General features: G+C 42.9%; 2 protein-coding genes across 9 annotated transcripts in view; both read right to left on the bottom strand.

The window, feature by feature from the left end:
• Positions 1 to 12,650: 12,650 nt before the first annotated feature.
• NFATC1 (nuclear factor of activated T cells 1) lies at positions 12,651 to 153,537 on the bottom strand. 4 transcript variants are annotated; one of them, XM_035126467.2, is made up of 10 exons: positions 139,186 to 139,578; positions 128,200 to 129,301; positions 119,307 to 119,466; positions 84,590 to 84,792; positions 77,681 to 77,853; positions 77,174 to 77,314; positions 63,926 to 63,981; positions 62,497 to 62,629; positions 52,397 to 53,077; positions 12,651 to 14,484 (listed from the first exon to the last, which is right to left on the bottom strand). In XM_035126467.2, the coding sequence occupies exons 1-10, from the start codon at positions 139,271 to 139,273 to the stop codon at positions 14,435 to 14,437; spliced, it is 2,787 nt and encodes a 928-aa protein (XP_034982358.1). In that variant the 5' UTR covers positions 139,274 to 139,578; the 3' UTR covers positions 12,651 to 14,434. The 4 variants fall into 4 exon arrangements, with proteins under 4 accessions (XP_034982358.1, XP_034982360.1, XP_034982359.1 ...); XM_035126469.2 differs by having other exon boundaries at positions 52,698 to 53,077; positions 139,186 to 139,577; XM_035126468.2 differs by lacking the exons at positions 12,651 to 14,484; positions 139,186 to 139,578 and adding an exon at positions 152,953 to 153,537 and having other exon boundaries at positions 47,535 to 53,077.
• A 24,968-nt stretch (positions 153,538 to 178,505) lies between these two features.
• ATP9B (ATPase phospholipid transporting 9B (putative)) overlaps positions 178,506 to 231,722 on the bottom strand; it is a 123,163-nt gene continuing 69,946 nt past the window's right edge. For all 5 annotated transcript variants that reach the window (XM_035126215.2, XM_060277934.1, XM_060277931.1 and 2 more), the window contains 18 exons: positions 223,481 to 223,641; positions 217,466 to 217,608; positions 208,389 to 208,501; positions 204,907 to 205,155; positions 196,944 to 197,105; positions 196,613 to 196,705; positions 194,551 to 194,634; positions 193,181 to 193,351; positions 191,828 to 191,926; positions 190,570 to 190,659; positions 187,641 to 187,785; positions 186,150 to 186,214; positions 185,733 to 185,888; positions 185,549 to 185,613; positions 184,856 to 184,964; positions 182,181 to 182,238; positions 181,631 to 181,834; positions 178,506 to 180,430 (listed from right to left, as the gene is read on the bottom strand). In XM_035126215.2, coding sequence (XP_034982106.2) covers positions 180,294 to 180,430; positions 181,631 to 181,834; positions 182,181 to 182,238; positions 184,856 to 184,964; positions 185,549 to 185,613; positions 185,733 to 185,888; positions 186,150 to 186,214; positions 187,641 to 187,785; positions 190,570 to 190,659; positions 191,828 to 191,926; positions 193,181 to 193,351; positions 194,551 to 194,634; positions 196,613 to 196,705; positions 196,944 to 197,105; positions 204,907 to 205,155; positions 208,389 to 208,501; positions 217,466 to 217,608; positions 223,481 to 223,641 — 2,304 coding nt within the window. In that variant the 3' untranslated portion in view covers positions 178,506 to 180,293. The remainder of the gene's footprint in view (positions 180,431 to 181,630; positions 181,835 to 182,180; positions 182,239 to 184,855; positions 184,965 to 185,548; positions 185,614 to 185,732; positions 185,889 to 186,149; positions 186,215 to 187,640; positions 187,786 to 190,569; positions 190,660 to 191,827; positions 191,927 to 193,180; positions 193,352 to 194,550; positions 194,635 to 196,612; positions 196,706 to 196,943; positions 197,106 to 204,906; positions 205,156 to 208,388; positions 208,502 to 217,465; positions 217,609 to 223,480; positions 223,642 to 231,722) is intronic.

The raw sequence follows: 231,722 nt of genomic DNA, 5'->3' as shown, positions 1-231,722 counted from the left end.
CCACCCACATAACTGATCACATGACGTGGTACACACACATACCATTTGAATGGCAATGCCCATCCACTTGGAAGGGGGCAAATATTGGAGATCCCTTGGCCCCTAGGAATTGGCAGACAACATACATTTAAAGCAAACACCCTCCGCCCTCAGGATTCTGCCATTAGTTAAGAATGTTGGGAATTGTAACTCTGTGAGGGGCAATCTATAGCTCCCAGGAATCTTTCTGGTCTGGATGTGCTTTAGATGTATTGCGAGTATGCAGCCTTGCTTGAACACTGCCTGTGTACTTCACTGCAACCGAAGGGATCAAGTTTGTTTAGTGGGTGGAGGTCACACTATCAGGCCTGTTTTCCAGCACCACTTGTCCCTGCTCTCCCCCACCACTCCAGTCTTGCTGCCTGAGGCTGCCATCCCAGACAGTCTAATGGTAGAGCTTTCCTTCCCCCTTCACACTGGTCTTAGCTGATGGAATAGGCCATGTGCCTTCAATCAAACTGTGGCTTTGTTCATCCCATCTATTGGTTTCTTTCTTGCTCAGGCGGCAACGCAATTAGAATACAATGTCAGCTGCTAACCCTTAATGATGCTAACCCACATTGACAAAACTCAAGGGAACTCAAGGAGGACGTTTAGAGCCATGGTGCTGGTACAGATGTGACTGAGAGAAGAAGAGGGAAGTGGTTGTCTTTTTTGGGGGGGAGAGGAAATTACTAGAAAAGCGTCGGTAAACTGCATTCTGTGGGTGGCAGGGTTTCTAAAATAGCTCTCCAAAAGGCAGAAAAGGAAGCAAAGATGAAGTAGAGGAAAAAAAGTGAATGTGAAACTGGTGCAGATGCAAATGAAATGTAATAAATGCATGCCTAGACATAGCTATGCTTATGGTGTATGTTCCCTTTGACCTACTTAGCCGGGACCCTAAAACTGCAGCAGTCAACTTTTTCATGTCCAAACCCTTCTTAATTATAACATGAGACAGTTTTTTAAAATATCAAAATATATATATCAAAAAATCACCACCCTGAAAATTGGGTCTTTGGTCCACAGCACGGCATTTCTGAAGCACGGATCAAATCGCTTATGGATCAAACTACACTGCAGAATGACTAATTGTGGGATGGACTAATCCCCATTTTCCCTCCAAAACTCTATTTCATAGTGGCCCAGAAAACACAACCATCAAGATGTTGTTATCTCATCACGGGCTTTTGCATTGAAACTCTCACCCCTTTGCAAGGCACCAAACAGAATAATTTTTAGCCCACAAAATAAAGAACCTGCAATCCTGCACACACTTATCTAGGAGAAAGCCCCCTCAAACTCAGCGGGGCTTACTTTTAAACAGACATATGCAATATTGTGTTGCAGTCAGTGTAGCATTCCCATTTTTTAAAAAGATGTATTTATTTATAAAACAGTTCTGAGCTGACACTGCGTAAAAAGAGGAGAAAAAACAACAGCCCTCCTCAGAAGATTTTTAGTCAATGAACAGAGGACTGAGTGGAAGAAATTGAAGGCAAGCCATTATATGCTGGGCAGGATATTTTGTTCTTATAGTTGTGATAAAGGTCCAATGCCACCATCATGGTCTGTTGTGATAGGAATGGATGAATAAATCAGTTTGCTGTTTCTCCCTGCTTCTCATTTTTTTCATTCCTCCCAATTTCTGCATCACTATCAACTTGCCACAATCAGTCTCTTTCAACTGAATTAAGTGTGTCAAAACCTGTAATAAAGTCAAATAAGCATTACTCAGCTTCCGGTATTCTTACTGGGTATGTGAGAGAAAAGCTTTCTGTACAAGAAGTGCTATTAAAGTGACACCTTTACACAATCTTTAGACATAAGGGATGTGAAGACAGTGTGGCTGTAGTGGCTGAAGTACTGAGAGATTCCAAAATGGGCTCCTAGTCAGAAGAATCCATTTAACTCTCTCTCAGCTGACCTGATCCTTTGCATTTGAAACTAGTCTAATATCTTGGCTTCAAAGAAATGTAGGAAACTGCCTTGCACAGGGTCACAGCAGTGGTTGCTCGGTGTTGTCTACTCTGACTACCCATGGCTCCTTAGGGTTCAGGATTAGGGCCCTCACTCCACTGTGCTGGTTATCAAAATCTGCCAATGAAGGCAGTTATCCAGTGTCAAGTTTTTGACACTAGATTAGCTGCCTTCATTGGCAGATTCTCCATTCCCACATTAGATTTTCTGCTACAGTCCGTTCTGAGATGCTGCATGGGCAGTTACATTTGATCAAGGTGCAAGAGCTGGCCCTAGCATTAGGCCAGAGTGAGGCAACCACCTCAGGAAGCTGAAATGGAGCGTCACGAAGGGGGATAATCTATTGTGGTTGGATTTTTAGTGGGACAGATACGAGAAGGCACTTGTGCGCTTTTCTGCCTTAGGCGCCAAAATAATTACCCCAGGGTTTTACGCCCAAAGGGGAGGGCACCATTTTCTGCTCTACCTCAGGCAGCAAAATGGTCTTGCTAAAATGCTTGTGTGAATGGTCTTGAAGTTTACAAAGTGGTGGCGATGCTGACATTGTCGCCTGTTGCAACTTCAAAGGAGAGTGTTTCATGCTTTGGGTGGAAGAAGATTATTCAGACTGACAGCAAATGAAAAACTTACCATACTCTTGGTTTCATTAGTCTTCATTATATGACCACGACAGCTTTAATTGCTGCCCTGCATACATAAGTAATAAAAATGTAAAATGTTTAAATGAACTGTGCCTCCCAGAAGCCATTATAAAAGATTAATGACAAGCACTCTTTGCTAATTTAAACGTCTCTAAAAACCACATCCGAGTAGCCCTTGTGGTTATGATGATACTAGAACAATATTTGCAAGACCTCTTGTCTTGAACTATTATGCACTGAGCTTTGATGACTTTGATTATTCCGTCCTTAGTGAGTCTGACTTCAATACATATTTGACTCCCATTTACTCAGGCCTGACAACCCATCTCATTCCTGAGGTCCAAAGTGGCTTCAGGTATTGATAACAGTCTGTCTTGAAGAACTGCTGATGGTGCTCCGAGGCCTCGAAGTGCAGGCATTATTAGCAGCACTCCAAACTTACCTGTTGCAAATTTCACTTCTTGGGCAAAGAGCTAGAGAAGAAAACAGTACTTGGCTTTTCTAACAAGCTTGGAAAATGGTTGAAGCCCTGCAGCCCTGCATCTAGCCCTTTATCCTATCCTTCCAGGAGGAAACGTGCCCTCTCCCCTCCTGCAGTTTCCAGCAACTGATATTCAGAAGCATAGTGCCTCTGACTGTGGAAGCAGAGCATAGCCATCATGGCTAGCAGCCATTGGTAGACTTATCATCCATGAATTGGTCTGATCCTCCTTTAAACCCATTCAAACTGATGGCCACCACTGCTCCTGTGGGAGCAAGTTCCATACTTTAACTATGCACTGCATGAAGAAGTTCCTTGTACTCCTTTACATCTTCCAAATCCTACCGACCTCATAAAAGTAATGCAGTACCAGCTGGTTGGCCTCCATTGCTCTTCTGGCTTCCCATCACCAAGGGTCTCTGGTACTTACTGAGAGGGAGATGGTAACATGCCTGGAGCGAGGTGGCAGCAGGTATGTCAGATTGGCTCCTTACTCCATGCCTCATTTCCCACACTTCTCCCTTTTAGAAAGTGGCAGCAACTCATTGTGTTGGGAAGCTCCACCTGCACCGCCTCATTGGCTGCTACTGAAATAATAGTTGACCAAGTTTAGCAGATGAGCCGAAAACTGTCCTGGCCTCAGTAGATACAGGAGATTATAGCCAATGCTAGTTTTGCTCAGAGTAGACCCGCTGAAGTTTATGGGCATGTCTAACTTGGGTTCATTAATTTCAACAGGTCTACTCTGAGTAGGACTAGCACTGGTTACAACCCCAAGTAGACGTGGGGATCCCTTTCCACGAATCAACTTCTGTTTGTGCAAAGGGCAAGCAAGCTCTCAGGAAGTACAGCATGCAAGCAAAACAGAGACACCGTTAATTGTCATCTAGATAAACAGAGACCGAAGTTACTCCCCAACACATATATTTTTAGCCACTTTTGGTAGCTACCCAATGAAAAGATCGTCTTACCTATTTTGTATCGGTTATTCCATGAATCCAACACAGCAACAGTTCTCCATACCAAAAAACAGATCAGATATAGTTAAGAATGGCTCATGTTTCTGGAAGAAAAGTGAACAGGATCAAGGGAGGGCTAACCTCAAAACCTTGGATTTAGCAATTTGGCAGAATATCCTGTAAGCAAGCAAGGAATGCTTGCCATGACTCCATTTTCTTCATTTCTCCATGTAACAAAGTGAATGAGAACCACTAAAACAGAAAAAAACAATAATTGATATATAATAGAACAATAACACATATATAAAAATTACTAAAACACATATATAAAAATTACTATATAAAAATTACTAAAACCATGCAAATAATTTCAATAAAACAGCTTTAATTTATAGCCTGATATCATTTGACAACTTGCTAAGCTATAGGACAAACAGTGAACTAGTTCAGACATAAAGATCAGCCTTGGTTTAGTGTAACAAAAATGAGTCACAGCAAACATTGGACCTGTGTGCCCCCACATATCCTACTCTAGCAGAGTTGAGAGGAGATCAGAAGCCATTTTTTAGTAAACAGAGTTGACCACGTCTGAACCCTAAACTGGATAATCTTAACTGTGGTTCCTTGAAACAACCAAATTCATAACTCATGCTTAGGAGCTGGTTTCTCCCAAACAAGTCCCTGTTATGATCAACCAGCTTGTTGAGTTCAGACCAAACCACAAGATAAAATAGTCACCAAACTCTTTCTTTTAGCAGCACTGGAGGACAAGGGGGTGGGTAACACACAAGCCTAAGGCCTCTTGTGGCTTTTAATGTTTGATGGATTTCTGTATTTTGGTGTTTTGTTGGAAGCCGCCCAGAGTGGCTGGGGGAACCCGGCCAGATGGGCGGGGTATAAATAATAAATTATTATTATTATTATTATTATTATTATTATTATTATTATTATTATTATTCCTGTGAGGTCTGAACTCTTCCAGTATGTATTACCACCAATGAATCTCATACCTCGATCCCCACTTCACTAGCAGCTTCTATCAGGGACGGAAATTATTCATTCATAAAGGCAAATAGAGACTAAAACAATCTGGGGACAGGAAGTGCCATGGAATATATGCTCCTTGCATACTTTCCCACAGATTTCACAGATGGCAACAAGGACAACTGTGTACAGTACTACAAACAGATAAATTATTGGAACGGCATGCCTCATTATGCGTTGCTGCAGGCTTGTCTCTGCTTACTGTAAACTGCATTAATTTATAAACTGCCCTGAACTGACTTCAGAAGCAGGGTAAAACCGCCCAAACAATTTTATTTAAATCTTAAGTACATTTTTAATATAATGAATGCTTGCAACCCAATCATTATGGGCATTTCAGAGAAGAACGCATGCACAGAATTGCAGCCTTTGGCGAAACAGGAGGTGCCATCTCATTTCATCCCATGACAAGTGATCATGGTGACTATAATATTCCGCACACTAACTCTACAGTAGGGATGGGTAAATTTAGCAGTTTCTGTTTCTCTCCGTTTCTCATTATTCCAATCTTAAATTCAGTTCCCAATGTTTCGACATCAATTTGCGATTTTAAAAAAGTGCTCCTGAAAATTCACCAGCTTTTCACAGTGCATATCTCTCCCAATAAACACCTTTTTGTATGCAATTTTGCCTATTGTACATATTTTTTTTTGCAAAGCAATTTCCCCTAATATTAATGCTTTTTTTGCACCTATTACTTAGCTGGAGAACCGAATTAATAATAATAAAATGATAAATAATAAAAATAATAAACCTTTATTTTCACTACACCACAAGTGCAGTGAAATTAAATGAGCATCCCTCCACCTCATACACTCAGTCTTGTTTGCACTCTGTGTGCTTGTCAGAAGTCAATTGCACCACTATTTTTTTCCCCATTCAGCAGCCCAACAGCCCACGGATAAAAACTGTTCTTTAACCTGTTGGTGCGGCTGACTATACCTCTGTATCTCCTGCTTGAAGGTAGGAGATTAAATAGGTGCTGGACGGGGTGTGAGTCATCCCTGAGAATTTTCCTCGCTCTCCTGAGGCAGCAGTCTCCTGCGATGTCATCTAGTGAACTCAGGGGACAGCCCATGATATCATGTGCTGTATTCACCACCCTCTGTAGGGACGTCCTGTCTGTGGCTGTCAAACCAGCGTACCACACTGTAATACAGTATGAAAGGACATTTTCTATTGTGGACCAGTAGACAGAGATCATCAATTTTTGTTTGACATTGTTCTTATGCAAGACCCTGAGGAAATGGAATATTCAAATTTGCAATATTCAAAGAAGTGAAAATTTTGAAGGGTTGCTTTTTTACTTCACATATTGTTTTGAAAGTGTGAACCAGGTAAATAAGAACTGGCTTGAATTTCTGTCCCATTCCCACTCTGCAGAGTGGCATTGAGCTCAGTGAGATTGCCTCCAGCCAAAAAGGAAGGAAGCCAGGGTCTCCAAGATCTGTATCTGTATTAGTGATCCCGAGAGCAAGAGAATGTTATTACCTTAGGTTATCGAATCCCTCCAAAGGGTCACTTCATAATACTCAATTCCTACAGGGAAGGTAGTTTTCAGCACAATCCTATACCTGTCAGTTAAGAAGAAAATCCCATTGAATTCAGAAAAGTAAGTATAGAAAATTTTGGGATTGGGATTGTAATGTATGAGAGTTGTGCCCTGGGGTTCTTTCCATTGCAAGTGAAAAAATAGCAACCAAGCATCTGTTTATAGGTGTCATACAGAGGTACAGGGAGGTCAGCCAGAAATCTGGTGTTGTCCAGGAATCTCCAACTTCCACCTGGACGCACAAAACTACTGAAAGCCAAGTTTGAGTCAATGTTGCTGCTTTCATTTTGATCCAAATAGTTCAGCCACATTATTGAGATAGAAATCAGGGTTACATGGCAAATAGTGACCCCCCCCTCTGTGCTCCCTGTCACCTTACAGAAGTGATGAACATTTCATTTTGCAGGGTTATGCCGCAATCTGATTCCTGTGTGTAAGTGCGTCAATCGAAAATGGATGGAATGTTTATTATTTCTAAATCTCATGGTGCTGGGTGTGGGGAAGGGAAAGGGAAATGTTGGGGTTTTAGGTCAATTACCAGACCTATAGGTAGCCACGCTGACAGATGAGCCCTTTGTTCGTTTGTACTCTTTAAGTACTACACCCAACACTGGATATTTTTTTGTTCATCAGATGAATATATATCTTAATATGCAACCATTCCTGACCAGAAGCCTGTGTCCTAGGAATATTCCACTCCCCCTAGCATTGTTGATTTGGCTGGACTATGAAATAAAGCAGAATAAATTCTAGACATTGCAGGGATTACTGCAGTGGGAGGTACAGAACAGCTCACACTTGCTTGCCACAGTGATGGAATTTGGGCCAATTGATGGGGGAGATGCTTCCTTCACTCACATTGGCTCATAGAAACTCCACTTCTGAAGTGGAAAGTTTGGTTCCCATGGGTAAAAGCTCTAGTCCCAAATCGGAGAGCACTGCACTCACAGAAACCTTTAGAAAACCGAAGTTATTTCTACAAATTCAAGTCCAAATCCTAGAGTAATGATCAGAGACAGGTGGTATCATTTTTAAATGAAGCAGAGGCTAAATGGTTATACATGGTCTCAGTGCTTTTTTCTGGCGGGACGCAGGGGAACACAGACCCCTAAACATTTTGTGAATCCTTGTACAGTACTTTTGTCCATTTACTGTATTTATTTTCCCTGATTTGAACTATAAAACGGTGATTTTTTTGAGTCAAAATGAGAGTGCCCCTATACATTTTTATTTTTTTTAGAAAAAAAGCACTACATGGACTTATGCTTTGGCTTTGGAAAAGATGGCAATAGTTTTCCCCTTCAGAAAGATTGGAGTAATTTTTTTGACTATATTACTAATAACTGTAGAAGTTTGAAGATACTTGCAGGATTTAAATAAATCCTACGATGTGAACTGGAAGTAAAAAACGGAATTGCATGATTCAGATTGAGCAACAAAGCCGAATGGTGGGAGGGAGGGAAGTCTTATGCTCGGCAGAGCGAATGGTATTGAGAAGGGAGAATATATGTTGGATGTAATTTGTTTTATTTGGAAAATGCAATAAAAATTATTAAAAATAAAATAAAAAATAGGAGTACCAAATGCCCTACAAAAGAGCAAACTTTATAAAGGACTTTTGCATATTCTAAACAATAAATGGCCTCCATATACCTATGCAGTAGTCATAACCTTAGGTATCAATATCCCAGGTTAGGCCTCAAGTTGCATGTGGCGCATTAATTCTTCTACAGTGCCAGCCTATTGTAGTTAAACAATTGAGGTTTCTAACAGTTGGGTGGGAATGGACCCTGTGAATCAGCTATGCTAACCCTTCACTCTGAGGCTGGCTGTTCTGTACTTAGCAGTTCACAGGTGCCTGTTGATATTCTTTTTGAATGGGGATTCTATAGGCTATTTGCAGATGGTGTGCTTTGGCGTCTGGTCTTAAATCAATATCCACAGGAGCTCCTGCTGGCAGACCAGTCTCTCCAAACACTATTGCTTCTCCCTGCTTTCAATAGTCCCCCTTCAACAGCTACTCTACGACTAAGGAAATTATTGTGATTATGACCTGATATCACATATGCTATGAAGAGAAACTGGTTTACTTTGTAGCTTGTATAGTGTTCTAGACAATGTTCTGTACCCCTTGACCATGTAAAATGGTATCTGCCTCATGCAGAATTCTGAAATTCTGGGCTCTACTTTAGGTCTCTTCTGAAATAACTTGACAGCTGCTCCTATATCTGTTGTGGAGTTAACCATCGTCTGGCAAATAGTTGAGTTTTTTCCTCTGCTAAGAAAAAATGGCTGTCCAGAGTGTTGTCACTTCTTGCACAATCTGCCTACAATACAGAATAGAAAAAAAACACCCTGTTTTTGAACACTTACTGCTGGACAAATTCGTCTAATGTTGTGGTTTTTTCTACAGGTAGTGCATAGTGTCTGAAAAGGTGTCTTTTTTCCCATTCTCTTCCAGGCTTCAGATGCAGACGAGGACAGAGAAGCATGGCTCTCTGATAGGTATCCACCATGTAATTTAGCAGCATGCCTTGTCTTCGCACTCTCAAGGAGTCACTGGTTTAAATGCTCTGAGGTATATGCAGTGTGAGTTACACTGGGCTGGCAATTTGCTGGGGGCGGGGGATAATTTCCTACGAATTTACAAATCCCAAGTACAAATCCTGTATTAATCTAGCATGTTGTCCTATATAAGAACGACACACTTGTAATTAAAGGGAAAAATCACTGATTTATACACATGAGCAGTGAATGGGAGAGGTTTGGGCACTGACTTGCATGCATTTTTTTTTGTTTACAAATCTATGCTCCTTAAAGCTCTCTGAATGCACATGTGCATGAGCACACAAAACCAGACCAGAATAAATATCTTACAAAACGCAAGGGAAAGAACAGAGACCTAAACAATGCCTGACTTGTTAAAGAATTGCAAATCTGACCCTCCAGATGTTTCTGAACTACATGACCGTGCTTGATGAGCATGAATGGAATTGTAGTTCAGCAGCATCTGTAAGGCCAAAACTTCCCCACATCTGCAATTCAGCATTCCCATGTAATTCAGATTTTGTTTAGACATTGACTTCGTTTTTAAGATACAAGCCTTTTCTCTTAAAAAAATAAAATCAGTTAAAATAGATACACAGGCAGGTATTAGGTGCTACATATGCGACCCAGGTGGCGCTGTGGGTTAAACCACTGAGCCTAGGGCTTGCTGATCAGAAGGTCAGCGGTTCGAATCCCTGTGACGGGGTGAGCTCCCGTTGCTTGGTCCCAGCTCCTGCCAACCTAGCAGTTTGAAAGCATGTCAAAATGCAAGTAGATAAATAGGAACCGCTACAGCGGGAAGGTAAACGGTGTTTCCATGTGCTGCTCTGGTTTGCCAGAAGCGGCTTTGTCATGCTGGCCACATGACCTGGAAGCTGTATGCTGGCTCCCTTGGCCAATAATGCGAGATGAGCGCACAACCCCAGAGTCGGTCACGACTGGACCTAATGGTCAGGGGTCCCTTTACCTTTACCTTTATGTGAACTATATATGCTAACATTTCTATTAGTTTTCCTGTTTATTTTGCACAATCCTGAGTCACAGCTAGCATATATAACAAACACTGAACTAACTGTAACTATATGACAATTTATATGCCTGTGGTGCTGTGTGGTTCTCCAAGGCCCTTGGCAGAGCTCTTTTCCAATACTTTTAACTGAGATCTTTCAAATGGAGTTTGAAACGGGACCACTGTGCATAGGAAATATCTGTCCTATCTTTGAGCTCCTTCCCTTTCCAAAATGCTTTCTGGAGATGCTGGGGATTGAACCTGGGATGGGCTGCATTCAAACAGCGTATCAAACAAAGTTATCCTGTTCATACAAGGACTTTCATTTTCATAATAGAACTTCCTCTCCATCCTCTGTCTCCCCAAATGTTCTGGAGGTTTGAAAGAACTCCCAGAATGGATCGTGGGCACAGGTGGGAAGAGAAAGGGGGGGGGGCTCTGTTGTGCAAGCAGAAGTCCTTGCCTGAACAAGATGACTTCATTGGATACAACCCAATGTGTGAGTACAGATTAGCATCACCCCTGATGTCATGCATGTAGGCTTGCCCCGATTCCTAATGTAATGCAATGCAATGTAGAAGACATTGTGCATACAACTGTACACACATCTTTCTCACTACAGACATTAAAATATGAAGTATTCGTGCCTTGAACTGGGACTTAATTACCCTGGTAAAAACTGCCCCCATAAATATCAATCCCAAGAAACCATAGATGGAATGCAATATCAGGCATTCCTGTTGGAGGGTGGGAGGCTACCTGGAAGCTAGAGTCAGGCAGGCCTCTAGCACCCTTCTGGTGTCACCTGACCTCCAGAGACAGGATGCTGATGGGCTGTAGTACAGGCATCCTGTATAGCCTACAACTCCCATGATCCCTAGCTAACAGGACCAGTGGTCAGGGATGATGGGAATTGTAGTCCAAAACATCTGGAGGGCCGAAATTTGGTGATGCCTGCTGCAGTATGACTGTAACTGACTTTATGTCCTGCAACTGATCATCACAAAGTTCTTTCTGGCTCTTACCCTGATAATCAATGGTTGTATGGTTGGACTGAGAATTATCTGGAATGAGTAGCACTAGCTGGCACACTGCTACATATACTACTGGGTAGTACAAATTCATGTTGTCAGGAAGCAAACCCACCATGGCTCTGGAACTGATGATCTCCAAGGGATGAGAGTCCTGCATACATTTTGAACTTGAAACAGTATGCTGTATTCTGCCAGAGACAGAATTAATGAGCCCTGGTCTATCTATGCATGCCACAGAATGACATGGTATGAGTGGTGTGTAATAGCTCAGAATGCAGGGCTAGGAATGCCATTTTGGGGTGCTTCTCTCCATGAAAACACACACACGAAAACTAGCATATCCTGGAGATATCAGCCTGCTCTGTGCTCTGCTAGTTTTGTTCTTGGAATACTCTCTCCCTCCTTTCTTCACCTATGGGAGCATCAAAAAATGTGCTTCTTTGTTTGCACTGCTATAACCCATTCCACATTTTTAAGATGTTCCCACCTTGTTCCCACCCCGTTCTGTTGCATGTGCTCATCTACCCTGAACCAACAGCATTTCTGCCAACAAATAAGCAAAAAAACCCCACAAAATGAATGTAAAATTCTTATCAGATACGGGTTTTTCATACCAGGTTTTTATTATTATTCATGGATATATATACAAGAGATGCATAGTTTTTCAGAGCTAGGGTTGAATGTAACAAACTTCCAAGACAGCTCAAAAGAAATGAAACAAACAATGACAAAAAGGGGGTGTGACATACCGGGAACAATACATATGATTATCTTGCTAAAGTTATTGCAGAAATGCAAACATTGTGGTGCTTGTGTGGTCAGCACCTCGCCCAAGATATTTCTGTATCAGAGTCAAAAATCCTTTGGCCCGCCTGAAGGTTCCTCCACTTTCACTCTTCTGACATTTCAGGAAAATTGAAAGAAACGGACGCCTGAGAATTACACTGGAACTCCCTGTCTTTCTTGGCAACTACATGTTTTAAATGTAGAATACATGAAGAAAGAGCAATGGTTGGCAAGGGACGTCCAAAAATATGTTTTAATCTATGGAGTGCTGCTCCAGCACAAGTTTCTGCTGCAACAGATGAAAATTATACAGAAGCACTTCTTGATGAATGGTACAATTATGATATTGGAAGACTGAAAGTTGCCTGAAACGGATGTGCCTGCAATATACAGAATACAGATGCTAACATATGGCATTTTGAAGTGTATCGTTTTATGAAAAATCCCCCTCCCGCAGGAGTCAAAAACAGTTGAACCAATCTAGCTTTCTGTGGAAAGTTGTGCTTTGTTTGATGTATTTTCTAGCTACAGGTTTAGCTGAAAATGTCAAAGTTTATATGTATATATAATATGGCAGTCTAGGAGAAATGCATGCAACTGCTATAAAGCTGAGTACAGGATAAATATCTCTTGCTAAGCAGTTGGGAAGTCACCCAATTAGAAGGACCAGTAACGTTATAATATTTACATGCAGCCATATTATATTCTTATGTTTTCACAGTAATGTGCAAATGTTACAAATATGGCTTTTCATTTTTTTTAAAAAAGTAAGTAAGACATAATTGTACAGAGTAATATTTCTAAATGTTTAGGACTGTTTCACCTTTTTGTGAAACCTGTTGAGTTTGCTCTAACTGTACACTGCACTCATTCACCACCTTAGTAACTGTGGAGTTGTTCACTCGTATTTCCTAAGGCACAATATTAATGTTAAATGCTTTTAAAAATGGAGCCATGCTTTCTTTTTGTCTATGTGACATAATATGCCATTACTAGCTATACGGTAACAACATTATTGGTTGTATGAAATGCCATGTCAAAGACTACATTACATGCTTAAGTTTCATATGTACTCTATAAACTTGAAGCTGCTCTGAAAACATACTATACAGCATTGCATATTAAAAGGTTTGGGTTTTTTGGTAATATTTGTTGTACACAAAGCAGAGAGTTATAAGGCTTCAGTGGAATAATTATCTTATAATTGAACAAATATTTTACATTCTTTGAAAATGGTATTTACATTTGCTTTTAACTCATCTTTTGTCATTTGGTAATTAACACATGTTTCATATGCATCCTTCTGGACTGTCTAAAGTGCTTGCTTATCAGCTTGAGGAAAGAAAATGCATTTGTCTTAAACATAACAAACCCACAACACAGTAATGGCAAGAGTGTTTGCATGGGATCAGAACTGCATTCTCAGAAGCAGAATCAGAATCAGAAATTATTGCTGAATTCAAAGCATTCACAAGGCATATATATATATATATATATATATATATATATATATATATATATAAGCATAAATGCTAGTTTGTATGTATAAGCATATGCATAAAACAGTTGAGGAATATTTTGTGCTGTTCAATTTTCTTGTGCTATGTCTAGAAATTGATTTAAGTCAAAGTATTAACATGCAGTCCTATGATACATGAGCAACGACCTGCAATAGGCTGAAAAGTATAGAAATGAGATGACAATGGGTTTGTTTGTTTTTTAAAAAAATGCATCAGGAATAAGGCAACAAGATGTAAAATACAGTTCAAAAGTGAAGAAATCCAGTAATTCAGACACGTATTTTACTTTCCATGGCTTGTAGCTAACTAAATCATACTCAGGGTAGACCCACTAGAATCTTGCCTATCATCTGAATGGATCTACTCTGAGTATGAATTAGCTGATACAACCCAACAGGGGTTTTTATACCCATACCAACAGACAGTTCCAACACACCCCAAGTTCCAGTATATGTTTGATGGTTACTGTGCCTAGAAATACTTTGGATGGCAGCATATCCAAAACAGCCAATGCAATGTCCTGATGTCAGAATCTAACAAAATAAGGCACTTCCAGGAGAGCCCAAAGGAAAAGAAAGCCAGTTTTCAGCCAGTCACCAGTTGTGCCACATTTCCTATTTCAACTTGCGAAACGCACCATTTCAGAGTTTGTGTCCTCCATTTCCCTTGAGATGATTTTCTTGACAGAAGGTGCTTCCTTGGTTGAAGCCAGCCAATTAGTCTTATGTATAGATATACAGAGAAGAGGTGATTGTTCCAAACATTCCAGAAAGGGAAAGAGCAGAGCGGTACCGGGGAGGATCTTCCCTTGATCTGAAGCCGATGTCTCAGCAGAGCTTAAAGCAGGGTATCTAGACGGCCAGCTATGAATGGACATTGGTGCTGGAGAGGTCGTTCCTTATTATTTCATTTACTGCAAGGGAGAAGGAAACAGAAGGAGAGGAGGATTATTGCTCTATACACACTTCTGCCAAAAGTAACACTTAAAGGCACTTGAATTAGTGTTGCCTGTTTCTCTTGGGTCACGGATGCTAAGCATAAAATGCCAGTAAGTAGCCAATCAAACCAGGACGGGACCACAAGAGCAAAAGGATCGCATAATCCTAAAGGAAACTCATGCAAGGCTCCCAGGCTCCCATTAGAAAGGAGTGCCTGGGGCCTTGTCGCATTGCATCACTCATATTCCAACCCTGCAATTTAGTTACATATATATATTTTAAAAAAAACCCAGTTGGGTTGGCTTTGAAGGGGAAAGGGACAAAGAAGAGGAAGTCTATAGAAGAACTGATCCATGGCATATAAGCTGACCTGAGCTTGCAAGCATAACACGCAAAACAGCAGGGGGCTGACTTGAATGCTAGAAAATGGCTATGACTCAGTTGGATTCTGTGTGCTGAAGTTTCCACAGTGGGAAAGAGAGTTGATGAAAGAAATAAGGGACCTAAATTGGTGTTTTTGCTCTCTCACAGCCGATAGCGGTGAAACAGATAAATCGACATCTTTTCCTCAACAGTGGAAAGCACACAAATGTGGGGTTTTTTTTTTATAAAAAAAAAACACACAGCCCCTTATTCGCCATCAGAAAACTTCTGAGGACAAGGCAGCAAGCCATAGCAGGCATTTAATGAAAGAAGTTGACAGGGTCTATAAACTAAGCATTAACCTGCGGGATGAACAGAGTAGTGCAATGTTTTCGTTACTCGTGATTATCGTTTTTTCATTCCCTTCACCCCCTGCTCGACTTTTGAGCTGTACAGTTTCTCACACTCCGGCTATGTCCATTTATCGCTTGTGATTTTTGGCAGATGGGCAGGAAATGACTGAACCTGGCAGAGCATATCAACAGTGAGCTGCACAACATCCCTTCTATTTCCACCCCTCCTCCCTGTGGTCCCTGCCACTGCTTGATTTACATTAAGATAGACAAAATGTCATCAGGAAGGCTGTCACCACTTTGGAGCTTTCCTAACACCACAGGGAAGGGGAAACACATGCCCACGTCATGGAATTTGCCTGGAAAAGCCCACATTTCCCTTTGCTTGTGGGCTGTTGATCCTTTCTGCTTGGATAATTCCATTTGTTTGTGCAAGAAAAGACCATGCTGATCAAAAACAAAACTTCCTGTAGCTGTGCACAGATTATATTTTTTTAAAAAAAAGTTTTTAAAAGATGAGTTTGGGTTTTTAAAAAGTATTCCATCGCTATGGCACATTTTAGAGAGAGAAAGCAACTTAAATTGGGTTCCAGATTGGCATAAGAGAAACGGGACTATATAGCTTTGTACATCTAAATGCCAGTTTTCCTTAGGAAAATCTGTGTAAGGTATTGGGGCCCTTGAGCACCAGAGGTCAGCTACCTTAAAGGCAGCTCACGGCCTGAAAGGCTTACTGAACTGATCTTTCCTGTGCAGCAGCACCACAAACGTAATGGCCAGAGGAGGTATTGCAGCTTGCCAACCAGGCTGGGTCAGGTGACCTGATCAACCAATGGGGGCCTGATTGGTCTGTATGACTTCTGCTCTAGCTTTGCTTTCTTGGTGTGATCAGCTTGCTGCTTGCCTTGTCTGCTTGTCTGATCAGCTTGCAACACTACCTGGCTTGCCTAATCCAATTACTTATTCATATCAAGAAGGATGCTTTGGTGAACAACCATGGAAAGTAAGGGATGTCGTACGTCGTACTGCATTAATGGAAAGTGCCCTGTGAGAAGTTCCTGACATAAAATCTTCTGAGAAGATGCTACAATCGGGGGGGACGGGGGACACACAGCCGGCCAATCATCAGCAAATATTTGAGCCTCTGCACCTTGGGCATTCTGACAGAACATTTGATTTTGGACTTGCTTTGAAATTCTATTGACACAGCACTTTTAAGCACCATTGTGGGTAGGAAACAGTTTCTTTGAGTCACTGCTCCTCAAGTAACCTCAGAAGTCCCAGGCCATGTGGAAGGGTATGCAGCTTAAATATACCACACACACTGATGTTTTGAGGACCATAGCTTTGTGGAAGAACATTGACTTTGCATGCAGAAGGTCTCAGGTTCAATCCCCAGCGTCTCCAGTGAGAGTTGGGCATAACTGTTGCCTGAAACCCTGGAGAGCTGCTGCCAATCCATGTAGACAACACTGAGCAATATGGACCAAGTTAGCTTTGTATAAGGCAGCTTGCTGTTTCCAGAAACTGGAGCAATGGCAGACTTCTTCCATATGGAGCAGGAATTGCCATGCCCATGAGAAGAAGCCCTTAATTGTATGTACAGCGGTACCTCTACTTACGAATTTAATGTGTTCCGAACACACATTTGTAAGTTGAAAAAATTTGTAAGTCGACGCAACCCTATCTAAAAATTCGTAAGTAAAAAAAATCCTATCTAAACTGCATCCAAGATGGCGGACGGAGCTCCATTTGTAAGTAGAAAAAATCATAAGTAGAGTTATTTGTAAGTAGAGGTACCACTGTATGTACTTGAGGATTCCTTCTCAGAAGCCTGACTTTTGGATCTCAAGGGGCCCTACTGATTGGCTGTCATTGAGAATATGTCATGAATATACTACTGTTACTTTAAATACCCACCAACATCTGTCTGAAAACAAAAAGAAGAAGAGTGGATATGCTTCTGGGTTAGATTCCCTTTATTAGTGCACTTGAAGTTGAAAACAAACCCCGTTAAGCCAGATGGGGAGAAGGGGAGGGAATCCAGTTTGTTTATTTCATTAGGGTCTACAGCTAAATGTTGTATTTGATGTTTGTCGTGGCATACTAATACTTATTTTAAACAAGCAAAACCTGTGATCTTGCAATTGGGCAATGGGCACATCAACAGAGCTGGAGAAAAGCTACCGTATTTCAAATACCCCTGAGCATGAAAAGTTACTCTTTCGTCCAGACAGAAAGCACAATCAGTAAGCAGACAGTTTTGGGTCTATTCCCCAGCAACTGCCTGAAAATGTAGTCAATTTAAAAAACAAAAAACAAAAATTATTGCCCAATTGATGTTTCAGCTGTTTTACAGCAAACACATTTTAGATAGCTTAATGTGTAATCCTTTCTTTTATGAACTATTGTATTTCGGGAATGAAAATGTGGTTCAGTCACTAAGTGATGTCATTCACACACATATATCTGGAAGCAAACAGGATAACTAATGGTTTGTTTTATTTATTTTCATTTTTTCAAGAAAGCAAGAACATTGCGTCCCAATGTCAACAGATGCAGGGACCCGTTCATAATTAAAAAATATTTAACAAACACCTCTTCCCACTTGCGCAGAACCCTTACAGAAGCCTTACATTAGTGGCATTTATATAAACCAATCTGGTAATTACATCTCTTTAAGACTGGGCTTCTCATGTTAACACTCGTTTTGCACGTGAGGTAACTTAGGGACACAAGCAGATAGCTGGCACGCTAAAAATCATACAAGTCAGTTTGTGGTCAAACTGAAATTCAAGACATAAACTTCAGTCTAAGATTATACTGTTCTTGGAGATGAGCAGAATCCTTCCTATACTAACCATTCGCACAGCATTTAAAAAATATGTGAGGTTTTTTTTGTGAGCTTGCCAATTACACCTACAGTTTCCCAACATGCTCTCTGCTTAAAAAAATTGTCAGAGCGAAAGTTTCCATGTCATCCTCACTTTCCCACTAGCACCATGCACCCTCTCTCTTAAAAAAAAGAATCCAAAATAGATTTAAGAAAGGCAGGTTTGTCATGTGACCACGCTACCTGTCAAGGGACCTGAAAAATATTTTTTTCTGTTGTTAAACCCATCAGATGTTGCAGCAACAGGATGTGGCAAGACTGTGGTTTAATAAGGAGGTTTATCTTCTTCTGAATTTAATTTTAAAATGACCTTGCCATGGAAAAGTTTGCTTCAGAGTAAACAAAATAGCTTAACTGATAACAATAGTTTTATTTCTTTCTTTTAGAGGCAACTATATTTCACCACATTAACATACAAAGTTCAAATGCTTTGCCTACAAGGCAAACTCTTCTGAAGTTCCTCTACCCTCCCCCCAATATTAAATTGGACGCTCTTAGAATCACAAAGTAACCTTTGCTATAAAATAATGATCTATAGATGTAATCCTGGTCCTATCAAAACTACTATGAAAACATCTATTAATTTTATGTTAAGCCAAAGCACAGACTATTTTAGCCAGAGATCAAAGCTTTCTTAAGGCTTATGACAATGAAAACAAACAGGAGATAATTGGCAAAAGAGAAAATAATGAAAATAATAAGAATAAGAATAAGAATAAGAATAAGAATTCTGCCCTTCCTCCCAAAGGAGCCGTGGGTGGCAAACACAAAGAGTTAAAACAATAAAATTAAAGCGTCTTTTGTTTTCAGTACAAATCAAAACTCTTTTGACTATAGGCAGATTTAACTCAGATCTTCTCTAAAGTAAAGGTGTGAGTAACAAAGGCTTATTTTGACCCCCACAACATCTCTAGAGTATAATTCCAATTTTATTGATGAAAACCCTGAACCAACCCGGATCCTGTGACCACCCTCTGAGGCCCGTCTTTGTTTGCCTCTTCCATGAAAGGTCAGCAGTACGAGAACGAACCTTTTCCGTGGTGGTTCCCAGCTTGTGGAATTCTCTCCCTGGGGAGGTTCGCCTGGAACTTTCAATACATATCTTTAGGCACCAGGCAAAAACATTCCTCTTCTCCCAGGCCTTTGGCTAATTACACAATCTATGGCATTTATTACACAATTACACAATCTATGGCCAGGTGGCGCTGTGGGTTAAACCACCGAGTCTAGGGCTTGCTGATCAGAAGGTCGGCGGTTCGAATCCCTGCAATGGGGTGAGCTCCCATTGCTAGGTCGCAGCTCCTGCCAACCTAGCAGTTCAAAAGCACATCAAGGTGCAAATAGATAAATAGGGACCGCTCCGGCGGGAAGGTAAATGGCGTTTCCGTGCGCTGCTCTGGTTCGCCAGAAGCAGCTTTGTCATGCTGGCCACATGACCCGGAAGCTGTCTGCGGACAAACGCCGGCTCCCTCGGCCTATAGAGCGAGATGAGCGCTACAATTCCAGAGTCGGACACGACTGGACCTGATGGTCAGGGGCCCCTTTACCTTTTTATGGCATTTAAAACTGCGTGGGGAAGTGTTTTTGTTTTGTTTTGTTACTGTGTTGTGCATTTTTGTGTTGTTATGTTTTAAACTGCCCTGAGATCCTTGGATGAAGGGTGGTATGGAAATTTAATAAATAATGATGGTGATGACTTCTAAGCTCGCTCTCAGAAGAACTTTCATCTGTCCCCACATTGTTCCACAGGCTGTGAGAAAGCTAACAAGTTAAAAGGGGTGCTGCCTTTTGCAGACTCTTCTCTCTCACACAGCACAAGGTCCCTTGGGAGGAGTTCAGAGTCGCATATCCCTTACTCACTGGCTGCAACACTGAGGTGATTTGCATGTTTAAAATAAATTGAACACCTCAGGCGTAGGCAGGGCTTGCATCATGCACCGCCTCAACCACAAGTCCTTTTCAACAGAGGCAGCTCACACCTTCGGCAGCAAGTCTTCAAGTTACAGGATACCCATTGATGTGAATGCAAGCGTGAATCAGCCCAGAGGAGCAGGATGACTTCTCACACATCATTAATGATGTGCTCCCACATTGAGCTGTAGCACAGGAAATAATACCAGCTTATAATAAGGGAACCTGGACAGGACTACTTAAAATAAGTTGGGTTGCATTTTGTTGCATTGACTCTCTTATCTGTCTTGTTTTGCAACATTGTGCCTCTGTTAGAATGCAAAGTCCCTCATATTTGAATGTTACAGCTTGTGTCATTTATTTGTCAGTTTTTCCTTGATAAGACTAGGCATAGTTCCTCAGGAAAAGAAAGGGAAAGAGAAAACCATAGACAGACATTGTAAATGACCCAAGCGACTTGTATTAAATAAAAATATATAGTCCACTGGGCAGAATTCTTTCGCGTTATTGGCATAAATGTTCACCTGCTCCATTGCTGTCATTTTTATTATTTGTTTGAGAGTTGGCCATGTACTCAATATTGTAAAAAGCAGCGGGCATTTTATTCTCTGGGAAGGAATTTACAATTTATTCCGAATTCAATGGAAACCAAGGGCATTCAGCTCTGAGAAGGATCAAACAGTGTCCTACATGTATAGTCAGATGTTGTATTGACATAATTCCATGCATTAAGGACCATTGTTAAGAGATGAAGCCAAATAGTTAGTTTTTCATGAAATACATTCAAGGATGACAAGTTTATCTTCCATCCTAGGATTCACAAAAATTAAGCATTTTACTGTAAGTTAGCTCCACCTGAAATGGAAACCAAGTTTTCAAAAGTCAGGGACAAGTAAGAGCCAACGCTGTGTTTTATGTGTTTCTGGAGCACTGGGTCCCACAAAATTATGAGAAAAATGCATAAATGGTAGCAACTAAGCATGTTCCATTTCTGTACTGCCGTCTCTGCATTAACTCCTGCCTGCCTTGCAGGGCCCTTGTGCTGATACAAGTCCTCGGTGCCCTGGTGGCTACAACAAAATCCCTACATGAATCGCAGCATGGATTTATATAGCCAGGATTTCCGCTCATTACTGATTAAAACACAGCAATCTTCTTTCATGTAAGAAAAGTGTAAATAGGAATATTACATAACCACAAAGGAAGAAGGGTGTTGTTAGAAACTCTGTCATGGATGGAAAGGCAATTCAGAAACTAGCAATATTTCCCTGAGGTAACAAACAAGAGATTCAGCCACAGAATAATAGAAATACAAAACAATTAGCCAACAACAACAAAAGGTTTATAGAGCAGTGGAAAATGTAACCATACATTCCATGAAGGAACCAGATCTTGTGTTACCTCAGGTATTCTGGATGTGTCTAAATCATAAATTATTTTTATCTCTTTCATCACAATAATCCACCGCCACAGGGCATACTATTTATGGAGCAAGAGAATAGGCCGGTTAAAACATGGAGTGACAACAAGTAGCAGGTTTTAACAAAACATGATCCTCCCATATGTGAATAGGGTTTTGGCATGACAGCCATTGGAGGGGAATAATTTTCCTACCTGAAATAGCCTTTCCTTTTCCTTTTGTTTCCTAGCTTGAAAAATCCAAATTGTAAATGCAAAACGGGCTTGGTTGGTAAATGTACTTTGCTGATGATGTTCCAGATGAAGCACAAAGCCTTTCTTTTCCCCCAGTCAGCTTTGAGGGTGCAAATTATTATAGTCACCTGCTGCATTGCCAGTCATAAAACCATAGACTCAGAGTTGGACGGGACCAGGAGGATCATCTCGTCCAACTCCCTGCAGGAATCTTTTCACCTAACATGTGGCTCAAACCCACAACCCTGAGATTTAGAGTCTCATGCTTTATCAACTTAGCTATGGTTTTTATATATATCCTGGCTATTACCAGCCTTGGCCTGCATGCTTGGGTGGAGCTGTGGAGCCATCTCCCTGACACCGTCATTGCTGCAGCGGAGCAGTGAGGTCAGGTTGGCATGAGCCCATGGAAGGAGTTAATCCAGTGCTCCTGCAGGCATGCCCCATGCAGACCTGACCTTGCAGCTACCATGCCCTGTCCAGACTAGGTAGGTTGCAGCAATGTTGGTGTCAAGAGGGTGGCTCTGCCCTACCACACAATCATACCTTGGTTGTCAAATGCGTTGGTCCGCATACATTTTGGCTCCCGGACGCCGAAAACCCGGAAGTAAGAGTTCCAGTACTTTTCCGAGCACAATTCAAAGTGTTGGTGCTGACCTTTAAAGCCCTAAATGGCCTCGGTCCAGTATACGTGAAGGAGAGTCTCCACCCCCATCATTCTGCCCAGACACTGAGATCCAGTGCCGAGGGCCTTTTGCGAGAAGCCAACTTACAGGGAACCAGGCAGAGGGCCTTCTCGGTAGTGGCACCTGCCCTGTGGAACTCCGCCCCCCCCACATGTCAAAGAGAAAAACAACTACCAACTTTTAGAAGACATCTGAAGGCAGCCCTGTTTAGGGAAACTTTTAATGTTTGACGGACTATTGTTTTTTAATATTTTGTTGGAAGACGCCCAGAGTGGCTGGGGAAGCACAGCCAGATGGGCGGGGTATAAATAATAAATTATTATTATTATTATTATTATTATTATTAATGATGATGATGATTATTATTATTACAGTTTTCAAATGTTCTTTGGAAGCAGAACGTCCGATGTGGCTTCCAATTGAGTGGAGGAAGCTCCTGCAACCAATCGGAAGCTGCATCTTGATTTTCAAATGGTTCCACGAGTTGAGCAGACTCCTGCAACGTATTAAGTTTGACAACCAAGGCACCACTATATTACTATAACTATGTGTTCCAAGCTTCTAAAATTTTGTTGTCTTGTTTTATTTTGTGGGAAGCCATTTTGAACAGTGTAGATGAGGTACAGTATACATATTTTGAACGAACAAATGAATGAATACTGTACACCAATAACTAAGGTTGCAAAAATTATACCATGGATATGCTTTGGAAGGTAAACCAGGGAAAATTTCAACAGCGCTTGACATCTGTGTAGAAGGCACTTGACTAGAACTCTTGCCTGCGTTCCCATTCCATATCAGTGTCATTCCTGGATTCAGCCACTCACCCCAGGCAAATCTTATTAAGTTCAATATTTTCTGCCAAGCACAAATGAAAAGCTACGATAATTTGGATTTGTTTTGCTGCAAATGGGGTCAGATTGGTTGCTGCTAGATGTCAGTTTCTCCTGACCACTATGTCATCTATAAATTGTTATGTTGATCTGGCCTATAAATATTTGACAAAATAATGATAACACACAAACACCCACCCACACACAAGCTAAAAGTGATGCTGAAGATCTCACAGTCCTTTCTTAGAGACAGGTATCTTAGTGGGAGTTTAAAGGTACAGAAATAGCTGCCCAGTATAATGCAAGTTGCAACTGTCCACACACCCCTCAATTCACACATACATATACGTATACACTCAAAAGAAGGAGGACTAGGGGAGGGGAAGCCACATTTTAACCAAAATTATGTATTTACATTCCTAATAGCACAAGTGAAGCAAAAGCTAGGCATGCATTCAAGTTTTACACAGAATTTCCATACCACAAAAAAACAAAACAACCCACTGTAACCATATGTCAAATAAAACAGCAAATGCTCAAAACCTGAAGAGAGGTGAGGTGGACTCCATGAATTATTGCTTCTGTTTTCTAGTACTGTCTTAATAAATAGTAATAGTAATGGTAATAATAATAATAATAATAATAATAATAATAATAATAATAATAATATTTCATTAGGATTTTGTCGACATTTGATACCCTAAGTCATTGATGGCCAACGGACAGTTTGCAGACCCAACATGCCCTAGTAGTTCCATAGCAGTAGAAAAGGGAAAAAAGAATGTTCTGATTAGCTTTCAGTACATGTGCTTCATAACTCTAAAGCCCTTCATGCATGGGTGAGGAACTTTCATCCCTCCAGAAAAGGCTGGCCATATCATGAGGCACATGGAGCCATGTGACTCAGGCAGCAAATGGCAGGAAGACCTTGCCCTTGCCCATCTACAGCCCACAACCAGCCAGCCACTGGGGTCCTTCCTCAGAATGAGACACTGCAGGTGTGGTGGATTAGAGTGTGGTTGTGCCATCATCTTGCAGTGCTTTAAGATGCCACATTAAAATACAGCTTAAAATACTCTTAAAACATAAACTGCGTTTCAAAGCTATATTTTCAAGCACCGCAAAGCGGTGCGCAAGTGCTCCCTGTGAAAATAGGCCACACTGGTATAGACATGGCCTAAGTCATCTCTGTTTTCTTGGTTCCTTTAAAAAAAAATATTATCTTTAGTCCTGTTTTTCATAATAGAAGCAAATAACAATAAACCCAATAAAAACATCTCAAACAGTTTTCTTGGTCCTAATTGAATGATGATGAAGGCTACCCCAGCATACCTACTGGTCCTGATATAGGACTGTCATGAGAGCACAACTTAAAACAGGTTTTTTTTTTTTTTAGGATTGCAGGATTTTAAATAATTGACATTTTATGGTAAAAAAACAAAACCAGATGGAATTAAGTGTGGCTCAAATTATGGTCAAGGACACATCATCTCACTGCAAACATCTGGCAACAATTATAGTTCACACCAAATCTTGTCACATGACACTTAAAGACATATCACTTGTCAGCAGACATTTTGTACCCCCCCAAAAAACATACAGTATCTAATGATTTTACTAGGAAGGAATGACATTTTCTCCAGGCCTATGACTGCAGCATGCAGTCTAATCTTATGGAAGTTGAATGGCAACTTCCACCATTAAGGCTGCAATCCTAAACACACTTCCTATGATACAATCAATCATAACATCCTTCTGGATCGTCTAGAGGAGCTGGGGGCTGGGAGCACTGTTATACAGTGGTTCCACTCCTTCCTCCTGGGCCGTGTCCAGAAAGTGGTGGTGGGGGACGAGTGTTCAGACCCCTGGGCCCTCACTTGTGAGGTGCCTCAGGTTCCGTCCTCTTCCCCATGCTTTTTAACATCTACATGAAGCCTCTGGGAGAGTTCATCAGGGGGTTTGGGCTGGGTGTCCATCAATATGCGGATGATACCCAGCTCTACCTCTCTTTCAAATCGGAACCAGTGAAGGCAGTAAAGATCCTGTGTGAGTGCCTGGAGGTGGTTGGAGGATGGATGGCAGCTAATGGATTGAGGTTGAATCCTGACAAGACAGAAGTACTGTTCTTGGGGGACAGGGAGCAGACTGGTGTGGAGGACTCCCTGGTCCTGAATGGGGTAACTGTGCCCCTGAAGGACCAGGTGTGCAGCCTGGGAGTCATTTTGGACTCACAGCTGTCCATGGAGGCGCAGGTCAATTGTGTATTCTGGGCAGCTGTCTACCAACTCCATCTTACCAGATGAGACCCTACCTGCCCGCGGACTGTCTTGCCAGAGTGGTGCATGCTCTAGTTATCTCCCGCTTGGACTACTGCAATGCACTCTACATGGGGCTACCTTTGAAGGTGACCCGGAAACTACAACTAATCCAGAATGTGGCAGCTAGACTGGTGACTGGGAGCGGCCACCGAGACCATATAACACAGGTCCTGAAAGACCTACATTGGCTCCCAGTACGTTTCCTAGCATGATTCAAAGTGTTGGTGCTGACCTTTAAAGCCCTAAACGGCCTTGGCCCAGTATACCTGAAGGAGCGTCTCCACCCTCACTATTCTGCCCGGACACTGAGGTACAGCACCGAGGGCCTTCTGGCGGTTCCCTCACTGTGAGAAGCAAAGCTACAGGGAACCAGGAAGAGGGCCTTCTCGGTACTGGCACCCGCCCTGTGGAACGCCCTCCCATCAGATGTCAAAGAGATAAACAAGTACCTGACATATAGAAGACATCTGAAGGCAGTCCTGTTTAGGGAGGTTTTTAAGGTGTGATTTTTAATTTTTGTTGGAAGCTCTCTTTATTATTATTTTTACTATGAAGCGAACCCCACTGAACACACTAGGACTTACTTCTGAGTAAGCATAAATAGGAATGCACTATTAAGTGTGCAGTGCAAGAATTCCTAAATGTTGTATAAATGTTTTCCTGATCCATGCTTTCTTCAGGTAAGTTACCATCCTACTTGTGTTTGGAAATGGCATTCCACTTTCCTCCTCTGAAAATCTGCTTTGGGAGGGGGCAGTTTTCAGGAGAGAAATAATGGGTGGATGGATGTGCAAGCTTTATTCCACCTGCCAGTTTCTCCTTGCAACTTGGCTTCACGCACTTCAAGAGAGTTCTATACATGCATTTGCTATCCCAGGAGAAGTGGCACCCTCAGAATATGTTGCTTTTGCCTCAAACCTTCTCTATCCTACTCCCCAAATCCCTAATTTCTCCACATATACACTCTTGCTTGTAAAGAAGTTTCCACTGAAACCACTTGAGAGTTTCAGCCACGAGAACAGGAAGCTTACAGTGGTACCTCGGGTTAAGAACTTAATTCGTTCCAGAGGTCCGTTCTTAAACTGAAACTGTTCTTAACCTGAGGTACCACTTTAGCTAATGGGGCCTCCCGCTGCCGCCGCGCCACAATTTCTGTTCTCATCCTGAAGCAAAGTTCTTAACCCGAGGTACTATTTCTGAGTGAGCGGAGTCTGTAACATAAACCGTCTGTAACCTGAAGCGTCTGTAACCTGAAGCGTCTGTAACCTGAAGTGCCTGTAACCCGAGGTACCACTGTATTCCACTGCATCAACGACTTACATCAAGGGACTTACACCTTGGTCAGACCATATCTGGCACCACAATTTAAGGAGGATACTGACAAGATGGAGCATGGAAGGCAACCAATATGATTAAGGGTCTGGAAACCAAGCCTTATGAGCAGTGTTCGAAACTCCCATTGCTCTAGGCACATTTTGTGACAGGAAATTTCATTAGTGCGAGCAGTAATGTGCCTAAGATTTCAGATTAAAATTGCAGAGTGGAAGGAAAAGAGGAGCTTTTTTTGCCTCCCCACTTCCAGCTACTCTCCGAAGACTAGAGAAGAGACCCTCTTAAGAATATTAGAGGGGTGGACAGGGGAAGGACTAGACCATGTGAAAAACGAACATATTTTAGCTGCAGTTCATTCATTTTCAGCTCTGTATTTTTGTTATTAAAAAGTGTGCCTCAACATTCTGCCCATAACCTAGGTTTGAGGTGTTATTTAGCTCCTGGCATTCATATCTCAGTTTCTAACACTGCTTAGGAGGAACAGCTGAGAGAACTGGGTATGATTATCTGGTAAAGAGGAGACTGAGAGGAGATATCACAGCCATCTTCAAATATTGAATGGGCTGTCACATGGAGAGTGGAACAAGCTTGTCTTATCATGCTCCAGAGTCTACGACACAAACAAATGACTTCAAGAAATGATATTCTAACATCAGGAATAACTGTCCAACAGTAAGAGCTGTTCAACAGTGAAGCAGACCTTCCTTGGAGGTCTTTAATTAGAGATTGGGTAGCCACCTGTCATGCATGATCTAGTTGAGATTCCTAGTTGACCCTCAGGGGTCCTTCAAACTCTACAATTCTATGATTTTATTAAAAAATAAGTGTAAGGTGGCATAGGAGTATAGGATGCTTCAATGTGAAAATGGCATAAGTAATTCTCTCTTCTTGCTTGCTTCTGGATAATCAATATGCCAGCAGGCACTCTCATCCTGATATAAACTGTTGTGATAGCAGAATTTAAATCACAAACATTTCTTAGAATTGCACAATGTTTAAATAATTCAAACATGTTGTGGTTGAAATAAAACCAGATGGCTTTATATGGGTATGAACTCCCCTAGACGCCTCATAATGAATAGTTCACAAAATATCAGCCTTTAAAATGTATTAAACTTTGATTTATTTTTTGTTAATGGCTGTTACTATGATCTTCTTATGGCCTCTACACTTACTCAAACAACCCTTTTAACCTGGTACTTAAGGCTATAGATTTCAGATTATTCCAGTATTATTACAGTTACTGCTGCTCATACTTGTAATTACATAAAATCAATTAGAGAGCATACATGTCTGGTCCATTGATTTGATTTGATAGTAATTAATGCTGCAGCAATGTGTAATTATAAGAAACCTAATGACCTCTCTCTACCGAATGAAACTATCATTACATCTAATATTCTTTGATGAATTGCTCATTATGTACAATGTTGAGAAATATTATGTAATGACTAATACTTTTTAAAATCAGTAGCAAAATTTAGTCTCATTTGTGTTCACAACCAGCTGGTGCTTAGAATTATCCTGCCTCATTGATGACCCAGGTACTGTTAAATACAAATATCCCAATTAAACATTTGCTTGTAATCTGGAGAGACAGACCCATGCATTTTTTTAAATAACAAAAGCAGAAACAGTGATGTGGGTGTGTATTCTGATATCTCACACAGCTAGCCATGATAACTACTATCTCCCACCAAGAAATAAACTAACCAGTTAGCTGAATGATCTGAATTGGTCTGGGACTCACAACTTTCCGCCCCACAGAAAGCCACATACAGTGCACTGTAAATAATGATGGTGACAGACGTTCATTGCTACTTGGCTGAGGAAAGATTAATGTGTGGTGGGAAAAGGAGAAATGTGTGCATGAAGTGTACAGAAAAGCTGAGCTCTGCTGTACAACCCCTCGCTATAGGTCAAGGGAAGGCACCCCCACCCTCTGAATTTTGCGAACACATACCTGTTTTCTTGGGAGAAACCATCTTCTGCTCAAACTGTGGAGAGTTTATAGATTAGCTTCCCAGCCTGAGAGCCACATGTGAATACCCAAGTCCAGGCTCTCAAAGTGATCTGGTGAAGAAGATTATGCAGGATGCCTTGAAAGTGAGAGCTGTAGAGCATCCATTTTTCACTAGAACTACTTAAAGAGTTTGCATGTACTACTTGCTTCTCCTCTCAGAAGAGATGCTACTCCCAGGACTAGCAGTTAGGTGAATCTAGGGCAGGGACAGTCAATGTGGAACCCGCCAGATGTTCTGAGACTACGGCTTCCTTCAGGCCCAGACTTCATGGCCAATGGTCTGGGGTGATGGGAGTTGTAGTCCAACAACATCTACAGGGCATCACGTTAACTACCACTGATCTAGGGGTAGTGGTTAATATGATCCAACCAATAGGCCCCAATCAGATTATTCCTTTCTCCTCTTCCTTGGCAGGTGAGCGAACCCAATTGTCAGAATATTCACTGTGGGAAACAAGGAAGAATATTCTTTCTTTTTTTACAGCCCACTGGAATGACTCAGAACATTCTGCATTGTACTTTCAAAGCAATCAATAGCAATCTGCCTGTACGATCATTTTCTGTTTTCTCTTAAATTTCCTGAGAAAACACCTCACCATATCGGTATTTGGAAAGTTACGATGTGTCATCCTGGCTTGGGTTGTGATTCTGCAGTACATAAGAAAAAAGATTCCCTGAAATTTAGCTGTGCTCTTTGTTCAATTGCTAGGCAGTTTAAATAATAAAAGAACTGTAATAATCTTGAGCATTCAGCAACACATTTTGCACACAAAACCTGTAGCAGACAAAACAGGCTGCCTGTATTAAAGCCGCAATGCTGATTTCCTTTGGTATCTGAAAGCAAAACCACTTGCAACCTGCATATTCAGGAGTCAAGGGGTTGCCTCCAACTAAGTTTTACTCAGAACAGAGACAGTGAAATTAATGGGCCTAGATTGAAAACAATCTTCATTGTTTTCAATGGGTCTTCTCTGCAGAGGAGTAGCATTGGCTACACAGCATATGGTCTACTTTATTGTTACACACTGGAGGCCTTATTCTGCATAGCACTTTGTGTCTCGGATCTCTAAGTGAGCAATATAAATGGGGATATTCTTCAGTCCTTATGCAACTCTAAACCGATACCAAATTTTTACTGATTGCTTGAGCATGCACAGATATATTTGCCCCATTAAATATGGCTAAAAGCTCTCCTGTGCCTTCTGTATGTTGTACTGTTTATTCTGCAATAAGCTTGCCCTGCACTGGCTTTCTGAAGCATAGGGCATTAGTAAGCTGACCATAGTAGTTACAGTTGTACCTTGGTTGATGAACACCTTAGCAGTTGAACATTTTGGCTCCCGAATGCCGCAAACCCAGAAGTGAAGAAAGCAATTAAAGGCAGAAGTACTTGAAAATGATAGGGGCCCTAGACAAGTTGTCCCTTTTATGTTTCATGGCTATTAATTCTATATATCTTTTAACTTATTTTATTGTTATTAACTTTAAACTAAATCGTGTCTGCCCTTGTCCTTGTCCTTGTTATGTCTATGAGCTTAAAGCTGAAATAAAGTAATTGGTACCATTGATTTCATGGCTAACCTGGCACTGCCTAAAAACAGTTAACATGATTTGTTTAAAAACTCTGATTAAACATTGTGCATCCTGAGTTTCTTCTTTGGACAGGTAGAAGTAGGAGCCTCTCCCACTTCACCACACCTTTTCTAAAGCAGCATTGCACAAATGATTATCTTGGGTAGCTTCCCTCTACACACATTTCTGAAATACTTTCATTCCAACCTGTTTTGGAAGGAAGTTTTAAGAAGAATGGAAACCTGGCATTTAACTCAACTGGGAAGAAGTGGTTTCCACTTCAGTGAGAGAGGGAAAATGCTTATAAAAAGAACACAGAATGTTACGGCAAAGCATGGAGATGGAAGATAAGAAAAGTTGAGAGAGAAAGAAACTCAGGCAATTACCTGTTTTTGAGTGGACGCTGAGTCCCTTTCACTTGCCTTTCTCTTATCCAACTGTGTAAATATTTTTAACAGCCAGGTGCCAGATGGATATTTTAAATCATTCTTTAAAAAATTGGGACTGCCCTGATTTTTTCCTTAAACCTAATGGGTGGGAGTTTTGCCGGCCGAAATCTGGACAAATCGTAGTTCTGGATTGCGGAAGAGAAGATACCAACTTTCTCCCACAAGACTTTAACCTCCCGTTTGCCACAGAACTTAATCTATGCAGGGACCTCTCCTTCTGCCAAAAGGAAATAACTTTCCTACACAGGGCATCTGGGAATACCAGAAAACAATCTTAAATCCATAAAGTAATTGTAGTGTAGTTTTACTGAGTTGCTCAGTTCGGTTCGGGGTTTTATTACAATGTCAACAAATGTTTAATTTGTTTTAAAGTTTAGGTTCTTTAAATCTGAGTGATATATGGTAGTTTACAGCTTGCTGGCAACTGCTACTGTGGGGAAAAAAAAGAAAGTGCATATAAAGGCAGTTCTACATTTTGACATTATAAAGCAGGGAGCAGAGCCAAAAGCAGCAACTAGCAGTTGCTTTCCCAGTGCTGGCCAGCTTTAGGGACTGCTCGCTTATTGACATCAGTCGCTGTGGGATGCATTTCTCTGCTCTTAACCAATCTCATCTGGAGAGCATAATTAAAAAAGAAAAGTCTTAATATGTAATTTCTCTCCCCCAAACATTTACAGATGTTAACTAGGGAGTCAGTCCACGAAACAGCACTGCTCTGTCACACAGTATCCATTAATTTCGGGAGACTGGGGGCAAGCTTAGACAAGCAATGTGGGCTGTCTGTGTGTGTGTGTGTGTGTGTGTGTGTGTGTGTGAGAGAGAGAGAGAGAGAGAGAGAGAGAATTGTGCTCTTCACTGCTGGTGGCTGTGGGCTGACTCCCTCTTTATCAGCTCTGAGGTGGCTCCTAGGACCTTATTTTGAAATAAGCAACTATTTAGTATATGAGAGGGGAGGGGAATCTGAAATTGATATACTATATGTATGTATAATGTCTGTGGTTTTTTTTAAAAGAAAACCTTGGCTACTTTAAAAAACGTACAGCCAATTGCTTTATTTTCCTGTATGTTTTATGTGCTTCAGCCCTCCTAAACATTGCTGGAGAAAACAGATAAGGCGGCATCCTATTCTCCTGACTTCAAACAAAGAAATATCAGAATGCCGTTTTGAGTTTCACTGAGTTTGCTCTCTATTTTCTGTCGGCCTCCTTGGCCAAATGCTTCTCCCCCTTCCCCCCTTCTCCCCCTCCCCCCCTTCCAGGTGCTGCTAAAAGCATTTACAGAAACGCAGTGAACAAACCTTGGAGGCAATGTGCTTTTATGCGTACATTGGGCATGAGAAAGCGATAGCATTAAACGGAGTGGCTTTATAGAAGGCCCTGTCCCCGGGGAAATTTAAGAAAAAAAAGGGGGGGCTTTCCCCAGCTGGCTGAAAAGTGTGTACGCAGACATCTCTGCTTGTGCTGGCTGCACACGTGTCAGTCCCACTTCTGCAATGTTAACTGAAGTGGAACTTTTTTCTCAGCGCCAAGTACTTCATGATTTACACAGCCGTATCAAATATCTCTGGAGTACCCTGCAAGAAGGTGATGGCTAAAACCTCAGTTCTGACATTTGCAGCCCAGACACAGTTGTCTGATTGAGGGCCTCTCTCTCTCTCTCTTCTCTCTCTCTCTCTCTCTCTCTCTCTCTCTCTCTCTCTCTCTCTCTCTCTCTCTCTCTCTCTCTCTCTCTCTCTCTCTGGCTTTCGTTGGAGCCAGAGCCTTGAGAAAACCAGAGGAATTTCTCGATTTTTCTGAGGGCCGTGAGCACTAAGTGTTTTCCGGTACCCGCTTCCTGCCGTATCTAAAACAACAGCAGCTGCAAGGGCCTGATAGAGAAGCATCCCAGGGCACAAATTTTCATGAATCGGGTGGGAAAGAAGAAGGGGGGGGGTGAAAGAAGACATTTATTCTGGAAGCTGATAACAGAGGCATACATACGGCATCAGATTTGTGCTTGCCGAAGATAGCCCTCTAGGCCGAGGGCAGTGAAGTTAGAAGCAAACCCAGCCCTCTGCTGTGACCATGGGAATAATAAGTTTCCATGCTGGTTAGGATAACAGAAAGAGCCACTGAGCACTGGTCCTATTGTACTGAGTATCAAACTTTGATTAGCTAATGTCTCCAAAGGACAGATAAGGAAGGAGAAGTGACTCAGACGCTAAGGCTTTCATGTCCTTTCTTTACCATGACTCTGGGAGAAAAATATTACAGAACTCAGAAAGATTTCAAATAAATAGCACATAGTTTCATGGAAAAACTGGAAGATTTTTAAACAATATTATTGTTGACATTTTCTAGGCCACTGATTTCCAGATTGTGGGGAAGAGCCCACCAGAGGTTGCTGGCAAGAACCCAGAGGCTGAGTTGTCAGGCTGATGAGGAGCTTGCTCTGCTGCAGACAGTGATGCAAAGCGACTCAAATTGCAATGTGTTTGTACCAAATACATGGCACAGCTGCATTTGGAATAAGGTGGTACCTCTAGTTACGAACTTACTTCGTTCCGGAGGTCCATTCTTAACCTGAAGCTGTTCTTAACTAGAGCTGTGCTTTTGCTAATGGGGCCTCTTCCTGCCGCTGCGCCGCCGGCACACGATTTCCATTCTCATCCTGGGGCAAAGTTCTCAACTCGAGGTAACTCTTCCAGGTTAGCGGAGCTTGTAACCTGAGGCGTTCGTAACCTGAGGCGTTTGTAACTTGAGGTACCACTGTACTACATACAGTACAGTGGTCTCCACCTTTTAAAAAGGATGTTGAAGAGCTGGAACAATTCGGAACAGACAATGCGCAACTAATTTATAGAATTAGCTGCCAGAAGAGGTGGCAATAGCCAGGAGCCTAATGGCTTTAATAGAAGACTAGAGCCAAATTCAGAGAGGATATGTCTATCAATGTCAGCTAGTGTTCTCCAGGTTCAGGTAATATACGCACCATACATTTAAAACACTTTTGTGGCATCTTAACATTCAGGGCTTCCACCGAAGAATCATGGGAACTATAGCTGGTTCAGAGTGCTTAGAGTGGTTGGAAACCCCTCTGGGCTCCCAGTCCCATGATGCCCCATCAGGGCTCTTAGTTCCTTAGGGAGGGGATCAAAACTGAGAGAAGAGGATCTACTGTGGGTTTCTTGTCTAAGGGCTCCTCAAACCAGCCCTGGAAGTCTGATAGGAACAGTACAGTCATACCTCGGTTTAAGTACGCCTTGGTTTGAGTATTTTCAGTTTAAGTACTCCGCGGACCTGTCTAGAATGGATTAATCCACTTTCCATTACTTTCAATGCAAAAGTTTGCTTCAGGTTAAGTATGGACTTCCGGAACCAATTACACTCATACCTCGGGTTAAGTACGCTTCAGTTTAAGTACAGTACTCCGCAGACCGTCTGGAATAGATTAATCCACTTTCCATTACTTTCAATGGGAAAGTTTGCTTCAGGTTAAGTATGCTTCAGGTTAAGTACAGACTTCCGGAACCAATTGTGTTTGTAAACCGAGGTACCACTGTAACTGGCTGATTCTCTGTTTTCTTTTAGGGGGTCTCACTTTATCCCTGACAACGATGTGCCTAAACAAAATGAACTCTCACCAATAGGATCCATACCAAGCAACCTATCCAAAGACCTAGTGGGGAAAATGACATGGGACAGAATTGGACTTCGAGAAGCAAAAAGCACACTGATTAGAACATTAAAATAGGCTTCTATGGGCAAGTCATGTATATTTGCAGTGCTGCATCACAGCCTATCATCACAGCCTATCATCGCTCGTTGTCTGATACTCACTAACAAGTTCTAAAAGAAGGCTCCAGGTAACAGCAAAGGAAGCTGGCAGTCACACTTCACTTGTTGGAGCAGGAAACAGGATGGTAAGTTTCCGCTTTCATTTCTGCCCAAAGGTTTGGCCTCAACTGGATTTATGTATATTGCAAAAAGGGGGAAAGGGAAGAAAAGAAAAGATCTGCACAGTGTTGGATGCAATCCTGAGACTATGTTGCATTTCTGTAGCTCTAATATACCGAAGCAGGAAATGGAATGAAAACCCGCTCTAGCGAAACCCTGTTTTGCATTTCCACTTAAAAGTTCATCACATTCATTCAGTTTCTGGGTTTGAGCCATACTTTGCAGAAATGGCACACAAAGGAGGACATTTCCCAATCCTTAATTATTTCTCACATAATAGAACTATAGATCTCAGAACGACAAAAGTTTAGAATATTTTTTAATGCTTCTTTATCTTATAGGCTCATTTATCTCACATATAGCACTAAAGTGAATGGTTATGACTTATGTCAGGCAGCTTTCTTTTAAAATATATATATAAATGTTTTAAATGCAGCACTGTGGTAATTCTGGTCTGGAGGTACTTCGTAGTCTGAAAACTCCTTGCTGCAGGTGTTTCCCCCAATTAAAGTTAAATATAGCTTTAAAAACTTGTGCGGGTGGTTATGTTCTCTGCTTTCAGTTTCTTTTGTATTAGCCCGGGTTCCACGCACACCCCCATTATGAAAAAAATGAGCGTTAGAGGCATACACCAGATAGCAATCTACAAATTGCAGCAAAATATTCATTGCTGCAATATTTTGACACATATTCATTAATTAGGCTTTTCTTTAAGCATCTTCTCCAACAGTCCCTTCCAGCAACCCATTAAGCAAGCCACAATTCTCATGTGAGCCACTTCTTGGATCTAGCCCAGGAATTTGGAAGCAGTTTATTAGTACTTCTTAAATCATTTCCATTAACTAGTCTTAAAACTCATGTTGGCATTTAATATGGGCTTTCCTATAAAGAACAGGACACCGAGGTCTTCCTCCGAGGGTCTTCTGGCGGTTCCCTTACTGTGAGAAGTGAAGTTACAGGGAGCCAATCAGAGAGCATTATCAGAAGGGCCCCTTCCATGTGGAACGCCCTTCCATCAGATGTCAAGGAGATAAAGAATAGCACAACTTTTAGAAGACATCTGAAGGCAGCCCTGCATCGGGAAGTTATTAATGTTTGACGCTGTTTTTTTTTTAATGCGCTTTAAGCTGCACAGAGTGGCTGGGGAAACCCAGCCAGATGGGCAGGGTAGAAATATTATCATTATCATTACCATTACCCTCTAATTATAATAAAATGTTCTGGGTCAATTCAGGCTTAGACATATATACCCATCATGACTAACTTGCGTCCCCTACACACTACTACGGGAGCAATCCTAAGTATAGTATGTGTAGTTTATACCGGCCTAAAATAAGCTGGTGTAAAGTATGCCAGATCCAAACTCGGTTCGGGAGCAGGGCTACTGCCAGGCTACGCCTGGTGCAGGGAAAACAAGCCTTTCAGATAGAGTTTGATATATACCACTCTAAGTTCCGACAGCTTGCCAGGTTATATGACCATGATTGCAGCCTCAGGGAAGGAATAGCCAAGGAGAAAGGAGTGTGATAAAATATCAGTCAAGGCCCAGGGTCAGCAGAGCCTAGTTTTACAGTGTAGTTAGGCAAATGTCCTGTATTTCTTGTAATGTGAGGCAAATGTCCTGCATCTGGTTGGCCATTGCGAGAACAGGATGCAGGACTACATGGGCCATTGACCTGGTGCAGTAGGAGGTTCTTGCTTTCTCAGGAGCTGAACCGCCCTCATTTTATTCTCAGAACAACCCTGTGATATAGTGGGTGAATACATGAACCAGAGTCTCTCTGGCCCCAGTTTTTTTAAGCTCTAACCACTATATTACACGGTATCTCAATCTTTGCAAATGCTATTTTTCTTTCCCTTCATTTGTAAGAAAAATAGTCAAGATCAACATGAATTCAAATTTTACAACCATAAAGAAACTTGTGAACATTTGGGGAAACTGGAGAAGCAGAAGCAGAAACGTACTGCACTCCGAGTCACTGACTGCGGCTCCTTATATCCATTTCTCATAATAAGCTGACAATCTGTTCTGTGGTTGAGCTTTGAAACCAGTCTTACGTTTAAATAAAAGTGGTAACAACTCCACACGCCACTATATCCCTACAGACTTATCCACTTTGTGAAAGATGACTATCTGGTCTTTTTGACTTTGCATTGAGATTCAGTTGCAATACCTACTGGTATTATTATTCTTATAACCCTGAGCCATCTGATGCTATTCCCAAACCTCACTTCTATTATGAAAACACTTGTAAGCTTTCCTGAATTACATATAATGCTTGGAAAATCCTTTGCAATCCATTCCCTGTGATCTCTGCATTTCTGGAGAGTGCAGACCTGAACCTCAATTCATGTAAACTGGCAGTGGAGGTGGGGAGCTGTTGTACAAGCAATAACAGCTCTTCTGGCTTTTTGGATGAGGTGAGGATACAGCCTAAACATACCTGTTTTCAGACAAACTTTGCAGCCGCCACACAAAGCCCTACTTTCTAGCAGTCACTGCACCAATCTGGAGTTGGAGAAATTTGAGGAAACTCCAAAAGGCAGGGCTTTCAGGACATACCACCAATGACCTCTTAAGCATATAATAAGAGCCTTGCTGGGTCAGAACAAAGGCCTATCTAGTACAATGGCCAGCTAAATGCTTATGGGAATCCCACAAGCAGGACAGGAGAGCAATAGTAACTCTCCCATCTGTCAACCTCAGCAAGTGGTATTCAAAGGCATGCTGCCTCTAGCACTGGAGGTATAACACAGCCATCATGACCACTAGTCATGGAAAACCTTATCCTCCATGAATTTGCCTAACCAACTTTTAGAGCCATGCCAGTTGGTGGCCATCACTACATCTTGTCCGTGATGGACCTTGGAGTCTCAAATGTTTATTTTTATTTATTTATTTATTTTGACAAAGAAGTAATAATAATAATAATAATAATAATAATAATAATAATAATAATAATAAATAATAAAATGTGCACCCCACCACCGAGACCATTCCATTGTAACTATCCAACCTCCCAAAATTTCAACACCTCTTGCGATAGTTTGACCCCTTTCCATTTCAACAGTACAAATTCTACAAACACCCTCCATATCTCCTCAAAATAATTTCTCCTGCATATTCCTTGTCTTACCTTAATGGCATGTTAATTTATCATTAATAGCTACATCCCACACCTCTTTATACCATTCTTCCATTTTATATTCTGCTTGCCCCTTCCATTTCACAGCTATATTAATTCGTGCAGCTGTCAATAAATTTGTGAGCAACTCCTTCATAGCCTGTGGACGTTCCACCCCATTGTAAACTGATAATAATGCTACCTCTGGACTTTTCGTCAGCTTTGACGATTTCTGTTGTGTCCTTGAACATCCTTTGGAGTCTCAGATTTTAGTGGTGCCCCTCTACCTTTCGTACTCCATTCTGAATCATAGTTGCAGCCAGGCACACGAACTCTAGGGGGCCAAATGCAGCTTGGCACCTTCAATATTTGCATTAATGGGGCTGGCCCCTCTCAATCTTCAGGCGACCTCATGCATGCCACAGGTCCAGTGACCAGTTCCTCCAGAACGCTCCGCCTCCTGCATCATGCAACATATGCCAGCCCCCAGCCCCCATCTTGGGGGCAACCCAGCACCTCTGGTTGCAGTGTCCCAGCAATGCCTCTGAGGCTCCAGACCCAGTGCATCTGAACCAGCCATGGTCCCCTAAATCCACCTCTGAACTTGTGGCAGCAAATAACATGGCTCAACTCTGCATTGTGCAAGTACTTCCTTTTTTCTATCCAGAATCTCCCAGTATTCAGCTTCATCTGATGACTTAGGGCAAGCAGGTCCAAAGTCCATGGGGGGGGGCTAATCTGGCCCCCGACCGGTTTTATCTGGCCCCTGTGGCAGTTTATGTATTGGGGTCAAATCCTTTTAAAAAGCTCAACAACTTCAATCCTATAAAAAGCTCAACAAGTTTGGTCGGCCCTCATGCATGTTCACTTCATCAAATCTGGCCCTCTTGGAGAAAAGTTTGGGCACCCCTGACTTAGGGCTTCAGTGTTATGAAAGAGGAGGGGGAACCGTCTCTCTAGATACATCCTGCATACCTGCATACATCTCTGTTGTGCCTCCCCTTACTCACATTCTCCTCTCTCCCCCACTCAATGACCCTGCCCCCAAATATTGCATCCTTTGCTGGTAGGGGAGTTGCATGAGCCCTTTGACCACTTTGGTTGCCCTTTCCTGAATCTTTTCTAGCTCTACAAGCTCCTTTTCTAAGGGATGGTAACTGGAACTGTACATAGTACTCCCAGGGTGGGTGCACCATAGATTTGTATAACAGCATCATGATAATGGCAGTCTTATTTAGCAAACATAACAATGGAGATGGGAGCAGAGCTGTACAGTACTGAAGTGCATGCTGAATCTCCTTCCCATCCCAGACCTCTCCTGAGGATCTTGCAGTACTGAGAGAATCTGCTGAGTGCTTCAGGAACGCACTATCATGGGAGGGATCATAGTTCAGTGGTAGTAGAGCACATGATTTGCAAGCTGACGGCTCCAAATTCAACCCCTGAAATCTCAAGTTTTAAAAAGATCAAATAAAACAGCCTCTTCCTGGGACCCTAGAAAACTGCTTAAAATCAGAGGATGCAATATGGGATAGAGGTAGGGGTGGGTGAATCTGCCAATTTCACTTCCTCTCAGTATCTCATTTTTCCAGTCTTAAATTCAGTTCTTCACATTTTCACGTGAGTTTGAGGTTTTGCCCTTTTTTGTTTTTTAAGATCCTCATGAAAAATCCCATTTGCAAGCTATTTCTCCATATATATATTAACATACTGCTAGGTAGAGGAACTGAATGACAAAATTCAGAGAAGTTCAAATTTCAAATGATGGCTGCATTTTGGTCCTTCTAATGTTTTGAAAAGTGCAAATCAGGGAGGCTTGCTTTTAAATGAAAACTGAATCAAAATTCTCCCCTGTCCTAGTATAAGCTCCCAGCAGGTAATGTTTATTTTGAAGTGCCGGAAAATCCTAAGAATGCCATGCAAATCAAGAGGATTGTTGCACTGTAGTGAGCACTAATAGTCTCCAGGACACATTTTGTTGTTAACAGTTCTTTTTATATCATTATTAATAATCAACCTTCATAGAGTATATTGAACACACTAAATTGATTCATACGCATTATCATTTGAAATGTGATACAAGCTCCCTTCAGGTCAAGTGAACACATTTCAAATTAATAGAGTGTTGGCTACAATAGTTTTTTCAAGATTACAAAGATTGATAGTCTGAAACAGTTCTTAATACATAGTCCAGACACTGTAAGGTGAGAACGATGTCAAGCATGCAGTGTAGTCTAAGATTAGGTTATGGAACAGCACAAAGATTAAACTCATATTAATTAACAACGGTAGAGAAATTTAATGTGGCATTGTGTTTTCCATTAAAAAAGAAAAAGGGGAACAGATGAATAGATAGGAAAAGGGCTTAGTTACTGTGCTGAATGTTCCTGAGCATTCTGAAACTGTATTTCGGAGCTATTACCTGGAGTACTGCTTTAGAAATGTTTCATTGCCTTGTCTCACCTTTCTTAGAAATGCTACCCAATAAATATTTGCAGAATACAGTATTCAGAAAGATCATGGAATGTGTTTTACAGGTACATACTAGCATTACCACACAGCATCTTTCAAGTAATTGAGAAGAAATGTTCTCAGCAGTATTTATACTAGGAATATAAAAAAGGTGCTAGTCAAATTAACATTGATTGGCAAAAATACCTGTATGTTAAGACGGTAAAGCAGCAACGCTGTGCAGCAGTTGTAGGTAGACCTCTGGCTAGTTGGATGCATTTGTTCTGGGACCTCAAGGTCTACCATCAACCAGAGCCAAAAATGCATATAATGGGGTAAAGTGTGCAAAAGAAACGCACACATAGTAAAAATAACAAACAAACATCCTGTATTTTAGGGGAAACTGCTTTGCAAAAATGTGTACATTAGGCAAAACAGATTACAAAAATGTGAACATCAAGAGAAATTTGAACTAAAACGCCGGTGAATTTTCATGAGGCCTCTTCAAAAATAATAATTGCAAACTGAAATGTGGAGAGGTGAATTTAGGAACTTAATTGTTGGATTCACCCATCTCTACCAGTCACAAATGTTAGGGTTGGTGTCAGATTATACCATCCCCTACTCACACTACTCTTGGTATATTTGAGCTGTTTTCGGCTTCAGCAAATCCTGCACTTTCCTATATAAATATGGCTCCTGCACATTGCAGACCATGCTATCTGTGCAACAAAGACGATTATAAGTTACTTTTCAGCAAAGCATTCCATTTCTGCCACCTCTGTTTCCGGTTTCTTGCTTTGCCCTTCCAGATTCCTTGTCCTTCTCAACTTCAATCTATTTGTCAGCTTTTATCTGCCTTCTCAGTTGTCTCCTCCTTCCTGGGTTCCTCCAACCACCTGGGTGTCTCCCACATCCCCTGCAGCTGTTCACAGCTCCACAGACCACCTTCCTGGACTCAGCCACTGCCAGTACATCTCTTTACAGTTTTGCCTACCGTGTTTCTCATATTATAAGTCATGTCTTATATTAATTTTTTCTTCAAAAAAACACGACATGGCTTATTTTTGAGGGATGTCTTATTTTTTAATAAAGTGCACGCGGGCGCTGTTTGCCGGGCTTGTCAAGCCCAGCAAGGAGCGCCCGCCGATCTTCGGTGACAGGCGGGGATGGGGGGAGAGCGGAGAACGATCTCCGCTTCTCCCCCACCCCCGCCTGTCACACAGCACAGGGCCGAAGATCGGCGGGCGCTGTTTGCCGGGCTTGTCAAGCCCAGCAAACAGCGCCCGCCGATCTTTGGTGACAGGCGGGGGTGGGGGGAGAGCGGAGCACGATCTCCGCTTCCCCCCCACCCCCCCTGTCACACAGGACAGGTCCGAAGATCGGCGGGCGCTGTTTGCCGGGCTTGTCAAGCCCAGCAAGGAGCGCCCGCCGATCTTTGGTGACAGGCGGGGGTGGGGGGAGAGCGGAGAACGATCTCCGCTTCCCCCCCACCCCCGCCTGTCACACAGGACAGGTCCGAAGATCGGCGGGCGCTGTTTGCCGGGCTTGTCAAGCCCAGCAAACAGCGCCCGCCGATCTTCGGTGACAGGCGGGGGTGGGCGGAGAGCGGAGAACGATCTCCGCTTCCCCCCCACCCCGCCTGCCACACAGCACAGGTCGGCGGGCGCTGTTTGCCGGGCTTGTCAAGCCCAGCTAGGAGCGCCCGCCGATCTTCGGTGACAGGCGGGGGTGGGCGGAGAGCGGAGAACGATCTCCGCTTCTCCCCCACCCCCGCCTGTCACACAGGACAGGTCCGAAGATCGGCAGGCGCTGTTTGCCGGGCTTGTCAAGCCCAGCAAGGAGCGCCCGCCGATCTTTGGTGACAGGTGGGGGTGGGGGGAGAGCGGAGAACGATCTCCGCTTCCCCCCCCACCCCCGCCTGTCACACAGGACAGGTCCGAAGGTCGGCGGGCGCTGTTTGCCGGGCTTGTCAAGCCCAGCAAGGAGCGCCCGCCGATCTTTGGTGACAGGCGGGGGTGGGGGGAGAGCGGAGAACGATCTCCGCTTCCCCCCCACCCCCGCCTGTCACACAGGACAGGTCCGAAGATCGGCAGGCGCTGTTTGCCGGGCTTGTCAAGCCCAGCAAACAGCGCCCGCCGATCTTCGGTGACAGGCGGGGGTGGGCGGAGAGCGGAGAACGATCTCCGCTTCCCCCCCACCCCCGCCTGTCACACAGCACAGGTCGGCGGGCGCTGTTTGCCGGGCTTGTCAAGCCCAGCTAGGAGCGCCCGCCGATCTTTGGTGACAGGCGGGGGTGGGGGGAGAGCGGAGAACGATCTCCGCTTCCCCCCCACCCCCGCCTGTCACACAGGACAGGTCCGAAGATCGGCGGGCGCTGTTTGCCGGGCTTGTCAAGCCCAGCAAGGAGCGCCCGCCGATCTTTGGTGACAGGCGGGGGTGGGGGGAGAGCGGAGAACGATCTCCGCTTCCCCCCCCACCCCCGCCTGTCACACAGGACAGGTCCGAAGATCGGCGGGCGCTGTTTGCCGGGCTTGTCAAGCCCAGCAAGGAGCGCCCGCCGATCTTTGGTGACAGGCGGGGGTGGGGGGAGAGCGGAGCACGATCTCCGCTTCCCCCCCACCCCCGCCTGTCACACAGGACAGGTCCGAAGATCGGCGGGCGCTGTTTGCCGGGCTTGTCAAGCCCAGCAAGGAGCGCCCGCCGATCTTTGGTGACAGGCGGGGGTGGGGGGAGAGCGGAGAACGATCTCCGCTTCTCGCCCACCCCCGCCTGTCACACAGCACAGGGCCGAAGATCGGCGGGCGCTGTTTGCCGGGCTTGTCAAGCCCAGCTAGGAGCGCCCGCCGATCTTCGGTGACAGGCGGGGGTGGGCGGAGAGCAGAGAACGATCTCCGCTTCCCCCCCCACCCCCGCCTGTCACACAGCACAGGTCGGCGGGTGCTGTTTGCCGGGCTTGTCAAGCCCAGCAAGGAGCGCCCGCCGATCTTTGGTGACAGGCGGGGGTGGGCGGAGAGCGGAGAACGATCTCCGCTTCTCCCCCACCCCCGCCTGTCACACAGCACAGGTCGGCGGGCGCTGTTTGCCGGGCTTGTCAAGCCCAGCAAGGAGCGCCCGCCGATCTTTGGTGACAGGCGGGGGTGGGGGGAGAGCGGAGAACGATCTCCGCTTCTCGCCCACCCCCGCCTGTCACACAGCACAGGGCCGAAGATCGGCGGGCGCTGTTTGCCGGGCTTGTCAAGCCCAGCTAGGAGCGCCCGCCGATCTTCGGTGACAGGCGGGGGTGGGCGGAGAGCAGAGAACGATCTCCGCTTCCCCCCCCACCCCCACCTGTCACACAGGACAGGTCCGAAGATCGGCGGGCGCTGTTTGCCGGGCTTGTCAAGCCCAGCAAACAGTGCCCGCCGATCTTTGGTGACAGGCGGGGGTGGGGGGAGAGCGGAGAACGATCTCCGCTTCTCCCCCACCCCCGCCTGTCACACAGCACAGGTCGGCGGGTGCTGTTTGCCGGGCTTGTCAAGCCCAGCAAGGAGCGCCCGCCGATCTTTGGTGACAGGCGGGGGTGGGCGGAGAGCGGAGAACGATCTCCGCTTCTCCCCCACCCCCGCCTGTCACACAGCACAGGTCGGCGGGCGCTGTTTGCCGGGCTTGTCAAGCCCAGCAAGGAGCGCCCGCCGATCTTTGGTGACAGGCGGGGGTGGGGGGAGAGCGGAGAACGATCTCCGCTTCTCGCCCACCCCCGCCTGTCACACAGCACAGGGCCGAAGATCGGCGGGCGCTGTTTGCCGGGCTTGTCAAGCCCAGCTAGGAGCGCCCGCCGATCTTCGGTGACAGGCGGGGGTGGGCGGAGAGCAGAGAACGATCTCCGCTTCCCCCCCCACCCCCACCTGTCACACAGGACAGGTCCGAAGATCGGCGGGCGCTGTTTGCCGGGCTTGTCAAGCCCAGCAAACAGTGCCCGCCGATCTTTGGTGACAGGCGGGGGTGGGGGGAGAGCGGAGAACGATCTCCGCTTCCCCCCCACCCCCGCCTGTCACACAGGACAGGTCCGAAGATCGGCGGGCGCTGTTTGCCGGGCTTGTCAAGCCCAGCAAACAGCGCCCGCCGATCTTTGGTGACAGGCGGGGGTGGGGGGAGAGCGGAGAACGATCTCCGCTTCCCCCCCCACCCCCGCCTGTCACACAGGACAGGTCCGAAGATCGGCGGGCGCTGTTTGCCGGGCTTGTCAAGCCCAGCAAGGAGCGCCCGCCGATCTTTGGTGACAGGCGGGGGTGGGGGGAGAGCGGAGAACGATCTCCGCTTCCCCCCACCCCTGCCTGTCACACAGCACAGGTCCGAAGATCGGCGGGCGCTGTTTGCCGGGCTTGTCAAGCCCAGCAAGGAGCGCCCTCCGATCTTCGGCTCTGTCCCCCGATGCGCGACGGCTCGGGGAAGCAGGCAGGGAGCTCCTGCTGGGTCCCGCGCCTTCGCCTCTCGCTCGGTCGGGGCTACACGACATGGCTTATTTTCGGGGTATGTCTTATTTTTCACCAACCCTTAGAAATCCTGTCATGGCTTATTTTTTGGGGATGCCTTAAAATATGAGAAACACGGTATTACCTAGCGATTGTTTGCATTGCGCCCTAATCCAAAACAGATTACACACACACTCCAACATTTCTCTGTTGGAAATAGGGGCTTCCTATTCCATAGTAATACTAATAATTTTATTATTTATACTCCACCCATTTGACTGGGTTCCCCCAACCACTCTGGGCAGCTTTCAACACGTATTAAGACATAATAAAACATGAAATAACTTCCCTATACAGGGCTGCCTTCAGGTGTCATCTAAAGGTTGAACAGTTACTTATCTCCTTGGCTCAGGGGGTCGCATAACTCCATTCCCTGCAATGAAAATAGTGGTGTCCTACCATACCCTCCCGGGGACCCAGGTGGCGCTGTGGTTAAACCACTGAGCCTAGGGCTTGCCGATCAGAAGGTCGGCGGTTCGAATCCCTGTGACGGGGTGAGCTCCCGTTGCTTGGTCCCAGCTCCTGCCAACCTAGCAGTTCAAAAGCACGTCAAAATGCAAGTAGATAAATAGGAACCGCTACAGCGGGAAGGTAAACGGCGTTTCCATGTGCTGCTCTGGTTTGCCATAAGCGGCCTAGTCATGCTGGCCACATGACCTGGAAGCTATACGCCGGCTCCCTCGGCCAATAATGTGAGTTGAGCGCGCAACCCCAGAGTCGGTCACGACTGGACCTAATGGTCAGGGGTCCCTTTACCTTTTTATTCCACAGTAATACTAATAATTTTATTATTTATACTCCACCCATTTGACTGGGTTCCCCCAACCACTCTGGGCAGCTTTCAACACGTATTAAGACATAATAAAACATGAAATAACTTCCCTATACAGGGCTGCCTTCAGGTGTCATCTAAAGGTTGAACAGTTACTTATCTCCTTGGCTCAGGGGGTCGCATAACTCCATTCCCTCCAATGAAAATAGTGGTGTCCTACCATACCCTCCCACAGTTTGCTGATGAAAATTGGGACATCCTAAGGGAAAGATTCCGGGATCAAATCAGAAACCAGGGTGGCTTCTGTCAATCTGGGTCTGTCCCGGGAAAATAGGGACACTTGGAGGGTCTGAGGTTACCAGCCTTGATCCAGAAGAAACTAACCCCCTAGCCCACAGGTTTCAGAATGGCTAAAGACATCAACGCACCAGCTACTTCATGGCACTGTAAAAGTGTTCTTGAACCTAAGAACCCATCTTTCCTTCCACTCAGGCCTTTTGGCTAAGATCAAGTGTAGTATCTTCATAAAACAGTATGCCACCAGGACTACTTTCCCTCACTACATTAGCAAAACTTATGCAATAGTCAGGAATGGCCAAAATCCTGATGAAAGAGACAACTGGCCCCACCTTGGCTCTAGGCCTAATTTTGAAAGAGAGAAAAATTCTCCAGAAGCATTTTTTTTTTTTGCAAAGACAGGCCAGGTCATTAGAGTAACAAGAGTTTAAGCAGCTCCCACAGTGGCTGTGGATTGATCTGCCAACACTGCACAGCTCTCGGGTGACGCTCCCCAGAAATATTTCAAGCTAATATCATATTCCAGTGATGAATGCGAGCATCTGAACAATGCTTTCTCGGGACAGAAGGCTCTGCTTCTGCACAATGTAAATTTTCTTTGGCACCAGCCCAGGCTTATAAGCAAACAAACGTTACTATAACTTATGCACAGCAGGGCCTTATCCACTGAGCAAAATTGCAGTTATTTTTTTAAAAATCCTTTCTATTTGGAATGTTGTTGTGGAAGGAAACAAGTGGCTTGAAATGTGGAAGTGACTGTCGTTGGTCTTTCCATTTGTTTGCACAAGACAAATTTGGGCTAAAAGGCAGAGCTGGCACTGAATGTCATGAGGTTGAGCACAGTCACTTAATTAAAATGTTTAGTGCAAAAGGAACAGGATTCTACAGGGCTGTAAGTCGCAGCGCACTTGTTCCTATCTTTCTCTACTAACATATTACCATGTGTGGTGTGCTGAAGTTAGCCCTTATCCCGTAAGAACACCTGCCCCAGCATCCTCCTGTTTGTCCATCATCAAAAGTCTTTGCATTGTGGAACTTTGCAGGTCGTAGTTTGAAAACCATTGCCTTAGAGCTGATGTCAAAGAGAGCCTTTTCTAACTTAGCATGCTCACCTTTTATTTCTAAGCCTTCTTCTCGGGTGCTTCCTGTATCTATCGACACCATCATTATCCAGTCTACTGAGCAGGTACAAATCCTTGACATTATCTTAGATGCTCCTTTGCTCCCCGTATTGAATGCTATCAATTTATGTAACTTCTTTCTGTATAACATTGTGGAAAAACTCCTCCTCCTCCCCCCCCCTCCAGTTAAAACTCTGGTTCATCTCTCTGGATGAGACAGAGATGGGCAAATTATATTCTGACCAGCTAAACCAAATGAATATACAAAACATGTTATATAACACATGACCATAAAATTTTATGCAAAATAAAAAAATTCCTTCAGTAACACCTTAAAGACCAACTAAGTTTATATTTTGGTATGAGCTTTCGTGTGCATGCACACTTCTTTCGTGTGCATGCACACTTCTTGGTATCTGAAGAAGTGTGCATGCACACGAAAGCTCATACCAAAATAAAAACTTAGTTGGTCTTTAAGGTGCTACTGAAGGAATTTTTTTTATTTTGCTTCGACTCAGACCAACACGGCTACCTACCTGTACATAAATTTTTATGAAAATGGGAATACCATTGATATAGCACCATACCCCACCCCAAGGGAGACCCAGGAGACCTGAGAGATTCGAAGTAACTTCACCACCTTGGGGACACCTCAAGGTGTAGGGGAGAGAGGGACAGAGATATAGAGAACCTTCACAAAGCTGGTAGCTGGACCAAAAAGGAAATCTTAATATTGTGACCTGACCCATTGTGGTTTCATTTAATGGTCCACCACTCAAATGTAGACATTTAGGTACATTAAAGGTTTGACCCTGATGAATTATTTGAGTTCTATATTTTCCTCTCCTACCCATCACGTCTAACCTTCATCTCCAATGTTAGCGACCCAGCATGTTTCAACACAGTAGTATGTACGCTTTCAATCATCATTATAAATGAGGAGGGGTCCTCAACCCAGGCACTCAGCCAGATTTACTAAAACTTTCCACAAGGAAAGCCTTTTGTTTTCCCCTCCAGAGCTGCTAGACTAGGCCAAGAGAGGGAGGGGAAGAGAGGAGAGAGGGAGCTTGAAATCCACTCTGGTGTGTTGACAGTATTACTGGGCTTTGCAGAGTACCTGCATGTTGTTCTAATGACATCTGGACTACTGGAAATCAGTGAGCACACTCAGAAGTTTTTAAAAGGCATAATTGTGGCAGCAGCAGACTAAACCTAAGGCCTCGAGAGCCAATCACTTTAATCACAAAGCTGAGGTGCATGAAAAAGGATACATTTCAACGCAAGAATAATTCTGTCTGGTATAGTTCCTGTTCAAATAAACTATATGACCAAATCATGTGCATTTCAAATTTATATATAAATTTGAAATACGTATAACACCCCCGCCCTTCCCGAACATATGGTGTAGAGGCAACAGAATTTAATATATGCTGCATAGGAGAAATATGGACACGTCAGACATCTAACAGTTCGACAGAGTAAGCAATTCATGGGAAGGACATTAGCAATAGCTCATATTACCTCCATAAGTTACAGCTTTTACTGCAAAAGTTATTTTTAAGAGACACCTTTAAAATGGCTGGTTAGGCTGCAGCTTTCAATAACACTTTGCCTGTGGTTTTTACCTTTTTTTACATACTTACGCGAGAGTTTAATACTCCCAATTTATCTTTTTTTTTTTTTTAAAAAAAGAAAGCCATTGAAATGTATGCATTCATGGGCAAAGTGCTATAAAACTCACAGCTGTACAGAGACAACTACAAGGGGCAGAAGCTGAATGGCACTGGGGCAGGGGAGCTGATGAGGTGCTTTTGATGCCTGCTGTCAGCCATATATCAAAAATCCAGGCACCTCTTTGTTTATCATCTCCCTCTCTCTTTCTCTACACCCACCCAGACAGACAGAGACTACCTATTGGGCGGGGAATCTGTGGCTCTCCATTTGATGTTGGATGACAACTCCCATTATCCCTGCCTGTTGTCCTTAAGGTTGGGGCTGTTGGGAGCTGGAATTGAACCACAAAGGAGGCCCATAGGTTTCCCATCCCTCTTACAGATAAGACCATCCAGCCAAGCCTTCAATTATAAAGAAAGAGGAGGAAAGAAATACGCAGTGCAATGAAAAAAAAGAGCAACAAGCATTTTAGTTCCCAGATTCCATTTCCCAAAATTGTTTCAGGTAACTCTGACTTCAGAGACAAATATGACACTCAGTTTGTACTGAGGTGCTGTGGGCGGGAAAGTTAATGCCTTTTGTCCTTGATGGGCTGTGGTAACAGGGCCTTCTCAACAGTGACCATGCAATTATGGAATTTATTTCCTATTAACATCAGGCAGACCCTACCTCTTTGAAGCAGGCCTTGGAGACACATTTCGTCTCTATAACTTTCAATGCAGGGTCATAAATAGTGGTTGCTTATTGGATGGTGGCCAAACATTATTATTGTCTCTTTGCTGGTTTTCACATCATTATTGTTGTCAGTTGCATATTTTAAATGAGCTTTATGAGTTGGATTTATATTGTAAACATGTTGTAAGCTGCTTTGTGGAGGACATCTCAGGAAGCCAATCATAAATCCCTTAGATAATTAAATTAATGTTCCTCGGGTAAAGGAGTATTGTGGGGAGATGATCAACAGTGCTTAAACCAATGATTTTCAGCACACATTCTTAGAAGCAACTTCCATTGGCTTCACAGATCTTACTTAAAGTATGTGCATTTTAGGTAACCTTTTTAATGGTTTTGTTTAACGTTTTGGGAAATTGTTTCCCATTAAGAATCAGAGATATCATTCAAATGATCATACCTTGGCTTAGTTACTCCAAGATGTGTATGAATCTTTCACATAAACATGCAACCTCTTTAGTTCTTACTCTGCTGTGTGAAATGTTTAAACCAGGAAGTCTTGACTAAACCAGAGATGCCCATTTTGGCATGAGTTGGTTACCAGCTCCCAAACAAGGCAAGATATTACACCAACCTCAAACCGCTTTTTTTTTTAATACACTGGCTTGATCTAAAGTATAACCATGGTTTCTAGGGGTTGTGTCCAGTGAAGTAACTGCATGAGGAGAAAAATCTCTGCTCACATGACATAACTTCCCCTCCTTCATCCGTGTGCTGAAGCAGATTCGGGGTGTATGTAGGGGGCACACAGTGGGGAGGAGAAGGAGTAGTTCTGTTGTGCAAGACTGTTGGATTCAACTCCTGGTTAATGCGAATCTATGGCTTATTCAAGGTTTCCTGATTTAATTGCAGCTCACACAGAAGAATCTGAGTTATTTATTTATTTTCTGAATTCATAGGCTGTCTTTTAGGCAAACCTATGAGTTGTTCATCCAAAGTTTAGATGGAAATAAGCCAACATTAGTTAAAAGTTAAAAAGTTTAGAACATAAATGCCTCTGGTTTGAAAGACTATTGTAACTTGGCTGCTGGTTTTTTCCTTCAAAACATTATTCGTTATCAGTGCATTCAATGAAACACTGACTAATAATATCTCTTAGCATAGAAAAGTTGGACCATCAGTTACTTTCCAGGAGTTTCTTCCTGTTGGTGCTGACTGTCACTCACAAAGATAACATTTCTTGATAACCCCCATTAATTTCTTTGATGTTTTTAATGGTAGGAAATAACTTCACAATTGAATGGCATTTGCTGTAGGAAATGACCTTCCTTTGATACTGAAAATGACCAATTTGACTTTGCAAATTAGGAACAGTTAGAGAGTTCGCACATACTTTGCAAGGCACAAATTTTTTGAAAGGTGACATTCTGCTACGGTAGTGGCCAAAGACCTGCCAGCTTCAAGTGCAAGTGTGGTTGTAAGTCAACCACAGGGAATGCTCTGCCTGATTGAGAAATGTCCTACAAACTTTGAGCCGTTTTAGAAATATCTTACAGAAGACAGGTGGTGTGGATTCTATATGGATGTGCATGATTTTCACATATCTGAAAGTGTCTCACTTTGGTGCAATTTGATAATTTGATTAAACACCATCTAAAAAAAAGAGAGCCAACCTTCTGGTGGAAGATTCCAGAAAGTGCCATTTTCCTGCTTTTTTGAAGGAAGAAATGCATTAAAAAGTGTAAGGTAATCCTCATATACCTTGATATAAAATCATGCAAACCCAAGGGTTTTCTTAGGATTTTTCCTTTTGATTAAATTAATTGCATGATTAAAATGTGCATTGTCCGCATGAGTGCCATATAAATTCCAGTGGTGGAGAAGTTTGGTATTAGTCATAGAATATTTTTGATTGAGTCAATTACCTTTGGATTCCCACCCCCCTCAGATCTGTAACATATCTGAACAGGTTGTTACACAACCAGATAACATAATATTGCTCAAGCTTAAAAATTCAGACTTTTAATAAAGAATTCAGGAGGAGAATTAATAAAGTACTTCATTAAAAAAATAAAATAAATTGTCATTGCTTTGCCCCACAAGACAATCAGATTCATAGTTTAAGTGGAACAATTACTTTAAAAACGGGATCTGTTCAAAGGTCTTTCTATACCATGGTGGATTTATATAATGTTTTGTGTCACTGAAGTGGGCCTCATTTATTAAATAAGGTGCAAGTTCATATGAACTACCAGGGCTGTAAACACCACATTGGCATTCAGTGAGTTAATAAAATTCCAGATTTTGCCCTTTGTTGCTATGAAGGAATAAATCTCTTGGAGTTTGACAAACTCATTGTAGCATTTTAACACTGCAGTGGTGCGTGCAGTGTGTGTATTAGCCAGCTACACATTTACAACAGAAAGTAAGGAAACTGGAGATGTGACTGGTGAAGCCGCCTTAACTTCAGATGTCGAAGAGTGAAAGTCATGATTTGATTTATAATTTCGACTTTCTTAGCTGAAACGGAGCAGTTTTATCAATTAATTCCAGATAGCAGACCTGCGCATTTCAACCTGCAGGATATGACAGGCAGTGGATCAATTCCAAATCAGCTCCTCTCAGTGCCATTCTGCAAGCCACTGGCATAGATATAAGCCAAGACCATATGGTTAAGATTATTGCAATGTAGCTGTTGGACATGCAGATACTTTGGCAATGACTAACAGCATTTAAACGTTTAGATTATGCGCTTTCATTATTGCTGATGACACTAAAGAAATCTTTCCCGTCCAGTTGTCACTCGAGCAAAATTCGGCAACACTCCACAAAGCTGTTAACGGGCAGCTTCCCCCATCAGAACGCTTCAGGAGGTTAAAAGAACTCAATGGCACATCAAAAATGGCTGAACATAAACCTCTACATCTGCAGGAGACTTACCATCGTCCAGGTATAACTGGTCCAATTCCTCGCGTTCTCGCTTGATCGTTACAGGAATAGGGGCCAAATTATGATTACTGTCCTCATGCAACTCGGGCAACGGCAGTGGCTGATTTGCTGGAGATTCATTTCTTTGAACATTCGGCAGTTGCTGCTGACCCATTACGGATGAGCGAGTTGGACTGCAGGACTGCAAATAGGTTGGCTCTTGGGTTACAGATGGAACTGGAGAGGAGGGACTGTTGGGATAGAGTGTTTGTTGGTAACCAAGGGAACAGCTACTGCTCAGATGTTGACTCACCTGCGGCTGCAGCATGATGTGAGATGACTGATCTGGAGAGCTTGGATGCACAACTATAGACCTTGGCACTTCCTGTATGGTGGGGACACCTCCAACCGTCTGCTGAAGTCCTAGGTGGCTGTGGCCTGGGTTGGTGATGCACTTGTAAGCAGGAGAGGAAAGATCATGCAGCTTGGGACTTGAGCTGGGAGACGATGACATCACAGCATTTCTCTGCTGACAGGAAGTGAAGCCAGTCACAAGGCACGAGCCAGGATCAGGAGGCATCATGATCTGCTGGCTGTAGTATGGCTTGGAGAGAGGGCTTAATCCTTGGTTCCTTGGTCCACAGGTTTGAGCAGGCTCATAGTCGTCAGTGGGTTCTGTTTTTATAACTGGAACTGTTGAAAGAAAAAAGAAAGTGCTTTAAATAAACACGGAGTTGCACATTGGTATGATCAAGTTGGCTTGTGGCTAGGATACCCTTTGCAAAAACAAACAACGTCTTGAATAAGACTCTGTGTGTCCTTTGCCTGGTTCTCCCACCCCATAAAAAATATGAATGAGTCATCCGCACAAGAAAGTCACAGCTGGTTCTAATATTGAAAAAGACTATTTTCTTTGGACTCTCCTCCAGCTCTAATGTGCTATAAAAATCTATTTGCAAATAGCTGCGCTGCAGTAGAAGCTCTGGACCCAAGGGCTCTATGGATTTGTAGTAATCAAAGGAAATTTTTTAACTTGGATGTACTACCACATGTCTACTGCTACTGATGGCCCATTTGATAGATGTCTGCACAATGGGTAAATTCAAGCACGGGGATTCGGAAAAGGGGCTTCCAGAGTTCACCAAAACAAAACTTCAGGAAGAACGGCATGCTTATGAAAAATGATGCATTTAATCATAAAGTTTTTTTCTTGAACAAGCTAGAATCTGGCTTTCTTTTTTTAAAGCAAATACCGTGGAACAGGATCTACATATCATTTTTATAGCCCACTGAAGAGCACACCAATATATATATATGGTATGCAAGTAGCATCCAGATCACGGCTTACTTGATTCAGAAAGATAGAAACAATCCTTTAAAGCCCTTATCTACATTCTACTATGCAAAAACAGGCTACCTTCTACTTGCTCAGTGAGGCAACAGCTCCTCCCACCACCACACCTGTAGGGTTGCCAGACTCAATAGAGGACAGGACTTCTGTGCCTTTAATTGCCCTGCTCTCTTTTGAGTCTGGAAACCTTAAAGCGAAACCAGCAGACCCTTTGCTTGGAAATTAAACAAAAGGTCTGCTGGTTTCTCTTTAAGGTTTCCAGACTCAAAGGAGAGCAGGGCAATTAAAGGCACAGAAGTCCTGTCCTCTATTGAGTCTGGCAACCCTACACACCTGGTGGCTGTACTTGCTAATCAAGTAGAAGTCATAGTTTCTAAAAATGCTGGGGAGAGAAGGTTGAAGGGCTTATTAAATGAATGCATACAAAAATGTTCATTTTAGGAAAACTTTGCACCAAAATGCAGATAATTTTGTGATGACATATTTTTTTTAAAGGAAGCAAACAGATGCAGAAATGTGGTGATCAGGAAACTGAGCAAAACCAAAAGTATCAGATTCATCCACCTTTAGACATAGCACCAGCCAAAATTACATTAGAACCTAATTTCTGCAGCAATGCCAGCTATAAATCAGTGACGTCTCCCTCCATATGATGACATCACAGCAGTTGGATAAACACAATGAGCCCCTGTGTGGACACAAATGTGGTAAGGGTCATTTAAGTTATATAAACTGAAATGAAGGCTCTGAATAAGAGATTACGGTAACACATCAAACTTTCACAAAAACCTTGCCGAGGGAAGACAAGTATGGTTGGTTGTGTGTGTGTGTGTGTTTTAATGAATTTGCAAAGGTCAGTTTGCTGCAATATACAGTATTAGAATCCAGAGTTTCTAACATTTATCTATTTTGGTTTGTAGCTATTATAATAAGTAAGAAATATGGCACATACTACAAAATACAAGGCATACAGCTGCCATTCTTCTAATTAATTGGGTGACTGTTGTTAAACAACAACCAAAGGTTCTGTGCTGTATTAAAGTCTAGTTAGATTGTTGTAATCAGAGCTGTTTTAGGCAACATAATCAGTTGTGCATGCTGCAGTAAACCAGTTGGTTGAGACGTAAGATGTCACAGCAGATTTTCTGGTCTTCCTATAAAGAGCCACGCAAATGCATAACGAGACTTTATTGGCTCTGACGTATGTACTTCCATGGCTCACATCTACACAAAGTGTTATCCTGTTGGGTTATTCTACTAAAAACCCAATATTAAGTATAATTATATTTCCAAGTAATTCAAATTACTCCGTGATGTTCTCTTCTACAGTATTTCCAAATAATTCAGTTATCCAGTGCTTTACAATTGCCGTTAAAATGTTTGGCTGTTCAACAAACACCAAAAGAGACAGGACACTGTCAAACCATGGGCATTCAAGTTCTTCCAGAGGAAAACCCTGGGGCCTCCGATTTGCTTATGTGGAACTAATGATGCTAGAACATGCGTTTTTTATCATAATACATTAAGCACGCAATTCTGAAAGAGGTAAACTGAGTCCAAATTTGTCTTTACTTCTAAAGATGATTTTGGACACAAGAAACACATTACAGCCCCCTCCCCCACAGCAACGAAAACACAATGTGTTGCTTTGACCACTTCTTCATGGTTCACCAAACGCAAGTTTTATTGGTTTGAGAACACTAGGATGGGATGGAGCCAAGGCTGAATGAAGCACAGAGAAGCAACTGCCCATTATACTTTAGGGAACCCAATATTAGTTTCCATTGGGTGAGTGTTATAAAGAAAAGAGTGGAAGTGGAAGGGATGAATCTGATTAAGATCCAGAAAACAAGGATATTCCAGTTAGCAAGCTTTTTTGCTGGGAGGGGGCTCATATGCCTTTAACAGCTGCATGATAAATCGGACTTCAGCAGGTGAAGCTATTCCCATTACTACATCTCTACGCCAGAAAATTCTTTGTCTGCTGAATCCATGCTTGCCATACAGCTGTTGAGACTAACTAGTTCTGATTATATGCTTAGGGCGAACTGCATGCTGTCCTGTGATCCAACATGCAATTTACTGCCTGATCCAAAAGAAGCAAAAGATCACCACGAATGCATGTGTGGATGTGTGCATATGCTGAAAAACAGTAAAAAAAAATACAATGAAATTCAAAATGAATGTGAATGCCAGAAGAGGCTACAAATGCTAAACCAATAAATACTGTTATTAAAGAGGATTCCAATGCACCCACAGAGTATCTGCGAAGTGATATGATAAGTGCAATCTCTGGAATGCTGTCAAGCAAATCCCATAAATCCTCCATTGTTAGAGACAGTAGCATAAATCCGTTAGGGAGATTTGGTTCATGTAGTTAAAATCTTGAGTCAAAAGGAAATGTCAGACTACCCTCCGGTTTCAACTATGCAGTTTTACGCATGAAGCCATGCACTGTGGAACATTCAGGGTTCTTCAGCAGGCTGTCAAGATCAGTGCTAAAACCACTGGATGACACATGTACTCTCCATCTGCAGCAAAATCCCAGTTACAAATGTAGGGAGCTATCCAATGAAGTTATACTTAAGAGTAGATGCACTGAAATCAATGAACGTAAATTAGTCATGACTAAAGCAAGTCCAGTTATTTCAGTGGGCCTACTGTGGGATTCAGCTGGACACAACCCCAACTGCTTTACTCTTGTTTTTAACTGTCTTTAATCAGTGTTACAAGCCAATAATCCACTAACATTTCCACCACCGCAGATTAACTACATAATTGAAAATATATAATAAAACTGACAGGATTGCCAACAATATATCCCAATTTAAGAGCCACCCTGTTCTCACCACTGCAGTTTTTAGGCTAACTTGTCAACAAGCTTCTGTTGCTTTTAGGGGAAAAAAACTAATGGCGTGATCTGATTTAATCAACAACCACTGTATAGTGACTAGTGCTATGTCAGAATTTTGAAATGTTTGATTCTTAGTGTGAAAGTTGCAATGGAGGGCAGGGGTCAAGCTTTTCATGCATTCATAGCAATTGTTTCCCAGATTTGCTGCTGCTTTGGTGCTTTTTATATATATATATATATATAAAAGGTTGAAAGTGTTCGATTTCAGCCAATCCGGGAATCATGGTGTGACTGTGACAACTACATGGTATCACGTAACAAATAAGTTGGGCTTTGTGATGCTGCCAATGCAGTTGGAGTTTGGTATTTGGGCTGTTCTGGATAGGACTACACTTTCCCCTAAGGACTGTGTTTGCTGATTTTGGCTTCCTGGTCCAGCTCTGCTCCTGGGTGTCCAGGTGGCATCTACAGCCAGGGGTGCTTGTATGCCAGCTGCAAACTGGGAAAAGAAAATATTGCTGCTTATAGCTAATAAGTTATAACATGCTTTATATGGGGCTGCCTCTGAAACACCTTTGGAAGCCTGTAGCTAGTCCAGAACGTGTCGGATAGATTATTAACTCAGACCTACCTCTTTGATCATATTACATCTGTGTTCAAAGTCTCGCATGGACTTCCATCTGGTTTCTAGACATAATATGGAATGTTGGTGCCTGCATGGTCGAGGTGCAGGGTATTTGAAAGATAGCCTTCCCTCATATGAACCTGTCCACGCTGCAGTTGTCACTTGAGGTCCTGCTTTGTGACCCATGTTTTCCAGTGTAAGGTAGGAGGGAAGGGGGCTATGGATAGAGCCTTATCAGTCATGGTTCCCAAATTCCAGAACTCTCTTCTCAGGTTGGGCACTTTGTTCCACTACATAATATGCTGGGGAAATTGAAATTCTCCCCCACAACTCAGAAGAGTTCTCTGAGTCCTCTCATTTTTAATATCATATTTCTATCCATTTATCCTTTGGCATAGAAACTGATCTGTCTCGTCGACATAAATGGTTGGCAGATTGCATTGTTGGCAGATGATGGCATATATCATGTTAGAGGTTGTGCAGGTGAAAAAGCCCATAATTGTGTGGTTCACGTTGCTTAGTCCCATGATAAGAGAACTGACATTGCTGTTTGTAACAAGGGTTTGTTCTATGGCTTATATGATTCAAGATGCACATTAGGTTAAAGTTTTACATTTAAAAGGCAGAGTAATAGAAATGCTCCAATACTTTGGCCACCTCATGAGAAGAGAAGAATCCTTGGAAAAGACCCTGATGTTGGGAAAGATGGAGGGCACTAGGAGAAGGGGACCACAGAGGACGAGATGGTTGGACAATGTTCTCGAAGCTACGAACATGAGTTTGACCAAACTGCGGGAGGCAGTGCAAGACAGGAGTGCCTGGCGTGCTATGGTCCATGGGGTCACGAAGAGTCGAACACGACTAAACAACTAAACAACAACAATAGAAATGCTTACAAGAGGATCCAGGAACAGGATCTGGAATCTCTAACAGGCTTCTTAACTTTCCAATTGCAAATACATTATTATTTTCATAACATCTTTCTCCCATTTGTAATTTATGCAATATACATTCTTCAAACTGCGTATATGATTTCTCTACATCTCCACTTGTACAGTGGACTCTAGAATATATGCCAGGATTTGCATAGAGTTAAGAGTCTAGCTACAAAGCTGTAATGTTTCTATTGTCCATAACTGTGAATTGTTTAACTACGTTTTATTTTATGTTTTTGCATATGTTTGAAGCTCCCAGGAGTAGCTGGGGCAACCCAGTCAGATGGGTGGGGTATAAATAATACAATTGTTGTTGTTGTTGTTGTTGTTGTTGATATTGATGAAATACCTGTGACATATGGCTATATTTTAGTCACCTTTGATATCAAGAAATATTTATGACGTTTGTAAGACTCGGGCCCTTTCCCCCCTTTGACATCCGACAGCTCTGCTAACCCAGCAAGGTTAAAGAGTTTGCTTAACGGAGCATGAAAGTTTAAAGCAGAAACATCTCAGGAGAGCAGCAATAAAAACACAGATCTGTGTCACAATAAAGGAAGCTGTAATATATTGCATCTTGGTTTTACTACTTTCACCTAGTAAAAATAGCTTAATATTTCAGTTTAGAAAGTGAGCTAACAGTGGGCGGAGGATGCAAAAAAAGAAAAAAGCAGCGCGGCTCTTAAATACCGCTAGAAAACTATCACTGTAAATAGGATAATTATAGACACTGAACAGGCAATGGAGTACAACGCTAGCAGAAGTGGTCACTAACCACTATTTTCAGACAAAATCTCAGAATCGCCACCACTTTCATTCTGCGGTATATCAGTAATCAGAAAGGTGACTCTAAAAAGGAAAACGTCAGGCTCAGCATCGTAAACAGGGTGCAATGTCAGTGATGCACAGGCACACATGCTAAAAGCATCTGATACTTTGACCACAATTTCACAAAGGATGGTGATCTAGGTAGGAAAGAACTGGAAATATCTATAATATAGTTTTCTGAGCTGCATACAGCCCACTAAGGTTCAAATAATTTCTCTTTTAAGGCTGCTTATTACATTATATTTCAAAAGCATGGGAACTAGATTGTTAGTACTGCAAAACACTTGAGGTGCTTTTGAATTGCACCCAGTGGGAATTGGGCCAGTGCAGGCCCAGACCATGTCATGATACGGACAGCTGTGTGATTGCATGCATACACCAGCTATTCTGAATTGTGTAGTGGTTAAGAGGGTGAAGGTTTCTGGCAGAAATCTCAACTCAGCCATGAACTCACATGGTTGCCTTTGACGAGTCACCATCTGCTAGTTCTGCCCCGATCCCGTCCCTATAGCTACCCTATAGCACAGCAATAGGGAGTACTGAGCCCTTAGTAAATGATACGAAGCAGCACTCTTCCATTTAAAATGGCTTTTTGGCGCCGTGCAAACAGAGTGGGCCTGACACCTATTCTCAGCATTGTGGACAGATGGGGTCACATTTAGAAAAGTTAGGATGCCGCAACCTGAGAATTGGCCCAGCCATGGCTGTTTATTTTGAATAGCATTTTATGATTCTCTTCACGAGTCTGTGATGGTTGAGACTGTTTGCATATGAGGAAAAAAGGCTTGCAAGATCCAACTTTAAGTAGGCCCATCACAACTTGGCAGCTTCCTGCTCAGTTGAAAGATGGAGACCTGACCACTCTGTCCAGCCTCTCAGACATTTTTGGTGATTTTTCAGGTCCAATAATGCTAACTTTATTTATTCAATAAAGTATTTTCATAGACTTTCTGAATTTTTAGTTCATTGTCCTTGCTTCCTGTCACAAAAGGTTTGAAGCCATAAAACCACCGCTGAGAGGGCATTGATAGGAAATTAGAGAGTGCTGTGACACTGAGATTAGAATATCAAATGGATTGAGCCAGGCCCTCAGTATTTAATAAAAATGGACACTGCCAGAAGGGATTACAAGCAACTGAAAAAGAAAGAAGCATTGTTATCCGGAAAAATATATTTGGCAGTCTTTTAACTGACACTCATACTGTTGGCATGGGTTTTAAAGCAGAGTGAATGGTTTCACTTGGCCTTAAATTTAAGTTTTAAAACAGATGTTGGTTACTGAAAGTACTATAAAAAATTAGGAACCAATTCAGTTTCACATTGGTGGGTTTTAAGAGAGTATGATCTAAAATTACTCACTGCTATTAGTAGTAAAGCTCCTGTCAATATGATGGGTGGCAAACGCCAAGCATCATGGGGGGTAGCGCCGTTCGCTTTGCTTTTCCAGCACATGGTGCTAGAGCTCACTTGCCTTCACTCAGTTCTGCCCAGAAGGACTGGGCTCCATTGGGTCAACAGCAGAGTGTGGCAAAGAATAAGGAATGCCCACCCATCCCCACTATACAGTCCTAGGGCTTAAAGAATGATGGGAAGATACAGGCTTCTGCCATGTTTAGACCACACAGCCCTTCGTCAAAAACCCTGTTGCCATGGTGAAGCAAGCAAGAAGACTCAGAGAATCAGGCCTGTTGTACCCTTAGTCTGCACTCTGCCAACATCATAGATCTTTGTGCTATGGAGCACAAAGGAATGGCCTGCATGATATGGGCAGATGCTGAAGAAAAAACTATCCTTCTTTCTCTCTCCTCCCCATTGTGTCAGGATCAGGCCTTGGGTTCCCTTGACAAGACAGAGTTTGGGCAGGTGGGAAACAGCCCTTTGTTGTAAAATGGCTCTCACAGGCTTCGTTTATCCCACTCAGAACAATGCTTGCTAGATAAGTTGCTTTTCCTATTTTGCTGTTGGAAAAACGAGGTTGAGAAATAGGAACTTGCATAATATCACCCACGATCTGAAGGCTGAAGTAAGTGGGACATGAACTCTTTATCTTGCAGATCCATGGTCCATTGTATATATTGCAAGTCACATTACCTCAGCAGGATTAAAACGGATCACTAGAAATCTGCTGCCTAAATCAACCACATTTAATACACTTTCCATTTTCACCATAATGACCGGCTACCTTCACAGACAAATACGCATATCGAATAATATTTGGGTGCCGTTCAACCATCACAAAGGCACCCCACAGTTAGCAGGGCACTGCTGTATATGATTATGGTTGCTATTTTCACATTCTCTTTTCCTTGAGTATATTTTGGCTCCAGCCCTCAAGCCACTTCCTCTGGAGCAGCCCCAATGACTTCTGTGGGAATGTCTTTCTCTCAGGAATTGTATGTGTGTATGTGTATGTAGGTTTAAGGATTATAGCCTTTTGATTCTGAATTATGGATTTACCATATTTACAATAGTATACCTCTTACACCAGGGAAAGGTACAGGACTCTGTTCCTTTCAATGTGGTGTTAATAACCAGGACTCCGTTTGATGTAGAATGAGGTGAAATTAAGATGGCAGGTAGTTTTGTTTGAAGAATTTTGGGTTTTGCTACAGATGTTTCAGCACAAAACGTCTTCTCCCCTCATGAAACCAATAGTATTTATTTGTTCAGTAAGCAAAATAATTTCCCTGCAAAAACATGACACATGCACACACACAATGGGTAGCCTGTCTCCTCTTTAAAACAGCCTGCTTTGTTTTCACCAATGAAGTCTAAAAGAAAATGTTTAAAATAATGTTTTGTTTTGAAAAGATGAGTGAATCAGTTGATGAAACAATGGCTTATAAATAAGGTCCATGAAGCTACTCGCATAATTTTGTTACATTCAGGGGTGCCAATAACAAACATAGGTGTTTTTGTTCTTTGCCAAGGCTGACTTCTCTATTTCCACTTAGGCCTGATGAGCAGGGAAAATGACTGTGGAGGTACAATGTCAATATAATCTATTTCCTTCTTAGCTCCAGGTTGTATGAGTAGCATCTATTCCAGTGTTTTCCAAATTTGGGTCTCCAGCAGTTTTTAGATGACAATTCCTATCATCCCTGACTACTGGTCCTGCTAGCTAGGGTTGATGGAAGTTGTAGTTCAAAAAGAGCTGAAGACCCAAATTTGGGAAACACTGATCTATTGTCTACATTTGGTGATACTCAAGTAGTTCACAGTGGTAGTGGATTGTGAGAAGCAGGACAGACATCACAATGAGCTAGAGGAACTTTTGTTGTGCTTCTGGTATTATTTTGCACCAAACTTAAGTCCTACAGAGAGGTCTAGTGAAGCAAAAAAATGATTTTTTTTTGGCACAAGACACCCCCCTGCCTGCCCCAAACTATTCCATACATTGACATATCATCAGTTTAAGATTTAAAAGAGTTATTATAATCTTTTTTTGTCTTGCATATTTTTTTTTCAAATAATACAATACTCATTCTTTGCAGTTTGAAGCTAGAAATATGTTGTTACCATTAGCAGGAAGGTAGGTGAAAAGCTGGTACTGGCTTCTCTTTCTCTTTCCATTGCAGACATAGAAATTAACTTGGACGGGACTTGTAATTCTCTGATTGCGGAACGGTGGAATCTCAATCACCAATGAAGTCTAAAAGAAAATGTTTAAAATAAAGATTTGTTTTGAAAAGATGAAACAATGGCTTATACAGAAGGTCCATGAAGCTATTCACATTCTTGCTAAACTTTAGGGATATGCCTCCGCTTTGCAAGAGCATTTCCTACACATTTGAATTTTCTTACTGTGTCCTGTGCCATGGGTAATCTGAGCACCTCAATGAGAGGGTTTTTGGTTCATTTTTGCAGTCATGCATTTCAGTACCAAATGCACCTGATGCCAACATGTGTGTATTTATATATTGCTGTATATACTTAAGAACATAAGAAGTGCCTGCTGGATCGGGCTGATGGCCTTTCTAGCCTAGCATCCTGTTCTCACAGTGGCCAACCTTACGCAACACCACTGTCTCCTGCGGTTTCCAGCACATGGTATTCAGAAGCATACAGCCTCCAACTGTGGAAGTAGAACATACCCATCTTAGCTAGTTGCCTTTGGCAGCCTTATCCTCCATGAATTTGTCTCGTTCTCTTTCAAAGCCATCCATGTTGGTGGCTCTAACCACTATTGGTGGGAGTGAATTCTACAACTATCTGTCGTTTAAGTACTATGTTTCACCTGTCCTGAATCTTCCCACATTAGGCTTTGTTGGATGACCAGAAAAACTTTTCTCTATCAATTTTCTCCATGCTCTCCATAATTACAGTGGTACCTCAGTTTAAGTACACAATTGGTTCCGGAAGTCTGTACTTAAGCTGAAGCGAACTTTCCCATTGAAAGTAATGGAAAGTGGATTAATCCGTTCCAGATGGGTCTGTGGAGTACTCAACCTGAAGCGTACTTAACCCGAAGTATGAGTGTAATTGGTTCTGGAAGTCCGTACTTAACCTGAAGCGTACGTAACCTGAAGCAAACTTTCCCATTGAAAGTGTAATGGAAAGTGGATTAATCCATTCCAGACGGGTCCGCGGAGTACTTAAACTGAAAGTACTCAAACTGAAGCGTACTCAAACTGAAGTATGACTGTATATACATACTGATCGTGTCGACTCCTACACGTCATGAAATTAAGATAAGTGCAGATTTCAAACTGATTGCTGCGTTCTGGTTTGAATATTGTTTCGGAAAGTGTAAATTTGTTAGATTTGGCTTTAAATGCATATTGACTCAAATTTCTCCTCTATCCATAACAATCACTCAGAATGTCTCTCCCACATCCTTACACAAACATACAGTTTATGCTAGCTGAGTGATGAATATGCACACACACATGCACACACAACTGTATATATATAGCATTATGATGTTTCTCAAAGGGGAGATACTTACTGGCTTACACAACTCTTTGTCAGTTTTGGCTTCCATTTCCCACACATGATGACCATCTAAAAAACAAGAACAAGAGAAGACGTCTAATTCTACACCATTATCTCTTCACAGGTGTCAGAAATGAGATAGCCTTCCTTTAATGTCACACAGAGAGGATTTGAAGTTGAAACTGGCTCTTTGCTTCTTTCGCCGTTTTTGATTCTCCAGTGCAATCAGCCTTCCAAGATGATTCTAGCAAACATTTCGCAGGATGTACAGGAAGGACAAATTGCAGCAATAAAAGTGCTAGCACATTTGCAAAGCTAAACATGATCTGGTATGGTTTCAAATTGAGTGGGGGACCACGTGTTGAGATTCCCGCATTGCAGGGGATGACCCTTGGGGTATCTTCCACCTCTATGATTCTGATGGCCCATGGTGGCTGGAGTCAATGGGAGTTGAAATCCAACAACATCTGGAGTGCCTTCGGTTTCCCCATCCCAAGGCTACAGTGTTGGACTTGGCTTCAAATTCTTATCCAGCCATAAAGCTTTCTAGGTAACTTTGGGCCAGTCACGATGATCCCTCTCTCTCTAGTTAACCTATGTCCCAGAACTGTTGTGGGCATTAGAAAGAAAAGGAGAAATTGGGCAGGAGAAGTCTATTAAGGGCAAAGGGCACAGACTAGATCCCACTCATTGTTTTAGCAGAGCTACATGGAAAAGTATAGGATGAAAATGCTGTACCTAGAACAGTTTGAGCTGGTTAAGAGTTTGTAGTCCTTTCAGCTTTGTAAATGAATTACCAGAGCTTCAATCTATTCTGAAAGATTAATTACTTGAATGGGGATTCTGTTTTACAGTTCCTGCCAACTCATCAAATCTTTCAATTATTTTTTACTGTGCCATTGCTGTATATTCCTTTTTCTTTTTCTTTCCTTTTAGGCTGATTACAAATGTGTGTCTGTTCATGAAAGTTTTTTAGGTGTTACGTTAAAGGAAGGGGTTGTATCGAGTCCTTTGACTATCTGAGAAACAGCAAGAGTTAGTGTTGCTCCAGTACAAAATTCTCCTGAGAATGTCCAGACTTTAGCTGCTGCAGAAAAGTTGAGGGGAACAGATGACTCAATAAGAGTTAGTGGCATTTCATTTAACAAAAACATAAGGAGGAGAAACTGTTATGAAGCAGACACCAAAAAGCAGAGAATTAAAAAAGCAAAGAATTAAAGAGAGAGAAAAAAAAGCAGGCAATTCCTCATGTTACGTCTGGTGAACCAAGAGGGAAATCTCTACACCCACGGACTGGGATCAACTCCAGGAGAGAAACCTTAGACCACTACGTCAACGTCTTACAGTAAACATGTTTTGTAGGTTTATCTGGATCAGCTAATTTTGTTTTGTTTTTTTAAGGGGGGGGAGTTGGGAATGGATGGAATAATTTTTAGGGGTCTCAAAATGCTAAAAGACTTGCTTATACTGGAGAAAAAGGTCTTATGTCAGTACAACATTTGCCAAGTATCCTACCCAAGTATGCTAGATGCCGTCTCCAGTCAGAATGTGCCGGAGGAGTGAGGAGTGATACACCACAAAAGTTTCCATTGTAAGGCTGCCACATCTGCATCAGCCTGGCTGACTCACAGCCGAAGGCAACTCCCTGCCTGGCTGAAGTCCAACAAAAGTACACCAGAGCAATTTATACCTTTCCAAAATGCAAATAATTCAAATTACAGACATAACATAAAGCTGAAACAGACACATTTCAGGCATTCCCTTTAAAGTTTAACTCACTCAAGTGATTCTCTCAGAATGGGCTGTGTTGTTGTTGTTGTTGTTGTTGTTGTTGATAGTGTGTGTAAAAGAAAGGGAGACAGAAACCTAGAAAACCACTCTCACCTATCCCCAGAAATCTTTTTTTGGAACACACAATGTTTCTTCAGTGAGGTGTTATTATTTTCTGTACTGGAGCAATTAATTTAATATCTGACCCTGGCATTAAATTTGTTTTGATTTCTTTCTTTCTTTTACAGTTTAACTTTTCCCCCCAAAGGCTTAAACAGCGTTTTCAAAACTGAATTTTAAAAGAAGCACATAGACAACTGAAATAGTTCATAGCTTGCCTCTGAATGCAAAATTCTTGAATTGTTTGCAAACAGAAGAATTCTAAGATTATATCCATCATGGGTTTGTTGCTGACACTGTGAAGCCTATCATTAGTCCCCCCCCTCTTTTTTTTTTAAGAGAAACAGACTCACTAAACAGCAGTCGAGCTTTCCTGTTTATACAGCTGAAAGGGGAGTGGGAGGGAAGTCCCAGAAGAAGCAAAGGCCACTGATATAATTTGAGGCTTCCACCTTCACGTTAATGGGCTTTCAATAAAAGGCACTAAAGGAAACAATGCGGACGAGGTGTGCGTTCACACATTCACTTCTTTGTCAAAGTCCCCACGTTTTAGTGTGTATGCTTTCTTTTCAGCCCACGTGTGAAAGGGTTAACACGACTTGTGTTTCTAAAAAAACATGTCTGTGGCTGGTTTTGTGTTGGCGCAATACCAAAAATAACCACAATTAACTCTTTCGAATGTGCACTTGTGCATGTTCTAAAGGACAGCACGCCGTTATGAAGTAACATGATTATTATTTTTTGCGCATGAGACTAGGTGGCCATATCCAAACAATGAGAACTGTTTAAAATTTAAAAACACTGCCGCCAACCCTTGCAATGTTTCCTTGCGGCATAACAGATAGGGAAGTTTCCACAGGAGGAGTGAGGTAAATTAGTACTCTTTCATGGGGGCAAGAGCTTCAGTCAGAAACTCTGGCATTTGGAGATTGATAACAGTGGTGGCCAATCCTGCACACCTACCACATTACTATATAGGCTGGTTTTGAATTCCTAAAAATATAAGCAGGGTTCTGAAACGGAATGGCTGAGCGCTGAATGGGCCTTTGTAACTCACTCTGTATCAACTGCTCTCTACGGAGTTAAAAAGGAAACTCTGCAGAAGTCAAAAAGTAAAAATATTCCAAAACCATTAGGGAATTCCCTGCAGCATGAGTCACAGAAACGGCTTCCCCACCACACCCATCTAGAAGATTTCCACATAAAAAAGGCATTGTGGGCTTGTTCTAACACAGCAGCAGCAAGAGCAAAAATATATTTTGTATATCTCACCACTTCAGTTATTTCTGTTGAGATATTGTTGCTAATTGTACTTAGCATTTTTCTCCTTATTTATTAGAGTCTGTGGGGAAAGAGGTTTCAGAGGAAACAGGCTAAATCCTTAATGAATGAGTGCCATGGATTATGCTTCCATTAAGATGAAATAATATATTTAATATGAATGCAATGGGTTGTGCTTCAGTTAACGTGAATATAATTAGTGTGCGTAGTCTTACCAAAACCCTTATCCCATTCTTAGTACAATCACATTAACTATGGTTTGTTGGAAACATGAAACATCAAGCATGGATCATTAAACTATCTTGTTTCAACAAACCATAGTTAAGGTTAAAGATTAAGGTTTCAATGTAATGTGATTACCGGAAATTAGAAGCCAAGGCAGCAACACTGAAAGAGGAGAGGAGATTGCATCCACCTGAAGCCTACTCATTCCCATCAAGACAGACCATTGACTAGTTGCTATATGAACACAGCACTTTTAGGTCCTAATTTCAAGACTACACTGCCTGCCTTTATTTTTCAAAGATTTTGATAACATAATTGCCTGCAATATGGCTGAGTAGTGATGAATTTATAGTACCATAGCTTCCAAATTACAGTATTAATTAATCTGTATGTGACCAGGGTCTTTCCAAGATAGTGCCGAAAAGTGTGGAAACCCCTCCTTTAGGAGATCTGTCAAGCTCCTACCCTTCCAGTGTACAGGTAGGAACTTAAACACATTTATTTAAGCAAGATTTTGCTTAAATTTGTTTAAGCAAGATGTTGCCTCTTCAAGTACTTAACATGTTTTACCTTGCTGCTGTTGTGCATCTTGATTTGATTCAATATTTGTGTGCAGTTTTTCCAACAACAAAGTGGAGCTTAAAGCTTTATTTTCTTTCCACTATTAGGAATGGCTATTTATGTTTTTTTTGTGGGAGTTTTTAAGAAGCTTTGTGGATATTTGCTACAGAAAGCAAAGTAAAAATATCAAATTAAATAATTCATTTTGCTTAATTATATTTCTCTTATTAAATTTTGGAGTTCGTATTCTGCTGCTGTTTATCTAATACTTTAACCACATGTTCGAATTTCAAACTGAGATTATTGGTAAACACCCTAATGATCAAGGGTCTGTATACCAAGTCTTATGAGGAACTGTTGAGGGGTTGACTAGATGGCCCTTGGGATTCAAGATGACTTTAACAGATTGGACAACTGGGTCCAAACTAACAAAATGAATTTCAGTAGGGATAACAGAGGAAGGCAATCAAGATGATCAAGAGTCTGGAACCCAAGGCTTATGAGGAACGGTTGAGGGAATTCACTATGTTTATCCCAGAAAAGAGGAGGTTGAGAGGAGCTATGATAGCTATCTTCAAATACCGAAAGTGCTGTCACATGGAAGATGGAGCAAGCTTGTTTTCTCCTGCTCTGGAGGGTAGGACTCAAACCAATGGATTCCAGTTATAAGAAAGGAGACTCCAATTAAACATGAGAAAGAACTTTCTGACGGCAACAGCTGTTCAGCAGTGGAACGGATTTCCTCAGAAGGTGGTGAACTCTCCTTTCAATGAGGTTTTTAAGCATACGTTGGGTGGCCCTCTGTCATGGATGCTTTAATTGAGAATCCTGTATTGCAGGGGGTTGAACAAGATGACCCTCAAAGTCCCTTCTAACTCTACAATTCTATAGTTCACTGAAAAAGTAAGTGCAAGGTGGTACCTACAGTTTACATAGGAGTATAGGATGTTCCAAAATGGATCGGGCATAAGTAATCTCTCTTCTTGCCTGCTTCTAGGAGCCACAGGTGAGAGCTGAGTGCAGGGTAGGGAACAAAGGTGAACAAACTACCCCAGAAGGAGCATGATGTGTCCCCCACCAGCAATACTGCCCCTCCCCAACACCCCATACTTCCTATTGGACTACAGCTCCCATTATCCCTAACCATTGGCTATGTCAGCTGGGGTTGATGTGAGCTGGAGTCCAATACAGTTTGCAGGGCACCATGTTTCCTACCCCTGCCAGAGCAAAATTGGGCTAAGGTGGCTCTGAACATCTGCCAGGAATCTGGGTATTTTTTTAAAAAGGGTTTTGGGGATTCTCCCAGTTTCACCCCATTATTGTTCCACCATTTGTTTGGGGTTCAACTCTGGTGGTCTTCCAGTAGAACTCTGGGGTTTGAAATGCCAGTAATGGATTGTGTGGGGGGGCGCATGCACCCTATTTAGTAATGGCCGCTTACCCGTTTCCATGGTGAGCAGCAGTTGTGGCCCACCATGGAGCCTCACCGTGTTGTTTTGTGACCATTGGCTTACCTCCCCGGCCGCCACAGAGCATTGTGGGCATCGCCAAACCCTCTGTTCAAATTCAGCCAATCCACAGTGGCCTGGGAGGAGATCCAGGTTCAGCACAACCAACCTCACATTGAGGTTGTGAAGCTAAACCGTCATGACTTCCCCCAAATAATTCAAGGAGCTGCAGTTTGTAAAGGGTGCTGAGAGTTGTTAGGAGACCCATACTCCCCTCCTAGAGCGACAATTTCCAGAATTCCCGGTGAAGAAGGACGGATTGTTAAATGATGATGATGATAATCTTATTATTTGCATGCCACCCATCTGACTGGGTTGCCCCAGCCACTCTGGGTGGCTCCCAACAAACCACTCTTGGAATGTGGGAGAAGAGGATTTGCGGTTCTGTGAACAACTTTCAGCACCCTTAACAAACTACACTCCCCAGTATTCGCTGGGGAAAGTCATGTCTATTTAAAGTGCTTCAAATGTGTGGTGTAAACTGTGGCTCTAATCCTAAACATACTTGGGAGTAAGCACCACTAAATCCAGTGCGGTTTATTTCTGAGTAACCGTGCATAAGGTTATGCTGCAAGGCTGTGATTCTAAGTGTGCTTATTTGGAACAAACCGTTTGAAACTGTACACAAGTATCTAAGGGGCATATTGACCTTAACAGCCCTCATAGAAATACTGTATGGCAAGACTCAGTAACAGTGATACCGTCTTATGTGGATGGCATGCATCCCATACTATCTTTGCCTTTTCCTGTGCTGCAGCCTTAGGAAAATCTGAAATGTATTTCCTACCAGCGACGTCATAACTACTGTGTGCTCGTGTCAGGATTCTGCACTGCAATGATTCCACCATCTGATTAAACTCCCTGCTAAAGATATCTGTTTCTGGTAAGCGGCCAGGGACCCCTTTATAAAACCAGCACCACTCCCGGAAATAGGGACAAGTGACCTTTCCACTAACTCTTGTGCTCCAAACTGTACAATTCTCAGGTTTCTAGCCCCTCTACTGGTGGCAGAGGCTTTCCAAGTGCCTTGCAAATGAGCAGACACAGAATTGGATGCAGCAAGCAAGTGAAATGGGTGTGGTGGACTCTGAGAGATAGGCAGCCGCAGAGAACAACATTATGCAGAAGGCATGTGACCAAGGGATATTCTGCCACTTAAGTTTATTACATGAACTGCAGCTTGACTACCAATCTGAAACTTGACCCTTTTCTGGCCAGTTGCCCCTCAAACTGCGACTGCTGCTGGCAATGGAAAGACCAATGGAAAGATCTCGGAGAATGTAAGATCTTTTACCAAATGGAGTTCAGCCAAAAGTCTGCTCACTAGTCTCCACGTCTCATCTCATTGGAACAGACACCAAATCTTGAGCCTTCAAATGCTGCAGTGCAAAACGAAATGTCTACAGAAGCAGAGCTCACATCCAAAAGTCCTTAAAGTATCTGAGGGACGTGTCTGTTTCAGGATCAATCCCTGCCCCACTTCTAATAATCTTTTTTCCTGAAGATTCTCCTGCTCCCCCCCCCCAGGACAATTCTTTTAAAATTTAAGCAATATAATTCAGCTAAACTACAGTGGTATATGAATAGTCTAAACTGCCCAAACTCAGTGATGACTTCATATTCCGTACATTAAAAGATGCATTAAATATAATTCTCAATACAGATTTTCTCCCTGGCAGCATTCTTATCCCAAAAAAACACAATTAAGAAAAAAATAACAAAATTAACTCATACCCCATCAAAAACTCATATGGAAGAGCAAGGAAGAAAAGTAATTGAAATTGGTGCTTCTTCCAAATAAAACATGATTTAACAAAATGTCTGTTTGCGAGAAACTTGTGATTCGATCATGAGGGCAAATTAATATAATTGTGCATGTGATTATAGATGTCACTTGATTAGGGCAATGTGTTCTGCTGCTGTGGTGAGCCATCCTTTACCCATCATATTGCCTGCAACAAAAGGTGAGCCAAGCAATGCCAAGCTTATCACATGTTTGATGTTGTGCACACTGATTGTGTGAGATCATTTTGAAGATACCCTTAACAAACATGGAAGTGCTTAAACTGGGATGTTATAAAGCCAGGGATCTCCAGGCTTTTTGGGGTCCATGGGAATATCTGCAAATTGTATTGAAACTGTCCTGGGCACTACACACCCCGCAACCAATGGTACTCTCCAACCAATTATATTGGCTACAATGGAATGCTTCTTGGAAGTCTAAGCAGGAAGGAGATTTATTGGGTGCCAGGGAAGAACTCTGCAGGTGCATGTATGCTCATGGACACCACACAGGTGAGCCCTATATAGGCCTTGACCATCATAGGAAACTTGATTCCCAAAAGGCATCCCTCAGCATCCCTGAGATGGCTTTTGAAACAATGTCTGCCATTTTTCTCAACTATGATTTCGTAAATTGGATTGACAGGGTCACCTATGACCAAACTACAGTTTATACATTTGACAAAGCATCTTACCAAATTATTTTAGAACCAAGTGCTGAATTATGAATTCTGCCTTTTATTTAAACACATGTCACATACTTCAGGAAGAATGTAGTCAACATTCCTTTGAGCTTGTGCCGCACACACACCTTGGCCAGTACAGTTAATGTTAACTCTGAAGACATTGAAGATTTCTCCCGAAAAATGAATCTTATTACTGCTTCTCAAACTCTCTTTGTTGAATGCTAACCCAAATTTTAAAAGCAAGATAAATCGAAAGACGGCTTCAAACCACAACCCTTTCTGTGCAAAGAGGAGTTTGCAGCAGCCAAAGGAAGTACTGGACTCACTGCTACAAGGAAATCTTGAATTTAAGAAGAACCTGTAAAATATAGCTGGCATCTTCTTCTTTTTTAATAACTCTGTGACTGAGCGTCTTGGATACACATTTAATATTGACTTTCACTTCTGGAAAATATAGCTGGATGTGGAAGCAATAATTTATTGACCAAAAAACCCCTGAAGTAAGGGCTTCCTTCAACACTTTATTTTTTTTAAAAAAAACAGCCTTATAAAATGCCTGAGGAAATTACAGTACGCTTCTGAAGACAGCATGCTATGGCTCTTGAAAGGAGAGCAATCCCAACCCCAGCTCTCACTACTGCATAAAAAAATAACTCTCCTTTCAGAAGAGGTCTTTGCACAATGTTTCTCCCCCAACACGCTTTTTAGAGAAGTATGTTAAGCAGCTAATAATATCCTTCCACCTAGCTTTTCCTTTCAGCGTTAAGAAACACAGACACAGAGCACTGTAGGTAAGGCTAACGTCTCACACATCTTCTCATACTTCTTTTTTGAAAAGCAGTGGTGAGGGAATTAAGTTGAGAGCACAGCTCTGTTTCTGGCTTGAACTTCAAGAACGGACTTGATGATTCTTCAGGGCTTCCCTTTCATATGAGTCATTGTTAAGATAGGCCAGCCATGCCTCTTCTCCCACCTTTCCCATGCAAGGACAATGCTATTTCTCCAGATCCTAGCAAGTGAAAGCTAGCCCTTATAGGGAGGCAGAGTTCACAGCATTCAGTGAATTAATATATTGGAATGCTTTGCATAAGCAAATGCTATTATATTTATAGATCACATTAATTAACATAGACCTTATTACAGCCTTTGAGTTTGCCCTTAAGGATGGATCACAATTTTGGTAACTCGGTGCAGAATGTCAAAATAATATACAGATATATAAATATATAGATACATTCTATGATATAGTGTTATGAGTTTGGGAGAGGTAGGTTGTATGCCCGAGCCCGCTTCTCATTCCTGAATCCAGCACAGATTCAGTTCCTGGAATAGCCCTGCTAGCTTGCCAGTGAGATAATGGCCCTCTAAATATGAGCCATTAAGGTAACAAAGGAAGCGGTTCTGTGTCAGATAGCAAATGGGCCTGTCCTCTCCCCCCACTTGCTGGTAGTTAGAAAGACAAAGGCCAGTGTTGGGAGTGTGAGTTTGAGTTATGTGATCAAGAAGCTGGCTGCAGGCTGAGCAGCTGAGAGACAGAGCCATTGCCTGATTATTGCTGGAATCGAAGGCTGTGGCTATGGGAGACGCAAGACCCTCTTGGCGTCTGAATGCTCTGAGGCCCTCCATTGTAGGCTCAAGTTGTGTATGTGTGTAAATAAACCATATATCATAAAGACACCACAATCTCTGCTGTCCTTCGTTCCGAGGAAACCTGGAACCCCCTGGCACCACACGTGGCTTGTAGATTGGGGTGGCATGCAACAATATAATATTACATTGCCATTAGCCATGCCATCAGCTACACTGGTAAAAGAAGAAATTGATCACTACACATAGAGTTGTCAACCATTTACAATGTTAAAAGGCATGCATTGAATTCTAATACTTCCTTTAGACTGCAATCCTATACACACTTACCAGAGAGTAAGTTCTGCTGAAACCCAATCTTGTGTAGACATGCATACAATTGCAATACTAGTAACATTATAGCCAGCTACTACATTGCCTGACAGCAAGTTCTTATGCTCCTGGTCAGAATGGGAAGCCCCAGTTCCCCCATACGTGGACTTCAGATCACATGTTTTTTATTGCAGTGTATTCTCTTAAAACTGCCTGGATTCTTTTCTCCTGGTCTGCTTCCAATGTGTGTGTTTTTTTGTCAACAGTTTACTGTTTTGTGAATCCAGCTCTATTTTTCCACAATGAAATTCAACATTAAAGTGTATCCAACACACCTAGTCACAGGTTTTCAGAAAGGAGGCCAGTTCCATTTTAAAGCTTTAATCTTGAATTCAAAATGTCCTAATAATTCAGTACTTACTTTGACTGCCACCAACTTCTGATTGCACACAAAGTGTAGTTTTGTACTGTTTTTCAATTTATCTCACTATTTTATTACGGGAGATCTCTTTCACAGCATTCAGCGGAGAGAGAGTTTCAAGAGCAATAATGCAGTTCTTCGTAGGACAAATCTTCCAAAAGATGTCAATGTCTTAAAAGTTAACACTAACTACAGTATTCTGGCCAAGTTAAATATATGTATTGCACAAGCTCAAAGACATGTCGAGTACATTCTCCCAGAAGCAAGATGGCAAAGAAATCACAGAATCCAGAATTTAATGGCCAGTTCTAAAATAGGTCACACCTAAAGCTCTCCCTTCCTGCTCTTCCCCATGCAACCCACTCCGCTGGATTCGTAGTTTGAAGGCACCCACTTTATGTATTTTATTCACTTCTCCCAGCTTTAATCGCATGGAGTCTACGAGAGGGCATTTGACTGACCCGGTCAGTTTGCATCTCGGTAACTGTACTGCAGTTGGACCCGACAGTTGCCAGAGACTGCCTTACTCAGCAAAAGCGCATTGTGCTGCTAGGGACAGTCAGAAGATTGCAGAGCGAAACGGCAATCTCTTTGGAACTCGGTGAATGTCGAGGGTTAAACCCGCCATGACCATCAAAGCCTCCGTTTGAACGGCTGGGAGAAGTTAAGTGCTCGAGAATTTCAGGAGACAGCTCAAAGTTCAGGGGGTTTCAGCAAGCAGCTGTGGAATGTCTCGTTTGTGCCAGCACCACGGAAACCTTTTCTAAAACAAGAAGGCATTTAAAAAGGAAGGCTCCTCCTCCTTTGCTCTCGCCTTCCCTGACCCTGCCTTCAGCGCTCAGCTCCCTATCTATTCTCCCTATCACTTGTGATCTTAGGTTTACTCTGAATTATATTTACTTAACTCCCCAGTCCCACCAGTGGTTTGAAATAAAATGGCAGATCCAGAAAGATGTTCCCTCATCCCCTCAGCCACTTGCAGCTTAATACAGAGTCGACTCTACAGTACCTCGGAAGAGGAAGTTCAGGTTATAAAAGGACAGACAACAAAAGTGGGCTTCTTCAATGGTAATATGTTTTATTTCGTTCCTGGTCTTTGTACGGCTGTCAGACATGTTTAGATCATAAGTTGGTCTTCCTAGATGCGCACCTACTTAAATTTACAAAGCTTCACGTGCCCCTTACATTTACTACAACAATGAGAATTTAATTCCCCGGTGCGCCACAAGAAATGTTTTTCAATGCTTGCTTCCTCTCAGTAGTGCGCCTTGCCAACTAATTATTAAAATAATGAAGAGGGGGGGGGGAATGAAATGAGAAAAATAAATGATCAGCAAGCAGCAAGCAAGAAACCCCAAATCCTCGTTTTAAAAAATGGGAATTGAAAGAAATCATCTGTGAAAGAAACTATAACACTCCCTCTGACTAGGACATAATAAAATCAGTCACACACCACCAGAAGCTCCTTTACAGATTGTAGAGCTCTGTCCAGCAATTGTTATAAACATTATGTGCAATTACATCATTTGCACTGGCGCCCATCATTGAGAAAGGTTTCATCAGTAGAAGGTTATTATTGTTTTAACAATATAGGCTAAGGGCCAAAGTAGATGGGAGATCAGTAAGTGGCAACTGAATTTCTTCTTCATACATCACTAGCTTCTGCAGGTAACCATAGTGCAAACCCCACTTCCTACCTGCACTGGTAAGAAGAGTATTACAGGATCTAATCAGAATAGCCACGGGCTTATTTCTCTATACACCCTGCAATACCATATATGCCATTACATGAAACAATGATCTGTTTATATAGGACAAGCAGGTGAATCTCTACACAAGAGAATAAATGGATACCAACCTGACGCCAAAAATTGCAACTTTCTCCCACCCCCCACAATCCCACCCACCTCCCACAGAAGCACCAAATGTCTATTTAATTACATTTAAGTTTTAATTCATTTCAGTTTTTAAATGAAGTGCTCACTCCTGCATTATTTGCTTATAGGGGGAAAAATTACATTTTTCAAATGATGCAGAGACAAGCATTAAGCTTGAGCTAGCTTTCGCTAAAGTTCCGGAAGTAGCTTCTACATTGTGTGAAAGCTGAAATTTAATACACGGAAATTAACAGTAAGGGAAATGTTGGGAGAAATGGAATAAACTGCTGTGTGGATGCAGTTGCGGTCTTTAAAGTCTTAGAGGACGCAGTTGTTGTTTTTTCTTTCCAACAGACTCACACAACTAACACTTTGGAATTCACACAGCTGGGCAGATGCTGGCGAATCTGTCTCTTCCTTCCCCATCAGTTCCCTTTAAAAAAAAGCCTCTCCTCATTAATAGGGTGGTCCATAATGGAAGAGAAGGATTTCCAAATCATGAGGCACCTTCCATGAGCCAGTTGAAGGGGACGAGGTGGCCCATCCCTTTCTGCCAGTGCCCCTTTGGAGTCAAGTGTTCATTTAGATACAAACACAGAGTGCTTTCCCTGATATGTACACTATGGAAGCAGAGAAGATGGGTCTGCAAATACATGCTCTGTGTAGGTACACATCCTGTTGGGGGAGATTGGCAAAGGTTTCCTGATGTGTGCGTATTAGTGGCAAACACATGTTTGCTTCTTTCACTAGGTTTTTTTAATGCATTTAAGAAAGGATAGCATTTTTAGGCTTTCCCACTAATGTCAGTGGGGCTTACTTCCAAACATGTTCAGGTTCAGGCTATTAGTGTCGCTTATGGAAGCCTCTAAAACAGCAGTAAGAAACCTGTGACCCTAGAGGTGTTTGACTAAGAACTCCTATTATCCCTGAGCTCTGGCTGCTTGGCTGCAGCTGATACCGTAGGAGCCAGGCATCAGGCCACGTCCAGAGGATTGCAGGTTCTATATTTCTAAAACTGTCTGCATAAAAAAAAAGGATAGGGGCCCATGTAACTTTTACTTGTCATGACATACAACCAGCAACACACAAACACAGATCTGTACTCATTTGTAGGACCAGTGTTTTAAATACCTGGAGCTTTCTCCACAAATATGACTTTGGAGTCTTGAAGAAAGTTGTGTCCGTTCAGTATCATTTTCTTTCCACCCATCACATGATAGCTATCAGCACTTTGCTTCTCTACCAAAGGCAGCTCCTGAGCAGATCTTTGAGCTGATGAGATTGAGAAATAAGCACCGTTATTATAAGTACAAATTAAATACTGTGAACGCACAAACACATACACAGAGGTCTGAAAGATTTCGTCCCGATATTCAAACCACGATCCCTTCTAGCAAGCCTACCCAAATCAAGAAATGCCAATTTCTGCTGGAAATGATTTTGATTTTGGTTTCAGTGATGCAATGGCTGAAATATGCTTTGTCCTGGCTGAATTTTAAGGATGGAACAGACAAAGCAGAACACATTGATGCTAAGCGTGCACATGAACACACACACACACACACAGAGAGAGAGAGAGAGAGAGAGAGAGAGAGAGAGAGAGAGAGAGAGAGAGAGAGAGAGAGAGATTATACTCACAGCATTCAATTGGGTTGGATGCCACTTGGAGAGAAAGGGTTCTCCCATTAGGTTGGGGGATATGAACACGGAAGACCAGTCGAACCCGTGTATTCTTCCTTCCAATGTCTGTTTCTCCTTTCCTCAGCTCTATATCTGAATTTCTAAGTTTCAGTATCCCAGCACAGTCAATGCTGTCCAAATACAAACAAATAAAAATCGAACTTTTAAACCAGCCTTCATAAGCTTCCAGAACAGCATTTTATTTTATTTTCAAGGGGCGGGAGGGGAATTAGAATCTCACTGAGGAAAAGGTACCACATAGCTCCCATTCACAGAATTAAATCCCCCGGGGAGTCCTTCCCCAACAGCTCAATCCATCCTTGAATCAATCTAGAAATCAGTTATCCAAGCTTTCAAGAGTGCCGCCTCTGGAAAGGAGCTAACATGAGTTGCCCATTGGGCCCACTCTTATTTTAGCACTGCTTGCTAATTCGCCACATGGCAGCATGAGGCCTACAGAGTTGCTGGGCAACTGCTACCTGATATCCCTTCCCTTTTATGGGACATTTGGATATAACAGCAAGGATCACGGGGCTCCCTTCCCACTTCCATTCACCTCCTGGAAGTAACTCAGTGGAAATCTGGGGCTTTTGGCTCCAGCTCCTGGGACTAACAAAAACCCCATGATCGATGTTAACAGGGTTAGACCCACGTCATTAATCTTTCTGGCATTTCTCTGACAAACAGGAATATACTGTCCCTAGCACTGCAGTTAAGAATCCTGAGGTGTTTTTGAAACTTCATTCCACGAATATTTATTACTGAATGGTTCTCTTAATGCTGTAACTCCTTGCTCTGACACCAGTGGAGGGCCGTTATGCTGAAAATTATTTAAGGGTAGGGGAATGTTGAGCAATTGGGTAAGAAAAGAAAAACAGCTTCAGGATTTATGGATAAAGTTTAAACCAGGTGCCATTTTGAAAAAGAAATGTTACATCCTCTCCAACATTTCTCCAATGAAAATAGGGGTGTCCTATTCTATCCCTATCAACATTTCTCAGGTGAAAATAGGAAACTCCTATTGATTATAAAGATGTTTAAATCAGCAGCTGATACAGTGTTTCCCTTTTCATGGAAAGGCTCCCAAACCACTAAACTGATATGTACCAGCAAGCGAGTCCAAAAGCTGTCCATTAGGTAGGAGCCCCAGACTCTGAGCTCTCATTTTGAAAAATGAAGCCTCTAGCCCTCCTAGGTAGAAAGTTACGCAGCAAAATGTGCTGTTCCCTTCTAAGGCCCCATCTGCACGACAGCTTTAAAGCAGTATCATACCACCACTATAAACAGCCATGGCTTCTCCCAAAGAATGGCAAATGCAAAATGTGGAAACTTTGCAAAGAGGTTTGGGCATGACTTCTGCTGCGTTCAGGCACCCCTTAAGAATTCACTATATACTTAACTTAAAGTACAGTGGCATACATGCCTACTTAGAAGTAAGTCTCTTTGTATTTAATGGAGCTTTCTCCTAGGTAAGTGGGTACGGGATGGTAGCCTAGGCTCTGGTTTAGGATCACTGGGGATAACAGGGTTATTGAGCCTTTAGCAGCTGTATGGCAGGCAGCAATTCAACAGGTTAAGCCTTTTCTAGTATGGAGATACAATTATGGGAAAAGCTTCACCATGACAGCACTCTAACTCTGTGTTATGCCATGCCCCCCAGGTTGTGCTATGCCACGCCCCCATGGCAGCCATGTTGTGACTGGCACCCATCACACTCTCTCAGACATGAGTTTTAAAAGGTTGGCGACCCCTGCATTAGTTAAACTGAGTTCCTTGCCTCAGGTGGTGGTCACAGCAGTTGATTAGCCCCTCCCCCACTTGCCACAGCCCTCCACTTGCTTGCCACAGCCACCGTCACCCTCCTGCCCCTTGAGGGGCTCTCTAGAGTGCCTGACTGCCCCATCCCTGGCTCCGGGGAAGCACTAGCTCCCAACTGGATATAATTTCAAAATCCATGGGATCTAAGAACAGAAGGCGTAATTCCAAGGCTGTCCTCGGAATTTTCCTAGAAGGACAATGGCAAGAATGAAAAAAGGAGAGCAGGAATATAAGAATGGGGAACCAACAACACTTGCATCACATGGTACTAATGGACCCCTTGCTAGGTAAAAGTACTACATTTTTGAAGAGCCAGCTAACAGCAATCATGCTTTGAAGAAAACCTTAAAGAAATGAAATCTTGGGGGTGGGGGAGGTGATGAAAAATCTCCAACATCATTTACTCCAGAGTATTGTCTTTATCAAAACATACTAAGGCAGGCATGTCAAACATGCGGCCCTCCAGATGTTTTGGCCTACAACTCCCATGATCCCTAGCTAGCAGGACCAGTGGTTGGGGAAGATGGGAATTGTAGTCCAAAACATCTGGAGGGCCGCATGTTTGACATGCCTGTACTAAGGGAAACAAATGGGACTTAATGCTTAATGGATCCCTGAGTTTGCTTTACACTGAATATGTCAGTATTTTTCTTCTTCATTGTAAACATGGTTTGCAGAATCAGGACTTAAATGCAAAGCACAATAATGGGAACAGCTTTTCTTCACCCTGGTCCCATTGTTAAGCCCACATTAAGTGTGAGGTTCTCAGCTCACAGACATAAGCAAGCCTTAGAAATGTAAAGAACAAAACAAAAAAACCAACCACAAAAAACCTTGAGAGGAATGTTTGATTAAAATTTATTATAATAATGTTACGAAAATTTATAGACTCTGGCTCAGAGATCCACTCAACCAGTCTTTATTATAATGGAGGACATAAAAAAGTTTGTAAAATTAGAGCAACTTCACCTCTTTTATTATCTTTCAATCTCTGGGGCTTTGGGCTGATTCAGACAGAATATGACTACATTCCCAGTAGTGATGTATGGAAGTGAGAGCTGGACCATAAAGAAGGCTGATCGCCGAAGAATTGATGCTTTTGAATTATGGTGCTGGAGGAGACTCTTGAGAGTTCCATGGACTGCAAAAAGATCAAACCTATCAATTCTGAAGGAAATCAGCCCTGAGTGCTCACTGGAAGGACAGATCGTGAAGCTGAGGCTCCAATACTTTGGCCATCTCATGAGAAGAGAAGACTCCTTGGAAAAGACCCTGATGTTGGGAAAGATTGAGGGCACAAGGAGAAGGGGACGACAGAGGACGAGATGGTTGGACAGTGTTCTTGAAGCTACGAACATGAGTTTGACCAAACTGCGGGAGGCAGTGGAAGACAGGAATGCCTGGCGTGCTATGGTCCATGGGGTCACGAAGAGTCGGACACGACTAAACGACTAAACAACAACAACAAATGACTAGATGGCATGAAAATTAGTCTTCTAGATGCTCCACGTTGCACATATCCACCTCCCCTTTACAACAACTCCTTTCCTGGTTTGGGGGTGTTTGTCTTCCAATCCAAGATAGACAACCATAGTTTGAACTTGGCTTCCAGCCCTGGTTTTGAGGGTTTGGATGAAGCAACAAACTACGGTTTGCCTCAGACTAGGAAAGAAGGAGGGAAGTATCTGGCTGCAGAAGATGAAGAAGGCCCCTGAAGGCTTGCTCTTATTATGCAAACCAATGGTTTGGCTTTTTATCTCAACCAGCCCTTACCATTGCTGCTGCTGCTGCTACTACTACTACTACTACTACATGGCACACAAAAATTCAACAGGTAAAACTTCCTCCCTTTTGTTTAGTTTCAGCACCAAGAAAAGGAGCACATAAACTGCCATTATGTTTGTCATTATGACGCGAGTTATGGGGAAGACTAATACGCTACGTGCTTGCCAAAGACAAGAAAGGAGTAAATTTACTTCAGCAAACTGGGAAGAGGGCTGGCCATATGCTCCATTTGTATAAATTGATTGCATGCCACCGACTTCAGTGGAAGAAAGCCAGTTTCCACATACATTTTCAACTAGAATTTGGCACACAACACTCCTGCTATAAAATATCAAGAACGGTCGGAGCTGTCTCTGTCTTGGTTTTCGGTGGTGGTGGGGGAATTCTATGAGATGAGCTGCTTTGGTGGCAGGCAAGTATGTCCAATTAGACATAGGGCCAGACATCATAAACCCCAATGTTGTTCCTGTGTTGCAAGCAAACCCGAGACGTTACACAGCTCAAGACCATGCAAGGAAGCTGGCATTGGCCCTCTTTTGCTGGATGCAGCACAGTATTGAAAAAACCCTTATTAAGCCCCAAAATGACTAGGACAGGACCTAACACACGTACCATTCTAAAGTCCATTAGAACAATCCTATATCCCTGATATACTGTAATAAACTTTTACTGTACGCTTGCAAAAGGCAAACAGCAGGGGAAACGCCAGCTGATTCTTCTCAGCTATTGAGTATCCCACATAGGATTGAGGTTTTTCCTGCCGTATATATCCATGAAATCCTCTTTTTAAATGTAATATTGGGGAGGGGCAGGTTAATAAAGGCAAACCCCGGCAAATTAAACTCTCCAATCATGGAGCTTCACAGTTAAAGCCTCTCTTTCCAGGTCTCGGTGGAAGAAATCTAATTTCTGAGAAAGATCTTACAATAAATATATGTGTAGCATTGCCTCATTGATCTAAATGGCTTGGCAGACACCAAAAACATTTGATTAGTCTCGGCATTCAAGTAAACAGCTGTGGTATTTACACATAATTAAACTGACACAGGGCAAGATTACATAGATTGATATAGCGAGACCTAAGCGTTTCAGGTTAACTGAGATCTGGGTAATCAAATCATCATTGTAATTATAGGGTCTGATATATTGCAGGAGCACAGCGAGGGAAAAGAGAGAGAAAGAGAGCGAGTTATTTATCTCCATGTTCACTTTGTTGGATTGCTCAAAAACAAGAGAGATCCCATATTAACTTGTGTGTAACTCTCCAAAGGAAAGGCTTGGCTTTGCACATACAAGTCGGCCTTTTGCTTCAAACTGTCAAAGTGCTATCCTATGTATATTAACAAAGAACGATGTCCCATTCTATCCAATATGCCCAGGTAAGCACGTACGGGATTGTAAGGTAAAGGTAAAGGGACCCCTGACCATTAGGTCCAGTCGTGACCGACTCTGGGGTTGCGCGCTCATCTCGCATTATTGGCCGAGGGAGCCGGCGTATAGCTTCCAGGTCATGTGGCCCGCATGACAAAGCCGCTTCTGGCAAACCAGAGCAGCACATGGAAACGCCGTTTACCTTCCCGCTGTAGCGGTTCCTATTTATCTACTTGCATTTTGACGTGCTTTCGAACTGCTAGGTTGTACAGGATTGTAGCCACAGTGAATTAGGGCTCAATCTTATACACAAGAACCTGGCATAAATTAAGCTAGTGTTAATTAACCTGGGATGACATGATACCAGATACAAACCCTACTTTGGTCAGCTACTGCTGCTACTCTAAGCCTGACAGTGTGGGGGGGACAAAACAATAGTTCTTCACAACAAAAAATGCAGTACAATGTGTTGTTGTTATCTACTAAGGTCATCATCCCTGACCACTGACCATGCTGGCTACAGCTTGCAAGGAGTGGTAGACCCCAATATCTGGAAGGCACTACATTGGCTATCCCTGGTTCAAATGCTTCAGGTTGAAATCATACATGCCATGAAGTTGTGTGTCTGTTTTCTGCAACGTTTTCAAACTACCAAAAACAGCTGCAAAGGCTACAATCTTCAATGAAGGACTGGCAGGAGGCACAATTATTTGCCCTCCTATCATTTTCCCCGCTCAAAATCATTTCCTCTGCTAACTACCTTTCTTTCCTGTGGAGGCAAAGTGTGCATAAAAATGCAAGCATTCATGAAAACAACATGCAAGAGTATCTTGTGGTAGGTAAAATTGTTAGCAACATGCGTATATTAGGCAACACTACATAAGAATAATTTGGGCAGATGTACACTACAGGGCTGACATATTTAAATAAGGACTTTAAAAAACCCTTCTAATTAATCCAGAAATATGACAAACTGAATTTAAGACTGGAAAAAATGAGAAAATGAAATTGACAAGTTTGTCCATCCCTATTGGACATGGGGAACTGGCTATACTGTATATATTTTTCATATTCAGCCATTTTTCTTTCCACACAAACTGTTGGTATGGTTGGTTACTTACATCTTCCCCTAAGCAATACATTTTGTACCTGTTTTTGGTTGGAGAACCACAGTGCAAAATTCAGAGAAGTGTGAATTTTGATATATAGCTGCATTTCAGTTTGCAGATTGTTTCAAGAACTGTGAATGAGCTCATCCAAGTTGAAACTCCTATGTACGTACAACCCTTCTTTGCTCTAGTTTTCAGCCTCCTGCGGCTGCCTTTGGTTTGAAAATTAAAATTAAGAAGTCGAAAGAAACTTACCCAACCTTTTGCCTCATTTAGCTGCAACCTCAGAAAGGACCTGGACTAATTTTTTTCCTAAATACCTACATACACAAACACACTCCTATTTTCTTCTTCGTAGGAAAGATTCAAATAGGTCCTTTATTGCAGAATAGCCTGCAGGAATAAGGTGGTGGTGTGTTAGGAACTTAAAAGCGGGAGCCGAGGCTGGAAATATTTGAGGCACTGTAAGTGATATTCAGATTTTAAATGGCAAAGAAGCACATTGTCGCTTTCTATCTAGAGTTTCAACCGATCAGTTGTCCTAAATAAATATGTGTAAATTTTAACTGAGGCATTAAAATGCTGCTGAGCAAAATAGGCACACAAAAGCTAGGGAAATTTTCCAAATGATAAAGATATTGTACAGGATTCTATACCAGGGGCGGGTAAGTTACATACAGTTGGCACTCAGTTTTTAAAAAGGGGGAGGGGGGGAAAGGAGAAGACAAAAAGCGGAGAAGGGAAATGCAAAGCACCAAAAGTGTTGGGAGGATGTGTGCCTTACATTGCTCTCATGTTGTTTTCAGGAAGAAGCGGAATTTCCAAAACTTTGGTGTTGGAAAGTATGGTTTCGTGGCTGGTTGTGGAGACGGTCTTCCCGGTGATCCGGTGAACCTGGTAGAAGGCATGGGGTCTCAGCAGGCGGTCGTCTGCAGTCCCGATGAACAGCTGTAGCGTGAGCGGTTCACTTTCTAAGTAACCGTGTAGCTGGCAGGAGAACAGAAAGAACTCTGCATAAGCACCGTACACATAAACTGCAAGGAATCTATTAAATTTTTATATGCAAGGGAGTCTTAATTTAAGGAGAAAACTTGTGACAGGTGCTAAGTGTTAAGCTCTCCTCCCCCCTCCCCCCACACCTACACATACTCCTTTTTTTGTGGTAACATAATATAGGGATAATAAAAAGGTACACTCCGGGAATGTATCATTATTGTAGATGACTTAAGGCACTGCAGTCAGACGTTGAGCAGCACAGATGCATACATTTCATGGGACCATTTTCGACAGAAAACAGGTTAGCAACGCCGAGAGTCTCTGTCGCTCTGGAAAAGCAAATAGGTAGCAGGAGGGTGAAAACCAGGAGGATTAAGTTTCATCACTTTTGCTGTCAATATTGTGTGTTGACGTAGAGAAGGCACCCTCAAAGGAGGCAGCATAATATGCCTAGGTACTCGCACAGAAATGGGGGCAAGGGAGAGAGAGAGAGAGAATCCAAATAGCTGGAGAGGTCATGTGGGCATCACAGTTTAAGGAGTCTGAGCAACGAGGTTCTTTCTAGCCCCTGGTACTGAGGCCTCCTTCACGATAAGTGAGCATATTTGTAGAATGGTTTTTTATAGTGTGCCTAGGCTGAAGCCTAAGATGCATATTCTATAAGCACACAGCATATACAGAGTGATGTCAAGAGTAGCAGTTTTAGCTCATCTCCTGCTGCTCTGGCACACCTGATTCATCAGAGAAAGAGAGGGGAGGAGGGGTTCAGACTGTAGTAGTTTGTGTAGTGGTGACATACAAGATGCTGAAATATAACAAATCAAATCAGCGGATTGGAAGAGGCAGGGAAGGGGGGGGGAACCTCAAGTTAAGTAGTTCAATCTGCGCTAGTGTCTGGCTACCTCTTGGCAAGCTGCACACCAGGCAGAGCTTCTGATGTGCACACCACTAAAACTCTGCCAAAGGGAGCCCTTCTGCCGCACGCAAGGCCCATTATATCTGGCACAATTGGCCTTCCTTCTGTGTACGTTTGTGAAATGCCTTAGCTAGCAAAAAACAAAAGGAGAGGGGGGTCACAAAATGTGCTGTTAAAGCTAAATGAAAGATAAGGAGTGATAGTTTTTTGTCTCAATCTGATAAACTCCTTTAAACAGTGGGAATACAGCTTGGTATGTGGGGTAGAAGTAATGTCTGGGAGTGCCTTGCTGGGAAGCACTGAGACTGCTCCAGAGGAAAGTGTCTCAGAAGCCCCTCTGCTGGCACAGAGTCCACCAGACTGTCCTTGCTAGCCAAGACAAAATAGCTGGTGCACAAAGGATAGTGCTGAAAAGCAAGCTATTACTACAATTCTGTGTTTGAAGCATGCAAAGAAGACTAGCAGCACAGACCAGGGTGCATCGTATTATTTTCTCCTTTTCTGGACTTTGCATGTATGTTCTTTAGAAAGAGCTAGGTGGACCTTCTGAAACCTGTGTGAGACCCAGCCTCAGTGTTTTCAAGAAATGTTTTGTCACTGATGGCATATTGCTGCATGGAGATTGCAGATATTGAGAAAGGATCACCAAATAAAAGCCTCCCGACTGCTTTGCCGGCTTTTTTCGTGCTGAAAGTCATGAGACTGATAGGAAGGGGTGGGGGGGACATTTGGTCATTGGCTCCTTTTTTTATGAAATGCTACATCAGGCGCCTTCAGCCCTACCTCAGAAGTACAGTGGTACCTCTACTTATGAATAACTCTACTTACGAATGTTTCTACTTACGAATGGAGCTGCGTCCGCCATCTTGGATGCGGTTTGGATAGGATGTTTTCTACTTACGAGTTTTTAGATAGGGTTGCTTCTACTTACGAATTTTTTCTCTCAATGCATTCCTATGGGACTCGACTTACAATTTTTTTCGACTTACAAATGTGCGTTCGGAACGCATTAAATTCGTAAGTAGAGGTACCACTGTAATGTGAACCAAATGTGTTTAGTACACCTGATGGATATGGAAGGAGACTGAAAAGCTGCTCACTGGTTCAGCTCTCCCCTGTGACCAAAACATGGCATGGCAATGTCTGTTACTGTTAGTTAAAAGGTTCACAGGAAAAGTTACCACTGTTGGCTAAAAGAAAAAAATATGGAAAGGGAAGGAAGGGAAGGGAAGAGTTATACTAGTGTATAATGAAGAATTTTTGCTCATCTAGGCAGGGTTGGGATTCATTAGAACAGCAGCACCTATTTTGTCAACTACAGCAGGAATTTTCAGGAAGCAGGTGCAGCCCAAGATATTTTGCAGCCTGAGGCAAAGGACAAGATGGCACCCCATCCATTCCACCTGCAGAAGCCAACCAGCCTGTCAACTGACATTTACTCCAACACTAGCAGCAGTGCTCTCCTCTACCCCTAAGGGCAGCAGGGTAGTTTAGAGCAGTGTTTCCCAAACTTGGGTCTCCAGCTGCTTTTGGACTACAGTTCCCACCATGCCTGACCACTGGTCTTGCTAGCTGGGGATGATGGGAGTTGTAGTCCAAAAACAGCCAGGGACCCAAGTTTGGGAAACACTGGTTTAGAGGATGCAGGGTAGGGGGTGCATGTTCTGTCCTTAACATCTGCCACCGTAGCCAACAGCATCTGCCTCCTGATGTGGCCACCTCATTTTGCTAATGGTAGGACTGGCCCTGTTGGGAGGTCATCAGAAATCTAAGATGGTACATACAATATGGCTCATCGAGGGTGTGTAGCTTGAGCTGGTGTCTTGTTTACAGCTTATTTGCATTACTGCAGCCAAACAAGGAAGCTACAAGTAGACTGTTTTGTCTGTGCCAGATTTTTCTGTCAGCGTCACCCTGCTAATGGATGGGACTTGGTAGCTTCGTTCCTCTTGAAATGATTTGCATATCAACGCTTAAGTGGGCAGTTACCTTATCTGGAAGCAGGCATTAACTTATTATGGGAAAGACTGAAGTGAAAGCATTATTGGTTTAATTAACTTCTGCAAACCTTGTGGAACATGGCGTCCAGCCAAGCATTACACTTATAGGATAAAAGGAGTCCTGAGATTTCATCAAAGTCTCGCTCTAGACAGGTGTCTTGGTCTATATATGCTAACTCAACTCAAAAGCTAGTAGCAGCACCTAACACCTTGCTTCTGATTTGCTGCCTGGAGGAGTTGTAATCAGCGGTTCTAGGATGCAAAGTTACATTTTCTGATAAAGATTTATAGCCCTGATCCACATGTAGGTTAAAAAAAAAAAATCTTTACACTCTGAGGCACAACTTGGAGGTCTCGCCATCACCTTGCTTCACTTCACTTTGCAGTTTGTGGTGGAATCCAGAGTAATTATTGAGACAACACCATTACGTCACAATTACATCACCTGCTATTGATAGTTGGCCTACTTACATCACAAAAAGCAGCAGGGCACTGAAAACCCACTTTGCCCTATGACAGCGATCAATTCCAAACTGATATGTGTCTCCCACCATGACCAAAGACAAGCAGGCAGATACTGCCCCTGATTTTCACACCTATGGCACCAATAACTTGATCAGAATTTCATGTAAGGCAAGTGGGGCAACTGTATGGTTCTGCCACAGCAGTCAGTGCCTAACATATTTTCACCAGCACAATGGAATGACAGTATGTAGGAATGGAGTCTTTTCCAGGGTCCTTAGGGCACCATGACTGATAATGCAAGAGGCTTTGGTCCTTCTCTAGTCCTACATGGGACTTCTCCCGCCAATAACAATTCAGTGTTGCCAATGGCTGCAGATGTCCGGCACAATGCTGGCTTCCACCACAGAAGCAAAGGCATTATGCACCAGTGATGAAGTCCTGTGGAATAGTCCAGTAGCTATTCCTGGATTCCTGCTGCCTTTGCACTGCAGTGCAGAATACTGAGCAGTTAAACTGTTAAGTTCTCGCCTAAGAAAACTGCAGCAATTTACGGACGCATTTTTCTCAGACGTTTGTTGCCACGCTCCCTCTCATTCTTGCTTGTTTTGAATTTGAAAACAGATATTGCAATTCCTCAGGGTGATTATTCAAGCCAGATGTTTGCTGACAAATGTATCGTGTACTTAGTCATCCACTTATGTCAGGTCCAGACAAGAGAAAAATAAGCAAGTTGAATAAAACTGCGCGCACACACATCAACATTTTGCATCTCTTTGTGATGGGCAGTTCTTACTGCAAACACAAACCATATATCCCCTTCTAACACGCACTGTGCAGGGGACAGCCTGGGTCAAAACTTAGGGTCTAGCCCCCAATACAAAAACTCAGATGTTGCTGTCCCAAAGCTGTTATTTCCTTTTCAATTCCATCAATTGAATTGCATTATTTGCTGTTTACATTATGTCACCCAACCCTCACTATGCCATCCACGGCAATAAAACATGATGCAAGGATTAACATTTTGAAAGGACATATTCAGCGCTTGCCTAATTTTAGATCATGCACCTATTTCCATTAGCTATGCAACAGATGTAGCCGTACCAGCTTTTTAAAAAGTAGACAGAATGGAGTCAACTTTTGCTCCGGAAGGGCCATCTACACAAAACAGTTTGTGTCTTGCTAAATATTTGAAGTTGTATTTTACAGAGTTGCTGTAGGTCAAAGTTTGGACCAAGGAAATGGAGCTGCTTCTCTCTGCTCCCTGTCAGCTGGACACAGGCAGGTAAAGAAACAGATATGCATGTTAACTGTAAAAACAGGAAGGGGGAAATTAGCATTCCAAATTATTAGGAAAAAATGTGCATACACACACACATGCACATGTGCATATTTTCCACGCATGCTCTGGAATACTGTTCCTGGCTGGCAGCATGGGGACCATGTGTCACAGACCCTATTTTTATCCTTTTCTTTCTGTAACTTGGTCCCAAGGCTAAAGTGCCACCGTCAGCCCCTCTGCAACTGAACACTACTGACACAGAACATTCTTGACAACTTCAGGACAAGAATTAAAGGATGCATTTTTGTGGATGCAGTTTTTAAAATATATATGTCTAACAATATATGGCTCTGTCAAATCTGTGCTGATAAACATTACTGCAAACAAAAATCAGTATTTGGCTTTTCTTCCCTTGTCATAGGTGGAATATCAGTACAACCTATGCTCAACCATAGACGATATTTAGCATTGCACTGTATGTCTAAGTACCACAGAATTTCAATGGGGCTTACATGCAGGTAAGTGTGCATCAGGTTGCAAATAAAGCTTTCCAAATGTAAAGACACCCATAGATGATTTATCTCCATTAGAAAGAGAGATGAAAAAAACCCACCTTTCCTGGAGGATCTTAAGAAATTTCTCTCACTGTACTGTGAAGCCACAGGCCAAACTCTGCAACTCAAATGAATATGCCTAATCCCCAAAATATCTTAAATCCCAGTGAAAGGAAGAATTAGATACAGGCCTGGTTAGCCATTCATTTTATTATGCAATCCAATAATTGACAATGAAAAGCAGAGATGATGATATTTTGTTGATAAGCGAAGCCCATCCATAGGTCAAATTGGTAATACCCTGAGCCTCAGTCCTTCAGTGTACACTGTTTGGACAATTGCTGGGCACTCCTACTATTTGTGAGTTCTTCAGTGCAACTCTCTGCAGTTGTCTCAGCAAACCTGTGCTTTTTAATCATTCTACCTTCTAAATGTTCCATTTACTTGTTCACCTCTGACCTCATTTCTACTCAAAGAGGGACAAGCCTAGCAAGGCTTTGGATATGGCAGTTACACCATCTTCAAGTGCCCCCCGCCAAAAAAAAAAAATATAATTGCAAGTTTACTCAATTCAGTCACGTCCTGCCTGGGAAAGAGGAATGCAAAATCATTTCTCAGTTGAGAGTAAACCTGACTACTCCACATGTTAGGCTGGGGATTTGGGGCAGAACCCCATCCAAATAAAAATAAGATAAACCTCTCTCCATACATCTTCTTACGCCTCAAATGAAGTTGGGCAGTGAGCTGAAGCCCAGAGGAACAGGTACTGCACAACCTCCCTCCCTTGAAATTAACAGGAACCCCACAAGACAATGTGAGCCTGAACAACTCCTGTGGGTCACATGCAAGAGACATTTCCACTGGTCACTGTGTGGAAGAACAATTGTGGAAAAGTCAAAGGAACTTCTGGGAAGTGAAGAACATTTCCCGGATTGCTACCCCTTATAAAGGGAAGAAGAATTTATTGGTGGCTGGTGTCCATGAGGACCAGCAGAGCAGAAGGTAAGGGGAGCCAGTGACAGGCAGAGACAAAGGAGGAGGAAGCTAACAGGCAGGTCCACCCCCTGCTTGGATTGCAAGTAAGAAGGTGGGCAGACAGGTGCTGGCTGGGAGCGAAATAAAGTTGGTTAGGAGGTGCCCTATACACTCTATGACACACAGTGCAATGGAAAGAGAAATATGGTGGATTTTGGACAAACCTAGTTAAAAAGAACACACACACCCTCCAACAAAAACTATCTCTCTGCTCTCCTAATAGCACAGGCCTGAACAACAAAACTTCAGGCACCAATCCTGAAATAAAATATAATTGGGGTAGATTTTTTTTATGGCAGGAACTGAGGCAACAGAATGGGGATTATTAGATTCTCTCACCACTGAACTATCCAGAAAGTGAGTGCTTCCGCCAACAACCCCCCCCCCCAAAAAGACTCGTGTTAAATTATACTGTTTCACATGGCTTGTTTGTCAATTTAAATAAAAATGAAAGATGATCTGCATTAAAAAATATATGAGCAAGGAGGCTCATATCTTGTATCCACTTCCTTATGCAATGCTATAAAGCAAATGTGCATTGTCTCCCAAACAGTCTAGCTTTGTGTTAGTCCGCAACTATAATCTGGATTATTTAATACAGTTTCTTAATATAGTTCTCTCTGTGATGTGAGAAAGGGTAAGGCAGTCTACATCCATGTATGTGTATGTGTGCCTGCTCACACACTTACAACATGTCTATCTGTATATATCATATATATCCATGTAGGAAAGGGTTGTCTGTTCCTAGCTGGAAGTTTGTACGAGAATATTATTCATTTTGATGTGACTATGCTGTAAGGAATTATTAAATTTATAGTAACAGAGATGTTTTGCACTTAGTGACTAGCTTACCAGGCACTTGGGCACCTGTCCAGAACAGAATGCTATTTACAGCTGCTGTCTTGCATCATGCTCTCTGTCTTTAGGTCTATGCCTTAGCAGAAACATATCTGTTGTTCCAAAACGTCTCCCCTCCCCCCAAGACAGAATCATGAAGCCAACCCATCACAAACACACACAATTAGATCCATTGAAGTGGCACTAAATTGTTTCTTAAGTCATCTGTGGAAGCATTTTTCTTGAACAAGACTAAATAAATTTCAGACTGTAGAAACCTCCTTTCTGCAACATGGCATTTTGGCACTATTTTAGGATATCGATTCTCTCTTTTTTTCCCTCTTCAGACAGTCCCTTAAGAGGAAAGAGATATTGTAGAGTTGGAATGTGATGCAGTCCACACTCACTCCTACCTGAAGAAGCTTGGTGTACCGGGAGAAGTTTGACAGCTTAATCCAGGCACCCCCAAACTGCGGCCCTCCAGATGTTTTGGCCTACAACTCCCATGATCCCTAGCTAACAGGACCAGTGGTCAGGGATGACGGGAACTGTAGTCCAAAACATCTGGAGGGCCAAAGTTTGGGGATGCCTGGCTTAATCCATTAATTGACAGATTGACCCAGTTTGACAGAAGCGCTTGAGCTGAAGCCCTTCTGTCAAACTGGCTTCTGGATCATGGCCAAAAGAGTCCGTAGTTGAGTCAAGATGTTCTGGTGGAGGGGAACTCCAAGTTGAACATTACAGAAAACTCTATATGCTGTACTTTCTTTATCACGTGTGCAGAGTACTAGTGAGAAGGAATAGAAAAAAAGGGACTTTAAATGGTTAGTGGATAGTTCGGCAGACTGCATTTCCTACCACAAATAATACTTTAGATACTTGTTTGTACCAGAAGATCTGCTTTAGTTTTTTAACAAGCAGGAGCCCTGTGACACCTTAAAGGCTAACTATTTTAGCAGCCTTCTCCATCAGCCTCAACCAGTGTGTTGGCATGTTGGGGGAAATGGGAGTTGTATTCCAAAACATCTAGAGGATTCCATGTTGAGGAACTCTGTATTGTGGGCTGAGCCTTCATGGACTAGAGTCCACTTAATCATGTGTATCTAACGATCACTGTATACTCTTCCAAGAAAACTTACATCACAATACATTTATTAGCCTTAAAAGTGTCACAAGAATCCTTTTGCTGCAACATAATGTCACGAGCATCCCTCTGGAAATACTAGTTTTTAATTTGGCTTGGATCCAACCACACAAGAGGGCATTATGTTGAGATCTCTCCCTTTGGCAATGTTACATTTATGAGAGGGGTCCCCTCTGTCACTAAAGGATGGAAACAAGCCAACCCAGCTGATACACTGGCAACTTCATATGTAGGGTTGCCATATGTCCTCTCTTTCGCAGGACACGTCCTCTTTCTCATGGGTATGTAAAATGAGAGTCATCACAGCAAGCCATAGCTAAAAGCAGAAGTCGGCAAATGTGTCCTCTTTTTTGCTCTTCAAAATATGGCAACCCCATAATCATCAGGCAAGGGGGGAAAGCTGAACTAGAAGGAAGTGGCCATGTGGGCAGGAAATCAACAGCCCCTTTGAAAGGATGTTTTTTCCCCAAGGGGGTGAAGGCAGTAGGGCTGAGCAGACAGGCTATGGTCTCTCTCTGCAGACCCACTACTTCAGGAATGAGGAACCTTTTCCAGCTCACAGATTCACACCGGCCAACCTTTTGGGGGCCAGATGGGTTAGGAACAGACGGGAAGGGAAAAGCTAAAAAACCCCACCCTATTCTATTAATTTCAATTGCATTGTCCCATTGCACCTTATTAGATTCACTAATTATTGCTTCCCATCCTTTTCTCCCCATTTCAGTATTTATTTCCACTCCATTGCACCTTCTTAAGTTTGTTCCATTATTACTAGATTATACACAATGACGAAGCAGATTCTGCCTCTTAGATGATAGCAAGCCGCACCAAATCCTTACTATGCTGTCCAAAGTGGTCAACATAGTTTACCTGTGGGTGGTTTTTGGAGGGGGGGGGGAGTTCTAAAAAAGCTCATCCAAATCTCCCTACACACGACTACTGCCAGCAGACAAAGCTGTGAAGCAGCCTGTGCAGGCGATCAGAACAGACAGTAAGTACACCTGGGAATTCTTTCCTGATCCTAGTTAAGAATTTGAACTTGGAAGTCGTGACCAGTCCCAGACACTGGAAACTTTTACCGGGGGGGGGGGGGGCGCTTCCAGTTGCTGTTCCAGCCACCATAGCCAATGATCAGAGTAATGGGAGTCTAATAGCCTCTGAAGGGGTGCTGGTTCCCCATCCCTGACAAAACCTTCTTACAGTTGAGAAGTAAAAATAGAGCACCTTTTACAATATGAATGCAAAAAGCGCTCAGAAACGGAGTAAGCAATCAACATATTTAACAAAGGTATTGGGGAAAGGAAGGGAAGAGAAATATAAGCGGGCGGGGCGCGGGGGGGGGGAAATAACAGACACAGCCAACACGATGTCAACATATAGTTTCATTTCTCCCCATTTAGATATTGCAGAAACATCTGGACTCCAGTCAGAACTCTCATTTTGAGTTGGAAAAGCTTTGTACTAGAGACAAGAGGAGAATTACATGCGTGCTTTTTATGATCCCAGATGAAGAAGGTGACGAGAAGGACCGATGAGTAATTTACGGGAGTTTTGTAGAACTCGGCTGAAGCAGCAGATGCTGGCTTCCTGGGTGTGAACTCAACTACTGCACTAACATTACCACACATAGAAATAATGAAAGCATATTTCATCAAAACTGGAACGCTGCCTTTGTGCAAGTATAAATATGTCTCGGAATTTAATGCTCAACAAATGCTAAAATAAAGGCAGCAGCACCAGCTGGTTAAAGAATGCATTCTAGGCCCAGATCCTACAAAATGACAAAAAGTGCCCCAACACCTCCCCCCACCAACACCCCACACTGCAAGCTTTGCAGTGTCTGGAAAGAATGTGTATTTTTTATTATACACAAGAAGTTATAAGGACATACGGTACAGTTCACAGCCGTTAAAATCAAAGGGAGCTTTGCCATTGGCTTCAATTTGATGTGGATTAAGGCCACCATTCTGAAGCTTCTCTGGGCTGCTTGTGGTTCCACTAATATGTGCCATTACCCTTTCTGCATAAATGTGCTGTGAGACCCATGAAGTTCAAGGTTTCGTTATCCAGATGGCAGTTCATCTTTGGGAACTAGTTGTGGGTGTTACTAATTCATACAATATACCTATGTACATGTAGACAGATTTGGGGGGGGGATCATCCTGTGTCTGATTCTTGGGCAGGGGTGGGGGAGGGAGAAAGGCAAGCAGCAGCTTTGATTATCTATCTATCTATCATCTATCTATCTATCTATCATCATCTCCACGGCCATAATGAGATAGCGTTCAGTCAACTTCTGCTATTTTTAATACAGAAATTTAATTGTGTGCATACTCTAAAATATTCAAACATCTTCCTGCCAAGAGGAAGCTTGGTTTATTTAACAGTAGACTGTCGTTTGAAGAGATAGAGTAAGGAGCTCCATTTAAAAGCTTTGTTTCTGTAAATATTTGGAGAAGGGTAAGAACGAGGAAATATTGAATCATAACCATAACATTTTGCAATGGATGCCTGAAAATGAATGGGGAGAAAAATCAGACAAATCAAATGGTGATTTGGAAAGAACTAAGGAATGTTGAAGTTGATGTATTTCAACAACACTTAAATATAAAATTGTAATTCTAAGGATTAAGGTTAGAGGTTTGTGCGAACTGCATAGTGATGGGGTGAGAGAGCGCTTTCATGCTCATGCCCTGCTTGTGGGCATTTGATTTGCTACAGTGAATAGAATGCTGGACTACCTGGCCCCGGGGCCTGATCCAACAGCACTATTTTGTTTTTTACCCACCTTCCACAGAAATCAACAGCATAACGCCCGGTGTTTTCAATGGCTGGATTGCTATCTCTACACACATACACAGTGCCTTTCTGTGTGGCAAAGAACTAGAAAAAAGCATGCAATGCCACTAAATATGTACTCAGTAGAAATGCTGACCTATCATTTAGATACAATAATACCTCTGCGAACATCCACCTTGTCTAGCGTCCATTCCAGCGAACATCCACAGCAAACCCAGAAGTACCAGAATGGGTTACTTCCAGGTTTGCCACTCGCGCATGCAGCAGAAGCGCTAAATTGTGCTTCACACATGTGCAGAAGCACAAACTGCTCCACACGTGTGCACAGACGCAGCGCTTTGCCCTGCGTCCTTTTCAGCTAGCAACCAGGGCTCCGGAACAGATCCCAGCCACAAAACAAAATACAACTGTATCTTGTACTCCAAAACTCCAAGCAAGGAATTCGTAGAAATGTTTCGGGGAGAGTGCATACCATTAACCCCAAAGATTAGAAAGATAAGATTATGAAATAAATTCCCTAAAGTGTGTAAATTGCTTTCATATCAAGTCGTACAAAGATTTTGTAGAAGAAAATAAATAAGCAAACAAACATAGATGCAATTCACTTTCTCCTGAAATTAATGGCAAAATTCTCACTAGACGCAATAGTCAGATTGCTAACTGATAGCAGATAGCAATCCAGCCATTGCTACCAATGGATGGTGGATATATATGTAATTATATCATTCTGAGGTGAAATGATCTCTCAGATCTGAGTCCGGTACTCTAACCTCTACACTGGCATGCACATCACTGCATACCGTGGTGAACACTGTGTCAGGCAAATGGAGACATGTTTTTATTTCAATATGCAATAGATATATAGAAGGGATCTGTCAGGGGGAAGAATAGGTTCCCAGTGCTTAGCTTGTCATGTTTACAGAGACACATCCCACTTTCACCTTTTACAACATTCACTGTGTCAATCACTGGTGTACACTCAGCAAACCCATATAAGGTTTGAAATCATAGCTGCATACTCTGAAATGCATGTTTATTCTATAACTGCAGTCACAATTTTGCAGAATTGTTCACAAAGCATGCTGAAAATACAGTAATTGACTCTTTGAGTTCTCATCCATAATGTCTACTCCAGCCAGAGGAGTGTGCAAAACAAACTGAAGACCAGGAGGCAATGAAGTTTTGTTTGCAAGGCAGCCCTAGAAATGTTTAAATTGCCATTTGACAGCAGGGCATTTTGCTCTGAAAAGCCAAACAAGCATTTTCAATTAAAAGCATGCAGCAAAACTGGTATCAGGGACAGTCATATTAGCAATAGTTCTTCTTCTTTTACAGACTGGTCAAGCAACATTCAACAAAGCCACGGTAGAAATTGTGTTTCAAAGTACGGAAAGACATTGGGATTATTTCCACAGTAATAGGAATAGCCAAATGCCACCGTTGCTACAGCCTCTGTTTAGTGAACTTTGAGACCAATACTAAACTCGTGAGCAGGGCCAGCCCAAGACATTTCAGCACCTGAGTTGAACCACAAAATGGCAAAGAAGAAGTAGTGAGTGAAGATCTACATCAGGAACAAGGTAAGAATAAAGATCCAAATTGGGAACAAGGGTGGGAGGAGATCAGCAGTACCTCCTATTCACCAGGAGGCTGCTGTGGAGTTGACACTGGAAGGAGTGTGCTGCAGCTGTCACTGTTACTGCGGCAGCAATGGCGGCAGCAGATGAGGCATTCCTTGTAGGCCAGATCTGCTGCCCTTGTGGGTCCTGATGCCCGAGGCAGTCGCCTCGCCTTGTCTCATAGGTGGGCCAGCTGTACTCTTGAGCTTTGCTGCTTGAGGGAGTTGAGGGCTATGGCTGAGACACTGGTTCACTGACCTCCACCAACCTGTGTTGGCAGGGCAGAGTGGCTGTAGACTCTGGCTTTCTGGAAGACCTTGCCGCAGCCATGGGAAGTGGACCAGGTAGAAAGCTACTGCTGGGAATGTTCCTGCTAATGACAACCAGAGTAGGGCCCAGAAATAGGGAGTTATGGAGGTGGAGGAGAGCCAAGCATTGATTCGCTGGATGCTAAGCCTCACCATTCTTCTAGAGGCAATGTAGTGACAATAAAGGGAGAGTGGACCTTTCCAAGCTGGCATGGCCTGAAATGTGGCAACAGATCTGCTACCCTACCCTACCCGCCCCTCTCCGCCCTGCCCTGCCCTGGCAGTCTAGGATTGCCCTTCCTGTTTATCCTGCAGAACTCCTATAACTTCCCTGAAAATGCAAATATGCAGACTAACTGTACTACTCCTAAACTAATAAACAGAAAAAGAGTAAAAGCAACCAACATCTCTTCCGACTTTGTATCAGTTAATTCAAGTGGTCTTCATGAGACACCAACCCCCTCTCCTGCAATTATTCATAGCACTACTAATTTAGTTTTTGCAGTGTCCACAGTTTCCATGAAAACATGAGGGAGGGAAAAGGTGAAAGGAAGGATAATCATACATAGGATTTGTGTTAGATAAAATGCAGTATGTGCTTTATTCCCCTTCATGGATCAATGCCTTGTCGTGGCGAAGGGGCTTGAATAACTCGGAGAAGCTATGAGCTATGCCATGCAGGGCCACCCAAGATGGACAGGTCATAGTGGAGAGTTTTGACTAAACGTGATCCACCTGGAGAAGGAACTGGCAAGCCACTCCAGTATCCCTGCCAAGAAAACTCCATGGACAAAGACAACAGGCATATAAAAGTTATGACGCTGGAAGATGAGCCCCTCAGGTCGGAAGGCGTCCAACATGCTACTGAGGAAGAGCGGAGGACAAGTACAAGTAGATTCAGAGCTGATGAAGCGGCTGGGCCAAAGCTGAAAGGACGCTCAGTTGCGGATATGCCTGGAAGCGAAAGGAAAGTCCGATGCTGTAAAGAAAAATATTGCATAGGAACCTGGAATGTAAGAACCATGGATGGAGGTAAGCTGGATGTGGTCAAAAATGAGATGACAAGAATAAATATCGACATCCTGGGCATCAGTGAACTAAAATGGAAGGGAATGGGCGAATTCAGTTCGGGTGACTATCATATCTACTACTGTGGGCAAGAATCCTGTAGAAGAAATGGAGTGGCCCTCATAGTCAACAAAAGAGTGGCAAAAGCTGTAATGGGATGCAATCTCAAAAATGACAGAATGATCTCGATACGAATCCAAGGCAGACCTTTTAACATCACAGTAATCCAAGTTTATGCACCAACTACCGGAGCTGAAGAAAGTGAAATTGACCAATTCTATGAAGACCTACAACACCTTCTAGAAATGACACCAAAGAAGGATGTTCTTCTCATTACAGGGGATTGGAATGCTAAAGTAGGGAATCAAGAGATAAAAGGAATAACTGGCAAGTTTGGCCTTGGAGTTCAAAATGAAGCAGGGCAAAGGCTAATAGAGTTCTGTCAAGAGAACAAGCTGGTCATCACAAACACTCTCTTCCAACAACACAAGAGACGACTCTACACATGGATATCACCAAATGGGCAGCATCGAAATCAGATTGATTATATTCTCTGCAGCCAAAGATGGAGAAGCTCTATACAGTCAGCAAAAACAAGACCTGGAGCTGACTGTAACTCAGATCATCAGCTTCTTATAGCAAAATTCCAGCTTAAACTGAAGAAAGTAGGAAAAACCACTGGGCCAGTAAGATACAATCTGAATCAAATCCCTTATGAATACACAGTGGAAGTGAGGAACAGGTTTAAGGATTTAGATTTGGTGGACAGAGTGCCTGAAGAACTATGGATGGAGGCTCGTAACATTATACAGGAGGCAGCAACGAAAACCATCCCAAGGAAAAGGAAATGCAAGAAAGCAAAATGGCTGTCCAACGAGGCCTTACAAATAGCGGAGGAGAGGAGGCAAGCAAAATGCAAGGGAGATAGGGAAAGATACAGGAAACTGAATGCAGATTTCCAAAAAGCAGCAAGGAGAGACAAGAGGGTCTTCTTAAATGAGCAATGCAAAGAAATAGAGGAAAACAATAGAATGGGGAAAACCAGAGATCTGTTCAAGAAAATTGGAGATATGAAAGGAACATTTCGTACAAAGATTACCATAATCAAGGACAAAAGTGGTAAGGACCTAACAGAAGCAGAAGACATCAAGAAGAGGTGGCAAGAATACACAGAGGAATTATACCAGAAAGATATGGAGGTCTCGTACACCCCAGGTAGTGTGGTTGCTGACCTTGAGCCAGACATCTTGGAGAGTGAAGTCAAATGGGCCTTAGAAAGCACTGCTAATAACAAGGCCAGTGGAAGTGATGATATTCCAGCTGAACTATTTAAAATTTTAAAAGATGATGCTGTTAAGGTGCTACACCCAATATGCCAGCAAGTTTGGAAAACTCAGCAATGGCCAGAGGATTGGAGAAGATCAGTCTACATCCCAATTCCAAAGAAGGGCAGTGCCAAAGAATGCTCCAACTACCGCACAATTGCGCTCATTTCACACGCTAGCAAGGTTATGCTCAAAATTCTACAAGGCAGGCTTAGGCAGTATGTGGACCGAGAACTCCCAGAAGTGCAAGCTGGATTTCGAAAGGGCAGAGGAACCAGAGACCAAATAGCAAACATGCGCTGGATTATGGAGAAAGCTAGAGAGTTCCAGAAAAACGTCTACTTCTGCTTCATTGACTATGCAAAAGCCTTTGACTGTGTCGACCACAGCAAACTATGGCAAGTTCTTAAAGAAATGGGAGTGCCTGATCACCTCATCTGTCTCCTGAGAAATCTCTATGTGGGACAAGAAGCTACAGTTAGAACTGGATATGGAACAACGGATTGGTTCAAAATTGGGAAAGGAGTACGACAAGGTTGTATATTGTCTCCCTGCTTATTTAACTTATATGCAGAATTCATCATGCGAAAGGCTGGACTAGATGAATCCCAAGCCGGAATTAAGATTGCCGGAAGAAATATCAACAACCTCAGATATGCAGATGACACAACCTTGATGGCAGAAAGCGAGGAGGAATTAAAGAACCTTTTAATGAGGGTGAAAGAGGAGAGCGCAAAATATGGTCTGAAGCTCAACATCAAAAAAACCAAGATCATGGCCACCGGTCCCATCACCTCCTGGCAAATAGAAGGGGAAGAAATGGAGGCAGTGAGAGATTTTACTTTCTTGGGCTCCTTGATCACTGCAGATGGTGACAGCAGTCACGAAATTAAAAGACGCCTGCTTCTTGGGAGAAAAGCAATGACAAACCTAGACAGCATCTTAAAAAGCAGAGACATCACCTTGCCGACAAAGGTCCGTATAGTTAAAGCTATGGTTTTCCCAGTAGTGATGTATGGAAGTGAGAGCTGGACCATAAAGAAGGCTGATCGCCGAAGAATTGATGCTTTTGAATTATGGTGCTGGAGGAGACTCTTGAGAGTCCCATGGACTGCTAGAAGATCAAACCTATCCATTCTTAAGGAAATCAGCCCTGAGTGCTCCCTGGAAGGACAGATCGTGAAGCTGAGGCTCCAGTACTTTGGCCACCTCATGAGAAGAGAAGAATCCTTGGAAAAGACCCTGATGTTGGGAAAGATTGAGGGCACTAGGAGAAGGGGACGACAGAGGACAAGATGGTTGGACAGTGTTCTCGAAGCTACGAACATGAGTTTGACCAAACTGCGGGAGGCAGTGCAAGACAGGAGTGCCTGGCGTGCTATGGTCCATGGGGTCACGAAGAGTCGGACACGACTAAACGACTAAACAACAACAACATGTGCTTTATTGTTCAGACGGTAGTATCCACATTTCTCCTCAACTCCTCCATGGTCTCCCAATCTCTCCTGTGCAATGGATGAGAAGGAAGAAAATGCCATGGATCGCAAGAGCAATGCCATTGTTTTTGTATGTGTGGTCAACATCAGGCATTGCTTCTTCAGTCTGCGAACAAATAAGGCAATTCACCCAATTCTACACCTTTCTCTGATGATGAATCTGCCTGCCCTGTTGGTGTTCTGTGGCCACTGCGGCCTCCTCCATCATGCCCCATTCCAAGCTTTTATATGGCCTGTCACTGCCACCCCCTGTCCAATCGGGTTCAAGCATTTAAGCCAATTAGGGACATGAACACCTGTGGTTCTAGACAACCTTTGCTTCTAGCCTTTATTTCTTGTAAGCTAGAACAGGTATTATTTATGTTCAAACATCTGTCGGTAGCCTCTCTTTTTGCTGTATTGAAGCCAATGGAAGACAATGAACATTTCGATGAATATAGGAGGCTGCCTTCCACTGAGTCAAACCACAGAGCTATCTTATATCAGGTTGGTATTGTTTACCTGGAGTAAGCCAGGGAAGGACTCCTAGCTAAAAGCCACACCCAGTGACTGCAGACAATACAAAGCTCGATGGACCAGTGGTATGGCTCAGTTAAAGGAGATGCCACCAATTTAACCTGGGACTTTCTTGTTGAGCTATGACCCTTCTCACAAAAATGAGAGTTGATCTATTTTAGTGGTTAAGAACATGATCTACAGCAGGCATCCCCAAACTGCTGCCCTCCAGATGTTTTGGCCTACAACTCCCATGCTAACAGGACCAGTGGTCAGAGATGATGGGAATTGTAGTCCAAAACATCTGGAGGGCCGAAGTTTGGGGATGCCTGATCTACAGTCTGGAAATTACCCATTCCCCCCCCAGTCATGAACACAATGGCCTACTCCCATATTGTCTCTCAGTTCTCCATCTCCCTGGAATAGGTGGGTAATGCTACCCTGCCCACCTGATATGGCTGCTAAAAGGGCAGTTAACAGGGTGTCAATGTGCCAGGCTCCCATGTACAGGCTGCCCAAAAGCATTTGGCCATGTTGGCATTTGATTTTATATGGCAGACATAATGGTTCTAAAGGTCCCTAGCCCATGAGTATGCAGCTTCTGCGCATTACTCAAAAAAGCCATCTGGCCACATTGTACTGGCAGAGTCCAGAGCATGCAGCCAGAGCCTTATAAAGATTAGAGCTGTCGTGCAGGATGCCAGCAGAATTAAGCACGGTATTGTATAAATTGGCCCTGTAGTCGAGCCCTTAGGAAAAAAACACTATGTCAAGAACTATGATGCCGTTCAAAAAGACATAGGCCCGTCTTTAACAAGGCTGGTTACAAATAGCACAGTAAAGCTCGTCGTCACCCCTTTTATCACACCGTTTCCTGAGAATTTGGCACTGAACATGCAGAAGTTTCAGGGAATGTATTGGAACTCGTGCCTTGCCAAAAAGAACCCGAAAGCCAACCCTGCTTTTGACTCTGAATAGGGATCAATTTCAAATGTTTATCTAAGAATGATGCCGCCTACAGTATTCTAGCTGGCATGGAAATAAAAATAAAAAAGACAAGTCTTGCTGTGGCACCGGAAAATGCACTGATTAAGAGCTTTTAAAACAGAATTACCCACAAGCTTGTAGGTAGCTTACGCTGCACTGTATCGTTTTATCACATGACACTGATCACTATCAGACTACGAATAGTCTGTTAAAGAGCCTGAAAACTCTTCCTGCCTTAAACACTTTGCTGGCAGGGCGGGAGTTAAGTGAAAGTATGTGAGAAGTTTGATTTGCGTTTATTTGCATGGTGGATGTTGCAATGAATTATCTCTCTACTTATCACCAAGATCTCACTCTCTGCTTCAAGAGAAGATAAATGATGAGCTCGTAGTCTAAGCGAAAAGCAAGGGAACGTAGTTTCAGCCTAGTGGCGACCCCACACTGCATTCTCACCTTTTTGGGTGGGAACTATGAGTCACTAAAGTGGAAACATGCACTGTTATTATGCATAGTGTATTAATAGCTATATCGTTATGCCTTCATAACTTTCTAGCCTCGTAACCAATGGAAAAATGTATATTATAAAGAATGACAGCAGGTGAGCTGCTCTGGCTTAAAAACAAATGAAAGAATAGAATTCATTCTTCAATACATAATGGCCCCAACCCATGGAAAATTGGTAGCGATTATGTTTAGTAGACAGGTTGACTACTCCGTAAAAAAAACAAAAACAGGATGGAAATGCCAAGAACAAGAGAAAAATGTTATTCAGAAGTGATCTGAGACAGGAATCCTGATCACAATTATTTCACATTAAATACATTTGATGTAACTGAGAGGTGGTTTGGAATAGGTTAACATGTGATGGAAGTGAAGTCCAACGTCAGCTGCAAATCCTATTAATTTCAGCAGTACTTGAGCACAACTACCCCCCCCCCCGAGAAAACAATTAATATTTGTGTGTATGGTCTGCAAAAAAAATTAAAAAATTGCAGAGCTCAAAGACTGAGTTTAAAGTCACTGGCATTATTATAGAAAATAAAATAAGGGACCACAATTGCCATCATCGCTGACATGCTGGCTTCCCCAACCCGATGCTCTGCTAATCCAACAAATTAATCAATCCTACGCATGGTCACTTGGAAGTAAGGCTAACTTACTTAGAATTACAGCCCAAATTAATAGCATGAGTAGTCCTGACAAAACCCTAGAACTCTGCAAATTGAAAATGGGAACTGGTCGACATCTTATGGCACTGCTACAACATTTAAAGACCAGTCAACATGTGAGTGGGCCCAATAATATGGGTTCTCCTTACCACCAAAGTGTTGCCTCAGCTGTTGGTAAGAAGAAGTGCTGCTCAAGGCACAGATGGAAATTGGTCCATAACCAACCACTGTGATCAGAGACAGAATTAAGAGGTATCTCACAATGATGAGCAGATGGCTAAGAGGTAACGCAAGGGCAACGGCAACAAATTTCTGTTTAGTGGCCCCTTAAGGCTCCTGGCTTTCCAGGCTGAGCAGAGACATTATAGGCTATGCTCGTAAAATGCTAATAAATCATCATTCCACACACAAAGTCCGAAAAAGTGTCCCCTGCTTCTGAAATGCTGCAGCATGAAATTTTGCAAGAGAGAAAATGGTTCTTCTGCGTCCCGTTCTCTACCACATTCCCGCCTGATGGTCTGAGAGGGAAATCTGGTCATATGCACATAACAAGTGATCAAAAAAGACAAATGCAGATTTATCCAGGGACTCACAGGGATAAAAATGCCTCTCAGGCAGTCCAGCTATGCTGGGAAGTTTCCACTGAAACATATAAAATATAGAAGTGATGCTGGCTATGCTTTGTCTCTCATCTATCAGCGACAAAAATCAGCCAGAAGCTTCCTCATGCTGCATATGATGTATTTGGTGGTATTTTGCATTGAAACCTCTCAAGTTTAACCTCCAATCAGAAAGGACACCATGAGAAGATAAGGAAGAAGAAGCTAGAAACAGAACATTTTGCCAATTTTTAAGCCAGTCAGTTGAGAAAACAGAGGGAAACAGTGCAAATTTTTGCATCCACTTAATCCTTCCTCCTGTCTTCTGTATGTCAAGTGCTGACCTGTCTCATACCAGTTGTCTCTACAAGCATGATAAATGGATTTTTGGAAGCTCACTATTTCCTAAAGGGGGAAAAACACCACCTTCAAGTGCTGGTCCTTATCAATCAAAAGAGCACAATCAATGTACAAACACAGGAACAACACAGGAAACTGCTTTATACCAAGCCAGATCATTGGTCAATCTGGCTTAGTAATGTCTACACACTGGCTTGCTATGGCTCTTCAGGGTTTCAGGCAGGGCTCTCTCCCAGGCCTACCTGGGGAAACTGGGGGCTGAACCTAGAACCTTCTGCAAGGTTCAGAAGTACAAAAAATGGGGGACTCTTGGAGGGAAAGGACCCCCCACAAATCAGCCCAATGAGAACTGAGCATGGGATACTGACTGACTCCTGGAGAAGCAGAGGAGAAAAATGTGGAGAAAAATGTGGAGACTCCCTTCTTAAGGTTTTAGAACTGTTATGATTAAAATAAAACACAAGAATACGCACACAGCATTCTCAAAGTCCATGGGCTTTTTAACAGACAGCATCCTCCAGAACAACAGCTGAGCTGGCAACCATCTAGGAACAGTGGATAGCATGTTGTACAGAAGTCATCAACTATGTGCTTCTGTTCACGGATAGTTCTTTGACCCAGTGGAAGCTCCCGTGAACAGAAAGCAGGGGAGACAACTTTCACTGATACTCCTCTTCCTTCCATCAAGACCCTCCCAGAACATGAGGGGCAGTAGAACAGGGCTTTTACCTGCAGGGGTTGCAAGAGAAAGGGACATTTGCAGACGTCACTTCCCTCCTCCCATTCACCAAAGCCCTTGCTAGATGAAAGAGCCTTTTATTAACAGAAGGGACACCATTACAGTGGTACCTCGCGTTACAAACACTTCGGGTTACAGACTCCGCTAACCCGGAAGTAATACCTCGGAATAAGAACTTTACCTCAGGATGAGAACAGAAATCGCGCAGCGGCAGCAGGAGGCCCCATTAGCTAAAGTGGTACCTCAGGTTAAAAATGGTTTCGGGTTAAGAACAGACCTCCGGAATGAATTAAGTTTGTACCACTGTACATACAATGAGGGATGTTGGAGAATTCCGTGAGAAATGGTAATTGCCACAATTTGCATGTTTCCACGAGGCCAGGAACGGAAATCACACAAGTGAAAATGCGCAGTATTTTACCGTGGTTGTTGTTATTGTTGTTTAGTCAAAGACTTTATGTAAATAATTAATTTGTTTTTTACATCTCCCTTCTGTTGAAATTTATTACATTCATTTTGGCTGTAGCAAATGGCAAGGCAAAAGTAGGTTTTCGTGGAAGACAAACTGCAGCGGAACAGAAACAGCTCTGGTTGGAATGAGCACAGGATGGGATGGAAATCCTTGCCTCCTTATATCCCTAAAGTTTGGCTACATTTCTTTGCAACTTTGATTCATGAGTCAGGTTTCCCCCCCAGTAAGACCACATCCTATACAGTCGTACCTCGGGTTACGACCACCTCGGTTTGCGAACAGTTCGGGTTACGAACTGCGCAAACCCGGAAGTGCAAAATGGCATGCGCAAAATGGCGGCGCCCATCGCGTTCGGTTTGCGAACTATTCGGGTTACGAACTGCGATCCGGAACGGATCGCGTTCGTAACCCGAGGTATTACTGTATGTTATTTCTTTGAAGAACCCAATGTCAGTTGCATTTCAGGTGGGCAGTATGCTGTACATCTCTGTTTAACTCTGATCAGCGGTCTAACTTTCTAATGTAGTATATGTATGAGACGTTCCACAAGGATGAAGTTCCAGGAACAGCCCTTAATATCTCTAAATACTATGTTTGGGGGGGGGGAGCGGGAGCACAGAGAATCCATAGCCTCCTACCTATTCCCATGGCACACTCTGCCCAAACTGCCCCACCCTAATTATGCCATCCAGATTTCACTGATACATATAATTAACTATGTGTAATAACATACGCTTTCAATTTATTTCAGTCATTCCAGCCCTCCCCCCACCAGCCCAACCCTAACTAGTAATACCATCCGTTCCTGTATCATTATAAAATGGTTTGAAAACATGCCCAAAACCTCCTACCCAATCCTAACTTTGGCTGTCATAGAGACAAATTCTCCACCTTTCTGGAGAGGACAACTCTTTTTTACTAGGCCTGCTCCGATAGATAGATAGATAGATAGATAGATAGATAGATAGATAGATAGATAGATACTGTATTGTCATTGTACATAGTAGCCTAAAATGAAATTGAATGCCATCCCATAAAAAACAAAACAAAAACACAATTATAGCCACACACACAAATACATACACACCCACCACAACTCCCCAAGATCATATTATTTGGTTACAGCATTTAAGATGGTTATACCAACTGTTTTTTAATCTATTCATTGTTGGTTTAATCTATGCATTTTATCGCAGCACTTCACACAGAAATTAAGCCGGTGAACCTTTCCCATCGGTTAGTTCATCTGCATTCGAGGAAAAGTTCCACCTGCTAAATTTCTGCAAGACTTACTTTTAAACGCACAGGTGTAGGGCCACCAAAAATGCTGGCAAGCCTAAACCTATCCTAACTACACACAATCACCCTACTAATTCCACTTTCCCTTCAGAGCAGCCATTCTGGGCCCCTAGCAACTAAAGTTGCCCTGAGGAGAGGAAAATAACACCAACATGTTATCATGCAGCGATATTTTAGAAAAAGTGAGTCACTTTTGTAAAGAGAATGCAGTAGAACAGTAGCTATGGGTGATGCTTCAAAAACAGAGCTAGGTGGGAATTAAGGTGACGATATGCACCACAAAGTTGACCTTTTTTATTTTTTAAAAAAATCAATTTTATGAGAGTTTTCAGCATAAAATACAATAAAAACCAAACTAATCTAAAGAAGAGAAATAAAAGAGAAGCAAGGAAAAGCAAGAGAAGAAAAAGAAAAAGAGGAGGACGTGAAAAAAATAAAATAAGCACAAGGACCTCTGTTATAATTATATATTAACGCTTGTTCCACACACAGAAGAGTGAGCCCTCCGAGCTCTCACCTGCTTCCCCCTCTTCTTCCAGCCTCCCACCCTGGAAGATCCTCTCTACTCTGCCTCTCACTCAGGGCCCTTGATCTTCCATCCATCACCTTCCTGTGTGTATCTTCATTAATCCAATACAGAAAACTTCCAAAAACATAGCATAAATCTATATAGAATTAACAGAGAGCAAGCAAAAATGAAAGACAAAAAAGAGGGTTTTCCGATTCTCTGTCTGCCTATTGTAAAGTAAAAGGTAAAGGGACCCCTGACCATTAGGTCCAGTCGTGACCGACTCTGGGGTTGCGCGCTCATCTCGCATTACTGGCCGAGGGAGCCGACATATAGCTTCCAGGTCATGTGGCCAGCATGACAAAGCCGCTTCTGGCAAACCAGAGCAGCACATGGAAACGCCGTTTACCTTCCCGCTATAGTGGTTCCTATTTATCTACTTGCATTTTGACATGCTTTGGAACTGCTAGGTTGGCAGGAGATGGGACCGAGCAACGGGAGCTCACCCCGTCGCAGGGATTCAAACCGCCGACCTTCTGATCAGCAAGCCCTAGGCTCAGTGGTTTAACCCACAGCGCCACCTGGGTCCCTGTCTGCCTATTGTATTTATAACAATTATTTAAAGTACTCAAGGTATCCACTCCCAGATGACTTTTAGCTGTATTAATGTCCAGTCGCCTCCACTCAACCTACTAGGTGTTATATTTTCAATCTTCACTTCCCAGTTGTATTTTCAAGGCTGCAGTAGCAGTTGCACACTTCAAATGTGTGTTTGGGGAACACTTTTCTGCCATGTCTAGACAGCAGGGCTGCTCCAATGGAAGCTGTCAGGCCTTTCAGCTCTTTACTCTGCTCAATTCATATTACACGGTAAACAAAAGGACAGAAGAAATGACAGGTGATGAGTAAAAATATTTCAAGCGGCATGGAGGGGTTGGGAATAAAAAATTAAAAGCCCTCTCCACTCACAGCCTCTGAATCAGCAAATTCTGCCTAAACTTGAGAGTCTGAGTGTCGATGCCTCCAGAGCACATACAACATTTGCCGCAGCAATTAATTTAGCCATTTCCAAAGATGGATTTGGGATTCAGCTACATTAGTAAAAAAAAAACAACCAGCATTTTAAATGTGTTATAAACATGCAACACCGGAAGGCGCTGTAGAGCACAAAACTTTTCTATGTGATTTTACATAGTTTTTTCTTCTTCTTTTGTTATAATGATTTAATTTATTACTTATTTTTAGCAGGGGTTTTTCCTGTGTGTAGATCTGCCCTAGAGAAAATGATGTCAGTATGTTGATGTGGTTTATGCCAAACTCCACATTTATCTGCCGTCCTTTCTGACTGGCTCTGTGCCTGTACCATAATTTCATGACCGGTAGGCTTCTGTAATGTTCAGCCCTCTCAAGTATGTCCTGGTGTAGAATGTTTGAGGACCCCTATCCTAAATCATTATTCCAAAAACAGAAGATAGGCCCCCTTTTTTTGTTGTTACAGCGTACACACCCCAACAAGCCACCTGGTTCCATGTAACATGTACCAGCAATGAAATGATCAAAAGCAGCAGTGCACCCTATTTCAGTGCATCCTATTTTCACTCTGAGGTGTAGTCTTCTTTTTGTGATCCAATTGACTATCTAAAATATATAGCATTTTACTTATAAGGCATTTGGAGAGACCAACACAACACACCAATCTTTCAAATCTCAGCAGGTTTCATGATAGTAATCCTTAGCATTTCTATTTTCTGAAGAATGCATTTTGGGGAAGCGTAGATGGCTACCTTTGGCAGCTCTGGTTATATAGTAATCCTGTGGAGCTGGCTGTATGTGAGCTAAGGAACCTTCCCCGCCCTAGATAATTCACTAATGATGCACAGCCCTGCTCCCATTTTATTAGATTTATGGCAGCAATAATATGCATAAAACATCTGCCAGGCTATTCTCCTTTTCAATTCTGATTATCTGTCTGCTACTTTGTGGTTAGCTTTAACTATGCAGAGGCAAGATGTGTGAAAGCTATTCAGCTTAGATTTATTATTTAAAAGTACCGTCTGTCTAAAAGCAGAGCTATAAAATTTAGGCTCCCTGTCTGGACCGTAGTACAGCTCGGCGGCTGCATGCTATTAACTGCAACCTGGCTAACAGGTGCTTGCCAATTTCTGTATATTCTCAGTGTGAGACGGGATTACAATTCCCTCTGGTTGGAAGGGTAACATTTTCTTTCAAGGGCCAGTTACCAAAAGAAAAAGAAAAAAGGAAGGCATAAAAAGGAAGCCTGCCATATCAGGGTGAATTGAATCACAGCATACCAGTAAGTCTCTATATTTAAAACTTTCGTCTTATCTCTCCTCTTGTCAAACTGCACTTCACACAATACTTCCCTAGTCACTTGGGTTTCCATGTCTAAAAACAGGTTTCACCTCACTTCAGCAAAAACCAGTGATTGGCAGCAGGTGAGCAGGACAGTTGCTTTGAACGTCACAGGATGGTCCAGTGGGACCTCACTTTCAATTATCCCCCGAAGTTATTTGTTGGGCTATGGGGGGTTTACGGAAGAGGTCCTGTCTCCAATTGTAAAGGTAAAGGTAAAGGGACCCCTGACCATTAGGTCCAGTCATGACTGACTCTGGGGTTGCGGCGCTCATCTCGCATTATTGGCTGAGGGAGCGGGCGTACAGCTTCCAGGTCATGTGGTCAACATGACAAAGCTGCTTCTGGAAAACCAGAGTAGCACACGGAAATGCCGTTTACCTTCCCGCCAGAGCGGTACCTATTTATCTACTTGCACTTTGACGTGCTTTCGAACTGCTAGGTGGGCAGGAGCTGGGACCGAGCAATGGGAGCTCACCCCGTCGCAGGGATTCGAACCACCGACCTTCTGATCAGCAAGCCCTAGGCTCTATGGTTTAACCCACAGTGCCACTCGCGTCCCACGTCCCCAATTGTACTTTCAGCCAAACCACTAACTCCAGCTTTTCTGTTGATGTTGAAGGCAGTGTTCGAAATTAGCCAGACACATTTTGCACCTGACCATTGGTCACTTGCGACCAAGTGAAGATGCCTGGGGGCCAGGATGGTGCATGCCTAGGGATCATTGGGTCTTGCCTGTTCTCACACACTAGCAACATATCCTGTAGAATACTATCAGTTATATTTTATCTGCACAATCAAAACGAATTTCAGGAACCAAAGTGCTTTTTCTGAGCAGGAGCAGTAGACAACATTATAGTTAATTGCTGTCACTTGTCTTCACTTACCTCACCCCCCTGCCCTGCTCACAGTTGTGAAGAATATGTATATAAATTCTCCAGTGCTGTCCTTGGATAAAGTGACTTTTATTCTTTCAGTTCTCAAAGTTCTTAAGCTAGCTCAAAGTTCTCATCTGAACTAGCCAGATGTTTGCATGACGAAGCTCCCAGAAATCCCCCCTAAATAACTCACAACTCACACATTATTTTAGGTTTGGGTTTTTGGCATTGTTTTGGCCACAACTTTATTTAAAATACAATTTTATTCTGAGTGTTGGCTTAGGCTTTGGTTAATCCATCTGTCCTCTCTAAGGGACAGGACCATTTCCATCTGCCCCGCTTGGGGCAGGACCAATTCCATCTGACCCATTTGGGACAGGACCATTCCATCTGAACCCCTTTGGGTCAGGACCAGCTCCGACTTACCTATGGGTAGGTAAGTCAAGTAAACACCCCAAGGGAGTGGAGGTACTGTTCAACAGACACTCTCCCCTCGACCCCGGAATGTTCCCCAAGGCTCGGCTCTGTAATGGCCCATCATCCCCACCTGGCGGGTATGTGACTAGCGTCCCTGAGCCCCAGGATTCCTTTAATGGAATACTCCTATGAGGAGCAAAATAGGGGGGTAGGCAATTTAAAGCCAGGCCCCTCCTATAACCAATTTATTAACCAAAGCCTAACGGCTTGTGACAATTTGCTACGCAGTAGGCAAAAACCAAATGGCAACAGCCAATCAGCCAAGTGGCAAAATTCCTACCCGGCCCCTGAATACAGGCGACCCCTGGAAAGGCAAAGCAATGTCAGGCTAAGGCCTCAAGAAAGCAGTGGGCGGGCGGGAGATTCAAAGGTTATTCGAGAGTGGGCTAGAAACGAAAGTAACTGGGCTTAAGTAAGGTCAGCCTGTCAATCAAATACAGCTACACGCCCCTATGACTCAGCCTGAACTACAGCCCACCCCCTCCCAGATTTCTTTAAGCTCTTCTGCAATCCCCATTACCCTCTATGGAGGGTAATGGGCTTTAACTGAGAATCAATCACAGTTAGTCCATCATTTGAAAATTAAGACTTTAGAGCGGTCTTGCCCCAAAATGGCAACTAGGCATTTCGTTTTGGCAACTGTAACCTTGGTTTAAGGAGCCATTTGGTAGCTTATATATCTGAGTTTCTAACGCTGGTTGAAGGAGCATCTAAACCACATATTTCCACCACCCCCTTTCATCTACTATTGTTTTAAACTCTTTCACTATGTGCAACAAGACTCCAGTTAGATTAACATTTGCAATCCATTGGGTGGTTTTTTTTTAAATGTTTTTTAACTCAATGGCTCACAAAAAATGATTAAAAACATAATGAAAAGTTACTAGAATTTAAAACCTCAAAAAACCTGTCATTTTAACAAGCAACAGCTTCATTCATCTAACGAATAGCAAATGTCTGACATGCACTGGATGCAATAGGAGTTGTTTCTGAGTAAAGCGGCATGGAATCACGTTTCCCCTAAGAAGCATCTTCAGCAGAGAGTCCAAATTCCAAAAGTGCTTATGACACAACTAAATAGGATGGACTGTCACACTTCTTTAGAACTTGCTGGGTTCCTTCTAAAGAGACGGGCTGTTCTCTTATTTGTGTGGCAGAGGAGTGACGCCATCACAGGGGAGTTCTATCAAATCCCTTTGCACCCTGGGAAACGCATGAGGGGTCTAGGAGTTCAAACTGAATAGCCACAACAACTCATGTTCCAGTCATGCTTCCACTACTGCATGTTCACCAGCAATGTGAAAGGGTCCTACACATAGACAAAGGCACTTGAGCTCACAACTCCATGCAAGGGGAGGATTCTGATTTTACACACATTGCTTCACCTTCAAAAACTGAATGCATATCCATTAGGGGCAAGTCTGGTATAAACAGCAACCAGAAGACAGCGAACACAGTGGAACAATGTGTGAAGGGGTTTGAGTTAACCACATAGTAAACTCACTGTAAGAAGCCCTCCTACAGCCACATATTTTATTCCTCTCCTCCTCTTCCCCCTCCCACAATTAATAGGTTTTGAACTCAAAAACTGGGTGAAACTCTGGCATTGTCAGTTTTATGGAATGTTCTCTTACACCATATATGCTTTTATCAGTGTTTGTAAATGCTTTAAACCTTCTTCAGTATATAGACTTCCAAAATATGTTATCTCTCCTTTTCTCATTGCAAAAACAAACCACACTCGGGAGTTAAAATTAAGATATCTTATCTTTATTATTAAGCATCTTGTGGTGATGCTCAGGCATCCCAGAGCACTACAGGCACAACCAAGAAATTGAATGGGCATAACTGAAAGTGAGCGCACCAGGACATGTCTAAACATCTGCTTCCCCCACTATCAGCAAATTAGTATAAAAAGCAACAACAAACCCCTTAGAAAGTAGCAAAGGGAAGTATGGGATTCCTTTCCCACAACCTGTGGCATAGCAGCCACATTCAGACAACCACAATCTAGGCTCCAGAAACTAAAATATGAACCAGTCTTTTGGTCACATAAACAGCCCCACCACTCCTCCCTTCACACACAACTGAGCAAACAACTTGGGAAGACTTCCACCAAACCATGGTTTCCCATTTTGTCCTAACTGGGAAACTGTGGTTAATGTCTTTGGAACAAACCTGGATATGAAACAAAATAAAAAAAAATTCCTTCCAGCAGCACCTTAAAGACCAACTAAGTTTTTTATTTTGGTATGAGCTTTCGTGTGCATGCACACTTCTTCAGATATGAACAAAGCCATGGGGCTTTTCTATGTTTTGCTGGACAGGCCGACCAACAAAGGACTGAGAAACGCTGAGAGATAAAAGGTGAAGTGGCAGGCAAGTCCAAAACTTTACAGTTTAATGCTGTATTGTGTTTTTAATATTCGATTGGGAGCTGCCCAGAATGGCTGGGGAAACCCAGCCAGATGGGCGGGGTATAAATAATGAATTATTATTGATGATGATGATGATGATGATGATTCTATATCCACTTGCTGCCGAATGGAGGGGTTTGTGAGCTCTAACCCTCGATTACCCTTTACTTCCTCTTCTGTTTCCTGTGTACGAGGCCTCTAGTGCTGAACTACCCCATAATACTTGAGAGTGAAAATATGCTGCATGTGCTCAGTATCAGAGAAATCAAATCAGTTGCCTAGGGCCACACAGGATGTTAGTGGGAGGGCAGGATTTGAAATCCAGATTCTTCAATTCCCAGAACAGAAGATTCTTTTTCTCCCTTTGCAAAGTACTGAATATAGAAGAGTCATTATGATTAGCAACACAGTTTTCTGAGACGGGGCATGAAACCCTTTGCCAAGTATTACCTCACGGCGGCCAATTAACCAGCACCTTTGATTAGCCAGTGTTCTCAGAACATTTTTAGCTCTTTCTAGGTGTGTCAAGCTCATCTCACCCTCCAAGCATTTAGAAATCCTCGGCATAACTCAGGGCTGCCATGGTAGCTAAACAAGTATACAGCAAATGTGTAGGAGTGTGGGAAGTTAGATTAAGTGCTCAGGTGAGTTTATGCATATTCATTCTGAGGAGGGCAAAAATAATAAGTCACAAAACAGTTGAGTGCGTGAGGCTGAGGTCCCTCCCTGAAAACAGGTGACATCTCCCTTATCACTAAATTATCTCACTTGGTTGAATAGCGGTAGGGGGGAAGAGAGATGGCTAAAGAAGGAATTGAACGAGGAAAATGAGGAATGAAGCTCAGCAGAACTAGATTTAACGTTCATCCAGCCAATGGCGTATCTATGTTGTAAGAGACCACCCAGCTTGTCCAACTGCAATGATAACATACACATGCGAGTGCTGGTTTGCATTGGCAATTGTAGCGAGATGAGGAAGGAGTAGAGAGCCTAATAATATACAGCTCAGAATATGTTGAACCAACACAGAAACTAAATGTGGCAAATAAAATTGTGCATCAGATAGAGACTGCTGCAGGGCATGGCTCCTGTACATTTAATAGTTGTGCTAATGAGGAAATTAAAAGCAGGCAGATAGAATACTCTTCCAGTTTTCCTTACACACTGTCTTCAAAAGAATACAGAGAAACCACCACAGACCCAGTGTGAGGGCTCATGCCTCAAGTGGCGTTGACCCAGCCTGACTTCCATGGCGGGACATCACAGTCCCTTCTCCTCAAAGCCCAGGCGAAGATGGGCTCACGCCATCGCTAACATTGTGCCCAGAGCCTCTTTGCCCTGTCTGCCTCCTCAGCGAGCCCTATGGCCGATACAGCAAGGTCCTTCCAGGAATAGAGTCATCGGAGGACATCCGTGGGAACCAGCAATTCTCAGCAAAAGAAGAAGAGGGAAGGAAATGCCAACTGAATAACTCTGGCACCATGTTGTCTCTGATCCTGATACCAGACTTGAATGGAACTTTTATTATAATATTTTATATGCTGCTTTGAGTGCCTCTTGGGGCTTTAAAGCGGGATGTAAATTAAATTAAGATATAATTTAATTTACATCCCGCTTTTAATGCCCCAAGAGGCACTCAAAGCAGCATATAAAATATTATAATAAAAGTTCCATTCAAGTCTGGTATCAGGATCAGAGACAACATGGTGCACACTGGTGTCTAGCTGTCTGCTGAGGTTCCAGCCATGTTTTGCCATCTGTCCTCCTGATTTCCAGCTCTTTGGCTTTCTATAGACTGACCCCTTCCCTCAGGAGAAGAGGTGCAGTTTAGATGTTGGGCTGGCAGGAGTCAGGATGCCTGAATGTTGGCATCCCTTCAAATAGATAGATAGATAGATAGACAGATAGACAGATAGATAGATAGATAAGATAATGGAGACTGTGGGGAGGGGAAAAGGATGGTAGGAACAGAGCCGTCTTTCCTATTGCGCTTAGTGGTGTGTTGCGCCATGGTGATGGCCTCTCAGGGGCGCCCCAGTGAGTGGGGAAGCTGCGCAGCTTTGCCGGCGGCCTCCCCTTTCCCTGCACGCCTGCCAGCTGCGCCCCGTCAACCATATGGCTGGCGTGCATGCAGCTTCTCTCCCAAGCCTCCGCAGGAGGAGAGCGATTCCCACAGAGGCTTGGGAAAAGGTTGACAATTCTGAGAAACGGGGGGGGGGGTGTACCGCTGCAGGGATCTTTGCACCACGGCACCAGATATACTTAAGACGGCTCTGGCTAGGAATAAAACAAAAATACTTAGGGAACCCCCTGCTCCACCCAGAATCCTGTTTTTTTTCTCCCATGGATAAGGAGAACAAAGAAAAAACAAGCTCCACTTATTCCAGGGACTGAAAACTAGATTCATATTCATTACACCCATGGATCTAAGGTTTACTTTCCTCTTTTCCTTTCCTTTCAACTTTTTTTTTTACTACTTCCCTTTTCCTTTTCTTCAACCCTGCCTATGCAGAGACACACAGCAGACTTCGTTTTATTTCCACACACTGTAGAAAGAGATTGGAGGGGAGTGCCGGGACACATTTAGCCCAATTAAATGTTGGCACTGTGTTCCATTTTCCCCCCCCCATCACCCGGGTGGAAATTTTAAAGGTCAAACTGGCCACTGTGAATTGATGCCTCCCATCTACATTTCCTTGCACTGAGCTGCTAGCAGGGTACATACAAACAAATGTATCACTACAAATTTTAATCTTAAACATCACTTGTTGTTTTTGCTTTAAATACACAAATAATGAGATAGGAGTGATGAAATTTCCACAGTGAAATGTGCTAAAGAAGCTAAACGGTGGCAGTAAAATCTTTAGCTATCTCTCTGGAATTCAAGACTTAAAATTATTCCCAGCTGAAAACCACCCCAAACTTGCATTATTGGTGTGTGTTTTTTCCAAAGAGTGAGCAGAGAGCAAATTTCAAGAAAGATTCTCCCCCCCACCCCAAAAAGCTTTTAAATAAATGCAGGCCACATGAGAGAAATTTTAGGCCCCATCAAAGCAAGTACTTCATGAGCTTCCATAAACACCCAAGCATTAGCCAACCCTATTTCTTACACAGGTATACACTGACTCTCTTGTCTATTCTGCTTTCCATGCAGAAGGTCTCAGGTTCAATCCTAGAATATCCAGGTAGGTTTCAGAAAAGACTCCTGTCTGAAATGCTGCAGACTCTCTCCTAGTAAGCATCAACAATACTAAGACATCCCAAATGAATGAATTTATTATTACGGTCACAGACCAGTTCCAGCCATCCCAAACAGGAGGCTCTCATGGTATACAAATGGTATCTTAGACTTCAGTAAGATTTCTTATGTAAGCAAGGAAATCATGATGTTGCCCCTTTATTACAGACAGAACCATAATTCAGCTACACAAGATTTGACGGTACGCTGTTCAACCTGTAGCTTTCAGGGGACAAATGGGTGTGAGAGGAGGAAAAGAGTAGACAAAGAGTGCTTGCCTGCCAATTTTGAATTATTCACACTGGAAACAAGCTTATTTCCATATGAAACAAAATGCAACATACTCTGAAAACATTTACGAAGTAAAAGCCATTCCACCCAACAGACTTTGTAAATACAGCAAAAGAAAACTCCTTCCTGCTTTTCCCTCAAGAAGCCTTGTTACAATCTTGTGCATGCATCAATTTCAATATTGGAGATGTAACAGCATCAACAAGCCAGAAACATCCTGCATCACACAGGGACTTTGAGCAATTATCTTTGGACATAGGAGTGTGGAGTCAATACTGTGAAATACGTTATTGCATATTCTGAAAATGTGCAGTATTAAGGAGACTGGGAAGTAAACTTGATCTGGGTATTCATAGTGCAGTTGTTATCACTCGTCTATCACTGTATCTTCTTATGCACATCTCCTGAGTACAAATTCAACAGTGATATATGGCTGTTGCTGAAAATGTTCATTCATGCTGCTGTAATGCACAAGGATGACCATGCCAACCAGCTTGTCCCTGCACCAGTTGGGCACCTTATTTCGGGCTACCAGAGCTCATGGACAAACACAGTCTGATCGTAGGAGTTAGGCTCATCTAAGGCCCCTGAAAGCAATTGTTTTAAATACACCTAACACTGCATAGAATTGCTGCCTGAGTGGTCTGTCAAGTGCTACATAACTGTCAGCAAACAGAAGCATTTTGATAGTAACCACATTATTGTGGTTCTGTATGAAGCACACTGTAGGGCACACATTCAGTCTTTGGAGGCCTGTTGTTGTTGAACCAAAGAAGGCTTATACCCAGTGCAAAAGAGTATTTAACATGTAATGTTTGTTTTTGTTTGTTTGTTTGTTTGTTTGTTTGTTTGATATACCGCCCTTCATCATAAGATCTCAGAGCGGTACACAGAATAAAACAAACAAATAATTGGAACAAAACAGCAAAACAATAACCTCCCCTCTTCCTACAGACACATTTAAAAGGCTGTAGAATATTAATCAGCCCAAGGCCTGGTTGAAGAAGAACATTCTCACCTAGTGCCTAAAACTATATAATGAAGGCACCAGGCGAATCTCCCTGGGGAGAGCATTCCGCAAGCGGGGAGCCACTACAGAGAAGGTCCATTCTCGTGTTGCCACGCTCCAAACCTCATGTGTAGGGGGCACACGAAGAAAGGCTTCATAAGATGGACACAGAATCCAGGACGGTTTATATGGGGACAGTTTATATGGTTCAATGGAGGCCAAGGCTTAACTTATGGAAGTAGCATACCAACCAAGGTCATCAAAGCTTGTTTGAATTTGCAAGAGATACGCACAGGGGTCCTTGCCCAAACAAACAAGCCATCTTAGCTAGCATGGGAAAGGCTATTACCTGCACCACTGGGTGTCCCCCCGCAGACGCCTTGACAGCCCCTCGACTCCCTTCGGTCTCGTAATGGGCTCGGTGGTGGGACTTTGGCTGCACTTCAATCCGAAGTTCATAAGGTCCTGAGTGAGACGGCAGCTGCCAATCCAGAGCAGGCAAGGATGGGCTGTAATGGAAAGCAACCGCAATTAAATATTAACATCCAGTCCACTATCATAAACCGCAAGAATCTTGCACTATTACTTTAGAGGCCACGTTTAGCAGTTCATCCTTCACCATCTTACACTTAAAGTTTCATCAATGGAGATAATGGTATGACATAAGTAATTTAATAGGTAATGGTTATTTTATGAAGATTTATGGATGGCACAGATTTGATAGGCCAGATGCAATCAGATGCTTAAACAAAAATGGAAAACATTTTTAAGCTTGGTTTTTTAAAAAAAATACTTAATGTATCAACCCATTAATCAAAATGGACAAATGCAGACGTAAGATGTGTGCATTGGGCGGGGGGGGGGGGGTCTATTCTGAGTTAGACTCTGGGTGAGGTTGGGTATCAGAACTTCAGTTTCTCCAATTTGCATTCAACCTACTTTGTTTTTGATCATGTTTCAGCAGCAACCAAAATTATTTAGTTGGCTTCAGCCACAGATTGGCTCAGCAATTTTCCCTCTGCACTAAGGGTGTATCTTTGCTTTCTTCAGCATAGGCAAACCATATGGCGACTGACTTCAGCCAGCAATGAGTCCATGCCTTTCTGTACTGCCATTGTGGAGAGTTCACCTCTAAGGCAGGCAGGGCAGATGCCAGAACAGGATCTCTCAGGTGATGTTGCACCTGTCTTTCAGAGAGTCCCCCTCCCCTCTCTCAACAACATCTAGAGGGCCACACATCTCTGCATCTACTCAAGGTGAAAAATGAGCCCTAAGTTGTCGCATAAGCGCAACCATTTACAGTTTATGTAGGTAATATAGGCCAGTGGTAGCCAATCTTTTTGACAAGGATGCTACAAGTCAAGTCCAAGATATCAGAGTGACCCTCTCTTCTATATGCATGTTGCCTCACATGGCTGTTGAGTTGGGGGTCTAGGCAATGTCACCTTTCAGGAGGGGCAGGTACAAATACATACCTGACAATTTATCGGTTGAAATTATTTCTATCCTGCCTTGCAGATTGAGTTTCCAAAACAGAAACAGATAAGATCCAGCAATAGCCTAAATATGGCATTCAAAAGTAACAATGAAAGTTAAAAGGTCCGAATTGCCATTAAAAGCATGCATGAATCTAAAACCCACCAGGTAGGACACTGAGAAAATGAACTGGGGAAGAAGCAGTCCACAATCAAGGTGACACAACTGATAGCTCAGCCAGTAGAGGAGGAGACTCTTGATCTCAAGGTTGTGGGTTTGAGCCCCATGTTGGGCAAAAAAAAAAAGATTCCTGCATTGGACTAGGTGACCCTCGTGGTCCCTACCAACTCTGTGATTTTATGAAAAGGCCCTGTGTTTCATGCCTACCCGCTCCTCTCAGAAGGTGAGGATACTTTGAGCAGGGCCTCTGAGGAAGATCTGCACAAGGAAGTTTCGTGTAAGAGTCAACAGTCCTTCAAGTCCTTCCAGTCCCAAGCCACTTACAAAGTCTTAAGATCAAAGCCAACTTAACTATGATATTGCCAGGCCCACGGCTCCTCCTACTTCCATCCAGGTATGCCATAAAGTCCTGCCCTCTGTGCCACAGACTACTGAAACTCAAATCTGAGTGAATGACTTATCCCCCATTATAGACTGAATGGTTAGTGTGAATAGGACCCAGGGTAAAATCTTGTACCAAAATACAGTATTATCTACAACTATAGGAGCCAGACACCTTTCCATCATTTTAAGTCAAAGCTGCTATGATTACAGTGTTACCATGCCACACTGTCTTGAGAAGCCTGAGGTGACTGGCGTAAAGTTTTCACTCGAGCACAATTGGCCAGTTCATGAGGCTCAACCTGCTCTGTGTACATCTATGTATGCTAGCATTTAAACATTCCTGGATAATTATCTGGAGCTCCCGCTTGACTGCAAGAATAATTTATATAATATAGAGCAGCTGCATAACTCATGTTGCTGATCACTTCATGTTATGAAACAGATGCTTCCATCTTTAAGCCAGTTCATATATGATGGATTTCTCTCTCTCTTTCCCCCAAATATCTATCCGATTGTGACATTTTCAAGGTGTTTCGTTCTTAAAAGCTCTAATCCATCAATCGTCCCAAAGTTTGGATCCTCTAACTTTTAAAGGGAGGTGGGGGGGGAAGCAAGGTGAAGCTGGCTGAATTAAAAAAACACACAAACAAAACTTTATTTTCTCTGCTTAAGATCTTAGAAGAGCACCTGAAACATTGACTGAATGCAGTTGCTGTTTCTGTTATAAGGCAGCCATGTAGTTAGGCATGCCATGATTAAAATCCCACTACAAGGGCCGAGCAACAAAAGTAATAATAATAAATTGAGAATTAAATGCAGTTTTCCTGACAGAGGAAGTGGCATGATGCTTTAAACAGTTTCATGGGTTGTGGCTTGGCAATGCAATTTCCTATTCTAGGTTATCTGTATTGTGCACTTAATTTCCTGCAGCACAACTTGCTTAAAAGGAAGAGATATCAAACATATATTTAGATTGTAGAAGTTCTTTCATGGGGGAGGGGACCAGGAGAGCCCAACTTCATCACACACAGGATAATATCCTGAAGAAAACATGGTCAGATGCTCAGTGAAGACAAGAGCTGTACACCGTACTATTCCATAAGCATTAGCTGTTTTGTGTAGATCTAAAATTAATGTAACATATGAACGAGACAAATGTGTTTCAAAACCCATGTGCCAGGGTTGGCTGACTGTTGACTTATCTTATACCCTCAGTGACAAATCTGGGTTTCCTGCCATGTTCATGTGCGGATTGGCCCCTAATCAGCAAAATCCCAAAGTCTTCTTTGGAGCTAGCCTGGCAAACTCAAACACTGTTATTCTAGTATGAAAATTCAGTACTCTTTCAGGACTAGCTTGGCTGTGTGAAACTGATTGCAGCCACACAAATGCTTGGAGCGAGGCAGAGTGGGTGGAGCCAGTGCAGCAAATAAAGTTGTCACAATTTTTCCTGTTCTTTCTTCTTGCCTTTCACAGCCACCCGCCACACCCAAATTGAGCGAGTAAAATTAATCCTATCGTGTCATGAAAAGCCTTCACTGCTTAATTTGTATGCATCGAAGGGGAGCAATCAAGGATAGAGGACTCAGATCAGTTAACAGAACTGGCAATGGTTCAGAACAGCAGTTGATCGGTTTAACAAGAATAACACAGAGACTGTCAAACTGCACAGGTGATGCCTAGTGACATCTTATATGTAGTGATCACATGAAATATCATTATCTAGCCAGATCCTTTTCTTTAAAATACCTTTCTCTCCTTTTGCAGAAAGGGACTGAAATAGTTCACAGTGGAAGGAAACTGGAAATTAAGTTTCCAACAAATCCCTGTTTTCCAGCAAAAAAATTTAAAAGTTAGGAGAAAGAGTGATCTTACTTAGGGTCCCTAACGCTGAATTTTACATATGGTATTTCAATAATCCACAGTGGTGCTGAAGGTGGTTTTTAAAAAAAAAAAAAAAAAAACCACACCCTATTTCTAGGAGTATTCCAAAATCAAATTTATGAAATGTCTTATGATATAAACAATATCAGGAGCTATGATGGGGGGGGAGGGCTGATTTTTTGGGTTTTCATTTCGTCAATTGGCAGTACAGTCCACATGCTAACATTTATTGTGAAAAGGTGCAGGTTGCATTACAAATATGTTGTATACAGGCCACACTATCATATTACTTCGCTGCAATCATTTTAAAGCAAGCCTACTCCACTTTTTCTTATTATGTGAACTGGGGCGTGCACAAACAATATATTAACTTTCTCCCTCCTAAACAGCAAACAGACAAAATATGTGAGCCAAGAGGAACAATAACATAATAGCAGCAAAATAATAAACTTTAACTACGGTAGGTAGCCTACACATAACACGTGGAAATATGAAAGCTACTAATGATCCCACAGATGCTGTGTCAAGCAATAAAGTGCCCACAGCTGTGGTTATTTCAGGCGCACGGGTGATGTTCTCCCTGCCAAAGCCTTCTTGGCAGATGGGGCATATATTGTACCCCATGGAATCAGACAGCTCTGTTGATCAGTGATATTTAGATGCCACCTTTCAGGGCAAAGCCCTACTCAAGTGGCTATCGCAAACAATTAAAGGAGAAAATGCAATACACTGCATTTAAAAATATTAAATATTTTAATAATGTTTAACATGATGCAAAAAAATCCAACTCACAGCATGTTTTTAGTTAAAATCTGGTTGAAATAGGCATGCCTTTAAAGTCCATTTACTAACTGCTACTGATGTGGTCGCGTGTATCTCCCTTGGGAAGCGGTTCCATAAATAGTCACCACCGAAAAGGCCCTGTCCCTAGTTCCTGTGGGGATTCCCTTGGGCTTAACCTAGCGCAGCAGCTAGATTGCTGGCTGTCAATGCCATAAAATACCTCTGCTGAAAGAGCTGCAATATGCTACTAAGTGCACGTCAAGGTCCTGCTTTCAGCATTCAAAGCCCTCCTATAAACTTGGGGCTAGGATACCTAAGGGGCCACCTTGCCCTCTATATCCCTGCCTGGCAACTGCACTCCTCAGATGGGGCAATGCTGAGAGTACCATATGGCCCCAAAGTGCACTTAACCTGTGGGGTGGAAACCAGGCTTTTAGTGTTGTAGCTCCAGCTCTCTGGGATCAATTACCAGCCGAAATCAGACAGGCTTCTAGTTAGGTATCCACTGAAGACATTTTTGTTTAGAGAGGCTTTCCCCAAGGTGCAACCTGTTCACTAATGGTTTCCAGCAACTGGTACGCTGCCTCTGACAGTGGATGAAGTACATAGCTATCCCAGTGAGTAGCCTTTGATAACCTTAAGGTAAAGGGACCCCTGACCATTAGGCCAAGTTGTGACCAACTCTGGGGTTGTGGTGCTCATCTCGCGTTATTGGCCGAGTGAGCTGGCGTACAGCTTCCAGGTCATGTGACCAGCATGACTAAGCCGCTTCTGGCGAACCAGAACAGTGCACAGAAATGCCGTTTACCTTCCCGCCGGAGCGGTACCTATTTATCTACTTGCACTTTGACGTGCGTTTGAACTGCTAGGTTGGCAGGAGCTGGGACCAAGCAACGGGAGCTCACCCCATCGCGGGGATTCTGATTGACAAGTTCTAGGCTCTGTGGTTTAACCCACAGCGCCACCCGCGTTCCTTAGCCACCATGAATTGGTATAATCCTCTTTTAAAGCCAATGCTTTATGTAAACCACTTTGAGATGCTTATTAACATCTTTTGTACTTACAAAAGCAAGAGCTGTAACCTATCAGAAGACTTTTGCAAAATTCACAGTGGGGTGGTTCCTTTTGGCATGGTACATGCTGGTACATACTGATGCTCGATACCGATACATTTGATTATCTAATCTTGTGGTACAATACCAAGAGGGAAGTATGTATTAATACCTGGCTGATGTTGCACACAACCTGGCTGAATGGGCAAACGTCTCCCAAATACGTACAACATAATTCTCTGCACAGCACTAAGCATTTTGTGAAGGGAGGCTTTGATCTTTAGGAATTCCATCTCCCTAGCCATGTACTCAGCTGAACCGTCAACCAGCTTTGAGTGCATTGGTGGCCTCATAAAAATTCTGCTGGTGCGCCAAACACCCCACTGTCCATCTCCTTGTCTGAGCTAACTGAGGTGGTTTCAGGGGTTCTGTTGAAGTCTCCAAAGACCATTAGCCTTGGGCATCTTCAACATTCATGCCAAAGTGGTCTGCCTTATCAGGAATGGCTAAGGATTTCATGGCCTTGGTGGTATTCAAAGACCTGCATATATCTGGGCAGGGCAGCCTCCTGATCGAGTTTTCAGTAGTGGACTAAGTTAAAATTATCTGTGTGTAGGAAAGCCATATTTGATTCCATTGTCAATACGGATCATTCATTACCTGGATTTACCTACAGCTGTCTGCAACCTCTACAAGAACAGATGCTGAGTGTAATAGGACTGCCCCCCCCCAATATGGATGAACCTGGATGGTTTTCTTAGGTCACCAGGAGTTTTTCCCGCAGGTTTAGCCAGCAGTCTTATTGAGGCTCTGATCTCCACAGGGAATGAGGGACAGACCCAAGCTATCAATACGATCACTCCCAAGTGTTATCAGCACATAGAGCTCTATCAGCATAGCGATCCTTTCTCACAAGCAAGATTGTGCCAGGATTGCAGCTATACCTAGATGCTGGATCTTTAACTAGAAACCATACGACGTTCAAAACCAGAGTATGCCATTTCTATTACAACACATTGCTAGACAATTCCCTGTCAAAGACACTTAAACAAAAGCTAAGGAGGATTGTTGAAATATTTCAACTTCCCTTCTTTCTGCCTCACTAAGCTGTAATCATTTGCCTCAAGAGCATTTTCCATCATAGATGGAGAAGTTTAGATAAGTTATTCCATTTTGCTGGAAGCAACGCGATTCACGTGGCTATTAATCTGCTTGTATCATTACTTCCCTTATGAACTGCTGGTTCTGCTGTAAACATTTTCTACATGCTAAATCTTGGCATGCAAGATTAAAGGCTACCTGGTTGCAAACAGAACAGAACCTTAAAATGCACACAAATACATCCACACACAAGGCTCTCAATGAGGGCTTTGTGCAGGAGCAGCACCCAGATGTTTGGGATTAATCCAGAATCAGAATCTCGGTGCCAAGCATGCAATGAGGATCCATCGATTATTATGAGTTTAAAGAACTAAATGCCAGTGATCTCCACAGTTCTTGGACAGGCTGGCATGGCAAGTATTCTCCCCAGTGAAATCTAAGGTTGTAATATTGAAACCACTTTCCTGCAAAAGGTTGGCCTCTCACCATCCCACTCCAAACCCCAAAGTGTTTGCAAAAAGGGGTTGAAGAATTAGCATCTCGGGAACGTTTCCTTGTGAATGCTAATACAGGAGGCTCCTGGAGACGCCATTCAGAGTTTGCATGAAACTCAAACACCATTGTGAAACTAACCAGCCATACACACAGTGGGTGACTCTAAGTAATTCCTTGTCTCACAATTTCAAATCCCCAACTATAACATGGAAATAAAAATGATCTCACCCGGTTATTGTGGATACAAAATGTAAAATTATAATCACACCAATTCTTACACCCAAATAAGAACTTCCTTTTAGGATAGAGGGGCCTTGTTGACATAGAGGCAGGTGTGGTCTTCCATATGATCATAGATATGTGAAAAAAACAGGAATTTTCCAATCACCCTTTTGTTTTAGGATTCCTCCCCCCCCTTTATTACAGAGGTAATATAATAGTTTTGCCAAATAAACCATGCAACAGGGTGGATCTTGGAATCTGTATTATTTGCTGGAACCTAACCCAGACTTTGAAACAGAGCAGATGTATCATAGGGTGGGAATCCCAGTTCAATTGTGACCAATTATTGCTGGGGAGGTGGGGGTTTTTTGGAGGGTGTGTTTGCTTAAAATAACAATTTCAATTGTGTGCTCCCATGATTGTATTGACATCTGCGTTCTGTTGTCCAGGATTATTTCATATATAATACATATAATGAAAAGTATTTATGGGTTAAAGGAAGCTTGGTCAGGGCATTTGATTGGTAAAATAACTTAAACCACAATTTTACAGTAGCTTCCAGCTGTCCTGGAGCACGAGTTAATGAGATCACATGGAAACAGACTTAAAACCAGGAAACTTTTTTTTTTTTTACACAAAAACAAAACAGTGGAAAAATGCTGGATTTTACTTTCATTAACACACTAGGGAATGCTGTGTTCATTTTAACTGCAGGTGATAAAACGTTTATTTCCTTTTTAGAAAACAAATCTCTGTAAGCTACTGTACGATAAAGATTATGGTGGTCTAATCGCCACTTGATTCCCCCCCCCCCCCGGATGTTAAACACACACGTGCAGGGCCCTAACCTACCCGCATTTTTTTCTCAGCTAATGCAAACTTTTGGGGAAATAGCATGAGATACCAACTATTCTGAAGCTATATATGAATACTAGGAGAAACATTTTAGAAGAGATTCCTTTATTGCAAGGGGTTGGACTAGATGGCCCTTGCAGTTCCTTCCAAGCCTACAATTCTATGATTCTAAGTCATGTAAAATAAGGAGGAAATGAACAGGAAAGAAGGAACTCTGATGAGCTAGAAGGGTGGATACAGAAAGCATCATGGGCCACATAAAATGAGATCAGGGGTTGCATGAAGCTCCTGCAAACTGCCAACCTGTGCCCTTAGGAATAGGGCATTAAATATATAAACAGGCCATTAAAAACTAGGCCATGCCAGTCAAAATCCATGCAGTAGTGTGCAAAGTTAGGGCGTGTCATTTTAAACTTTTTTCCACTGTGTTTTTTTTTAAAAAATGTTATCCTGTAACATCTATTTTGTTATATTACTCTTATACAAATTTATACTGTTTTCAAGGTTGGAAAAACAAAAGAGATACAACAATAACCCAGAAGCAGCAGTATAGCAATTCCAGATGCTGCCATGTTATTGGTCAATGTGAAATTAACCAGGGAGCACCACAAAAGAAAACTGAAGCACAATGTTGTAGGCCTGATTCTAACAGGCACCACGAGGAATCTTGCCTTTGACTCTTTAGATGAAATAGCAAAAAAGGGTGGGGGAGGAAGTGGGGAGTTAGCAGGGACAGGGACAGGGCATTAGGAAAAGTAATATGTATATCTTTTTACCCCCCCCCCCAAAAAAAAACCCAGAAACTTGTACCTCATGTAGGATGATGGGGACAATGGCTTAGATTTGGCCCATGGATAGGGATGTTGTGGCACTGAAAGGTACTGATCACAGAAGCTTCCTTTCCTGATGTGCTGAAACCCCGGAAACTCTTCTGGCGACAAGTCGGCTGTTGGCGATATGGTCCCATGATCTTCCCCGCTCGGTTCGGTCTTGAGCGCCATGGACTGGGTGTGATCGATTGCCGTTCTCCTGGACTTGGTAGGAATCCCATCGTTCATGTCTATTGTGCTGTCAGTGGTGAGGGCATTGATGGCTGCGACGATGGCCGAACTGGTGTACTGGTTAGTGTTTCCTAGCCACGTCTCATCGGTCACGCTGACTCTTGGAGAAGTCTGGGGAGAGGGTGTTGGAGAGGGGTGTGGCGAGTAGGACGTCTGCCTGCCATTCAGGCTGTATTTTCTTTTGTTGCAGGGAGAAGATGGCCGGGAGTTGCGAGTGCCGAGCCAGTTTTCCTCGGTGATGCTCGTTCTGGGAGACGCAGATGGGGAGTGTCGGGGCGAATTAAGTAACGTGCAGGTCACCATGCTCCGTTGATACGCTTCCTCGGCGTCGGTGGTCTTGGGCGACACACACGGCGATTGCCAAGGAGATGTCTGAGGCGAAGTATAGGGATAAGAGTAATTGGATTCATAAGACGATGCTTCTGAATTGCAACTTCTGGAAGACAGGCTGCTTGCTGGACTCAGGCACGATGGGTCTCGATAGGCCTCTATGTTCGGCAGGTTCAACGTCGCAGTCGTAGGAGATCTCTTTGCGTTTGGGACGGGCTCCTCGATTTCTGGATCGTGGAAGAACTGGTTGTTGTTATGATGCAGCCCCAAGTAAGAGGTTATTTCGATTCTAGGGCTTTCTAGCGCTGGCACGCCATTAGGTCTGACGTTGGGAGACAGATAATATCCAGCGGTGCCACTTTCAGCATGCCCTCCATATCCCGAAGGATGATTAGTTGATGGGACAATCGAAATGACTGGATTGGATGTCTGAAGGCCATGACATGGAGCTGACAATGAAGGATGTGCCACGCTTAGAGGCAAGCTGGAATTTATATTTGAAGATGCATAGTTATAATGTTCTGTAAAAACAAAACAAAAGATAAAAAACAAAAAAGAATGGCATGAGATGTTGTACACGCAAACGAAATTCATTAGCAAACTAAATCCCAAATGTGATCCAGTGGATAGGATGAGAGCTTCATCAGGGTTCAGACACCACTTTAGCTATTTCTATTCAGCAGGCTTTTGCTCTGAAGTGGGAATTACATTGATAAACTAGAGCAGGGTTTTCCAGCAGGGCCAGTGATCAGAGATGATGGGAACTGTAGTCCAAAAACAGCTGGGAACCCGAGTTTGGGAAACCCTGACCTAGAGGAAGGGGACCAGGGGCTCTTCAGATGTTGTTGGACTCCAACTCCCATCAGCCCCAGCCAGCCTTTCCAATGGTTAGGGATGGTGGGTGTTGTAGTCCCGCAACATCTGGAGGGTCACAGGTTCCCCACCCCTGCTTTCTAGAAATGATTCCACAGAATCGGAGCATTTGATTGCACACTGAAGGCATCTTTGGATGCTACCAAGAAACAAAATGCAAGCTTTCTCTCTCTCTCTCTCTCTCTCTCTCTCTCTCTCTGTGTGTGTGTGTGTGTGTGTGTGTATTTCTGGTGCAACCGACATTGCCGTGACTCACAAAGCTCCCCAGCAGAAAGAAGCAAGGGTTTGATGCATATCTTGAACTCCCACATCTAATTCACAGAGGAGTTTGAGCTGCTGCTCTGAACGTTACAATGGATCACACAGAGAGAATGGCAGTCGCTCGTTTATCTTTTCTCAGTGCTTCCAATACAGATTCAAAGCTGTCCTAAAACTTCATCGCCATTATGTGGAATGCATGGAGCCTTAGCAGCCAATCTTTTTTTGGAAAGAGTGGTGTAAAATATGAAGCAGTGACTCTGAGGTGCCCAAATAGGTGCCTCTGTCTGTGTTCTGGTGTGGCTTTGCTTCTAATCTACTGAGCTTGAGAGCAGAGAACAGGGCAGCACAGGAGAGGAAGGTCTGACTCTATGACATACCTGAGCCCCATGGGTCCCTGTGCTTCTGTCCAGACATGCCTGCTACCTGTGTGAATTGGGGCGCCTGTAGATTGGCCACACATGTTATTTGCATAATGTGCATTATGCTTTATGCAATGTTCCCTACAATGACTTTCTTTCAGTGTAGCTTCTGTCAGAGAACGGTGCATTTGAAAACGCTGTGTTTCCATGCTTAATAACGTTGCTATGAGGAAATGAAGATTCCAGCCTTCCTAATAACTTCTCTCAATATTATTTCCAGGCTCAGCATCGGCACGCATAGGTCCCAGAACTCTGTTAGAGCCCACAAATGTCATTTAACCCTAGTCAACCTTTTTTTAAAAAAAACTTCTTTTTTTAACAGCACTGGGCAGTTGAGTCTCAAACCCACCATTTTAATTTCCTCCAAAGACCCTTACATAGTCCTGCACCCGGGCATTGTGGGAAATTTGAATGGTGGCTTTCTGCTGCTAAGCAACACCGCAGCTGCCTGCTGTTGCCAGGTAAGCCTGCCAAAGTTCACCCACAGAGAAGGGGAGCCACCCGAAGGACCTTTACAGAGAGCTCCCCTCAAACTTGCACCCTGTTCCTGATGATCTCTTCCTAAATTGCACTTCAAAGCAAAGTTTGTGAGGGGCAAAGGTCTTTGCGGGAGTTTTTAACACTGACTCCAACAAGCAAAAAGTGAATGAACAAAATGCCTGAAGATAAATAAAAAAGATACACAAAACTAAGATGGAGATAAATGTTGTGTGGAAAACCATTTTTAAAATCTTATTTCCAACTACAACTCATACAGATTGAAATGTATATGCAATTTGTCTCAGACTGTTGGTATTCATCACAAATGTTTTGAGATAAAGTGAGGGAGAGCGTATTTATGCACAGTAAACACATGAAACTTTACTAGACACACAGACGCATGTTGCGCAAAAGAAAAGAGAACTTCCTCTTCCACACAAACAAGCACAGCTGATCAGCCAGAGCACAAGCAACTGCCCCCCCCCACTCCGCTCTTCTTACTTCGAAAACTCAACTTGGAGCAAAACAGCTCCATTCACTCTCCAACATCAGATCAGTACAAGTTAGTCCTTTTCTCAAAGCCAACACCAAAAACAAACCCAATTATGCTTGCGTGTGTGTGTGTGTGTGTGTGTGTGTGTGTGTGTGTGTGTGTGCTGTTAACCATGAAGAAGCAGCTGCAGTTTACAAAAGCACATAGAAATGGAGGTTGTTTGAAAATATTTAGAAAATTGTCTTTCATCTGGGCTTCCTGCAGCCACCAAATTTCACCAGACAGGCCCTGCTAGCAACTCAGTCGGAGTGGAACTACATTATACACTTAACCCGGTTCAAGTTGCGAGTTTCCTTGCAGCTTTTCCACATCCCTGGCTGCTGGTGGTGGTGGTGAAGAAATTAACACTATGACATGGGCAAGCATCCATAAACATTACAGGATGAAGCAGGGATGACTCGACATGGAGCAGCCCTGTGCCATAGACCCACCCTTTGATCACGTGCAATTTTCTACTCTACTTTTTGAGAGGTGTATTAATCTGTTGAAGAGCTCCTTGACATCACTATGAGCAGCAGCAGAGTCCTTTGAGGCTAATGGATTTCCCCTGGCCACTCCTTAGCTGGCTACTTTTTTGACCCTCGCATGTTTGCATTACTGACATTCTGCTGAAGTAACATTTTCTACCTATTCCTCTGCAACCATGAGGACTAAAAATGTATGTGTGCGTGTGTGTGTTTATTATTTAACTTGACTCAGTGGTACAAGAGTCCCCTTGCACTCATAGGAACTAGCAGCTCTGACCCCACTACAAAATAAAACCATGCGTTTACCATTCAGGTTATTCTGTGTTTCTGTATTGAAGCTACCTGCAGTTTTAACATGTCTTTTTCAGCTTCAGGTGCTTTTAAAGAATCCTGTACTCCTGATTGATTGAAACAAACAAGTCAAGGCTTCTTCACTTCCTTCACATACAATGTTTGTTTCCTTCCTTCCCAGGAGACAAATGCCCCAAGCGCTGAGTCTTCCCTACTTACAAACCCGAGATCCGGAAAAGCTGTTAATGATCATGGCTGTATTCCCAACACAACTCAATCCTCTCTAGCATTGCATGCACAGCAGAGACTCTGAGCTCCTGGCGGCTTCTCTTGTTCTCTCCCCCACTTTTTTGTTTCTTACTAATATACTCATCTCCCTCATCTCCCTAGTATTCAGATTTGATAAATGATTCAAAGTGAGACATTGACACAGGACACAAAACACCCAGCTGCTCCATAAGCAGAGTCAGAGAGATATATGTTAGGCTGATTTACATCAGGTCGCGCATCATTAATATATTCAACACCCATACAAATCCTTTCACCAGATGCCTTAGGAAACCTGGATATTGACCAAAAGATGTTCATTGACATCTTTTGAGGGGTGGAGCAGCACAAATAAAACGGGGCTGCATTGCTCTCATCCTGCAATTCAATAGCAGTTCAGATCAATGGTGTTTGCATTATATTCGTACAAAAATATACACTGTCTCAGGGGTTGGGGAACCTCACACCCAGGGGCCAAATGTGGCCCTCCAAGCCTATCCATCCTGCCCTCCAGACTCTCCCCACACAGCTCTGCACCTTCCTCATTAGTTTTTGCCTGGCTGGAATGTGTGTGGATCTGTAGAGAAACTACTGCATAAAGGAAAAATATACATTCGCTGCTCTGGCCCACTTCTGGTCTGCGCCCCCTGGAAGGTTGCGCAGAAAGGAATGCGGCCCTCTGCCTCGAAAATGTTCCTCACCCCTTGCACTGTGTGTAAAAGTACTTGGGGCTGCATAAAAGGGCAGCTACTGAACTGAACACAATCCACTGGAAATGCTGTAAGACAGCCATTTCGAGGATAAAACAGGTTCTTAACACTGGGTGGTAGTGGTCTAGGGGAAGACATGACCCTGTTCGTACACTTTTATATCCTGCTAGATCAGATCAGGTGAAAACCTTACTTGCCCTTCCCTGGCCACATCCCCATCCCCATGGGATCCCATTGCTATCCAAGATATTGTTCGTTGGCTTGCCTGCCCTTCACCATAAGGTCCCAGGGCAGGCAACATATGTACCCAAAACACAACATACAAATTAGTTGGAAACAGGTTTATTTCTTTTAGCGCAGGATCTCCCATAGCATTTAATCTTCCAGAGTGAGGGGGATTCTCGTGCTGAAATAACAACAAGATTTATTGGTGTGGCTGTTCAGATCTGCCTGTACTAAGAAGAGCTGAGGAGGTGGAAGTGGTGCTTGAACTTAAAGGCCACACCCGGCCTCCTTCAGGAACAATACTGAGAGGGGAAGAGGAAGACCCTCAAAACAGTCTCCAGGTAAGGCATGCACTTCTCCTGTGCCATTTTTTGTTCTGTGTTCCCTAACTAGATCCTCAGACAATGTATGCATCTGTGCCTGTCCTCATCATACCCACAGGAGACACAGGAAGGACTGGTACTTCCTGTGGAACTTAGTCATATAAATATCTTGCTCTGTGCCTCTGGGCTGATTTACACCGGTGAATATCTCTAGCCAGCAGTGTATGTGGGTATGCAACTGCCTGAGGAAATGTTTAGTATGAACTGGTCTGTGCATGTTCAGAGCTGGGAGCAGGGCTGGATTTGGTGTGATGAGGCCCTAAGCTACTGAAGGTAATGGCGCCCTTTATATGTCCAGTTGTCCTTTGTCAACAACAAATTGTCGCTGTTTTTTGTATTGAATGTATGCTATATGGCAGGCATCCCCAAACTTCGGCCCTCCAGATGTTTTGGACTACAATTCCCATCATCCCCAACCACTGGTCCTGTTAGCTAGGGATCATGGGAGTTGTAGGCCAAAACAAATGGAGGGCCGCAGTTTGGGGATGCCTGCTATATGATAATTTATGGACCTAAAGCCATTTGCACATAACAAATAGGAGCCTACACAACACAAAACATTGTTGCTGTATGGTTTTATTTTATTTGTTTTTATCTTATATTTTGGAAAGGTACATCCAGTGGTTTTTTCCTTTATTTTTGTGGGGGGCCTCCAAGAGAGTGGAGCCCTAAGCTATAGCTTGTTTAGCTTATACAGTACATAAATCTGGCACTGGCTGGGAGTCATCTCAGGGATTGCAGCTAGACTTTTTCCAGGTGCCACAGATATGACACACTTCCAAGGAAAGTGATAGTATTGGGTCATGTTGCACACTGATATAAAGTTGTTCACAACTGGATTGTAGCCTAGCATGGATCAAACCAACAGCATCACCATCCTGTCTGTGAGAGAAGACTGACTCATATATAGCAGAAAATGTAAGTGTTGCAGGCCAGATCTGAAAAAATGGAAGAATGCTCACAATTCACAAGATCAGTGTTTCTCAACCGGTGTTCCGCGGCACAGTAGTGTGCCGCGAGACACCGGCTTGTGTGCCGCGACGTGCGGCGAGGAAAAGGGCGCTTTGCATTGCTGACGGACTTCCAGTGAGGCAAGATGGTGCGCGACACGGCAGCGCGAAGCTCCTGAGAGCGACCAGCGTGCCCGTGCCGCCAGCCTAGCCTCCGGACCGCCGGAACCGCCGCTGCCGGTACGCGGGCACCAAGTGAGCCTGGCGGATCGACCGGGGAGCCACTGGAGGCCCCCCCCCCGCAACCCCACCAGAGCGACACCGAAAGCGCCCGGCTGGAGGATCGGCGGACCCCTGGGCTCCGCGGCAGCCGCGTGGGCGTCGGAATCGCCCGGCGGATCAAGCAGGGAGCCGCTAAAGCCCCCCCAGTGAGCCCGCCTGCAGCCGGGAAGAGCTCCGAAGCCCGGGACCTCCCACCACGCGACGGCCCTGCCTCGTCGCCGCAGCCGTCGCCACCCCAGCTGCCCCAGGAGAAGAGGAAAAGGAGGGAGCCCCCCAGGTGAGGGGAAAAGGGAAAGATAGGGAGGAGAGGGCCCCTCGCCACCCCCCAACCCAGGTGAGAGCACCTGGTGGGTCCGCCTGGCTACTGTGCAGCAGTTCTTCAGTGGCATGCTTTACGTCTCCCCTCCAAACTAAACTAAATATAGGGTGGCACAGAGTTGGTGTGCCGCGGGTTTTTTTTTTCATAGAACAAGTGTGCCGTGGCCCAAAAAAGGTTGAGAAACACTGCACAAGATGCTCCAAGAGTAACTCATTAGGGAATGTTTAAGATCTCAAGCAAACCTGCATAAGGGAAAAATATGGATAGGAATAGCTATCCAAATAGGACAAGCACCTACCCTCCAATGTATGAGGTACAGGGGTCCTGTTCAAACATAGAATTTCTCTGGTTTCTTGGACTGGAAAGATGTGAGGTGCCTAAATTGTGCCACCACACATTTAAGGGCTCTACTATATATATTTGTCAGTCTCCTCTCAAGAGATGGTGGGGACACCAATGGTTTGACCCATACTAAGCTCCATTCAAAGTTCTGTTTTGATCAGGGTCCTGCCCTGTTTAGCACCTGTTTCCCCAGGTAGGTGCCTCCACCATCTGAAATAGGACAAGTGGCAACCAGAGACAGCCATTTTCAGTGATGGCTCCTCGACTTTCAGAGGTCTTTCCTGGCAGCCACTTTTACTATCATTCAAGGAACAATCTTATACACAAGAAACTGGCATAGATAGAGCAAGCTGATGAAATTAAGCCGGCATAAAGTTGCACCAGATCCAAACTCTGTTCATCAGCAGAATTACTCCTGGCTGAGCCAGCCTAAGCCTAGCAGGGGGGGAACAAGCCTTTAAAATAGTGTTTGAGTTGCACCATCCCTTTTATGGGCTGAACTTATGGTGAGCTGCCAGGTCATGTTACCCAACTGAAAGGGCTTAAGATTCACCCTAAGTCCCCCCCACTCTCTGGTTCCACCACACCCCTTTTTAAGGGCTTATGCCAGTTTAAAATCCACCAGTCCCAACTCAGCTGGCTGGGTGCAGGTTGAGTTAGGCTGGGGGAGATGCACCACCACATCTCTGGCTGAGCCAAGAATGAAGGAGTTAAGCTGATGTACTCAGGACATGCCAGGAACCTCCCAGCTTAGCCGGAGATCCACTGGATCCTAAACCAGGGGTGAAAGAAGGCCAACAGACACTACGTACGATGCATGCATGATGCCGCTGCGTAGGACGCATGTGCAGCGTCGCTATGTACAGCGCATGTGTATGATACCGTGCATGTGTTGTACGTAGCGGTTGCAGCTGTAGCGGCGACGGAGGGATCCCACTGCCATCCATACGGTGCTTGAGTGGCGCCAGCAGCAACCCGCTATGTACAGCACATGTGCGGCGTCGCTACATACAGCGCATGCATGTGACCCCGTGCATGTGTTGTACATAGCATTTTGCCGCCGGAGCTGCTTGAACGCCGTACAGACAGTGGCAGGATCCTCTGCTTGCGGCTGCAGCCGCAAACGGAGGATCCTCCACATGTGGCTGCGGCAGTGCGATGGCTGCTCACGCTGCCACGACCGGGGGCGGCGGGGCGAGCACTCCGCGGGGTGCCTTCTTGTCACCCTCCCAAAATGGCACCCGGGGCGCCCCACCCCCCGCCTCACCCCGTGACACCACTGTCCTAAACCACTCGTCCTGGTGGATAATGCTATAGGATTGCACTCTTATTCTATTTTCATATGATTAACATGATTTGGTGATGATAGTACTTTTGGGGGAGTTTTGGCGTGTGGGGGCATGTGATAGTTATCTGAATTGTAAAAGGCAGTTCTCAGACCACCTCATAACTCATTAGTACTTTTTTCCTGGGGAAATACATGCTTATGCTGTAACTGGCTGAACTGTAAGGCGTCACACTGCCAGTGGAACCCAGATACTTACTCCTATGTATCCACAGAATTCCACAGAAAAGTGATGGCTAATTTCTCAGGATGGGGGATGGGGAGGCTGCTGCTGCTTACATTCAAGCTGTTTGCGAGGACTGAATCCTCACGCAGTCATCACCAGTCCCTCCTCCTTCAAGCAGCATATGGCAAACAACCCCCCCACCCCCACAGAACTTCTCGAGCTGAGCAATCAGGAAAGAGGCTGGCCCCAGAGGCTTCCTGCAACTGCTGGGCTTGAGTAGTATTGCTGGGAACCTTTCATCAAGGACTGTCTTCAAGGGCCCTTCTGTTCCCAGACTGATGCAAGGACCAACTCAAGTTTCCCCAAGCTGAGATCTTTAATAAAAAAATTCCTTCAGTAGCACCTTAAAGACCAACTAAGTTTATATTTTGGTATGAGCTTTCGTGTGCATGCACACTTCTTCAGATACACTAGAAACAGAAGTGTCAGACCCTATATATATACAGAGGGTGGTGGGGGTGGGTGGGAATGGGAGATGGGCTGATGGGAGTGGTAAACCTGTAGATGGGTGTTAATGGCTGCTGATGGCTGCAATTAGTCCTGGGCTGAGGTGCTAAAGAAAGCTTGATCATGCATAATGAGATAAGAATCCGATATCTCTATTCATCCCAGGTGCTTCCATGGTTTTAAGCTTGGTAATGATTTCCAATTCAGCAATTTCCCTTTCCAGTCTGTTCCTGAGACAGACTGTTTCTTTCCAGTTTCTTTCCTGTTTCTTTCCAGTCTGTTTCTTTCCAGTCTGTTCCTGAGATCTTTAAGATCCTCCCATGTCTTCTAGCCAAAGGTTCCTATTGAGCATGCTCAGAGTACACAAATGACTATGCAGAGAAGTATATATATTTGGTTTTGACTATAAGAAGGTGGCATACAAATAATTGACAAGGACTATGATGGTGATTTGTTTAATTGCTATGCCCAGCTCCACCCTGTGTGACACTAGGGTTTGATGTGGGCACCATTGCCATTCTAAGAGAACATTCTAAGAGTTCATGGTGAGTTCTAGCACCTCTTTTTCTAGGAAAATAGCACTGGTGTAACCAAAGTGTAAAATCTGCTCTACAGCCCATCCCAAAGCACAGGCTGCCCTAGCTCAGGGCCTTACGTGGCATTTCCCTCCCACTCCCCTTACTCTTTCTTCAGCCTCTTTGACCCTCCAGCCTGTCAAGCCCTTTGACTCTCCAGCACAGAAGGCAGCTCGCTGCCACGTGCCTTGATCACTTTTATCCCACTGACCTCACAGCAGCCACACAGGTGGCAAATGCTTCTGAATCCCAGTTGCTGGAAACCACAGAAGGGGAGCACGCTCTTTTTCTCACCAGCAACTATTTGGGAACAGGACGTTGGCCTAGATGGGCCATTGGCCAGATTCAGCAGGCTCTCCTAGATGCTCCATCCAAGAGAGGGCCTTTCCGCAAAAAGACACTTGCTTTGCCTTTACTCCTTCTAGCCACACACATCTGCAAAGGCTTCTCAACACGCATCAGTGAAACCTGAATTCTACTTTTCACTTTTCCATTCTTACTTCTTCTTTTTAAGGTTACACGGGTGAGAAAAGGAGGTCACATTACCCTGAGACAGCACCACCACCACCACCTATTTCGCAACAGGCAACCTCCTAGAACCTTAGAGTTGGAAGGGACCCCAAGGGTCATCAAGTCCAACCCCCTGCGATGCCGGAATCTCAACTAATCCAAGTTTGCATGCTCTGCTTAAAAACTTCCAAGGGAAGGAGTCAAGAGTGCCCACCACCTCCCATTTCCAGCGGGGAAACTCTGCTCGCTTGATCCGAGCTGACCCGTCCCGTCCCTTAGGGGAAAGGAGAGAGACGCTTCCATCGCAGCCACGGGAGGCGCCTCCAGATGGCTCCCTCCCTCGGCTCCGCCTCTGGTGAAGACCGTTCTTCCTCCGTCCCAGAAGAACCGCTATATTTAACGCGCTGCAAATAAACTAACCTCTCCTCTCCCCCCCCCCTTAGATCCCAGGAGCCCGGACGCCGTTGCCTCGCCACCCACCTTTGCTGCCGGCGCCCTCATCGCTCTGGTTAAACTCGAAGAGGAAATCGAAATCGAACTCGGGCTCTTCCTCCTCCAGGCTGGTCATGGCTTGGGGGGGAGACGCAGCAGCGGCAGCAGCAGCAACCTCTTCTTTCTCCGACGGCGCGGGGGGAAAGTTGCCGCAGCCCCGGACACCTGTTGCCGCGCCAGCGAGCGAGGAGCCTCCGCCGCCGCCTCTGGACAGGCCTGGGGGTCGCGCTGACCTCCGCGCCGGGCAAAGCTACCCGGGAACTGCCTGCTTGCTTGCTGGCTGGCTGCAGGTCCCGGGGCGGCGCGGCCCCTCCTGGGCGGCTGTAACGCGAGCCTGGGGCGCGCGTTCGCTTATCGCCCGATCTCTGCTTGTCTGCGGGATCCTCCCCCTGCCTTTGTTGATCTACACCCGGAAACATCAACAAGCCACTTGCTCTGCCCGCCTCGCGCTCTCGCTCGCTGGCTGGTTCCTCTTTTTTTAAAATAAACCCTCTCTGCTCGGGTTACAGGCCCGGGGAGGGGGGTGCAGCCAGGAGAGGGACGCTGGCCTCTCGTCTCCTCTGCCGCGGCCACCTGTCCGAGTTAGGCTCCTGGGTGGGGAGGGGGAGGGGGGTCTACCTCCTTCTCCCTTTCAAGTTGGCTGCAGTTTTATTTGCTTCCATTTCTCTCTGCACCACCACCACCCTTTCATGTACAGGTGCCTTGGTGAGTCTTTCTCTTCCACAACCCCAATGGTCTTGGTGATGTGGTCTGAAAGTTGCCTTACATCTTAGCAATCGGGCATTTTCCCGCAGATGCATATCCAAAGGCATAACTCCTTTGCGGAGGCGTCGAAATTTTATGAAATGACTATTCCCTTCCAAAAAGAAGAGTACATTCTTTGATCTGGACCCTGTGATCATCATCTTAAGCCCTTCTTCGATGCCTCATCCATGAGACGTCTGGAGGGCGACAACTTGAAAATCGGCCTTTTCTGTGGTGTGGAATGCTCTCTCCAGGGAGGCTCAATTGGCACCTTAGTTACATATTTTTCCTCTATGACCAAACCTTTGGCTAATTAACAATCCATGGCTTTTTAAATGTGATTATCATCATCATCATCATCATCATACCCCACCCATCTGGCTGGGTTTCCCCAGCCACTCTGTGTGGCTTACAGCACATAAAAATGGTAAAACATTAGTCTTTTAAAATTTCACAATACAGGGTTGCCTTCAGATGTCTTCTAAAAGTTGTTTTCAGTATTTCTATGACATCTGATGGGAGGGCAAGGGCGTACCCACCACGGGGCAAGTTAGGGCAGCTGCCCTACTCTAGAAGCAGGGCTGGTGGGCAGAGGCGGAGCACAGCCCGGCGGAGCGCGAGTTCGCCATTCCCGCCGCGCCGCGCCGCACCCTCCCTCCAGCTCCCCGGCGCACCCTCAGGCAAGGCCAAGCGTGGCGGGGAACCAGGGAGCGCGGCGCGGTGGGCGGGAACGCCGAACTCGCGCTGGGCTGGGCTCCGCCTCCGCCCACCAGCCCTGCTTCTAGGGAGGGGCACAGCCCGGCGGAGCGCGAGTTCGCCGTTCCCGCCCGCCGCGCTGCGCCCTCCCTCCAGCTCCCCGGCGCGCCCTCAGGCAAGGCCAAGCGCGGCGGGGAACCAGAGAGCGCGGTGCAGCGGGCGGGAACGCTGAACTCGCGCTCCGCTGGGCTGGGCTCCGCCTCCGCCCACCAGCCCTGCTTCTATGGAGGGGCACAGCCCAGCGGAGCGCGAGTTCGCTGTTCCCACCCACTTTGTGGCCCCTCCCCTTCCGTGCCTTGGCCCCTCCCCTTGCCCCCCCCCTAGTTTTGATCCTGGGTACGCCCATGTGGGAGGGTGTTCCACAGGGCAGGAGCCACTACCAAGAAGGCCCTCTGCCTGGTTCCCTGCAACCTTACTTCTTGCAGTTTCTTTCTGTTTTATTAAATTTATTAAATGGCCTCGGCCCAGTATACCTGAAGGAGTGTCTCCACCCCCATCATTCTGCCCGGACACTGAGGTCCAGCTCTGAGGGCCTTCTGGCGGTTCCCTCACTGTGAGAAGCAAAGCTACAGGGAACCAGGCAGAGGACCTTGTCGGTAGTGGCACCCGCCCTGTGGAACGCCGTCCCATCAGATGTCAAAGAGATAAATAACTACCTGACATTTAGAAGACTCTGAAGGCAGCCTGTTCAGGGAAGTTTTTAATGTGTGACATTTTAATGTATTTTAAAACTGTTGGAAGCCGCCCAGAGTGGCTGGGGCAACCCAGCCAGATGGGCAGAGTACAATTATTATTATTATTATTATTATTATTATTATTATTATTATTATTATTATGTGTGTGTGTGTGTGTTCTTGTTTGTCTTCTCATCTTGTATTTTTATGTATTTTAATGTTGTGAACTGCCCTGTGATCTTCGGGTGAATGGTGGTATAAAAATTAAACCAATAAATACTACTATTGGGTCATTAACATGTTGTACAATATACCCACAATAAAACACCAGTCTAGAGGGGCCCTACAACAGTGGACATTTTTACTGCTTGATCATTCCTGGGCTTCTGGAGAAAGGGCAAGATATGCACTGAAAAAAAACAAATAATAAAATACCCAGAGGATATTAGCCCACAACAGCCAATCGTGGAGGAGATACTGAAGCCCTTCTCCCTGCCCTCTTTTCTATAGACCCTGTGTTTTGTTCTTCACGTTCATCAAAGGGCAAACATGATGGCAACCTAAAGTAGATCCATGAAGCTTTGGCCCATCTCAGAGACAGCAGGTGAGAGAGTACAAATAACCCAAGCCCGAAAAGCCCACACCTACAACCCAGATCACAACTTGTTCAAAAGAGAGCGGAAGTTCTTGCGGAACAAAACATGCAGGAATGGTGTGAACCAAACCCACACACCAAGTTATTCCAAAGAAAAGAGGGTTATCAATCATAGCCCCAAGAAGCCAGCCAACAACCTGAGGCATGTTGGTGCCAAAAGTTGCCAACTCTTGAAACTCACGTCTGGTATTTGGTGCCCAGAGCCAGGGCAGGTGGTGGGGGTGGCAGCGCTGGAGCTAGGAGCAGCATGCAGCCCTCTTAGGCAAGCCAGGGGGTGGAATAAAAGCTGTTTTAGATAACCAGGTACAATTAAAATAACAAATGAGGAGTGGGGGGGGGAATCCCCCTCGGTTTTATGGCAACGGGGGTGAAAGTAAAACAAAACAAAAAAACCAGCCATATCTTTTCTTTTTTCTTTTCTTTTTTCTCTTTTCTTTTCTTTTGTCCTCATTGCTTAGCAATGCACTTGCTGCCTAGGGGGGGGAAATCCAAATGGCTCCCTCAAGGTTTGGAGGTAAAAGTAAATTGGCCAGGAGTCGGGACACATCTTACAGGGGACACCCTGCCGCAGCCATGTGTTAACATTTTGTTTCTAGCAATGGTAGTCCTGGGGGGCAGGGGGCAATGAAGCTGTCGGGCATTTACTTCACACCATAAAGGCAAACCCACAGGTACTTTGTTAGGGGCACCATTTCACATTGCACGTCTTTGTGAAGGTGGCAGTGCTTGTCAACTGAATGGGCTGCACACCGATCCATTCAACCTACAGCCTACAGTCTCAGCCAGGCCATAGGAATTGGCTCGGAGTGTTGCTTCCGCTGTAGCCAGAAACAGTGGACACACTCGTGCCTCCAAAAGCATGCAAGAATCAGACGTACTTGTGTGTGTGTGTGTGTGTGTGTGTGTGTGTGTGTGTGTGAACATTCTGCCAATTTCCCTAACGCTAGTCACGAGAATGCCTGTGTCTGTTGCAAAGTTAAACAAGGGTGCAACCCTTTCAACAGTGCTGGCCTAAAATGTTTTGCCCATGGAAGCACCAAAAAGTGCCTCCTTCCAGCACGCTACAGCCCGACGTTTCAAGAAGCCTCATTCAGACATCTGTTCCTGCCTTCTCATCATATATCCCTCTGGATTTCACCACCTGAAACAGCCTGCATGGGACAGACAGCCTTGTCTTCCAGCATTACATCTCATCTGGGTTTCTTTAGAAGTTACGTATGTACAACGCACATGTTAGAACTAAATTGTGGGAGGGGAACAAGGTTGTGTTTTGAAAGACGGTTTACATCTGGGAGACAACTGGTCCATATTAAATGCTCCTAAGAGACACATTTGTGAGTCCAACCTGTGTCTGAAGGCAACTGCAGGTGTCTCAAAACTTTCAAAAATGTGATAAGAATATATGAATGTCAGAAGAACCAGCTGGTCCATCTAGTCCCGCATCCTGTTCTCACAGTCATCAGCCAGATGCCTGCGGGAAACCTGAAAGTAGGACAAGAGCACTCTCTCCTACTGGGTTTCCCAGGAACTGGTATTCAGAAGCATACTGAACTATGGAGGCAGGACACAGACTCCATCATGACTAGTCGCCATTGATAGACTCACCCTCCATGAGATGCACGTTACAACTCCAAGAGAAAACTTGTGAACTTTAAATCTGCTTCAGGAATTTTGGATGGACTAATGTCTGCTTTTGGGGAGCATGGTGTATTGTCATTTTCTGAGGATGCCTACCTGCCACTTAGATATGGGTATAGAGAGAATCCAAGAATTCTGGCATATCTACCTGCAGCCTATAAGCAGGCACCTGGGCTTTTGTCCTGTGTTCCTCTCATGTGATGAATTTTTATCATGGTGATCTCTTGCGGAAGCATTCTTGGGAATTAAAATTTAAATGCAAATGAAATACGTAAGGGCTGTTCCTTAACACCAATTGTTGTTGTTGTTGCTGTTGGCACCTGCAAACGCATTTTTCTCTCTTCCTCAACCACTGTTATTTACTCTGAACTATATTTTGCTAGGTCACCAGACCTGGATGATTAAGTGCTCAAAGATACATTTTGCTTTCTTTCGGTGTGGACACATTGGCTTCCAGGTCAATCGCATGACCCGTTTTTATGCACTGAAGTCAGCCCAAGCTGGCCTTTGCAGTAATTTTGTCATGCTTAACCAGCTGCACAAATGCCATCCATCATCAAGCACCCACAAATGTGAGGGAAAACAACTTTTCTATGAACAGTAAATCCGAGTGGTACTGTTGAACCAAGGAATTCCATCTGGAGCAAGCAGGACAGGATTGCATTTTTGATAACTTACTTTGAACAGCTTTCCTTGGAGAATAACATTTCTGTTCGAAAATTGGGAAGCAGCTGATAAAATAATGATTTGCGCCCACGGATTTTTCCTTCTCTTCAATCTGAGATGTTTACGAGGCAAGTTCAACATAACAAATTTACTAGAAAATAAATAAACTATGGCTGACTCGACTTCCTGTTTAGAAAAAGTGCTGTGAATGGGTCCTTAGAAGGGTTTGTAGTTCCAAGGAAGTAGGGTTGTTCCAGTTGATGATTTCTGAATGTTACTTACCCCCCCCCCAAAAAAAATGCACACACTTTTTGGTGGAAAGACTTGCATCTCTCACATTGCTTTTCTTCACCTCTTCTGCCTAACCTCCTACAAAGAAAAAAAAGCAATAGCAAACTAACTAGGCTTAATGTCATAAACAACACATCCTTTTGGAAGGCAAAAGGAATGGGGGGGTTCAGCTAAAAAAGTCTGATACAGTCACCAGGGGACCTGGCAAGTGATAAGGTTTGTATTTCATTCCACTGGCAGACAACAGTCTAATCGACAAAGGTTTCCAGTTTCCCAGAGCACACTGATTAGGATGCACTTGTATCTTCTTGGCTGACTGACACATGATGAAGCCTTGAGGATGAATGGCAGCTGCTTGTCTGAGTGGGCTGGCAATTGTGAGAATAGCTGATCCAGAGCTTGCAAGCACCCCACTTTTGATTCCAACCAACAAGACCCTCTGGGAAAGGAAGGGGAATTGCCTGCAGATACGTTGCGTTCATATGCTATGAAATAACAGCAAGTTGTGTTGCAACCAAGGTCAGCTGAACCTGGGTTTCAAATCTTCACCTGCTGGGTCTTATTTTAAGCTCACCCAGTACATTTTTTTTTAGTCCTTACATTGTGTAACGGTGTATTTGGGGTGGGGTTGGGTTTTGGGGGGGGGTTGCACTGCCTGACCTTGCAGTAGTCAAGTTTTAGGAATGGGCTGCTAGGTTGCGATCCACAAGGCGGTTCAACTCAAGTCTTTGGCTTCCATTACACTAGTGCAGCTTAGATCTGAGAGCTTGAGTTCAAGGGATTTGTGGATCAGGCTAAACATACATTTCCCTTCAAGCTGTTTCTGGCACCCCATTTGCTAAGGATCACCAATCTTCTGGGAGGGGAGAGTGAATAGCATTAGCAGTCATCATTATTACCACATATTACTACCACCCAGTGGTGCCAATTGTTACATAAATCACACGAGAAAAAAGAATTTTAATAACAACAGACATCCATACAATGTACTAATTAAAATGTATGTTCCCAAACACTGGGACTTCACATTATAAAATGTGCTGTCATTAATTAAAGCCCAGAATAATGCCCAGAACAATAAACAAAAGACTAGGGCAGACATGAAGATCATATGTTCCAACCAATATTCCTATTGCTCACCAGACCTGTACCCCTTCCAGTCTATAATTTTAGCTCCTAGCACCCACAGACAGTACTCACACTCACTCTGAAATAATTCTGGAATAATCCAGTACAGGGATTCCCAAACGTAAGTCTCCAGCTGCTGCTGGACTACAATGCCAATCATCTCTAGATAGCAGGACCAGTGGTCAGGGTTGATGGGAATTGTAGTCTAAAAACAGCTTGAGACCCAGGTTTGGTAAACCCTGATCCAGTAATTTAGTGGGAGTGCCGCACAGTAAGTGTCTTTAGGACCACAGCCCAAAGTAGTTGCTTCCCCCACCCCTTTAACAAGAAGCTGTTATTTGCATTGCTTGGCTTGTAATTAAATCTTTAAAAATGAGGTTTTTTATAAACAAGGCTTTAATTGCCTGCTTGAAAAATACAGTGTTTCCCTTTAGCCAAGATAGTTTTAAAGTCTGCAACATGCAAATGACCTCACCGTCCCAGAAGCCAGCACTACGGAGCTCCCAGATCTTCAAGGCTATATTTCAAAGGAATAGTTTTTAAAAGCAGTTATGGAAATGGTATTCCTCTATAGACTCTGGGAATCCCATTTTCCAGGATGATGGCTGAAAAGTCCATCAAAGAGTGCCAGGAAAAAAAACATTTTTTTCCATAAGATCCAGTATGCTTCTCCCTTCTCCCTACTTTCCATAACAAAGTACTATATTGCCTTACACATTTTCTATTACGGTTTACACTGCTCTGGCAAACATCTGCTCCTGGTCCGTCCGTTCCCCCTGGCAGTTTGCAGAATCTGATACTGAACTGGTGGCAGTCACTGCTGGCTCCTTTACACTGTTGCTTCAAACATTCTTAGCAAATAAGTTACCCAGGCATCTTGACAAGGAACTAGCTAGGCACTCTGATGTTGGGCAAGGGTGTGTTTGTGAGTGAGTGAGACCTGGCTTTGAATGAAAGAGGTTGTTGTTGTTGATTTAAGAGGCACATCTGCACCGCCGATTGGCAAGACAAACTACGTTGTGAAATGTACCAGCTTTCCCTGCCTTTCGATTTCTTCTTGGATCCCAGCTGTTTGTTAAAAGTTTGCTAGGCTGAATCACCAGGGCATTTTTTTTAAAGGACTTGGCATCAGTTTTTAAACTACCATCCGGAAGATCAGAATCATCATGGCAATTTTTTAATAGGAATTTGAGGGGGCAGGAGAGGAACCGAAATAAATGAAGGGTGGGAGAATAAGCGCCTTTGTCTCACAGTTTCTCCCCTTTTCTCATTCTGTTTTTAGTCAATTTGATTTCTAGTCTTCGTTTTAAATATTTAAAAGTGAAGGAACGCAACAGCACCACTACTGGCACAGGAACTCCCATTCCATTTAACTGAAGAAGCCTCACCCCCAAATACTGCACCCATATCTGAAAGTTAAGGTCAAAATACAGTAAGAATTTATGTTCACAGTGTATGTGTGCGCACATGCGTGTGCGTTTCCATTGAACAAGATTCATCTATGGAAACAAGTGAGTACAGAAACAGACAATGAAATATTGGAAGCAATTTTCGGAAAACTGTTGTGCAATGCAGCTCTTAGAACCCAAAGATGCCTACGAACACTAAATGAATATCAGGAACAAAGCGGTAATAATGGCCGTCTACCCAGGGAACTTGAGAAACTGTCTTATACTGAGTCATTGGTTGCTGCAGCTTGTATCGTCAACCCTGACCCTCCAAGTTTTCAGCCAGAGGCCTTTCCCAGCCTTCCTGGTGTTATGAACAGGCAGGACAATAGGCAGGAGGCTTCCCAGTGGTGGGACCCACCGGCTGCTACAATCCTCTTGAGCACCTTACCCCCAAAAGGGGATATTAGTCACTAGGCAATAATGATTCAACACATCTGGGTCCAAGGAAGTATTTTTAAGGAGGGGATGCGCCACAGACTCCTTCAAGGCAAGTGGTACTTCCCCTTTCTCCAGTGAAGCATTCCCTGCACCCGCCAGATTTTGCAAACCATCATGGAGTCTTTTAAAGAAAAATCAAAATCAAAAATAATTTATAAGAGAGAAACGGCTGCCTCAGTGGGTTAAGCAAGTCTTGGGACAATTTTGCCTTAATGCCCTCCACAATTCACGCACCTGCAAAGCAGGCATAACTATGAGGTTGCTGCAATTTCATTCTGCACTCATCTCTACCTGCATAGGAGACATACCAGTACGGTATGTCCAAAGTTGAGACGTAGGTTAATGAGAAAGGGGGAAAGCTTTTGCTTCTTTTGAAAGTTGGTGATAATATTTAGCATCTCTCAAACAGAAGTGTGACATGCATAGGTGACTTAGCAACATATGCTTGCCGGATCATATTTGGTTCAGGCTGTTTGCAGGATGAATCGAAGAGATCTGCTGAGCACTAAAAACACTGAGCCAACAACAACCAAGTGAGCATGCAAATATACCCACGCAAGCTAGAGAGTCTCATTGTGAGGAAACAAATGAAACTGTTGCAGCATTAAAATGCAGAGAAGGTTTTGGACACTGTAGCCAACGACTTCATCAAGAACCAAAGTGATTTTAAAAGTCCTCTTAGGTTCATTATTAGATTAGAGTTTTGTCGTGTTAAAAAGAGACAAAGGGCTAGTAGAGAGCAATGTGTTGCTGGAATTGGCGCACAGAGTAAAGCAATCTGGGGAACTCTAGAAAAAAAAAAAAACGGGAAGCTGCAGCCCAGTGTTGTTTGCTGCTAGTAGTGCATCCCAGTCCCCTGTAGCATCATTTTACAAAGTTTGTGCAGCAAATATTGCTTGAAATACTTCAGTGGGTCTTGAAATACCTAAGGTCAATGGATCAAACTTATTGCATACCCAAGAACTAGGGGGTCACATAGTTGTGCTTCCAGCAAGGAGCTTTTGCTTTTAACAGCTACATCACAGGCAGGAATTATGTGCTCAACATGTGATGAAAATAGACTCGTTTGTATAATATTTGAATGTTTGTCTTTCTATCTTCTGTTCAGCCATTTTGACTGCACTAGAAGCTATTGTCTTTCTTCTTTCCTGGCAGCCTTTAAACCTCTGTTAGCCAACATGCAAATATATGTGCCAGTTGTCATGTTTTCCTTGATTTAATGGCTTCATATGCGTACAAGCCTGAGGGAGAAGCCTGCACAACTAATTATTGGCCAAGCTGAGCACCAGCAAACTATCAGACCATCCCCAAGCTTTGCAGTTCTAGGCAGACAGTGACAATTGGGAAGGTTTATTGAGCTCATTTTAATGGTTCAAAACTGTACAGGCCTTCCAAAGGAGAATGCAGACAATCATATACCAAACAGTGATGTACAACAGAGGGTATGCAGCTATAAAGGGAGCTACTCAGCCATCTCAAGCAAACATCTGTAACTTAGATCTTCCGTGAAAATCACGATGAATGTCAGTTAACATGATTGTGTTTTCAGCCTTCCTCAGCCTGGTAGCCTTTAGGTCTTGTTGGACTCCAACTTCCATCAGCCCCAGTCATCAATGCCCAATGGTCAGGGTTGATGGGAGCTGGAGTCCAAAACATCTGGAAGGTACCATGTTGTAGAAGGCTGGTGTAAATGAGCCCACAGACTTAAGTCTTGGCATCATTTTTTTAGGAACACTACACATATCAAAGCAAAGGTTATTTCAAGCCAGAAGCCTTATTTGAAAAAAGAAAGCTTGAAATATTACAAAGATATTCAGAGCTGTGCTAAGTCTCATGCAAGAAGCTGTGAAGTTCATTTCACTTGCCTAAACAGATAGAGGGCTTCACTCCTATATTCACAGGAGCAGGTCCCATTGAAGTAGAGGTGGCATTATAAAAAATAAGTTACAGCTCAAAGGAAGATCTCATTTTTTAAAAGGAACAGTGATAGCTCTTTCTATACAATATAGTACTGTGCAGAATCATTAGCTATCTATGTCAGTGTTTCCCAACCAGTGTGCCTCCAGATGTTTTGGGTCTACAACTCCCATCATCCCTAGCTAGCAAGACCAGTGGTCAGGAATGATGGGAGTTGTAGTCCCAAAACATCTGGAGGCACACTGGTTGGGAAACACTGATCTATGTAATACATAGGAGCCAACTCCTGGAGGCTGAGGGCCCTTTGCCTCCGGGCCCACCAAAGTTAATGGTCATTGCCTTTCAAATAGTGTGCAAGTGTGCTGTGTCTTGTAATTGATTATGTGGAGCAGGAGTTACCTGCCCTCCCGGCCAATATTTTGTTCAAGTTGGCACCCCCATGCAATATATGACCATATGATATAATACTCCAATAACTTTAAATACATAGTTTACATATTAGTATATCAAGTGATAATTGGTTTTTTTGAATGTTCATGGTATGAAAGAATTGTCTTGATCTATTATTTAAGGCAATTTAGAGGTGACATTTGCTTCTTCCTGCCTTTTAAAATAGTTGGCTACTGCACAGTAAAAGGTAAAGGGACCCCTGACCATTAGGTCCAGTTGCGAACGACTCTGGTTGCAGCGCTCATCTCACTTTATTGGCCAAGGGAGCCGGCGTACAGCTTCCAGGTCATGTGGCCAGCATGACTATGCTGCTTCTGGCGAACCAGAGCAGCACACGGAAATGCTGTTTACCTTCCCGCCAGAGTGGTACCTATTTATCTACTTGCACTTGACGTGCTTTCAAACTGCTAGGTTGGCAGATGCTGGGACCGAGCTATGGGAGCCCACCCTGTCACAGGGATTTGAACCACCAACCTTCCGATCAACAAGCCCTAGGATCTGTGGTTTAGACCACAGCACCACCCTATTGCAATAGTACACTTAAGGGGGCAATCCTATGAGATGAGCAGCTTCAGATGCAGTGGATCTCTGGTTCAGACAGCCAGGCTCAGATGATATTCCCTGGCTCTGCAGAATATATGACTCAATTAACTTGTTCATGCCAGCTCAGTCCAGGCTCAGCCAGCTGAGCTGAGGCCAGTATAAGTCCCCAAAGAGGGGCTGGGGTAGTGGTGGGAGTGAGATTTAGGAGGGAACCTAAGACTGTTCAGCTCAGTCACATGACCTGCCAACCCAGGAGCAACTCAGCTGCTGAATGAGGTTGGAGCTGGTGTAACTTTACGCCGGTTGAACTTACACTGTCTTGCTTCGTGTCCGTTTCTTGTGCATTGGATTGCTCCTTTAATTGTCATTCAACAGACTATTTGGAAACTGAAGCACTTTAAACTAATTTCCCCCTAATCCTAATCATGAAATGAGCCTCATTGGACCTTGATCCTAAACGTATTCTCTCAGATGTAAGTCCCAGTGAGATCAGTTGGGATGACTTTTGAGTAAGCATGCTCTGACTTGCAGCTTTCCATTGAGCTGATTTCCCTTCGGAGCATCAGGAATCACTTGCAAGTAAGAGTACAATCGTAGACACCCCTGTGCAAAAGTGCATTCCACATTAATTTGAAGTAAGTCCTATGATGGTCACTAAGGTAGCAAATGTTCAGGTCTAGGATGTAGCTCCTTACCTGTTGCCTTTAACAGAGATGTTATAAAAAGTGGAGTGCAAGTGAAGGGTGCAATCTTTTGCATACTTATTGCCCTATTGACCACGACCATGAATTCTGAGTGAATATGCATAGGGTTGTGTTTAAATCCAATTGCTCTAGTAGTTTAACTGGTTTGTAGGTGGGGTTACTGAAAATCGCTGCCATTTGGCATCAGGTAAGGCGCCTTCACTGTTTTCAGTGCTTGGAAAAAAATGTTTCTGTTTGGACAACCCTACCCATACATGTGGAAAGTTTACATGTGTATTGATCTGTTTTATCACTTACTGCTGAATTTAATTATTTTGATGTTTTAAATGGTGGTTTAAACTGGTTTTGTCGTTTTATTCTTTTACTGCTTTGAGCAAGCAATATAAAAATTATATGAAATAAATAGAACACTGTTACGTTCTTCTGGGAAGTGTTGCAGTTCAGTGGTCGACCACATGCTTTCCGTGCAGAAAGTCTCATGTTCAATATACCTGGCATCTCCAGGTAGGGCTGGCAAAAAGCCTTTCCTGACAACCTGAGAGAGTCTTTGCCAGTCCATGTAGTAGGTAGACAGTGCTAAGCTAGATGGACCAAACATTCTGAATTGCTATAAGGCAACTTCCCACGAAACCAGTTGTTTTGGAATCTTAAGGAAGCCCATGGAACTACTCTAGAACAGTGAGTTACCTTTGCTTTTCTGCAATGCAGTTTATCCAAAGGCCATTTTATTAAAGTTTCTTGAATCTCCACAACAAGACAACAACGAGGGGAGAAAGATGGAGGTAGCCGAACCAAGGAAACAAACAGACCATTTTTGAAAGAAGTTCGGGAAGGGGAGGAGACTAGCGTCTTTTCTTAAGGTTTGAAAGTATTCCTAGACTTTAGAAATCGAGAACGGTAAAACGGTTTTAATTAGAGCAGGGTGTGTGCTCTGTCAGACCTCGGCTTCCTCCTACCCCAGCCGGCGCTATTAAATGCTAGCATTTAGTGGTTAGAAGTAATTTGAAGGGCTGGATTGGTTCTGCACACTGTTAACTCTGTAAAACATCGGCGCGCACAATGCACAGAGGCAGCCGCATACTCTGAGAACTCCACTGTGTCCTGGGATTCCTTTGGTTTCAGAAGGAGGCTGCTCCACCCCTCCGATCCCTTTCCACCGGCTCCCATAACATAAGCATTGCTCTGTTGCACATCCCGCGTAAGCAAGGCGCCTGCCCACACGCATCAGCCGGCAGATAGTCAGCCAGCCCACCCCAAGGGACTCCGGCGATGCCCCTTAGAATAAAAATTAAAAGAGTGGGGGGGCAGCCTCTCCCTCTCCGCCTTGAGCTCAAGGATCTCGCAGCGCCCAAGGCCAAGTTCAGAGAGGGAGAGGAGACACCTATTGGCAAGAAGTCGCAGCAGGCAAAACGAAAAAGGAGGAGGAGAAAAAACAACAACTGAAGGCTGCTTTGGGGAAACACCAGGGGGACACCGCTTCCCTCCTCCCAAGCGCAGCCGCCAGCCAGGCCCTCCTGCCGGTACACACAGAGAGAGACACGCGCACGCGCGCGCACACAGCCCGGCGCCTGCCCGGGTTTCCCTTGGCGCGGCTCTCCACAGAAGCAACAGCAGCAAAAATGTCAGAAAAGGCAAAAAAGAATCTGCATGGGGAGGAGAGAAAGCGGCTCGGGGAGAGCGAGCCACGAGCGGTACTTTACCTTCTTCTGCCGATTTCATGCTGCTGCGATGGGACGGACGCGCACCGAAAGTTTCCCTTTCACCACTGGGCTGGATCTCGAGGCGCCAAGAGGATTTCGTTCAGAGGATCGCCGCTTGGCATCCGCTCAGCACAAAAAGAGAGAAAGTGAGGTGGAGGCAGAGGGAAGAAGGTAGATCCTCTCGCGCGCGCGTGTCTTCACGCCCACGTAGCACAGCGCGCGTCTCCAAAGGTATTAAATGGAGACTCCAAGCTGGTGTTTCCCTCTTGCCACGGAATTTGGAAAGTCAAAGGCGCGCACTGGGCGGGGGGAGGAGTTGTTGTTTTTTTAACAGAATAAAGCTGGATCCTAAGCAGATGACATTGAAATTAGCGTCGAGTGGGACGTGGGGAGAGAAGGGAAGGGAAGGAGGGGTGGTAAGGGCAGGCGCAAGGGATCCTGCCCCAAAGAGGAGCGAGAGAGAGCGCTTAGGAAGTTACTCACACGCGCTCTCCCTCCCTTCTCCTGGTGTCTTATTCAGGGCCGGGGTTTATTTTGATCAGGAAAGTTTGCAGAGTCTCTAAGTCTCTCTCTGACGCACGGCTGCTCGGTGACTGCTGCCTTTTTAAAGCTGGAAAACACCCCCCTCCCTCCTTCCCCCTCCCAGCCCCTCTCTCCGCCCAGAGCCCCGTGATGTCACGGGTCCTGAGAGCTCCTCTCAGCTGCCTGGCGAAGGAGTCAACCAGCCAGGCCAGCAGAGAAGAGCGCTGCAAGCTGGAAGAAAAGTCCTAGAGGAGGACCCCACTCTCGCTCCGCTCCACCTCCACCGGATTCTGCTGAGCAGGCAGATCTTCACCACCGTCGAGGCTGCGACCCACAGCACCCACCTAACCGATTCTATCTATCCCCGAAGTTGGGTGCGCGGGGGACCTGGTGTCTAAGAAATGTGAGCCGCAGATCAATAAAGGTGGGAGGAAGAGGGGCTGGAGAGAGCAGCGGAGAGGGACTACGCATGTTGAAATCATTAGGCTGAGAAAAGGGGGGGGGGGATCTCAGGCTTCCCCCGCTGTGGAAATTTGGAAAAGAGCATCAACTGGCAAGCATCAGGAAGGAAAATCCCATTCTGCTAAATTACTAACAGACTCCGTAGAGTTAGTTTCGATAACTGAGATTTATTGAGATGGGTCTTATTCTGTAAATATTTCAGCGGCGCTGTTTTGAAATGGCAAAATCAGCCCGGGAGGAGTGAAGTGGCTCGTTTACAGCTCTTCCCTCTTTAAAGCAACACACACACACACACACACACACACACACACAAAATGCACAGTGGCACTTGAAAGTAAAGGCTGCGATAACTTTTTATGAAGGGCCCAAATAGTATGCTGGGCTTTGGTATCGTTCAAGCCTTCTGTTAATTTAATCCTTTCCCGCCGAGCGTTTTGCATTATATCACTCACTGCTGCTCTTGATTTGCCAAAATTTAAATTTTGGGTATAATTCCTCGCTGGAGTTCACAAAAAGAAGATCTGGGAGGTTACAATCTCGGGCGCATGAATAAAAACAACATCCACCACCCTGTAAATCTACTTCACAACACTCCATTTGTCTGGGGGGAAAGGAAGCTATGCCGACTCAGTGAATAAGGAGAAGCCGGTTATTTGTGTTCGGGAACTGCTGAAAACGTGCTACATTTGGCACGGACCTCAGACAGAGCTTAGCGTAATTTCTGGGGCGGTTTCCTCCCCAAACGAGCTCGAGACTCCTAAGTGCTTCACAACGTCAGTGAAATTCTAGTGTAGCGAGAAAGATCTCCGAAAGAAGGGGCGCCGCACGGCCCTCCCCGCGCTCTCGGCTTTTGCGCTCCTGCAGGAGTTCTTTGCAGAGTTGAGTTCGGAAGGAGAGCGAAGGCGAGCACGTGCGCGCGGAAACAGGCTTGCTCGGCCTGTGGATATGTTGGGGTGGAAGAGGCTCGTCGCGATGCGCTTTTTGAGACTTTCTCTGGGAGTGAGAAGCTGACAAACCCTTCACAGAAATCAGTAGGGTTGATCCCGAGTCAATATTGCCACGTTTCTCAGGTTAGGAGCGCTCAGCAAGATTGGTAGAGATTAGACTTTCTCAGGGTCGTGAGTTCGAGACCCACGCCTCGCAAAAGATTCCTGTTTTGCAGGGGGTTGGACTAGATGACCTTGGAGATCCCTTCCAACTCTACGTTTCTATGATTCTACGACCTCTCTTCCTATGCGGAAGCGTTGCAACGGGCCCTTCTCCTCCTGATTTTGCAGTTCCACCCCGAATTCTTGAGTGGGCAACAGGTATAACTCATACCCAAGTTATGTGTGCCCAATATGTGGCTCCATCAGCTGGTCTAATTATCATACCACTGCTACGATTCTGCTACTACACACTGGACAGAATCCGACCCGATACAATAGGGGCATTTCCTAGTTTTTCTGTTCCCCTTTTGCCACTGTTGGGCGGCTTGGCGCTTTCCGGTCTTGAACTGGGAATGGCATCCGGAGATGCACGAAGGGTCGCGCCCGCCCTTTGTTGGGTAGGAGGGAATTGGGGGACAAATGAGCAAGAAAAACCAAGGAGGGATGCTGGTGGGAGGAACATGACACGAAGCCTCCTTTTAGTGAGTCGAAACACTGATCCATCCAGTCAAGGGTCGTTCACATTGATTGGCAGGAGTGGCTCTCCAGAATTTCTGGCAGGGGGTTCTCCCTGGAGCGCAGAGGACCTTTGGCCGCAAGGCATGGACTCTAGCAACGGAGCGCAATGGCCATCCCTTGAGTTTTAGTTTCCACTCGCTTTCGGAGTTTGGGGAGTTCCCCATCATAGTGAAACCACCGGCGCTATTTCTTCAGATATAGAGGAAACAGGAGGGTGCCTAGTGGGCGAAGGATTAGGGTTCAGTTCGCTCAACCTGCATGTATTTTGATCTAGCATTTATTCCGCTCCTCTTGGCCGTTAAAATCGTAGGGGTACATTTCCAGAGCTGGGGTTGAAGGGACAAGGGGGGGAAGGAGAGACAAAAAAAAATGAGATTTGTTGACATTTAGCGCCTGCGGACCCGCAACCACGATGCGCTCTGGTACACAGGCATGCACGCTCACACGTCTCCAAATAGACGTGCGGATGTTCCGAGCGCAGCGGGATGTGCCGGACTTCAATCAAATATACGGAGGCGAAGCAGGAAACGTTCATCTCCTCTTGACACAGACCACTGCAGCGACACGTGCGTCTACAGAAGCGCAGCATTTGCCCCGGTATTCGCTACCACCGCAGAAGCAAGAGTTGCCACCCTGGTCTTTGCACTGCGGACCTGGATATACCCAGTGGAGGACCTACATTTTCGGGGTCCTGAAGCTTGCTGGGGAGCCCTTCGCAACCAGTAATGAGGTCTGGGTAATGTTCCATGACAGATCACCACACCTTTACAACATCTGCGCTACTGACTCTCAGACTTTGGGATTATTGAAATATACACAATAACAACAAAATAATAATCATTTTGAGGATTAGGGGCCCTGTAGTTTAAGCTTCATTCTTTTTATAGTAGATCGCCCCTGGGCATACCACATTCTTATGGCATCGTGTGCAGGCGTGGAAAGACATCCACAGCCTACCGAGGTATTTCCCCCACCCCCAAAAATGAATCGTACTTTTAAAAAAACCCGAGCTGGGAATACATGTGGGGGCAGAGGAGTTAATGAATTGTTTAAGGCTATGGAGGTCTATATTTGGTGGAAGTTTTTTGGGGGGAGCTTGTGGAGTTTATTTCTGTTTTTCTCCCCACAGCTGACCAGAAAAAGCATCCACACATGGTATCAATGTTCCCAGCAGGAGAGCATTCGATCGGAACACCAAGCGATGCGAAGGGGCCATCACGGATCTAATACCCCCGAGCGGTGCTTCCATGTTCACACATCCAGCGGCGCGCGCACACACGCAATCAAGCTGTAGGAAAGTGGCGCACGCGACGGGGGCGTCTTTTATCCCGGTGAAAAGTATGCGCTAAGGGAAAGTTGAGCGCGCGCGCTGTTCATCATCAACACGGTGCCCTACGGAAGCACCGCATGGGTGCTGGACGCCTCCTGCTGCTATAGTCGTCACTTTGAATGGAAACAGGGCTGCATTTTGGGGAGTAGGGGGGGGAACCATCCCTTGCGGGAGGGGCCGTAGTTAAGCTGCACAGCAGCACATGCCTGGCTGACACGCAAAGAGCACGGCTTCCATCCCTGCCGTCTCCAGTTGGGCTGTGAGAGAAGCAACACACACACACACAATCTGAAACCGCGGAGAGCCGCTGCGAGTCCCCAAAAGCTGAGGTGCCCCAAAAGCTGTAATTCGATGGAAGACAGCTCCCTAGGTTTCCTCCATGCCACCACAACACACACACGCACGTGCGCAATAAAGCCGTCTTCCCCACAGCAGCCCTCGCCAACGCCGGCCCAAAGCGACGCAAACCCCACCCCGCCAGCCCCACGCGCGCGCCTCCGTCCCGTCAGAAGCCACCCAAATCCTCTCTCCGCCTCCTTCCCTCTTCCTCGAGCCCCCCCTCCACACACCAGCCCCCGCGCTGGCTCTGAGGCAAGGGCTGGCGCGCGGGTGGGAAATTTGTGTGTGCGCACGCTCGAGCGCGTGAGTGTGGAGGCTCCCCGCTTGAGCTCCGACAGGCTGCTGAGTGAGGATGAAAGCTGCTCCCTCCCTCCCTGCCTCCCTCCCTCCCTGCCTCCTCCTTTCCTGTCTGCTTCCAGCGAGCGCTCGCTCGCTCGCTCTCCCTCCCGCTTCTCCGGCGCTGAAATGACGGAATCCCCAGTCTGTTGCCTCCTGTTTAATGCCGTTGCCTGGACCACCGTGGCTCGGCTCCAAGTCCGAGGGAGTTTTCGAAGGAGGAGGAGGAGGGCGGCGGGAGCAGCAGCGGCGGCAGCGGCAACTGCAGCCAGCTAACCTTGGCCGCCTGGGCTGCGGCGCGCAGCTGGCCCCACCGCCAGATGTTCCCGCTTGCTCGCTGGGCCCAGGCGGCCCCCAGCGCTGGCTCCCCACGCCGCCGTCGCCGCTGTTCCCCGCCACCAAGCTGAGGGAAGCTGTCTCCTCCCGCCTTCTGCTTCTCTCTCTCTCTCTCTCTCTCTCTCTCTCTCTCTCTCTCTCTCTCTCTCTCTCTCTCTCTCTCTCTCTCTCTCTCTCTCTCTCTCTCTCTCTCTCTCTCTCTCTCTCTCTCTCTCTCTCTCTCTCTCTCTCTCTCTCTCTCTCTCTCTCTCTCTCTCTCTCGTCTCCTGAAGTTTGTTTACAAGCGCTACCAGGAGAGGCTGCGAACCTGACTTTATTTTAGGGACTGGTGATGACTAACAAAGCTACAAGGGAGCTTTTAGTACCGAAAAACAAGCCTATTTTTAGTCGGGCCTGTTGTTTCAGTGGCTGGACTGTAGCAATTTCACCCCTACGCTGCTTCGGGATGCCAGCTACGGTAACTTCTGGCGGAGAGGTGCCCTGAAAGAACAACACACAAATAGAGAGAGAGAGAGAGAGAGAGAGAGGCCTGTTCCAAGTTTTCCACCAGAAGGCATGTTAGTAGTCGTTAAGAAATAAATAACCTGCCTGAATCAACTGGAGGAATCCCACACACCATTGTTTTGGATACAATCGGCTTTAATTTAATTTGGCGTTTCCAGGACACAGGCCCCACGGCTGTTTTCCACCTCCCTTCAGGCCAAAGGCAACCCTCAAAAGAGTGTCAGGTGCACTTTCTGTGACCTCTCCGCATTGGGGACAGCCGAGCCCTGATGCTGGAGCGGGAATAATGCTCTGCATTCATCAAGGACCCCTCCTTTACCTTCCTATTTATTTAAAACATTTCTTCGCCACCCTTCGTCCGGATGGATTGAAGGAACCGGGGCCCTGCAAGTCAGCGGGAGAAGGTGTGTGCCTCCTTTAAGCACAGCCCGGAAATATATGGCATATTATATATGTCTCTCCTCACTGCCTTGCTGTGGGGAGAGCTGCGCTAGGTCACACAGTGACCACAGGCAATGCAGGTCAGGAGCTGGCAGCATTATGGCCCACATCTAAGGAAGTGGAGAACTTGGTTCTATGTGCCCAGTGGCTTTCCCCAAAAGCACATCCCCGTGCTTCACAACAACCCTGGGAAATCAGAAGAATTCAAAGGGTTGAAAAGGGGAACTCATCCCACCCGGTGTGTGCAAAAGGCCTGGCATCACCTAAAAGTATAGTGTACAGACTAGGCACCAGGAAGTTCCAGGTTCAAATCTTTCCACAGCACACACTAAGCATGCCAAAAAACCTAGAGTCCTTCAACCCAGTAGTCTCCCAATCTGCAATATGGTAATAACAACAATAATAATAATGTCACCATCATGTCGTAATAATTATACACAAATCACATTATTACTATATCCCTTCCTCTTTTAATGCTAAAAGGAATGCTAAAAGGAATAATGCATATAAAAGGAATAATGCATATAACAGAAATGTATCATTAAACGATGGTTTTACTACACAGGGTTGCTGTGAAGATTAAAGAGATCATGTAAATGAAGCGCTTTGAACTTTATTTCGGGGTGGGGGTGGGAATTGCCTTTTCAAATTCAGGTTGGCTGTGTCCTAGTCACTTATAAGTTTAGTTTTATAGCTTTATGATCATGGCTTCCAAACTGTACACCCAATTTTTTGGGGGGGGGTTGAGTGGGTGTATGTTTAAGTTCCAGGCCATCTAACTAATTAATCTATTTTGGCTTTGGGACTTTCATTAGCATATAAGTGCCAACCCCCCCCTCACTCCACCACCATCAGTTTTCCTACCGATTTAATATTTCTGTATGATTCTTCTTGGTTTCTACAAGCCTACTGATTACCTTTACTTTATGGCCAAGCACAAGAGGCAACCAACCATCCTGAGGGTGGATAAGAGTGAGAAAAGGTTGCTGGATTGAGGTGCTGCATTGTCCAACCTTAGCACAGAATCACTAATCTGGCTGAGAGTATATTCAAGAAACGGATGTCATCTTTCCCTAAGAGCCTTATATTAAATTTAAGGAGGTGGAAAATGGGGGCCTAAACCTCAGGAGCTAATCATTGTTAGGTCAGACAAGTAGTTTTTTAAGAGTGCTGGAACTGTAGCTTTCTGAGGGGTGTACTGATATATGGGATACAAACACAGGCTGTGCACACCAAACATTTATTTTACCCTCCACCAAATATTTTGAGGAACTATAATTTACCCCCCAGAGAGCTACAGTTGCAGCACTCTTAACAAACTACAGTTCCCAGGATTCTTTGGGTGTAATGTGTGTGCTTCAAATGTGCTTTAAATATATGGTGTGTACTAAGCCACACTTGGCAGGACCCAGTGACTTGAAGAGTAGACTAGGGATGTCCCTCTAGTGGCCCTCCAGATGCTGCTAGACTACAACTGCAATAAACTCAATCCAGCATGGCCAGTGGTCAAGGCTGATGGGAGTTGTAGTCCAACAACAGCTGACAGGCCAAAGTTTCTCCATCCCTAAGCTAGAAGTTCCCATGCTGGGTAATGCCAGACAGACTAGAAGTTTCTGCATCCTGCAGCAGAGCAACAAGGGCATTAAAAATTTCAGGACAAAATGCCCCAGGCTAGGCAGCAGTGCCTCTTCTTTCAAGAACTTCCTCTCTGGGTAGCTAAAGAATCTCCCACCTGGAATAGCACTTCCCCATGGTTGCTCAGCCAATGTTCCTATCATTTTCTCAACTAGCCCAAGAGCAGGATCTCAAATCAGCTGGATCCTTCCATTTAAAGTTCCAGTTTTGTAGAGCCACAAATCTGCCAGTAATGCCCCCATAGTTCTCATAATTGCAGAGACAACCTTGATAAACAAGGCCCAGCAACCCGCAAGTGCCAGAAGCAGCGTAAATAACAATAACCCAACATTTATGTTTAATCTTAAAATATTTATGTTTAATCTTAAAATATATCTTTTAGTTGTCTCCCCCCCCCCGTTACTCTCATTACTTTAATGGCCAGGGTTAGTAATCCACAGAAAAATACCTCGGGAAATATTGCCAATCTTTCAGCTAGACTCATTGCTCTGTGAAAGATTTCTCTCTCTTCCAATTTGCTCTTATTTTGAACGATAGCTTAGCATAGATTCCACATGACCTCAGCCTTCTCCCTGCTTGAGAATTAGCTCCTTTGTTTATACCAGTGCATATCACTGCATAGCTCCTTATTCTATCACAGTTACCCCTTCACTATTTTTATCGTTGCTCACTCTTATTCCCTCATCAGTCTATAGGTTTCATTAACTTTCCATTTAAACGTGCTATCGGTTTTCTTTTAATACATAACACTTCCATTGTGTAATCGTGAATTCCAGCACTCTGGCCTATTTCCCAAGTGTATCCAAATCCTTTCACAGTCTGGAGCATTCCTGAAATTTATCAACCATCCCCATCCTATTATAATGTCATTGGCGTGTCTGGGCCAGCAATTCAGTTTATAAGCCTTAAACAGAGCAGGTCCGTCTCAGCAATCAGCCAGGAGGGATCCCCCTCCCAAATTGTCAGCTCCATGTGTGGGGAGGTTAGCCCTCCCCTGCCACCATGAGTCATATCACTGTTTCTTAACTGCTCTGCAGGGCCTGATATCTGGCCTTGAACTACAGCAGAATTACACAACCGTGGGACCCTCCAAGATGAACATTGCCCACCAGCCACGTTCTGCAGCTTGGCAGCCCTGCTGTTTCTGTAGTCCAGTAGTAGTAGTAGTAGTAATGATGATGATATAATTTATTATTTCCATCCGGCTGGGTTTCCCCAGGCACTCTGGGCGGCTCCCAACAGATTAAAAACAGAATAAAACATACATCAAACATTAAAAACTTCCCCAAACAGGGCTGCCTTCAGATGTCTTCTACAAGTTATTTGTTGTTTATTTCCTTGACATCTGGTGGAAGGGCATTCTACAGGGCGGGCACCACCACCGAGAAGGCCCCCTGCCTGGTTCCCTGTAACCTCACATCTCGCAGTGAGGGAACCGCCAGAAGGCCCTTGGAGCTGGACTTCAGTGTCCGGGCAGCATGATGGGGGTAGAGACGCTCCTTCAGGTATACTGGGCCGAGGCCGTTTAGGGCTTTAAAAGTCAGCACCAACACTTTGAATTGTGCTTGGAAACATACTGGGAGCCAATGTAAGTCTTTCAGGGCCGGTGCTATATGGTCTTGGCGGCCGCTCCCAGTCACCAGTCTAGCTGCCACATTCTGGATTAGTTGTAGACAGCAATACTAGGGGGGTTTTATGGTGGGTCACAAACACAGATAGTTAGGAACATAGGAAGCAGGTCAGTCCATTGACCCAACTAGTTTAGTATTGTCTGCCCTGAGGTGCAGTAGTTCTCCGGGATTTCAGAGGAGTCCTTCCCAGCCTTACCTGGAGATGATGCCAGGAATTGAAGCTGGGACCTCATGCAAACAAAGTGCATGCTCTGTGACTCAGCTACATCTCAATTCTAGGTGGCTTTGGCTTGGTGGGTCACACATCCCCCCCCCAAAATCCCTATGGTTCTAGGTTGCTTTGGTTTGGCGCATCATACATAAGTCATGCTTCATGCCAGTCCTCAAAGCAAAGACTTTTTTGCTGGCATTTTAACCACATAGTGACTTTAAACAACAACAACAAAAAAGCACACCATCTTCCCTAACTCCAGACATGCCTTTAAAAACTGGGTATCAGGGTCAAAATCTTGAGAGGCCCAAGTTATCATGTAGAGAAGCAGCACAAGAAAAAATAAAATAAAAGGGAAGGTGCAGAAGGGGCAAAAGTGAACTGGTGGGATGGGGCACTTTGTCCAACATTTTAGATTTCTGAAAGAGAAATCACGATGTATTTCCCTTTAGTTCTTCTATCTTAAACACAGTCTTTCTGCAGCAAGTCTTACAGATTTTGATCACTTTGACTCTCGAGTGATCATGCTTAGGACTGCAGCCTTATTGCTTGCCTGGATGGATGGATGAATTCCTCAGTATTTTGGCATATACTGGAGAAAAATAACACCACACGACTATGGGCTCTCTCTCTCTCTCTCTCTCTCTCTCTCTCTCTCTCTCTCTCTCTCTCTCTCTCTCTCTCTCTCTCTCAGAGATGACTGGACCCAGTCATTTAAGAAGTACAACTGAGCAAGAAGTTTTGAAGCAAGCTGGTGTATCAAGCGAAGTAAATAAATGGGAGAAAAGTGAAAGTGATACCAGGGAGAAGCAAGAAGAAAGCCTTTGAGAGAGGGGGGGGGAGGGAGGGAGGGAGGGAGGCAAGGAGCAAAGAAAGGGATCAGGCAAAGTGAATAACTGTGCCAGAAAAATAGGTAGCTCTGTGAAATTTCATAGATCTCTGACGGCTTTTGAAGAGGAATGCTTGCAGCTGACTGTATGTAGGAGAGGGGTAGCTTCTGATATCTATTCCATCTTATTAGACATGAAATTTGGAAATTTCCAAAGGCTCTGAGCAGTCTGGGAAACTGATCTTGGGGAACGCATTTCAGACTCTGTATGGAACTTAATGTGGACTTCTATTCCATTTAAAGTGATCTCTGTTGCAGTTAGAGAGAAGCAACATTCAAGGTTGCATATCTTAACTCTGGAGAAATTAAGCTATACGAGCTCATCCCCATCTCCTAATTGCTGGAGAAGTTACAGCCGCTACTCTAACTTGGGGTCCCTATGTGTCCCACTTCTAGGATGTTGTGTTTAACCATATCTCTAAAAATCCCTGACAAGCAGTTCCAAAGGCTCATTTTTAAGCTCTGCTCTGCTCTTCCTCTTTACTAATCCCAAACTATGTTGCAAGGACCTTATCCTCCTCTTGTTCTCTGCAGCCAGAATAACTGTAGCTAGTGGTTGGAAAACATCCTCTGACTTCTCGATTGCTAACTGGTACAGCTACGTTTGGCACATAGGCTTTGATGGAAACATTTACAAAGGCCATGCCCAGCCTGATGCATTTACTACTATGTGGTTTCCTTTCCTTAGGTTCACCAACTCCTCATCTGTAGGTTTTAAAGATCTGACCTGCAGTCTTTTAATAAAGAGCAGTATATAAATCATGTTGTTGTTGTTGTTGTTGTTGTTGTTGTTGTTGTTGTTGTTGTTGTTGTTGTTAATTCACATGCTGACCTATGGAAGGACCTGATGAGATAGTCTGTCCCTTCCCAAGTGAATATTTTTGTTGTATGAATATTGCTTTGCCCACATGCTCTGTAAAATGAACCACAAGAGACCCGTGATCATTGATTTGTTATTGTTGATTCTGCAATGCAAAGTTCTGATGGTACAAAATCAATAGTATATATAGATTATCTATCTATCTATCTGAACAGGGATCAGGTGGTCACTGCTGATGGGAGAAATAATGAAGAATGGTGGGTGGTGCTTTACAACAGACAATGTGTATTAATTCACATCCTTCCACATGTGGAAAGTCAGCCTTGCTTTTCCCACCTGCTCTTTCAGCTGAGAGGGGCCCTGGATTTCTGCCCACAAAGCCTTGGTGCCAGACTCTGTGAACTGAGATTCTTAGGGGTGAGTCTCCCAGGAGCGGCATGGTCTGTCAGATTCCTCCTTCATCTCAATGCTGCTGCTTGTAGAAATTAGCAGGGGGGCGGATTAGGGCAAAGCTAGAATTAGTTGACTTTGCCTGCCCTTAGATCTGGCCCTGCCTACTTTCTGCCCTACTAATCGCAATGGGTGGCAGCCACCACTGCCTATGACCACGGGGAGCCAACTAACTTCTTCTTCCTCTTACAAAACCTTTGAGACTTGCTGCTCATGATTGCTAGATATGCAAGGCTTTTTTTGGGGGGGGGGAGAGTTGGTCTCTGCATGCATACAACACCGTATGTTAATACGCAAGGATTCAGAGTTGTTTAGACTGAAACAGGTGTTAGCATTCACTGTGAAATGCATTTAATGTGGCTTTAGTGACTGTGGTTGATCCATGATCTGGGTTGCAACCATAGCATATGAAGGGAGGGAGACTTCATCATTCCCTCACAAGGTGGTCCTGCCAAATGTCCCCCCCCCACCAAAGCCGCTATTAGCTCCAGAAGCTAAATTAATAATGACCAATTATTCTATATGAGTTAGTCTGCAACAATTCAGTACTAACTCAAAAGGCATGGTAGAAGTTCCCAATGCAGCCAACGTGTCTCAAAGAAGAGCATAAGCTAGGGAACGCCAGAATCTGCTCTCTACTAGCTTTTCAACCTATAATGCATTCCTTTTCTGATCACCCCCCTATCATTAGGAGTATTTGTAACTGTGTACCAGATGTCTGGAAAGGGAATCTCTCCCCTCTAATCCCCAACACTAGCGAAGCTATACCAGGGATGGTTTGCTCTGTGTCCCTTCCTCAAGCAGCAAAGAGGACTTCCTTCCTGTCCAGTTTGTAACATTAGGTGAATTGCAACTTGCTTTACTTTAGCCATGCTACTTACTAACGCTGCAGAAAGGAAAAAGCGGGAGAGTGGTGTTTTCGGCCGGTTTGCTTCTAAATTGCAAGAGTGTCGACTGTATTGGGAAAAGGGCACCCCGCACCGCTGCAAGATAAGTTAGATGTTAGGAGCAACAGGGAGACCTGGCAGGGAGTCACCATTTCCTGCCGTGAGAATGGGGGGCAAGGGGGGGGAATCATGGTGGGATATGACAGATATGCTCAATGAAGGACCTTTTCTAGGCACCATGATTCACTGTGCTGCTGAAGTGCAGCAGAGGGAGTGAAAGTGGGGTGGGGTTTCAGGAAGGAGTTCTCTCCTCCCCACCCCACCCCACCCCCAAAATCACATCTGGGAGTTGTGAGCAAAACCAGACTGTTTTGACGCTCTGCTATGAGCAGGCCAAATTAATAATCTGGCAAGACAGCTGCTACTGTTCTTTCGTCTGAGCAACTCAACTCATCACCTCGGGGAGAGACTCTCTTTCTCCAAGGCGCCTGCCTGCCTGCCTGCTTCCTTTGCCTGCCCAGGTCTTCTGCCCCTGCAGGGCTGCTCCTCAGCTTTGGGCTCAGCTCTGTCCCCTTGCCCATAAACCGCCTGCCACTACGGTTTTGACAGTTTGCTGCCCACAGAGATTGTCACCGCTTCATCTCATTTGCACCTCTGCTGCCTGTGACTACAGAGGACCATTGCCAGAGGCCGATCTTTCCAAGGTCCAGGATCAAATACTTCAGAGAGAGAGAGAGAGAGAGAGAGAGAGAGATTTTCATGGGAAGGTGGAGACTAAGGACTATTAGGGACGTGGAAGAAATGTAGAAAGAGCATTTAATGTACATGAACGCTGACATGGGCACACCTGCCACCTGCAAAATACTCAAGGGAAGGTACTTCTGTTTCCTGAATGACGACCTAGTCTCTAAATAAAATTCCTGTGATCTGCAGTTCTATTCCCCCTAAACATGCTTTCCTCTGGCTGTTGTTCAGACCTTGACAAATGGCAACAACTTTCTCTAACAAGGTCTATGACTGGACTGAAGCACTACCCCTTCCCTGGGGAGCAGCAGAAGGCCTTAAAGCAGCTAGACTCATATTTGGAGCTGCGTCTTCTTCCTGGGCAATTTCCACCAGGCTCATGGTCTGCACTGATAACCTGACATGGCGGAGGTGGGCTGCTGATGTGAAGCGGGAAAGTTCTTGAGAGAGGCACAGGCCAGGAGCATTTGGGTTCTGGAGATCCAAACTGAGACTATCTTCATTGATCAAACTCAAGGTCACCTGATCCAGGAGACTCTGGCTCAGTTCATGTCGCTAAGGCCCTGGCTCTGCTTCCACCTCAGATTGCCTACTCCTATCTGAGTCAAGAGTAAGGAGCAGAGTCCAGGTTGCTGTTCACACTCAGGGGTTCTGATGGCTATGTTGCATATGTAAAAACAAATATTTTCTTTTCTTTTTAAGTGAGTTTTTTTTAAAAGTTGGATTCTGAATAAAGTTTGCATGTCAAGCCCCCTGTGCCTGTGCTTTGTGGATCTGCATTATAAGTTCTGCACTCAGAAGCTGAGTTGCCTTGGCAAGCACCCAGTATCAAAAAGCCTTAGTGATAGAAGGATGATCTGAAAATATGAATCCATGACTGTTGGGAAGCTGGCAGAAAGGCTGTTCCACCAGCCATTCCAAAAGTCTTTAAAATTTGGCAGTGTGGTGCTGTGGCCGAAAGGGTCACTGCAGTGAGTAAGGATCAACAAGAGAGTCAGGGGGTATGTGCTGCAATGACACAGATTTTACTTCTCTATCCTTACTTTTATATAACTATGAGTCACCGATCCACTTATTGAACAAGCTCCATTTATATGAGTGGAGCATCCATCCTCATACATGGGAAACACCTTATTTAGGCTGCAATTTGTATGCACACACTTCTCTGAAACCTAGCCCAACTAACCTCCATAGGTCTTATTTCTGAGTAAGATATGGGTAGGATTGCACTGCTAGTTTGGTGCAGGAAAAAAAACACAAACTGGATAGTGTGCACCGTAACTTACAAACCAATATTTAGGCTAGACCAGGCACCCCCAAATTTTTGCCCTCCAAATGTTTTGGACTACAATTCCCATCTTCCCTGACCACTGGTCCTGCTAGCTAGGGATCATGGGAGTTGTAGGCCAAAACATCTGGAGGGCCACAGTTTGGGGATGCCTGGGCTAGACTCATCCACCAATTTTTATTTTATTATTATTATTAGAGTAAAAAGCTAAACTCTCTGCCCAGTTGAACTACTCCAGTGCACATATTTTCCCGAACAACTTGCTCATTTTCTACCTTGTCCACCAGGCTTTGATTATGGAACAACTGCCCTAGTATATCAGCTATCCATTTTGTAGTGCAGACGTATCCTTATCATTAAGGACTACAGAAAAGCGGTCATTGTGCGAAGGGGAAGGCCCATGCATTGCACAGGAACAAGCTTTCTGTTCAGCCAGACCGTTGGCCCATCTTATGCCCAGTATTGTCTAGACTGACTGTCAGCAACTCTCCAGGATTTCAGAAGGGAACTCTTTCCCAATCCCTACCTGGAGATGCCTGGGATTGAACCTGAGACCTTCAGCATGCAATGCAGGTGCTCTGCCACTGAGCTGTGGCTCTTCCTCGCTGCAGATGTATTCTTGTGTTATGGTATATGTGATAACACACTGCACTCTCCTTGGGATCCCTGTCAGTGAAGGTGAAATAATCCTATGTCAGGAACAGATAGCAGGTTTTTATCTCCACTACAATAGTGTCCCTTAGTGCTTTGATTCCCCCCAGTAGTGAACCGTCCTTACACGTGAGAGGGTAAAGTTGGGTACATTTGGGGATTTTGTTGGACTGGCTGAAATCTGCCTGCAGCCACTGATGACTCTTTCACCTGATGCAAAGAGGCACTTATTGCCCTCTCCCCATAACTATGGTGGAATCTACAAACATACAAAAAAAAAGTTCTGAAAACGCTTTTTAAAAAAAGCTTTTTAAAGAATACATTGAATTTTCCATAAGGCTTACTATGGCCATCTAGTGTCACATTGTATATTGCACTTAAAACACACTTAAAAACGTTTTATTTGAAGCTGTATAGCTGAGTCCTATGTCTCAGATTGTAGCCCATTTGCTACAAAGGGCAACAGAAGCTACCAAGCCAGGCTTTGGTGTCTTGGTTAAGCTCACTTTCCCCTTTGTAGGTTTCATGAGAACACTCTGGTGTGGGTCTTCGCTTACAAGAACAAAGCACTGATGAAACTAATTTGGAAAATAAATATGAAAAAGTAACAGAGTTAAGCCGATACAGCTATGATGCTAGGGATCGTTTCTGCTTGACCGAGATAACGTGAGCAAAATCCCACGTTTAACAGAACTTCTAATGTGTTCTCCCAGGCTACTTTTCAGCTTAATGTGCATCAAATGGCAACCTAAGGGAATTGGCTGTATTGGGTGGTATATGTGCGATTTCAAAAAGTATCTTCAAAAAGTATCTTCACTATCTGGTAGGTTTAGCAAACTGCTCGATGTAATTCATTTCTTGGTATACAGCTCCCCCTCCTGGCATACCACTGATAAAACAGGAAAACAGGATAGAAAAATTCTGATAGACGGGAAGATCTACAAGGATACACATAGCAAGCTAGGAGCTGCATCACACATACGTGTATGGGGATAGGGAACATCTTCATAATGGGCATCCTGTTTAGGAATCTCATGCCCCATTCTCCATATGCTTGGTTTCCATAATCCAATTTGCGTCTCGTGCACTTTTGGGCGCCTGTTGAAGACCTTCCTCTTTCAAAAAGCCCTTTAAGCGGAAACATTTGTCCAAGTCCATATCTGTACTGGATTTTCCATGTGAAATTGCTTTCATATATGGAATTGTTCTCAAGCATCTTTTATGTGTGGATTTATTTTTGGCTGCTTTTGGGTTGATGTTTATGATAAAATTTTTTTTGATGTGGTGGATAATTGGAAAATGTGCTTTCTTTTGTTATTATTGGATGGTGGGTGGCTAGGGGGGAAATACAGAACAAGTGTTCAGTACAGTACTAAGTGAAATAGCCTGTGACAAGATTGCATTCTACCACAGATAATAAAGTATTGCAGGAAAACAGTGAGGCGTGGCGCTGATAGAGGAGCAACAGCTCTGTTAGTTTCAAGTATATTTATGGGTTTGCCAATTTATATATATGTTATAATCCCATAGAGGTGACTGTCCTGGGTGCATTGATAATTGAAATCTGATCTGAGCACTGTTCGGACCACAGTAACAGTATTACTTCCGGTCACCCAAATTTAGGAAACTGTTGAAATGATTGAAATAGCAAACTATCAGAGTTGTGAACTGAACAATAGCAAAGAACACAGAGACTGTAATGAGGGCAAAAATCGCAAGACACCTGGAACATGGGGGGGGGGTCCCCTTTTGAATTTTTTAATAACTGGAATATATAATTGATGGTATTATTATTTATGTGTAATTTGGAATGATTGGATTGGATTTGTCATTAATTGGAGGATTTTATGGAAAATGAATAAAAATTATTTACAAAGAAAGAAGAAAGAAAAAGAAGAAAGAAATGGCAAACTCCGAACCGGGACAGAAGGTACCTAGATGAAGAGTATCGCCAAAACCTGACCCTGAATGCATGTTAATCACTCGAAGACTGCAACACCAGGTGATACCTTGCATGTGTGAATGCACCGCCATGGCTTTAACAGAACTGTAATATGTCTCCCCGCATCAGCTCAAAGGCAATGCTGAAACAGGGAACTGTTCCACCCAATGGGTGCCAGTCACAAAATGTTCAGGGGGAAAGGACCGACACGGGTGGAACAGGTCTTTAGGCATTTATTTTATTTTGCCATGCAATTTTCAAAGGAAAACCCCAAACCCCAGTTTGGGGTGTGTGACAGACGACCAGGAGGACTTAGGATCCTTTGGATCACAGCCTCTTCACAATAGGACACACACACACACACACACAGGCATGTCCCCCTTTTGGCAATTCTGCCATCAAAGATCTAATGCAGGGGTCCCCAAACTAAGGCCCGGGGGCCGGATGCGGCCCAATCGCCTTCTAAATCCGGCCCACGGACGGTCCGGGAATCAGCATGTTTTTACATGAGTAGAATGTGTCCTTTTATTTAAAATGCATCTCTGGGTTATTTGTGGGGCCTGCCTGGTGTTTTTTTACATGAGTAGAATGTGTCCTTTTATTTAAAATGCATTTCTGGGTTATTTGTGGAGCATAGGAATTCATTCATTCATATATATTTTTTCAAAATATAGTCTGGCCCCCCACAAGGTCTGAGGGACAGTGAACTGCTGAAAAAGTTTGCTGACCCCTGATCAGGCTTTCAGAGGAGCTAATGGACTCGGGAAAGTAGGTTCCAACACTGGATCTCCTCCTCTGATGTTACCAGGATAAAGCCACTCTATTCTGTGGCCCCTGAGGTGCCCTTCCAGAGACCACCAGATTGCACTCTAAATATGAAAGGGGCAAAGTGCCTCTGGGGTCCAGGCCTTGATGAGGATTGAGCTGCTGCTGCTGCTCTCTGTAGCTCAGTCACTCTCACCCCATGATGCCCCGGTGACTCTGTTTCTTATGGAAATTTCTCTCTGTTCCTCCTTTTTCCAAAAAAACTGCAGCATCCCTGATGCGGATCCTCCTGAGGCTGAGACTTGTCTTGAGTCAAGACGCACACAAGATCAGCAGGCTGCCTTGTCGAGAAGAAAACAGGCAGCCGGATGACTCACAGCCCAGGAAAGGAAAGAGGAAGAGGTGGCTTGCTCTTGAGTCACAGAACCTTTTGCAACATAACTGTCTCCCGCCCCCCCATAAAGATATGCGTGCCACCCAGGGGTGCCTTGTTCTTCCTGCCCGTTGCGACGGTTCTTTTGCTCCCTATAGAAATGTCAAGTCCTGGCTGTCCCCGTTTTTTTGCAGCATCTGCCTGCTGTTTCACAGTTAAGTGTGAAGCGCGGCTGTGCTAATACGGGGAGTTAGAGCTCCATCTAGTGGACATAGAAGAAGTGGCCAGAATCATAGCTGCCAAGTTATCCCTTTTTTACAGGGATTTTCCCTTATGCTGAATAGGCTTCCTCGCGAGAAAAGTGAAAACTTGGCAGCTATGGCCAGAATGCAAAAAAAACAAATAAAAACCAATCCAATGTTATCCGCAAGTTTTCCTCTGAAGGGCAAACAGCTGCTCCAGGAGGCAATTTAGATGAGGGAAATAGCACCACCAGGGCTGATGGTCAAGCCCCTGGTCTATAGCCGCACCCCACCCCCATAGGCCAGCTCTGGCTATCCCTTCCCTATGATAAGGTTATAGGGTTGCCAGACTCAATAGAGGACAGGACTTCTGTGTCTTTCATTGCCCTGCTCTCCTTTGAGTCTGGAAACCTTAAAGAGAAACCAGCAGACCCTTTGTTTAATTTCCAGGCAAATGGTCTGCTGGTTTCTCTTTAAGGTTTCCAGACTCAAAAGAGAGCAGGACAATTAAAGGCACAGAAGTCCTGTCCTCTATTGAGTCTGGCAACCCTATAAGGTTACCAGATTTTTTTCAATGAATCCGGGGGCACTTTTCAACTTCAATGGATTTTGTATGGGGACTGATGTGTAAATCTGGGGACTGTCCCCAGGAAACGGGGACATTTGGGAACCTTATGAGAATATTGGGATGGGTGGGGATGGGTGCGATTTTCAGTCCACATAATTTAACTGGGATAGGTGAAGAGGCTAAATAAAGGACTGGGAGTGTCGAAGCCAACATGTATGAGAAAAGCTGTTTCTCTGCCTGTAGCTGCTGCCTGTAATCAACAAGGAAGCTAATAGTTATTCAGCTGTTGCGTTTTGAACTTTCTCCCCACGTTTGCTAATGTAAAATAGTGAAATGTTGTGAAAAGCTACTTTAAGAGACTGCAAGGAGTGTCTAGGGGGCTAGTTTTTGAAATAACTTTGGTCTCCCATACCAAAAGTTGTCCAGGTATCCTAGCAGAGTCCTGCTCGCTCCCCATCCTATTTTCTGAAGGCCAAAGAAGCAAAGCCTTCCTAAGAAAATGAAAAGGAAGGGGGGAGCAGAGAGAGAAGGGTTTTCACATGGCTGCTTTGTTATAGGTAACGGGTATCTTAGGGACCACCTCCTCCTTCTTATTCACCAGAATCTCTATGATGATCCAGGGGGCAATTTTGCAATACCATCCATTCATAGCATAGTATTGGGCAGGCTACAGCATGGGGCTTAGATGTCCTGAGAAACCCAAGTTCAAATTGCCACTCAGCTATGAAAATAAGTGGTCTAAACCTCCACCCCAACCTCCAAATTATTAAAAATGTGCTTGTTGGAGGCCAGGCCAGTTCAAAATGTACCAGATGAACAGCAGAGGCGGCTGCAGGACACAATTATGAAATCTCTGTGAAAACAGTCCTCTTTGAGGGTCCATGCTTGTACACCTTCTGGAAACACTATGAAAATGGAGGTGGGAACAGATCAGTGGAAACCCTTCATAACTTCCTTGTCTGATTATCAGGCAAATACCCAAATGCTCTTCTACTGATTTTTGAATGTGTGTTTTTTTTCCTGGGTAGGAGAAAGGAGCACCACGTCTGTGAATATACCTAGCACGGTGCCAATCCCTTGCCTTTGCCTCATTATGCTGCTAACAGGCCTGCACACAGAATCACAGAATTTAGAGTTGGAAGGGACCCTGAGGATCATCTAGTCCAACCTGAGACCACCTTGAGACCTCCGGGTATAAATAATAAATTCAATCAATAATAATAATAACCTCCTGCAATGCAGGAATTTGCAGCTATCCCATATGGGGGGGTTGAACCTGCAACCCTGCAACACACACTATCCAACTGAGCTAACCGTCTCTCATATCTAACCAGCTGTTTTCAACATAACACACACACACACCATCCTTCCTTTATTTCTTTCCTCTAAGAACTCTACAGCTTATTGTGCTCATGCGTCTTAATGGCAGAATGAGTTAGCTGCGTGTCAAGAAGAGGGACGCATGTGCTCCTGAGTAGTAGGTCAGTGACCATGGCTTGTATAGTCTGCTAGCAACGAGGTATAGCTTCTTTCCAGGCCTTTATGCCATTTGGAAGTAATTGCTTTTGGACAGATGGCAGGTGAACAGGGGGGCCCTGTGACCGCTTGCCTCTTCTCCGAACTCCTTGACAAAAAGACTCACTTCTAGACAACTGCAGCTCGATTTCTCTCTCTCCTGAAAAACCCCCGCACTTGAATTAACTTCACTGTGAAAGACACCAGACATGCTATTCTCCAAGTCTACGCCCAAGTCCCCTGCATCCAAGATCCTTATAAAGGCTGCCAATGTCTTTCCTGATCATTGCAGGATGGGGTCACCAACCTTGGTGGGTGCTTGTGCACATTTGTACATATTTGCACTGGGGGGGGGGACCCATTGTGGGCACCGCACACACCAGTGGTGGACCTTGGGCTTTAAAATTGGATGGTGCCCTGTCTCTCGCCTTCCATTGTTCACCAGTGTTGTAGCACCCCTTGTGGTCCCTTGGCTTGGCGCCCGGAGTGGGCGAACCGGTCATACTCTCCTAAATCTGGCTCTGCACACAACAAAGCCCAAGCACAGACTGCACTCTCAGCTACATTTGAAAGCCTCTTTCAAGCCAAAATCCCAAGGGGAAGAGGAGGAGGAGGCAGGAACCTTATGAACAAGGAAGCCCTCTATGGGCATGTGGGCACCGTGCCAGCAACCCCTGATTTATTCAATTATTACTTATGACCACAAAGATTTTTTTTGGCAGTTAAGATGAAGGCATCACCTACCTCTCTAGGTGCAGATTGTGGGACTGCGCATTCCCTTCATCCCAGCGCTGCGTAATAGCATAATAGCCATTTTGCACTGGATATTCTCCCAGTGACAACTTCTTCACTAGATGCAGTGTGCAAATAATTCCGCAGTAACACAGTTCTCATGGAAGGACAGGCAATAGAACTGCTTTGCAGGGATCACAATTCTGCGAGAACGCACCCTGTATCCACTCTGTGTAAATTGCACCCCAGGAATACAATTTTGATTCCCTGCCTTGGCAAATAAGTGCTTAGGATTGGATATACTACCACCGTGGTGCCAAAATGTCTTAAGGGTTTGTGTGTCTACTATGAGTCAGCCTTCCCCAACTTGCTGCCTTACATATGTTATGGTCTACAACTCCCATCATCTTCAGCTAGTTCACTTGCTGGTAGTCTAAAACACTTGGAGGGCACCTGGTTGGGGAAGTCTGACCTAGGTGAATTAATCACCGCACTTATCAAGACTGTGGCAGCACAGCAGTGACATTGAGGTTAAATCTGTACCTTTACGGCAGTGTGATGTGGAGCATTGCTATGGAGAACATCACCCATCCATGACCTTCTAAAGGGACTTTAGCTACCATCATGGAACTGGCTACATCAGCAGAACCATAGTCTTAGAACTGAGTGGCAGCCTTTCATGATGAGTTCACAACTAGCAACTAGCAGGACCCCACAGTTGAAATTAAGTATGTGGAGCAATGGAAGTCCAACTTGTGTGCTGGTGGAACTATGCATACCTACAAAATTTGGATATCAAGTCCCCACTCTCAAGCAGTTTAAGTGGAAACAACACATCAAAGGGTAATTTGTAGTCATTAATTTTGATGTATAGGCTTCCCTATCCAAAAGGGCTCAACAGAGGTTGTGAAATTATAAGCTAAGTAAGAGGTGCTGACTGCAAGAAATAAAAACCCTGAACCTCCTCTAAGACATCTTGCCAGCAGCGCTCTGTCCCTGACTGTCCCTTCTGAATTTCCATCACATACTGTACAGTGCATCCTATATCTTGGGCAGCATTACTTAAAATCAATGAATTTATTGCCTGTACAGTTGGTAACTGTACTGACATCTAATTGTCTCCAAAATAATTTACTTTCTAACTAGCTCATTCTGTCTGTTGTCTTGTTTTCTCACCCACCCTTCCTTTCATTTTATCTTAGAGCTGTCTTTCCCAGTCTGATGGATTTCCTCCACCAGTCTCCACTCTTCTGTTCTCTTTCCATCCATCTTTGCTCCTTTAATTATTGCTGAAGTTCCCCACGGGTCCATTTTCCTCCTCAGGTGCCCTCACTCCTTATCCTGCAATCTTTGCATACTACCACAACAGGAGTGCCATTTTTACACCTGCCCCAACTATTCTTTGCTTTGGATTCTCACGTTTCTCCTGTGCCTCTCAATTATGGGATCGTCTTGACAAGGGCTTTAGTTCACTTTCTTTCTATGAGGGTCTTGGCACCCTGATTTGAGTTCCATTCCAGTTCTTAGATACAGTACTGGAAATCTCTTTTTTAAAACACATTTTCTCAACAATCAGATTTCCCTGCAACTGCAAACTCTACCAGCTGTCTTCCAAGATTCATCAGCTCCTATATGTCTCCCAATACAGCTGTGCTGGTAGCGGCTGATGGGAATTGTAGTCAAGAACATCTAGAGTTCACACATACTGCTAAGTCATGGTTTCATAACCTATAGTTTCGCATTATATGTGAATGAGATGGGCTGTTTGAATGAAGGGTTGCCTAGGTAATAAGTTAAATGAAGAACCACCTGAAACCTTTGGAAACTGTGAATCCTCTTCCCCCACACCTGAAAGATCTTGAAAGATCCTTAAATTATAAACCCAGAACCTGCTGCTTGTGTGCCTAGATAAGCAAATGAAGGCTGCTGAATATTAGTCTGAACCCTAATTTGGAATAGAAGTAACAGCAGAAGGGAGAGACATGTGATTGCAAAACGGTTCATGAATGTGTTCTGTTCCAGGCATCTGACTGTGCTGACTCTGCTGCAGAATGCACTCATCAAATCTATGGCTTTCAGCTGATGGAGTGGCAAATAGGCCTTTGACTGTAGTTCCGTATCTGAAAGGGAAGATTTTCACCGGCAATTGGCTGAGCAAAGACCTACTCACACAATAACAGCTGTGAACCCTGCTGAGGGCATCTGTTGGGTTGTTAATACTGCTTGGGAATCATATAGCTCTGACTGTGTTTTGTTTACTGGAGAAATTCCTATGCTTTTCAACAGCGTTAAAAGATATTGTACCTCCTGTTTGTTTACATATAATGCTGGGACTGTGTTGTCTCTGTTCCCTACTGCTGATTTTCTTCCCTGCAGGGGGGCTAGCATATTGAAGGGCTTTTTTATTATTTTCATTTCAACTGAGTTATAATAATAATAATACCAGCCTAAATGTACAAATGTGCTGTTAAAACAAAGAGCGTTGCAGGGAGCTAGGGCCTGATTCTCTCGCTATTCTTACACCAGCATCTGTACGGAGAAACATCAACTACGGGATTTGAGAAAAGCCAAGAGAGGCCTTGCAGGTAGAATCACAAGACAATGTCAGCCTCAGCGTAAGTAATGACAATTTTAGGAAATGGGTGGGGAGCAGAATGCCTCTCAGAAACAAGAATAGGAATTCTGGTAGTAAGCAAGACGGTAGCTAGCCCCCCTAAATTAATCCATTCCATCACACAGTAAAACTCTTTCTCTGCTGAAATGGAAATATTCATTCACTGCCGTGTGACAGGCTCTTATATCTAGATAAGCCCCAGTGATTCAGAAAGTTCCTTCCACCTCTGTAATAGTTGGTTTTGGCGGGGTACAAATAATAAATTATTATTATTATTATATATCATATAAAAAGAAATCACACATTTGATACAGACATCAACAGGTCTGCAATATTTGGTTTAAATGGCTAATGAAGTCTGAAGATCACCTTTTCATGGAAAAACAGCGGTTCTGAATTTGTCCACAGGCTCTCTAGAGATAATTGTGTGATGAATAAACATGAATCAATCCATCAATTGGGTGGTGATAAATCAGTGCTATTTCAACAGGGAAGTCATGTTTCTGATGACCATACCTTGCTGCATTCAAGGATTTTATATGTCATAATAATGGCCTCAGCATCCTGAATTACACTTGCACATGTCATGCAATTTCATATATCGAATGACGTGTGCATGCAACTCAGAGCGCTTACAAGTTGAAATATGCTTAGAGTTAACCTGCAAGAAAAAACCATAGCTCTTCCTTACAAAGTATGACACAAGCATCAAGAAGGGGGAAAGGTGTCAAATTGCTCCATCTTCTCCCCAATCTTGTTGTAGCATGGGCTAGTATGATTGTTTGCTTTTGGGGCAAACAAGTTTTAGATATTTGCACTCCATGTACACTTGCTTCAGAATGTTCTCCTGTTACAAAGGACGAATGAGCCCACACACTTTAACTCTCTGTGCCCTCACATAGGAGTAGGTGCTGGAAAAGGAAAGGTTATGTAACAGGTACTGTGCACTGCACTTCCACCTACAAATCTCGCAGTAGAAGTACCGCAAAAGTGAAATGCTTTTCTTTCCTGTTTGCATTAGGTATAATAAGATGCAAGTAAGTAACAAATATTGGTTAATTGTGTTCTTTTCACACAGTGCTCTCACACTAACCATGTAATAGTCAGTTAATTTTTAATATACATATGTACATATATATATACATGAGATACACAATACACTTATGTATATTTGCGTTCTTGTACACAGATATGCTCAGGTAAAACTACTTGCATTTGTTAAACCAGGTCTGTTTTTCTTTCTTATTAATTTAGCCCACAATAAAAGTTATTTTATATCAAAAGATGACCAAGCACCTTTTGTTCATGTACTGAATTTAAACACGGTGAGGTTTTTGCCTGCTTGGAACATATGGATAAATAATTGCAATGGAAAATGGACACTGGATATAATATTGCTGACTCCTCTGTTCATAAGCTGATGGTCATTTGCAATTGTTTGTTTATAAGTATTCCAAAAGAACTGGACGTATTTTAGCTTTCTGTTTTCATTTACAATAATTAAAAGCTTAGCAGATTTCACATATCATGAGCAGAGCAGTGTGCCAGCACATAACACCCCCCCCCCAGCAACAACCTGATGACATCTAGTGGGCACTGTGATTAACTGATTGTTCCAGAAGTTCACAGAAAGAAAATTAATGAGCAAAGCATAACAGAAACACTACCAAACAAGTTTATTTTACAAACTTTCAATAAGAATATTTGGTAGAAATGAGGTTTTATTGCTTTTATAATGAAAAAAAAAGTTTTTTTTATTTAAAAAAGAAGCAAGGATCAGTTGCTATTAAAACATCTTCAAAACAAATGGAGTTGGATTGTAGCTCAACTAGCTTGGCAACAGTCTGTCTGTGGAGGTGTCCAAGATTAGCATCATTATAAAATAAGAAGGGCATAAGATGATGGTTCTAAGTAACTATAAAAGGAGTTGCGAGAGAGTCTAACAAAACAATGTGATACAAAATACAATTATCAATTGCTTAAAACATACAAATAAACTATTATTTTTAGTAAAGAAGCATGGGTAAATTATATTTATTCTTTCAGCTGGTACTTGACTAAGCTAAATAACCTAGTACATTTCTTAAAAAACGAAACAGCACTGAGGAGAAAAAATATCCTGCATAATAATACAGTACATAAGATTCAGACAAATATCCATCAAGATTACATCCAATTAAATTGTGTTCTTTTCTTTGTTGTAACTAACTCAGAAATATAAAGATTAAGTTTTGGAAGATGATAGATTTTCTGCTATTATTATGTTGTCCATTTTACCCCTTTTACCTGAGTAACCTTAAGAAAACAATTACAATGTGCATGTACTTGCCAGACTCAAGAGTTCCATGTACAGTCTATGCTCAAAGGAAGTTTGTGCAGAGACCCTCATTAATTCAAACAGAAAGTCAATACACATGTACAAAGAGGAACCATGTATGTGGATCAGTTCCATCTACTGAAATTAATGGGGGAAACATTCCAGGAAGAGGAGTTGTGCATAGACACAGAAACTCCTGCACCCAGAACAGACTGTTTGGGAATGATCCATTAAGCATGGTTGCTACATAACCATTTCCCATGGGCCTTGAGCAAAATCCCCACTAAAACGACGAAAGCTGCACAGAACTCATTGTTGGTGGATTTTTTTTCCATTCAAGGTTAATTTCTATATATGTTGTATATGAAGTGTTCAGTAATGCGCTTATGCTTCTGGAGTATAGCTTTACAAATACAAAGCAGCTAGGAGTTTATAAAACATTTACTGAATAGTAAAGTCTAGGTCAATCTGTACAGATCAGTAGGTATAATGTAAATATGTACAGGAATTCATTTCCATCACGTTTTGTGCAATGTGGCCTCCATTTGCAATTGAAAGGCTGCTATCTATGACACGGATTTCTTAATGCAGCTAGCAATGGAGAGTACAAGGGAGGAAAAAAGGACCACAGATCCCAAACAAATACTGTGCTACGCAGACAGTTTACATAATTCATATAGTGCATATATCGGTTACATAGAGCAGCAAATACAGACAATCGCATTTACAGTTTCTAGGCTTGTTACACATGAATATTCCGATGAAAGAATGTGTCTATCAGTAAATTATGAGCTTATAGGAAAAAATGTTTTCCGTTTCATGTGCAGAAAAATAGTGCAGTAGGAATAAATCCTTTACAGTAGCAATTAAATAATTCAGAAGCACTGTTAACTCAGTTTAAAAAAGCTGTGTACAAAAGGAAATATGTTTCTTCTGAACAGTTCTGCTAATAAGCTCACTGTTACACCTTGAAGAGGTTCCCCATCTTTTTTTGTGCCGTTTGCTCCATTTTTCTGGTTAGGTAATGTTTTTCTTCTCTCTGTTACAGACTGAAGTAGAGTGTGAATGCTTGAAGCAATTTCTAGGTATAGTCACATTGGTGGGAAAAAAACACAGGTGTGCAGTCATTTTTACGAGGTAAGTTTGGAGTAACTTGGAGGAGAAAATTTACGTTTTAAGTACTTCAGAATATAAAGTGGAAGACAGCTTACTACAGTGATGGCTGACACTTTCCACAGGAAGGTCACAGTTGTGATAAAGGCAAGATCTATAGACATAAAAAAGGGGAAATAAGTTATAAAAGCGGGAAATTGGGGGAATGTCCAATGTGCAAGATCAATAAATATCACTGAACTCTTGTCAAAGGCTATTTTAAAAGACTGTGAGGTGGTGGGAGCTGATTAATATTAGGCCACAGTTGTACACTGTCATATATGTTTCTTTTAAAATTGCTTTATTAAATCAGTCTCTCCTGAAAATGGACTGAATAACACCAACATGACAGATTTGAAAATGCCAGGCTCTTGCTCAAAGGCAAATGACCAAGCACAAAGGGAAGGTGTTCAAATATGTCACCTTTTAAAAATCCAGCATGATTTAAACAAAATTAAAAGCAAATTTTGAACTTTGAAAGTTGAATTTTATAGATTTCAGGATTGTTGAAAGACACACTTTCACTGATATTTGCACATGTAAATTTAAATACATATTCAATTAAACAATTAAGAACCTGATTAGTCTTTTTCAATATAAATCCATTAAGATTCCAAGTAATTACCATGCAGTGGAATATGAAAAGAACACTTTGCTTTTCAATGCTAGCAAAAAAATGATGCTTGTTACTGTTTGGGCAAAATTGTCCTAGTGCTCTGTGGGGCACTTTATCTTTAAGAAAATAGCAATTATACCTACCTAAGAAAGCTCCAAAAGACACTCTGCCTATACCTGCTCCGATAAGGTAGAAGAAGAAAGGACAGATTTATAGAAAAACAAGGAAATAAGAGAAGATGCAATATATAAAAAAGGAATGTGTTAAGAGAGAGCTGAAAGGTTCGAAAGTAGTTAGTAGTATCTGAAGGCTGCTCTCCTACAGGCCATACCCTTTCAGATTTAAAAATACATTCTGGAGTATATTCTAAAAGTGAATGTTATTTTTAAGAGCTAAGTTAGATAAACAGAAGACAGAGGTCAGTACTGTAACTCCATACCTCCAACAGCATTTTTAATGTGAATGCTCTGGCAAAGAGGAATCCTAACACAATCGCTTGTGATAAAGGTAAGATTTTTATATATAATGAAAGTTGCCCGGTGTTACCTTTGGCGACAGTCCACATATCTGGATCAAATTAATACAGCTGAATTGAATTCAGACAAAAACTACTGTCATACTGCTCACAGCTGTGTAAACATAGCACATCTTAAAACAGAACAATAGATGCTACCCATTATGTAAGTGATAACTACTCACCAAAATATTCATTTAGAAATGCAAGCGAGGCCACGTAACAGCAAAGGCTGAAGATTTCAGCCACCACCATTAACCAATGCCATGTTCGTATGGTAAGTGCAACCATCAAGAGCTCAGTCAGGATTAGTGCAGTGAAAGAAATGGCAACAACATGGACAAATTCAGATTCGAAAAGCAAAAGAGCTCCGTACATCAGAATGCCACCTGAGAAAGATATACAAGAACTTTAATTATGGATTCACTGTAGAGCTCATCTTCTTCATGCACGGTTAGTTGCAGAACTTCCACTCCTCATTCTAGGCATTCAGGGACTGCATGGAGAATATGGCAAAATGCATGGAGTCTTGGCAAAAAAAGATCAATGTTGAACTGCAATTAATAGGTCTGACACTACTTGAATATCTTATTTCAAGATAAACATAAAGCAATTTTAAAAGCCCTGTGGGTGAAACATTAAGTTCTGGAAATTTAATTGTGAAAGCTGAAATGGAACTGTTAGATGACAAAAAAAAAAATTACTCAAGGAAAAAAGCCAAGACAGATCTCTTACCTTGGTAAATACTGATTAAAACCCAGATGAGGAAAGTCTTAAATGACAAAGATCTTCCCTAAAAGAAACAATGAAAAGAAGTTTTTAAGCAACTTTGACAAGGCAAAATATATTCAATTAGCAAAAAACTATGCATTTTTATTATATATTTTGGGACTAAAACGACCTGATTTAAAAAATAGAATATATGGGCTACATTTCAGCAATTACATTTGGTAAGGTAAACTTAAAAGATTTATTTAAACTTTTGCAAAAGGATTCAATTTCTCTATTGAATATATAGTGCTGTGGTTTAATTTTGCAATAATTATAATCACTTCTGAAAAAAACAACCTCAGCTGTAGTTTTGAAAGGGACATTTGTTTTTCATTACTGATATAACACACAATTTCACTTTCTCCCTTAAAATCAACACATGCAACTATAATATGCCAAAGGGTATCCATGGGTCATGACTTCTCACTGCACACAGGTGGAGCATTCTCCCATGTGGCAGGATCTGGGAATCCACCAACCATCTAAATTACCCACAATGCCACTGAATGATTCCCAGAACCAGCTGCGGTCAAGACAGTGGGCGACACCTACTACTTGGGTCCCAGCAGCTGCTCAAGGGTGCTGATGCTGGTCTTAATATGAAGAAACTGCCCAGTGTTCAAGGCAAGATGCATGCTATGTCAACTTATCCTATATAATAATGTCCATGTTGTCCCTGCGTCCAGATGTCCCGTGTGTCCCTGAGGTACTGCGCATGTGCCCCAGGGATACAGGGATTGGACAGCAGAGACTGCCCGCGCGCACTCTCCCCCCCCCTCTGCCTCCTCCAACCGCCGCTCCCGCCGGGGTGGAGGCCGGCGAAGGCCTCCTCACAACCCTCCCTGGCCGTGAGGAGCGGCGGTTGGAGGAGGCGGGGGGGGGGAGAGTGCGCGCGTCCTTCCTGTCGGCGGCTGGGGGAGAGGAAGGAAGGAGGAGAAAGCGCCGCTTTCTCCTCCTCCGTTCCTGTCCCCCTGCCGCCGACAGTAAGGACGGGTCCCAGGGTTCGGAGAAGCGCTGCGCAAGCGCTTCTCCGAACCCCGGGATGTCTGCTTCCTGTCGGCGGCTGGGAGAGAGGAACGGAGGAGGAGAAAGCAGCGCTTTCTCCTCCTCCGTTCCTGTCCCCCTGCCGCCGACAGTAAGGACGGGTCCCAGGGTTCGGAGAAGCGCTGCGCAAGCGCTTCTCCGAACCCCGGGATGTCTGCTTCCTGTCGGCGGCTGGGAGAGAGGAACGGAGGAGGAGAAAGCAGCGCTTTCTCCTCCTCCGTTCCTGTCCCCCTGCCGCCGACAGTAAGGACAGGTCCCAGGGTTCGGAGAAGCGCTGCGCAAGCGCTTCTCCAAACCCCAGGATGTCTCCTTGCTGTCGGCGGCTGGGAGAGAGGAACGGAGGAGGAGAAAGCAGCGCTTTCTCCTCCTCCGTTCCTGTCCCCCTGCCGCCGACAGCAAGGACAGGTCCCAGGGTTCGGAGAAGCGCTGCACAAGCGCTTCTCCAAACCCCAGGATGTCTCCTTGCTGTCGGCGGCTGGGAGAGAGGAACGGAGGAGGAGAAAGCAGCGCTTTCTCCTCCTCCGTTCCTGTCCCCCTGCCGCCGACAGTAAGGACAGGTCCCAGGGTTCGGAGAAGCGCTGCGCAAGCGCTTCTCCAAACCCCAGGATGTCTCCTTGCTGTCGGCGGCTGGGAGAGAGGAACGGAGGAGGAGAAAGCAGCGCTTTCTCCTCCTCCGTTCCTGTCCCCCTGCCGCCGACAGCAAGGACAGGTCCCAGGGTTCGGAGAAGCGCTGCGCAAGCGCTTCTCCGAACCCCGGGATGTCTGCTTCCTGTCGGCGGCTGGGAGAGAGGAACGGAGGAGGAGAAAGCAGCGCTTTCTCCTCCTCCGTTCCTGTCCCCCTGCCGCCGACAGTAAGGACAGGTCCCAGGGTTCGGAGAAGCGCTGCGCAAGCGCTTCTCCAAACCCCAGGATGTCTCCTTGCTGTCGGCGGCTGGGAGAGAGGAACGGAGGAGGAGAAAGCAGCGCTTTCTCCTCCTCCGTTCCTGTCCCCCTGCCGCCGACAGCAAGGACAGGTCCCAGGGTTCGGAGAAGCGCTGCACAAGCGCTTCTCCAAACCCCAGGATGTCTCCTTGCTGTCGGCGGCTGGGAGAGAGGAACGGAGGAGGAGAAAGCAGCGCTTTCTCCTCCTCCGTTCCTGTCCCCCTGCCGCCGACAGTAAGGACAGGTCCCAGGGTTCGGAGAAGCGCTGCGCAAGCGCTTCTCCAAACCCCAGGATGTCTCCTTGCTGTCGGCGGCTGGGAGAGAGGAACGGAGGAGGAGAAAGCAGCGCTTTCTCCTCCTCCGTTTCTGTCCCCCTGCCGCCGACAGTAAGGACAGGTCCCAGGGTTCGGAGAAGCGCTGCGCAAGCGCTTCTCCAAACCCCAGGATGTTCTAGCGCCCGTTATTGAACGGGCTGAAATACACTAGTCACTATAATATTTTGCTCTGGAAGTGGCAACTCTTTTTGTAAACTGCTTTAAGGGTTTTTGGGTTTTTTTTTGCAATCAAATGGTGTACAAATTTTATGAAATAAATGAACAAGGGCCAAGGGGGGGGGGAGAGAAAAAAGGAAAGAAAGAATGTTGCCCACATGGACCCGTTTTGAAAACTCTTACCTTAGTAAGGTCTTTATAAAGTTCTGGATAAAGGAGTGCCGTTTCCGGTTTCACATCCTGATCCAGCACTAAGGAGAAAACTGGGAACATCGTGTATATGGTTGCATACCTCAGGGAGAAATCATTTGAAAAATATTTAAAAATGTATCCTTTACATAAAGTTGCTTTCACTTCCATAATAATATCCTGGTGCCCATGGTAAGCTATGGCATATGTTAGTCTTGCTTTGGACATACTATCTTCACCAATCAAAATAACACAATCTGATTATGTATTTTTTTACCCCGTTTATACTTAAGAGGGAGGTTCGCAGGAACTCATTGAAAATTGAGGAGGCCTCCTGCTGCATGTGGGTTAGCAAGCATGAGATAAACTAAACAAGGGATTTGTGTACTTTTCTACACGTAACTCACTTTTATGTACTAAATTTGACTTGTGTGAAGTAGCCATTAGTGGCACATGCTTCAATTCACTGGTTTCTGTCTAGAATTAGTACTGGTTTTAAGGCCACAAGAAAAGGATTATAGTGGCCATCTATAATGGTAACATATTACATGCCATAATAGTGGTAACATAATGAATGTTATTGTTCATTATACCTAATAGCCATTATCATAATGACAATGGCTGTAAAAAAAACCACCCAAAACACCTCTGAAATAAAGTTTTTGTAGAACTGAATCTCTTACTTACCCTACCATGAGGAAACCTTGGTATAAAGGAACAGATGCAAAATAGAAGACTGAAGAAAACACAGCCTAGAGGAAGAACACAGTATATTATATTGGGATTCCTACAGATAATCTGGGGAAATTATTTAAATGACTAGAACAATGTTGGTAAACAGTTCACCATGAAAGCAAAAAGAATTAAATACCTGCATAGTTGAAATAATAAGGCCTCTGTGCATGACAAATTGACCAAGTGCTGCAGATCTTTTGTAACTATTTCGACCATGTACCATCAGCAGCCGGCCAATGTGTTTAAATTGTGTAATTGAAAAATCAGCAGCCAAAGAAGCTTGTTTCCCCTCCTAAATTGAAAATAAGAATCACACATTAAAAAAAAAAGATCAACACTGTAAACATCACATTGGAAAAAGTACAATCTATTAACAGGTTTAATAATGAGCATCTCCAAATCTGAAAATTCAAGTGATTGTGATTTATACCCAGCATGAACTTTTACTATGAACTGAGTAAGATATACATATACCAAATGTATTTACAATTTTAACCAGTGGATTCCAACACATTATAAAGTATACATTTAAAAAACTCTGTAATAAATATACCTTTCCTTCAATTCCAATTCCACAGTCTGCTGCTTGGATCATATTGACATCATTTCCTCCATCACCTGAAAAAAAGTACAATCACCTGTCACATTATAGACCAGTTCCACAATCTTTAAAATTTGCTTGTTGGATTTAGTTTCACTTGGAATTAATTTAACAAGTTATCTGAATTAGCATTTAGGTTAGAAGGTTATTTCTAACCTCAGTTTTGGTAATGCAAAACAAAAAGCAGACATATTACAGGTCAGTATGTATCTCTCACTTCAATGATTTCTGATCCCTTACATTTAAATTGACCATTCAGAGATATGAAATACTGGAGATCCACTTATTAATTGCACATTTTTATAAAAAAAAATGTAGCAACTGAGCCTTCTTAAACCTATTGATTTAAATGGGCTTAATTATCTGCTGGGCAGTAGCAAGAACCTGCTATATTGCTATTATACAGAAATTCATGTATCAGCTTGAACTATCACTGAGCAAGGAATAAGCAGCAAAAAATCTTTTGATGTGGACGCTCTTCGTCAAGTACTTGAAAATGTAAGTTTATGATCCAAGACTATGATAAACAAAACCTTTTGAGAACCTGAATTAGAATGAATGGGAAGTATCATGAAATTTATTAAGAAAAAATAGTACGGTACTTGTGTATCTGGACTATTTGTGTGGCATAAAGGATTTGAATACTGTCATAGAAAAATAAGCTCAAAGTAAAATCAAAGGATACTGGGTGTCAGGGAACCACCAGGGGTCAGCGAAGAGCCTGGTGGGTCGGAGTGAGACCTCCTGGACGCTGCCAGAGCCCCAGCACCTAGCGCCTGGCAGCTTCCACCGGAAGGTAGGACTGAGGCTCAGGAGGAGTTGAAAACCCTTCGGGATGTTGAGGAGAGGGGAGCTCCAGAAGAAGAGTTGCAAAGGGCGGAACCAAGCACTCAAGAGGAGGCGGCTCCAAGAGCCACAGCGCCGGCCCCTCAACTGACCAGCTCTAGTGGAGAGGGTGCTCAACCAGCACCCTCACCCCAACAGAGGATGGGGGAAAAGAGGAGGGAACAACGGAGGAGGTTCCGGGTGCCCCGGGGGTTATGCTGGCGTAAATCACGAAGGGACATGCTTCCGGATTCTGAATCGGATTAGTACAGTCATGCTTTTGTTGCTCTGTCTTGTACATATGTATATAATAAAACCCTGTAAAACCCAAGCACAGGGCTTGGAGCCGGTTACTCGTGAGGAAGCTACACACATCATTACACATGATAATATACTTTTAATAATGCATTTTAAATATTTTTAGTACCAAGAATTAATGATTAAAGCAGAGCATTTTAATTCTTCACATTTTTTCAATGTTTTTACGAAAATAAATAAATGAAAGTATAACATTCACATATTAAATTATCCAGGACAGTTCCTTAGTCATTATTGTACTTGAGAGGACAGACATATCATTAGTTTGTCAACAGGAATAAAACCAGAGTGGATGCTTACCTATTGCACAAGTACGTTTTCCTGTGTGGTGTTGCAACAATTTTACTATGTGGGCCTTTTGGGTGGGTGAACATCGGCAGCATACTACAGCTGGACACTGACAAGCTAGTTCCACAAATTCATGCTCATAGTATTTCAAGCAGACCTACAAAAAGCAACATATTGGGGGTTTACCACTCAACAGAACTCCAGCAGTATTTTTAGCTTAAACAACATGAGACCAAGCAGTTAGTTGAAAGTTGGATCACTTTTCAGTGCTATTCCCATGCACCAGAAGTACATGTACCATGGGCTATGGGCAAGATAGAAAGAAATGGTAGATAAATGTCTGCTATTGTAAAGTCTAAAAGGCAGTTTGTTTCTTCATCAATGGAAATCACTGTGGTGTGTGAATGAAGATTAAAGAACATACTATTTATCTTGTACCTTTATTTTGATACAACACAAAACAGGATCTATTAGAGCACGGGTGTCAAACACAAGGCCCGGGGGCCTAATCCGGCCCGCCAGACCTCATCATGTGGCCCGCGTAGCTGCCGCCGACACTAACCACTGACAGTAGTTCTGGAGCCTGCGATTGGCCGAGGGTCAAAACCGGGGGCGGGGCTGCAGGCGGAGGCCGGGGCGCTGGAGCCACGCTGACGGCCTTGGCCAGGGAATTTCAATTTCGAATGAGGCTGAGAGAGGCGGTGGCACAGCGGCCAGACGGGGAAGTGAGATGCAGGAGGAGGAAGCCCGCCGAGGAGGTAGGAAAGCCCTACAGGTGCCGCCGGCAAAGTTGGTGCCGGGACGGAGCAGCGCTGGATATTTTTTTGGCGGGCTTTGCTGTTGTCTCCGAGAGCGAGTGAGGCGGCACTGGGGAGCCGCCGCCCGCCGCTTCCCTTCCTCTCCTCGGCTGCATCCGGGAGGTGGGCGAGCGAGCGGGCGAAAGGGACGCGGAGTGAGCCTGAGGGGGAAGTAGGTGAAGCGCAACAGCCCCTCTCTTGATGGAGCCGGGTTTCTCTTCCCTCTTCCCCCGTTTTCTCCTCATAGACACTCGGGAGGGTGCCTGGCTTTTGCTCTGCCCCCCACCCCCGAGCCGCCCTTTGGCTTCTCAGTTCCGGCGGAGCTGCTCCCCGGGGGGCGGTCGGGAGGGAGGCGGCGGCGACGGCACGGGTTCCTGCTCTTCCCGCTCTGCCGCCGCCTCCTCTCAGCCCCTCGTGATGTAGGGCTCCAGATGGAGTCGCCTCGCGGTTTGAGTAGGTGGGAGGAGGCGAAGATGCACGTCCGCTGGGGCTGCTGCCGCTTTCCTCCTCGGGAAATCCGCTGCCCTCCCTCAGCGCGAGGGGAAGGGACTCTGGCACTGAGGAGGGAGGATGCAAAAGCAAAGCAGGGAGTTGGCGCTGCACCGCATGTTCCTGCCCCTCTCCAAAGCATGGGGTGGGTTGCAGCGTGTGGCATCCTGCCTAGCGGGGTTTGGGTGTGCGCAGGGCCGGAGAGGGAAGCCCTCTTTCCATCTGCAGGTTTTTAATCCCAGCAGTGGCTTTCTCCTTCCTGCCGAAGGTTTAGTTGAGCCCCCCCCCCCCCCCGGAAGCCGTCGATCCCCACCTTTTGTTCAAATTTCCCTCGTTTACATCCCCTCCCACACACGCGCCACGACGCAGGAATGTGATCCGCGTGGGGGCGGGAATGAGCTTACATTATTACAAAAAACAGTAATAATTGAATGCAGTGACAATAATTTATGATAATAAAGAGTGGACACATAGTCCTACAGACACAACTGGCCCTTTGAGGGTGACCAAACTGCTGATGCGGCCCCCGATGAATTTGAGTTTGACACCCCTGTATTAGAGCATGTTAATACAGTACATGCTTTGAATGCAAAGGTTCCATTCATGTTATCTCTAGAGAGAGGTGGAAAGGGCTTCTGCATGAAAACTTGAAGTGCTGCTGCCAGGGACTGTCAACAAGACTGAGCAAAAAGACCAATTATTTGCATAAGGCAGCTTCCGATGATCATGTCCATGACAGATATTCCTGACCTCCTCACAACTCATCGTGGGGCAAGCTCATCCTTCCCAACAGGAATAGACACTATTGCAAGAACAAGAGGCTTGCCCACATATTGACTCCTTCTGCAGAACTCAAAGAAGGAGCAAACAGATTTGCTAGGGGACTAGCTGAGGGTGGAACTAATTTGTTGCTTCCAAAAAAGATGCAATCAAGAATACCTACAACTCACTCATGGACAACCCGTATGGAGTACAAGACACTTAACAGAGTGTAATTATTGTTACATATCTGCTTAATGTTTGACTATATAAGCTACATTGTGTGTGAAATGAATGTTTGTTGCGGGTGGGATATATGGAGATTGTTTAAGTGTTTTTAGAAACTGAAAAAATAAGTTTAAAAACTACCCCCCCCCCCAAAAAAAAACACGATAATGCTGATTCTTAAAACTTTCCAGTAAAAATCTCCTAAGTGATTCTTGTGCCAGTGTCTCTGTAAATTGTAACTGGTAGTTTGCAAGCACACTTATATTGCTGAATGGGCAGGGTAGGGCACTGCAACTCTTGGAGAGGCTCCCCCCCCCCCCCGAATTTAAATTGGAGAATTTAACTCACAGAAAGTTATTATCATCTTTGATATTGTGAAATGACAAACAAGTATTTTTGCAGAAGGAAGGTGATAACAAAGTTATACTCAAAGTAGTTCCATTTATTTCAATGAGTCCAAGGCTGGTATCAGATAAAAGATATTCTGGGTAACTGTTCCTCAACTTGGTTTGATCTTACAGTATTAAGTGTCTTTGATGTAAAACAAACTGCAGACCAAAGGTGTTATTCGGGTCCTCTTTTGGCAGTCTGGTGGTAAAAGTACTTAGAATCAATCAATTTTTAAATTACCTTAACAGTACAGTCACTGACAAAAGTCAGGGCCTTACCTCCAGAGAGTCCCCAGATATTACCAATGCACAGTCATGTTTCCTTCTGAATGCATTTAGCTCCAAATGAGCCTCTCCACGACTTGTAACCTTAATAAAAAAGGAAGCATTCAACAGTTTAAGGTGTGACCGTAATATACCGGTATCTATCTATCTATCTATCTATCTATCTATCTATCTATCTATCCATCTATCTATCCATCTATCTAATCTATCTATCTAATCTATCACCCATCTGCTTTTTACTATGGTGGAATTACTCTGATTTTTTCCATCCTTAAATCTCTAGAAGAGATTTAAATATCATTTTATGGAGACAAAGACCAACCCCCCCCCCCCATTCCTGCAACACCTCTTGCCTCCCACTGTAAATAATCAAGATACAGCAATATCTTCAAAGCTGAAGGGAGGCTGAGTAGGTGAAATTTTCTAAAACTCCCCTTCGGAATGATGCAAAGCTGGGGAGTGGGGAGAGGAGCAGAGATTGCACAAATTGTGGCACATTCTCATAATGCTAAATCATTGGTTTAGTGCTATATCAGACCAGTGCAATACTTCATAGAAGATGAAAATCTATTGTAATGAGAAACTGTATTCTACCCCAGGATTTCCAAAGAGATAAGATATAAGGAATGTGGAGCAGAAGGGACATTTTCATGCAAATATAATTCCAAGAGAGGAAGTCCTCATGCACTAAGTGAGGATGGGTAAACTTGCAAGGGGTACTCCAGGAATATGGGCATAGTCTGGGGGAAATGACCATGTGAGTCAAAGCCAGCAGACCAAGATTAGCTCACAGACTGGAGTTCCTCAATCTCTGGCCTTGACTATCAGAAAAAGCTGTCAATATGTTCTCAGTGTAGTTGGAAAGACACTAAGCTGGCTTTACTGCACTTTAGCTATCCTCTGACATGGGGTCAAATTGAAACATAAGACTTTTTCTGTATGGTTCCCATTGACATGGCCTGTGCAGGCGCATAGTACGTGGGCATGTAGGTGCATGAGAACATGAGTATACAGTATGTGCATAATTCAACAGATGTCATGAAACATAAAAACCAAATTATACTGGGACAGCTAAGGGTGTATAGCATACCCACTGGAATTCATTCTTTTACCATACTGTCTGTCTGTCTGTCTGATAAAATGAATGACACGACAAAATGAAAGAACACATATCACGTCTTTAGCAAACACCACAACAGTTGCAGACATTGCTAAGGGTGACAAAAAACAAAGTACTGGTAGCAATACTTACAGGTCTGAAAATATGAATATCTTGTGCTCTGGATACTAGGTGAGAGCTTTTTGCAATACAAGTAGCTGTCTCCAATTTATCTCCTGTTAACATCCATATCTATGAAGTAATTGAGAGTCAGTTTAGTTGACTATTACTTGTCTATTGCGTTCACAAAAAATGCAAATGTATCTCTGTCCTGAGCATTGTATTCAATTGCTGTCTATCAAAGCAAATTCTTATTATATATCATTAAACAAAAAAGTATAGGTCCCCCTCTGCTAAGGATATGGTGCAGGGTGCAGCTGTTGAGCCAGTAGTGGATGGTGCGATGGGGCAGAAGTGCTCACCTGACCTCTTAGCAGCAGATTTGCTGCTTTATACTAAGAGTGGGAGGTACAAGTTTGTGGGGAGGTTAGGGCTGTGCAAATGCACTGAGGGAGTTAATACAGCCCTCCTACCAGCATGTTCACACAGTGCTGAGCTCCCCACCATCTTGTATCTCCCACTCACCTTCCCAGGAAGCAGCAGTGATTCACCAGCCAAGAGATCAGGAGAGGAGCAGCACCACTCCTGCCCTCGCCCCATCTGCTACTGGTTGAAGCTCTGTGTAGGAAGAACGGGTAGTTTAGGTTGATAGGACAAATAATAATAATAATAATAATAATAATAATAATAATTATTATTATTATTATTATTATTTATACCTCGCCCATCTGGCTGTTTCCCCAGCCACTCTGGGCGGCTTCCAACAGAAAAAATAAAATACAATAATCTATTAAACATTAAAAGCTTCCCTAAACAGGGCTGCCTTCAGATGACTTCTAAAAATCTGGTAGTTGTTTTTCTCTTTGACATCTGATGGGAGGGCGTTCCACAGGGCAGGTGCTACTACCGAGAAGGCCCTCTGCCTGGTTCCCTGTAACTTGGCTTCTCTCAACGAGGGAACTGCCAGACGAAGGTCATGTGAGGTAAGTCAGTACTGTTATTCAAACAGATGTGTCTGTGGCTGCATTCATGGAATATTTCACAGAGAAACATTTTATGACCGTTGCAGGTACAGAATATATTTATGTGTACTTTTGTGCACATTCTTCATGGAATAGTTATCTATTGCTGTAATAGTTAAATAAGTCTTCCATGAGAAGTGACAACATGGGTATAAGAGAACAGAGCTGGGCTCCTCCTTTCTCTCTCTTTAGTTCTGCGGCTTGATCTGCAGGAGGTTATCCAGTATCCAAACGCTCCTTGTGTTGCTTCCTTCTCACATGGTAGCAGACTGAATCATTTGCTATTCGTGGAAATAAATCTACCATGCAAAGACAACAAATTTAAAGAAACAAGTTAACTATCTGACAAAACACAAGCTAGTACCTTTATTCCAGCATTTCGAAGCATCTCCAGAGTTGGCCTGACATCAGCCTGTAGTTGATCTTCAACTCCAGTGAGACACAGTAATTCCATTTCTCTTTCTAAACTCTCCACAACAGCGGCCACCTTGAGGGTTCTGTCATGTATACTTAATTTTGCTTGGTTGTATCGATTCTATTTACAAGACAAAAATCTAACTTTATATGCATAAAAGGTTTTTACTTGTTGCCAGCTGGGACACTACCACAAGGATGTAAGAGCAGTCCCGCTGGGTTAGTCCAGCACTTTGTTCTCACATTGGCAAACCTCAGTACAACAACATCCCCCCCCCGCACTTTGATTCACAACAACTGATATACAGAAGCATACTGCTTCAAGACAGTGGAGGCAGAACATAGGCATCACATTTAGCGCCACTGATATTCTTATGCTCAATTAATATCTTAAGGCAGAAATTTTCAACCTTTTTGAGTCCACGGCTCCCTTGACCAACTACATTCTTTTTGTGGCACCCCTGTGGAGCTTAGGAGCCCAGTTATGTCACCCCCTTGCTTGCAGAGCTAGCAGCCACTCACCCTTTTTCAAACACCCTCCCTTATGTAGGGTTCCCTCAGCCTCCTCTCCTCCTTCCTTGGGAGTTCTCTGGGAAGCCGCAGCTGCCACTCCTGGTTTCTAGGCTCCCCCCCCTTGCTCCAAAGAGAGGCGCCACCACACACTGCCCCACAGGGCCCTGGAAAGCACCCCTGGGCAGCCCCAGAGGCACCATTCGCCTAGGGAGCTTGTAGCCAGGGCCGCTGCAACAGTTGTGCAAGCCTCTGGGAGGCAGAGACGAGAGACGGCATTAAAGGAGGCAGGGAAGGAAAGAGGGACAGAGGCCAGTGTTCTCGTGGCACCCCAGACCATCATTCAAGGCACCCTAGGGTGCCACAGAACACTGGTTGAAAACCACTGTCTTAGAGGAACAACATTCCATAGCTCAATGCACAGGAGACAACAAGCCTGAAAACTTAAAGATGAGGCTTCAACTGTTGACAGCCTTCCTTGCTGCCAGGTTTTCTCCTCCACTCAGAGATAAGTTTGAGAAGAGGGCAAGAGCTGTGATGATGGAGGTCTGGGAGAAAGCTTCATGGGGCTCAGTGTATTTTCAAGCTTTCTTGAGAAAAGTCCAAGTTTTCTCAAAGTTTTCTCCTAAAAGCCCGCAAAGACTGAGCCTATGATAAAACAAGCTAGAGTAGATCTCGCTCATCATTAGTCTATATTAGCCAGAGGTTTAACATTCTAAATTATTTTGAAACACTGAAGTATTTTGGATTAAGTGTGTTGTTAAACCCAGAGTAAATCAAAAGCATCAGTATAATACAAGGGTTTTCTACCTCAAAATCCTGATACTGTTCTTCGGTTAATGATTTTTTGGCAACAACCAGAGTGCGTAGTCCTTCTCTTGCCATGTTACCACACTAAAATTGCATATAATAAACAATAAAGCATAGTCATGAATCATGCAGAAATGGCTTTACAAGTGATAGGGGCCAATTCACCCAACTCATATTAATAGGCTTTGATATTGCAAATGAATGATCAATGAGAAAAAACTCTAAGGCTGGAAATGATGCAACATCATTTTGCAAGTTTCTCCCAGCTATTCAAGGAGGGTTATACCAGCTCCAGCCCTTTCTGAAAGGGTGAGTCCAGAAGGTGGTTCTGGAGGGTGGCCTTTTCCACCCCAGAGCTACTGGCTTTTGTGGCGCTTCAAGCTTCCAGCCTCTCACATTTCTAATGCTCACTTCCATCTACTATTCAAGAGAGGCAGTGGAAACCTGAAAGAAGTGGCTGGAGGCAGTTCTGGGAGGGCAAGCAAATAAACTTAATCCAAATAATATAGAAGTATATTGGTTGAGAAGACCACCGATGTGGTTTGCAACCAGTTTTTAACAGGATTACTCTATGCCGTGCTGGGAAACGGGACGGGACGGGGGTGCTGGAGGGATCCGTTGCACCACGGTGCCAGGGCGCCAGATATGCTTAAGACGGCCCTGTTTCTAAACTGGTATGTACCAGGGTGAGGGCCTTTTCAGAGGTGGAATTCCCTCTCCCAGCAATTCTTTGCCCCCCCCCCCCATGTCCTTTAAAGCTGCACCCAAATACCCTTTTTAAACTTATCCAAGCCTTGTATTAATTTTACTGCTGTCCCCTTATATATTTTTTACTTTGATGTTTTAAAAGATTTAACATGTTTTATATGTTTGTTTTAAACATTTTTATTGAAAAATGTGATGACTTACCATAAAAGGTGGGATAGTAGTATAATAAATACATAAACTGATAGTAAAAACAAATAAGTGTCATGGAAGTTCTATGTAAAAACAGCAAATAAAGCTGAAAATAAGGAAGCCTGATTGTGAATATTCAACCAAACATTTATGTGGTCCTCTACATGATTTGTAAGCCATTGGTTTATTTCAACAAGTTTCATTCCTGCCCACCCAAGTTACACATATTTAAAATGATTTTTAGATTAGTTTTACAGGCTGATGTATCTATGTGTAATAGGTGAATTATATTACTATAGCATAAATATAATTGGTAGTAAGTTTACTTTGTTAAATTAAAACACAAGAATTAAAAATAATACAAAACAGCAACATTAATGATTCTTTAAAATGCTTGATGCTGTCTAGTGCAAAATGATTATTGATTTGACCTCATAATGCTAAATAAATTAAGCAAGTATTTTACAATTAATTGTGCATCATTATCGCCAAAAGTAATTTTTATGACACTTTATTAGCTCTTCAGGGAGTTTAATTTATTCATGCCCCTGATTAAATCAAACTGCCTGAAGCAGGTATTGATTTATATTGCCAATACCATTATGAACATGCATTGTGTGATCATCACATTACCATATTGTCTATATGTAAGGTCAAATTAAGACAATTGCTGGTGTCTAGTACAGCAACACAGTGCAATGTATTTAGTTTGTGAAAATAAATTAATTTATAGCTTAATGATACAGTAAAAATGTATGGTAGTTAAAAAGAAAATAAAAGAAAAAAGTTGGGTGCATCTAAAGAAGCTCTTTCAACCTCATTTTATATGTTTATTTGTTCTGGAATGAATTCTGAATACTTAAAAAGGACACCCATCTGTTGTTTAATTTGAGAGTTAACTTTCTTCTTCTTTTTGCATTATACAAAATTTCTAAACCACTGCAACTCTTTAAAACCTATTAGTGATACACTTAATTGCATTTCCCAATCCATTATTTCTTTGGTTCATTATTTCTATCTTAGAAGCAGACAGATGTTATTGGACTGGAAGCCATTACTATTTTGTTTCTGTTCTTTAATTTCACAGTTCTACATTTCCTTATGACAAAGTAAAACAGTTACTTTTTTATCTCATATTGAAACAACTGTTTTTAACATTTCTTACCTCCTCTTCTAGCCAGTCATTATACTGAACAATGGAGGACATTGCAACATCTGCACCTTTCATGTAAAACGTAATTTCACCTGTAGATTCATCCTGCAGGGGAAGAGACTATATATTGGAAAACAGCATAGTCTACTCATACCACAGGCAAAGACCCATAGCCTTTGGTAAGTTATTACCAAAGACATAAAGTATTTGAGGACAAATTTATATTATTCATATAGTTAGCCAACTTTTATATTTGAAAACTTGTACTCATTTTCAAAACAATAAACTTTCATAAATATATGATCTGCAAAACAGATGAAGAAAAAATACTGACAAAACTTACTCTCACTATGATTCCCATTCGTTTGCTTTCAGATGTAAAAGGGAAAATTTGCAGAATATAGTATGTCAGAATCTGTCCACTGGGGGTTTTCAGCTGCATTGAAGTTAAATCCCTGCTCACCAAAGTAAGACCAACACTTTCTGTCCATTGTACCAGAGCTACCTAAAAAGAGAAATAAGTTTTGATTGTCAATTGTATCCAGTGCAAATAAAACTGCACACAATTGTCTATGATTAACTGTAGAATCTAAAAACTTAAAAAACAAGAATTTTTTGTACCATATATAAGCCAAGGTATGAAATACCAGGCCAACAAAATCCCTTAAGGATTACAATATACAGTCGTACCTTGGAAGTCGAACGGAATCTATTCCAGAAGTCTGTTTGGCTTCCAAAACATTCAAAAACCAAATCACAGCTTCTCATTGGTTGCAGGAAGCTCCTGCAGCCAATCAGAAGCTGTGGAAGCCCCATTGGATGTTCAGATTCCAAAAGAACATTCGCAAACCAGAACAATCACTTCTGGCTTTGCAGCGTTCAGAAGCCAAAACGTCCAAGTTCCAGGGTGTTCGGGATCCAAGTTATGACTGTACAGGTATTCATAAATCCATTACAAACAATGATAAGCTCTAGTTACAGGTAGGTAGCTGTGGTGGTCTGCCATAGTCGAAACAAAATAAAAAAATTCCTTCCAGTAGCACCTTAGAGACCAACTAAGTTTGTCATTGGTATGATCTTTCGTGTGCATGCACACTTCTTCAGATAATGAAAAGCTCATAACTGTTTCCCATACAGTTTGGTACCAGTGATGTGTATACCTTTTTATGTTGGAAATTGAAGGAATCTGAAACACTGAGTGTTGCAGCCCAAAGGCCACATGCAGCCCCCAAGGCCTTTTTTGGCGGCCCTTGACAACATTTGACCTCACGTTGCCTTCCCAAAACCAGGTTAATGAGGCTCTGGGTTTTGGTAAGGAGGTGTGAGGGCTCTGCCATGTTCCTGCAGTCTACCCATCTCCTTCCCAAAGCCTAGTTACCTTCAGGACGGAGGTAGGAAGACTCTAGGACCCTGCCAAAGCCTTACGCCTTCTCCCCAAAGACTTGCTTACCCAGCTTTGGGAAGGCAGTGTGAGGGCTGGGGAGCATCAAATTTTAGGCTCACTCCTCCCTCCCCCCCCCTCCCCGACAGGACAGTAATCTATGTTGACGTTCTCTTGTGGTCCACTTGGTATGAAAATTTGAGCTGCCCTGTTCTATAAAGAACCCAAAGAAGAGCTAGCTAAACTGACCTGCCTTCATTAGGCATGCATCAGGAAATAGATGCTACTAGTAAGAAATTAAGAAAGAACTCAGTGCCTAGTAATTAATGAGCAAAGTTTATTTGAGTATAGGGGGGGCAGTCTGAAAGACATGCTGCTGCATGTGTATTATTGTAAGCATCAGTAAATTAAAATATGGTGAAATGATTACTACATGAGAAATAGTCCAAAATAAATACACTTTAAAATGTCATTTTCAGATGCACAACAAAAGCTGTTTTAAGTTCGTCTAACAAGCTCACTATATTAGCTGCAAATGATCCAATACCCCAAAGGTTAATTTTCAATTTTCACAGTGAAAGGTTACTATTACATTCTGACCTGTAAATTGCATCTTTCCGTTAATACCCTATCATCTCATTTGTGTCCCTTTGCAACGAGGACTTGAGTGTTCTATATTTGGTGACTCACATCTGTTTATTATTTAGTTTATGCTTGGCTTCACATGCATGTTGAGTTGGCAGTTTATAGCACAGCTACATTTTAGAGAGTTATACCTGTGCTAACAGATAAGGCCAAGGAGCCAATAGAGAAGAATCACCAGGCTTATGCATTTATTAGAGAATCCCAAAATATCAGTATCTGGTAGTTCAGTCAAATATGTTAGCCTATCAACAGTACTCAAAGAAAACTAGGCTTGGATCCTAATCTTCTTCATTTATGGGAAGAAGTTTCTTTTGACAAAATGAGTCTCATGCTCATGGAAGGGTCCATGAGTGCAATTAGGATGAGAGCCATAGCAACCTGGAATACAGTGTCTCCTGTGCTACCACAAATCATTTGGCCTTGCTCCAAATGGAAATGGAACAGGGAGAAAACTTGCATAAGAAAGGAAAAAGACCACCTCTTAAGGGTGTTGTGCCCTTTTCTCTGACTCAAAAGAGAGTTGGCAACTGAGGCCCTTCATGTCATTCCACAAATGAGTGAAGCCCAAGGTGCTTTGGTTTGGTGGTGCCACCCCCCAGCTGTGGGATGCTCTGCTCCCTGCAGCACAACTGGTACCAATGCTGTTCAGTTATCCACACTGACTGAAACCCCATCTCTTCTTCCAGCTTTTTGGTGGGGATGGGAGCTGAGCTATTAAGGCACCTAGCATTCTCATAGGAAGCAGATTAAGCGATGCAGGTTTTGAGATGGTTTTACTGGTTTACAGGTTTACAGATGGATTTTATATAGTACTGTATGTTTTTATATTGTTGTTATTTTAAGGTGACCAGCCCTGAGATTATGTACAATGAAGGGCAGAATATAAATCTTTCAAATATATAAAACAAAAAGCCTTCCCTGTCCCCAAATTAGGTTGCTGATTAAAAAAAAAGTTTGGAGGAGAAACAGGGAGTGAATTTTAAAAGTGAGTTCAGTTCTGTACTAGAAACTAATTCTTATGCTGAGCTTGTGCACAGATCTGCTATTTCTGATATACAGTGGTACCTCGGTTTATGAACACAATTGGTTCCGGAAGTCTGTTCATAAACTGAAGCGTTCATAAACTGAAGCGAACTTTCCCATTGAAAGTAATGGAAAGTGAATTCATCCGTTCCAGATGGGTCCACGGAGTTCGTAAACCGAAAATTCGTAAACCGAGGTGTTTATAAACCGAGGTTCCACTGTATATATATAGTAGATGTGACAAGCCTTGAGTCTGCCCCACCTCTAATTTAGAAATGTAACAACAGCAATATCATTTTTGTGAACATTTTTTATTAAACTTTGTATTACTTTTTATTTTACTTTAATTCCATTGCTCTTCCCCCACCATGTCTTCACAAAATATTGAAATAAAGTTTAATATTTCAAACGTTGGATGTTTTGGTATATGTGCAGGTAAAGTGTAGCAAATAAGAAGCTAGTTCATTAGAATTAGCCATCATTAAAATTGTGACTAATCCATCTTCACTGACCAAAGAGGGGCAAAGGTCTTCAAAGGCTCCTGTTCATAGTACGTCTCTGAATTATTTGGGCTTGTGACCTTTGAACTTACTGCTCTATTTACTAAGTTCATATCCTTTTATGACTGTTCATTTCATTAGTTTATCACCAGCTTTCTATGATTTAACTGGGCATACATGTATGATAACAGAGCATCAGCAGTTAGGTTTCATCAGTGGAATTCTCAATATGTTCCCTTTCCTTGGTATGCTGTAGAGGGCACAAGGAGTAGACAAATGAAACTTTCCATTCTTTCAGAGAAAATGAAATATTGATCACTTATCATAAGAAACAATGAGCTTGGCATAAGTAGAGCTCATGCTATGAATACAGAATAAGTTACTTATCTGAAACTACAGTAGCTACATGCATTATAATGAAGCTTCCCATTGGACTTAATTCCTTCAAAATTTGTTATCAGACATTTCAATGCCCATTAATACTGTGCATACTTGAAACTGGGTTCTTCCTATTCATTCATTTATTGTGGAATGTTTTCAATATATTCTGTAAAGTTTTAATGTTTTAGCAAAAGAATGATATATGCTTGAACTATTTACATATTTTTCTTGATCGTCGGCTGCGAACATTTTCTGCCGTTTTAAGACTATATGGTGCATGCTGCAAAGAATACTAGTATATGCTGTCACAAATGCGATCAGCTATAAATTATCAGAAAACACTGCATTGTTTAAAAACACTGAATGCATAAAACCAGTCTGTCAAATGATACTATTGCTTATTAACCAAATATGTTTTGATAGGTCAACAAATGAGGTTAAAAAGAAAACATCAATTGAACCATTTCCCTAAATAAAGCTCCAGGGTGCAATATTCACAGCAGTATATTCAATAAAAATGCTTTTAAAATGGTAGTTGTGTGATTGGGAAACATTGCATCATCTGTCAACCTAACTGCAAGAAAGTTCAATAAGCTAAATAATGAACCATTTACATTATTTTCCTTAGGCTCCAGTCATTTGCAAGGATAGCATCAATAGAGCTCTTAAAAAAATTATGATAAAGACCTTCTGGTCTTTTCAGTTGTAGCTTTCTTTTTGTGATACAAAGATTTTTAGGTTATCGGAACATTTTCACAACTTTATTTTTGCTTACGACTAACACTTTTTAAAAAATTCTCAAAAAAATTTTTTTTGCAAGAATTTCAGGAGACATAAAGTAACTGTCATGATCACAAAGTAAAGCTGATATTCACTGAGGATGGTACCTAACTAGATTGTATTCAGAACAGATACACTAAAATGAACAGATGTAAAGCTGGTCATGTATAACTTAAGTCCATTAATTCCAATGGGTCTATTTTGAATTTTACCTAGCCAGATATCACCATAAGATTATTCCCTTCATTTTGTCTATTTTTTACTACGCCAAAATTAAAGGGTGGCTTCCAACAGCACCAGCCCTCTTGCAAATGGACTTCAGCTTTTACAACAGGACTCCCTTCTTCTCCTTTCTCTCATATCCACAAAATCTGTTTTACACGATTGGGGCACCCTCTGGAGCAGATGGGGTCACAGGGGTGGCTGTGGAATGAAGAAGGGGAGTCCACTAGTGTGACATTGGATATGGCCGATAATGGATATATGTTGTGATCATGCATATCAAGGCATGTGAACTGCCTCTTACTAAAATGGTAACTACCAACCGGTAAGCTTGACATTGATACCAGGTATCCTACAAAAGGTATCTACATAATGGCTTTCAAATTTAAAACCAAGATAACATAACATAACATAACATAACATAACATGACATGACATGACATGACATGACATGACATGACATAACATAACGAGACAATTAAAATAAAGGCAGCACTTCAGTGATAAATGAGTAATCCACGAAAATACTAGCTACCAGACCATCTCAGACTTCATGAGGCCAGCAAATGCTATTCTAAAAAAAAAAAAAAAGGCTCGGAAAGCATTTACCAGACTCTTCTAGGCAGAAAGTTCAATGGGGCTGGTACTGCCAATGAGAAGGCCTCAGACCTGGAGGCACCCAAAGTAGAGCACCCTCATTTTCAGGTACCCACTAAAGAGCATTTTCTACCCGTTACCCGCACCCCCAAATTCAAATTTAATAAATTCAGAAGACCATAAACAATTCAATATATACCCTGTTTCTCATATTTTAAGACATACCCATAAAATAAGCCATAGCAGGATTTTAAGCATTGAAGGAATATAAGCCATACCCCGAAAATAAGACATAGTGATAGGCGCAGCAGCAATGCCAGCCGTGGCAGGAGGAGGAGGAAAAAAATAAGACATCCCTTGAAAATAAGCCATAGTGGGTTTTTTTGAGGAAAAAATAAATATAAGACATGTCTTATAATATGAGAAACACGGTATGTAGCTAACAAGCCATTTTAAAAAAGGAAAATCAAATGGTTTTTCTTTGTGAATTCAGAACTAATTATTTAAACATCATTACTGAATTTTATGGGACGTGGGTTAAACCACAGAGCCTAGGGCTTGCCGATCAGAAGGTCGGCGGTTCGAATCCCCACGACGGAGTGAGCTCCTGTTGCTTGGTCCCTGCTCCTGCCAACCTAGCAGTTCGAAAGCACCTCAAAGTGCAAGTACAGCCATACCTCGGTTTAAGTACGCTTCAGTTTGAGTACTTTCAGTTTAAGTACTCCGCGGACCTGTCTGGAACAGATTAATCCACTTTCCATTACTTTCAATGGGAAAGTTCGCTTCAGGTTAAGTACGCTTCAGGTTAAGTACAGACTTTCTGAACCAATTGTGTACTTAAACCGAGGTACCACTGTAGATAAATAGATAAATACAGTGGGAAGGTAAACAGTGTTTCCGTGCACAGCTCTGGTTCGCCAGAAGCGGCTTTGTCATGCTGGCCACATGACCTGGAAGCTGTACGCCAGCTCCCTCAGCCAATAATGCGAGATGGATATCGCAACCCCAGAGTCGGTCACGACTGGACCTAATGGTCAGGGGTCCCTTTACCTTTACTGAATTTTATAACCAGTTCCCAGCTCATTTAACTGTAGTTACATAGAACCATGCTCATTCAGAAAAATCATTATATGTCAATTATATTGTGGTTATATTGTGGACCCAGGTGGCGCTGTGGTTAAACCACTGAGCCTAGGGCTTGCTGATCAGAAGGTCGGCGGTTCGAATCCCTGTGACGGGGTGAGCTCCTGTTGCTTGGTCCCAGCTCCTGCCAACCTAGCAGTTCGAAAGCACGTCAAAATGCAAGTAGATAAATAGGAACCGCTCCAGCGGGAAGGTAAACGGCGTTTCCATGTGCTGCTCTGGTTTGCCAGAAGCGGCTTTGTCATGCTGGCCACATGACCTGGAAGCTATACGCCGGCTCCCTCGGCCAATAATGCGAGATGAGCGCGCAACCCCAGAGTTGGTTACGACTGGACCTAATGGTCAGGGGTCCCTTTACCTATATTGTGGTTTATGTATATGCTGATTTTTGGTCCCCAAAGTGGTAAATATAATAGTAATACAAAGAAATGTACAATAAAAATATAATAAATATGATAGCTAGCAAAACAATACAAAACAGCAAACAAAAATGCCGGATAGTGCCTGACCTAAGCGGTGAACCAGCCAAAATATAATGGTGAATGACTAACCTGGCACTATCTCACTCAATCCAGTGACTGCCTTTCATTCAGTCTTCAGTGTTGTTGTCACTATTCCCTTCTTCTTACATCAGGGCACACAAGCAGGTCCCTATGCCCTAAACGGCCTCTCACCAGGGTCCTTCCATAAAGAGGCTAGTCCCTCACCCTCACTAAATAAATGAGTTTGTTTCCAACCATGGGCTGGATCCAAACATGACCTTCCTCAGATGGATTTAACCAACTGAAGATATATTGTAAAGATTGCCGCACCTTCTACCATTTATTTGGCAGATGAATTTTCCTTTAAAATCACAGCACAGTGGTACTTCTACTTACGAATAACTCTACTTATGAATGTTTCTACTTACGAATGGAGCTCCGTCCGCCATCTTGGATGCAGTTTAGATGGGATTTTTTCTACTTACGAATTTTTAGATAGGGTTGCTTCGACTTACAATTTTTTTCTCCCAATGCATTCCTATGGGATTCGACTTACAATTTTTTTCGACTTATGTGAGTTCGGAACGCATTAAATTCGTAAGTAGAGGTACCACTGTATTTCAGAGGCATTATAGCAATGGCTCTTGTATTCTAAACATATCAAACTACGTACCCGCACTACGTGCCATTAATTGTTGTCTGCAGTTGTAAATGTTGTTATGCTCTAATCTAAGCATTGCAAATACAGTATAGCAAGGAGAACCCAATTGTTATTTACTACATTTCCTGTAAAGGTAAAGGCAAAGGTACCCCTGACCGTTAGGTCCAGTCGCGGACGACTCTGGGGTTGCGCACTCAACTCGTTCTATAGGCTGAGGGAGGCAGCGTTTGTCTGCAGACAGCTTCCGGGTCATGTGACCAGCATGACTAAGCCGCTTCTGGCGAACCAGAGCAGCACACGGAAACGCCATTTATCTTCCTGCTGGAGCAGTACCTATTTATCTACTTGCACTTGACGTGCTTTAGAACTGCTAGGTGGGCAGGAGCTGGGGCCGAACAACGGGAGCTCACCCTGTACATTTCCTGTAGCAAGTGACAAATATAAATATCACAACTTAGTTGAAAATATAAAAATTATGATGAAAGCCTTACCTCGTCAGGGCTAGAAGCTTGGTAAGTTCTGTTTTCATCACTGAAGTCCTGATCTACCTCAGCATATTCTGTTTCTCCAGTCACTCCTGCTCGGGATTCATATACAGGTGTAACGTTGTGACACAACGCAATAGCTTTTACTGCTTCGTGTATTCGACTGCTGACAGTTTTGCGAACTTTTGGTGCAGAAGACTGCATCTTTCTGGAAGGTGTTGAGCTTGTACCATTTCCACTTGACTGGGAGTGCGCCTTTAAAATATACACAGAATAACCAGATCAAATAAAAATATAGCTCATATATATTGCAGCAGGGGTGAGAAACTTCAGGCTTGGCCTTCCAGGCCTCTTTGTGGAATGAGGATAGCTGGTCATATATATATATTTATTTATCTATCCATGTGTGTGTGTGTGTCTGGAAACTTATTGCTTCTGTCAAAAGTAGTCTACTCTACAAAGGCAAAACTCACATCCATTGCTCTGTGAACACACCAACCACTGGAAAACAGCCCCTGGAAGTTGCCCACAAAAGAATGAAGCCTGAGGGAATGAAAGGCTTCCCCATCCCTGCATTACAGGTATGAGTTGAACCTGTAGTTTCTTGCCAAGAATACCTGACAGGTTTGTGTGGTGTAGTGGTTAAGAGCGGTAGACTCGAATCTGGGAAACCGGGTTCGCGTCTCCGCTCCTCCACATGCAGCTGCTGGGTGACCTTGGGCTAGTCACACTTCACTCAGCCCCACTCACCTCACAGGGTGTTTGTTGTGGGGGAGGAAGGGAAAGGAGATTGTTAGCCGCTTTGAGACTCCTCAGGGTAGTGATAAAGCAGGATATCAAATCTTCTTCTTCTTCTTATGGCAGGGATAGAGAACTGGGATAGAGAACTGGATTCAGCTGATAGGCTGGATCCTTATCTTTCCTACCCACTTACAAGCTACTTTTGACAAGCGGATGGGGCTGTCCATAACCTGATGTCACCATGATATCAAGTGACCCATTTTCCTTTGCCTGTTTGAAATCAACCCATAGCAGGCACAGCCCATCACTTTGAAAGTGTCAGCCATCTGATTTGTTGGCCCTTGCAAACCCCGTGCCTCTTTGGCTACACTAGGGACTTCCTGGTAGTAGACTCCCTAGTGCTAGTGTTTGTTATGGTGTCCTCTTTATTAAGCTTCCCTAGGCCTTATAATTCCAGTTGGAAATGAATATATTTCAGACAAATTCTTCAAAGTGACTTGCAAAATATTGCTCCCCCTTTTTGAGGGATATTGTGAATTGAACAGAGCTTCAAGTTACATGCTTTCTTATAAAGCTGGGGGGGGGGTGGAGAATAGAAAATTACATGACTCTTCCATTCAGCAGGAATGTACAGTGGTACCTCAGGTTACAGATGCTTCAGGTTACAGACACCGCTAACCCAGAAATAGTACCTCGGGTTAAGAACTTTGCTTCAGGATGAGAACATAAATCACGCGGCAGCAGCAGGAGGCCCCATTAGCTAAAGTGGTACCTCAGGTTAAGAACAGTTTCAGGTTAAGAACGGACCTCCGGAACGAATTAAGTTCTTAACCAGAGGTATTTTTCATGTTACTTTTCCTGGTGTGTTGCCAAGAGGGGTACTGGGAAAGCCAGGTGTTTCTTTGCACCTTCCAAGCTGTCAAAGGTGGCCAGGACACACTGTATTTCAGGAGTTGGCTATCCACACGTTATAAAACCTTGTGGCTTCAGGCTGTTTTCAATATGTACTTTAAGAGTATGCATCAGGAAAGTTAACATGGGCAGAGTTCCAAGATGGGTTGTACCTTGAGAACACAGATGATCACTGTTATATACATGGCGAACACAGATTTTACTGACTGCTAGATTTTAATATTTTTCAATGCCACAGTAATGTGCTGAGCTACCGGAGAAATTTGCTCTTGTAGCGGTCACAAATGTTTCTGTAAAAAGGCAAGATAATGTATGCTAATGTTGCTACTTCTTGGAAAGAGATATTTTAGGCTAGTATTACTAAACAATTCCTCTCACCTCACTTGTATTATCAAACCAACTTTTTGTTCTCTATAGGGTAACACCACTGAAACCCTGTTTGGCAAGCAAGCATTTCTTTTTGACTCCATGTACTGATCCACTGAACCGTGAATATTCTGCCCATCAAATTACAGTGTAGTCTAATAAAGGGTTTAACTTTCTGATCATCTGGCACTGCTTTTCAGCTATTGCTTTAAACCTTTGCATTTACATTCTGCTAACACTGATGCCATTATAGCCACAAATAAATTAAGCTGATTTACTCCTTCTGAATTATGTTATGTTTATTGATGCTTGTATAATTTAATTTCACACAAATTCCATTAAAGATTATGCCCTCTATCACAAAATGCTTCCAGTGGGGAAATATAATCAGGTTATAATAGATTTGTGTGTTGCATTAGAGTGGACCTACTTGACTATTGTCATCTTAATAATAAAACTGAACACAAACAAGGGGAAAAATCAATGCCACGCAAGAACTACTGTATAACTGGCTGCTTTAATAATCATTGCTTAAATAAAAGAATATGCCATACATACTTTTGGAAGCAACAACTATTAAACCATTATTTCCCAAATGATGGCTATTTCTCCATTTTTCATACTAATAAAATATGGCAGAAGTAAATTTGTTTATTAGGATATTTATAACTGGGGGGCGGGAGAGAAATTGTCCTAATAAAATAATTCTTTCTCAAGCGAAAGAAACTATCATGTGTTGTTTTTTTAATTGCAAAGCTTTTGATTTTAAATATGCTAAAATCCTCCAGTTTGTTCTCTACCCTTCATTTCGAAGTTAGTTTAGGCTTTGAAAAATGTATCAGGTAAATAAAACAGACCTTTCTGCCTGGTGGTTGTAACAGCGGCATAATGCATGCATGCACTAACAACTATCAGCTAAATCTCAGTTTCAATTAAGCTGGTATGGATGCATGTTAGATATTTTTTGACCTACATGAGGTTGCAAGCATTTTTGTTTTTCTTACAAAGGGAATATAATGCCACAAACATGTACCCCAAATTAACAAACAAATTAACAAACAGAGGTTTATGAAATATAAACTGGAATGAAGGAATGGGACATTTTTTAAAATAAAAACCTTTTTGAAAAATCTGACTTTTCAGCAAAATAAGATACCATATATTGACACTGCATCAACCTCCCCACCACCTCCCCTCTCCCCCAGCCAGGGGATTGTCTGGCTGGTCGATGACGTGACCAGGATCCTCCAGGCAACGCGAGACTCCACCTCCCGCCCCCGGAGGGGAGTGGGCAGCCACGTGGTCCACCACAACTCCTCCCCACATTTAAGTGGAGCGGATCTCTGACCAACTTGGTAAAATTAACACAATGAACATCAAGAACACTGGGATTTTGTCATAGTACACATTTTTCTAAAACCTGTATTTGGCTCTGAGTAGTAGTAAGGAAAGTGACAAGCACAAAATACCTGGGAATAGGAATTGATAATATGATTCTGAATTTCATCCATTGTATCTGTTCCATATGACACAGTGCCGAGATGGAGGCGTTTAAATATCATCTCATTCTGGGTAAGTGTACCTGTAATATAAACATCAAATATCCAGCTCAAATATTAATTCAATAATCAGTTTCTTTTATGGGAACTTTCTGCCATCCTAAAGAGCCTCCCATCTTATTTTTTTTAATGTATCTCAGTAAAACTGCAATCCTATACCTACTTACCTGAGAGTAATAAACAGAACATGAAGGCTGCTGTGAAACTGGGCTCAGGATTAGAATATAATTGTCAAACTCCAGTATTCTCAAGGTAGTTGAGCTGAACAGCAGACTAGAAATTAACTTTGGTTCTCTAGTAAGACCTGACAACACTACTGAATATATAGTTTTGTGTTTTGTTTTAAAGCACTCAGTCTGGATAATGGGAATGTGTGTGTGTGTGTGTGTGTGTGTTTGTATATTCACTTAAACTATTATTTAAACAAACATTGGTCCATTTATTTTAAGTGTTCACAGTACTAAGTTATCCCCAGATGGCATAATACAGTCCAGTTTTCCTCTCCACACCTTTATGCATAAGCACTTGTCAAGCTGTTGTCGGGAATAGGGATTCTTGGCACAGTCTCGGTATCTCTGTCCAGCCCATCCTTCTTTATTAATAAAAGAATGTGAGTAGATGGAAAAGGACATGGAAACTGCACCCAGGACTCACCTTCAGCCTGGTAAGGGCAGAGTGCTTGTGTTGTACACACATCAAAAAGCTAGAAATGGGGTTACATTATGTGTTACAGGAACCTTAACATGGGCAGCTACTGAACTCTAAGCTTTTTTAAAAAAATAAATGTATCCGTAAATTATCTAAGAGTAAATTACATCAGTAAATGAAAAACATTGCCAATTTGGATGTGAAAATATGCACATATACAAAAAATTTAAGATCCTGGCACTAACTGATTGGCTACAGTCTTCATTAGTTAACACAACATCTAACTGTTAAAAAAATACTATAATCCTAAATTACTTGAGGTTTCAATTTTCTGGACCTTTGTGACAGATGTCACATTTCTATATTTTCACTAACTATCTGTGCTATAGAAAAAAGTATACAATTTTTTAATTTATTTTTTATCCAGAGTAGTGAGTGTCTGAAATTATTCGAACAGTAAGGCACACCAGTATACTGTACATTCACTGTGTTCCAATGAGATTTAAGCATGCTTATGTTTCTCATATTGCACAGCACTCACAGTTACAATATTGTCAATATTAATCAAGAACTGCAGAAAAAGAACATTTTGACAACCAATTGGGGAAATGTGTGGAAAATAGCATGTGGCAAAAATAAAATCCAGATACCATGTTGTCTTAAACAGGTCACTGGGAATTATCACTTCCCATTTCAACAAATTTAGCCTGTAATCGGTACTAAACCTTGAATTTCAGAATCGACATAAATAGTATGCTTTTAGAGATCACTTCCGATCTGCAAGAAACTACAGGGTGTCAGTCAACGAGTGACATTATGTTCACCGCTGTCAACGGTGACATGCTTGATTCCAAGAAAGCTTTAATTGAAGGTTGGGTGATGCAGGGTGTGATGATGAGGCAGAGGCCAGAAGTCATCACTGGACAGGTTCATGTGCTAATTCAGTCAAGGAAGTTTGCATACCATGTTATTTAAGCCTCAGTACAGGGTGAATGATCCCATTCTTTGAACCATGGCGAAACTGAAGTTACTTTTGTCATTTAACAATTCCTCAGGATGTATTATTAATTAACCTCTCCCCCCTTCTGTTTTTAAGCATTCTAACATAATGCTTCTGAAAGATATGGAATATCTTTATTTTAATTATTTTAATATAAGTATGGGGAAAGGTGACTAACATAACATACAGCTCAATACCCTTTCGGAAAACAGAAAATATTCTTTTCTGTAAATTTAAGTCTTAGCTTTGATCTCATGTTCTCTCTCAGTGTGTCAGCTAAACACAGCGTCATAGGAAAGAAGAATGCTAAAGTTTTGGAAACACTATAATTACTGTTCTGAGATTGGATATTGTTTAGACAGTTAACATGCAGCTTTTGCACCCAAAAGGGGACACCTCTATTTGTGCTCTTGAGGTATGTTCATGGTTGTCTGATTTAGATTTTTCTTTCCAACTGCACATGGCAGAGATTCAACTCCGCCCTTCCCTCAGTTTGTACAATATTCATGACTTACTCTTGATCATACAATTATCAGACCAAATCAGTTTGTAACATGTCTTTGGAGAAGTAACTTTACTCCATTTCACACATGGATGTATTTATAATAAATTAAGGTACATATTTAGAGTTCAGTCCAGAACCATAGTAATCAATGGAATTTCTGCAGTTTCCTTCAGTGAGGCATCAATCACTATGTGTCGTGATGCTGCATCCAATTATGTGCACTTAGTCCCACTGAAATTAATGAGTATAAGCATATGCAGTGTGTTTACAAAGCATCCTAATGTGCTAGCAGAATTTAACACTAGAAGATACGCTCATGGAGTTAATTCCATCACTGTAAAACCTGGAAATAGACAAAGCAAACTTTCCTCAGCTGATTTAATAGATATAGGTAAACAAAGAGGTATTTTATGAGGTATGCAATACCCAGGACATAGAAAACCTTACAAATTTAAAACTAGTGCTCCAGTCATGCCACGAAACAAGCATAGTAAATAATTAGCAAGTTTGCTTAATATTAGAGATGAGCTAAAGTTCAGAAGGTGCCAATTTTTACATCATTTTTTAATCTTTAAAATCAAAGTAGATTTATTGAATCCATAGTCATGACTCATGACTGCGATACGGTGCACGAAAAGCAATTGCTAACAGTGATTCAAAGCCTTTGAGCGGGGAAATGTCCTCCTCATATGTATGATTCAAAGAGCATGGCAAGTGCTGTTCATTTCTGTTTTTTCTCTAGATTGATGTAGAAGCAACTAAATGGAATGTGTGAAGCTGGGAAGGAGGATGGAACTGTGTAACTGTACAGATGTAACTGGTTACGTATAAGCAACATACCCTGTTTCCCCTTTTTTAATACGTAGTCAGAAAGTAAGCCATGGCAGGGTTTTTAAGCATTTGAGAAATATAAGACATACCCCCAAAATAAGCCATACTTCCGCTCCGCGGAAACCAACCCCCACAGGCACCTCCACTCACAGAGTCACTCCATGCAGCTGGCACTGCAGGAGCGCGATCAGCTCTGAAGTAGCGCTCCAAGAGCTCCGCTTAACAGCTGATCGCGCTCCCGCCTTGCTGGCTGCATCCCCGCGCTCCGCCTTCTCGTCCATCGCCGCCCTGCCGCTTCTGTGCTTGTCGCCACCGCTGGGCTCACTGCTTCTTCCTTGCCTGGCCTGGCCAAGGAGCTTGGAGCGCCCTGCAGCGGCAGGCAGAGCGCCTGAGCCAGCGGCCTCTGCCTGGCCCGGCCTAGGATGCCTGCTGCCCCGCCACCCGGAACCAGTGGCTGCTGCAGCGCCGAGCACTCAAGAGAACTGAGCAGCGCCCTGAGCCAGCGCCCTGAGCTGTAAAAACTGTACCGATAATAAAAAAAATAAGACATCCCACCGAAAGTAAGCCACCCTGTGTTTTTTTGAGGAAAAAAAGTTATAAGACGGTGTCTTAAAAAAGGGGAAAGACGGTAGTTTTCTTCTTTGTACAGGCATATACTGTATATGGCGGAGGGTGCAACTGTAGGTAGGATAACCAAACCACTGAGGGCAGTCAGCCAAAATTCTGTTGCTTGAAGCATAATCATTTTATTTGTATGCTGCCTTACCATAATTAAAACTATGCTCATGGTGGGTGGGTTACCCCACTAGAGCTGACAGGCTGCAAGTACTAGTTTGCAGGATCCTGAATCCCAACCTATATAGGAAGATAACACATGTGTGCCTTCACGGAGACCATGAAGCAGAACAAAAATTACAATTTAATTTTCATTTATACCTTTGAAAATAGGGAAAGAATCCAATGGTGCACAAGCAAACTACTGCTTGCACAAGGCTTCGTTTCCTCCTCTCCTCCCTGCAGCTCCCTGTGCATTGCCAGAATCTACTATGGAGAGTTTCCCTATCCCCTGAAGCAGATTTTGAGAGTGCTAGTAATGCTGCAAGTAATGCTGCAGTGGGGGAGAAAGGAAGATTAAGCCCCATTGCACAAGCATAAGTCTGTTCCTCTTGCACACATTGGATAGAACCTTGGTTTACAGCAGTTACACTAAAATGTTAATCTCATATAGTTTATCGTAAATGGTAAATTACAGAACCTTTAATTGGTGAGGTTTGCTAGTTTGAACAGAGGTTTCAAAGACACGAAGCGGGCACAGCAGCCATCAAATGATCAAAAGACACTCATTTAACACATAAGGAAAGTATCTTAAACAAAAAGTTTGTGTGGGATTGTTATAGTGATTTTTTAAATGCTCTTTAATGAAGCAAAGAGTTTTGTCTATGAGTGTATCATTAAACACAGAAGAAAGCAGGCAAATAAGAAATTAATTTCTAAAGATAAAGTCCTGCAGGCATCATTCCATGGGTGGCAACAGATGTAGTTCACAACAGAATACCAGGGAAGTTTTCTTAAAGCAGATGCAGAGATCTCTGATTAAATATTACTAGATGCTAGTTTGGCCTAATACCAAAATTCTAATAAAGCCACAATGAAACAAGCAAATACTGCTTAGGTAATTATAAGTAACTTTGCCAGGAGTTGCAGGAGAACATAACCTTTCATATTGTGTAAACAGTTGCTTAATTGCTGTGATATTTTCAACAACATTTAGCACTCAGGCATCAAACTCAAAAAGGTTGGAGAACCAAAATCTCTCAACCTCAACCCTGCACAGGGGTCACAGACAAACTTGCCAATTTTAATGGTGAACCAGTAACAGATCAGTGGCTAACTTATAAAAATAGCCCACAGACAACACCAGCCACACTCACTTCACAACTCTTTCATAACTTGCTTCTAAAAATTCCAGTTTCCACTTTCCTACCATCTAAAACTTCTTTCAATATGTCATTGCTTACCCTAAAAAAAGCAAAGAAGCAGGAGCGGCAGGTCCCCAAATCTGAGTATTGCCCAGCAGTTTGGATAAAGCATTGCAGAGACTCAGAGCCTCTTTAAAAGCCCCATGGGTCTTAATGTTTGACAGCCCTACACCAACAGCAATGATGTAGCTCCTTATCCAGTCCATAGGAACAAGGTAGTTCTTCTAGGAGAGCAAGATGGTAGATGGTATAAGTATAAAGAACCTTTACTAATTATCTAAATCAAAGGTGGGGAACTTGTGGCCCTCCAGGTGTTGCTGACAACAATGCCCCCAAAGTTACTAATGATATGCATAATGAGATACGTACGTGCAAATCTAATTAATCACACAAACCCAGTGCCACATCAAATGCAGAAAATGCCACTAATCCAGCCATTAATTATTCCTTGCAAGTGATATCTTTCCTTCAATAAGCATACTGCACTCTTAATTAAAAGTACATGATATGATTGGTTAAGATGTCTGTTTGAATCTGCTACAACTCTGTGGCAGGAAATTTAATTGATGTGAACCTTGACAACTGCTCATAACCTCTGTATTTTATTTAATATTACCTTGCTCATTCCAGGACACCAGTGAAAACCCCGTTATAAATTCAGGTCACCACCCACTGATAAGCCACTTCGCTATAAGTAAACCCTCATATCCCCGGGGTGATCCGCTTTTGGGGACATATCCAGAAAGCTGCTCTGCATCTTCAAGATGCTCTAATACCACCGACTGCTGCTGGAGCTTGCTTCTCTAGCTTTAGCCATTATCCTTTCATTGCCCCTCTCATCCCCATTTCCCTGCCTACAATCTGTGTTTGTTATTATTATTTTTTAATCTAGTATGGGTACCTCACAGGAAGGCACAAATCAGTGTCTATCTAAATAAGAAGGTTTTCCCCATACTTTTAAGACTATGAGGGTTCTAGAGAATCTGAAGCATATATATGTGGCCTTGGTGTTGGCTTGGTGGCACTGTAGAATCCTTTAAACCTAACTGTGATTGTGTACCAACATGTTGCAATAAAATCCACTTATCATCTTTCCTGTATTCAACTGCATGCCAAGCCTCTTGTGTATTTCTACTTTTCGTATGGCATAGATATTGCTCATTTACAGCTCTTGCAAAAGCTGAATCTCAGCTATCTGCAAGTGATCCCTTCTTCCAAGTTAGTCTCCAACCCCCCTTCTCCTGCTGCCCAGTCATTAGTATCCAGCCACCACTCCTCAGTGTTCAGACAGTCCCTGACATCTAGTGACTGAGTTGACATCCGTTTTATCCTTAAGTCTTTTCTAGTCAACTGCTTTCATTGTAGCAAACTGACTGCAAAAAGCAAAAGATCATGTGTGTATATGACCTCCCAATCAAATTTTCACATTTGAATTAGTACCACTATGGCATCATGTATGCAAAAAACACAGATGTGTGTTCACTCTGCTCACTATCACTCTTTCCTTCCCCGAAGTAGGTGTGGGAGGGTAGGTGACAGTCTGGCATAACTATATTGTTAAGAACTATCTCTAAGAACATTGCTATGCCTTTCACTCAAAAGAGAGACTTATCTAGATATTACTGAGAAGTGCTTTTCTCAAAGGAAGAGCATTCTTGTTGTAGCTGTCTCCATTCATCACTCCTGTGCTGAAAGAATAGTGATTCCACATAGGATTCATAGGAACAAATTCTCTCAGAGAGAATATATGTACATATGGAGGCTCTCTAGTTTCTAATAGTTATGAAACGACTGGATATTATAAAGCATTCCCAAAATATGTAGAAGTGGAAGTGACATGAGCATTTCCAATGGATTCTTGCTCAGAATAATAAGCCTGTGGTCTGCATTAATCTTATAAAGTGGTACCCCTGGTTTTCTTCATGCAAAGCTTAACATATGTTAACTCTAGATTAATTTTAAACACAAACCTCCACTGTTAACACATTAGTCCCTAATACAGGGCTTCCCCAGAAGATTATGAATTCCATTACTCTCTGCATCTGTTCAACTATTACATGTGCTAAGTATCTCATTTGGTCCACACAGCCGCTAAAATGTTAATTACAGCACTCAAATGCGAGCGTATGCATTAGTAAATAACTGTGCTTGGAAGATGGTTTGTGTTTGTTATAATTGAATACTGTGGTTGCTGTCAAGAAGGGCAGGGAAGTTGCAGTATCAGACTCTAGATGTCAAAAACATTCAATAAATATTGCCAAATATCTTTTTCTTCCTTTTTGTTGTTAGGAACTTCTTGTGCCCTCAAGAGACTAAAATGTCATGCTTAGCTGCCCTTGGAAAACACACTGCAAAGAGTCCCCCACCCCAAGTAATGGATGACGCCTTTCTGTCAAACTTATATGTGATTCAAGTCCAAACAGCCTGGCATTTTGGGTAATGGATGCTATAATTAAAATGTGAGTCCTAAAGAACCTGTTGTTTTAGTGGGTGTTTTTAGTAATGGCTTTGTTCTACATGAAGATAAAAACTCCCTAACAAAGGAATTAATGTATTGCTTTAATAGGCTGCACCCTGAGTTAAGTTTTAAAATTTATGAGTTCTCTGCAGCATTGTTCTTTAAACAATGGTATTGTCAAATGCAACCAGTGAGAAGATTAAAGTTCTCCCAGCAGATTAAGTACAAATTATCTGTCCTCCTGTTTCAGCATCATTTGTTCATTTATCACATAACGTCTAGTATTTCTGGTCAGTGTCAATATGCTCTGCATCCTTGCAGTTAACAGATGTCTTCTCTTGTCGAATGAATTACTTTATGTTTCACGCACTGGTGGCCGCAGATGTGTCACTATAGCAACATCATTAATTTCAGATCTTACCGGAAACATGCACTCCAATCAAACCTAATTATACCACATTGCTTTCTTGTCCCACAATAAGGAAACTATAATGCAATTATTGGGATACTTCATTTTCTATTCTGCTGTGGCAAATGAGAGAGCCACTGTGATGGACGCTTCTTGTCAAAAAGCTTATTGATGAAGCACAAACCCAATTTACAATCATACAAAGGACTACCTTGCAATTATGTTAGTAATGTAATGCTCCTTAGACTCTACAAATAATACTTAATCATTTCAAGAGAAGCTAGAGCCACCGTGTTAAGATTTTTGCAAGCTATTTTCATTATTCTCTTTTCATTTTCAATACAGGGAACCCTACTTTTGGGATGGGGTTAAGTGGGACACCCCATCAAAATATCATTAACCTGGGTGGTCTTTTTTTAAAAAAAATCAAAATAATTTGTTTTAAGTTGAACATCCACATTTTAATGGTGAAACAGTACACATTATTGCACAAGCCAAGTATCTTTTAAACTACTGTGGAAATGCAAAAGTACATATTTGCAAAGGACTTAAAGTATGGCCACTCCAAAGGATGAGTGCCCCCCCTTTATTAATACCAGTTTAAATACAAAACAGAAATGACCAACAGCATGGGAGATCTTGTTTGAAATTCTGGGCAAGTCATTTTCATTTTCAGTCATTCCCTGTAAAATGGAACAGTAAATCTATCTCATAGGGCAAACAAATAATTATTGTGAGCATTCCTAGTATAAAAATTGTATCTCTTTTTTCCACATATTGCCCTTCTGTATCCAGAATTCTGTATCTGTATTCTGTATCTTGAAGCTACGAACATGAGTCTGACCAAACTGCGGGAAGCAGTGGAAGACAGGAGTGCCTGGCGTGCTCTGGTCCATGGGGTCACGAAGAGTCGGACACGACTAAACGACTAAACAACAACAACAACATCCACAGAGAGGCAAGGGATGGTTGTCTCTTTTATTGGACTTTGGCCATAAACATATAGTTAAAACATTAGCTTAAGTTAAAGTAACAGGTGTTATATCACGGTTACCGATCTTACAACATTTAGACTGGGGCACCCAAATCAGGAAATATATAAACAGCACTAATTCTATAAATAACATTCATTCATAGAATACAGTTAAAAGTTGTACCTGTTTTATCAGTCAGTAGATACACCAGACGACCTAGTTCTTCAGGTATGGTGCTCGTTCGGACAACTGTTCCAGGTATATTGTCATCTTTCATAATCATCCATCCATAGGCTGCTTTGCCCATGTCTAGGTTCACACGTAAACTGAAAAATACACATATGTCCCTCTTGTGTTTAACAACTTCACCCTTTATGACAGTAAACAAAATGTTAAACCAATAGCTGAATTTATCTAAATAAGCAATTGATGGTCCTTTGAGCTGGAGCTTTATATCAAGAGGCAAGACTGTTCAAATTGTATTTAAAATAGTTTGAAGCGCTAGTTACGCATTAATCACTCAATTAACTATGGGTGCAACCCAGGAAAAGTTACTTCCTGACTCTCACAGAAATCAGGATTTAGGCACATCTAATCTTTCCTTTTATCAGTAATTATTCAACTTAGTGTTTGCACTTGACATTTCAATCTTAGACCACTACACTGATATATTTTCTTGTTGAGCTGTAGTGTAGTAAGGTCCTGGTTCGTAAAGGCATTGTGGCAGATGAAAATCCTGAGCATTTTATATATATATACACACACACAGAGAGAGAGAAATCACAATAAACACATTTTCAGGTTTTAGCATGTTTGCAAACACAATCACAATGCTGCAAGTGCGCACTTCACCAAAACAATTAGCCTCTTGTCACTCTGGCCACACAACATCCCTCCTTAAAAACCTATGTTGGCTTTGTGTGCACATATGGATCCACCACAAACTCCTTACCCTTCAATGTCTTCCATTGCCTTGTGCTTACCACTCTCTCTTATATCCTCTCATGTCCCTTCTTGTGGTTTCATTCATCCAGTCCTACAAACTTCAGCCTGCTAAAGGTTTCCTGCTCCCTGAAACAACTCCACCTTTTCTTGCCTGGTATCGTCTCTTAAAACACTTGCATGCAACCACCTTACTTCCTTCAAATATTACCTAAAAACCTCTGTTTTCTATGATGCTTTTGTCACAAACCCTTATCTACTGTAACTATACCTAAGTTTGTATAATTGGAAACCATATATTCTTCCCTTCTAATTCCTGCATTTGTATTCACACCTCATGCTGTTCTTTCCTTTGCACTGAATTTTACATTGATGCTTTAGATCTGCAAAACACCGTGCACGCTGATGGCATTATATTAAATAGCCTTTTCTTCGCACGATACTGTAGCAAATGCAAGTTATTAACAAGTATCTTCTTAAAGCAATCCTCTCCTTTGAACCTAGTATTTATTAAATTAAATAGAAGCAGAACATATATATTAAAATGTTACAGTGTTGTGCCCCTATCTGGACAGGTATAGCTTAATTACTGTTATCTATTCTCTGGTAACTCCTAGGTTAGATTACCGTACCCCAACTTGTTATAGGTGGGGCTGTCTCTGAAGACAGTTCAGAAACTTTAGTTAGTGCAGAATTCAGCACCCAGGTTCCTCAGTGGGATAAGATGGTTTGAGCAAATAACACCAATTCTGGCCTGACTGCACTGGCTGCCAATTAATTTCCGAGCCCAATTCACAGTGTTGGCTTAGACTTATAAAGCCTTAAATAGCTCAGGACCACAATACCTGACTCAGACCCTGCAATCATTATTTGAGGCCCTTGTTCGTGTGCCAGCTCCACAAGAGTTCTGGAGGGTGGCAACATGAGAACGGGCCTTTTCTGTGGTGGCTCCCCACTTGTGGAATGCTCTCCCCAGGGATGAAAAGGGTAGGAAGAGTGACTGAGGGAAGGCTTTAAAAACCCAAAGCACTTTCTGTCAAGTTCTGCCTACTGACATGAATGACAAGTAGTAGCAGAATAGCAATGAATGTTCATTGCTGAAAAGATGAGAATGATTGGAAGCTAACATGCCAGATGCATATACTGTACAGAAAAAGGGCAACTTTATAACAAACACCCTTTGAGATATATCTAAAACTGAATGCATATTTTCGTCTCTCACCAATCTTCCCTACAGTAAGCCTTAGATAAAATGAGAGAAGCTTTTATAGATATCCAACACTCATGCCCATTAGGGACCCTTCGTGGTCTATAAAAATATTTTTTCCTCTTTGTGCTAGCATTATCATGGCATCAAGCTGTGTTAATGTTCACTGCTTGCTTTGAAAACAAACAAACAAAAAACAGAGTGAATGTGTGTTTACACACTGGAAACTTTGAGTACACAGCTTTTAAAGACCAACATAAATAAGAGTCCACTAATTGGTGACCCATTCCTGAGTGGGCAATCTTGATGGCATTTTCCTTAAAAGAACAGAGGAGCACCTCATTCTAAAGAACCAACATAAATATAAAACAGATCCTTTAAAAATATAGATCAGGGAGTGGGTGGAAGCGTTATGTAATTTGTCCCTAATGATAGTTCTGGAATAGCTAATAATTGAAATTGGGTCAATTAGGCACACTATATATATATATATATATATATATATATATATATATATATATGGGCAGGTTTGGAATTCTTGGTTCTGTATTGGCACTGCTTAGATGTAGAATGAAGCCAGTTTTCTGATATCAGAAACAAGTTGCAGGATTGTGTGTACTCTAACCATTTGCATTGAAATCCCCCACCACTTGTCTCTATGCAATGGCATTCCACAGAGCACATACAATTGAAGAGAACATGTTACCTGCATGGGGGAAACAGCATTTCCCCAGCCACAAAATATCACACTCTAAGCACTGGGCAAATATCACTGTAAAAGCGCAACATTGAGAAAGAGTGTCAGGATTCCGCGCAACAACCAACAACTGTGCAATTACTGTGCTAAAAAAGTCATTTGGAAAGGCCCTAAGATAATGTTCTGTTATTCTGTTAGTCACTACCTTGCCAGCTTTGCAGAGTGCTGATCTCCTGATGGGCTAATAGTATCCTTTCACCCAATGATTTACTTAGAATAGTTTTGTAGTGTCATGCACAATAACTTCCAGCTGCCTTTAGCCCAAATAAAATTCCTTAGGAGAGCTGCGATAGAAATATTTGACCTGTACTAGCAAAAGTACTAAAAGGGAAGCAAATAAAACTATTTCTTTCCAACTTTGTTTGCTTTATTTCATTCTGCTTACTGATGCCCAAAACTTGATGTACGGTGCATGAAACACTCATAGATGCTTGATTACATACCAGCAATTGCCAACTTCACATGATTATTATGATCATGTGGTTAAGCATCACAACAGCATTGTAATAACTATTACGGGTAAATCTTTGGGAAGTCTTAAATATCCCCCAAAAGCAGCATTTTCTAGATTCTAATGGAGACAAAGCCTTGTAACAACACATTTTCATGATGTAGAAACTGGCAACTCAAAAGTAATGCCAATACTATGTTACCTAGTAAGATGTAATCTAAAGGAAACTGTGCAACATAATTACAGTGTGAAAAGTGTGGTCAGAGCATTGTCAACTGAGTTAAAATGAAAACTGTCAATGAAAACCCATCATTTCAAATGCATAATGCCAGGCTCAGGTAGAGGAGGGAGGATACCCATGGTCTGGCAGTCTGTTCTTGATCTGTGAATCGTGTTACAGGTAGGTAGCCGTGTTGGTCTGGCGTAGTCAAAACAAAATAAAAAAATTCCTTCCAGTAGCACCTTAGAGACCAACTAAGTTTGTCACTGGTATGAGCTTTCGTGTGCATGCACAAAAGCTCATACCAGTGACAAACTTAGTTGGTCTCTAAGGTGCTACTGGAAGGAATTTTTTCACTGTGAATCGTAGTTCTTCTACATCCCTGAAGTGCCAAATCAAGAATTTCAAATACTGCTCATGTATATGGGCTCCATTTTTGAATCTGTGATAACAGAATATGTGATTTAACTTTAGAGAGGCACTTGATAGCTTAACAAACACAAACTTGTTTCCTTTATCTGGATACTCCTAAAGCTTATAACATGTTTTTTTAAGGGACAGGAAGACAGACCAAGAATTGACTTATTAAAATGACGAGCATAGAGCTTCCTACATCTCTAGACACACAAAATTACAGGCACAAATATACACAGATTTATTTGTAATGATTAACAAAAGGTAGCAAAAAGTAGCAAGCCAATTTACTAAGACAAGTTTTACTAAGACAAAAATAAAGCTCTAGCCATCATTATGGTACCAGACCTTATTTCATATCATGCCTTACTTTCCAGAAATAGGTCCAGTGTGAATTATTTTTACAAATGAAATTCCTATTCCAGAACAGTAGTTATTGAAGAAAACATATGTTTTGGTTTCTTTTTTTAAAAAAAGCCCTAAAAACTAACCAAGCCATGCTTGTTCCTGTGAATCAGCAGTTTCCTACTAAGATCTACTCAGAGTAGACCCAATGAAATTAATAAACCTATGGTCCTTAATTTCAGTGAGTATATTCTGAGTAGGAATAACTAGATCCAAAGTTACACATCTGAAGAGTAACTACTGCCTTTAGTCATCCAGTTTGCAGCACTGCTGCTCCTCCCATCTTCACCAGTCACACCAGAAAAAGTCTTGGAACTTTAAAAGTAATGAACTTCTAAAACGAGATCTGGTGGAAGTTAAAGCTTTGTGTAAATCACAACTACTACTTTGTTGCTCCTGATCTTTAATCCCACTTGTATGAAGCCTAGTTATTAAGCAGTTTAAGGGAAAGATACACGCTGAAAGACACACTATTTCAAAGGCATTTTCTTTATAAGTTCCAGTGCTAAACCATGGCACTGAAAACAGGTATTGGGTAATAATCCATTATGCTCATTCACCCAAATTAGACCCTCTTTAGATTACTTTTGTATGCATTCAGTTATTTGTGCCCTTCAGGGTACATTTAACTCTTGGACCATTTTTTTCATCAGATAGTGGAAGAGTAAGAAAATGGAGTTGGCGGCAGCGAGGAAAATCTGGCTAAAGAATTGACCCAAGGAAGCCAAGGAGACTGCTAACACGTTTGTCAAACAGCTACAGAGGTAGAAGAATTCTAATCAGATTGTGGTCCATGCATGTCTTAAACCCGTTTTATTCTGGGTTTCTGCAACTCCTGTGGACAGAGGAAAATGACTCATCACTTAGATCAGTGTTTCCCAACCTTGTGCGTCCAGCTGTTTTCGGACTACAATTCCCATCATTCCTGACCACTGGTCTTGCTAGCTAGGGATGATGGGAGTTGTAGTCCCAAAACATCTGGAGGCACAAGGTTGGGAAACACTGACTTAGATCACTGTCCAGTTTGGCTATCTGCAGCTTTGTTATATACAGCGAGAATCTGTGTTGATTTTTTTTAATGTGTTGGTCACTCTTGTCACACCAGGTCTACAATTACGAGCTAAAAGGCAAAATATCAACCATTAGCATGTTACCCTTCAGTAGTCCAGAGTGATTTTTTTTCTACTGAGGAATATTCCATCAAGGTAAAATGTTTTAAATGAAAGCTGGTTTTGCAAATTACAAGATCACAGTAATGTCTGTTCATTCCTTTGTTTTGCATAACTAAATAGTTAATAAATTGAACTATTCAGAAGACAAGTTATTTGCTTGTGATCTCCAGCATAACCTAAAACATATCTATCTTTAAAATATAGAGGGTGCCAATAACCTAACACTAAAGATATCTAAATAGCAGTGTAAAAAAGTTTCCATGCACAATGCTTTAATTAGAAGAATAGGATAAATTATGAATGCCTGAATAAAATCAAGCAAGCCTTTAAAATACACAATGTATTTTCTGATATACAAATATTACACCCTTTTAAAAGCATTAATGCAAGTAATATGGTTATTACATGGAATATTTCAGCTAGATTTAACATTATACAAACAAGCACAACAGTGTGGTTTTTTGGTACAGTGATTTCTTCAGTATCAACAGATTTGCTGGTACCTTCTATTTCCTGATAAGATCAATTTCTTTCACAATGAGAACTGAAGGTACAGTGTTTTTTGTCGTTTTTTAAAGCCACATTTAGTGAAATTAGACATCTGTGTTTCTCTCTTGTTCTTATACGTACCTGATAGGGATTATGTAGGAAAAAAGAAGAAGAAATCGAAAAAGGTTGCGGTACCATGGTCCCACAAATCCTTGCAAGGTTACCATAACAATGGAAAGTGCAACTAAAGCCAAGAACAGTGCTTTGGTCAGTTGATTCAGTTCAAGATCCAGCAGGCCAACCTAAAGGAAGCAACATAAATTCAGAAACCTATTAGGCTGTACAAATACTTCTACAATGCCATACTTATATACAGTATTAAAATAATTAAATAGAAAAAACAGTTACTCATTTTGCAATCTGAGATTTCTGAGGCACTCTCGATGTGAGTGACTGTGAAGGTGAGAAAAGTTGGTTTCAGAACAATTACTCAGTCAACACTATTTTCAACCTTTGAAGCCTATCCCAGGCTGATCACTTCTGAGGGTACTTCACAAAAGTTTCCCTAAGAGTGGCATAGATGTTACACTCCCCACGGTAAATTCTATGTAACCATAGCCCTCTTTGGGCATTGTTTGCTCCTGAATATATCATCGAAGGTGCAAGGATTGGGACCATGCTGGATGCCCCCTGTCCGCAATGTCACATGCACTTCTTCCAACGTCTGTGTGCACAGCACAAACATCTGTAAGGATGGGCCATTTGTGCATAATTGTATGCATGGAGGTTCCACCTACAAATAGAACTTGGACAGTTAGGATCCGAGATCCTGAGGAAACCTTGGCATGTAGAACCATATATGTGAAGGCACCTTCCCTGCAGATGTTCATGTTCTATGGAAGGATACTAGGGAAAGAACACATGAGATCTGGAACTGGTCAACTCATGAAGAAAACCAACTGCGTAAAGCTAGTGCTGTATGTACTACATGATATTAGGAAGATAACGTGCCAACTAATTCAAATTTTGTAGTAAGAAAGGCCAAATTGCCTTTATTTATTCAAATTATGCATACTTGCATGAGGTGCTCCTTACATAATTTAACACATAGCCTAGATTTTGCTGTTCTGGTTCTACTGGTACTAGGAGGGAAATTCAGACCCCTGAAGCATTGTTCTTGAATACTGGATATCTTATTCCATCTCCCTCAACGCTAATTCTTCAGGGATTTCAAACTTTGCTTGTACACTTTCAAACATTTTGGCTAACACAAAATAATGACATTTTGGAACTATTTTTAATGAAAATTGGCAAAAACAATACTGCAGACATTTTGCCAGGACACTGCTTCCAACTGCAGTATTCAGGTTATGTCTGGGAAATCTGGATGTATGGCAACCCTATGCTTATTCCTATTAGTATTTTAATATTTTTTAAATGAAAGATGAAAAAATAATAGGAAATTGAATTCTGTGTTTTAGTTGCCTTTTTTATTTTCACAATTACACAACTATGGTTTTAGCCTTCTGATAAAGCAGTTTCTACCCGCATATTTTGGGCATTGTTACATTGTTGTTTTAAAACTGTTTCATTAGATTGTTATGTTGTATAATTATATGGTTGCAAGCAACCAGCCCTGGGACCTTATAGTGAAGTACAGGTAAGAAATCTCTTAAACAAACATTTACTCAGGGCATGAGAATTAAGGTGAACCTAAACAGCATGAAAGGCTCTCAGTTTCTGGATTTAATTTGTAACTGGACAAGGCCCCCTCTTCTACGGAAGTTGTTCCTCTGAAAGCAATCTGAAATTTTCATAGGAGATATTTCCCCACTCACTGTCACACTGAAGCTCTCAGCCTTTGCTTCAGCTACCCCTATTAATCCCAAAGGCATGTATCCAAGTGTGACAGAAGTAAATCCAAAAGGCGAAAAAGTTGTTGTTTTTGATGTTGTTTTCAGATATGGCCAAGGCCATAGACCTCAACAGAAGTAAATGAGCATTAAATGAAGATGAAACTCCCCCCTACACACTGGAATTAATTTAAATCTTTGCTTTAAAAAGCATTTGAATTTAAAGCTTACTGAATTAGAAGATCAAAACTAAATAAAAAATACTACAGTATCCACAGTCTTTTACCATTTATATTTCAAATACCTCCATTTCAAAATCAAAGGCTCATATTGATACAAGGAGCCCTTCAGACCACTGTAATACTTTGATTGGCTCTTCTAGATGACACTATGGCGACAGCTGGCTAATTATCTCTGAGGGAAATATTCCTGATAAGAAAACTCTTTAGCTCCCGCCAGAGAGACAAATACGGTATAATACTTCAAGAGGAAAAACAATTTGTTTAAGAATTATATTTAAAATACTTTTGGAAAATTCCAACATTCTTGCTTAGACGTCTCTGGGCTGTTCCTTCCCTTGAGAACTAGGCAGCTGAAGACCACAGTGGCTGATTTATCAGCTGCATTTAAAAAGCAGCACAACGAGGACAAATATCTTGCAATTTCCGTTGCTTCAACTACTACATAGTTTATGCTTGAATTATTGAGAAAAATAGGTTTCTGGATTAAAATGAAGAAAAATTAAGCCAGGGAAGTAGAGCATGTTTCAAAGCCCAGATCTTTTTGCATTGACAAAGGCAGTCTAAGTTTCAGGCCTCGCTGAGGATCAGATGAAGTCATTATTCATTCAGTCAGGGAAAAAAGACTCAATTACCTCAACCTAAAGATGCTATCAATGAATGCAAAGTGCATATTTTACTCTATTCATCCAAATCCCATTAAAAAGTGAAAGGAATGATTTAATCTGGCCTTCTAGAGTTGGTCTTTTTTTGTAATAAAATAAAGAATCACTGTCTTGCAATATGCATAACCAGTACCTCACACTTTTCTTGCTGCATCATAGCACTGAAAGACTGTAAAAGCCAAGACAAAACCTGACAGAAATGAATACAAAGTTTCCTTTGAGAAATGGCATTTATGGCCCCAAACATTATACATAGCCCACTGGATACACATATGTAGATAACCAAAAGGATAAAAACTTTCCTAATTGATGAAGACAGATTTGGATGCTAGCTTGGGGTCTATTCAATAGGCTTAAACAACTTTTAAAACAAAGTGCAAAAAGTTTGAGAGGTAAACATTTTTTCAACTGCTCTAGCAAATTTGTCTTTTCGGCTAAAGTGATTGGCTATGCATGGTAACTTTTCTCCCATGGTCATATGTCTATCACGTTACCTTATCATTTTTATATACACAAAGAAAAACTGTGCTCTAATACATGTTAAAAGGCAAAAATAAATGTAAAATTTGTAAGCTGTTTATCTCCATGTCTTGCGTTGTCTTTCTAAAGAGAAGGAATTCATCTTTTTTATGGCTAAAAACCTGTTATCCTATTTAAAATGACCATAAACAACATAAAAGACTTCATTCGTAAATAGATTTAAATTTTATTCTGAGTATTCTTAACAGTTATTACAATTTTCAATACCTGTAGAACAACTTTCCTTATCAAAATATTTTGTTTTGTTTCAAACTGTGATGACAAAGTCGTATATGCCACTAGAAATTTTAATCTCCCAGGGAAAATTTGTACATAATGTTGAAGACAACCACAATAGTTTTGCAAAGGGGCTGTTCCGGGATAATGAACGCAATAATTGCCTGTATAATCTAAAATGCTACTAATGGCAACAATCACATATCCATTTAGCTTCTCTTTAATTTATGTAGCAAGTTTTAAATAGCTAATCGTTCTCAGCCAAATAATGGTTTATACCAACAATAAAGGGTAAGTATGGCATTGTCCTGCTTAAACAAGAAAATATCAGTTGTCTTATTTGTTTAATTTTCAAATCACTGAATGACTAATCTCTGAAATGTAGTGCTATTGTGATATGTCACTGAAAAACAGCACAAAATAAAATAATTACTTATTTTCATGCGCAATAAAGAGGAACATGCAAAGCATTTAAAATGAAAAAGAAAATTTTATTAATATTCCTAATAACTGTTTAAAAGTAAAATAAAAACTACCATAAGTCATTTTTTTAAATGGATAGCTTCACAAATGCAACTTTTGCAATGGAATACTTTTTGACAGGCAACCATTTTTAATTACAATATGATTCTCAAAACCGAGCACCACTACAGTGTCCCGAGTGCTTTGAGGAGAGAAGCTAGGCAGCCTTATTCACAAAGTACTTAAAAGGTCAGCAGGAGATCCAAAGAATGTTAGTGCCATTCCACCCTAATACATGAACTAAAGGAGTAATCCGCCTACTCTCATTTGAGATTCTGATTAATAACATGCAGCGACTCTCAACCATATTTGCATTGTAACATCCAAGGATAGTTTGATTATTAAAACTGAATTAAGCATAAATGATGCTTATGAATGCTTTACTTTTCAAAGTTAATACTCAACAGAAGCCAACGTACAATGCAGTTGACCAGACAAATGGTTAAACACTGGTTTTCTAGTTTCCATTTGATCTCATTTTCAATTTTAAATATTATAGATTATACAAGTCTGGTGTTCAATTAGAGAAAACCCATCTACAGAATAATAAGTTTTAATAATATTTGCATAGTGTATAGTATAGTCCAACAGAAAACATGTAAGTGATCTGCAAATATGTTTTACAATAACCTAATTGCATGAGAAATATTTCTCTTTTTTGACTGCCTAATTTAATTTGTGCATCTTCTAATTATTGCAATTTTGAAGTCTAAAACTTTGATTCCTGTCAGATCAACTGACAAAGTTTATTGATTAATCTGACAGCTCTCATATAAAACAAAGTCTTCTACTGATCGGGTAGTAAAATCTGCAAAAAACATTAAGATTATAACGCTAATTAACAAAATGAATGACAATTACTTCTTTGTGCATCTCTTCTATTTAACTCTTCTCACTTCATGCTTGGTTGATACAAAACAATATGTAAATTTACGCACAACACCTCATGTACAGTCCAAAAGCTCTGTCTGTCTTTTGATGAGTAAATTCAAAAGCAAAGGAAAAGACCTAAAATAAGAATTCCATTGGGGGGGGGATCTATTTGTCATTGTCTGTATTTTGCCCAAGGCTTCACAATTATTTAATCGCAAGGGAAAGCAATAACTGAGCATGGGAATGCTTCTCAAAGAAGTAAAAAGCTGTTGCAAGTCTACTACTATTTGTACAGGATAACAATTGACTGCTCGTGGAAAGTAAATTTTTAATAAATTTAATAAATAAACTTGATTTCAAGAAGCTAAAAATGCAGAAGAACCTGAATGTGAAAAACAACAACAACTCTGGCACTGAGAACTGAAATTTAAGTAAATTGTTCAAGTGATCATCTTCTAGGAAACATTTTTAAACATCTCTATTCAACAATTACAGTTCAGTTTAATTACCAAATGGACACTGCAGTAGTGTCTATCTTGTCTATCTTGAACTAAGTCTAAGTTGCATAGAACTAACGTTTAAATAATATGAGAGATTTGGTTTGTAAGGAAATGTTGCATTTATCTAGGTATAACTCTGAATAACAGCTTTTGGGGGAAGTACAAACACATGGTTTTAGTATGGCACCATTACTTTGGATGACATATATTAAAATACACTGAAGGCATGCAAAGATCTATTGGCAGCAGTTATGTGAAATATGTATCTTTACAATTCTGACTGTCAGATAGTTTCGCAAATAAATGTTTTGAAATACTTTGCAAGAGTAACAAAATGTCAAGATCCAACTTCACAGCAGCAGCTGCTATTTCTTAAATTTCTTGCAAATTATTTCATTTTCCGTATTAAAATTTAAAATCTTATCACGTCATAAAACCGTAGTGCCATTTATAAGTAATGTTGTTAGTATGATACAAACAGGCATAGCCCAATTCAGACAGCAGAGGGCACTCAAGAACGATGTTAACTAGTTTAAACTGCAAAGTCTCTCATAAAGCAAGCAACTTTTCCTTTCATTTGGTTTCTTCACAACCACAGCCCAAGGGAAATATCACTATCTGAAATGTTTTACAGTACACTTTGTTATTCAAGAGAACTCTGTTGTCAAACTGTAATATATTGCTATGTATACATGTAGAGACAAGACAGATTTGTGGATATGGTTTTGACATGCACAATACCTTCTTTTTCTGTGTGTAATATATCTTCTCTTGCCATTTGCCCTTCACAGTCTCAAATACTTCCCCATGTGTTCACATATATGCACATTCACACAGATGCACACTCAAAAAATATTGACTCCTCACATAACTACTGCCTACTGCTCTCAGCTCCATATCTGCATCAGCACACAGCCTGACTGTTCCTATACTTTGCATATATACTTTTTAAAAAGCGAGCAATTGAAATGTTCCTTAACATTCCATAACATGTTGAGCCAACATGTCATTTAAGCAGCTGATGCCAGAATTCCCACAGATAACAGCAGTAGGTGTTCCAAAATTAGTTTCCTTCTTGTGTTGAGTTTATCTTATTTTTTTGGTGGGGAAATGGCAGAACTATTCCAGCCAACCAACTTCCTTGAGCTTTTTCTGTTATCTCATTTGGAAACTGCCCTTACACACAAGTGGGGCTTAACTTTCAAGAACAGCTGTAAGTTATTTTTCTGAAGTACAACACTGCAAATCTAACTTCAATAGAACTTTGCAAAGCAAAACATTGTAGGTAGGTTTAGGAGTGCGAAGAATGTAGATCAGTATCTATTAGTAGTTTAGCAAAATTCTAAACAAAAAGGCTCCCTGCCCCTCACCACAATCCAGCTGGCGAGATGATGTGTAAAGGGGGGAAACCAAGAGTATATTTTTGTGCGGCAGGACTATGTGCTCAGTTCCGGTATTGAAAACAAATTCCTGGGCTAAGCATGTGCTCAGAGGCACCCATTCCTTAATTCTAGGAGTATGTTGTCACCCATCTCCACTCCAGCTACTATTTTGCACCTGACTGGTTGGTGGATCTCAGGGTTCTAGTAAAACAACATCCTGCAAGGCTGACGTCTGTATGCCCAGAGTCTAGAAAGCAAGTATTCTGCAATATATTTCAATGGAACAAAAGATAATTAGGTATTCACTAATACAGCACCACAAGTAAGTTTCACAAATCTAAATAAAGACTATCCCATACTAGTCTGGCCTAGAAAGAAGAGGAGAAGGAGGAGGAGTAGTAGTTTGGATTTAATATCCTGCTTTATCACTACCCTAAGGAGTCTCACAGCAGCCAACAATCTCCTTTCCCTTCCTCCCCAGAACCAGGGCTAGAGCAATGCAGATAGGGGATCTCTTGGTTCTCAACAGTTTATCTTGAAATATATGAGACAAATTCCTTCCAGCAGCACCTTAGAGACCAACTAAGTTTGTCATAGGTATGAGCTTTCGTGTGCATGCACACTTCTTCAGATACACTGAAACAGAAGTCACCAGATGCTTATATATAGTGAGCGGGTGGGGAGGCTGGAAGGGATTTTTTTATTTTGTTTTGACTATGTCAGACCAACACGGCTACCTACCTGTATATGACGCAAAGTAATGGACTGCTCTTTGGGGCATATTTGATGGAGCCAGGAATAACCTGTTTTTGTTCCAGACACCAAGATCCCCAGAATGTTTAGCCACTACCCCAACGGTGTCCTTGCGTACATGTTTTCTTTTCCTACCATATAAGTGACATGGCTGTAATTTGTTCTTATGGAAAGCCACTGCTATCAAGAAAGGGCTGATCGTGTCTCTCCTGAAGTCAGGGAAGTGAGTTGGACGGGGTGGGGGATGTTTACAAGCAGAGTCCACACTGCTTCCTGGGTATCTAGATACTATGCTTATTTTGAGGGAACCAAATCTAGCACAGCCCCACACCTTAGTCTAGCTGAGACCACATCCTCAATGACAAAAGGCATGGAGAAAGATTTAAGCACTCGGTTTTTAAAAAATGGCAGTGAACATATGTAAAAAAAATTACATATGTAGAAATTGATCAGTCAGTTGTAATATACTAATATAGGCTGGTTACACTTTAGGGAAACATTGAATATTGAGAAGTATTGAGAGTAGAGTAAGGACGAAGAATGTAATAAGAATGGGAAAGACAAATAAGAAATGTGAAACAGAATAAAGTCACTGGAGCTGAACAGGAACATGTAACTCTACATCAGTATATACCATCTACAGGTTCAGGGGCATCTTACAAAATTATATACTTCATAAACTGGGGGTGAGAAAGAACTGTCTCTTATGCTGATAAATGCATTCTATTCCTGAGGCTGAAATCCTAGGCAGACTTACTTAGGAGTCAGCTCCATTGAACAACGGAACTTCCTTCTGAGCATATATGTGTAAGAGTGCTTGTAAATTTCAATTTGGCCTCC

This window comes from Zootoca vivipara, chromosome 8 (genome assembly GCF_963506605.1).
Source record: "Zootoca vivipara chromosome 8, rZooViv1.1, whole genome shotgun sequence".
Taxonomy (NCBI): Eukaryota; Metazoa; Chordata; class Lepidosauria; order Squamata; family Lacertidae; genus Zootoca; species Zootoca vivipara.
This window is presented reverse-complemented; position numbering and strand designations above follow the sequence as displayed.

Coding starts and splice junctions, on each gene's coding strand:
- NFATC1 (XM_035126466.2), bottom strand. CDS start 139,273: ATGACCAGCCTGGAGGAGGAAGAGCCCGAGTTCGATTTCGATTTCCTC. Junction 84,793..119,306: donor GGGGACACCCAGTGGTGCAG/GTAATAGCCTTT, acceptor TTCTCCTGCCAG/CTACACGGTTACTTAGAAAG. Junction 53,078..62,496: donor CACCTACCTTCCTGCTAATG/GTAACAACATAT, acceptor TTCTTTCAACAG/TTCCAGTTATAAAAACAGAA.